This window comes from Cetorhinus maximus, chromosome 4 (assembly GCF_964194155.1).
Source record: "Cetorhinus maximus chromosome 4, sCetMax3.hap1.1, whole genome shotgun sequence".
In the NCBI taxonomy this organism is placed as follows: Eukaryota; Metazoa; Chordata; class Chondrichthyes; order Lamniformes; family Cetorhinidae; genus Cetorhinus; species Cetorhinus maximus.
The window spans coordinates 31,132,882-31,409,347 of record NC_135882.1 but is presented as its reverse complement, the minus strand read 5'-3'; the positions used below and the strand labels follow the sequence as shown (position 1 = coordinate 31,409,347).

General features: G+C 42.7%; 4 protein-coding genes across 4 annotated transcripts; 1 reads left to right on the top strand and 3 right to left on the bottom strand.

Annotated features, from left to right (window-relative positions):
- Positions 1-34,340: 34,340 nt before the first annotated feature.
- On the bottom strand, positions 34,341-95,887 carry dcaf13 (ddb1 and cul4 associated factor 13). The gene is made up of 10 exons (XM_078539770.1): positions 95,668-95,887; positions 85,479-85,678; positions 79,357-79,464; positions 72,648-72,737; positions 69,187-69,342; positions 61,111-61,188; positions 60,933-61,015; positions 51,993-52,157; positions 34,820-34,955; positions 34,341-34,403 (listed from the first exon to the last, which is right to left on the bottom strand). Exons 1-10 carry the CDS (start codon positions 95,735-95,737, stop codon positions 34,341-34,343), a joined length of 1,149 nt encoding a protein of 382 aa, XP_078395896.1. The 5' UTR covers positions 95,738-95,887.
- A 54-nt stretch (positions 95,888-95,941) lies between these two features.
- LOC144679561 (solute carrier family 25 member 32-like) lies at positions 95,942-120,737 on the top strand. The gene is made up of 7 exons (XM_078540061.1): positions 95,942-96,242; positions 99,062-99,212; positions 101,723-101,808; positions 104,373-104,533; positions 108,065-108,178; positions 116,894-117,039; positions 119,920-120,737. The coding sequence occupies exons 1-7, from the start codon at positions 96,074-96,076 to the stop codon at positions 120,041-120,043; spliced, it is 951 nt and encodes a 316-aa protein (XP_078396187.1). The 5' UTR covers positions 95,942-96,073; the 3' UTR covers positions 120,044-120,737.
- A 400-nt stretch (positions 120,738-121,137) lies between these two features.
- Positions 121,138-164,951, bottom strand: LOC144679563 (collagen triple helix repeat-containing protein 1-like). Its single transcript, XM_078540062.1, has 4 exons — positions 164,705-164,951; positions 144,072-144,290; positions 123,039-123,255; positions 121,138-121,829 (listed from the first exon to the last, which is right to left on the bottom strand). The coding sequence occupies exons 1-4, from the start codon at positions 164,816-164,818 to the stop codon at positions 121,684-121,686; spliced, it is 696 nt and encodes a 231-aa protein (XP_078396188.1). The 5' UTR covers positions 164,819-164,951; the 3' UTR covers positions 121,138-121,683.
- Positions 164,952-180,329: 15,378 nt separating this feature from the next.
- LOC144679559 (frizzled-6-like) lies at positions 180,330-225,095 on the bottom strand. The gene is made up of 7 exons (XM_078540059.1): positions 224,880-225,095; positions 223,359-223,758; positions 200,079-200,275; positions 195,658-196,672; positions 192,824-192,972; positions 191,822-192,250; positions 180,330-180,735 (listed from the first exon to the last, which is right to left on the bottom strand). Exons 2-7 carry the CDS (start codon positions 223,545-223,547, stop codon positions 180,564-180,566), a joined length of 2,151 nt encoding a protein of 716 aa, XP_078396185.1. The 5' UTR covers positions 223,548-223,758; positions 224,880-225,095; the 3' UTR covers positions 180,330-180,563.
- Between the last annotated feature and the right edge of the window lie 51,371 nt (positions 225,096-276,466).

Genomic DNA, 276,466 nt, shown 5'->3' with positions numbered 1-276,466 from the left:
TTAGCCTGGACCGTCCCCGAGAACATCATGGCCATTAACTGTTTCTCTCTCTACTAATGCTGCTTGACCTGAGTGTCTCCAACATTTTCTGTTTTTATTTGGAGGTACAGTAATGTTGGGAACACGTCTGCACTTTTGCAAGTTTGCAGGCATCAACCAATTGATCAATTATGGCATAACTAGATACAGACGGTGAGGCCGCTCTACCTCAACAACATTCTCAGAGCCCACAACTTGGAAAATATCACTATTGTACTACTTGAGCTAGCAGGCTTCCAACATCAAACATCCTTGTGGCTTCTGAATAAAGCATTCAATTTGGAATCAATTTGTGGTGAACTACAGGCAATTTGTGCTGTGAATGCAAACCTATTAGGAATTGGCCTGAAAATGCTCAAATATTAGCTACATTCTAAAAGCCAGCAAGAAATGACTCACCAGTCTCAGGTATGAAATATTTTGCTACTCAATTACACTCAACTGTTTCTCCCAAGCTCTCTTGCCAACAAAATGATTATGACTTAAGTATTTTTTTACAGCATCATAGAATGGTTACAACACAGGAGACCATTCAGCCTGTCGTGTCTGTGCCAACTCTCTACAAGAGCAATCCACCTAGTGCTACTACCCCATCTTTTCCCTGTTGCTTTGCAAATGTTTCCTCTTCAGATAATGATCCAATTCTCTTTTGAAAGACACAATTGAACCTGCCTCCACTGTACGCTCAGGCAGTGCATTCCAGATCCTAACCATACGCTGTGTAAAAGCATTTTTCATGTTGCTGTTTCTTCTTTTGCCAAACACCTTAAATGAGTATCCTCTGATTCTCGATCCTTCAATCAATGGGACCACTTTCTTCCTATCAACTCTATCCAGTCCCCTTACGATTTTGAACACTTCTTTCAAATCTCCTCTCAACCTTCTCTTCCCCAAGGAGAACAGTCCCAACTTTTCCAAGTTATTTACCTAACTGAAGTTCCTCATCCCTGGAATCACTCTTGTGAATCTTTTCTGCACCCTTTCTAATATCCTTCCTAAAGTGTGATGCCCAGATCTGGACGCAATATACCAGTTGAGGCTGAACCAGTGTTTTATACAGGTTTAGAATAACTTACCTTGCTTTTGTACTCTATGCCCCTATTTATAAAGCCCAGATCATGTATGCTCTCTTAACTGCTCTCTCAACCCACCTTGCCACCTTCTGATGAAGGGTCATATGGACTCGAAACGTCAACTGTGTTCCTCTCTGCAGATGCTGTCAGGCCTGCTGAGTATTTCCAGCTGTTTTTGTTTTTGTTTCAGATTTCCAGCATTCGCAATATTTTGCTTTTGCCACCTTCAATGATTTGTGCACATATGCCACGCCGCCCCGCCCCCCCCCTGCTCCCCACCAACACGACCCACGCCCCACCCCCAAGTCCCACTGCCCCTGCACAGCCTTTAGAATTGCATCCTTTATTTTTTATCACCTCTCCTCGTTCTTCCTACCTAAATGAATCACTTCACACTTCTCAGCATTAAATTTCGGCTGCCACTTGCACACCCATTTCACCAGCCTGCCCATATCCTTTTGAAATTTAAACCTATCCTCCTCACAGTTCACAATACTTTCCAGTTTTGTATCATCTGCAAGTTCTGAAATTATGCCCCACATACCAATGTTGAGATCATTAATATATATCAAGAGGAGTAGGGGTCCGAACAAGGATCCCTGTGGAACCCCAATATAAGCCTTCCTCAAGTCTGAAAAAGAACTATTCATCACTACTGTTTCCTGTCACTCAACCAATTTCATATCCATGTTGCTATTGTCCCTTTTATTCCATGGCCTCTAACTTTGCTGACAAGCCTTTTGTGAGGCACTTTATTAAATGCCTTTTGGAAATCCATGTACACTACATCAGCCACATGACTCTACCCCCTCTATTACCCCATCAAAAACTCCTGCAAATTAATTAACTTGCCATCAATCCATGCTGGCTTCCCACAATTAATCCACATTTGTCCAAGTGACTATTAATTTTGTCCTAAAATATCATTTCTAAAAGCTTCCCCACCACTGAGGATAAACTGACTGGCCTGTGGTTGCTGGGCTTATCCTTACACCCTATTTTGAACAAGGTTGTAACATCTGCAATTCTCCAGTCATCTAGAACCACCTCTGTATCTAAGCAGGATTAGAAAATTATGCCCAGTGCCTTCACAATTTCCCCACTTACTGCCCTCAGTATTCTTGGATGCATCTCATCCAGTCCAGATGACTTATCAACTTTAAGTACACCCAACCTATCTAATACCTCCTCCTCCTCATCAATCTTAAGCCCAAGTGTCTCAACTATCTCCTCTTTCATCATGACTTAGGCAGTATCTTCTTCTTTGGTAAAAATACATGCAAAGTATTCATTGATGAGAGTGCTATCACCAATCCAAGGTTGAATAGAAAGAGGGGCTAAACACGGGGTGGTTGTTGCAAGGACAGAGGGGCTGAGAATGAGTTTTTTTAAGAAGAGCTGACGACAGTGATTTGGAAAGTGGAGAAGTCTCTTAGGAAAAGGGATAATTTACAATGTTAATTAAACTGGGTCAGGAAGGGAAGTTGCATTGTGACGAGTTTAGTACAAACCTGATCTGAGGGAGCAGGTGGTGGATCTCATGAACAAGATAAACTTAGAGAAGGCCTAGGAAAAGATAAAGAGAAACTAGAACACAGATCGGGTTTAAGGTCAGAGGAACAACGGGGATTGTGATGTTTGGCATGGTGTGCAAGGCACAGAGTGAGAAGCAGCAGAGAAAACAAGTGTATGCTGACGTTATAAAAAAATGTATGAGCTACTCAATCTTCTCATTAGAGGTAAGGATAGAGGAGGATGAGGCAGGGAAAGAGGTTTAAGGAAGCATTTGGCAGTAGAGAAAATGAGGTTATGCTCTCCAAAGTGAACAGGGAGTAGTGGGTGACCTTGGCAGAGGAGAGCGAGAATTTTATGTCATCCAGCTGAATGCCATGATGTGTTGTTTATGTCAGGGGTGGGGAACTTCCTCCTTATCATGGGCCATTCACACACAGACAAATCAGTTGCAGGCCACACACATAAAAATCAACTTAAATAGTTTTTTTTATAAAAAGAGAGAATACAGAAACGTTCAACTCACCCACTGTTTTAATGTGACGGCTGAATTTGATTATATTGTTAAATACTATTATAGTAATTTAGCTGATGCTTTTATCCAAAGCAAATTCATAACCATGATAAATGCTAATTTGAAGGCTTTACTGTTATTGGTCTATATTTTTTTTAAGAAATCTTGCTGCGGGCCACGTAAAATTGAGCAATGGGCCGGATCCAGCCCACAAGCTGTAGATTCCCAACCACTGGTTTATGTCCTTTAGACTCAAAGAAACTGGGCACCATACCAGGAGAATGATAGGGATAGGAGATAGTGAAAATTTTCCATGGAATGAGGGCATTGAAAGTGAAAGTGAGGGACTGGGTTGTCAAATCAACAGCTGCAGAGATATTTCAGCAAATTGAGAAATTTGTTGCAAGCAACTGGGGAACTGATGTGGAGTTGAAAAGAGTTTATACAATCGATTTATGCAACTTTATACAATCCTATTACTTGCTTGGATTTGCCCTCCAAAATGACAATATTCCCATTGTTAAATTTCTAAGGAAACTTGTACCACTGATTTGATAAATTATCTTTGACAGAAACTACCATTTCTCATTATCTTTGACAGAAACTACCATTTGTAAGTAACTCCTTTGGAATTAGCCCCTTCAAAACAATTTTTGAAATTAAGTAGGTCATCAATTCATGAAATTAGTAGCAATTGACAAAAATAATCTTCACTCGCGGTAGTTTTGAAAAGGGCTATGTCCAGACAGGAAAATAAAAGCAAAATACTGCGGATGCTGGAAATCTGAAATAAAAACAAGTGCTGGATAAGCTCAGCAGATCTGGCAGCATCTGTGAAGGGAGCAACAGAGTCAACATTTTGGAGTCCAATATGACTTCTTCGGAGCTGAACTTCATTCTGAAGAAGTCATATTGGACTCAAAATGTTAATTCTGTTCTCTCTCCACAGGTGTTATCAGACCTGCCGAGTTTTTCCAGTGCTTTGTTTTTATGTCTAGACAGGCTTGTACTCATTTTCAAATAACATCTTTCAATTATTTTCCCCAATGTGGTCCTTAATATACTACTGACAATAGCATAAAGATGCCATGGTATTCAGCTCAATGCAATCGAGGTCATTCTTAATCTGCCAAGCAAAAAGCCAAATCATTTTACTCTAATTAAATCATGGCTTTCACTTTTCACCTCAATCAATGAAGAGTTCCAACTTTCATTATCAGTTAAATAAATGTATTAAGCTCCATCTAGTCAAGTTCATTTTTCTAAGTCTGCCTAAATAGCTGCTTCTGTCTTAATAAATCCTCCCTCATTCTTTTTACTGAAAACTGTCAAAACAAGCTAAATTGTGAGGGCTTTTATTATAATTAAAAGCAATGATTTTCTTTAATTCAATTTATTTAAGAAGAGGAAATTGCTGCTGATCAAGTACAACTGCAATGCTTCTCTAGACAAAAAAAAGAGCATCAATAAAGTAATTTATGAAAGCCTTCAAAATATAGGCAACCAAATGAGAGTTTTCGCTAGATAATCAGTAGATTATCAGTCCAGAAATCTGCCAGAATGCCGAAGGGACTATTATGCAGGCACATTTTTACACTTATTAAATACAGTAATTATAAATCAAACACAGTTATGGTTTTAAGGCTTCAGTTATTTCATTCAGGCAAATCTGTACTTTGATATGTGTTTAAAAGGAAATGTGATAAAAAAAACTCCGCCTTACAAATCTAGAATTCTAGCATTCAGTTCATCAATTTTTTTGGAGTGGAGGGAGAACGCTAAACAATTTACATTTGCAAAGAACTTCTCAAGTAATAAAACATTAGCTTTTTCTCAAATTTATTGATAGGATGTGCTCATTGTTATTAAGGTCAGTATTCATTGTCCATCCCTAATTGCCCTTGTGATGGTAAGCTGCCTTCTTGAATAAACCTTGGTAGCTTGCTAGGCTATTTCAGAGGGCACTTAACCACTTTTTGCGAGTCTGCAGTCACATATATTTCTGATGGATAAGAACGCAAGATTTCCTTCCCTAAAGGACAATAGTGAGCCGGTTAAGATTTTACCAAAAACCTGGTATTTCATGGTAATCATTACAGACACTAGGTTTTATTCCAGAATTTACTTAATTGATTGAATTTAAATTTCCCAATTGCTTTGGTGGAATTTGAATTCATGTTTCCAGATTATTAATTAATCCAGGCCTCTGGATTACTCATCCAATATCATCACAAACATTGCAGATGTTCCTCAAGGTAGCGGACTGTAGAAGAGCATGTCAGACGTACATGAAAATTACCAGAAACTTGACACAAACACTGTGATAAGAAGAGCATTCTGCAGCGAGTGACTCACCTCGAGTTGAAACACAAAACCTTTTCACCACCTACAAGGCACAAGTCAGGAGTGTGCAAGAATATTAGAAAATCGAGGAGCAAAAGGGAGGGGCCAATTTAAAACTATCACTACCATTAGAGAACAAGTACTACGAATACTAATGTAATTAATGATTGAGAAGGAGGGGGAGGGGAAAGGAGGCGGGGAGGGGAAAGGAGGGGGGGGAGGGGAAAGGAGGGGGGGAGGGGAAAGGAAGGGGGGGAGGGGAAAGGAAGGGGGGGGAGGAGGGGGGGAGGGGAAAGGAGGGGGGAGGGGAAAGGAGGGGGGGGGGGGGGAGCAGGAAAGAAGGGTGGGGGGGGGAAGGAAAAGGGGTCCAGGGGTGGTGAGGCGGGTCCAGAGGGGGAATGTCCAGGTGAACGTCCAAGGAGGGGTCTGATGGGTCCATGACTGCCTCCTGGGGAGCGAACTAAGGGTGAACATAGTATGAGGGAATGGTGAGAATGACTGAGGGCAAAGTGAGGCGGTAGGGTGGGAGACAGAGCTGTTGGAAGCCATCAACACTGTGGCTCATGAGTTGGACGAGTGCGTCCACCTGCTCTCTGATGAAGTGGTGCCCACATGTGCGTGTGTGGAGGTCTCATGGGGAGGATGGCGGATGCCATGGAGACCCTGATCCAGCAGAACGCGGAGATGTGCGCAGACCTGCACTCCATCACGGGAGCCATGGGTGAGTTCCTGTAGTGGCAATTTAAAAGAGAAATGGGACACCTCGACGTCCTTTCAGGTGCTCCTTCCCTCAAGGAGTCAGGCTGGGGCTCTCCGGCACGAAAGCAAGGAGGAGTGGCAGCTGGACAACTTTGGGTCACCCATTCAGAAATCTCAGAGGCTGTCCACTCTCTCCAAGTCCTCTTTGCTGGTGAGCTCCTCAACCTTATCCTCTGTCACTGCAGAGGGAGTTGTCGGCCCATGGTGATTCTAGAGGAAGAAGCATGTGTGCGGCAGGGCCTTTCAGAACCTTGTGCAAGCATTCTCCCATGCACACGGATCCTTCTTGTATGACACTCATCTCATTGTCCTGAGCATTTTCAATGCTGCCTGCTGGGGTTCGCTTTCAGTTGACCACCTGAGCTGACCTGCATCTCCGCCCACCCATTGATCACACTCCCATGCAGCACCTGATCTCGCCCACCACGACTCTCATTTTACTTTCGATTTGGACAGTATGGTGCTAAATCATTTCATTTCCGTTTTACTTTCCTTTCCCCCATCACTGTTGACCCCGGCACCCCCCACCCCGGCATCATCCCCCCTCCGCGATCTACCAGCCACAACACTTTTCCTTTGGTGATGTCCTGGTGAATATGCATGTTTCCTTCCTTCCCAAAAATCCCACCCCATCCACATTAACCTCCCCAACCTCCTCCCTCCCACCCCTAGGGTCCATGTCTCCCTCTAAGTCTCCACCAAACACCCTCGCCATCCCTTCTACTGATACCATCGAACACTCACCCTCCCACCCTAACACCTCACTCTGCCCTCGGTCATTCTCACCATTCCCTCATACCATGCTCACCCTTAGTTCGCTCCGCAGGAGGCAGTCATGGACCCATCAGACCCCTCCCTTACACGTTCACCTGGACATTCCCCCTCCGGATCCCTTCCCCCCCCCACTCCAGACTCCTTCCCTCCTTGGAATCACTTCCCCACTCCGGAACCCTGCCCCCCCAACCCACTTAGTCTTTCCACCTCCTGGGACTCCACCCAACCCCCTGCTTGGTCCCTCCCTCGGACACCTTTCTTCTTCCGCCACCCTTAGCCCTTCCCCTGATTCCTTCCTCCAGCCTTACTCACTCACTCCCCTCTCCCCACTTCTTACTCCCCCGGACTCCCTCCCCTCTCTGCACTCCTTCCCTTACACCTTCCAACCCCCTACACCTATCCCACCCTTTGCCATCTTTGCCCATTATCCCCTCCTCCGCCGTACTCCATCACCCCTACCGACATCTTCAATTGCCCCTCCCAACCCCTTCATTCCCTTCCTCCCGACCCCTTCATTCCCCCCCGACCCCTTCATTCCCCCCTCCCCACCCCTTCATTCTCCCTCCCGACCCCTTCATCCCCCCACCCCTTCCCGACACCTTCATCCCCCACTCCCGACACCTTCATCTCCCCCCTCCCGACACCTTCATTGCCCCCCTCTCGACTCCTTCATTCCCCCCCACCACCCGATCCCTGCATTCCCCCCCTCCTGACCCCACCCCATTCTGACCTCTTCATACCACCCCAGCCTCTGCATCGCCCCCCGCCGACCCCTGCACCCCCACCCCCCCCGACCCCTGCATTCACCCACTCCTGACCCCTTCATTCTACCCCGGCCCCTGCATCCACCCCCCCAACCCCACCCCTTCATTGGCCCCCCCGACACCTTCATTCCACCCTCCCAACCCCACCCCTCCTGACCCCTTCATTGGCCCCCCCCGACCCCTGCATTTCGCCCCCCCCTCCCGACCTCACCCCTCCCGACACCTTCATTGCCCCCCCCAACCCCTTCATTGCCCCTCATCCCGACCTCACCCCTCCCAACACCTTCATTCCCCCTCCACTCCTGACACCTTCATTCCCCCTTCCCGACCTCACCCCTCGTTGCCCCCCACCCCCCCGACACCTTCATTGCCCCCCTCCCGACACCTTCATTACCCCCCTGCCACCTTCATTCCCCCACTCCCATGCTCACCACCCCGATACCTTCAGTTCCCCCACCCAACCACCCCCCAACCCGGCATCTTCATTCCCCGCCTCCTAACCTCACCCCACCCCCCCACCTCTTCCTCCCTCAGTCCAATCCTAGACTTTCCTCTGCGCGCCCGCTGAACTGTTAAAGGCCTATTAAGGCCATTTAAAAAGGCAATAAGGGAATTAGTTGAGCTGCCCGCCCAACTTTAGGTTGGTGGGCAGGCGAACAGCCCAGGCGGCCTTCGCATTTTTCATGGAACCTCATCCACAGGCGAGATGAGGTTTCATGAACGTTTTTAAAAGTGTTTGAAAAATATTTAATAAAATTAATGGACATGTCCCAGCTCATGTGACAGTTTCACATGAGGGGTCATGTCCTTAAATTTTTTTTACCTTTCTTCAATGTTTCATAAGTAAAAGTAAATAAGTAAGACAGAGGTGCCTCAGAGATTTCTATGCACTTTCGCATGCATGCATGAACGAGCACACTCACTCAGGCAACCCCCCCTGCCCGCACAGGGAGCGCTCAGCACTTCCGGGTGCGCGTCACGCCAAGCAGGCCTTAATTGGCCCGCCCACGTAAAATGGTGGCGCCCAGCCAATCGGGGGCGTCGATTGGTTGTGCACCCGCCCCCGCACAACCCTCCCAACGGCAAGAAAATTCTCCCCAAAAGCTCATGTTCTTGAGGGTGATATATTGGCATGGATAGGGCATTGCCTAATTAACAAGAAACAGAGAATTAGGATAAATGGGCCATCTTCAGACTGGCAAACTGTAACTAGCGGAATGCCACAGGGATGCCTCGACTATTTACAATCTATGTTGCACTGACTTGGATGATGGAACCAACTGTACTACAGCCAAATTTGCTGACAATACAAAAATAGATAGGAAAACAAGCTGTGAGGAGGGATATAAAGAGTTTGCAAAGCGATATAGATAGGTTGAGTGGGCAAAAATTTGGCAGATGGAGTATAATGTGGGAAAATGTGAGGTTGTCCACTTTGGCAGGAAGAATAGAAAAGAACTATTTAAATGGTGAGTGAGTACAGAATGCTGTGATCCCTCTGCACATGAATCACAAAAAGTTAGCATGCAGGTACAGCAAATAATTAGGAAGGCAAATAGAATATTGGCCTTTACAGCAAGGGGGCTTGTTAAAGTCTTGCTACCACTTTACAGGGCATTGCATTCACCACTGGAGTACTGCATAGAGTTTTGGTCTCTAATTAGGGAGAGATATATTTGCATGGGGGCAGTTCAGAGAAGGTTCACGAGGCTGATTCCTGGATTGTCTTATGAGGAAAGATTGAGCAGGTTGGCCTATATTCAATGGAGTTTAGAAAAATGAGAGGTGATCTTATTGAAATCTATAAGATTCTTAGGGGGTTTGACAGGGTAGATGCGGAGAAGATGTTTCCCCTCGTTGGAGAATCTAGAGCTAGGGAGCACAGTTTAAAAATAAGGGATCTCCCATATAAGACAGATGAGAAGGAATTTCTTTCTGACTTGCGTTAATCTTTTTAATTTTCTTCCCCAAAGAGCAGTGGAGGCTGGTTCATTGACTATATTCAAGGCTGAGTTAGACAAAATTTTGATCCACAATGGAATCAATCCGTTATGGGGGGCTGGCAAGAAAGTGGAGTCAAGGTCACAATCTGATCAGCCATGAACTCATTGAATGGTAGAGCAGGCTTGAGCAGCCAAATGGCCTATTCCTGCTCCAATTTCTTATGTCCTAGGCTCAAACATCATCAGCTGCTTCTTCAATTGCCTTCTCTCCATCTTAAGGTCAAAGTGGGGATGTTCACTAATGATTGCACAGTGTTTAGTTCCAACTCCTCAGGTACTGAAGCAGTCCGTGCCTGCATGTAACAAGACTTGGACAACATTCAGCCTTGGGCTGCTAAGTGACAAGTAACAATCGCACCTCACAAGTGTCAGGCAATTACCATCTCCAGCAAGAGAATTTAACTGTCATCCCCTGACATTCAATGGCATTACCATTGCTGCACTCCACTATCAGCATCCTGGAGGTTACCACTGACCACTTAACCAGACCAGCCATATAAATACTGCAGCTATAAGAAGTCAGAGGCTGGGAATTCTGTAGCGAGTAACTCACCTCCTGACTCCCTAAAACCTGTCCACTATCTGCAAGGCAGAAGTCAGGAGTGTGATGGAATACTTTCCATTTATCGGGATGAGTGCAGCTCCAGCAAAACTCAAGAAGCTCCAAACCATCCAAGTCAAAGCGCCCACATGATCAGCACCCCATCCACACCTTAAATCTTGGTGTTGGTCCAGATTTAAGTACGGATGGTGAAATTTGGAAGCACCTCAATTAAATTCCTCCTTTTGTGCAGATCTAGTGTGGCTTTGCCTCCTAGTTTACAGCAAGGTGTGAAGAACTGGATAAATAGTCAAAGGGAAGAATTTGCAAGGTTACAGGGAAGAGTGGTGGGGAGAACGGGGGACTAATTTAATAATTCTCTCGAAGAGCCAGCACGACGGGCCGAGTGGCCCATTTCAGTGCTGTATCCCTCTATGATTCACTCTCTCCACCACAGGCAGGCTGGCACCAATGTGTATCATCTACATGATGCACTGCAGCAACTTGTCAAGGTTTCTTCCAAAGCACCTTCCAAACCTGTGACCTCTACCACCCAGAAGAACAAGGGCAGCAGACGCATGGGAACACCACCACCTGCAAGTTCTCTGCCAAGTCACACGTCATCCTGACTGGGAACTATAATCGCTATTCTTTCAATGTCACTGGATCAAAATCTTGCAAATCCCTCCCACCAAGAAAGGGGGCATTGGGTATCAAACAAAAAATAAAAGAAGAAATAAGAGAAGTGGTGGGTAGTACGGCCAAGGGTTAAATTTTGAAACAGAGAAAGATTTCAAGGTGAAGAGAAAAATACAGAAGTACTTTGGCAAAAAGTTCTGCTCCACTTTGGAAGCGAATAGATATGGGGAGGATGCACAGCACATCAGAGTCAAAGATTGGAAGGTGCAAGCTGTGGCATAAGGATTGAGCAAGTTGCATTTACATTACCAATGGCTCGCGTGCAGACATAGTTCCAACAATATATCCACAATATTTTTTAAAACTCTATTGGCCAGTACAAAAACTCCTATTCTCTAACACAAATTAGGAGAAGAAGTAACTCATTTGGCCCCTTGAGCCTGCTCCACCTTTTGAGAAAATCATGGCTGATCTGATTGTGGCCTCAAGTCCACTTTCCTGACTACCCCCGTTATCCCTAGACTCCCTTGCCAATCAAAAACCCATCTAACTCATCCTTAAAAATATTCAATGACTCTGCCCCCACTGTTCTCTGGGGAAGGGAATCCCACAGACCAACAGCTCTCAGAGAAAAAAACTTCTCCTCATCTCCATCTTAAATGGGAGACCTCTTATTTATAAACTGGGTTTCCTAGTTCTAGTCTCTCCCACAATGAGAAACATCCTCTCAGCATCCACCATGTCAATTCCCCTCAAGATGGAAACATAGAAACTAGGAGCAGTAGGCCATTCGGCCCTTCGAGCCTGCTCCGCCATTCATTATGATCATGGCTGATCATCCAACTCAATAGCCTGCTCCCGCTTTCTCCCCATACCCTTTGATCCCTTTCACCCCAAGAGCTGTATCTAATTCCTTCTTGAAAGCATACAATGTTTTGGTCTCAACTACTTTGTGGTAACAAATTCCACAGGCTCACCACTCTCTGGGTGAAGAGATTTCTCCTCATCTCAGTCCTAAATGGTCTACCCCATATCCTCAGACTGTGACCCCTGGTTCTGGACTCCCCCACCATCGGGAACATCATTCCTGCATCTACCCTGTCTAGTCCTGTTAGAATTTTATTGGTTGCTATGAGATCCCGCCTCATTCTCCTGAACGCCAGTGAACATAATCCTAATCGACTCAGTCTCTCCTCATATGTCAGTCCCGCCATCCCAGGAATCAGTCAGGTAAACCTTTGCTGCACTCTCTCTATAGCAAGTACATCCTTCCTCAGATAAGGAGACCAAAACTACACACATTATTCCAGGTCTGGTCTCACCAAGGCCCTGTACAATTGCAGCAAGACATCTCTATTCCTGCACTCGAATCCTCTGGCTATGAAGGCCAACATACCTTGTTTGCCTTCTTTACCGCCTGCTGCACCTGCATACTTACCTTCAGCGACTGGTATACAAGGACACCCAGGTCTTGTTGCACATTCCCCTCTCTCAATTTATAGCCATTCAGGTAATAATCTGCCTTCCTGTTTTTGCTACCAATATGGGTAACCTCTCATTTATCCACATTATACTGCATCTGCCATGCATTTGCCCACTCACTCAGCTTGTCCAAATCACAGTGAAGCATCTCTGCATCCTCATAGCTCACCCTCCCACCCAGCTTTGTCTCATCTGAAAATTTGGAGATATTACATTTAATTCCCTCATCTAAATCATTAATATATATTGTGAATAACTGGGGTCCCAGCACTGATCCCTGCGGTACCCCACTGGTCATTACCTGCCATTCGGAAAAATACCCGTTTATTCCTACTCTTTGTTTCCTGTCTGCCAACCAGTTTTCCATCCATCTCAATACACTAGCCCCAATCCCATGTGCTTTAATTTTACACGCCCCACTACCGATGTCAGGCTGACTGGTCTATAATTCCCTGTTTTCTCTCTGCCTCCCTTTTTAAATAGTAGGGTTACATTAGCTACCCTCCAATCTGTAGGAACCGTTCCAGAGTCTATAGAATCTCGGAAGATGACCACCAATGCATCCACTATTTCTAGGGCCACTTCCTTAAGTACTCTGGGATGTGGATTATCAAGCCCCAGGGATTTATCGGCCTTCAGTCCCATCAATTTCCTCAACATGATTTCCCTACTAATACTGATTTCTTTCAGTTCCTCCCTCTCACTAAACCCTGTGTTCCCCAACATTTCTGGTTTGTTATTAGTGTCCTCCTTTGTGAAGACAGAACCAAAGTATGTACTTAGTTGGCCAGCCATTTCTTTGTTCCCCATTATAAATTCCCCTGTTTCTGACTGTAAGGGACCTACATTTGTCTTCACCAATCTTTTTCTCTTCATATGCCTATAGGAATTTTTACAGTCAGTTTTTATGTTCCCTGCAAGCTTACTCTCGTACTCTATTTTCCCTTTCTTAATCAATCACTTGGTCCTCCTTTGCAGAATTATAAACTGCTCCCAATCCTCAGGCCTGTTGTTTTTTCTGGCCAATTTGTATGCCTCTTCCTTGCATCTAATACTATCTCTAATTTCCCTTGTAAGCCATAGTTTGGCCACCTTTCCTGTTTTACTTTTGCGCCAAACAGGAATAAACAATTGTTGCAGTTCACCCATGCGCTCTTTGAATGTTTGCCATTGCCTATCCACCGTCATCCCTTTAAGTAACGTTTCCCAATCCATCATAGCCAACTCGTGCCTCATACCGTCGTAGTTTCCTTTATTGAGATTCAGGACACAAGCCTCAGAATCAGCTAGTTCACTCTCCATCTTGATGAAGAATTCTATCATATCATGGTCGCTTATCCCCAAGGGGTCTCGCACAACTAGATTGCCAATTATTCCTTTCTCATTACACAATACCCAGTCGAGGATGGCCTGTTCTCTCGTTAGTTCCTCAATGTATTGGTCCAGAAAAACATCCCGTATACACTCCAGGAATTTCTCCTCTACAGTATTGATCTTATATGTTTCAATAAGATCACCTCTCATTCTTCTAAACTCCAATGGATACAGGCCCAACCTGTCCAATCTTTCTTCATAAGATAACCTCTTCACCCCAGGATCAATCGAGTGAACCTTCTCTGAACTGTTTCTAATGCAATTGTATCCTAAGTAAGGAGACCAAACTGTACACAATACTCCAGTCCATTTGCCTTCCTAATCACTTGTTGTACCCGCATGCTAACTTTTCATGATTCTTGTACCAAGACACCCAGATCCCTCTGTACCGCAGAGTTCTGCAATCTCTCTCTATTTAGATAATGTGCTGCTTTTCTATTCTTCCACCAAAGTGGATGAGTTAACATTAATCCACATCATAACCGCTTTGCCAATTTTTTTCCAACTCACTTAACTCATCTAAATCCTTTTGTAGAACCCTTATGTTCTCCTCACAATTTACTTTCCTACTTATCTTCATGTCATCAACAAATTTAGCAACCATACATTCGGGCCCTTCGAGTTAGTTCATAGTTGAAGTCCCAGCACAGATCCCTGTGGCACTTTACTGGTTACAACTTGCTAACCCAAAAATGACCATTTATCCCTACTCTCTGCTTGCCATTAGCCAACCAATCCTCTATCCATGCTAATATGTTACACCCTATACAACGGGTGGGGAACTTCAGGCCCAGGGCTGGATTCAGCCCGTGGGGAGACTTCAAAATTTGGCACCCTCCTCGGTGTGCTGCACTCTGGGGCCGCCATGTTCTGATGCCTGAGCCTCGGCCACAGTCACTTGAGGCCCAGGTTGTGGGGAGAGAGTGAGGCCTGAGATCCAGGAGCAGGAGCACAGAGCGGGAATAGGAAGCTGCCAGCTGCTGATCAGGCAGTGAATTGAGAATAACCCGGGGCGGGGGGAGAAAGGGAGCAGGACACCTGGGACAGAGTGAGAAAGGAAAGGGAGAGAGAAAGACACATAAATAAAATGGGGAAGGAAACCAAGCAAAAAGTTGAGCTGAATTTCAGGAGTGCTGTGATTAAGACACAGAAGTTGTGCTACCCTGGGCTTTTTTGGGTGATTTAGTGTTATCTAATTTGAATTTGTTCAATATTTGTTATATTCAGGTCACTTTGAATCTTGGAGATATTAATGGCCCACAACTGATTTTGTCTATGTGCGAATAATAAGAAAAAGGTACCCCTTTGATAAGAAAAAGGTACCCCACCCCTGACCTACACCATGAGCTTTTATTTTGTGCACTCACCTTTGATGTGGTACCTTATCAAATGCTTTTTGAAATCTAAGTAAACTACACCCTCCAGGTTCCCCTTTATCCACGTTGTTACTTCCTCAAAGACTTCCAATAAATTAGTCGAACATGATTTCCCTTTCACAAATGTATTAAGATTTTCCCAGTTCCCTACTATAACCTCCTTAATAATAGATTCTAGCATTTCCCAATGACAGCTGTGAAGCTAACTGGCCTGTCGTTATCTACTTTCTGTCTCCCTCTTTTCTTGAATTGAGGAATTACATTTGCTATTTTCCAATCTGATGGGGCATTTCCTAAATCAAGGGAATTTTGGAAAGTTATAACTAATGCATCTACTATCTTTGCAGCCATTTTTATTTTTAGGACCCTCGGATGAAATCCATCAGGTCCTGGGAACTTGTCAGCCTAATAATTTTCTCAGTACCCTTTGTAATTGTAAGTATTGTAATAGTTTTAAGTTCCTCCATCCCTTTCACCTCTTGATCTACAAATATTTCTGGGCTATTATTTTGTGTCTTCTACAGTGAAGACAGACACAAAATATCCATTCAATGCTTCCACCATTTCCTTATTTCCCATTATCAATTTCCCAGACTCAGTCTCTAGAGGACCCATGCTCATTTTAGTTACTCTTCTCCTTTTTAAATACTTGTAGAAACTCATACTACATGTACTAACATGTGAAGGCTCGAGATACTTGAGCATTGCTTTCATTGCAATTTTATATCCAGTTGTATCCCTTTGAGTTTTGTGCTCTTTGCTTCAGTTCACAATTCGAGCTGGATAAGACCATATGCACCATTTATCCCACAAAACTAGGGTTAAGCAGGAATTTATTTTAAGTCCCAAATGCTTGAAGCTACCGTAACCAACAGTAAATAACTAACATTGTACCAGGTGTTCATAATACTGCAAATTGCTCTGCTGGAAGACATGGTTCTCAGAATCTTAGATGTGGGAATAAAGGTATATACGTTTGAATTTGGGATGCATTCAGCAATTTTTCAAAGGAGAAAACAGCATGGATGAGATATTTCACAACTTTGCTGAGCACTTTCCATAAATTTGTAGGTTGTGGGATGAGCGCCTGGTGGAGAAGAACGGATGTGCTAAATTTGCTATTCCAGGATCACCCTGCTACTCAACAATATCCTCTGGTTTCTCAACACTACAAACTGACTTCTTAAACACCTCTTCCCCACCTCCTCCACCATCAGCTCCATCAAGAAATGGGAGAAATTCATGGACTTAAGATTGAGGCCTTGGGTATTATTTTGCATTTGGGGTTGGGATCCAGACGTCGTCATCAAATGAGGATCCCAACCCCACATTGTGCCGGGAGCATTAACACAACAGCCATTTTTGTTGGGTTGGCCAATTGATGGCAGACGGGTTCTCAAAGATGCCAGGGCAATAGGAAGCCCTCCACCACTGAAGAAGTTGTAGCTTGCCGTTGCTGGTAAGGAAGAGGGAGTTGCCTCCTTCTTGAGGTGCCCTCTCAGCACTTTTAAAATATTTTAAATTAAAAATGGCCACAACTGCCAGATCACCATTTCAGAAAAAAACTCTCCATAGAGTGACCAGATAGATATAGCAGCTGTGTGTGTGATGGTATTAAAGTAATCTGAATCCCCAGCCTGCTGACAGGAGGCTGTCTCCAGGCATCAGCCGTGCTCCCAACACTGCAGAAGGCCCGTAGGTTAACTGAAGAATTCCAGTCGGCCTCTGATCAATGACCTTACTTGGCCTTTTAGTTGAGTTAACAAGCTACCAGATGCTTGGGTAGCTGTTTCACACATGATCCAGCCTCTAGAAACATCACTGGGAGTTGGCACAGTGGCTAGCATCGGGAAATTCAGTGCTTGCACGCCTCCATCCCTAGCCCCTTATCGGGACCAAAATCCTGCCCAATCTATCCAGGCTCGTCTCTCACTTCCCTTAAACCACCAACTCAAACTTTCCAGAAGTCTTCCAAGCCACAGTCCTGAACTTGCAACTTTCTCAAGTTTATCTTCTATTTCTGTTGTCTGGTTAGGCTCAACTTGTCCATGAGGCTCACCTCTTGCTGCCTCAAATCGATTTGCACTAAACTGCTGGCTACCCAACTTCACTTTGTCCCCCATGTCAGCTAATATTGTTAACAGTTCCCTCTCCTCAGGTACTGTCCTCCTCCCCTTCAAACGTGCGGTCATCCCCCTCGTCAATACACCAACCCCTAACCCTTTGTGTCCTAACTCACACCAACTCCTGTTCACCCAACACCCTATGCTTACTGAACTACACTGGTTCTCATCCACAATACCTTGATTTTAAAATTCTCTTCATTCTCAATTCCTTCCATGGCCACTCACTACCTTGTCTCTGTAACCTTTCCAGCCCTACAATCCTGGAGATCTCTGTACTCCCCCGATTCGAATCTCTTGTGCATCCCCAATTTTCTTCGCTTGACCATTGGTGGCTGAGAGTTCAGCTCTAGAATTCCCTTCCTGACCCGCCCCCTCTCTCTCCTACTTTAAGATGTTCCTTAAAGCCTCTCTCTTTGATCAAGCATTGGATTGCCTGTCCTATATCTCTATGTGGTTAAGTGGAAAATTTTGTTTGATAATTGCTCCTGTGAAGCACATTAGGATGTTTTACAACATTAAAAGGTGCTACAAAAATGCAAATTGTTGTTGAGGTAACTGGTTGCTGGTAGCCAAGTACTAGACTTAATGTAATTGACTTCCAGCCTTTAGATTACCAGTATGCTTTTCAAATCGACATCAGTCAAAGATGAGATTTTTGAGGCCATCTTGAAATGGGGGATTTTTTTAAAACACCTGGAGAAGTATAGGAACATTGGGATTAGTCAGTGTGGCTTTACTGGGTAGCAGTTGTGATGGTGGAGGGGAAACGGGGAAATGAGATCATATTTAATAAACCCATTAGCATTTGTTGAAGAGACACCAGCGTTTGTGGTAAGTGCCGCTACGTGCTAAGGTTTTATCTGCCCCAGGAGTTGCGAGGGATGGGTCTAGCCAGATTGCTGCAGAAATGCTCCAAGCAGGTGGACTGTGCCTTACCAGCTATCCTTTTTGGAGAGGTTAATGCAGAAAAACACCTTTGACCACAAGTCCTTCAAGCAGATGTCCACATGTAATGTCTGTGAGGCATGGCAGGGAAAATGGCACAGTGGATCCTGTTGGTTGGTTGGTTCCCTGAGCTGACTGTCAAAAGTCATTTGGCAAAATGCCTCATCACCAGATCTTTCAAACAAGCACCAAGACAGTTTGGCTGGTGGTGAGAAAGCCCCTTCCTGTCAGCGTTGTGATATCACTTTGAGAGAGAATATGCTAAAGAGTAGTAGCCTGGATGTAAACCATGTGACCAGCAGACATTGTTTAAAGGAGCTTTCAGTTTAGCTGGCCGCATGTGGTGTGAAGGAGTTGCAGCTGTACTTTCCTATTAACTACAGCGGTTGAATCTTTATAGTAAATTAGTCAATCTGTCTGCTGAGAAATTCTGTACCACATCTTCAAATAAACCAAATCGATGTTTAGTTTACCAGTCCTGTGTGGGATTGGTAAGTTTGTATTAAGCAAACAAAGAAATACATACAGAAAGATGACCACCAAATTCCCCAGTATGAACTGGAAGGCCACAGATATCCTACTTGAATTTAGGCTTTTTAAACAAAGGATGGAGTTACTCTTTTTAGATTTATCCGACACAAACGAATAAGGTGAAGAAAAGTTAGCCACTGGAAACGAGGGGTTGCACAGAATCAATATTCAGACCTGTCTGAGGAGGACCAGAAGGACCCTGCCAAGCTATGGAACATGCTGGAGGATCAGCTTCACATAAAGGCGAACTTCAGAATACATTGTTTAAAGCTGATGACTTACAGACAACAGCCACAAGAATCAATCGATCAGTTCATCAGCAGGTGCTGTGATAAGGGCAAGGACTGTGACTTCTCGGAAGCTGAGCTGTCTGAATGAATAATGGAGCTGGTTATAGCTTCAACGCCAATTGAAGCTTTCCAAAAGGATCTTTTGGAGAAAAAGGTCACGATATTGACACATGTCTAAAAGATGGCACAAAATATGATGCCACTGTAACTGGACAACACCTGTAAGCATTAGGTGCTACTATTAGAAAGCGTGGGAAATGCTGTCCACTGCACCCACCATGAATCTGGCCTGTGTTCCAAAATATTTGTACGTTATACAGTGTAAAAGGACATTGGGCTCACCTTTGCAGAAAATTTGGTTCCGGAGGTACAGCCAGAAGTAAGGTGCAACCAAACAAAAAGTATGTGCAGCATCCTTGCAACAACAACAGGGAGTGCACCAGAGACCTACATAAGTGCAAGCACATACATTGACATTGGCAATCAGACAGCAATCAGACAGACCAGGGTGAAGGTTCAGAGCAGAAAGATCTTTAACTCGAAAACGAACAGGAACGAATTCATATTCTGAATGTGACACAATGTGTGGATGAAGTAAAACAGTTAGAAGCTTTTGTTACTATCAACACCATATGCCAAAAGAAAAGCAGCATACACACGTTTACAGCCTAAGTCGGCATGGGAGTGGACACGAATAACTTACCAGTCAGAATCCTGAACAACATGTATCTGGATCATTGGAAGTCAATGATACAACCTATGACAAACTAACTGCACAATGGGTCACCCATTCATTGCATAGGTGCATTGACACTGAAATGCAGCTATGGCAAGTCTGCAGGAAGCCACAAGTATTCCACCTGGTGGACACGGGCGGACCAGCAGTTGCAGGGCTACCAGCGTGTATGGAAGTCAACATTGTGACCATACAGGGAATCACCAAGATACCAATCGTAGAAGAGGCCAAGAATAATCGGATTGAGTCAACCCATGACCTACAACTGATGTATCCAGACAGATTCAATGCCATAGGGAACTTTGTGTGTTTTATTCACTTAAACAGGCATTGGCAGACGAGACATGTGTTTTACAGTACTATAATCCAAGAAAGGATACGATCTTAAAGGTTGATGCATCTCAAATAGGATTAGGAGTGTGCATTATGCTAGATAGCAAACCAATTGCATTTGGTTTCAAAGATCTATCACAAGCACAATCCAATTATTCAAACATAGAGCGTGAGACACTCGCTCTGATATTTGGTATAACAAGGTTCCACAAGGTTCTATTTGGTAAACAATTCATTGTGGAAACTGGCCACAAACTATTGGAAATTATTTGGCGCGAGATGCCAACACACCTGCAAGTCGAGAACACCCAAGTAATAATTCTAGATCTCAGGAAGATCATAGCATTAATAGATCCGGGAGGACTGTTAAACCACCTATACATTATACAGTCTCTTAAAACTCTTAAATCTTTAAATTCTTGAATAGAGATTTAATTTTTTGTGTTAATGGTTTTCACTCAATTTAAGTAATCTTATCTTGGAAAAAAGGGGATGTTGTGATATCGCTTTAAGAGAGATAAGTTAATGATTAAGTAACCAGGATGTAGACCATGTTGCCAGCATTGTTCAGAGGAGCTTTCAGGTTAGATAGCAGCATGTGGTATGAAGCAGTTGCAGCTGTACTTTCCTGTTAACAATAACTGTTGAATCTTTGTAGTATATCTGTCTGCTGAGCAGTCCTGTACTACATCGTCAAATAAACTGAACCTATGTTTAGTTTACCAGTCCTGTGCAAGATTGGCAAGTTTGCATTGGGCAAACATAGAATTACAATAGTCAGATCCTTCCTGCACACCTGGAAGTCTCACTCCCTCCACATGTTGACCTCGAGGTGGCTGTGGTGGGAAGAGACCATTGTCCACCAACACTTTCTGGAATGTGCCTTTGCAAGGAAGATCTGGAAAGAGATGCAGTGGTTTTTTTGTCAAGGTTCAGTTGGAGCAGCTCTGTCTTGCGGGACTATATGCTCTATGGACTGTTCTTAGGGACGCAGTCCGAGATAAGCATCAACAGTGGCTGGATGATTCGATGAAAGAAACTCTTTGATCTACCCACACCTTGCTGGTCTTCCAGTGCAAAGAGTTGTCCATGACCGAGTGTTGCAGATTAGCACATTCCAAGGTTCAGGACTCAGAGCTGAGAGACGTACTGAAGCTTGGGTCAGCCACCGCAAAGGCGCAATGAGGAAAGGCCACCCGCCCCACCCCTCTAAGGCCTTTCAACCATAGTATACTGAGGAGATGAAATCTGACAAAGACCCCTTAGGTTGTATGTTTGACATGTAATGAATCTTGTAAATATTAACTGTAAACGTAGTGAGTAACATACAGTATTGGAAGAAACTGATTTGGTTTTGCAACTTATGTAACGTCAACCTTGAATAGTCATGTAATGTACTTTTAAACATTTTATGAATGAAGCATATTTTTGGAAAAAAAAGAATCAGTATTTGTGGATGAAGGAAGTTCCAAGGACATTCTTTATCAGGACTTTAACAAAGCTTTTGTTCTAACACTGCATACAAGGTTGCTCCATTTAGAAAGTAAAACCAAATCAGCGAGTAGGACATGAGAACATAAGAAATAGGAGCAGAATTAGGCCATGCAGCCCTTCGAGCCTGCTCTGTCATTCAATGAGATCTTGGCTGATCTGATCTTGCCTCAACTCCACTTTCCTACCTGTTCCCGTTATGTCTGATTCCAGTCAAATATAATCTAAACCTCACTAAATGTCCACATAGGTATCCTCCACTAGGGATCACTGGATAATCTTCCGATCCTGATTACTTTCTTCCCCCTGCTTGCTTAGGCTAACTCAGCACAGTAATCAAAGATTATGCTTAGGATTTTACTGATCTGCATGGTCCAGCTATTTAGTGAACTATCAGGGAAGCTGTGGACTAAGCAATTCAAGCACAACTTAATCGCCTGAAGTTTTAAAAAATATATATTTGTTTACACAATCTAGGTGTTGCTGGCTAAGAGAGTATTTATTGCCCATCCCTAACTGCTCTTGAGAAAGTGGTCATGAAAATGAAAATGCTACAGTCCATGTGGTATAGGTACACCCACAGTGCTGTTTGAAATGGAGTTCCAGGATTTTTACACAGCGACAGTGAAAAAACAGTCGTATAGTTCCAAGTCAGGATGGTGTGCGTCTTGGAGGGGAACTTGTACCTGGGTGGTGTTCCCCTGTATCTGCTGCCCTTGTCCTTTTAAGTGATAGTGGTTACGGGTTTGGAGGTGCTGTCAAAGCAGCCTTGGCGAGTTGCTGCAGTGCATCTTTTAGATGGTACACACTGCTGCCACTGTGCGGTGGTGTTTAAGGTGGTGGACGGGGTGCCAATCAAGTGGGCTGCTTTGCCCTGAATGGTGTCGAGCTTCTTGATTGTTTTTGGAGCTGCACTTATCCAGGCAAGGGGAGAGTATTCCATCACACTCCTAACTTGCTTCTTGTAGATGGTCAGCAGGCTTTGGGGAGTCAGGCGGCGAGTTACTTGCTGCAGAATTCCCAGCCTCTGACTTGCTGTGGTAGCCACTGTATTTATATGGCTGGTCCAGTTCAGTTTCTGGTCAATGGTAACCCCCAGGATGTTGATAGTGGGGGATTCAGCAATGGTAATGCCATTGAATATCAAGGCAAGATGGTTAGATTTTCTCTTATTGGAAATGGTCATTGCTTGGCACTTGTGTGATACAAAACATTACTCGTCACTCATCAGCTCAAGCCTGAATGTTGTCCAGGTCTTGCAGCATACGGACATGGAATCTTCCATCACTTTGCTGATGATCAAGAATAGACTGATGGGGCGTTAATTGGCCAGTGTGATTTGTCCTTTTTGTGTACAGGACATGCCTGGACAACTTTCCACATTGCTGGGTAAATGTCAGTGTTGTAACTGTACTGGGGAACAGCTTGGCTAAGGAGTGGGTGGTTCTGGAGAACAAGTTTTCAGTAATATTGCTGGAATGTTGTCAGGGTCCATAGCCTTTGCAGACTTCAACCATTTCTTGATATCATGTGGAGTGAATTGAATTGGCTGAAGATTGGCATGTGATCCTGGGGACCTCAGGAGAAGGCTGAGATGGATCTCTCACAGAGAGAATAGATTGACAAATATTGAGGTCTTCTTTAAGTTAAGGGGGCAGAGGGTTAGGCTGCTCTATTTATGTGGGTATGTGAATATGCAAGAGTAAATGTTTGCATATGTGAATGAGAGGGGGTTAAATAATTTGGTTATAACAGGGAATTAGTAGTCAGCCAGCCTTGGTCAATTTAAATAGGATAACTTTAAGTATACATTATGTTAATGACTGTACTTATATAGTCAGAGGAATTTTCTAAACGCAAATTTTCACGATGGAGCCGTGCTTGTTGGGAGCAAATATGGGCAAAACCATGAATTGAAAATCACAAGCACTATGTGGTTGTATGCTACCCACTGGACTGACATTTTTGTAGAGTTAGTCCTAGGATGCTAACCATGACCTATATTGATAAGGTGTCAGCTGTGGCTCAGTCCATAGCACCCTCGCCTTTGAATCAGAAGGTTGTGGGTTCATGTCCCACTCCCGGAAACCAAGAACTGTGATTGTACTCAAAAGAGTTGCAATCTGTGACTGTTGATAACTTGAAAGGAAACTGCATAGATGTATATGTTTGCTTTATATTTAAAAAAACTTGATGAAAAAATTCCCATTCAAACAATGCTAAAAAAATGTTTAGCAACCTAATTTTGTATGTATTGAATAACCAAGATGACTATTCATTGTCATACACAAGAGATTCTAAGGACACAAAATCAATTACTATAAATATATCAATGTGAATATTGTTGACCAAGAACCACCAAAGCAAAACACAAACAATCCTGAAGACATTGTTTTGTCATGTGTTGACTTGAATTAAGTTAGTTAGTTTTGAAAAACATAAGAAAAGTTAACTGCGTCTTGGAAGGCTGGAATGCAGAAACAAGGTTTTTGCTATTTAGTGTTAGCTCAAACTCCTCAATTACTGCATTAAAGGGAGAGTGGGATGACATGCACCATGCATGAGTTGGGAATCTTCAGAACGTGATGGCCAATCTACAACAATCTACTTACTTCGCACAAGTGGCATCTTGCCCTTTGTCTCCCCTCTTATTTTTAAGAACTTGCTGGATTTGCTCATTAATTGCCTATTCAACTCACCACACAAAGTTAAGGCTCAAAATTTAAGAGCATAATTACTATTTTAACAACGTGATATTGCTTTTGCAATGCCAACAACCTCTCCAGCCCAGAAAGGGTTAAAAAAAAAGGTAAATTCTTGGACCACCTTAATTTTTAATTTTTAATTTTTTAATTTTTGTCTTTATTCTTCCTCTCTTAGTCCAGTGTTCCCTTCCTCCTCTCACTTTATTTCTCACTCTGTATCTGATTTAATTCTTAATTCACCTCCTCCAATTTGCCCTTATTCATCATTCCTCTGTTTCTTTCTCGATCCTTCATAGTTAAGCAGGTGGACTATTGATCCTGCCACTTATTAAGGTCTCGAATGCTCTATTGCCCTCGCCACATTGTTATCTGCTCACACTTCCAGCAAGTTATACCGCAGAGAAATTTTGAGCTGAAGAATACAGGATAAAATCTGAGTAACGATATATGCTGCATGATGTTCTGCTCAGCAGAGTTTGGTCCTAGAATTTTGAGTGCTTTGTTATGAAGGGAGCTGCAGTAAAAACTTCAGTATGCAAGTTCCTAAAGAGGGTGTACTTTATTTGCAAATAGAATGCTTGTACATGTTCAGGTTTTCAGCTTCAAGAAATTACTCAAGGATCAAACTCTTCAGTCACCATAGCTTTTAAGTATTCATTGGAAAAATGTACTACAAAAATTGATTCCCATGAAGCGCCTTGGAACATTTTACTACATTAAAGGGGTTATATAAATAACCTTAAAATATGATAGTTATTTTAAATTGTCTTAAAGCACACAGTAACCAAACTGCTCAAGTAGCTGTGCATCTTTTCTTCACCTAAACTTGATGGCTGATTTGCACATTAATAACAGCACGCACGACGAACATGCTATTATTTTTCCAGCAAGATTTGGCTCTCTATCCTCCTCTAAGTCCCGTAAGTCCAATGCTAAAATGCTGAGTATACCAGTACTTTGGTTACGAATACAATTGGGTTTACCAAGGTTAAAAATAGCAACAAAATGTAAGTATTTCTTATTCTGTGATGGTGGGCAACGTCCTCTTGGACTGCTTGGCTTGGCTCAAACCTCCTTTATTACACCATGTTTAAGGACGATATGCTTCAGGTACAGGCTAGGTAAATTCCAACAAGGGTAAAAGATAGAAGAACAAATCCTGAGGGAGACAGAACACGACGATACAGAACAAAAAATGCACGTGCATAAAAAATATGATGCATGTCAGGTGAAATCTTAAAGCGACAGCCAGGTCACAGACAATAGGTTGAGAGGGGAAGTGAAGAGGAAATGAGGCTGCCAAAGAGAGAATATGAGAATAGCTTAGCAGTCAACATAAAGGGGAACCCAGCAATCTTCTAACCGGTATGTAATTAGTTAGTGGGCAATCAGAGGTGGAGTTAGTCCTATTAGGGACAAAGAGGATGATATAGACTTCGAGGCATGGGACAAGGCTAGAATACTTAATGAGTACTTTGTATCAGTGTTTACAGAGGAAGACGAATCGGACAAAGTAGAAGTGGAGATGATAGAGACAATGGACTGGGTGAAAATTGAGGCAGGAGGTACTGTAAAGGCTGGTTATGCTTTGAGTGGCTAAGTCGCCTGGTCTGGATGGCAAAAGAAAGTGGGAGTGGAGATAGCATCAGAGTTATTTACGGCACAGGAGGCCACTATTGATAATTGTATAAATTAAGGTTACGTGTATATAGGGGTCCCACATTCGATTATTACTTGTGCACATAAAGAAACAGTGATTTGGTATTTATTAACAGTGCCCCTTTAAGGGGCTGTTAATTTATTTATTTGATTTTTATTCAAAAGTGTATAAAGAGGCACTTGAGGCCTTCCATGGTGGGTGGGTGCCGCAGGGGCTGGAATGCATCATCAGCGCTGGGAATGACATTTTAATTTGCTAAGTTTCTGTTGTAGTTTTTGTTTTAAAGAGTGCCCCTTTAAGGGGCTGGCAATTTGTTAATTTTAATTGATCTACTCAGAAGAGTATAAAGAGATCCTTGGAAAGAGTAGTTCTTTAGGTAATTAGGTTATTTGATTTACCCAAAAAGAGAGAGTATAAAGAGACACTTAATGGCACTGGTGATGGGTCATAGAGTTCAGAGCTACACATTTCTAATGTCTCACTTTGTGAATAAATCCAGAACTGAGTAAAGATTGACTTCTGGTCTCCTCTTTCACTAACTGGCTGCAAGAAGTTCAACAGGCATCCAGTTCATCGAGTCTATGCAGGCTCTTTGTACAGCAAACCTGTCAGTCCCATTCCCCAACTCTATCCCCAAAGCCTTAAGTTTATTTCCTTCAAGTGCATATCCAATTTCCTTTTGGAATCATTGATAGTCATAGGCAGTGTATTCCAGGTCATTACCTCTTGCTACGCAAAAAAAAGTTCTTCCTCAGCCCCCTGCCTCTCTTCCCTGAAACCTTACATCTGTTTTTTCTAGCCCTTGTATAATCAGTTAATGGGATCAGTTTTTCCTTGTCTACCTTATCCAAACCAGTCATAATCATGTATACCTCTATTAAATCTCCCTCAATCTCTTTTGCTCCAAGGAGAACAACCCCAGCTTCTCCAACCTAAACTTGTAGCAAAAATCCCTCATCCCCAGAACCATTCTGATAAATCTCCTCTGCATCCTCTCAAGCATCCTCACATCCTTCCTCAAGTGTGGTGACCAGAACTGGATGCAATATTTTAGAACAAAAATAAAAATACCTGGAAAAACTCAGGTCTGGCAGCATCTGTGGAGAGGAACACAGTTAACGTTTCGAGTCCGTATGACTCTTCAACAGAAATAAGTAAAAATAGAAAAGAGGTGAAATATAAGCTGGTTTAAGGGGGGTGGGACAAGTAGAGCTTGATAGAGGGCCAGTGATAGGTGGAGATAGCCAAAAGGACAAAGAGGTGTTGAAGGTGGTGATATTATGTAAGGAATGTGCTAATTAAGGGTAGAAAGCAGACCAAGCAAGGTACAGGTAGCCCTAGTGGGAATTGGGGTGGGGTGAAGGGAAGGGATCGAAATAGGCTAAAAGGTAGAGATAAAACAATGGATGGAAATACATTTAAAAATAATGGAAATAGGTGGGAAAAGAAAAATCTATATAAATTATTGGGAAAAAAAGGGGGGAATCGGAAAGGGGGTAGGGATGGAGGAGAGAGTTCATGATCTAAAATTATTGAACTCAATATTCAGTCCGGAAGAGGAGGTGCTGTTCCTTCAGTTTGCGTTGAGCTTCACTGGAACAATGCAGCAGGCCAAGGATGGGCATGTGGGCATGAGAGCAGGGTGGAGTATTGAAATGGCAAGCGACAGGGAGGTCTGGGTCATGCTTGCAGACAGACCGAAGGTGTTCTGCAAAGCGGTCACCCAGTCTGCGTTTGGTCTCTCCAATGTAGAGGGAACCGCATTGGGACCAATGAATGCAGTAGACTAAATTGAGGGAAGTGCAAGTGAAATGCTGCTTCACTTGAAAGGAATCTTTGGGCCCTTGGACAGTGAGCAGAGGGGAAGTAAAGGGGCAGGTGTTGCACCTTCTCCGGTTGCATGGGAAGGTGCTGTGGGATGGGGTTGAGGTGTAGGGGGTGATGGAGGAGTGGACCAGAGTGTCCCGGAGGGAACGATCCCTGCAGAATGCCGCTGGGGTGGTGAAGGGAGCCATTTTAGCCATGGCCTAACCAGGGCTTTATAAAAGGTTCAGCATAAATTCCCTGCTTGTGTACTCAACATTTCTTCATAAAGCCCAAAATTCCAAATGCTTTGCTAACTAGTCTCTCAACATGCCATGCCACCTTCAAAGGTCTATCGTCATGCACCCGTCTCTCTGTCCCTGCACACTGTTTAGAACTGTGCTACTGAGTCCATATTGCTTCTTCCTATTTCTTCTGCCAAAATGCATTACCTCACAATTCTCTCTACTAACTTCCATCTACCACTTGTCTAACCCACTCTGCTAGCCTATGTTCTGCTGCAGCGGATTGCTATCAAACCTCACTGTTTGCCACTCTTTCAAATTTTACACTGTATTTCCAGATCCAAGTCATTTATATGTATGTATCAAAAAATGTCTTACTAGCACTGACCCAAGGGAAAAACCAGTCTACCACCCTTCAGTCTGAAAAACAATCATTTACCATAATTCGTTGTTTGCTGTTCTTTTGCCAAATTTTTATCCAAGCTGATGCTAACCCTTCTATTCCATGAGCCACAGTTTTGTTCACCAGACTTTTGTGGTACTTCTTCAAATGTTTTCTTAAAATTCATGCAGACAACATTCCCTTCATCAATCTTCTGTTACGCCATCAAAAATTTAAAATATCTTAGTCAAGTAGAATTTGCCTTTTTCAAATCTGTGCTGGCTAACCTTAATTAACTCAAACCTCAAGTGATCGTTGATTTTTTAATGCTCATTGAAATAGGTCCATGGGATATTTTACTTTCACCTGAGAGGGCAGACTGCCTCAGTTTAACAGTTCATCTGAAAGGTGGAACCTCTAAAATGAAGCACTTCCTCAGTATTGCACTTGAGTGTCAACATTTACAAGGATGATACTAGAATTGAGTTCCTTCCTTCCATCATAAGGTCAGAACTGGGGATGTCCACTGATGATTGCACAATTTGTGATTCCTCAGATGCTGCATTTGGACAATGGTCTGTTTCAGTAAGACCTGGACAATATCCAGACTTGGGGGCTGACAAGTGGCAAGTAACATTCACACTACACAAGTGCCAGCCAATGACCATCTCCAACAAGAGAGAATCTAACCATTGCCCCATGACATTCAATGGCATTACCATCACTGAATCCCCCACTATCAACATCCTGGGGGTCACCATTGACCAGAAACTGAATTGGAGCAGCCATACAAATACTGTGGCTACAAGAGCAGGTCAGAGGCTAGGAATCCTGTGGCGAGTGACTCACCTCCTGACTCCTCAAAGCCTGTCCACCATCTACAAGGCATAAGTCAGGAGTGTGATGGAATACTCTCCACTTGCCTGGATGAGTGCAGCTCCAACAGCAAGAAGCTGGACACCATCCAGGACAAAGCAGCCCACTTGATTGGCACCCCATCCACAAACACTCACTCCCTTCACCACCAATGCACAGTGGCAGCAGTGCGTACCATCTACAAGATGCATTGCAGGAACTAACCAAGGCTCCTTTGACAGCACCTTCCAAACCCACAACCACTACCATCTCAAAGGATAACGGTAGCTGACACATGGGAGTTTCCCTCCAAGCCACCCACCATCCTGACTTGGAAATATATTGCCGTTCCTTCACTGTCACGGTCAAAATCCTGGAACTCCCTCCTTAACAGCACTGTGGATGTACCAACATCACATGGACTGCAGCAGTTCAAGAAGGCAGCTCACCACCATCTTCTCAAGGGCAATTAGGGATGGGCAATAAATGCTGGCCGAGCCAGTGATGCCCACATCCCATGAATGAATGAAAAATAAATTATAGCCATAAGTTATGATCCCAGCTGATGTTGCTACTGGACAAGCCTGATCTCAGGGTGGAACCCAGCTTGATAGATCCTAACTTTTATTTGTTTGTTTGCATACGTGGAGAGTAGCTACTGAAGAGAGTCACAGGGATCAGCTGATGATGAACTTTTAACAAAAAAAAATTATTAAACAAGAAGCGAACTATTTTATAATACTCCTTCACCCACAACTATACCTTTTCAGATATATACAGATTTGTAAGGGTAACACAAGTTACACAAGATGTCTTATACTCTAATGTTCACAGTAAATACATAGTCCATGTAAACCAACAACCACAACCACCTTCCTTTGTGTTCGGTATGAATCCAACCAGCGAAGAGTTTTCCCCCCGATTCCCATTGACTCCAATTTTGCTAGGGCTCCTTGATGCTACACTCGGTCAAATGATGTCAAGGGCAGTCACTCTCACCTCACCTAGGGTGTTCAGCTCTTTTGTCCATGTTTGAACCAAGGCTGTATTGAGGTCAGGAGCTGAGTGGTCCCTGCAGAACCCAAACTTGGCGTCAGTGAGCAGGTTATTGCTAAGCGAGTGACGCTTGTTAACGCTGTTGATGACCCTTCCATTACTTTACTGACGATCGAGAGTAGACTGATAGGACCAGGTTGGATTTGTTCTGTATTTTGTGCACAGGACACACCTGCAATTTTCCACATAGCTGGGTAGGTGCCAGTGTTGTAGCTGTACTGGAACAGCTTGGCTAGGATATTTGGAACCGCCTCCTCCAGTGAGTTGTTTAATTGTCCACCACCATCGATGAATGGATGTGGCAGGACTGCAGAGCTTAAGTCCGATTTGTTGGTTGTGGGATCACCTAGCTCTGTCTATCACTTGCTGCTTATGCTGTTTGGCACGCAAGTAGCCCTGTGTTATAGCTTCACCAGGTTGACACCTCATTTTTAAGTATACCTGGTGCTCCTCTTGGCATGGCCTCCTGCATTCTTCATTGAACCAGGGTTGATCCCCTTGCTTTGTGCTAATGGTAGATATACCAGGCCATGAGGTTACAGATTGTGTTCGAGCACAATTCTGCTGCTGCTGATGGCCCACAGCACCTCATGGATGCCCAGTCTTGAGTTGCTAGATCTGTTCGAAATCTATCCCATTTAGCATGGTAGTGCCACACATGATGGAGGGTATCCACAATGTGAAGGCGGGACTTCGTCTCCACAACGGCTGTGCGGTGGTCACTTCTATCGATACTGTTATGGACAGATGCATCTGCGGCAGGCAGGTTGGTGAGGATGAGGTCAAGTATGTTTTTTCCTCTTGTTGGTTCCCTCACCACCTGCCGCAGTCTAGCAGCTATGTCATTTAGGATTCGGCCAGCTCGGTCAGTGCTGGTACTACTGAGCCACTGTTGGTGATAGACTTTGAAGCCCCCCACCCAGAGTACATTCTGCGCCCTTGCCACCCTCAGTGCTTCCTCCAAGTGGTGTTCAACATGGAGGAGCACCGGCTCAGCAACTGATGGGGAGCAGTGTGTGGTAATCAGGAGGTTTCCTTGCCCATGTTTGACTTGATGCCATGAGACTTCATGGGGTCCGGAGTCGATGTTGAGGACTCCCAGGGCAACTCCCTCCCAACTGTATACCATCACCTCTGCAGAGTTGGCGATGGTGGTGTCTGGGACATTATCTGAAGGTATGATTCTGTGAGGATGACTATGTCAGTTTGTTGCTTGACTACTCTGAGACAGCTCTCCCAATTTTGGCACTAGCGCCCAGATGTTAGTAAGGAGAACTTTGCAGGGTCGACAGGGCTGTTTGCCATCGTCTTTTCCGGTGCCGGGTGGTCCGTCCAGTTTCATTCCTTTTTTGTAACTTTGTAGTGGTTTGATACAACTGAGTGGCTTGCTGGGCCATTTCAGAGGGCATTTAAGAGTCAATGACATTGCTGTGTGTCTGGAGTCACATGTAGTCCAGACCAGGTAAGGACGACAGATTTCCTTCCCTGAAGGACGTTAGTGAACCAGGTGGGTCTTTATGACAATCGACAATGAATTCAATAAAAATCTGGAATTAAAAGTCTAATGATGACCATGAAGCCAAATTCTACCATCTGCCATGGCGGGATTCAAACCTGGGTCCCCAGAGCATTACTCTGGGTCCCTGGATTACTAGTCCAGCAACTACACCACCGCCTCCCCCAATGAGGCTAGATTGGTTGAAAATTTCAAAACTGAAATTGATAGATTAATTTGCTAAAGGTGTCAAACACAAAGAAAATTGAAGTAATGTACGAGCTTGCTCCAGGAAAGCCCAAGGTTTCAGTCCATGACCAGTTCGCTTGTCTCAGCAGCACACATGCTTGCGGTGTCTACGTCTTCAATGAAACACATGCAGGAATTGCCAAAGCAAGTGTAGCTAGCCTTCGACAAATCTTGAACATCAGGGAACGAAGAGGAGCATGTCTGCCCACCAAACTGAGTCTATAGAGCAATAGTCCTGCCCACTCTGCTCCATGCACGTGAAGTTTGGACTGTGCACCAGCGTCATGCCAAGAGGCTCAACCATTTTCACTTGAGCTGCGTTTGGAATCTTCTAAGGATCAGATAGCAGGGCAAAATACCAGACACTGAGATGTTCACCCAAGCTGACTTGTGAAGCATCCACCCCCTATTGAGGTAGTCATAACTGAGTTGGGCTGGTCATGTAGCCAGAATGCTTACTTATCAAAGCAAATCTTCTCCAGAGATCTCAAGTCTGGGGTGCGCTCTGATGGCAGCCAAAGGAAGTGCTACTAGGGCACTTCGAAGGCTTCACTTTGGAATTTTGATATCAACTTTAAGATCTGGGTGCTCACCCAGAATCAGCACACGTGGAGCAACAAAATAAAAAAAAGTGCGGCCTCCTTTGAAAGCAAATGCATACCAAAGACACACAGAAAACACAGGGAGAGGAAATCCCAAACCAGCAACTTGAAAACTCAATCGTCTGCTGTATACTGTCCCATTTGCAGCAAAACCTTCTGGGCACAGATCGGCCTTAGTAGTCACCTACATACCCACCAGAACCCTACCAAATACTCCAGATGATGAACATGGTCATCTTTGCCTTGAATGACAAACAAGGAGGGTTACGGAACCAAGAAATGGAGTTCAGATACATATCTGCTACAAACTAATTGAATGAACAGGCAGATCAAGTGAGTAATTGAATGATCTACTTCTGTTCCTAAGTTCAAGTATCTTATTGTCAATTCTTCAGCGTAATTACATTAACCAATGAGACAATGGCTCCTCTCTCCACCATGAAATTACAGATTTAGGATGGCTTTAAATGCTGTTGCACTGGAGGGCAAATGGTGTTTATACAGTATTTAAATATCAATTTCTGTATGACTAAGCTTAAACCTTCACTACAACAGTGGCTACACTTCAAAAGTACTAATTGGCTGTAAAGTGTTTTGGGACGACTTGTGGTCATGAATGCTGCTATATAAATGCAAGATCTTTCTTTTTATCTTTAAGCAATTTTGAATGAGCAATAAGCATCTTCTCACAAAGGGGTAGGCCAATTTAAACTGGCCAGAAAATAGGCCCCACAATGGAATCTTCCAGTTATGAGTGAATGCAAGTAACTTCACAGAATTACACTAGTAATGTTATTTTATCAGAGAATCTCAATGCAGTCTCACCATTTAGTTTGATGGCAAACATTCCGAAGAGTTTAAATTTCTTGGGAGTTCAAGAAATGATAACATGTATGTTGAACTAGATATCCAGAATATGCCGAAGGAAGCTGCAGCCAAACTGTGTAAAGTGCTCTGGTCCCTCATTACTGCATCCAGCTCTGGTCACCAAGACACATAAATGACAGTTAACAGCTAGGTGCAATATGTGTCCCCCAGTCAATTGGTTGAGCAAGAGGGAAAGACTGAAAAGGACTTGGACTTTTAAGACTTAAAGTGAAATGATCATATATAGCCATGTACAAAATAATTGAAGGGAATGGAAACAATAAATCCAAAATTGCTTGAAATTAAAATGCTCCTATTCTATCTTCGAATGTGAGTTAGGAAGTTCTAATAAAAATATCAAATTAAACGTGGTTCATTACGTGTTTACAAGGTGCTAACAACCAACTGAAAATGTTTTTTGAATGCAAATCAACTACTAAGGCTAACGTGATGTTAAAAAAAAGGATTAAGTATGAAACAAAGCTTTTGACAAAACTATTGCCAGATCCTGCGCAATGTGTAGGAATCTCATCACATACTGGATAGAGTAATGATAACTTCCTCTTTCGTAAGACAGGTGGTTCAAAAATGAACTAATTGAATAGCATAGCTGGCATCCACAGATGCTGCCAGACCTGCTGAGTGTTTCCAGCACTTTGTTTTTATTTTAGATTTCAAACATCCACAGCATTTTGCTTTCATATTAAAGTTGATGGGTTGTTGCTCTTAAGAATCTTCAAATCGCTGATTATTTTATTAATATACTTTAAGTTTTACTACACTGATATTGTTGCAAGAATCAACATAGCAGAACCAATTGGTTCTTGCAGTATTCCACACTGTAGAACAATGCATCAGTAGTCAAAAAGTTATCATCTAAATGTTTCTGTAACAAGTTAGGACTAGATGTGGCTTTCGGCATTTACACTTATTTAATGCCATCTAACTTGTAATGTGCTTTCCAACTTTCTACCATATTTCAAATACTGATTTTATAAAATGAGACTGTTGCAATTAAATGTGTGTAATGAAATTCTCCATAAGCACTCCTGTACTATTAACTAGAAAGTTGCTTGGGTAAATTATTCAAAAGTTTAAAAGGAATGCTCAAATAACCATATAAGCAAACAACATGGAAACAAATCTCAGGATTTCTATATAATACTAACAGGGAACTAGTGATTAGGTATTAGTCATCATGCACATTCTTATCAGAATGAATACAGCGAGGATTCTTTTAAATGCTATAACTTACCACACCAAGCTTTTCAGAAGCATTAGCCTTCCACAGACGGATATTCATTTCATCAGAGCCGCATAGTATGTACTTGTTGTCAGCAGACCACTTTACACACATAACGTGCTGCATACGTTTTGTATGGTACACCTCCCTAGGAAGTAAAGTGATATTAATGGAAAGAAACTTTACTTACTTATGGATCAATCTCAAAGAAACAAATGAACATACAACTGGTACTGCCATCAGTGAAGGAAGCAAAGCATCAAATTCAAATCTTGTTTTGTTTATTACCATTAATGGTATTTTTCTCAAAGGGTATGTCCATGGTAGAAATTATACTCAAATTACACATTCACTTTCTGTACAAATTCCTGTATTTTCAATCATTTCTGCAACAAGTTAAAATAACTGTGGAATCTAGTTCACACGTAATACAAAACATTTACATTGCCAAGATTATTCAAGAACAGTTGTGACGTACAAAAATCTGAATTTGTGAAACGTGGATAAAATAAGAGAAAAACAAGTCAACAACACTTTTCTGGTTGGCATCAAGTGCATATAGTGTTTCCACATGAAGTTAGGATCATGGCAGATTTAAAAAAGGAAAATGGCACTAGCTGATGCTAACAAATGAAGGATCAGTCAAAAGGAGTCTTAGGCAAATAGCTTTTTTTTAAAAACAATGACATTTTATTTCTGTCAAAAGTATATTTTTCAAGTTCAGCAGTACCACCAGTGCAAAATCATAAGCGCCTAAGAAATAGGAGCCGAAGTAGACCATTTGGCCCTGAGAACCTGCTCAGTCATTCAACAAGATCATGGCTGATCTTCTACATTAATTAGACTTTTTTGCACTATCCCCATATCCCTTGATACTGCATCCAAAAATCTATCAACCTCTGCCTTAAGTGTACTCGACAATTGAGCACCCACTGCTCTTTGGGGTACAGAACTCCAAAGATTCACAACCCTTCAAGTGAAGAAACTTCTCCTTGCTTCAGTCCTAAATGTCTGACTCCTTAGTCTAAGATGGGGTCTAGATTCCACAGCCATGAGAAACATTTTCTCAGCATCTACCTTGTCAAGTCACTTAAAAAATTTATTTCAATTTCATCACCTTCAATTAAATCCTTCTAAACTCCAGGGAATATAGGCCTAGTCTACTCGATCTCTCCTCATAGGACGATTCCATCATCCTAGGAACCAGTCTAGTGAACCTTTGCTGCATTCCCTCTTGGATAATTATGTCCTTCCTTAGGTATGGAGACCAAAATGGCACACAGTACTCCAGTGTCAAGTGTGATCTCACCAATGCCCTGTATAATTGCAACAAGAATTCTTTACTTTTATACTTCAATTCCTTTGTGACAAAAGCTAACATACTGTTTGCCTTCCTAATTGCTTGCTGTAGCTGCATGTTAACTTTGTGATTCACATACAAGGACATCCAGGTTCTTCTGAATGCAAACATTTCCAATTTCTCAGCATTCAAAACATATTCAGTTTCTTTTACTTTTTCCTATCAAGGTGAATAACTTCACACTTCACCACATGATAATCCATCTGCCATGTTCTTGCCCACTCACCCAATCTGTTTATATTCCTCTGCAAGCTTATTATATGTTTCTCATGTTTACTTCCCACCTAACTTTCTAATGTTAGCAAACTTGGAATTGTTGGGATCAGGGGATTTGTCGCCAGCTAATCCCTTTAATTTCTCCAGTACTATTTCTATACTTTTACTGATTTCTTGGAGCTCTTCATTCTCGCTAGACCCTTGGCTTCTCATTATTTTTTGTGTCTTTCAATGTGAAGACAAATGGAAAGTGTTCAGTGTCTCTGCCATTTCCTTATTTCCCCATCATAATTACACTGGTCTCTTACTCTAATGGGCCCTCATTTACTTTCATGGAATTCTTAAATAAAAATAAATCAATCTATTTAAAAATCTGTAGAAACATTTACAATTTGTTTTTACATCTCTTACTAGTCTACTCTCATGTTCTCTTTTATCAATTTTTTCGCCCTCCTTTGCAAATTCTAAATTCCTCCCAATCCACAAGCTTGCTACGCTTCTTGGCAACATAATACACCTCCTCCTTTAATCTAATATTATCTTTAACTATTTGTCAGTCACAGTTGGACTACATTTTCTGGGGGTTTGTGTGTGTTAAATGCGTGTACTGTTGTAAATTATATATTAATTCTTTAAATGCTCGCCATTGCTTGTTCACCATCATATCTTTCACAGTAAATTCACCCATCATACCTACTTAATTTTGTTTCAATTTAAGACCCTAGTTTTGGACTTAAAATCACTTTCAAAACTATAAAATTCTACCATATTATGGTCACTCTTCCGTGGAGGAACAAGATTATGAACCCTTTCTCATTGCACTATACGAGATCCAAAATGGCCTGTTCCTTAGTTGGTTCTTTGACATGCTGATCTAGAGTATACTCCATGAATTCGCCCTCCAGACTATTACTGCAAAGTTAGTTTGTTAAGTCTATATGAGGATTAAAGCCCCATGATTGCTGAATTACCCTTATATGCAGCTCTAATTTCCTGATTTATACTCTGCCCTACATTACAACTACAGTTAAGGGGCCTATATACAACTCTGACCAATGTTTCTGCCACTTGCTGTGTCTTATCTCTACCCAAACTGATTCTACTTGGATTTTCTGAGCAAAATCCTTTTCTCTTTGATTCATCCTATCTCATCAGAGCTACCTGTCCTCCTTTCCATTTTACCTATCTCTTCTAAAAGTTAAGCATCCTAGAATATTTAGTTTTCAGCCTTAGGTCAATTTGCAACATGTCTGTAATGGCCATCAGATCAAACATACTCATTTCTATCTGCGCTACTAATTCATTCAATTTATTGTAAATGCGTCATGCATTCACATATGGTGCCTTTAGCTTTGACTTGTTTTCTAATTTTCTCTGACATCACCTTAGTCACTAATGCCTTATTTCCTTTGTTACCCTCACCATCCTCCCTGGCACACCCAGCTTACTTTTACCCAAAACACTGTTTTATTCTAGATCTTTGACATTTCCCTTGGTGCTTTTGACTTTACTTTTTCATGAATCCTCCCACCCCCTCCTTTATTAAGCTATGTCTAGTAAAATCAAAACGAAATAGCCCATTAAGTCTACGTTTCAAAATTAAACAATTTCAAAGATTAAGTTTATAAAGATTAAATGCTTCACTTTAAGTAATTAAAGTGAATTAAACTGTACACAGCAAGATACAGGGATTTTTCTATCGAATCACAAATATCGCATTGATGACTCTGGTCCCAGAAAGTCATACCTTTTAAGATTGTAAAGCCCGGTTATAAGGAGGTTATTTTTGTCAAGGAAGCACAAGTAATTAATAATATCTTGCTTTAGTGTTGATGGGAAGATGTACAGAAGTTTGTTTTCCTTAAATCTTAGTCCAATTATAGGTAAATTAGCAAAATGGTTGAAGTCAACACATGCAAATCTCACCATATTATTTTATGCATACAGGATGGTGTTGAAAGCTACTTCGAACAGGGTTTAGAACTTCCATTACATAGTACAACTGCTTGCCATGCAGATAGTGATCATTCATCTGGTGGTACTAACTCCGCCCACTTCCACCTCAGCCTTCCACACTTCAGATGAAGTTTAATTCAAGCTAGAGGAAGAGCACTTCATCTTTCTATTACAATGTTCCTGACTCAGCATGGAATTCAGCAATTTCAGACCATAGCCACTTCTTCAAACAGCTGGTGCTTGTTTATGACATACACATGAAAAGAAAGGAGTAGTAGGCTATTCAGCCCCTCGAGCCTGCTCTGCCATTCGATAAGGGCATGTCTGATCTGTTTGTTTTGAATTCCACATTCCCATCTACTCCCGCTAATCTTTGATTCTCTTGCCTAACAAGAATCCCAATGACCCCACCTCCACCGCCTTCTGAGGCAGAGCTCCAAAGTCGCACAACCCTCTCAGAGAAAAAAATTCCCCTCATCTCTGTCCTAAAAGAGCCTCCAATTTTAAAACAGTGCCCCCTAGTTCTGGGCTCACCTACAAGAGGAAACATCCTTTCCATGTCCACCTTGTCAATACCGTTCAGAATCTTACTTCAATCAAGCCACCCCTCACTCTTCTAAACTCCAGTGGAAACAAGCCCAATCTGCTTAACCTTTCCTCATAAGAGAACCCGCTCATTCCAGGTATCAATCTAGTAAACCTCATCTGAACCGCCTCCAATGTACTTACCTTAAATGAGACCAAAACTGCACACAATATTCAAGATGTGGTCTCAGCAATGCCCTGTATAACTGAAGCATAACATCCTTACCTTTATGTTCAATTCCTCTTGTAATAAAGGACAGCATTTCATTAGCCATCTTAATTACTTGCTACACCTGCATACTAACTTTTTGTGACTCATGCACTATAACACATAGATCCCTCTGCACCTTGGAATTCTGCAGCCGTTCTCCGTTTAAGTAATATTTTGCTTTTTTATTCTTCCTGCCAAAGTGAACAACCTCACATTTTCCCACTTTATATTTCATCTGCCATAATTTTGCCCACACTCAATCTATTTCCGTCTGCAACCTCATGTTCTCTTCACAACATACTTTCCTGCCTATCTTACTGTCGTCTGCAAATTTAGCTAGCATGCCTTCACTCCCCTTAAGTCCAGCACAGACACCTGCAGGACTCCACTTGTCACATTCTGCCAATCAGAAAAAGGCCCATTTACACATACTCTGTTTTCTGCCAGCCAGCCAATCTTCTATCCATGCTAATACATTACCCCCTACACCATGAGCTTTTATTGCTGCAATAACCTTTGATGTGGCACCTTATCAAATTCTGGAAATCCAAGTACAGCACATCTACAAGCTTCCCTTTATCCACAGTGCATGTTACTCCTTCAAAGAGCTCCAATAAATTGGTTAAACATGATTTCTCTTTCACAAAACCATGCTGACTCTTCCCAATTACCTTCAGTTGCTCTAGGTGTCCAGCTATAACCACCGTAATGATTGATTCTAACATCTTCCTCATGACAGGCATCAAGCTAACTGGCCTATAAGTTCCTCGTTTTCTGCCTCTCTCCCTTCTTGAATAGAAGGGCTGTATTTGCTACTTTCCAGTCTAATGGAACCTTTCCAGATTCTAGGGAATTTTGGAAAATTAACACCAACGCATCTATTGCCTCATGAGCCACCTCTTAAGACCCTAGGATGAAGTCTATCAGGGCCCAGAGACTTGTCAACCCATAGCTCCAGTTTGCTCAGTACTGCTTCCCTAGTGATTGTAATTTCACTAAGCTCCCCTCTCCCTTCCACCTCCTGATCTACAGCTATTACTGGAATGTTTTTGTATCCTCTGTCGTGAAGACAGAAACAAAATATTTGTTCATTTCATCCGCCTTTTCCTTATTAGCTACTAGTAACTCCCCATTGTCACCCTCGAGAGGACCAACACTCACCTTCCTTACTTTCTTCCTTTCTAAATGCCTGTAGAAACTCTTGCTATCAGTTTTTTCATTTCTAGCTAGCTTCCTCTTAGAATAACTCCAATGCATACTACACCTCTTTCCCCTGTGAACTGAATTCCCACATAAACCTAATTTGCCACTTAATCTCCATCTCACTCAGGCTTAGTCACCTGTCCCCTCGCACGCCCCTTACTGTTCCTTTAGGCCGATTTATTGGACTGAATTTTGCAGTCAGCGGTGAAGCAACGGCACTCCCCAATAACCTCAAAGAAAGTTGCCCACAAAGTTCAAGTGATCACCATGGTGCTGTATTCCCTTTTCTTAATGGAAATTAATCTGGCAGAGTCAAGGGGTTCCTTAGGCATCCAACATTGATTTCAGGAAGCAGGGTAAGCAGCCAATCATTATTAAGTATTTCCATAGACAGCAAAGTCAATTATGCGACAAAAAATTTGAAGAAAGTTTGCTAAAGTAATCTTGCTTAATTTCTCGATACAAGGCCCTTGTTTACATTGAAAAGAACATTAATCTGTGCTCAAACTGCAAATTTCTGCTAAACCATGATCAAAAGCTTTTAAAAGTTGTATTAAAATCAATATGCAACATCATTGATCAATGGGACAAAGAATTACTTTCGTTTCAACTTCTTCAGTATTAGCATTATTAAATTCATATCTACAAAATAAAGTAAAACATTTTAGCTTTTTGTTTTATAAATGAAGTAAAAGCTCTACAGAATAAATTTGTGATGCGTAAACACCTAAATATAACTAAACTTCACTTTCAAAAATTAAAATAACTATTTAAGCCTGCAATATACTCATGGAAAACAGATTTCATACAGACTAGAGGATTGCTTTGAAAAATATTCATCCCCAAAAAGTAGCATCCTTCAGAATAGCTCCTCACAATTCCCAGTTTATCAATTCGACATAAACAATCTGAACCTGCAGTTATTTAAAGTTACTTGAACTGATCAAGAGATGGTGATAAAATGAATTGTACAGTATTGGAAAGTTCAAGCCTCAGGGAAGCAATTTATCCAGACATGGATGTCAAAGAGTCATAAAGGCGAAGGAGGTAGCCATTTGGCCCATCGGGTCCATGCCAGCTCTACGTAGAGCAATCCAGCCAGTCCCATTACTCTGCACTATCCCTATCGCCCTGCTAGATTATTTACCTCAAATATCCATCCAATTTCTTTTTGAAGACATTGATTGCCTCCGCTTCCATCACCCTGGCAAGCAGCAAGTTCCAGGTCATTACCACTTGCTGTGTAAAAATGTTGTTCCTCACATCTCTGTTCCTCTTGCCCAAACTCCTGTGTCCTCTCGTCCTTGTACAACCATCTAAGAAGAACAGCTTTTCTTTGTCTACCATATACCTTGTACATCTCCAACAGATTTCCCCTCTATCTCCTTTGCTCTATGGAGAACAACCCCTGCTTCTCTAACCTCACACTGAAGGTAACATCCCTCATCCCTGGAACCATTCTGATAAATCTCCTCTCAAGGATCTTCCTAAAATATGGTGACCAGAACTGGGTGCAATACCCCTAGTTGTAGCCTAACCAGAGGTTTATAAAGGTTCTGCAAACCTTAATTTTGTACTCAATATATCTATGCTTTGCTAACTACTCTCTCAATGTCTTACCACCTTCAAAGATCTATGCATATGAACCCCAAGTCACTTTGTCACTGTCATAAGAACTGTGCTGTTCGGCAAGCTGAGATTTTCTTTCCAACTCTAATTTTTAAAAATCATTTGAATTTAGTGTTAATGCACACAACCCACTGCTGACAAATAATCCTAAACTTTGAAGTCAGGTTTTCCACACCCATGGAAATACTGCCATCTACTGTGTATATGTCTTTCACTTCTCTGGAATATTTTCAGACCTACATATTTTTTTTTAAAGCTTGTCACATCCAGGCCATTTCAGTAAATCTTCACACTCTGAGCTCTTCAATATCCTATGCCCAGTTTGAAACCCCGTGATCCTGTACTATTTCAAGGTTGCTATTTCACATTCCCATATGCATTTTTCATACAAACTATGCAACATCCTTCACCAATCAACAAGACACAGAAGAAATTACTCCCCAATAAAATCATCATCCTTTTCAGCATATTTTGATCCAAAAATTCAATTAAGATTTTCAAATCCCATCCCTGCTGAAGTAGTATCAACAATCACCCCTCTCCCAAAGTAGTTTGCCAGAACCCCTTCCCTACTGAGGCATTGCTCCTTGCCTCCTCTTGTAGAAAGGTTCCTCACCTATCCCCAGTAAAGGGCGTGTTTCATTTCACTCCCCTTCCTTCTCCTCTTTGCCCTCATCCCAATTTGTCTGAGTCACGAAGTCATGTCAACTCTCTGTAGAGAAAACCAGTCAGTCCCATTCCTCCACATCTATCACCATAGCCTTGCAAGTTTATTACCCTCAAGTGCCCATCCTGTTTCCCTTTGATGTCATTGATCATCTCTGCTTCCACTACTCTCATGGGCAACGAAATCCAGGCTATTACCAGTCGCGCAAAAAAAAATCTTCCTCACAGCTCCCTGCATCTCTTGTTCAAAGCCTCACATGTGTCCTAGTCATTGTACCGTCAGCTAATGGGAACAGCTGTTCTTTGTCTACAATATCTAAACCTGTCATAATCTTGGACACCTTTACCAAATCTCCCCTCAATCTCTTTTGCTCCAAGGAGGAGAACAACCCCAGATTCTCCAGCTTAACTGTGTAGCTAAAGCCCCTCATCCTGGAACCATTCTGGTAAATCTTCCCTGTAACTTCTCAAGGACTTTCACATCTTTCCTAAAGTGTGGCAACCAGAACTGAATGCAATACTCTGGTTGTAGCCTAACGAAATCCTTATAAAGGTTTAGTATAATTTCCCTGTTTTTGTACTTAATGCTTCTATTTATGAAGCTCAAGATCCCTTATGTTTTGCTAAACACTCACGCATATGCCCTGCTACCTTCAAAGATCTATGCACGTGCACCCCCCAGGTCCCACTGTCCTTGCACACTCATTTAAGGCTGTGCCACTAAGTGTACATTGCCTCTATCCCTTCTGCCAAAACTCATCAGCTCATACTTCTCTGTAAGTTCCATCTTTCACTTGTCTGCCCATTCTGCTTGCCTACCTACCCTGGAGGACACCTGTCTACCATCCTCCAGTCTGAAAAACAACCATTTACCATGACTAGCTGTTTTCTGTCCTTAAGCCAAATTTCTTTTATCCAAGCTGACACTGATCCTCCAATTCCATGAACCACAAAGTTGTTAACCAGCTTTCTATGTGGTATTTCGTCAAATTCTTGGTTAAAATCCATATAGATATCAACTGCATTCCCTTCATCAACCTTCTCAGTTACTTCATAAAAAACTTCAAAAAGTCAAACATGATCTGTCTTTTACATATCCTTGCTGTCTCTCCTTAATTAACTCAAACCTCTCCAGATGCATGTTGATTTTTTTCCGATTATTGTTTCTAAAACCTGACCCACCATTGATATCAAACTGACTGGCTTGTAGTTACTTGGGCTGTCCTTACACCTTTTCTTGAATAAAAGGTGTCACATTTGCCATTCTCCACTGTGACTGCAGCTATGACAGAAAAGGCACATTGAACACAAATTTTGTTGAAGCACATGAATGGTGATTAAGACCACCATCTTAGAAAAGCGCCTTGTACTGTACTGGTATGAATTTTCCTATTTCATATCAGTTACACTAAGCAAGAGCAGTAACTTAGTACAAATTAGAGACAGTTTATACTGTAGGCTCATGCCCAGTGGGAACAACGTTTAGATACAGAAGCCTTACAGTTTACACAGATAAACTTTCAAACTGCCAACCTGGGTTGGATCGGCACCCAGGTGAAAATACTAGTTTGATTATTTGGACTTAGATAAATTAAAAATTTAACCAGAGAACTAGATTTTAAAATATTAAGATTTGTGCAACTTACTCAACCACATTTGGGCAAAACCAATAAACACGATTTAAAAATTAGGTACACCAGCCTTTTAAAAGATTTTTCACGAGGGGAAAAACCAAGCTAGTAACCAGTTCTGAAAAGGTACTTTTTTTTTTTGTTTAGAAGGTAGGTAAGATTCTGGACTAAGAAAAAGTTCCACCCCTGGCACCAATATGAATGGCTCAATATTCTGTTCAATACCCTTAAGTATTGAAATAAAAACACATTCATTTTGGGGTGTAGGCATCACTGGCAAGGTCAGCATTTATTGCTTATCCCTAATTGCTCTGGAGAATTTTGTGGCAGTATTTCATGAATGGAAGAATTTTTTCAAAAATCAGATTAAAAACGAAAATCTGCATTTTCTGATTCTCAGAAGTAAGGTAATGACAAAGCAAAGCATTAAGTTCTTTTTAATCGATCCCATTGCAGAACTACTTGATCATAATGCATCTTAATGAAACATGTCATTTTTAAAATTTCATAATACTGATACACAATGGAAGTGATTATAATTATATTAATTATATAAATTATAATCTAATGCTATGTTATAATGTTTAAACTTCTTCCTCTATAGCCATCAATTCCAAAGGATATACTTTGCAGCAGATTATTTCAAAATTTGTTTTTGGGATGTGGCCAACATTGACCAGCCTACATTTAATGCCCATCTCTACTTGCCCTGAGGTGGTGGCAAAATCCCTCCTCCTTCAACCACTGCAGTCCTTGTGCTGCTGGTGCTTCCATGATAGTATTAGGTAAAGAATTCACATTTAATGTTCCAGTAAAATGAGAAAACAAGATAGCAAAGTCAGAATGGTATCTGACATGGAGGACGACTTTGAAGTTATAGTGTTCCCATGACATAGCTGTTCTTCCCCTTCCCATCGATGGAAGTTGCAGGGGAGGGAGATCCTGTTGAAGTAACCTTGGTATGTTTCTGCAGTGTATCTTGTAGATAGTACATAACTGCAACCACAGGGACTGAGGCTGGAAGGGTTGTATGTAGAATCTAGTGCTCTGGGTGGTATTAAAATTCTAGAATACTAGCTGCACTTGTCTAGACTAAATTTTCTTTCTTTTTTCATGGGATGTGGGTGTCGCTGGCAATGCCAGCATTTGTTGCCTATCCCATTATGCCCTTGAACCGAGTGGCTTGCTAGGCCATTTCAGAAGGCAGTTAAGAGTCAACCACATTGGAGTCACATGTAGGCCAGAGCAGGTAAACATGGCAGGTTTCCTTCCCTAAAGGAAGTGAAACCAGGTGGGTTTTTACAAACATGATGATAGTTTCATAGTTACCGTTACTGAGACTAGCTTTATATTTCAGATTTTTAAATTAACTGAATTCAAATTCCACCAGCTGCCATGGTGGGATTTGAACCCATGCGCCCAGAACATTAACAGGTCTGATGAAGAGTCATACGGACTCGAAACGTTAACTGTATTCCTCTCCGCAGATACTGTCAGACCTGCTGAGTCTTTCCAGCTACTTTTGTTTTTGTTTCAGATTTCCAGCATCTGCAGTATTTTGCTTTTATGCCCAGAACATTAGCCTGGGTCTTTGGATAACTAGTCCAGCAACATTACCACTGTCTTCCCCCAGTGGCATAAATGATTGAGAGACTTTGATGATCAGCAGCTGAATCACTCACTGTGAAGTTCCTACCCTCTCCTTTATATTGGTGATAATGTACAATGCTGGTGCTGTTGTAAGTCAGGGGTGGTGGTTGAATCTCAACTTCTTCTAAATGGGCAGCGCCTGGCACTGGCAGCAGAAATTTTACACTTCCACTTGTCAACCCAAGTGTGGATGTTCTTCAGGTCTTGCTGTAGGTTGGCCCCCAGCTTCTTCATTAGGAGTTGAGTGGAGCAGAACATTGTAGAAATGTTAGTGAAAAATGCCACTCCTGACCTCATGATGGAGGGAAAGCCAATGATGAAGTGGCTGTGAATGCTACAATGATTGGCTCATAACAACAATAGTCACCTTCTTTTGTGCCAGCTATTCTTGAGGCACTGGAAGATTTTTCCGTTCACATTCATGCCTGGATCAAGAACTGCTATACAAGATCTACAGCATCACAGCCAGGCTGCTATCAGGGCCCATAATCTTGGCTGTGTTCATAACACTCAGCCACTTCTTATTGATATGCAGAGTTAAGTAATTTGGCTAAATGTTGGCATCTATAATAGCAGGGCCCTTGAGAAGAGGCCGGAATTGGATTGGCCTAATAGTGCTTGTGGTTAAAGGTATTAGCTTTGTCCACTTTAACCCTTGTAATCACATACAAGACTCCAAAATAGTTGAAAATGGGGCACTCATGGAGCATCTTCCTTTCAGCTGCCCGATAATCCACCATTGTTTTAAAATGAATGCAGTAGGGGTACAGAGCTTTTTTTCCGATATGTTGGTTGTTGTACTGCTTAGCTATCTATACATGCTGCTTTTGGTGTTAGCAAACAGGTGGGCTCTGTTCTCTAGCTTCATTTGATTGGTACCGGATGGTGCCTGATGCAGCTCCCACATGCCTTTTTCCACTCCCATAGAACCAGGTCTTGTCCTCTGACAAGATGGTAGAGGAGTGGGCATTTTTTTAAAATTAATTTGTTTGTTCCCGGGATGTGGGCATCACTGGCCAGGTAAGCATTTTTTGCCCATCCCCAATTGCCCTTGAGAAGGTGGTGGTAAGCTGCCTTCTTGAACTGCTGCAGTCCATGTGGTGTAGGTACAACCACAGTGCTATTAGGGAGTTCCAGGATTTTGACTCAGCGACAGTGAAGGAATAGTTATATAGTTCCAAGTCAGGATGGTTTGTGTCTCAGAGGGAAACTTGCAAGTGGTGGTGTTCCCCAGCATCTGCTGCCCTTGTCAGTCTAGGTGGTAGAGTTCACAGGTTTGGAAGTTGCTGTTGAAGAAGCCTTGGTGAGTTGCTGCAGTGCATCTTGTAGATGGTACACCATGCTGCCACTGTGCGTCGGTGGTGGAGGGAGTGAATGACCATAAGATGAAGGAGCAGAAGTAGGCCATTCGGCCCATCGAGTTTGCTCCACCATTCAATGAAATCATGGCTGATCTGAAAATCCTCAATTCCACTTTCCTGCCTTCCCCCCCCCCTAACTCTTGATTCTCTTACTGATTAAAAATCTGTCTATCTCAGCCTAGAATATATTTAACAACCAAGCTTCTACAACCTTCTGCGGTAAAGAATTCCAGAGATTAACTACCCTCAGAGAAGAAATTCCTCCTAATCTCTGTTTTAAATGGGCGACCCCTCACTCTGAGATCATGCCCTCTGGTCCTAGACTCTCCCACAAGGGGACACAACCTCTCAGCATCTACCCTGTCCAGCCCCCTAAGAATCTCATATATTTCAATAAGGTCACCTCTCATTCTTTTAAACTCCAATGAGTACAGGCCCAACCTACTCAACCTCTCCTCATAAGAAAATCCCTCCATACCCGGGATCAACCTACTGAACCTTCTCTGGACTTCTAAGGTGGTGGATGGAGTGCCAATCAAGCAGGCTGCTTTGTCCTGTCAAGCTTCTTGGCTGTTGATGGAGCTGCACTCATCGGGTCAAGTGGAGAGTATTCCATCACACTCCTGACTTGTGCCTTGTAGATGGGGGATAGGCTTCGGGGAGTCAGAAGTTATTCTCCGCAGATGTCCCAGCCTCTGATCTGTTATTGTAACCACAGTGTTTATATGGATGGTCCAGTTCAATTTCTGGTCGGTGGTAACCCCCAGGGTGTTGATAGTGGGGGATTTAGTGATCATAATGCCATTGAATGTCATGGGGTGATGGTTAGATTCTCTCTTGTTGGAGATGGTCATTGCCTGGCACTTGTGTGCCACGAATGTTATTTGTTGCATCAGCCCAAATCTGAATATTGTCCAGGTCTTGCTGCACATGGACACGGACTGCTTCAGTATGAGAGTCGTGAACGGTGAACATTGTGCACCATCAGCAAACATCCCTATTTCTGAACATATGCTGGAGGGAAAGTCATTGATGGAATAGCTGAAGATGGCTGGGCCTAGAACACTACCCTGAGGAACTTCTGCAGCAATGTCCTGGGACTGATATGATTGACCGCCAACAACCACAACCATCTTCTTTTGTGCTAGTATGACTCCAACTAGTGGAGAGTTTTCCCCGATTCCCATTGAATTCAGTTTTGTTAGGGCTCCTTGATGTTACACTCGGTCAAATGCTGTCTTGATGTCAAGGGCAGTCATTCTCACCTCATGTTGGGCCATAAAATTAATTGAGATTGTATACAATTCAGTCTCTGAATGCCTGCAGCATCTCAGGGATATTCAACATGAAGCTTCTATATCTGTCCTTAGTCTGTCTCACTTAGAATGCTGGTAGTGGTTTTAGGGTCTCCTTGCAGTGAAGGTGAGACTTTGTCTTGGACTATGTTGTGGTCACTCTTACCAATGTCATTGTGTCTATTAGAGGCAGATCTGTCAGATTGGCAGGATGAGGTCTATTAGGTGGTTAGTGCCTCATTTTGATTTCCTCTCCCCTTGACACAGGCACAGTCTAGCTGTTATATCCAGTCAGTGATGGTACTACTGAACCACACTTAGTGGCCTAAGTCCCTCAGAGCACACCTGTGTCCTTACTTTCCACAGTGCTTCTTTCATGGAGTGCTACTAATTCATCAGCTATCTGGCGGAAGGATGGAAGATGGTAATCAGGAGTTTTCCATAGCCTTCTTTTGACCGGAGACTACAAGGCGCCATGGGTCTGAAGTCAACATGAGGATTCTCATGGCCATTTTAACCTAACTGCTTACTACTGCTCTTTATCCTTTGGTGGGACATGACATCTTAAACAATGGTGATGGATGAATTTACGATGTTACCTGCTGCAAATGATTTCGAGTATTATGTCAAGCTGTTTGTTGACTGTGGGACAGTTCTCCCAACTTAGGCACCGGTCTCCAGCCATTAGTGTGGAATGATTCTCCTTCAGTCTCATTCACTCCTCCTTTAGCTTTCCCTGCTACTTATTTTAGCCTTGCTGCTGCTTGTAGCTATACCTGCCAGATCATCTGCTGACATGGTATGCCACACTTGTCTGTCTTGCATCACCCTCACACATCCACTGTGGCCTGTCTGCAACCACTCTCTGACATCCTTCATCCAACTATGCTAGGCTGACCCCTCGTTCTGTTGCACTCCAGAAGAGATTGCTGTAGCTTTTCAGCTCTGATCAAATATCCAAAATACTGACATTTTCTTTTCTGGGTGCCACTTTTAAGAGTTCTCCCTCTTGCTATTTCATATATCTCTTCATTTGTCTTATGCTCTGTATATGGATTTTTCAGCATAGGTCTTAGCATGCATGCTTCACAGACCTCTTTTCTTCCACAGATCTTAACTTATTGTCCAGGTTTCTGAGGCATACAGGAAAGTGGGTAGATTGTAGCATCTTATGAGTTTTTCCCTTGTTACAAGCTTCAGTTTTTGCCTCAGCACTTTTACTTTCCTTTTTTGTCATTTTTAAAAAAATCTCTCCTGTTGATTGCTGCAATCATGAATGGAAAAGCAAAACAGAATTATGATTCAGCTAAGTGGGTGGATTAGAAACTGCACCATCAGTGGCCAACGCTTCCTTGGCATGGAGAAAGTACAATGGAGACAATGCTGAGTGTGAGGTTAAGGTTATACTGGTTAGTGGTCTTTGAATCTGGGACATCAGGCATGCATTGTTACCCTGCACAGCCAGCAACAGCCTGGTTTAGTCAGCTACTTAAATATAGGTTGGAATGGTCAAGCATCAATGGTAATCCTTCTTCCCACTTACAGTTCTATCATAGAGGCACAGATAAATGAAGTGAATTCTGATAATAAAAAGCAACCATTTTCTGGATACACTCACTGGTAGAAATATCTGAGCTGTCATTGTGGTTTTATGAGTTAAAAAAGTTCTCTCAGTAACACAGCAGGCTAAAATAAGACCGTTCACTCCTAGCCTTGCTACTCTCTCATTCTATTTTACACCTGCAGCATGTTGGATGTGGCACATCCAGATTGGAGGAAGACAGCATTGCTGTTAGGTCATAGTTGTCCTTGTCAGCCAGATGCACCCTGCTGAGGAAGCCAGCAGTGCACTCTGATGGAATGCTTTTTATACTATGTGAACAGAACACCATGGTCCTGATATTAATACAGGGATGAGAACTGAGCAGGGTTCAATGCCAGGGTTCAATATACAAATGCAACATCATGGGAACATGGGAATGTCCAATTTCAACAGGGATGCCTCATTATTATTTTACTTCATGGTTTTGCATCTCCAATACGTGCAAAAAAAAAAGTCTAGTTTACAGATGCAATAAAGGAGGACATCTGCAGATTCATGGTGAGGTTTTTGAAAGAGAAAATTAAGGAAAATATTGGCAAAGAGAGCAAAGGCTGTATCCAGGTTCACTATCAGCAGATGTTCTGCTGGGTGCAAGAAGGGCTAGGAGGGCAGTCCTCTTATCCATTAACTGGGGGGAAAAAACTGCCACTGCCACGAAGGTGGCATGGCTAGAGGTGGCCCACAAGGTGATCATGCAGGAGAATGACAATGAGGACCTGGACTGAGAATAGGTAGTGTTTGAATGACCGAACTGGAAGAGTCACAGATTGGCTGATATCCTGTAGTGTACTCCCTCTCACTTGCGTAATTGAGTGTACTCCATTCTCATCAGCCTCACATTCCTCTTTTTTTTAAGCCTCCGCTTGTCCCTTCCACTGCTAGTTACTCCATTCTTCCATGCAATCAGATAATACCTCAGTCAGTTCACCTCGTTCTCAGAGCACGTTTCTCAAATGCATGACAGTGCCACTCATGATGTATCTGCCGGTTGTCACTCACTGAACGCACTTCATCCACTGGATACACACATGCTTTAGAGCCATTCATAGGTCTGCTGTGTTAGCCTTGCAAGATATGAGGCATGGAATGCCTGGGAGAGGACAAGAAACGGGAGGTCTCCCACACATTGGGGAGGTTTACCCAGGAGAGGAGGAGCATTGGCGATTGGCAGCATATCGTTGGATAACCTTACTTGATAAAAATCTGTTGATCTCAGTCTTTAAAATTTCATCTGACTCAACATCTGACCTTTCAGGGTAGAAATTTCCAGATTTAAGGGGCCCCTTTGTTTCCCAGAGCAGTTTCATTCAGGTCTAACTCCATTAAAAAAAAACACAACAGACCAAGTATACTGGTAATACACTGACTGAAATCAATTTTTTTCTTTCTCAGAACTCTGATCAAGCTACTCCACCACACAGATGATTATTAGTTATAATCTAACCCATGGAACAGGAAGGAGATTGAAAATTCTAAGTCTCCAGGTCTAACATCCATCAAACATTTTTCCCAATTCTTATTGGAAGGAGTGTTTTCAACATAAATTCCTTTTCTCTTGGCGCAAAGAATAAAAAACTGAATGCAAAAGAAAATGCATTAGCATTGAATCCCAAACAATAGAACAGAAACAACAGCCAAGCAGAATCGCTTCTCATGATATCACTATACATGTTACTCTCAATCCATCTGCACTGAGAACCCCCAAACTGGTGATGAAATAAAACACAAAAAATAACAAATATAAAAAGTGAAGAAATGTTCATATTCTAATTGGTGAATTAACATAAAAAAAAATGTATATTTTAAAAAAATCACCAACCTGCTACGTCCCTTCTCTGTAGGGAAAATGCGTATAGATTTATCAAAGCTGGCCGAGACAAACTCTTTTCCTGTTGGAGAGTAATCAACATCAAGTACTGCTGATACGTGATCCATGTGCACAGTTAGGGGACTATCAAGGTAGCGCATGTCAAAGGTATATAAGCTGCATAAAGATAAGAAAATTGATGAAGAATTAGTCCATCATTACAAACTAAAATTTGGAGGTACTTTCTTCTTTTTTAAATACAATAAATGGCAGACAGGAAGAGATCTACTTGTCCAACTTGTTTTTAGGGGAAAAGAAGAGCATTTAAGAATATTGCATATACACATGATTCAAAGTTTGACTACAAAAGTTACCAATGAAAATGCCCATCATAAATTATTTCCCAAAAGGTTGTTTTTTTTAAAAAGTTACCTACTTTGATCTTATCAGTATTAACATTTCTAACACTGGGCATGTTGGATGTGGCACTTTCGAAAGTTCTGCAATTTTCAGAATTCTTTACCTTATTGAAAGAATCCTTCTTACTCTACTTCCACTATCTGGATTTTAGAAAGTAAAACTACTACGATGTTTTTTTAAAAAAATGCTTTAACTGCTTTTTGTGCAAGGGTTCACGTAGCCATAATAGCAAGTTAGGATAAAAAAAAAGACTGGTCAATAGTTTCAGATTTCTTCCTTTTCAAAACACATTGCATCCTAATTGGCAATGAAAAGCTATCCAGTGCCTTAGAAACAGAGAGTCTTACATCACAGGAGACCATTTGGCCCCATCACACCTATGTTTATGCTTTGAAAGAGCTGTCCAATTTAAACCCATACCCCAACTTTTTCCCCATGACTCTGCAAATTAGTCCTCTAAGTTCATATCCAATTGCCTTTTAGAATTTCCAGTAGTATATATCCACCCCCTTTTTGGGTACTGCATTTCAGATCTTAACCTTGTGTGTGAAGAAATGACTCATTTTCCCTCTTTTCCCAATTATTTTAAATCTATGGCCTCTCGTTACCAATCCTGTTTCTAGTAGAAACAGTTTCTCCCCATCCATGCGTTCAAAATCCCTTATAAATTTTAACTACTTCTGTAGGTTTCCCCTTAACCTTCCCTGTTTTGAGGAGAACAACTTCTTCAATATTTCCACAAACTGAATTCCCTCATCCCTTGTACCATCCTGGTAAACCTCCTCCTTAACCTTTCCAGGGCCTGGATATACTTCCTATAGTGTGGTGCCCCAAATTTTACACAACACTCCAGCTGAGGCTTAGCCAAAAATCTGTAAAGGTTTAGCATGGCTCCCTTGTTTTTGTATTCAGTATCTTTAACTACAAAGCCAGGTAACTTATTAAACTGCTGTCTCAACTTGCCGTGCCACTTTCATAGATTTGAGAGTATGCACCCCCAGGTTCCTCTGTTTTTGCAGCCCTCTCAAAACAGTACCATTTAGATTATTATATTCTATCCCATTGTTGTTTCTCCCAAAGTGCATCACTTCTAACTTAACCGCATTAAACTGCCATGTGTCTTCCCATTTCACCTGTTTGCCCATGACCAAATGAAGCATGTTACTATCATGGTCATGTTTACAACATGGTATAGGGTGTACAACTCCATACAAAGTCCAGTACAGTTATATAGAACACAAAAAGCCATGGCCCCAACACCAAACTCTGGGGGACCCACTCCATATTTCTCTCCAGTCAGAAAAACCATATGTTTACCACAGTGCTCTGCCTCTTATTCCTTAGCTATGGCTCTTGTACAAGAAAGCATCAATGTATCTTGAAGGAACTCATGCTTTGACAGACATTTCCCCAATTATAAACCTCATCTCAGAAGCCTGTACCATGTTAATAAACAAACTATTATGCTTACAGATAGCATTTTTATGGATGAGCAACATTGGCGTAATCACTTCCAGCACTGAAGAACTTCAGCTCTGATACTTAAAACTCCACGTATTCATTCCAAAATTTTACCCTAGATTAAGTAAGCTCAAGTCAATTCACAATTTGTGTCACATTAAACAAAAGCTAAGTCCAAGTGCTGAAGACTCCTACAAGTTTGGATCCATTAACAAAAAAAATAAAGATACATAAACAGAAGTGTTGGCAGACAGGTATTTCTGTAACTGCCATCATGAGCCCTGCATGGTGCGTTGCTTCCCTGGTGCCAGGGAAAAGGATATTCTGCAGGAGGAAGTGAGTGAGCCAGAAGTTGTGGTACATGACAGTAGCAATGACATTGAGAGGGCACATACTGAGAATCCAAGGTCAGATTTTCAGAAGCTAGGGAAGAATTTAAAAAGTAGGACCTCAAAGGTAATCATCTCTGGATTACTCCCACTGCTGTGTGCCAGTGAGAGTGAAAACAGGAAGATACGGAGGATCAATGCATGGTTTGAGGGAGTGCTTCAGATTCTTAGGGCGTTGAAGCCAGTTCTGGGCAGGAGGCACCTATTCAAAAGGGATGGGTTGCATCTCAACACAACTGGGGCCAACGTCCTCATGGGAAGGTTCATTAGTGTGGTTGGGAACTGTTTAAATTGGCAGGCAGAGGAGCACCAGCACATGGAAGTAAAAAAAGAATAAGGTGAGGGTTTTGGATAGTACTAGAAAAGGAAGCAGTACCATATTAGATAGGAGCAGACTAAGGAGGACAACAAGGAATACAAACACAGGTTTAGAATGCATGTATGTAAACGCACAAAGTGTATTGAATAAGGTTGGTGAGCAACAAGCACAATTAGCCATGTGGGAACGTGATATAGTGGCAACAATGGAAATGTGGTTTGAAATTGGTGAGGATTGGAGCTTAGTATTCAAGGATATAAAGAGATCAGGAAAGAAAAAAAGGCAAGTGGGTGACAGTATGGATTAGAAAAGACATTGTAGTTTTGGAATAAGAGGATGTCCTTGAAGGGGCAATGACAGAATCCATTTGCTTGGAGTTGAGGATCAAAAAGAGTATGATCATGCTACTGGGGATATTCAAATAGTGAGAGAGCAGCAAATCCACAGGAAAAATACAGAGATGGCAAGAACTATAGAGTGGTAAAGGGGGACTTTAAATACCCATATAGCGATTGGGATAGAGTTAGAGTGAAGGATAAGGAGAACAAGGAATTTCCTTGATCAGCAAGTCTTTGGTCCAAACTAGGAAGGAAGCATTGTTGGATCTGGTGCTGGGGAATGAGACAGACCAATTTTCTGTCGGAGATCACTTGGGTAAGAGTGATCATTGTGTCAGAAGTTTTAGGCTGGTATAGGAGAAGAGCAAGGAACAATCTAAAGTAGGATTAGCTTCGATGGGATGAGGGGGGGATTTAGGCAGGGTAAAATAGAACCAAAGGCCGACAGGAAAAACTGCAACAGAGAACTCTGAGGACAAGTTTCAGGTACAAAGTCAGGGCTCTTTGGAAGACAAGGGAGACAAGGGAAACAGAGAATATGAAGCAGCAAAAAATAACAAGTGCATGATGCATATCAGGTGAATTCTTCAAGCAAGAACCAGGCCAAATATAATAAGTTGAGAGGGGAAGTGAAGAGCAAAATAAGATCGACAAAGAGAAAGTATGAGAATAGTATGGCAATCAACACAAAAGGGAACCCAAAAATCTTCTACCAACGTGCAAACGAAAGACAGAATAGGTCCCATTAGGGACAAAGGGGTTGGGTGCAGGACAAGGCTAGAATACTTAAGTACCTCCAGTGTTTCGTAAGGAAGAGGAATCCGACAAAATATTGAGAGAATTGGAGATGGTAGAGGTAATGGGCAGGGTGTACTGGAAAGGCTGGCTATGCTTAGAGTTGATAAATCATCTGGTTGCTAAATCAAGTAGGGGTGGAGATAGCAGATGAGCTTGCCAATCTTCCCTAGACAGGTGGAGATGCCAGAGGATTAGAAAGTGGCAAATGTGACACCCTTGTTCAATAGGGGGTGTAAGGACATTCCTAGCAATTACAGTCTGGTCAGTTTAACATCAATGGTAGGTAAGGTTATAGAAACAATAAAGAGGGAAAAACAACAACAGGCACTGGGGAGGTTTAAGTTAATTAAGGAGAGCCAGCAAAGAGTAGTAAAGGGCAGATCGTGTTTGACCAATCGAATTGCATTTTCTGATGAAGTAACAGGGCGTGCGCATACACATGTGCACACGCACGCAGAGGTGTGGCAAACAGCGAGTATACCAATTCACTGCAACGGGATTTGGGATTCATGTGCATAGATCTTTGAAGGTGCCACAACTTATTGAGAGACTAGTTAGCAAAGCTTATGTAATCTTGGGCTTCATAGATAGAGGTATTGAGTACAAAAGCAGCGAAGTTTTGTTGAACCTTTATAAAGCTCTGGTTAGGCCACAACTAGGGTATTGCATCCAGTTCTGGTCGCCATACTTAAGGAAGGGTGTGAGGGTCCTTGAGAGAGTGCAGAGGAGGTTTACCATAATGGGTCCAAAGTTGAGGGGATTTAGCTCCAAGGTTAGGTTGGAGAAGCTGGGGTTGTTCCCCAAGGATTGAGGGGAGATTTGATAGTGGTATACAGGTTTACATGAGGTAGGCAAAGAAAAGCTGTTTCCATTAGATGATCATACAAGGGCTAGGGGGCACAGATTTAAGGCTTTGGGCAAGAGATGCAGGAGGGATGTGAAGGATTTTTTTTTAAAGCAGCGAGTGGTAATGACCTGGAACTCATTGCCTACTAAAGGTGGCAGAAGCAGAGAAAACAAATTATTTCAAAAGGAAACTGGATGGGCACTTGAAGGAAATAAACTTTGCAGGGTTAAGGGGTATCACAGAATCACAGTAACACACAGTGCAGAAGAGGCCTTTCAGCCCATCGAGTCTGCACCGACACGTGAGAAATATCTGACCTACCTACCTAATCCCATTTACCAGCACTTAGCCCATAGCCTTGAATGTTATGACGTGCCAAGTGCTCATCCAGGTACTTTTTAAAGGATGTGAGGCAACCTGCCTCCACCACCCTCCCAGGCAGTGCATTCCAGACCGTCACCGCACTCTGGGTAGAAAAAGGTGTTTCCTCACATCCCCCCTGCCCCTCACCTTGAACTTATGTCCCCTTGTGACTGACCCTTCAACTAAAGGGAACAGCTGCTCCCTATCCACCCTGTCCATGCCCCTCATAGTCTTGTACACCTCGATCAGGTCACCCCTCAGTCTTCTCTGCTCCAACGAAAACAACCCAAGTCTATCCAACCTCTCTTCATAATTAAAATGTTTCATCCCAGGCAACATCCTGGTGAATCTCCTCTGCATCCCCTCCAGTGCAATCACATCCTTCCTATAATGAGGTGGCCAGAACTGCACACACTACTCCAGCTGTAGCTTCACCAAGGTTCTATACAACTCCAACACGGTCTCCCTACTTTTGTAATCTATGCCTTGATTGATAAAGACAAGTGTCCCATATGCCTTTTTCACCACCCCACTAACATGCCTCTCTGCCTTCAGAGATCTATGGACACACACGCCAAGGTCCCTTTCTTCCTCAGAACTTCCAAGTGTCATGGCGTTCATTGAATACTTCCTTGTCAAATTATTCCTTCCAAAGTGTATCACCTCACACTTTTCAGGGTTAAATTCCATCTGCCACTTATCTGCCCATTTGACCATCCTGTCTATATCTTCCTGTAGCCCAAGACACTCAACCTCACTGTTAGCCACCCGGCCAATCTTTGTGTCATCCGGAAACTTACAAATCCTAGTCAGCTATGTTGTTTATATAAATGACAAATAATAGGGGACCCAGCACAGATCCCTGTGGTATGCCACTGGACAATGGCTTCCAGTCACTGAAGCATCTTTCTGTCATCACCCTCGGTCTCCTACAGCTAAGCCAATTTTGAATCCACCTTATCAAATCACCCTGTATCCCATGTGCATTTGGGTAGAGCGGGGGAATGGGATTGACTGAATTGCTCTACAGAGAGCCAGCATGTTTTCAATGGACTGAATGGCCTCCTTCTTTGCCACAATGACTCTATGACAATAAGAGAAAGCAAGTAACATTTTAAAATAGGGAAGGAGTGGAAGAGAATGTAAAAAATTTGGAGCAGAAAACAAATTAAATTGCTTTAAATTTTCCTCAATTAATTAATAAACAGAAATAAATTTTTAATTTCCCCTCATTCAATATTTAGGACAAACTTAACAGTGTTACTGGAGCAAAAATGTCTATTTGTGGCTGTGAATTTATTATGCAGCAAAAGACTTGCAATGAAACTAAAATTTCTTGAAACACACAGTGGCAAGTGATCAATTTGTTCACTTATAATCAACAATAAATTACAATCAGCTGTTTTAAAAGAAATCAGTTAACTTTTTCAAGATCGTTACAGTGGGCATCCATAAAATTAAATGCAGTGCAGTTTTAGCAAAAATGGCACTTTGGCTGCAACTTTATACAGTAAGCACTATCTCCTTGATAACAAACAATGAAGCTTTCAGAAATACAAAACATAGACAATGCCCAAGGGCGGAGGGTTGCATTCTTCTAGCCTAACAGGCGGAAAAGTTTGAAAGATAAATTAACCTCACCTTCCTTTAAAGGTAATTAGATAGTTACTTTTTGCTGGAGCTAGGAGAAACAAAACTCAAAGGGACTAAGCAATTGAAACTCGTTACAGGTCCAGAACTCTGCATGCTGCAGGAATAGAGTACTGTGCAGTTTGCAGAAGTGCTACTTTGTTCTCTTGCAAACGTAATGGGCAAAACAAAGTAAAAGACTGGAAGTAATTTATATCATTGAGGTACCTTTCTGTATGACACTAGTAGTTGATGGAAACGAGAACCTGGAGAGATTGTACACAGGAACAAATGGACAAAGTATGTCTTTAGATTGAGTCATTGCTGGTTAACTGCATTACAATTTCTGCATGTAGGGGTAGATTCCCAATATTTTCATTTCCTCTATGTTAACTACATGGGCCACCTTAAATCGATAAGTCTGAAAGTATTCTAAGTGGATGTTAAAAAAATTCAGTCTGAAGAGAAAGGGTGAAAGAAAAAATACAAAATATTTATCCCGTTAGCTCTTCTGTATCTTGCATTTAGACAAATATTTAATATATTTTACTTTCAGGCGTTTTCTCATTGTAGTCAATTTATACTTTGAGAACTCATGAATTTCGTGAAGAGGGAATGCTCTACTGATGTTGCTGACGTGGATTATCATTAAGTATCACTACTGACAGTATTGAATTAGGGAGTTACAATGCTTTTTTAACTTAAATTTGATCAATCTTCCATTCAGAACGCACCAGTGTACACCAATCAATAACAAAATTTGAATCAGTGCTGTGGTATAAATGTAGTGAATAAATAGCCTGGAGGAGGTATGATTCTAGGATTTTCAGTGCTTCTTGTAAGAATTGACAAGATCTCTAAGTCTATCAGTTATCAATAGACACCCAAAGGCATTTGCTGAAATTTATTACCTGTAAGTTTTGAACATATTTTCTTTTTAATCTAGGAAACAGGGGTAAACTACTCTTGCACAAGGTTAAAAGCTGCCGCAATTTACAATAAATTTCATGACAGTCTCTAATTTATTTTATAGTAGCTCCATGATTCTTCATAGTGACAGATATCGTGCTCAAGTTCCATACCAGCAACAATCAGGGTTTTTCAGGAAGGAGCACAATATCAGATTGTGCAAGAGAAATGGATACAGTAAAAAGAGGTCCTCCATGATCAGCAAAACTCAGTTGATGTGACATATATTTTTAACGATGTACACATCTTATGAAAGATTATCCTAGAAGATGGCAAAGTTGGGACAGAAATAGGAATTGTAATGAGTTTAAAACTGGTATTCAGCACAAACAGAATAAGCACGCCTTGTACAATTTAGTTGAATGAAGTCCAACCAGTTTAGAATTTGTGTTTGTATTCAGTTGAGTCCTTATTCGATATCAGTTTGACTTCCTGAAAAGCGTTTTAACTATTTCTTTTTTTCAGATCGGCAAGCTGGATTGGAGGGACTGCTGTTTGGAAGTGTGTTAAGTTTGTAATTTATGGGAACAAAATAATTTGTTGAAAAAAAGACAAGACTTGCATTTATATACCATTTTTCCACAACTACTGAATGTCTCAAAGCGCTTTACAGCTAATGAAGTACTTTTTGAAATGTAGTCACTGTTGTAATGTACAGCAAACGCCCACAAGCAGTAACCTGATAATGTCCAGATAATCTGATTTTGTGATCTTGATTGAAGGAGAGATATTGGCCAAACACCCGGGATAACTTCCTTGCTCTTCTCTGAAATAGTGCCATGGGATCTTTTACATCCAACCGAGCAGGCTGATGGGATCTTGGCTTAACGTCTCGTCTGAAAGATGGCACCTCTGACAGTGCAGCATTCCATCAATACTCCACTGTGGTGTCAGCTTTGAGTTTTATCTTCCAAGACCTGGAGTGGGGCTTGAACTTGGAACGTTGTGACTAAGAAGCAACAGTGCTACCAAGTGAGCCACAGATGACATTCAAATAAGGTACAAGTTATTTAGATATATTTTTTTCAGAATGGTGTTCTAACACAGTGACTTGAGTTTTCAGAAGATGCAGCTCTTTAATCTGATTAATGTATGAAGACAAATCAATTAAAATAGAGTTATAATTGATTTACTGAATCTATTGGGACAAGGCATCATGTAACACTAGTTCCTCTGACTTGGATGGGGCAACATTCAAAATTTAGTTTCAAGACTCTGGAAGGGAAAATTTGGTAAAACTGAATCTATAACCAAACTTATTGCCTTCTACTCCCTGTATCTCATCCCCATTTTTAAAGATAACTATATTGAATGATTGTGTACGGTTCCCACAACTAAATCGCAAGGCATTCAGATCCATTCTCTTTCCATGCACTGGTTTTATACAAATCGTTCTAATCTTTTTAGACAAGGAATTACTTGTAATCCTCATTTGCTCCAGTGAAAATAAAGGCTTCCAACGGGTTCCAACACACAGCGTTAGTCCGCAGGTCCAAGATAACCTGTTAAGATAAAATTTGTGTTAAAAGAAATAAACATAGCTATGTGACAATTTAATTCTATTCAATTTATGAATTGAAAATGTTAAATGCCATACCTTTTTCAAGGGGGTTGCTTGCCTTATATCATACAGAACAATATTTCTATCTGAAGCACAGCTTGCAAGAAGATAAGTCTAAAATAGAACACAAATTGAATACAACCATTAGCACCATTACAGTTCCCAAAATCAACAATGCATAATTAAACCAAACCTATTCAAGAATTAAGGTGAGCCTTGGTGCATAGCTATCCTGGGTGTGTCTACTATTTCATTGTACTTCAAAACATGTTTAAAGTCCATTTAACCATCTTCAATTTACAACAGAGTTCAAATGTGCCATTTTTTCAGGATTAAAGTTAAGCATCTACTATAGGACGCACCAACCTAGAATACTAGCAAAAGCAGAACTACAGCTACAAGAAAGCTAACCATCCCATAAAAGCCGGCAACTGAAAAACAGCTAGGATTATAGACCTAAATAAAAACAAAAAACTACTGCGGATGCTGGAAATCCAAAACAAAAACAGAATTACCTGGAAAAACTCAGCAGGTCTGGCAGCATCGGTGGAGAAGAAAAGAGTCGACGTTTCGAGTCCACACAAATTCTGTTTTTGTTTTGGATTATAGACCTACAACTAAGGTCACCGGTTTACGGTGACTGAATTACTTACATTTCATTTCCAATATATCCTGCTTCAGGATTTCCTATTACTGTGTTATTTATATTTGTTCCTGGGATGTCAGCATTGCTGGCAAGGCCAGCATTTGTTACCCATCCTGAATTACCCTTGATAAGGTGCTTGCGAGTCACCTTCTTGAACTGCTGCAACCATCTGCTGCAAGTACACCAGAATGCTGCTAGGGAGGAAGCTCCAAGTCAGGATGGTGTGCAACTTAGAGGGGTGGCGGTGATGCTCCCATGAGTCTGCTGCCCTTGTTCTTCTAGGTGGTAGAGGTCACAGGTTTGGAAGTTGCTGCAGTACATCTTGTAGATAGTACAAACTGCTGTCTTGCACGACGGCGTGGTGAATGTTTAAGATGGTGGATGAGGTGCCAATATAGTAGGCTGCTTTTTCATGGATGGCGTCGAGCTTCATCCAGGCAAGGCGGGAGTATTTCATCACACTCCTAACTTGTGCCTTGTAGATGGTGGACAGACTTTGGGAAGTCAGGAGGTGAGTTACTTGCCATAGAATTCCTAGCCTCTGACTGGTTCTTGCAGCCATTGTAATGGAATTGCATTTTACATAGGAATAGGTTATTCAGCTGCTTGAGGGCACAGGATACAAAGTAACTCTCCAAAGAAAAAACATATAGCAAAATATACAAATTCAATTAGATCACGATTGATATGTACCTCAACTCTTGATAGCCTGACCAAACAAAATTCCATCAGCCTTGGCAATTTCAACTACCTGGGAGTCACAACCTTTTGGGACAGTGTTTCAGATTTCCACTACTCTTTCCGTAGAAAGTTACTTCTGGATTTTATTGCAAACTGGCCGAGCTCTAATTTTAATATTATGTCCTATTCTTCTACAATAACCCACCAGAGGGAATAGTTTTTCTCTATCAAATCACTTTATCATTTCATGACCTTGATTACATCGCTCCTCAAAATGTTCGCTCCTAAAGGAATACAAACCAAGTTTACAAATACTGCCCTCATACTTTAACTCTTGCTATCAATGTGGTGCAAAAGGAAGCATTGGAATAGTCAGGTCTGGAAGGGGCAGATGTAAATGTAACGTTCAGTGGCCTGGGATCCAAGGGAAACTACCATGAGGTCTGCCTGCATGCTAAAATAAATGTAGTGTCAAGAAACAGAAACAAAAATTGCTGGAATGTCTCAGCAGGTCTGACAGCACCTGTGGAGAGAAAGACAGAGTTAACATTTCGAGTCCGTATGGCTCTTCAGAACTGTGTCATGAATGTTGGCAGCACCCGCACAGGATAAGCTATCATTTTTTAAAAACTCATTAATTCTCAGTATGTTGGTGTCACCAGCAACACCCTTACTGCCCATCCCTAGTTGCCCTTGAGAAGGTTGTGGTGAGCGCCTTCTTGAGCTGCTGCAGGGGGAGGGAGGTCATGTTGGAGATGTATAGAACCTTGGTGAGGCCACAGCTGGAGTACTGTGTGCAGTTCTGGTCACCACATTATAGGAAGGATGTGATTGCACTGGAGGGGGTGCAGAGGAGATTCACCAGGATGTTGCCTGGGATGAAACATTTAAGTTATGAAGAGAGGTTGGATAGACTTGGGTTGTTTTCGTTGGAGCAGAGAAGACTGAGGGGCGACCTGATCGAGGTGTACAAGATTATGAGGGGCATGGATAGGGTGGATAGGGAGCAGCTTTTCCCCTTAGTTGAAGGGTCAGTCACAAGGGGGCATAAGTTCAAGGTGAGGGGCAGGAGGTTTAGGGGGGATGTGAGGAAAAACTTTTTTACCCAGAGGATGGTGACGGTCTGGAATGCGCTGCCTGGGAGGATGGTGGAGGCGGGTTGCCTCACATCCTTTATAAAAGTACCTGGATGAGCACTTGGCACGTCTTAACATTCAAGGCTATGGACCAAGTGCTAGTAAATGGGATTAGGTAGGTAGGTCTGGTGTTTGCCATGTGTCAGTGCAGACTCGATGGGCCGAAGGGCCTCTTCTGCACTATGATTCAGTCCTTATGAAGGTACTCCCACAGTGGTGTTAGGTGGGTAGTTACAGGAATTTGCCTCAGTGAAGACACAAGTCCAAGTCAGGAAGATATGAGACTTCTATGGAACTTGCAGTGGTGCGCCAAGCACCTGTTGCCTTTGCCGTTCCAGGTAGTAGACATTGAAAGTACTTCCCAAACCTGTAATGAAGCCTTGGTGAGCTACTGCAGTCCACCTTGTAGTTTGCACACACCACAGCCACAGCGCGCTGCTGGTGGAGGAAGTTTAAGGTGATGGTTGGAGTGCCATCAAGCAAGCTGTTTTATCCTGAACGACACTAGAGCTGCACCCATACAGGCAACTGGAGAGTATTCCACATACTGCTGACTTGTGCCTTGCAGATGGTGGAAAGGTTTTATGGAGTTAGGAGGAGAGTCATTTGTCGCAGAATATCCAACCTCTGACCTACTCTCGTAGTGACAGTATTTTTGATCTTTGGTCCAGTTCCTGGTCAATGGTGACACCCCTCCGCCAGGATTTTTATGATGGAGGATTCATTAAAGGCAATGCCATTAAATTCCATCTCGTGTTGGAGATGGTCATTCCTTGGCACTTGTGTGGTGCACATGTTACTTGCCACTTATTAGTTCAAGTCTGGATGTTGTCCAAGTTTTGTTGCATGTGGGCACAGACTGCCTCATCATCTAAGGAACTGCAAATTGTACTGAACACTGAGAATGACATCATCGTGTGGCTTGATGCATGCTCGAGGAGATCATCCGATGTGCGGCTCATGCACAGAAGAATGACATCACCGGTCAACCGAAAACTGAAGTACCCACATTGTTGGTAATCATTCGGGGCGAGAGTTGCCAAGCCTGACAGGCAAGGTTAGCGGAATATAAGAACATAAGGAGTAGAAACAGGCCATATGACTCAGTGAGCTTACTTCACCATCCAGGACAAGGGCCTTGTCAATCATGGTGGGCGGCTGTGGGGTGAATCCACATTTGAAGTGGAAAGAGATATCAGAAGCATTAGTAACAGCAGAGCACAGCGGAGAGATGTGAAGGAGAAACTGAATAAATAGAGTCAAAACAACATGGACTTATTTATTTTTGAACCCCTGTCCATAAAGCGTTAGACTGGGCCTCTAGATTACTAATCCAGTGACATTATGACTGCCCCACCATCTCACCGCTCTGAAGAGTCATATGAGCTCTAAACGTTAACTCTGTTTCTCTCTCCACAGATGCTGCCAGATCTGCTGAGTTTTTCCAGCATTTTCTATTTTTATTTCCGATTTCTATCATCTATTTAAGTACTTATTTCTGTATATTTTGGGGTCACAAATCTGGCCGTTTTGATTCTGACTAATAACTAGCATTTGTAGATTCCAAACAATTGCACAAGCATTAGGCTCTAATTTGATAGATTCACCATCTAAAATTACAGGCTTGTGTTTGAAAATGTTAAAGATTTTCAGTGCTATATTTATTTTTATGTTAGAAAAGCACGAGAAAGCTTAATAATTTATTTGTTTTTTTAAATTCCCATAGCTTATGAGCAAGTCAGTGGATCCTTGCCAGCCTCAAGCGAAAATAATGCATCAAGTAGTAAAAATGCTAAAGAGTGCCATAAAGCTACCCATTTACCTTAATTGAATGAGATCAAGTGAATTAAGAAATCAGTTATTAAATTCTGCTATGATCAAATTATTTAAAACCTAATTCGGCCAGTGAACCAATTGTAGAAAAAACATAGACCAGCAGAAACAGCTAGATATGAGCATCTAAGTAATTAATCTCTCTTTAATTCTGTTGTGACTGGCATATCAAGTGCTAATAGATGCTACTATAAAAATATGACTGATCTTTTTAAAACTTCTGTTATTAGTGGTTGCTTTCTCGTCAGCAGATAGGTTAGGATCAAGGACAAGAAAAAGTTCAATTAAGATTAACACAAAAATGGTTCCTCACTTATATGCCAAATGACACACACCAATTCTTCCCTATGAGCCGACGCCACCTCTTTGCTGCTGATTTCAGAGAGCTTTTCCAAGATGCAGTATGAGGTAACTTTGGGGCAGAGGAGTAAATCTGAACTGCATATTGATTATTCATCAACAAATGCGAACTGTCCATATCAAATACACAAAGACAGTTGGTTCACATAGGGCTACGTTACAAATACGTTTTTGGAAAGACTAACAAATATCCCAGAACAAGCCATCAGCTATTCGCACTGTATTTAATAGCACGTCCATATTGTCCAAGCTTACAAACTACCCTACCTAAACAAGATAAATTCAGTCAATATTTAGTATTTATGAATAGTAGTTTTTGGCTGTGTTTGCCCAAGAGCTGAGTCTACAAAGTGTGTGGTGGCGTAGTGGTGTCGTCACTGGACTGGTAATCCAGAGACCTAGAGTAATGCTCTGGGGACCCGGGTTCAAATCTCGTCAATAAAAAAAAAATCTGGAATTAAAAGTCTAATGACCATGAAGCCATTGTTGATTGTCGTAAAATCTAATGTGCTTTAGGGAGGAAATCTGCTGAGCTCATGCCGAGGCATGTGAGTAAGTAATGTGGGTGACTCTTAATGTCCTCTGAAATGGCCTAGCAAGCCACTTGGTAGGAGTGACCGCCGTACAGTCCTTGTGGAGACGACGTCCTGTCTTCACATTGAGGATACCCTCCATCGTGTTGTGTGGAACAACCACCGTGCTAAATGGGATAGATTTCAAACAGATCTAGCAACACAAAACTGGGCATCCATGAGGCACTATGAGCCAACAGCAGAAGAATTGTACTCAACCACAATCTGTAACCTCATAGCCCAGCATATCCTCCACTTTATCATTACCACCAAGCCAGGACATCAATGAAGAGTGCAGCAGCAGCACCAGCCATATCTAAAAATGAGGTGTCAACCTGGTGAAGCTACTACTTGTGTGTCAACCAGCATAAGCAGCAAGTGATAGATAAAGCTAAGCGATTCCACAACCAATGGATCAGATCTAAGCTCTGAAGTCCTGCCACATCCAATCGTGAATGATGGTGCACAATTAAACAATGTGGCTCCACAAACATCCCCATCCTCCATGATGAAGGAGCCCAGCACATCAGTGCAAAAGATTCGCAACAATCTTCAGCCAGAAGTGCTGAGTGGATGATCCATCTCAGCCTCCTATGGAGGTCCCCAGCATCACAGATGCCAGGCTTCATCCAATTCAATTCACTCCACGTGATATCAAGAAACAGCTGAAGGCACTGGATACTGTAAAGGCTATGGGCCCTGACAATATTTGGGCAATAGTACTGAAGACTTATGCTCCAGAACTTGCCACACCCCTAGACAAGCTGTTCTAGTACAGCTACAACACTGGCATCTACCCGGCAATCTGGAAAATTGCCCAGATATGCCCTGTACACAAAAAAACAGGACAAATCCAACCAGGACGATTACCAATTACCAGTCTACTCTCGATCATAAGTAAAGTGATGGAAGGGGTCATCAACAGTGCTATAAAGCGGCACCTGCTTAGTAATAACTGGCTCACTGACACTCAGTTTGGGTTTCACCAGGTTCACTCAGCTTCTGAGTTCATTACAGCCTTGGTTCAAACATGGACAAAAGAGCTGAATTCCAGTGATGAGGTGAGAGCGACTGCCTTCGACATCAAGACAACATTTTACCGAGTGTGGCATCAAGGAGCCCTATCAAAATTGGAGTCAATGGGAATCAGGGGAAACACTCTCCACTGGTTGGAATCATACCTAGCTCAAAGGGAGATGGATGGAGGTCAATCATCTCAGTTCCAGGACATCACTGCAGGAGTTCCTCAGGGTAGTGTCCTCGGCCCAACTACCTTCAGCTGCTTCATCAGTGACCTTCCTTTCATCCTAAGATCAGGAGTGGGGGTGTTCGCTGATGGTTGCACAATGTTCAGCATCATTCGCATTTCCTCAGAAATCAAGGCAGTTCATGCCCAAATGCAGCAAGACCTGGACAATATCCAGACTTGGGCTGATAAGTGGCAAGTGACATTCCCGCCATACAAGTGCCAAGCGAGGACCATCTCTCAACAGGAGAGAAGCTAACCATTGCCTCTTGACATTCAATGGCATTATCATCGCTGAATCCCCCGCTATCAACATCCTGGGGGTTACCATTGACCAGAAACTGAACTGGACTAACCATATAAATACTGTGGCTACAAGGGCAGGTCAGAGGATAGCAATTCTGTGGCGAGTAACTCATCTCCAGACTCCCCAAAGCCGATCCACCATCTACAAGGCACAAGTCAGGAGTGTGATGGCATCCTCTCCACTTGCCTGGCTGAGTGCAGGTCTCAAGAAGCTTGACACCACCCAGGACAAAGCAGCCGGCTTGACTGGCATCCCCCTTCCACAAACATTCACTCCTCCACTACCGACGCACAGCGGCAGCAGTGTGTACCATCTACAAGGCACTGCAGAAACTCACCAAAGCTGCTTGGACAGCACTTTCCAAACCCACGACCATTACCATCTTGAAGGACAAGGGCAGCAGATACATGGGAACCCCACCACCTGGAAGTTCCCCTCCGCGCCACTCACCAACCTGACTTGGTCAAAATCCTGGAACTCCCTCCCTAACAGCACTATGGGTGTACCTACACCACAGGAACTGCAGCGGTTCAAGAAGGCAGCTCACCACACCTTTTCAAGGGCAATATATTCTGGTCTAGCCAGCGATGCCCACACCCAGCAAATGAATAAAAAAACTTAACATGACTTCCAAAAGAAGTTGTTCATCTATGGATCACACATGAAAACTGCCATGGTAATGTTCCCTCCCAAGGCCATGCGTTCAAGCCCTTTTCAAGAGACTCGAGCATATAACCTGGGCCCACAGTCTGGTACAGTACTGAAGGAATACAGTCTTTCAGAAAGGGCATCGGAACTGAAGCCACTCCGGTCTTCAAGAACACAACACACTAAGAGTAGCCTAACCATGTATTTACTAAAAGCAGAAGTAGACCTGCACTGACCCTTACATCGATCTAACATTGCCTTTATTCAACGCAATTAAAATACAGTGATGTAGGCAAAGTGGAATCAAAAAGATCAGACAGTGGCATTTCTCAAATTATAATTTGAAAATATGTACCAAATTAAAATACACAAACCCAGGAACAGCATTATAAGCTTGGTGTATTCTCTAAACTTCTTCCACAGCTTTTCTTGCCCTCTGGTGGGATTAGTGTGGAAAACATCTTCCAGCTTTATAAGCAGAAGAGACTTGCCAGTTTCAGGCTGATAAACAGGATGACTTGAGACCAATTTTAATTCAAGAACATTTTTTTTTAAATCATGAAGGGGCAACACAATCTCCTGTACAATAATGTTTAAAACCATGTGTTTATTTTACTAGTCAAATGCTGTATTTGTTTACTTTCAGTAAATGACAGGATTTTTCTCAGAAGTAGCAGCATTACCTCTATCGGGTTGAATTTCACACTGCTGATACTGTCCACACCCCAAGTAAATGAGCGGATTGGGCTGCTCCTCTGCTCATCCCAGATGTCCACCTGCTGTCCACATGTTGCAAACACACCATCCCTCCAGTGGTGGTCAATTCCTGTGTAAACAGTCTAAGCAGAAGCATAATAATCATGTTTACTTGGAAATCTAAGCAAGCACACAGTGCTAAAAGTCTGCTACAATGCCAGGGTGAAATGCATTGTACTTTTAAGGTATGAAAATGGTAATTTAATAAACGTTGACAGTAGGAAAATGCTAATTAACACATTTTCTAACTTTGCTCCTGTTCAGTTGATTCATAAAGACAGGAAAACTATGGTATAGATAGGTGGTGGCAACAGAGACAAATGACTAAAGGGAATGACTTAAACTATTTTCAGTACAGGCAGGTGGAACTGCAGTTACATTTTCACACTTATTTGCTGCCTGAACAGTTTTACAAACTATGGAACAGGTATAATAAACTCCATCACATCTGCTTGTTCATCTGTGTGTTTTTTTACCCTTTCATGGAATGTTTGCCGCTGGCAAGGCCAGCATTTGTTGCCCATCCCCAATTGCCCATGAGAAGGCATCTGATTTCAAGACACATAGGATCAGCTGGACGAATTATTTATTCAGCAACTTTTAAATGCCCAATAAATCCCTGTTCCACTCCTCGTTCTGCTCCGTGATAGAAAACCGAAATACTACATATGGGAATAATTTTCTTTGAGGACATTTTGCTCCATGAAAAATAAGCAATTTGTTCCTTAGGTCTTTCCCAGGCCTCAGGGTGTTAATTGTATACCAACTGGGTGTTAATTGTATTTAGATGGTGGGTATTAAATCACCTGTGCTTTTATATATATATATTAAAAAAAAGATTGAAAGTGGGGTTGTGGTTAGAGGTGTACAATTTGCAGTGTGTTTAAAAAAATACTTGCAAACGAATAAAGATTCGGCTCAAATTTTCAATCCTTCCTCACTTGGATATCTGAGTTCTAAAACAGGGTGCTCTTGTCAGAGCAGCTGGGCACTGCTACAACTGCCACCAGCACAACCAAGTGAACATTTTTGATGCACCCATTTAATGACAGATTACCTGCATTAACCATGAAACTCTCTCAACACCATGATTTGGGATGGGATTTATGTCAAGTGCATTTCTGACAACAGAGCATGTGGGATCAAAATCCCCTCCAACTAGGAAATTTGTGGAACATAATTTCAAAACCACGTACATGTTTTGACCTCATGATTGGAACTATAAATTTCAAAAAGATAAGCTGCAGTCAGCAGTACAGGGCTGGGCAACAAGGGATTAATTTAGTGAAAAATATTTACCACCACCATTTAGTGAAAAACTAGTGAAAGACATTTAGTGAAAACATGGTGACTCATCAAAAGGGTTTGGACATTGACTAAAGTGATCAAAAAGTCTGATTACCCAACACAGTGGCACAAAGGACATATCATCAATACAATACACTCAAGGAATTATTCATCCACCACAGACAATAGTAGTGGAATAGGGTCATTCAACCATCATTAACTTTGGAGTCAGGTGCTGTTACTGTGCCATCTCAAACAGCAAGAGAATTGCTCATACAATGAGAACTGATTATATTCGTCTGGATACATCTTCCATGGAAAACCTTGTATTGTTTCAACCAGCAGGAGCTGATGACATTTGTCTGCCCTTTGCGTGGAATCAGTTAAATGGATATTCGAATAACAGGAAATATGTTTCGACATGTCTGAGTTAAATTATTATAAAAGCAGAGCAGATCTGAGTATTTGGGCTGCAGTTGGAAGAAGGGTCAAGTCTGGTCACCTTGACTCAGGCATACAGTCAACACCGGACTTTGACCACAAGTCCATCAGGCAGTGGTCAGCACGTAACGTCCTAGAGGCCCTGAGGGAAAAGGAGAGGGTGGACCCTGTGGGATGGTTCCCCGAGCAGACTGTCAAAGTCATTTGGCAGAATGCCTCATCGCCAGAACTTTCCAACAAGCACCAAGACGTAGCTTGGCTGGTGGTGAGAAAGGCCCTCCCCGTCAGATCCTTCCTACACGCCAGGAGTCTCACCCCCTCTGCACGTTGCCCTCGAGGTGGCTGTGGTGGGGAAGAGACCGTTGTTCACCTCCTTGTGGATTGTGCCTTTGCAAAGAAAGTCTGGAGAGAGATGCAGTGGTTGCTGTCGAGGTTCATCCCGAGCAGTTCTGTGACACAGGACTCTGTGCTCTACGGGCTGTTCCCAGGGACACACACCGAGACAAACATCGACTGCAGCTGGAGGATCATCAACTCGGTGAAAGACGCGCTTTGGTCTGCCCGAAACTTGTTGGTCTTCCAGCACAAAGAGTTGTCCCCGACCGATTGTTGCGGACTGGCACAATCCAAAGTCCAGGACTACGTGCTGAGGGACGCACTAAAGCTTGGGGCAGCTGCCGCAAAGGCGCAATGGGGAAGGGTCGCTGTCTAAGAGCTTTCTACCACAGCGCACCGAGAGACTGGGAACTGTTTAGAGCCCCTCGGGCTGTACAGATCAAAATGAAAGGCTGTAAATGATTGTAATATTGTTTGTACTGATGCACCTGGTGATACATTTTGTAAAAGTTTAACCTGGATTGTACCCTTGTAATGTTGTTTTTGAAATGGTTTTGAATGTGATTGAAGATTTTTTATGAATAAAGTATATTTTTGCAAAAAAAAAAATACAGTCAACACCGGACAGGCCAGCCACGTTGGGGATTCTAAGTGTTTTCAGCCATATCGTGGTGATACTGGCCTGAAGGTTTTGGGCTGCAGTTGGAAGAAGGGTCAAGTCTAGTCACCTTGACTCAGGCCTACAGTCAACATCGGACAGAGCAGCCATGTTGGGGATTGTAAGTTCCAGCCAAATCTTAGTGATATTGCTCTGAGGGTTTTGTAAAGGTTTGGGGCAAAAACTTGGTGTTTTTTTTCAGTACCTGTAACTTGTTTCAGCCATATCTTGGTGATATTAGTCTGAGGGCATTTTTAATGTTTCAGGACAGGGTGTGGTGTTTTGCCTGTGTTTTTGTAAGTTTTAACCGAGTCATGGTGACTTTGTGTCAGGTACTGGGAATAGGTAGTTTTAAATGTTGGGTTTTGTACTGTGGGGTTGTGGCTGATTCAATAAAGCAATTGTCAATCTTGTATCACGAACTTGAGTGTGGGGAAGGTCTCTGAGGAAAAAGGGGAACCCCCACAAGCAAGAACCCTAGAATGTTTTTCTTTGGAGAACTTTTCCTACAATATCTAGTGACTTGATGTGACCTTACATTACTCACTAACACGCATTGATAAGGATGCCAAAAAACAACCAGCATAACTGAGATTCATTTCCTGAAATTGCTGATTCCTGCCAGTCATTTTTCATTTATCAATTATTATACAAAATGTGGCATACCTTGCCTAGTATTGTGTGTATTGGTTCTTCTTGCTCTTCAAATGAAGGACTTTCCATTTTCCACTGTTTGATGGTCTTATCATCACCAACCTTTACAAAAAAAAAATCACTAGTTCAAGTTAATGCAGTTAAACAAAGTAAATTCTTTTTTTACCATCACCATACCAGTATGGTACAAATTTAGAGAGTTAACAACAATTTTTGGAACAGCCCTGGGCCAGATGATACTGATAAAAACCATACCAATAGGAACAGGAACTATGAAATGTGTTATATATATTTATAAACAATTTGATTGCAAATAAATTTTGACTTCCCTCAAAAACATCTCCATCCTTTTAGTTATTCAGGTCTGATAAATCTTCAAAGCTGTGACAGAAACGTTTGAAATTTCTCCCCTTCCAAGAATGTTAAGCTTCCACAACAAAAACTCAATTAACAAAACACCATAGAATTTCATTTTTGCTTAAAAATCACCAGTAATAAATACTAAATGTTCATAGTTAAATATCAAATAATATAGAATCAAAATAGTATACCACAGCATACTTTTTGGATTTCGTAAAACATAAATCTTTAGATCTTCACTTAACCTGCATTTGCCCCATCTGTATCTAGTTTACATAGTGATTCTATTAATCTTGATCATTAAGTTATGATCATTAGTATTAAGAGGCAGTAATGAAATATCAAAGTACAGTGTTTTGAAATAGTTGATTATTCACAGTGGAAAATTGCCCAGTCCACAAAAAGCATGGCACATCCACTCCAAACAATTACCTGCCATCAATCTACTCTCAATCAGTAACAATGTGAAGGAAGGCATCATTGATGTGCTACCAAGTGGTGCTTACTCAGAAACATGCTCACCGATGCTCAGTTTGGGTTACACCAGGACCACACAGCTCCAGATCTCATTACAACTTTGGTCCAAACATGGATCTTCCTCTTGAGCTCTCTGTCCTCGGTGATTATTTGCCAAACCGTGGCAAAATGCCATGTTTTTTTTCTTGCTAAAGGATCAATAAGGAGGCTGACCCCCAAGTCTACCTCAACCTGAACAGGGATTAAACCCCATACTGTTGGTGTTAATCTGATCCATACGCTAGATGTCTAGCCAACCGAGCTAACCTCATGCCCCCTCGACACTCCCCAACATGGGTAGAAGCTGAATTACAGGTGACATCAAGGTGACCAAGTAAAATTGAAGTCATTAGGAATCTGGGCAAAAGCTCTCCTTTAGCTGGAGTCATACCTAGCACAAAGGAAGGAGGCTGTGGTTGCTGGAGGCTAATCATCTCAGTCCTCAAACAGCACTGAGGAAATTCTGCCGTGACATGTCCTTGGCCCAACCATCTTTAGCTGCTTGAGTGAACTTTCCTCCAATATAAGGCCAGAAGTGGGGATGTTCGTTGATGATTGCAGTGTTCAATTCCATTCGCAGTGAAGTAGCCAAAAACTTAACTGAGCTAGTCATAAATATTCTGTATAGATATTCTGTAGCAAGTAACTAATCTCCAGACTTCAAGGACAATTTGGGATCCGCAATAAATGCTGAGCTTACTAACAATACCCACATCCCATGAATGAATAAAAATGGCATGCTTTTTGAAAGCATATAGGCATTTTTATAACCTTTAAACATGGTTTCCCAATAATCTAGGCATGGTCAGAGAGTCTCTTGCAATGGCTTTCTCCAGCTCCCACATCACTACCTCTGGAATTCCCCAAGAATCTATCATTGGTCTCATCCTATTTCTAATCTACGTGCTGTCCCACAGCAACATAATTTGAAAACAGTCAGGTTGTACATGCACACTGAAAACACCCAGGTCAGATGATCTCTCTCGACTCCTCCACTGCCTCTGATTTGTCACGCTGCTTGTCTGACATCCAGTATTAGATAAGCATATATTTCCTCCAATTAAATAGTGGGAAGCCGGAAGTCACTGTCATTCGTCCTCACCACAAACTCCACTCACTAGCCACCAACTCAAATTTTGCTACTTGGCTAATTTAAACCAGATTGTTTGCAACCTTAGGGTCCTATCTGACCCTAAGATAAGATTTTGACCCCATCCTTTCTCTATTGCTAAGATCTCTTACTTCTGTAACATGTTCCATGTGCTCCTCTTTTCAGTCTATCCACTGCTGAAACCTTCATTCAAGCTTTCTTACCTAGAGATCTTGACTATTCCAGTGCCGTCTCCCAGATGGCTTCACATCCACCACCATCAGTAAATTTGCGCTCATTCAACACTCTGCTGCTCATATCCACCTCTCTCCACTGTCACTGATTTGTCACACTGCTTGTTCGACATCCAATACTGGATGAACAGGAATTTGTTCCAACTAAATATTTGGAAGATTTTCCTGACAAGTGCAAAAAGTGCCTGTTCAGCTATCATCCCTGTGTTCACTGGCCCGCATTCACCACTTAGTCTGGCAATATTTAGATTTTGAAATTCTCATTGTTGTTTTCAAATCCCTCCATGCCCTTGATCTCGTTACCCCGTAGTCTCTGTAACATCCTTTAGCCCTACAGCCCGCCGAAATCTCTGCACTCTTCTAATTCTGGCATCTTGTTCATCTCCAATTTTCTTCACTCCGCCATTGGCGGGCTACCTTCAGCTGCTTCGGCCCTATGCTCTGGAATTCCCTCTGTAAACCTCTACCACTCTCGCTCTCTCACTCTCCATCTTCCTTTAAGTAGCTCCTTAAAACTTACCTCTTTGATTGAGCTTTTGATAGAAATATGAGAAAAGTTTCAGTTTAATGCAAATTTTGTCTGCTAACAAACCAGTGAAGTTGGTTCGGACATTCACGACTTAAAAAGTTACATATAACTGCATGCTGTTATGAGAACTGGTCAGTAATTCCCATTCATTTTATAAAACAAAACATAAAAATGTATTAAAATCTTGCAGACTCCAGTATGTGAATCCTTTTTATTAACTTTGGAGTATTAATCTATTAAACGTAGACATAAAAGTAGACCATTTGGCCCTTCAATCCTATTCCAGAATTCAATTATACCATGGCTGAAATGTACCTCACCCACACTTACCCACTTTTGCTCCATTTTCCAGGAGGCTCTTACCCAAAAATTTATAACTTTCAGACAGTTTGATGTGACCCAGCAACTCAGCCTTTTTAAGGGAGAGTTCTTGATTTCCACAACGTTTTGTGTGAAAAAAGTGCTTTCTGATTTCACTCCTAAATGACCTAGCTCCAATTTTAAGATAATGCCCCCACTGTTCAGGATACATTCCCCAGAGGAAACAATTTCTCTGCATCTACCACAACAAGTCCCTTTAGCTTTTAAAACATCTTGGTTAAATCAACCCTTAACCTTCTAAAGTTAGGAAATAAGTCAAGTTCATACACCTCTCCTCAGCATTTAATTCTTTAAGCCGTTCTATAATTCTGGATCTAAATAACTGAGTTGACACTTACTAAAATTTTGCAAGGAAAAAATGAAGTAGAAGAAATGTACAAATGCATCACAATAATATTAGTGCAGAAATAGAAGAATTAATGTATGGATATCTTGACCTGATACCACCGTGCTAAACGGGATAGATTTGAACAGATCTAGCAACTTAAGACTGGGCAACCATGAGGGGCAGTGGGTGATCAGCAGTAGCAGAATTGTGCTCAACCACAATCCATAACCTCATGGCCTGGCATATCTCTACTCTACCATTACCACCAAGCTAGGGGATCAACCCTGGTTCAATGAAGGGTGCAGGAGGGCCTGCCTGTGTGGTGTGCATATCCAAAGATCCACGAAGATAGCAGGATAGGTAGATAAGGTGGTTAAGGCGGCATATGGGGTACTTGTATTCTATGCCTCGGCTAATAAACGCAACGGCAGGAAGGTTATGCTGGAACTGTATTAAAATGCTGATTAGGCCAAACCGGAGTACTGCATGCAGTTCTAGTCACCACATTATAGGAAGGATGTGATTGCACTGGAAAGGGTGCAGAGGAGATTTAACAGAATGCTGCCTGGACTGGAGGGTCTGAGCTATGAGGAAAGATTGGATAGGCTGGGGTTGTTTTCCTTGGAGCAGCGATGGCTGAGAGGGGACCTGCTAGAGGTGCATAAGATTATGTGGGGTATAGATAGGATGGATAGGAAGGCACTTTTTCCATTAGTAGTGGGGTCAATAACCAGGGGGCATAGATTTAAGATAAGAGGTAAAAGGCCGAGAGGGGAGTTGAGGAGAAATTTTTTCACCCAAAGGGGGTTGGGAATCTGGAACTCAGTACCTGAAAGCGTAGTTGAGTCAGAAACTCTCGTAACATTTAGGAAATATTTAGATATTCTCTTGCATTGCCATAACCTCCAGGGCTATGGGGCAAGTGCTGGAAAATGGGATTAGTGTAGTCAGATCTTTGTTGACTGGCTCAGACACAATGAGTTGAATGGCCTCCTTCTGTGTTGTAACTGTCTATGAGTCTGAGTGCCAAGAGCAGCACCAGGCATACCTAAAAATGAGGTGTCACCCTGGTGGAGCTAAAACACAGGACGACCAGCATGCCAAAGAGCATAAGCAGCAAGCGATAGACCGAGCTAACTGATTCCACAACCAATGGATCAAATCTAAGCTCTGCAGTGCTGCCACATCCAGTCATGAATGATGGTGGACAATTAATCAACTCACTGGAGGAGGAGGCTCCACAAATATCCCCATTCTCAATGATGGAGGAGCCCAGCACATCAGTACAAAAGATAAGGCTGAAGCATTTGCAGCCATCTTCAGCCAGACGCGCCAAGTGGATGATCCACCTCGACCTCCTCTGGAGGACACCAGCATCACAGATGCCAGTCTTCAGCAAATTTGATTCACTCCACGTGATATCAAGAAATGGCTGAAGACACTGGATATGGCAAAGGCTATGGGCCCTGACAATGTTCTGGCAATAGTACAGAAGACGTGTACTCCAGCCAAGCTGCTCCAGTACAGCTACAACACTGGCATCTACCCAGCAATGTGGAAAATTGCCCATGTATGTGCTGTCACAAAAAGCAAGACAAATTTAACACAACTACCACCCCATCAGTCTACTTTTGATTATCAGTAAAATGATGGAAGGGGTCATCAACAGTGTCATCAAGTGGCACCTGCTTAGTAATAGCCTGCTCACCTACACTCAGTTTGGGTTCTGCCAGGGTCGCTCAGCTCCTGACCTCATTACAACCTTGGTTCAATGATGAACAAAAGAGCTGAACTCCAAAGGTGAGGTGAGAGAGTGATTGTCCTTGACATCCAGGCATCATCTGATTGAATGTGAAATCAAGGAACCCTAGCAAAACTAGAGTCAATGGGAATCAGGGGAAAACTCTCTGCTGATTGAAGGCATACCTAGCACAAAGAAAGATTGTTATGGCTGTTGGAGGTCAATCATTTCAGTTCCAGGACATCACTGCAGAAGTAACTCAGGATAGTGTCCTAGGCTCAATCATCTGCAGCTGTTTCATTAATGACCTTCCTTCCTTCATAAGGTCAGAAGTGGGGATGCTCACTGATGATTGCACAATGTTCAGCACCATTCGTGACTCCTCAGATACTGTAGCAATCTGTGCCCATATGCAGCAAGACATGGACAACATTCAAGTTTCAGCTGATAAGTGGCAAGTAACATTCGTGCCACACATGTGCCAGGCAGTGACCATCTCCAACAAGAAAGAATCTAACCATCCCCCCTTGACACTCACTGGCATTACCATCACTGAATCTCCCATTAACAACATCCTGGGGGTGACCATAGACTAGAAATTGAACTGGACTAGCCATATAAACACTGCAGCTACAAGAGTAGGTCAGAGGCTAGGAATCCTGCGGTGAGTAGCTCACCGCCTGAATCCCCAAGCTCTGTCCACCATCTACAAGGCACAAGTCCGTGTGATGGAATACTCCCCACATGCCTCGATGAGTGCAGCTCCAACAACACTCAAAGCTTGACATTATCCTGGACAAAGCAGCCTGCTTTATTGGCACCCCATCCACAAACATTTATTCCCTCCACCACTGACACAAAGTGGCAGCAGTGTGTGCCATCTACAAGAGGCACTGCAGGAACTCACCAAGGCTCTCGAGACAGCGCATTCCAAACCCATGACTGCTACCATCTAGAAGGACAAGGGCAGCAAACACGTGGGAACACCACCACCTGCAAGGTACTCACCATCCTGAAATTACATCACCATTCCTTTACTGCTGTGAGGTCAAAATCCTGGAACTCTCTCCCTAACAGCACTGTGCATGTACCTACACCACATGGACTGCAGTGGTTCAAGAAGGCAGCTCATCACCACCTTCTCAAATGCAATTTGGGATGGGCAATAAATGCTGGCTTAGCCAGCAATGCCCACATCCCATGAATGAATAAAAAAAAGTCATTATTATTGGGGGAGGCGGGGTTTGAGGGAGGCAAATATAATATTGGGCCCATCATGGTTTGTATAATATAAACATGAATTTTGATCAAAACTAAATTTGGTTCTCACAAATGTCTATTTAGGAGACAAGCTTAAATCCAGTGGTCAAGAATGACAGTTAATACTTGCCTGATACCTACTGAACAAACAAGTCACAAATTTAAAAAAAAACTGCATTTTTTGACAAAGTAAACACAGTCATAAGCATCACCCGAAGTTGTTTCTTTTTAAGTACACTTGAAGATGTACTGTTATACTTACTGAGAAGAACGACGTGCCACAAAATCTGGAACAGAGCCCTCTGACAAAACCAGTATGTGCTTGTAAAGTGCGGATGCATTGCCGGTTCATCAAGTTCCAAATTTTTACCTACAAAAGAACAGCATGAGCGATTCAATTATGTCAAGATATCATTTACAAATTACCGCTTTCTGAAGTGAGAATGAAAATCCTTTATCAGCATTTTTATATATTAAGAATTTCAAACAGTCAGAAACTCCAGTGATTGCTAAAATCACAATTCAATTCATATCGAATGCATGGGAACTAGGTGATTTGATAGAAGGCAAAACCTCCAGCTGGATTTGTCATGATATGAACTGGTGCTATAAAAATCAAGTCTTATTTTAAGGGTTTTATTTATTTATTTTATTAAGTCTTATTTTAAGCTTCTTCCTCGAACAGAGGCCCGAACAATCCCCATCCACCACTACTCTCCTCCGTCTAGCTGAACTTGTTCTCACACTGAACAATTTCTCCTTTAACTCCTCTCACTTCCTCCAAATAAATGGTGTGGCTATGGGTACCTGCATGGGCCCCAGCTATGCTTGTCTCTTTATGGGGTATGTGGAACATTCCTTGTTCCAGTCCTACTCCGGCCCCCTCCCACAACTCTTTCTCCGGTACATCGATGATTACTTCGGTGCTGCTTCATGCTCTTGTCGGGACCTGGTAAAATTTATTAATTTTACTTCCAATCTCCACCCTTCCATCATTTTCACATGGTCCATCTCTGACACTTCCCTTCCCTTCCTTGACCTCTCTGTCTCAATTTATGGTGATAGACTGTCCACCAATATCCATTACAAGCCTACCGACTCCCACAGCTACCTCGACTACAGCTCCTCACACCCCGCTTCCTGTAAGGACTCCATCCCATTCTCTCAATTCCTTCACCTCCGTCGCATCTGTTGTGATGATGCTACCTTCAAAAACAGTTCCTCTGACATGTCCTCCTTCTTCCTTAACCGAGGTTTTCCACCCACGGTAGTTGACAGGGCCCACAACCGTGTCCGGCCCATCTCCCGCGCATCCGTCCTCACGCCTTCTCCTCCCTCCCAGAAACATGATAGGGTCCCCCTTGTCCTCACTTATCACCCCACCAGCCTCCGCATTCAAAGGATCATCCTCCACCATTTCCGCCAACTCCAGCATGATGCCACCACCAAACACATCTTCCCTTCACCCCCCCTCGCGGCATTCCATAGGGATCGTTCCCTCCGTGACACCCTGGGCCACTCCTCCGTCACCCCCTACTCCTCAACCCCCACCTATGGCACCTCCCCATGCCCACGCAGAAGATGCAACACCTGCCCCTTCACTTCCTCTCTCCTCACCGTCCAAGGGCCCAAACACTCCTTTCAAGTGAAGCAGCATTTCACTTGCACTTCCTTCAACTTAGTCTACTGCATTCGTTGCTCCCAATGCGGTCTCCTCTACATTGGAGAGACCAAACGCAGACTGGGCGACCGCTTTGCAGAACACTTCGGTCTGTCCGCAAGAATGACCCAGACCTCCCTGTTGCCTGCCATTTTAACACTCCACCCTGCTCTCTTGCCCACATGTCTGTCCTTGGTTTGCTGCATTGTTCCAGTGAAGCTCAACGCAAACTGGAGGAATAGCACCTCATCTTCCGACTAGGCACTTTACAGCCTTCCGGACTGAATATTGAGTTCAACAACTTTAGATCTTGAACTCCCTCCTCCATCCCCACCCCCTTTCCGTTTCTTCCCCCTCCCTTTTGTTTTTTCCAATAATTTATATAGATTTTTCTTTTCCCACCTATTTCCATTATTTTTAAATCTATACCTTTTATGCCCTTTTAGTCTTATTTCACCCCATCCCCACTAGAGCTATCTGTACCTTGCCTGTCCTGCCATCCATTCTTAATTAGCACATTCGTTTAGATAATATCACCAACTTTAATATCTCTTTGTTCTTTTGTCTGTGACATCTTTTGATTATCTGCTCCTATCACTGCTTGCTTGTCCCTACAACCACCTCCCCCCACCACTTCTCTCCCCCCACCCCCTCCACCTTAAACCAGCTTATATTTCACCCCTCTCCTATTTTTACTTAGTTCTGTTGAAGGGTCATGAGGACTCGAAACGTCAACTTTGTTCTTCTCCGCCGATGCTGCCAGACCTGCTGAGTTTTTCCAGGTATTTCTGTTTTTGTTTCTTATTTGAAGGGTGATGGGGCTGATTGGAGTAGCATCTGCAACATTGCTTATACATGGGCAAATATTTAAACTTGTTTCTCTTGGCCCTGGATAATAATGCATGCTGCAGCTATAAGCAGCTATAACAATGAGTCGTGAGGGTGTTCATAACATTGGCTTCTCTTGAATCTGCATTCAGGATGAGGAAAGGAATCTAACTATACAACTGCAACAAAACGATCATGCTTACAGATCTGTTGCACATCAGCTGAACAATTCTAATGAAAGATCATAACCTGGAACATTTCGCTCCCTACAGGTGCTGCCAGACCTGCTGAGTATTTTCAGAATTTTGTGTTTTATTTCAGATTTACAGCATCCACAATATTTTGCTTTTGGGTTAAAGCAGGTTGTTGCAACTATATGTGGTGTTACAATCATGGGGGAGTTGGAAACTAAAATAATTAAATTTACTTAATGACTCCCAAATGAAGGAATTAACAAGATTTCACTTTAACACCAATCAGAATCGATGTAAATTACTCATGAGTTAACAGGCAAATGATATTTCAAATAAAAAAGGTAAATTTCACTTTAAATAGTCAATACAATAAAGATGCATCTTACAAAACCACAAGCATTCGCATCTTTCCCCGCAGACATGTGGCACCATATGCAGTTCCAAAGTCCTCTAGTGATCATAAGAAATTGGAGCAGGAGTAGGCCATTCAGCCACTGGGCCTGCTCTGTAATTCGATAAGATCATGCTGATCTGATTGTGGCCCTAACTACTTAAGCCCATTACCCTTGACGATCAAATAATCTGTCTAACACAGCTTTGAATATAATCAATGATCTAGCCTCCACTGCTCTCTGTGGAAGAAAATTCCAAAGACTAACAACCCTCCGTGTAGAAATTCCTCTTCATCTCCATATCTCAAACGGGAAACCCCTTGTTTTTAAATCTGTGCCGCCTAATTCTAGACTCCCCCATGAGAGGAAGCATTTACCCAATCAAGCCCCCTCAAAATCTTATATGTTTCAATAAGGTTACCTCTCATTCTTCTAAAATGCAATGAATATAGGCCCAACCTTTCCTCATAAGACAACCCCTTCGACCCAGGAGTCAGCCTGGTGAGCTTTCTCTGAACTGCTTGCAATACAAGTATAGCTCTCCTTAAGTAAAGAGACCAGGACAGCACACAGTACTCCAGGTAAGGTCTCATCAATGCCCTGAACAGTCATAGCAAGACTGCACTACTTTTACATTCCATCCCCCTTGCAGTAAAGACCAACATTCTATTTGCCTTCCTAATTATTTGTTGTACCTGCATAACTTATGATTCATGTACAAGGAGATCCAGATCCCTCTGTACTTTCTCATTCTGCAGTCTCTTTCCATTTAAATAATACACTGCTTTTCTATTCTTCCTGCCAAAGTGGACAACCTCACATTTTCCCACATTATACTCCTGCCAAATTTTTGTCCACTCACTTTGCCTATCCATATCCCTTTGCAAGCTCTTTGTATTCGTCTCACAGCTTGTTTTCCTATCTTTCTTTGTATCATCAGCAAACTTGGCTACAATAGTCTGTCCCTTCAACCAAGTCATTAATATAGATCGTAAATAGTTAAGATCCCAGCATTGACCCCTGCGGCACTCCACTAGTTGGTTTGCTAACCTGGAGATTACCCATTTATCCCAACACACTGTTTCCTGTCAGTTATTCACTCTATTCAAGAAAATTACAACTGATGAAAACTCTTAAGTCTTTCCAAACATTCTTCAAAACAATTACAGATTCCATAGAAATTACAAATTTTCCTTTCTGTAGTGCCTCAGGGTCAAAGAACGTTGCAGCAGGGGTAGTAAAGGAGAAGGGGTAAGTAAATAGTATGGAGGATAAGCAGTGAGCACTTCAGGATTGTGATTGGTGTAATGGAAAAGGTGGATAACATTGGATATGAAAGTGGGAGTAGGTACTAGTAAGTTAGGAGAGAATAGCATTTTTACTCAGATAAAAAGCTAGCCCTCTTGAGCCGAAATTAAAATGGTTATATTTCCTAAGTCTCAACAAAACAAATATGCCTTTGTGTTTAAGTGATAAGCTTTAAAATTGAATTTTTGTTTAGTTTGAGAAATAATGGACCGAGTTTCTGAGGTCTGATAGCACGAAGAAATGTCCAGCATCTCCAAGCTATAATGGTGGAGTGGAGAAGGGGGATGATAGTCTGCAGGAGGATGGGGAGGAGGAGGAGGAGATTACTGATTTTAAGCAGGAACGACGGGTGGTTGGTGGGGAGGAGGGTGGGTAGAGGACATGCATACATGATTGAATGCCATAAACAAAACACAAAGTATGGTGAACAGCATGAAATGGGGTAAAGTGCCATCAGTATGTCAGTATGGTAAAAGGAAGAGGTATCAAAATACAAACCACTCGACAAATGGAGTCAGGGAATACACTCCCTCTATTTAGGTCTGATTCCGAAGTGGAGTCATATTGGACTCGAAATGTTAATGCTGTTTCTCTCTTCACATATGCTGCCAGTTGAGTTTTTCCAGCACTTTGTTTTTATTTCTATTTTATGACATTTACTTTGTGGAAATTGATGCTACAGAAAGCTTCACACGGCAGTGGATAGTAAGTAGGTGTTAAGGGGAAAACACAAATGATATTTTGTCTGTTCTTCTGTTTACCTCCTGTTGTCCAGCCTACATATATGCCTATGAAGTCCTATTACTGTCTACATGCTCAGTTCCCCATTCTACTGCGAACATGTACATTTAAGAAAAAGACTAAAAGCGCAAAAGATCTAAATCAGAGCATATTTTACCCAATCTAAATTTTTAATGTGGCACTCCTTATGTATCACGAATTAATTCCATCAAAGTAGCAAAATACAAGTTATGAATAAAAATAAAGTGAATGGATGTCCAATATCCAAAAAAAACCAAATCTGTTGCTAGCTCCCTGCCTTATTGCTTTACATTTGCTGTAATGTGGTTCTTTATATTATATTCACCATCATTGGCTAAACTGATGCCTCACAAATTACACATAGAATTACATCATACATCAAGCCAGAAGAGATTTGTTTGCCTGTACCTGTCACTTCACAAGAAGCAGGAAGACGGCTGATCTACAGTTGAGATGGAGCCAAATTCAGAGAGGAGTGCCACTGAGCAAGGTGCATGGTAAGATTGCAGATAGTATATTTTCATAAGGCTGTATGACGGAGTTTTACTTTGAAATGATATGGCGAACCAGAGAATGAGGAAATCAAATAAACCGCTACTTTTTAGTCAGAGATTTGAAACCAAAAGATTTAAAGTCGAGAAAACAAAATTAGGAAGATTAAAAAAAGTCTGCTCAGTGGCCAGATGAGGCACATCATATTTAGCATGTGATTCTGAGCTGATGCCTCTCCTTTAGGGGCTCTATGTTAAAATATATGTAGCTAACAACAGTAGACACCTATTTTGGTGTTGTCCTCCCAAAATCTGATCTACATGAAAAGGGGACTGTGGCTTTTTGTCAGATAGGACTTTTTTTTTTGGTTTGAGCTCTCAAAATTTAGCCACTCCTGCAGCAGATACATATGCTATAATTGATTCATACAGCACAAGGGAGGTCATTTGGTCCATTGTGCCTCTGAAGTTGTTCAATTAGCCCCACTTTACTACTCCTTCCCCTTAGCCATGTCATTTTTGTTAAGTATATTTACTTGTTAGGCTATCTATAATTCCCAGTCAGTCAATCTCACTGGAGGTATTTATCTCATCACGTTACTGGCTATGGCAAATCCATTTATCCATACTCTCAAACAATTCAGGCACTACACTGGCACCAACCCAAGCTGGACTTTATTTATTTTACAAGAAAGTATAACCTCCTTTTACAACAAATTACACAACTCAAAGATATATGTATCACTCACCTCACCATTGCAAGCCCCAGAGATTATTGTGGATAAACTCTTAAAATGTTTGGCCATACAGTGCACACCATCCCTGTGGCCATCGAGCGATGCTACAAATGGTTTAGCAAAAACCCGTTCCAGCTTGGTTGCATTCAGCGCTCTAGTGTATTCCCGAGGTACCTCAAATGGATGCAGTGCAGGATCATAATTCCTTGGTACTGAACATAGGAATTAGAGATTTAACAAATTAGAACAAAGCCAACTATTTTGCAAGCAAGTTCTTTAACTATTAATAAACATACCCTGTAATAGTGATGAGTCTAGACTGCATATCAATAATTCCCCTCCAACATCATGCCACCTCCTCTCCCGTTTTCTCCCACAGACAATATGGCTTGAAACTAATCCAGAATCTGTGTGTGGACAATAGTACTTCAGTACTGCCATTTTTAAAAAAAATAATCTAGTAAGTTTCTCCCTTTATTTTCAGTTTTCTTTGCATGTCCGGTATTTTGTCCTTGTTCTCCATTGTGATACTAAATACCTGTGGCTACTTTGTAAGTCTGCCATTTCCCGATTTCCAATTGCTGTCTGTCATTAAGGGATGCACAATTCTCTCAGCCACCATATTTCTCTCAATATCTTTGTTAAAATAAAGTATTTGCCTTCCATAATATAATTGGAGTATTTTTAATCAAATTCATTTATTTCTTTTCGGGTATGAATCCAATGATTCTATTCATCAGAGCAGAACTAGGCTAGATCCACAGAATAATTTATTTATGCACAGTAGGAAGAAAATTTTGGAAGTTTTCACAGATCTCTAGATAGCGTTAATAAAGTTGCAGGATACATAAACATGGAGTTCAGATAGACTGGGGAGCAGAAAGACTTGTATCCCAAAAGCCGCAAATTTCTTGAGTGTACTTCAGGACAGTCTTCTTGAAGCCAAGAAGAGAACAGGCCATCGTAGATTCAGTAATGGGTAAAGAGCCAGAATTAGTCAATAAACTAACAGAAACGGAACATCAAGTTAACAGTGACTATAATACAAGAAACTCAAATGGACTGTTGGCCTTTATCTCAATGGGGCTGGAATATAAAAAGGGGTGGAAATTATGTCACAGCTGTACAGGACTCTGGTTGGACTCCACCTGGAGTACTGCATTCAGCTCTGGACACTCCTTCTCAGGGAGGATACACTGGTCTCAGAGGGGTGCAGCACAGAATTACCAGAATAACGCTGGGGCTGAAAGGGTTTAAATATAGAAGACAATTAAGGGCTATCTGAACTGTTTAAGATGATTAAGGGATTTGGTTGGGGGGGCAGTGGGAAGGAAAGAAAGAGAGCGAGATGATATCAGAAGGCACAAAAGGCAGTGGAAATCTGGAATTCTCTCCCCAAAAATCTGTTGATCCTGTAGCTCAATTGAAAACTGAGATTGGTAGGTTTTTGTTAGGCTATGGTATTAAAAGTTACAGAACTAAAGCCGTTAAGATGCAGGTCAGCCCATGAGTAAATTAAACGACAGAACAGGCTCGAGGAGCTGAATGGCCTATTCCCATTCCTATGTTTCTAAGAGAAAGAAAACATAGTGCATTGGAAACATTTAAACTGTCCAAACTTCTTCCGTGCCATGATAAAATACAAGCTATTCTTAATTCAAAAGTTGATGTTTGCTGGATAGAAAATTGAATTATGCAGTGGTACAAATGAAGCAAATTTAACAAAAATGCATACCAAAATATGTCATGCTCTTATCCACAGAATTATTCACCAGCTTCCACCCTTGCAGTTCCCCCACTGCAATCCCCATCTTTGTCACACAGTCACAGAATCTAACAGCACAGGAGGACGACATTCAGTCCTCCGTGCCTCCACCTTCAATGGAGCACTCCAATTAGTCCCATTCCCCTGCTGTTTCCCCAAAGCCCTGCAATTCTCTCTCCTTCAAGTATTCACTCTATTGCTTTTTGAAAGTTACTACTGAATCTGTTTCCACTACTCTTTCAGGCTGTGCATTTTGGATCGTAACAACTCATGGCAAAAAAAATTCTCATCATTGCCAATTGCCTTAAATCGATGTCTTCCAATTACCGATTCTCCTGCTACTGGAGACAGTATCCCTTATTCACTCTATTATGATTTTGTGTGCCTCTATTAAATCTCCTCATATCTCTCTCTGCTCCAAGGAGAATAACCCCAACTGCTCTATCACCTTCAGGTTACAGAAGTCACTCATCCGTTATTCGAGTAAATCTTCTCTAAAAGAGGCATCGATACCCTTCCAGAGGTGAGATACTCAGAAATGTACAGAATATTCCAGCTGAGACCTAATCAGTAGTTTATAAACTTTTGGCATAACTTCCTTGCTTTTGTATTTTATGCCTTAATTTAGAAAAGCATATATCCTATGTGCCTTTTTAAATAAATAGTCTTCTCAGCTTTCTGTGCCACCTTCAGAAATTTCTGTAGGAAAGCAATCATGTCTCTCTGCTGCTGTAGCTCCTTTCAAATTGTACAATTTAGTTTATAGTGCCTCTCCTCATTCTCCTTCCAAAATGCATCACTTCGTACTTTTCTGTATTAAATATCATTTGCCACGTCTGCCCATTTCACCAGACAGCCTTCTGAAGTATGCCATTATTCTCCTCACTATTTACTACATTTGAGTTTTATGTCATCCACAATCTTTGAAATTACATCCTATATACACAAGTCCAGTCCATTAGTATTTTGTATATGTCAAGAAGAACAATATTCTTAATAATACTGACCCCTGGGGGACATCACCGCACACTTTCCCGCAGTTTGAGAAACAACTGCTTACTGCTTTCGTATGCACCCTGCCACTGCCATGGCCTTCAATTTTGATAACAAGTATATTATGTTGCACTTTACTAAATACCTTTTTAAAGGCCATATATGCATCAATCACACTATCCTCAACAACCTCTGTTATTTCAAGGAGCTCAATCCAGTTAGTCAATCATGCTTCGCCATTAACAAGTTCGTAATGGCTGTCATTTATTAACTGATGCTTTTACAAATGGTGGTTAATTTTGTCCAAGATTGCTGTCTTTAAAGGTTTCCCTCCACCTATGTCAGGCTGACAGGCCTGTTAGTAACCTGGTTATCCCTCTCCCCCTTTTTACAACATTGGTGGAACAATTTCAGCTCTCTAGTCCTCCAGCACCATTTCATGTTCAAGGAGAATTGGAAGAGAATGGCCAAGCTTCCTTTATTTCCATCCTTATTTCTCTCAGCAACCTAGGAAGCAAGCACCCATCCAGAGTGTGTAAAAGTCACAGTTGAAATCTACAAACCATAGGAAATCTGGTGCTAAGCTGGTTTTGTCATTCATTATTGGATCAGACTGAACCATCAAACATTATGTTTTGCCCTCCTCAGCCAGAAGCATTTATCACTCCATCATCCTACAAAACAATAATAACGTAAGGCTGATTTTCTCCTCAAACCACTAACCCCCATGTATCAGCCTTAGTTCAGTGGAAGCACTTACATCTATGAATTAGTAGGTCATGGGTTCAAGCCTATTTCAGGATTTGAGCATAATCTTGGCTGGCACTTCATGGTTGATCTGTATCTCAACTCTATTTATCCACTTTATTCCATAACCCAGAACACCTTTACCCCCAAAAATCTGTTGATTGCAGTCTTGAGAGTTTCAGCTGGCCCAACATCCACAGCTTTCAGGGTAAGAGAATTCCAGATGTCCAGTACCCTTTGTGTGGAAGTGTTTTCTGACATATTCCTAAATGGTCTAGCTCTAATGTTAAAATGTGTCCTCTTCATAGAAACATAAGCACAGGAGGCAGCATTTCAGCTTGTTGTGACTATGTCAGCTCTCTGCAAGAGCAACTTAGCTAGCCCCACTCCCTTGCCCTTTCCTCATAGCCTCACAATTTGATTTTCTTCATGTGCTTATCCAATTCCCTTTCAAAAGCTAAGAGTGAATCTGCCTCCACCACATTCTCAGGCACTGCATTCCAGGTTCTAACCTCCCACTGTGTAAAAAAAGTTTTTCCTCATGTCATGAATTTGCCATTCACTTTTTAATTGGTGTAGTCTGATTTTCAACCTTTTCACTGATGAGAACAATTTTGGTCTATCTAGATCCCTCACGATTTTGAACAGCTCTATCAAGTCTCCTCTCAACCTTCTCTTCTCCAAGGAGAACAGCCTCAGCTTCACCAATCTACTCATGTAACTGAAGCCCTTCATCCCTAGAACAATTCCCATTGTATTTTCCACTAATACTTTGCTGCCATCAATCCAAAAGGATGTTCTGTCTACCACACAATCAAGCAACATCATGTCTGAATTTCAGCGCCGGTGAGATGCCAGGTACGTAAGCTGTACATCCCAACAACTGGCTGATCAAAATCAAATAACATGTTCCTCCTGCTATTTGTAACAGGCAGAGTACAGACAATACAGAGTCACTCTGCGCTTGCAAAACCAACTAAACGTCGACTGTTGGATGCGATTCCGTGATTGGGCAGCACTTGCTGAATAAGCCCGAGTGCACTAATAACAAATTTAAGATGATGATCAGCTGAGCTTGTGCTGTGATTCATTTACACTTGCTAGAAGCAACGTATTTATACACAGGAAACCATTCTCTGGAGGAAAAAAAAGGAAGCCTTGCGCCTTCTTTGAATTACTCAGAAGCACGGGAAGCCTATAGTCCCTTTTGCCTTGGCCAATCAGAGTCAACTTGCCAACCATTCAGCACCACTTTTCTTCTGTAGAATAAAGCGTTGTGATTGTTTGAAATTTGGCGTACTTGTGTTTTTCCTGATGAATCCGAGGCAAAAAGCTTCGGCAACATGAGTCTCTTTTCAGCAATATTCAAGCTCTGTGCCGCCAAGTAACTGTTAGTGTATCTTTCCTGAAGAACCAAAAAAATTCTAGATGGGGTTTGATCAAAGCTCTGTGCAATTTAACAACAACTTGCATTTATATAATAGTTTTAATGCAGTTAAACGTTCCAAGGCACTTTACAGGAGTGCCATCAAACAAAATCTGACATGTAATGAGTGGTGTGCCACAGGGATCAGTGCTGGGACTTCAACATTTTACAAATTATATAAATGACATGGATGAAGGGACAGATGATACAGTTGTTAAATTTGCTAACAACATAAGGATAGGTAGGAAAGTAAGTTGTGAAGAGGACGTAAGGAGGCTACAAAGTGGTGCAGATAGGTTAAGTGAGTGGGCAAATGGAGTATAATGTGGGCAACAGTTAAATTGTCCATTTTGGCAGGAAGAACAAAGCCCAAAGAGTGTATTTTGGTTCCTCAGAAAAGATACATTAACAGTCACTTGGTCGAACGGCACTTGAATATTGCTGAAAAGAGTCCTAGTGCATGAATCACAAAAGGCTAGAATGCAGCTACAGCAAGTAGTTAGGAAAGCTGATAGAATATTATCGTTTATTGGGAGGGGATTGAATACAAAAATAGGGAAGTTATGCTTCAGTTGTACAGGACACTGGTGAGACCACATCTGGAGTACAGTATTTGTCTCTTATTTAAGAAAAGATGTAAATACATTAGCAGTACAGAGAAGGTTTACAAGGCTAATACCAGGAATGAGTGGGTTGTCTTATGAGGAATTGTTGGACAGGTTAGGTTTGCATCCACTGGAGTTTAGAAGAGTGAGAGGCAACTTGATTGAAACCTTTAAGATCCTGAGGGGTTTTGACAGAGCGGATGTTTCCTCTTGTGGGAGAATCTAGGGCTAGGAGTCACGACTTAAAAATAAGGGTTGTTCATTTAAGACAGAGATGAGGAGAAATTCTCTCATCGGGTTGAGTGTCTTTGGAACTCTCTTCCTCAAAAGACAGTCGAAGTAGGGTCTTCAAATATTTTTAAGGCAGAGCTAGATAGATTCTTGATTAACAAAGGGGTGAAAGATTATCAGAGGTAGACAGGAGGGTAAAATCAGCAGGCTTGAAGGGCTAAGTGGCCTACTCCAAGTTCGTATGAGCTACATAAGGAGGGAGAAGGACAGATGACCAAAAACTTGGTTAATAAGAGGTAAGTTTTCAGGAGCACCTTCGAAGAGGGGAAGGCAGAGGGATGGATAGGTTTAGAGAGGGAATTCCAGAGTTTAGAGTATAGGCAGCTGAAAGTATGACTGCCAATGATGGAGCAATTAAAATAGGGAATGTGCAAAAAGGCCTAAATTGGAAGGGCACAGGGTTCTGAGTGTTGTAGGACTGGAGAAGGCTACAGGATTAGGGAGGGATGAGTCCAGAGAGGGATTTAAAACAAGGATAAGAATTTTAAAAAGAGGTGCTGCTTGACAGGCACAGAGGTGATGGTGAATGGGATTTGCCGCATATTATAAGAGCAGAGTGTTGGGTGACCTTAAACTTATGGAGGGTGAAATATGAAAGTTCGGCCAGTAGAGTGTTCGAAAATTTAAGTCTAGAGGTAACAAAAGCATGAGTGAGGATTTCAATTGCAGATAAGTTGAGGCTGGATGTCATGCAGATGGAAGTAGGCTGACCTGATGGTGCAATTTTTTTCCTAATTTTTCCACTGCATCTGGGCGTCACTAGCTAGGCCAGCTCTTGTTGCCCATCCTATTTGCCCTGGAGAACATGGCAATGAATCGCTTCCTTAAACTGTTGCAGTCCATGTGGTGTAGGTGCATCCACAGTGCTGTTAGGGGGGAGTTCCAGGATTTTGACTCAGCAACTATGAAGGAAAGGCAATACGGTTCCAATTCAGGATGGTGAGTGGCTTGGAGAGGAACTTGCAGGTGGTGGTGTCGCTGCCATGTGTCTGCTGCCCTTGTCCTTCTAGATCGTAGTGGTCATGGGTTTGGAAAGTGCTGCCTAAGGAGCCTTGGTGAGTTGCTGCAGTTCATCTTGTAGATGGTACACACTGCTGCCATTGTGCTTCAGTGGTGGAATGAATGCTTAAGATGGTAGTTAAGTGGCTGCTTTGTCCTGGATGTTGTCAAGCTTCTTGAGTGTTGCTGGAGCTGCACTCATCCAGGAAAGTGGGGACAATTCCATCACACTCCTGACTTGTAAATGATGGACAGGCTTTGGCGAGTCAGGGGGCGAGGTATTTGCTGCAGAATTCACAGCCTCTGACCTGCTCTTGTAGCCAAGGTATATATATTGGCTGGTCCAATTCAGTTTCTGGTCAATGGTAACCCCCCAGGATGTTGATAGTGGGGGATTCAGCAATGGTAATGCCATTGAACATCAACGGGTGATGGTTGGATTCTCTCTTGTTGGAGATGCTCATTGTCACACAATTGCCAGGCACAAATATTACTTGCTACTTATCAACCCAAACCTGAATATTGTCCAAGTCTTGCTGCACATGGATGGACACGGACTGCTTCAATATCCAAGGAGCCATGAATGGTGCTGAACATTGTTCGCTGATCGCACATCCAGCTTCTGACCTTATGATGGAGGGGTGGTCATTAATGAAGCAATCAAAGGAGATGATTAGGCCTAGAACAGGACGCTTAGGAACTCCTGCTGGAACACACTGGGACTGAGATGGTTAACCTCCAACAATCACAATCAATCTTCCTTTGTGCTGGGTATGACTCCAACTAGAGCAGGCTTTTCCCCCAATTCCCATTGACTACAGTTTTGTTAGGATTCCTTAATGCCACACTCTGTCAAATGCTGCCTTGATGTCAGGACAGTCACTCTCATCTAACCTCTGGAGTTCAGCTCCTTTGTCCAAGTTTGGACCAAGATTGTACTGAGGTCAGGAGTTGAGTGGCCCTAGCGGAACCCAAACTGAGCATCAGTAAGCAGGTTATTGCTGTGCAAGTCCTACTTGGTAGCACCTCAATGACACTTTCCATGACAATTGAGTGTTGACTAATACAGTGATAATCAGGCTAGATTTGATTTGTCCTGCATTTTGTGAACAGGACATACCTGGGCAATTTTCCATATTCCCAGGTAGCTGCCAGTGTTCTAGCTGTACGGTATCAGCTTAGCTAGGGGCACAACTAGTTCTGGAGTACAAGTCTTCAGTACTACTGCCAGAATATTATCAGGGCCCATAACCTTTATGGTATCTAGTGCCCTCAGTTGTTTCTTGATATCATGTGGAGTGAATCAAATTGGCTGAAGACTAGTATCCTGTGATGCTGGGGACCTCAAGGGAAGGCCGAGATGAATCATCCACGTGGCACTTCTGGCTTGCAAATGCTTCAACTTCTCTTTAGCGCCGATGTCCTATACTCCCCCATCATTGAGGATGGGGATATTTGTGGAGTCGCCTCCTCCAATGAGTTAATTGTCCATTACCATTCACGACTGGATGTGGCAGGGCTACAGGGCTTAGATCAGATCTGTTGGTTAGCTCTGCCTATTGCATGCTGCTTCCACTGTTTGCCAAGCAAGTAGTCCCCTGTTGTAGCTTTACCAGGTTGACACCTCATTATTCAGTATGCCTGGTGCTGCTCCTGGTATGTTCTCCTGCACTTTCATTGAACCACTGAACATGTGGAGGGGGTTCACTAGATTGATTCCAGAGATGCAGGGCTTGTCTTATGAGGAGAGATTGAGCAGTTTAGACCTATACTCGCTAGAGTTTAGAAGGATGAGAGGAGATCTAATTGAGGTATATAAGATGCTAAAGGGGATAGACAAAGTAGATGTGGAGTGGATGTTTCCCCTTCTGGGGCATTCTAGAACGAGAGGCCATAGTTTTAGGCTAAGGGGTGGTAAATTTAAATCAGAGATGAGGAGGAATTACTTTTCTCAAAGGGTCGTGAATCTGTGGAATTCACTACCTCAAGAGTGCAGTGGATGCCGGGATGCTGAATAAATTTAAGGAGGAGATAGACAGATTTTTAATTAGTAATGGGTTGAAAGGCTATGGGGAGAGGGCAGGAAATTGGAGTTGAGGCTGAAATGAGATCAGCCATGATCGTAATGAATGGCGGGGCAGGCTCAAGGGGCTGAATTGCCTACTCCTAGTTCTTATTTGGCTGGAAGTTCATCTCGCTGTCAAATCTGACACCAAGACTGAATAGTTTATTTCAGCCTCAGACAGTTGGCAGAGAGGGGGATGAAGCTGGTAGTTATGGAAAAGAGCTTGTAGGGGGAACTGAAGGAGATGACTTCGGTATTCCCAATGTTTTAACTTGATGAAATTTCTGCTTATCTACTACTTGAATCAGATAATTAGTTTGATAATTTAGCAGCAGTGGCACTGTTGAGAGGTAGGGCTGAGGCAGAGCTTGGTGTCATTAGTTTTCACATGAAAGCTCATGTTGTGTTTTTGGATGATGTCTCCGAGGGGCAACACGTAAATGAGAAATAGAAGGGCGTCAAGAATAGATCCTTGGGGGACTCCAGAGGTAATAGTGTAGAAGAGAAACCACTGCAGGTGGTTCTCTGTCTGCAATGAGACAAAAAAAGAATGGAAGCAGGCAGGTGCTTCTCACTCAGCTGGATAACAGGGCTTCAAACACATTTTAGAAGTTCTTAGAGGCAACATAGTCATTGATGTACCTATGTTAGATGACCGTAGCAAATTCAACTAGATAGGTTGGATAAGTTGTGAAGATCCCTTCACAAATCCATGCTGATTCTCTGATCATCTCTTACTTGCTCAAATACTTAACCACCCTGTTTCTGATAATAAGATTTTTGTAACTTTCCTACAATTTATGTTTCCTTTAGGTAGCTGGCACAATCTTTTGAATGTTTGGATCAAGGTCATAGGATAGAATTGATACAGCGCAGAAGGCGGCTATTCGCCCATTGTGTCCATACTGGCTCTCCTAAGGAGCAATTCACCTCCTTTGCCCCCACCTATCGCTGGCCTTCTATCCAGCTTCAACTGCTCCACCCATTTAAACAGTATACATTTCATCACATTTTTACTTCTCTTTAGCTCTGAAGAGTCGTACGGACTCGAAACTTGAACTCTGTTTCTCTCTCCACAGATGCTGTTAGACCTGCTGAGTTTTTCCAGCATTTTTCTGTTTTTGTTTCAGGTTTCCAGCATCCGCAGTATTTTGCTTTCATCTTATTGTAATAATAAACCTCCCACAGACACACAGCACATGGTGGCTGTGTAGCTGGGCCCAGGGTTACAAACGCTGTAAATGTTCACCATCAGGCCGGTCGCTGTAAATGAGAAGCACGATCTCCTCCCCCCCCCGCGAGCTACTCACCTCTCTGGATGTCGTTTTTCGTTTCTCTAACGTAATCATCCGGATTGCGACACAGGATTTTAACTTTCATTGTAAAACCAGCGTCGAGCTCACGACCAGCATTTAAATCTCACCCGCTCCGTTTTAAATTTGGCCGTGCGCTCCGTCAATAAGGACTGGGGGGAGGGGAGGAGAGAAGAGGATCTGCCCTGCCTCGGGGTCACTTGATCGCCGCCTGCGTGCTGACGTTAACGTGCGATCGAGCGCGCGGAGGCTCGCGCATCTACGTCATCACGCGGGCCGTCTGCTTCTTGATTTCGCAGTCGGGCGCGTGCGCGACAGTTGCGCACCCTGAGCGGTTTTTGGCTGCTCTTTTTCTGTTTTTCTCTGGTGCGTCCCGTAAGCCAACAACGGCGCTGCTGAGAGGATGACATCGGGAACCGGACAGGCCCCCGAGCCCCAGCTGAGCTGGGCGGCGACGGTGTTGAGGCTTTTCCACCTGGTTAAGTATGAGAATTTGGTGGCCGGCGTCAGCGGCGGGGTGGTGTCCACGCTGGTGCTGCACCCGCTTGATCTGGTCAAGATCAGGTTCGCAGGTAAAACTAGCTCTCGGCTTCCGAATGCCTCCCCTCAGCCAGGCAAACAGTGGGCAGCGTGCCAACGGTGTGAAATCATGGAGTAGCCAGGACGGAGTGGCGTGTGAAAATGGAGCTGAAAATGTAACGGACGGGTTGGGTGTGTGATGGTGGATCAGTACTGCACTGCTCCCTACTGGGCAGTGTCACTGTCGGATGTCCCTCCATTCGAGGACGACGTGTGACTGAACAGACTTATTATACTCGACCCACAGACCTTCGGGCATGGGGAACAAGACACCCCATATTGTTATAAAAGCAAAAAACTGCCGATGCTGGAAATCCAAAACAAAAAACAGAAACAGAAATACCTGGAAAAACTCAGCAGGTCTGGCAGCATCGGCGGAGGAGAGCACAGTTGACGTTTTGAGTCCTCATGACCCTCCAACAGAACAGAATACCCCATATTGTAGTGGGATCCGGAGTGCAGAACTTACTACTTTTTCTTTCCTTCTCTGTGGCCACTCTGCCTCGCCGTTCAGGTGTTGGGACTCGAAGTGGCTTCGTGAACAGGTTGACACCATTCTGAATGATTGGAAGCGAACTCTTCCCAGTCATTAATGTCCATAAGACCATAAGACATAGGAGCAGAAATTAGGCCATTCGTCCCATCGAGTCTGCTCAGCCATTCAGTCATGGCTGATAAGTTTCTCAACCCCTTTTTCCCACCTTCTCCGTGTAACCTTTGATCCCCTTACCAATCAAGAACCTATCTATCTCGGTCTTAAATACACTCAATGACCTGGCCTCCACAGCCTTCTGTGGCAATGAATTCCATAGATTCACCACTCTCTGGCTAAAGAAGTTTCTCCTCATCTCTGTTCTAAAAGGTCTTCCCTTTACTCTGAGGCTGTGCCCTCGGGTCCTAGTCTTTCCTACTAATGGAAACATCTTCCCCACGTCCACTCTTTCCAGGCCTTTCAATATTCTGTAAGTTTCAATCAGATCCCTCCTCATCCTTCTAAACTCCATCGAGTATAGACCCAGGGTCCTCAAACGTTTCTCATATGTTAAGCCTTTCATTCCTGAGATCATTCTCGTGAACCTCTGTACCCTCTCCAGGGCCAGCACATCCTTCCTGAGATATGGGGCCCAAAATTTCTCACAGTATTCTAAATGTGGTCTGACCAGAGCCTTATAAAACCTCAGCAGCACATCCCTGCTTTTATATTCTAGTCCTCTCGAAATAAATGCCAACATTGCACTTGCCTTCCTAACTACTGACTCAACCTGCAAGTTAACCTTAAGAGAATCCTGGACTAGGACTCCCAAGTCCCTTGGCACTCCAGATTTCTGAATTCTCTCCCCATTTAGAAAATAGTCTATGCCTGTATTCTTCCTACCAAAGTGCATGATCTCACACTTCCCCACGTTGTATTCGCACCCTGGTTTTCCCAGTGGTTCCTCTCCATACATCAAAGTCACAGCCAACCTTGTACCAATGTCCCCAGAAAGATGATCGTTTCTTCTTTTGGGATGGTAGTGAGGACTTCATCAAGGTCAGGATAGAGCTTAACATCTTAATTGGAGTCAAAGGTCGGGGTATAAGCACTGATGATGGTGGCATGTTGGTCATAGCCGAACTGTAGGTGAAGTATCATGTGTCTTTCATTTATACAATTGTGGAGTTCAGGCAGTGCATCCAAGGTCCCATTCTGAATGGCAAAACCACTCGGTGGGCATGAGAGTTGCTGTCAGCCTTTCCTTTCCAGTAGAAGGTGCATTCCCTTGCTTGTTCCTTCAGCTGCCTCTCTCCTGGAAGGCAGCTCTCGCTGAGGGCAGTGATGTCGTTTTGGAGTCTTGATAGCTCACGTGTTACAAGAACTGCAATTGTTTCCGAGCAATTACTTTTGAGATTATCTGAGCATTCTAACTTTCCAATTTGCAAAATTTAAAGTTTTTTTTTTCTTTGATCACCAAGATGGTGATCCTGCAGTGTGTGGTTCTCCAGCTGGAATAAAGTGGGACTGCCTATTTTTAGGGTACATTTTCTAGCCACCACCTCATTTGGTGTGAGCAAAGGATATCCTGAAGAAGTCTACTCAGTCACAGCTGCTGCTGCCCAAGGACACCTCTGCCCAAACACAGGTATCCAATAGTTTTCATGCATCTGTTGCCTGTGTGCAGATTGTTGACCCAAGGACTACCAGTTTCACAGCCCTGTCCCTGTCACCAATCCTGCCCCGGCACTTGACAGATGGACCCTTGTAGAATTCTGTAGGCTTTGATGGCTTCCCAAGGTCCCCACATTAAACATTGTCCACATGATCTTGATGGGTTCGTGGTCAGATTTTGGTGATATATCAAAGCGTGATGGTCTGGACCACCTTGCCGCTACAGCCTTCTTCCGCCTTTGCAGCTGGTGTGCGACATGGTCTTCCTCTGTCTGGTTATTGAAGATATTTTGACCACTCTTTGTCTGGCACCTCCCGATCTTCCCACTATGGGTGGTCCTACCGGGAGCAAGGATCTCCTGATGGCAACGCTTGAGGGATCATTGGAATGCGCAAGCCTGTCCAACATGTCAAAGGGCAAACTCAGATAAAAAGGGCAGTGTGACAAACATAACAACAAGGTCGGGGTGTTTACCTTGTGTCAGTGGAGTGGAAGTGTTTAACTGAGTAACAGTGGGATGGGAGTGTTATCTGCAGTGGGGGCGGGATGGGGTTTGTCATTTGCTACATTAGAAATGTTCAGTAATTTGATAAAGGGCTAACTCGAAATGTATAAACCAGAAATCTTAAGTTACTTGAACATGAAATTTGTTTTTGTTTTTGCAGTCAGTGATGGGTTGCAGATGAGGCCAAAATACAATGGGATTGTACATTGTATGAGGAGCATCTGGAAACAGGATGGAATTCGAGGGCTTTACCAAGGAGTAACCCCAAATGTCTGGGGTGCAGGTTTATCTTGGGGATTATACTTCTTCTTGTAAGTACTGGAAACATTACTACAGGATCTGTCAGCTAGAATTCTCTGCTTTGGGTGGAATTATTTCGTGTGTGGGTTACAATTGTGAAAATATTTTCAAAGTTGCTAATTTTGACAAGTGGGCATCTTCACTTTGAGAGCGAGAGAGAGAGAGAGAGTTTGGAACCCTTCATTTTTCTCCCAGACCCCAAACTATGGACAAAAAGTTGGGTGACCTATTTATATGCTCTCTACACCACTCCTGTCAACTAGGGAAGCAGGAGGGTGCTCCAAGATGATCATTCCTCCAATTTTCCTACCCCATAAAGAAATGCCTGGCTAATACTCTGCACTTCACCGCTGTGTTGCAGTTGGGATCTGGAACCAGTGCCATGCATATGTTTAAATACATCAACTGTGTCTTTAGTTTTTTGAAATATCGGCAGATATCCAGCCAATTTGTTTACACTGCAGCTCAGTGGGTAGCAATCTTGCCACTGAGTCAGTAGGTTCCGTGCTCAAGTCTCACTCACTCTAGGACTTGAACACAAAAAAATTAAGGCTGACACTTCAGTGCTGTCCCTCAGAGGTATCTTTGTTCGTATGAAATTTTGAACAGAAGCCTCACCTGCCCTCTCCGGTGAATGTAAAAGATCCCAAAGATCATCTTTTGAAGAAGACCAGGAGTGTGATCCCTGGTATCCTGGACAGTATTGATCCTTTAGTCGAGATCACAAAAACAGATTCTCTGGTCATAATTGCATTGCTGTTGTGGGAGCTTGTTGTGCACAAATTGGTTGCCTCATTTCCTACATTACAACTTTGTTTCAAAAGTACTTCATTGACTAAAGATTTTTGGAATGTCTGGTGGAAGTGAAAGGTACTGTATAGTCTTTTTCTTTATAAAAAGCAAACAAGATAAATGGCCAATGAACTTGTTTGGTCCAAAAACAGAAAATGCTGGAAAAACTCAGCAGGTCTAGCAGCATCTATGGAGAGAGAAACAGAGTTAACATTTCAAGTCTGTATGACCCTTCTTCAAAGCTAAAGAGAAGTAGAAATGTGTTGAAATTTATACTGTTTAAAAGGGGTGGAGCAGGTGAAGCTGGATAGAAGACCAGCGATAGGTGGGGGACAAAGGAAAGATTGACAAAGATGTCATGAACTAAAGGATAAAGGGAGTGTTAACAGTAGTGGTAAGGGCTAAAGAAGGTGCTGATAGTGATGTAAAAGTAAGAAAGCAGAATGTGATAATTGCAGGACAAGGGTAAGCATTGTGTGAAAGAACAACTTGGAACAGGTAACAGATGGCCCTTTTGGGAGTTGGGTTGTGGGAGGGGGTAGTGGTGGGGGACAAAAGGATGGAAAATGGGATAAAATGGTTAATAAAAATAAGTGGATAAAAAATAAAATTGAATTATAGAGAAAAGGGATTAAAAAGGGGATGAGGATAGAGGAGAGTTTTGATGGTCTGAAGTTGTTGAACTCAATGTTAAGTCTGGAAGGCTGTAAAGTGTCTAATCGGAAGATGAGGTGCTGTTCAACAAGTTTGCGTTGGGCTTTACTGGAACGTTGCAGCAGACCAAGGATGGACATGTGGGCATGAGAGCAGGATGGTGTGTTGAAATGGCAAGCAACAGGAAGGTCTGAGTTGGTATTGGTTAGTCACTTCAAAATCTGAACCTTTATAATAAAGTCTCCTGTCCATCATGTATGTCAAACCTATCATTTACATTGACTGTTTCCTAGTGACAATTAGTTTCTTATTTTTCATTTGTTAAGAGTTTGTCACTTCACATCAAAAGAAATTCTATCCAATCACAAAGCTATGACGTTTCCCCATTAACCCCCCTATATAGCCTTTAAACTATGATTATAATGCATTTTATTTTAACAGACTTTAACCATTCAGGGAAAAATACTAACTTTACCCTACCTTCAAATCATTCCAAAAACACACACCCTATCATGGCCTGACTGCCTGTCAGGATCTTTACCTGGGTATACTCTTCCTAAGCACTTCATTGTCCAGCTCACAATGTTGAACCTGATGTTCTGAGCCAAACAATTTTAGCACAGTTTCAGTGAAGCAGCGCATGGCCAGACCTGCATTTTCGTGTTTGCACAAGAAGTGCAATTGTACTGTGAAACTTCCGTGCCATCACCAGATCCATTGTGGATGGATAATTGTGTGAAAGCACCAAATAAATCAGGCACAAGGACTTCACAGGACCGTTTGGTTTTCCAATTAAGTTCTTAAAATTTTAATGCTTTAAGTTCTGTGCATGTGCACAATTAGTAACAATAGTTAATGCTGAAAAACTTCGACAATAATCTTTTTTATGCAGCAGCTATTTAGTTAAGGAAAAACTGAGTAATTTGATTCTTACTGTGAAAATTATTCCAGCATTCCTTTTATTCTTAAACGGAGTAGGTTAGTATTATGATACAGAAACATTTATAAAACCTGTATTAATAGTAATATTCTGTGTTGGTGATTGAATGACTAAACCTAGATGTATTATTTTCAGTTATAATGCCATCAAGGCCTACAAACAGGATGGTCGACCAGCTCAACTTAGCGCTACTCAGCACCTTATCTCAGCTGCCGAAGCTGGTAAGTAGTTGGAAGAATTAAACTTGCTTGGCTAGGTGACGAAAGTATGGCTACCATATTAATGTTTCGATATTGCATTAGTGCATAAAAATATAACTGGATTATTACTTGTAAAATGCATTTTCAAGCTATAAATTAAAGTTTTGTCCATTTCCCCTCAGTAGTATTGTGCTTCTGTGCAATATGCAAGGATTAATAGACACTCCCACATATATTCTTTTTCATTAATTGGGTAGTTTTATATCACTTTCAATTAATTTGTTTTTGTTAGCATTGGGTAGTAAGATTGGCCACGTGCTAAGGTGCTTACTGCATGTCTTTGAGGTACCCTGTCCATGCTGTTGAATTAATGGCCCGAATTTTGCAGTCAGTAGTGAAGCGATGACGCTCAGCACTGACTTTGAAGAAAGCTGCTCACAAATACCTAGCAATCTCTGTGGCATGGGTTTCACCTTGTTCACTTATTTGAATCTGACGCCAGGCCAAGTGGCTCTCCAGCCTCCATAACGGTGATGTTGTCAGAGTAAACAGCCAACTACATTGAAGGATTCTCATGGATAATAAACCAGGAAGTAAAAACTTTACAGAGAGTGAAATAAAAATTAGAACATACACATTAGAAGCTGAAATATAAACCATTTTTAAAAAATATAATTTTTATTTTCTTAAAATACTATGGAATTCTTTAACCTGATGGAAACATTTGGCATTACACAAAATTAGTTTTCCAGGGCCAGTGAAGTTGTTCAGCAATTGTTATGACTTAGTACGTGTTTAAAAACCCAGTTATATCTCAAAACAAGGTGCAACTGTATTGTGAGTCCTTTAACAATGATATTACAATTTAAAAATAAAGTTGTCATCAGCTCAGGATTGCTGTTTGCTGGCACTTCACATCTTATAGAGGGACAGGAAATCGCTGATGATGATAACTGCATTTCTACACTTAACATCACATGTGGATGCCAGAAATTGTTGTCAGGTTTACAGAGTAATGATGGCGACATTGACGGTTTCGCCATCATTACAACTGCAACACCCGAGCTAATGGTTCTCGTGATCTTTATGCCTTCTCAGAAGGATATGGAGGCGTTGGAGAGGGTGCAGAGGAGGTTTACCAGGATGCTGCCTGGTCTGGAGGTTATTAGCCATGAGGAGAGGTTGGGGAAACTCGGATTGTTCTAATTGGAGCGACGGAGATTGAGGGGCGACTTGATAGAAGTTTACAAAATTATGAGTGGCATGGACAGAGTAGATAGTCAGAAGCTTTTTCCCAGGGTGGAAGAGTCAATTACTAGGGGACATAGATTTAAGGTGAGAGGAGAAAACTATAGAGGAGATGTGCGGGGCAATTTTTTTACACGGAGGGTAGTGAGTGTCTAGAATTCACTGCCAGAGGAGGTGGTGGAAGCAGGTACGATAGTGGTGTTTAAGAGGCAGCTTGACAAATACATGAATAGGATGGGAATAGAGGGATTCGGACCCCGGAAGTGCAAAATGTTTTAGTTGACAGGCAATATGATCGGCGCAGGCTTGGAGGGCCCAAGGGCCTGTTCCTGTGCTGTACTTTTCTTTGTTCTTTGTTCTAATGATGAGTTGAAGCTGATCTATCAGAAAATAACATATTGTATTCCAATTAAAATGGTAATTCTATCAAGAAAATAAATTATTTTAATAGAGTGAAGCAGATTGTGCTCAACCAACGTTTTTGCATTCATCATTTTATTCATCTGCCAAGTGTAGTAGAACACTCACACTAAACTGTTCTGTTGCTATCTTACAGTTGTACCATTTGTCATTGTAATTTGACATGTAATACAGTAAAAATTACCCTTGTGGATCTGTTCAGAGAACATGGTTCAGCTCCTTTCTGTCTATGGTGATTATTTGTGTTTTTTTATTGACCAAATACCCTTTTGCTTTATCCCTCTTTTTATTGCCTGCCCTCGCCAGTGCAAAAACACATCTCAAGAATTGTTTGTGAGTGGGGAAAATTATTTTTTCTGGAACAAGCATGCTGAATATCTTTTTAGCACAGCTTGTAGTTTTGCCTGGAATGCTAGCAGAACAATGTAGGGATTTAACAGAGCTCTGGGGATTACATGCAACATAATGATGCCTCAAAGAAGGTGCTTATTCAGAAATATTGGCAAGCTTTGCAATCTTAACTATAATTAACCTTGCGTATTTGCATAACATTTAATTGAAGCTAGGAGGAAAGTTCCACTATTATTGAGTGGACTTCTGTGTTTCGGTGGTATTTCCAATAATGTTTTCTTGTATGAGATGCATAGTATTAAACATATGCCTTTGTGAAAGAAACTTTGAGAATTGCAATGAGGACAACAAAAATGGAAAGATTGTTTTAATTGTTTTGTACAGATTGAAGTATTTTTGAGTAATAGCCACTTGGCCTAATATGGGCTATTTGTGTTAGTATGGAATAACAACATTCATGTTATTTAAAGCATAATTGCTGAAGAAATCATCTTCTGAAATACTAATCAGCTTTGGAAATTCATTTTACATGTTTACCTCCTTCAGCAAATGTACCTGTTTTTTAGGCGCAGTAACGCTTTGTATTACAAATCCGATTTGGGTGACGAAGACACGGTTAGTCCTGCAGTATGATGCAGGGGTCGATCCATCAAAGAGGCAGTACAAAGGCATGTTGCATGCCCTTTTGAAAATATATCAAAATGAAGGTGTCCGTGGACTCTACAAGGTGAGGTAATAATGCCAGTAACTGGACCTTGAAGTTGTAAAGTCTTTGGCCCAGTTTTTGCAGTGAAAAATCATCATTATCAAGGAGTAAATTGGATGGCAACTCCCAGCATCTACACATGCTCAACAAAACACAGAAAACGGGAAGTTGGTATGAGTTGCCCTGCTCCTCCTGAAGATGTGCTATATCAGCATCTTGCTGAGAGACTCAGTGTTCAAATGCATGGAAGGGTTTGAATTTACAGCACTTACAAAATATGGCAGATAGGGTTAAGGCTTTTCCATTATAGCGTAAGCGTATTTTTAAAGGCATGATAAGCCTTCATTGTTGCAAAAAATCCTCTCTGACACACAAAATTCACTTGTATGAATGTGGAGTCTCATTCCTTCTGATTTTATTTATTATTGGAAGTTTTTAAGTTTTGTTTTAAAAGAATTTTTTAAAAACTTTTTTTTCCCGTTTCTTTTATCTTTTTCGCTTCATCCTATTTTTCTTTCATTCCCTTTATTTTGCTTTCTGTACATGCTTTGACCTTGAATTAAATATTCTGGCACTTCCTGGTTTAGACTCTGCATGTCTCAGTAAGAATAGAATAAAATCATAGAATAGTTACAGCACAGAAGGGCATTCAGCCCATCTAGTTCATGCCAGCTCTCTGCAAGAGCAAATTGGCTAGTCCCACTCCCTTGCCCTTTCCCTTTTCACTGTGTAAATTCTCTCTCTTCAGGTGCTTATCCTTTTATGTATTCATTCATGGGGTGTGGGCATCGCTGGCTAGGTCAGCATTTATTGCCCATCCCTAATTGCCCTGGAGAAGGCAGTGGCGAGCTGCCTTCTTGAATAGCTGCAGTCCATGTGGTGTAGGTACACCCGCAGTACTGCTAGGGAGGGAGTTCCAGGATTTTTATTCAGCGATAGTGAAGGAACGGCGATATATTTCCAAGTCAGAATGGTGAGTGGCTTGGAGGGGAACTTCCAAGTGGTGGTGTTCCCATGTGTTTGCTGCCCTTGTCCTTCTAAATGGTTGTGGTTTTGAAAGCCACAATTAAATTTGCTTCCACCACATTCTCGGGAAATGTATCTAGATCCTAACCACTTGGTGCATAAAAAGTATTTCCTCTTATCGCCTTCACTTCTTTTGCCAGTCACCTTAAATGTGTCCTCTGGTTCATGACCCTTCCATCAATGGGAATAATTTAACTCTATCTACTCTGTCTGGACCCCTCATGATTTTTGAACACTTCTATCAAATTCCCTTTTCTCTGAGGAGAACAGCCCCTGCTTCTCCATATCCCTGGAACCATTCTTGTAAGTTACTTCTGCACCCTCTCCAAAGCAGTCATTCACATCGTTCCTAAAGCGCAGTGCCCAGAATTGGACACACATGAATGTAGACCAGGAGTAGGCTATTCAGCCCCTCGAGTCTGCTCCACCATTTAACAAGACCAGGTTGATCTGATGGAAACCTGAAATCTGCATCCCACTTACCCCTGATAACTTATCACCCTCTTGCTTACCAAGAATCTATCCACCTCAAGCATTAAAAATATTCAAAGACTCTCCTTCCACCACCTTTTCAGGGAGAGAGTTCCAAAGACTCTCAACCCTCTGAGTGAAAAAATTTTGCCTCATCTGTTTTAAGTGGGTGATGCCTTATTTTTAAACTAGTTCTGGATTCTTCCACAAGAGGAAACATCCTCTCCACATCTACCCTGTCAAGACCCCTCAGGATCTTGTACATTTCAATCAAGCCGCTTCTTACTTTTCTAAACTCTGGATACAAGCCTGGTCTGTTCAGTCTTTCCTCATAACACATCCATCCATTCCAGGTATTAGTCTGGTAAACCTTCTGTGAACTGCTTCCAATGCATTTACATCCTTTCTTAAATAAGGTGACCGATACTGTACACAGTACTCCAAATGTGGTCTCACTAGTGCCCTGTATAACTGAAGCATAACCTCCCTACTTTTGTATTCAATTCCCCTCACAATAAATGATAACATTCTATTAGCTTTCCTAATTAGTTGCTGTACTTGCATTTTGTGATTCGCACACTAGGACACCCAGATCTCTCTGCACCTCAGAGCTCTGCAATCTCTCACCATTTAGAAATTCTTTCTGCCAAATTGGACGATTTCACATTTTTCCACATTATACTCCATTTTCCAGATCTTTGCCCACTCACTTAACCCATCTATAACTTTTTGTAACCTCCTTATGTCCTCTTCACAACTTACTTTCCTACCTATCTTTGTGTCATCAGCAAATTTGGCACTCCCTTCATTCAAGTCATTTATATAGTTTGTAAACAGTTGAAGTCCCAGCACTGACCACTGTGGCACACCACTTGTTACATCTTGCCAACAAGCACTATCCCTAGATACTGATTCCAATCCCTTCCTTTCCACTGTTTCAGGCTAAAGTAAACCATTCACAGCCTTGGTGTTCTCTTTGACTCAGCTGAGTTTCCAACCCCATATCCTCTGCATCACAAAGACCACCTACTGGCATTTCCCTAATGTCACCCATACCTGGCCTGCCTCAGTCTTTCTGCTGCTGAAACCCTCAACCATGCTTTTGTTACCTCCAGAGCCTCCTATTCCAGTGCTCTCCAGGCTGATCTCCCACCTGCCATCATCCCATAAATTTAAGCTTATCCAAAACTTTGCCTATATCGTAATTCGCATCAAGTCTCTTTCACCCATTACCCCTTTATTCGCTCATCAATATTGGTTTCCAGTCCAACAACAGCTCAATTTTTAAAATTCTAATCCTCGTGTACAAGTCTGCAGCCCTGCAACCCTCTGAGAACACTGCGTTTCTCTAACTCAGATCACGAGCGCATCCCCTACCTCCCTTGCACCACCATTGGCATCCATGCCTTCCATCATCTGGATGCTAAGCTCTGCAATTCCCTCCCTAAATATTTCCACCTCTTGCTGATCCTTGAGACCATTATTTATACCAACCTATTTGACAGCTTCTGGCCAATTGGCCTAATGTCTCCTCCTGTGGCTCAGTGAATTTTTGTCTGATTACATTGTGAAGCACATTGGGACCTTCTGTTTTTAACTGTACTGGGACAAGGGGAAGGGAACAAAGCGGAGGACTGGTGGGCAGTGAAGAATTCAAGTCTCAAGTTGTTTTTAAAATCCACAGATCCATCCATCTTTATTGGTTCACCCTTTCAAAATCTTTTAAGAGGTTGAAATACAACCATGCAAAGTCCAAACCATTCACTTTCAGATCCCCTTATTGGTATTGTTTGCCTAATGTAAGTCTGATATTTTGTCTTTTGTTTCTATACAACTCTGGACCAATTTTCTTTATAATAAATAACTTAACTGGATATTTCTGGAAAGGATTTTTTTGCCTGATTAATCTAGCTGAAAAATTTAAATCCAATGCTTTTAAAATTTTCTTAAATGTTTACCCAAGTCTTGGTTATTTGAATCCAATTATATATGAACTGAAAAATTAATGCTGGAAATATTGTAGTGTTTGAACTCTGTATATCTGATTTTCTATAGGGCTTTGTGCCAGGACTTTTTGGTACATCGCATGGTGCTCTCCAATTCATGGCTTATGAGGAACTGAAGAAAGAATACAGTATATATAAGAATCTGGCAACAGATGCAAAATTGGTGAGCTTATTGTCAATGCAAGTTTAATTTCTAATTGTACAGCAAATTGCATTATTGGGCACTTTTGTTACAACACAGAAACCTCTCTTCAGATCTGAGAAAGCTGATGCTAAATTAAGATTTCATTTATGTAGACTCATTAACCTTTCCTACGTGTGCATTAATGCTGTTTTCTACCACTTATTGTGCACAATGTTCCTGGCAGGGTACAACATGATATTCTCTCTGATTTTAGGTCGGTGCTTTCATATAATACACTATCATTATTTGCATTCTTCTTTCCGATCAATTAATAGTTCCAGCATTTCCAGACACTGTTGATAAAGACAAATAATGTTTAGGGCTGCTCCTGTCCAGTCCCATCATCACTGAATTTCCTGCTCTCATTTGTTTAATATGGCCTGGTGGCACCGCCCAGAAGGAGCTTGTGTTGACTGAAGGAGCAAGAAAATGAAGCAAAGCGACAATTTCAGATTTTTAAAATATTCATTCAAGGGATGTGGGCTTTGCTGGCTAGGCCAGCATTTATTGCCCTTGAGAAGGTGGTGGTGAGCTGCCTTCTTGAACCGCTGCAGTTCATGTGGTATAGGTACACCCACAGTGCTGTTAGGGAGGGATTTCCAGGATTTTGACCCAGCGACGGTGAAGGAATGGCGATATATTTCCAAGTCAGGATGGTGAGTGGCTTGGAGGGGAACTTCCAGGTGGTGGTGTTCCTGTGTATTTGCTGCCCTTGTCCTTCTAGATAGTAGTGGTCATGGGTTTGGAAGGTGCTGTCTAAGGTGTCTTGGTGAGTTTCTGCATTGCATCTTGTAGATGGTACACACTGCTATTACTGTGGTGGTGGAGGGAGTGAATGTTTGTGGATGGGGTGTCAATCAAGCGGGCCGCTTTGCCCTGGGTTGTTGGAGTTGCACTAGGCAAGGGGAGAGTATTCCATTCTTGACTCGTGCCTTTTAGATTATGGACAGGCTTTGGGGAGTTAGGAGCTGAGTTACTCGCCGCAGGATTCCTAGCCTCTGAGCTGCTCTTGTAGCCACAGTATTTGTACGGCTAGTCCAGTTCGGTTTCTGGTCAATGTTAACCCCCAGGATGTTGATGGTGGGGGATTCAGCGATGATAATGCCTTTGAATGTTAAAGGGAGATGGTTAGATTCTCTCTTGTTGAAGATAGTTATTGCTTGGCATTTGTGTGGCACGAATGTTACTTGCCACTTATCAGCCCAAGCCTGGATATTGCCCAGGGCTTGCTGCATTTGGACATGGACTGCTTCAGTACCTGAGGAATCGCGAATAGTGCTGAACATTGTGCAATCATCAGCGAGCATCCCCACTTCTGACCTTATGTTGGAAGGAAGGTCATAGATGAAGCAGTTCTCTTGCCACTCTTTTTTTCTTAATCATTGCACCGTGGAGGAACTAAGCATTCCTTGGAGCATATCAGGAAAATCCATCCTCAAACTGTGACTGAATATTTTTTAACTTAACCTCTTCCATCTCTCTTTCCATTGTCTGATTAACCTGTACATTTGTGTTATCTTTTGTGAATGAAATTGGACCAATCCTCTTACCAATCATCAATATTGTACCTCTCCCGTACCCATGAACTGCAGTCTTCCCAGTCAGCGGAGGAAGAAGGCAATGACAGTGAAGATCAATGGGCACCAGCACTTCATCATATACCTGCAACCATCATTTCAGAGACTGACACTGTGTATGTTAGAGATGAGGATAGAAAAGGGATCTACACCTGGTGAGAAATGGGGTACAAACGTGCAGGAGTCAGGGTGAGGGGAAAGGATAGCACAGGTGCCAGCTTGCTAGAGGTGAGGTTGCACTGTAGTCCTACTTCAGAATATTCAGCTGAGGACCTCGATGGGCCAGTCTACTGAAGAACATTGATGGGTTTACATAACCAGATGCACGGTGCACTGGAAAGCCTGGCAGAAAACATGCAGTCAATCTCGAAGCATGGAGAGGAGTCTAGCACCAACTTGGCACAAGCTTCAAGCCCATCCTTTCTAACATGGAACAAGTGGTCACTTTTATCAGCACACCTACGGAACACGCACGATGCAGCATCTGATGACCAAAGTCACAGTTTCATGGAAGAGGAGGCAGCTTTCATCAAAAGTCTGAGTACTGCAGTGGAAGCTCAAGCAGCTTCCATCGTGACTTTGGATACCAGTATTCAGAAGACCTTACTGGACTATACTGCAGTCCATCAATCTGTTATCCAACAAAACTGTAGGATTGCTGAAGTGCTGCCCTGGGAGAGTGGTGGTGGCACCATTGAGCACGAACCTCCTTCCCTATCGCAGGATGACTGACTGAGTATAGTGACCTCCCTTATGCAACAGTGTGCTATAAATGCAAGATGTTGCTTGTATCTCCAGCAGTGGCGTGCAAGAAGTCAGCCGCACAAAAGTTAGGATCCACGATCACCTTGTCAGCCGTTGCAGCCATTTTCCTGCTTTGTAATTGCAGTTGTGGCTATAGCAGTTGGCAGATTTCAGTCTTGACCTGTTTAGTGAAGTGAAGACATCTTGATCATTAGTCCTCCCGAAACTTAGATAAGCAAACTTCTCTCGCTCTCTCCAGTTATGATGAACCTTGATAAAATTCTGAATCTGCCTCAGATACAGTATTGTGTCTAATTCTAGGCATCGCACTTTGGGAAGAAATGTGACCACCTTTTCTATATGAGAAGGGATAGACCTCTAGCCCTGTGCCTGGTTGGTGGACTCCTCCATGCTCCTTGAGATTAAGTGCATGTTTTCTGGCAGGCTTTCCCGTGCATCATTCATTTGGTTATGTACACCCATCAGCCTTCTTCCGTAGATAGAGGCCTCTGAAGCAGAACTAGTGTGCAACCTTGCCCTCCCTCCGGATTTGTATGTGTGGGAAGTGCTGCCTCCTCATTATTTGTTGGCAATCTCACTTTTTTTCGTGTATCACAATTTTTGTAAGTAGCAGTGGCTGCATTTTTGTGTATGTGATGCTTGAATGTTCCATGTATGCATTTCTGCAAAGTCATACAGCAGCCTACCTGATTTTGAGACAAATATCCGGCCCCCAGCTCCCGTGGTTTGGTATTCATGCTGTAGAGGATGCTGAAGTACACGTTCTTGTTGAAATTTGTATTCAAACTTGGGTTTTGTATTCATAGGTCATCTAATATAGTTACAAAATAATTTCTAAATATTGAAGGGAAATATGTATATTGATAATTCTAATATATTTTCAAATTCTGCCTATAGTACTGGACAATGTTTTACATGTCTTGAGTGTGAATTGGATTGGGCCAGCTCGTTTATTTTTAGTTTCATTTAGGAGAGACAGTCTTACAGGTGTTATTTTATCTCTCAGTATTTTGCATGCTCTGCCAGACAGTGACACACCATGATGGATTACTGAAATCCTGGGTTTAAATTATCTATTTTTCTTTATTCCTTCATGGGATGTGGGCATCGCTGGCAAGGCCAGTATTTGTTGCCCATCCCTAATTACCCTCGAACTGAACAACTACTTCCGAGGGCAGTTCAGAGACAACCACATTGCTGTGGGTGTGGAGTTGCATGTAGGCCAGACCAGGTAAGGATGGCAGATTTCCTTCCCTAAAGGACATGAGTGAACCAGCTGGGTTTTTATGCCAATAATGACAGTTTCATTGGGCAGAATTTTGCCCTTGGTGGGCATGCGGACAGCTGACCCCCGCCACCGAAATGGGGCCCGCCGCCATTTTGAGTGGGCAGGCCAATTAAGGCCCGCCCAGCGGCCTGCCCGAGTGCGGGGGCGGAGGGAATCCCCAGCTGTCAAAGTGCGCTCTTTCAATGCCACGTGAGATGGGACATGTTAATAAATATCACATAAAATGTATTAAAGTTTTTAAAAACGGACATGAAACCTCATCCCGTCAGTGGATGAGGTTTCATGTATTATCAGAAGCCCGCTGGGGCTCCTGGCCTGCCCGCCAACCTTAAGGTTGGGCGGGCAGGTCTTTAATTATCTTAATTACTCTGTCAATGGCCTCAATTGGCCATTGACAGGTCAGCGGGCAGACAGCTGATTTTGCTGTCCGCCCGCCTTCCTAAAAATTTAAAGGGACCGGGATGACATCGGGGGTTCCTCCCGACATCATTCCGTGTCATTTTCTCGCCAGCGAGCGGGCCCCGCCCTCAAATCACCGACGGGAAAATTCAGGTCATAGTTACGATTACTGAGACTAGCTTTATATTCCTCTCCACCCTCTCTCTCTTTCTCTGTCCCTCACATTCTCTCTTTTTCTCCTCTTCGCCACCCCCCCTCCGCCACACATTATCTCTCTCTGCCCTCACACTCACTCTCTCTCTTGCTCCCACTCCCCTCACATTCAAATTCCACTAGCTGCCATGGTGGGATTTGAACCCAAGTCACCAGAGCATTAGCCTAGGTCTCTGGATTACCAGTCTCATCTTCCCTCAAAGTTATCTATTCCCCTACGGATACAAGAAAAACATGTTTTTCCAATCTGTAGTCTCCTTTGAAGTTTGTTAATTTTGTACTTATCCTTCAGGTCTACGGTTGCAGATTAAGATTAAATTAAATAACCTAAAATTTGCATTACTCTTACTTCTCAATAATTTTGTTAAGGTCATTTTTCTCATTTTTTTCCAATGGAACAAGTTTAGTTCTGGGCATCTCTACTCTTTTAGAGTTCGAAGTCCCAGTGCACCCATGACTGTTTTGAAGCTATCATGTCCAAAATTAATTACATTGCAGAACATTGGAATTCTGGGACCACAACCATTCCCTTTGTCAGTGACCTGAATTGTTGACTGGAGTTTACCACAGGTTACAGGTCCCACCACCGGGATCAGAAGTGGGGCTGGGATGACCCCACTTTAGCAGGTGGCAGGACCCGGGCTGCATTTTACAGCTGACAGCCAATTAGGGAGGGGAGACTGCCTGCAAGAACTGCTGGCCCAATTGGAGGGCAAGGCAGCTCAGCAGCCTTAACAGTGCTGCTGGGAGCAGTGGTCACTGCTGAGGCTGCACCTGGAGGAAGAGTTCATATCAATGGCTGAGCATCCTCACAACAAGATAAGTAGATCTGGGGGCCTCGGGGCCAGTCAGGCAGGTCTTGCCAAGTGTAGGGGCGAGGTCGCTGAGGGTTAGCAGTGTTGATGCCATGGGGGTGACCACTGACACTGGGATGGGAGGCCCTCCATGGACCAAAGACACAAAAAAAAGGAGGGCCCTACCCCCAGAGCTCACTTATAGGCCAAATGGCAGAAGGTCCCCCGGCCCCCCATCGCTGGTAAAATGTCAGCAGATGTGGGAAGAGACTCTTAATTGGCCAATTAAGTGGGCAAGCAGGACATCTGCCACTTTTCCCACTGATGGCAAAATGACATACTGGTGGTAAGGTATGTCCACCCGACGCCTTCCTGCAACATTTTGCCAGCCTTCCTGTCTCTGAGCCCCTCCCCAAAGCCCATGTAAAAATTCAACCCTTTAACTCAGTTTCTCTCTCCACAGATGCTGCCTAACTGGCAAAATATTTTCAGCATTTTCTGTTTTTATTTCACATTTCCAGCGTCCAGAGAATTCTGCTTTTGTTTTAGCTGCTTCTTAGTTCATCACACAGGGCATTTTGAATACTGTTAATTTGCTTTCCACTGGTCATCCTTGTAGATAACGTCAAGCTGTCAGCAATTTTCATAATGTTAGTGGAAATTTCCTCCTTCATACAGTTCATGAACCAGGGCCTCTCCAGAATGGTATAACAAGCAGGACCTCTCCAGAACTCAGTTTTTGCCCTGTTCTGTTTCATTCATTATGATTTTTTTTATTTCATGGTGTCATTTCACTTTTCAGTTCAGCTGGGTAATTTATTAAATTTCTTGAGCTCTGGTTTTCCTTAAAACACATTAGACTGACTTTATTTCAGTGCTTTTTCTCCTCTTTGACAGTTGCAAACTGATCCTAGTCACCCAAAGCCCTTGGCCTTTGGAACATGAGGTCAATTGTCAGGCGTTTTACAATTCCAGTATCTCCTGTGGTTAACCTTTTTGCAGTGCAGTTGTATCACTCAGCATTAGCTTTTTCAGCATTGTCTTATGAATAATATTTGCATTGCACGTATTGAATCACCGTTGTAAAGTTTACCAATGACTTTTCTGTTGTAATGGTGCTGCTTTAAAGATCTAGACCAAGGGTGGGGACCTTTTTCTTATCAAGGGCCACTCACACATAGCCAAAATCAGTCGTGGGCCACACACATAAAAACCAACTTAATTACCTTTTTGGAGAGAACATAGAAATGTTCAACTCACCTACTGCTTTAACATGATGGCTGAGTTTGCTTTTCCTTAGTGAGCCTTGTTATGTATGCTGGCACTGTCTGCAACTGGCTTTCCAAATTCACGTCTGTTAATCTGACATGCAGACGGTTCTTTGCGAGAGAAAGTTCTGAAAAAACTGCTCACAGCAGTACATGCGTTGCAGGTTTTTGTTTCTGAAGGGTAGGAAAATGCAGTGTTGCCCTTTTCCAGTTGCATTTGCCATGGCTTTATTTTGGTTTCAACTGATTTCACATTTGAAAGAAGGGAAGTAAGAAGCTGGTTTGGCCCTTGCAATTTGACATTGAGCTCAGACAGATACTGTGTAATGTCGACAATGAAAGCCAAGTCATCTAATCACTTGTCGTCACTCAGCTCAGCCACAAGTTTTCATGCATTGCTACTAAAGCAAGCAAGTCCTCTTGAATCTCAAAATCTGCCATGATTCCATGCAGAAAAATCACCAGTTGACATATATTTATTATGTCTGTTTTCTCATCAATAGCCAGAGAGTAAAATTCGAAATCAGCTGTAGAATCTTTCAGAGACTCAAAGTCTTAAGCCATATCATTAATTCATCTGACATGGTCCCGTGAAATAAGCTCTCACACTCAAATAATTTGATTTTCTCTGGAGCTGCGGTTGCAGCGATGTACTCCTTTACAGTCTTTTCTTCTGAATGAGGCCTAAGCTTTTTGCGATAAGTTCGCGCACCCTGGTTTTCATAATACTGTCTTACCACCCTTCTTGGTCTTGTGAAAATTGCTTGCTGCATGCTCACATTCTTTTTAAGTGCTTTAATTTTGTCCAGTCGCACTTGTCCTTGAAATTCTTCATATTTGATGTGCTTCGTATTGTAGTGTCTTTCTATGTAGACTTTTTCATCACAGAAATCGCTTCTCCACAAATCTGGCACATGGGCTTGCCTTTCACTGCCACAAAAAAATTGTTTGTCCATTTTTCATTAAAGACTCGATACTCCACATCCAGTTTTCTTCTTTTGTTTGCAACAGCCATGTGTTTTTTTTAAAGAAACCTGTGAGAATACCATGTGTAACAAAACCCCAAGCAAGTGTATCGTGTGGGAACAGAGGATCCCGGACAAAGTGTCAGGACAAAATAGCTGAAAGGAAGCAGTGGGACATTTAAGAAATTCCACCTGTAATGAGGATTGCTCAGTATTTCTGGCACACTATCCTCAGGCTCCCTGAGAAATTTGCACTAATCTCAAATCTGCTGACTTTTGTCAAGGGGAGTTTACTGGGTGCCTGCCTTCCACAAGAGAAGCGCAGCCAAAAAATGAACTCCGTCCCCATGATGCTGAGCTTTGTTGTGTCTGGCGAGCGGGAGCTGCTTCTAAAATGGCGCAAATGGTGTTTGTGGGATGGAGAAAGTCCCCTCCAAATGGGGCTTGTCGCTGTGTTACCTTCAACCCACTCAAAGGCTGGATCTCAAGCTTGGTTTCTAAGATTCGAAGTGGCTGGGCTGAATTTTGACAGCTCTTGGGAGCTGGGCTGGAAAGTGCGATGCCTAAAATGGCAGAGACGTATGCATCATATGCACGTGATTTTTTTAAAAAAAATCTCACTGTGGGCCAGATGAAAAAGTGCAATGGGTCGGATCTGGCCCCCGGGCCAGGGTCTCCCCATCCCAGTCTAGACACGTGTAGGAGCACTGATGCAAGAAATCACTTCAACTTTGGAATGCCTCTGAAGAATCTTGAAAGTTCAGAGTCCTCTTACAAAATTGTGAGTGAATGCATCTCACAATAATACACCTCATCTACTTCTTAGCAGTTGCATCCAGAATCTCATTTAAGGCATTTTAATTAGCCTTTTAAATTGAGAAGTACAAGTGCTTATCCATTGTAGCATGCCATTGCAATTGACTCCTGTGCTAATAGGTTAATGCCATTTGCCCAATATAAATGGCTGCTCGCGCTAAGACTGAACAGTGTAAGAAGTGGGGACTATAAATGCAAAGTCTTGTTTTAGATAGTTTGGATTGTCTAACTAACGTTCAACTGCAAAGATGTAAAGGTAACTATCTAGCTGTTGAGTCAGGTTTTCTTGAATTGTTATTAAGCTTTTCTGCTTGGGGTCTGAATAGCAATTCTGATACAATGGTCAGGATCCATAATATTTTCTGATTTATGGCATCTGCACCAGAATTCCTGATATTCACTTCTGAGATGCGAGTTCAAATTAGTAACATCCTTTCTACGGATGGGTTTGAAGAAAGCTTAAAAATCTGAAATGCTGCCTACGTGAAGGAATCATTTGAGTTCTTTCAAAATATAGTTAATTGAAAACATATAAACATTACAGGCCTGTCTAAGTTTTCATAATAATTGTAAAATTTTAATTTTGTTTTTCTGCTGTTTCTGCCTCAGAATCCTTTAGAATACGTAACAATGGCAGCATTGTCCAAAGTTTTTGCTGTAACAGCAACGTATCCTTATCAAGTAGTGCGCGCTCGGCTGCAGGATCAGCATACCCAATACTCTGGAGTAATGAATGCTGTATGGAGAACATGGAGGTAAGGCAAATGGTATGCTGGCCTTCATTGCAAGAGGATTTGAGTTCAGAAGTAGGGATGTCTTACTGCAGTTATACAGGGCCTTGGTGAGACCTGGAATATCGTGTGCAGTTTTGGTCTCCCTACCCAAGAAAGGATATACTTGCCATAGAGGGAGTTCAGCGAAGTTCACTAGGCTGATACCGGGGATGACAGGACTGTCGTATGAGGAGAAATTGGTTTGACTGAGCCTGTATTCACTAGAGTTTAGAAGAATGAGAGGGGATCTGATTGAAACATATAAAATTCTAACAAGCTAGACAGACTAGATGCAGGGAGGATATTTCCCCTGGTTGGGGAGTCTAGAACCATAGGCCACAGTCTCAGGATACAGGGCAGGCCATTTAGGACTGAGACGAGGAAAGATTTCTTCACCACCAGGGTGTCAACCTGTGGAATTCTCTACCACAGAAGGCTGTGGAGGCGGGAGTCACTCAGTATATTCAAGAAAGAATAAGTTTTTGGATATTAGGGGATTCAAGGGGTATGGAGAGAAAGTGGCGTTGAGATAGAGCCATGATCATATTGAATGGTGGAGCAGCTTGAAGGGCCGAATGCTGAGGGAAGTAAGGGTGGAGATTGAGAAGGTGCTAACCATAAATTTTCCAAACCTCCTCCGATATGGGGCTGGTGCCAGAGAGGTGGGGAATTGTAAATCTTACACCCTTGTTCATAAAAGGCTGGGAGGATAAATCCAGCAACCACAGGCAGGTCAGTTTCATCTAGGTGGTGGAAAAGCTTTTAAAAACTATAATCTAGGACAAAATTAACAGCCACTTGGACGAGTTTAATTAAGTAAAGCCAGCAGGTATTTGTTAAAGGCAGATCGTGTTTAACTAACTTGATTGAGGTTTTTGAGAAGTTAACTGAGCTGATTCATGAGGGTAATACGGTTGATATGTATATGGACTTCCAAAGGACTTTTGATAATGTGCCACATAATAGGCTTGCCAGCAAAATTGAAGACCGTGGAATAAAAGGAACAGTAGCAGCATGGATTTGAAGTTAGCTGAGTGTGTGAGAACGGTAATAGTGAATGGTTGCTTTTCTGGAGGAAGGTATAGGGTTCCCAGGAGTTGGTACTAGGGCCACTGCATTATTTAATATATATTAATGACCTAGACTTAAATGTATAGGGCACAATTTCAAAATTTACAAATGACACAAAACTTGGAAGTATTGTGATAAAATTCAAGAGTACATGGTGGAATGGGTAGACATGTGGCAGATGCAATTTAAAGCAAAGAAGTTTGAAGTTCATTTTTGTAGGAAGAGCAAGGAAAGGCAATATCAAGAGTACAATTCTAAAGAGGTGCTGGAGTATATGTGCACAAATTATTGAAGGTGGCAGGGCAGTTTGAGAAAGTGGTTAAATAGGCACACATGACCCTGGGCTTTATGAACAAAGGCATAGAATACAAATGCAAAGAATTTATAATGAACCCTTACAAAACACTGATTCAACGTTCAGTTTATGTGGGTAGATTGGAGAAACTTGAGTTCTACTTGGAGAAGAGAAGGATGAAAGGAGATTTGATAGATTTCAGAATTGTAAGGGACCTTGACAGAGTCAGTAGAGATAAACTGTACCCATTGGCAGAAATTGAAGAACCAGAGGACACAGATTTAAGATGATTGTCAAGGGTGACACAAGAAGAATTTTTTTTACGCAGCAAGTAGTTAGGATCTGAAATGCACTGCGCTGAGTAAGTGTGGTGGCAGCAGATTCAATTGTGGCTTTCAAAAGGGAATTGGATAAGCACCTGAAGAGGAAACATTATAGGACTATGGAGAAAGAACAGGGGAGTGGAACTAACTGAGTAACTCTTGTGGAGAACCAGCATAGATATGACAAGTCGAATGGCCTCCTGCATTGTAACCATTCTATGATTCTAGGACAGCCCCACCTCTCAAATGTCCATTTCCTCTTCTAAAGTCTTCCTCAAAGCCCACCATTTTAACCAATCTTTTGGTCATCCCTCCTTATATCTCCCTTCTTTGGGTTGGCACTTCTTTTGACCTTTTTGACACTTCTGTGAAATGCCTTGGAATGTTTATTTATGTTAATGATGCTATATAAATGCAGACTGTTGATGTTTGTGTTAGGCTAACCAAAGGGGTCTTTTGATGGTTGATGTTGCTAGTCATATAACAAGCAGATTGACCTAGATGAACAGATTTTTTTCTCATCATGGGCATATGGCTTCTTTACCCCTACTATTTCAACTTGGCCTAGTTGGATGCATAAAAGTTTGTGGGTGCAAACAGTATTCCAGAACTGGACTACATACAAGTACAATTTCTGCAAGGGTTTCCAATCTCTCTGCCTAAAAGTAGCAGAAGATTGGTGGGGAAGCCTCAGAAAAGCTCTTTCACCAATCTTCCAAAGTTAAGGCAGGAGATTGGAAGAACCCCCGCAGAAATTCCAGGGGTAAATTTAAGCACTCTGAGGGAATGCTATATGATCAGAATTGCACTGTTCCAATGGTTCAGTTGCACATTACAGATATTCCCCTGATTCCTAATATTTCTCCTTCAGCTAATAGCAGATTAATTGATCATGTTATTTGTTTTATGTGGGACATGGCTCATTAAATTAAAAACTATTTTTACCTCCATAAAATGGTAATTTGATAAAATGTTTCTAATTGGTTGTGAATCTTGTGTATATGTTCAGTAGTGGCAAGTAGTTTTGATGTTAGTCTTCAACATTAAAAATATTAATCACTGGATATTAAATTTTTTTCTGGTGCTTTTGTGTTGTAGCTAAAATAATTATTGTAAGTAAATGGAAGGTTACATTTTAGTAATATGTAATTCCAAAATTGCCATTTTTTTCAGGAACGAAGGTGTTCACGGATTTTACAAAGGAGTTGTTCCAAATGTGCTTAAAGTGACTCCTGCATGTTGCATTACATTTCTGGTATATGAAAATGTATCTCAATTTTTATTTGGCTTCCATTAATCCTGAACTTTGGACTGTTGTCAGCATTTGAATCACGGAGGGATATAATTTTACCAAAAAAAACCTACAAGAAAGAGAAGAATGTCAATTGCTCTCTAGCAACCACTTTCAGCACCCCCAGCTGTTGCAGTAGTATTTTAAATGCTGGTGTTAAAATATTATTGGTTTCATTTTATAAATCTGTAATGATAGCAGATATAGATATGTTCATTATTTTTTTCATTCATGGGATGTGGGTGTCACTGGCAAGACCAGCGTTTATTGTCCATCCCTCAAACTCAAAAGTTAAACTTATGAAGGTCAGATGTTACCTCTGGATAACATTCTTATTAATACTTAATATTTTCCTTTTTAAAGGATCAAATTTCCTGACACTATAATCAACAAATAACAGTTTACAAGGAGCAACTAATGTCAAACTGAATTGATAAGTTTATGTTTTATATCCTTGCAGTGGTCTTTTGTAATAAAATACATTTGGTACAATAATGCACTCTTAATTAATGGGTGTTTATATAATTTAAAATGTAATTTATTAAGTAAAATTAATTATGGTTCAGTAGGAAAAGTTTATGTACTGTGCTCTGGGAAAATTTACAATCCTATATGTAAATGTCATATAATATTGCTAAATCTAAATATTATAATGAGCCTTGTTCCAAATGGCAGAACTAAATAAAAATGTTAATTTTAAGGCATGTTTAATTGCATCTCCATTACAAAAGAATGAAGTTATAAAGCTTGGATAAGGTGATGCACCTTGATGGTCTTCTTCAATGGTGGTGTTCAATTCCCATATTATCATTTTGACAGTTCCTTATGTTGAGGCTTTTTTCTGTGTGGCTACGTAAAATACCTGTTTAATGGCTGATTTCAGTTGAGTGGAAACAAAGGAGTTAAGTGGCACTGTTGGACAAGGACATTTTTCTACTTTACCACATTTGAATCTCATACAGACATTCAGATGTTTAGATGTAATAAATCTGAACATTTAAATCACTACTTGCATTGTCATCTAATCTCTAGTTAGCCCACCAAAGCTAGTATATCCAGGCAGAATTTGATAATTTCTCTTGTCTTACAGTAAACCTGCATTATTCAAATCTTCCAAGTTGCTTTTTATTTAATGCTATGAAAATCTAGTATTCTAGAGAGTCCTCTACAAATGTTCCAGAAGTATGCAAACCATGCCAACTTTGCAATTTTCTAACACCTAAGGAGTACAATACTTAAAATTAGTTCAGAGGGTACAGGTTGTTCAAATCAAACCAAAACTTAGCAACATGACTTTGGGTGATATCTATTTGACCATTTATCACATTTTTATACAAATCAAAAGACATGCATAATGGGTAGCTGAGTCAATATCAACTGTTTTACGCTTTCACACATGTCAAAATTACTCCCATATAGTCTAAATTTCACTTGAATCTCCATACTTGAAAGTTCAGGTACAGAAGTACAACTGTATCCCATGCAAGATAAATTTTATATTTATTTTAAATTTCACTGGGTGTTTTCAAGTTACCAAAATGTTTAATTAGAAATGTGTGAAAATTTATGAAGTTAACAATTTTCCTTAAAACTGTTCTGATTGAGCAGGAATGGCTCTTGATAGTTTTCAGCTTGTAGAAACAAAGCTATTTTGGCATCTCCTCGATTATCAGCCGTGATACTGAGTTCCAGCCAGTAGAAGCATCACCTTGTGGGTAGCCATTTGAGCACAGCCCAATCCAGACTGAAACATCCACTAGTCCAGCACTGATTCCTTCGCACAGCCCTTCCACTATGGAAAAAATGAATAGAAATTTGTTAGGAAGTTGCAAAGAACAAACATAATTAAGATAAAGATTTTTTAGAACAAAGCTGCAGTATAAGCCTAGTTTCCTTGTGAAGAGAAGTTTTACATGATAAAGCACACTAAGATTTCCTTTTGATGTTCTTACATATCTGTTTCAATGCTTTTTCCCTAATTAATTTTCAACTCAATGTTGAAAATAACAATGCACGTAGAAAGGTAACTCCAAAATAGTAGGAAGACAACTGGAGCCATCCAGTTGCCATTCTTCATGTGCCAGTAAGGCCACATGAAATTTATTGGCAGAAGAAATGCCTATTAGCCAACCTAATTCTGACTTCCACATCTTAGACGTTTTCTATCAAGCTGTCACTGGGATATTGATGAGTTAGAAACCTGGGCCTAGATATGCGGAGAAAGAAATCTCAGCCTTGAAATTCAGGAATGGGAAAGCTGGACCTAGAAATTCAGGAGTGAGAAAGCTGGACCTAGAAATTCAGGAGTGGGAAAGCTGGGTGTAGAAATCGGGGAGCAAGAACATGGGCCTAGAAATTGATGAGCAGGAGGACCATTCAAAATTTGACCTCTTGCACCATCAGTGCATGTGCTATATGCATTGGTCATTTAAAAGATGGAAATCTGGCAAGATGCAAACACCAGAGCAACTATGAGACTGGCACAGGGGGAAGGCGATCAGGAAGGCAACGAGTGGTTACCTGCAGCAGCCCACACTTTAATGTGGAGCCAGGAAGAGCATTCCTGACTCCATATTCAGGTTAATGCAAAATCATTTTGTTTAGCCTTTTGGTGGAAGACCCCTAGTTTGGTTGCTGTGCACTTGAGGGATCTGATTGCAGCAAGCGCTTCTCAAGTCTCAACTAGTTTAAAGAAGGGGCCTGAAATGTATTAGGTCCATAACTTGCATTGGCAATGTACCAATGCCTACTTCAGAGAGTGCTTTGAACACAACAGGGTGCCTTAACCAATGTGGTGAGCATTACATACCTGGGGTAAATGCGTGTCTATGCCATAGACACTGAAAGGTGCTGAACAATTCAGTTTCTAGGTTTATGTTTTTTGCTTCTTCCCGAGCCTAGCGACTTTAAACTATAATGATGCTAACAGATTCTTATACAAGTATATTTTTAATGAAAAAATAATTAGACTGCTAAAGCGTAAGTGCGTTTTCAGACAAACCTGAAGATGTGCGATGTATATTAATAGTAGAGTTGAATTCTGGGCTTCCTTGATCTAAATAGATGATTGCTTCAACTGGCAGTGGACCATTGCACTCAGCCCCATTAAATGTAAAATACCAGCGCTGACAGCAGGCACTTTTGCATTTCAGACGAAGGGAACCAGTGAATAAGACCCTGAGAGCACTGTCTGTGCGCATCTTGGTGAATGTACATTCCTGAAGCAATACACAAATAGGCATAAAGTCAACACTCAAAATAACTTTGTAAATCACAATCTCTTCTATACAAAAAACTGAAGTTCTTTATATAAACGACATAGATGACTATGTGGGAGTAGGATTAGCAAGCTTGCAGACGACACAAAGATTGGCTAGGTGGTTAACAATGAGGTTGAGTGTCTTGGGCTACAGGAAGATACAGACGGGATGGTCAAATGGGCAGATAAGTGGCAGATGGAATTTAACCCTGAAAAGTGTGAGGTGATACATTTTGGTAGGAGTGGGTATGTAGGTGTCTGTTAAGGCCAATCTGCACGCAGAAGATCCTGCTGCAAATAGGATGGGACACAGCAGACGATTGAGTTTTGGATGAGTTTCTGACTCTGGATTTCCTCTGCTTGTGTTTTCTTTCTGCTTCTGATATGAGCTTTCTTTCGAAGGAGGCCACACTTTTAATTTGGTTGTGTCAAGTGTAGCGATCCTAGGTGAGCTTTTCCCAGGACTGAACTTCTGAACTATCAGAACTCCTAAGTGAAACCTCCAGAGTGTCCTTGTAGCACTTCCTTTGACCACCATGAGAGCACACTCCAGACTCAATCTCTCCATAGGAGATTTGCTTTGGTAAGCAAGTGTCAGGGATTCTGGTTACATGACTGTAGTATTAGGGTTTGTAAGGGTCAATGGGTGGGACTGTGTAAATAGCATCTCCCATAATTATGATGTAGGAGAACAGATGACAAGGAGCTGGAGGGAAAATATTCATGGCTTCTGCAGTGGTAACACCCAATCCTGGTTAGCTGTACATAGTTTATATACAATAACCTTGTTATTGTTTGGATTTACCAACATCCCAGCAATCATTCCTCAGCTAGATTAACCAACATACAACATGGTGGCAGCAAGGATGAACCCCAATACACTGAAAATTCAACTTTAAATGTCAGACTTGTAAAAGTGGGACCAAAACTGCAGAACTCTGTAAAGCATGGTTAAAGAACTCCAAAGCTGCTCCATGGACAAAGTGGAGGCAGGAAGAGTCAGAAAATCAACTTATAAAGTCATTCTATATGGTTGTGAAGGAAATCCTAATCCAGCGATCATAGGCTTCGAGCTGGAGAACCAAGCAAAGATCGTGGAACTTGTGAGCAACCCTTAAAAAGGGTAAAAATCAACTTTAATGGTGCACTGGGCAGGCAGTACTGAGAAAACCACATTCCCAACAAGGGCGATTTTCAGTAAACCCTGCAGTCCGGGTCAGAGGTCAATGCCATTATACATGGCAACTGCGAGGCAGCACAAAAGACAAAAAACATGAAGCGGCTGCAAATATTTGATGCTCCAGGGGAAGGGATTGAAGAGATTATTGAAATAACTTAAAGCAAAGCAATTTTTAACAGCTTTGCAGCATTCAATAAATAAATATCAATCTAGCTGAAAGATCCCCCAGGGAGAGACAGTGACCACAGCAGGTCTCAGTGAGAGGCTGAATGACGTGGGAAAGCTTCAAATGCTGGAAGAAAAATTAAACATTTTGGGTAAACTACCTAAAATCTTAGAAAAGCCATGGATCCTAAATGTATGCTATCTGAGAGGTTTGGACACATTGAGGGACCAAATCAAACTCAAAAATGGACACTTTGGAGAAAAAGATTCTTGAGGATCTGAATTGCTTCAGGATTGGACAGTAAGTCGGACTCTGAACAGGTCAACATATTACTCCATAGGAACAGTAGTAGATGATATTGCAAGATATGGCATCAATGAGACCTTTGATAAATTTGAAGAAATCTTAAAAGCCTTTGATAACTATTTCAACCTGAGAAGCAATAAGATTCTGGAAAAAGCCAAATTAAACAAAATTGTCCAGAAATCAGGAGAACCAGCATATGCTTTCGTTAATGGCCATTACAGACTGACTGATGGATGCTAGTATGAAGAACTAAAAACAGAATAAATACGAGACCATATTGTAGTCGGTGTTACCTATGAATCCCTATCAGACATTGCAAACTAAGGAGGATCTAACCTTAGAAAAATAAATACAGCTCGTGAGACAAACGGAGGTTTGTAAACAGAACAGGACAATACTGAGAGGTGAAGAGAAACCTTGGCTTAGGAAACCATCCAGTTCCTTAAGCCCAGGAATGTAAAAGAAGCATCAGAAAAGAAGGTACAATTCGGAGGGAAAGTACAAGACGTCATAAAACTCTGCCAGTGCTGTGGCGCCAAAAAGACCCACAGGCGCGAATAGTGTCCTGCAGACATTGCAGAATGCTTTCTTTGCAGGAAATTGGTCATTTTGGGAAGATGTGCCTGTCCCATTGTCAGGACAGATCCACTGGAGGTGGCAACACAGTGGTACACAGTCGGGAGGGAGTTGCCCTGGGAGTCCTCAACGTTGACTCTGTACCCCTGAAGTCAAGAGGGAATGATATGGGGAGTGAGTCCAAACATTGAATCCAGGTTCCTTGAAGTCTCATGGCATCAGGTCTAACATGGCCAAGGAAACCTTCTGCTGATTACCACCTTTCGCACCCCAACCCCATCCCCTCAGCTGATGAAGCTGATCCTCCATATTGAATACCAATTGGAAGAAACGTTGAGTATGGCAAGACACAGAATTTCCTCCGCATGGGGGACTTCAATGTTCATCACCAGGAGGGCCTCGGTAGCACCACTACTGACCAAGCTGACCAAGTCCTGAAGATCTTAGCTGCTAGACTGGGTCTGCGGCAGGTGGTGAAAGAACCATCAAAAGGGAAAAACCTACCTGACCACATCCTCACCAATCTACCTGTCACAGATGTTTCTGTCCATGACAGTATTGGTAGGAGTGATCACCACACAGTCCTTGTGGAGACAAAGTTCCATCTTCGCATTGAAGATACCCTCCATTATGTGTAGCTCTACCACCCTGCTAAATGGGATAGATGTGGGCCATCAACAGCAGGAGTATTGTATTCTACCACAATCTGTAACCTCATGACCTGGCATACCCCCCACTCTACTATTATCATCAAGGTGGGGAATTAACCCCGGTTCAATGAAGTGTACAGGAGGACAAGCCAGGAGCAGCACCAGGCATACCTAAAAATGAGATGCCAACCTGGTGAAGCTACAAACAGAACTACTTGTGTGCCAAACAGCATAAGCAGCAAATGATAGACAGAGCTAAGCAATTCCACAACCAACAAATCAGACCTAAGCTCTGCAATCCTGCCACATTCAGTTGTGAATGGTGGTGGACAATTAAACAACTGATAGGAGGAGGATGCTCCACAAATATCCCCATCCTCAATGATGGGGTGCCCAGCACATCAGTGCCAAAGACAAGGCATTTGTAACCATCTTCAGCCAGAAGTGCCGAATCAATGCTCTATCTCTACCTTGTCCTGAGATCCTCAGCATCACAGATGCCAGTCTTCAGCCAATTCAATTCACTCCACATGACATCAAGAAATGGCTGAAGGCATCAGATAGTGCAAAGGCTATGGGCCCTGACAACATTCTGGCAGTAGTACTGAAGATTTAAGATTCAGAACTAGCTGCGCCCCTGTAGCTGTTCCAGTACAGCTACAACACTGGCATTTATCCGGCAATGTGGAAAATTGCCCAGGTATCTCCTATCCACAAAAACAGGTCAAATCCAAACTGGCCAATGAATACCAAATCGCACTACTCTCAATCATCAACAAAGTGATGGAAGTTGTCATCTACAGTGCTATCAAACAGCACTTGCTTAACAATAACCTGCTCACTGATGCTCAGTTTGGGTTCCGCAAGGGCCATTCAGCTCCTGACGGCATTAAAGCTTTGGTCCAAACATGGACAAAAGAGCTGAACTCCAGCGGGGAGGTGACAGCGACTGCCTTTGACATCAAGGCAGCATTTGACCAATTGTGGTATCAAGGAGTCCTGGCAAAACTGAAATCAATGGGAATCAGAGGGAAAACTCTCCAGTCATATCTAGCACGATGGAAGATGGTTGTGGTCATTGGAGGTCAATCATCTCAGTCCCAGGACATCACTGCAGGAGTTCCTCAGGGTTGTGCCTAGGCCCAACCATATTTAGCTGCTTCATCATTAGCCTTTTTACATAAGGTCAGAATCGCTGATGATTGCACAATGTTCAACACCGTTCATGACTCCTGAGATACTGAAACAATTGTTCACGCGACTCATTCTTGGGATGAAGAGCTTACGCTAGGAAGAAAGGTTGAATAGGTTGGGCCTATATACCCATTGGAGTTTAGAAGAATGAGAGGTGACCTTACTGAGGGGACTTGACAAGGCAACAACCGAGAGGATGTTTTCTCTTGTGGGGGAGATTAGAACTAGGGGACAAATTTAAAGAATAAGAGGTCTCCCTCTTTAGACTGCGATGAGGGATTTTTTTCTCTCAGGGTCGTTAATGTGTAGAATTCTCTTCCCCAAAGAGCAGTAGAGGCTGGGTCATTGAATTTATTCAGAGCAGAGTTAGATAGATTTTTGATTGACAAGGCAGTCAAGAGTTATGGGAAGGCAGGCAGGAAAGGAGTTGAGACCACAACCCAATCAGCCATGATCTTATTGAATGGTGGAGCAGGCTCAGAGGTCCAAATGGCCTACTCATGCTCCTAACACCTATGTTCTTAATTCATGTCCATATGCAGCACGATCTGAACAACATCCAGGCTTGGGCTGATAAGTGGCAAGTAACATTTGCCACACAAGTACCAGATAATGACCGTCTCCAGCAAGAGAGAATCTAACAATCACCTCTTGATATTCAATGACATTACCATCACTGAATCCCCCACTATCAACATCCTGGTAATAACCATTGACCACAAGCTGAACTGGACAAGCCATATAAATACTGTGGCTACAAGAGCAAGTCCAGAGGCTGGGAATTCTCTGGCGAGTAACTCACCTCCTGATTCCTCAAAGCCTGACCACCTCACTATAATCCAATCCACATGCAAGTCATGTTCATCATCTTTCTATCACCGCAAGTCTAATTATTGATATATACTAGAAAAGCATGGGACCGAGTAGAAAGCTCTGCGGAACCCCACTGGAAAAAGCCTTCTAGATTGGAAAATGATGTTCAGAGACTTCCCCAATTTCCTTTCTGCCTTTGCTTAGCTGTCTAGGATATGTTTCATTCAGGCCTGGCAATTTATCCACTTTCAAACATGCTAAACTCCTTAATATTTCCTCTCTGGCTGCATTTAGGCCATCCAATTTTTCACACCTCCACCTTAACTACAATTTCTGCATCGTCCCCATCTTTGTGTAGATGGATTGCAAAGTATTAATTAAGAAGTGGCCGCACATCTGCCTTCACACATAAATCACCTTTTTGGTCTCTAATTGGCTCTACTCTTTCCTTAGTTATCTTCGCACTTTATGTATTTATAAAACAACTTTTTGTTTTTCTTGGGCAGTGAAGGTGAAAGTTATCACCCAAGGATCTTTACTCTTACCCTCCTCTGATGGACACATAGGGCAGCATTTTTCCCTCCGTCGGAGGGGTTGTGCGGGAGCGGGCACGAGCGGGCGGGTTACTGCCATTTTACGTGGGCGGGACAATTAAGGCCCGCCCAGCGTGATGTCCGCCCGGAAGCACTGTGTGCTCCCTGTGCAGGTGGGGGGAATTCCCTGAGCAGGTCTGTCCGCTCTTTCGCGTATATGCGCGGAAGAGTGCACAGATCTCTCTGAGGCAAAGTGCTGCCTCAGGGAGACTGGTTGAACTTTTAAAAATTTATTAAAGGTAAGGAAAAATTTTCCTGACACGTCCCCCTCATGTGACACTGTCACATGAGCTGGGGCATGTCATTAATTTTATTTAAAAATTTTCTGAACATTTTAAATCCCTCATGAAACCTCATCCCGCCCGTTGGTGAGGTTTCATGCTTTTTCGGAAGGCCGCCTGGGCTCTTCGCCTGCCCGCCAACCTTAATTGGCAGGTCCATTAATCATTTTAATTACTTTTTTAATGGCCTTAATAGGCCGTTGATAGGTTGGCGGGAGCGCATGCCCGATGTCACTCTGTGTCATTGTACCCATTAGCGAGCGGGCCCCGCCCCCGCTCACCGACTGGAAAATGCTGCCCATGGATGTATAAGTGAATAAGTTCCCGCCGCCTGCACCGTCGTCTATCACTGACAGATTTGACATAGTATTTACATTATAGAAACAGGCCATTCTGCCCAATGGGCCCATGCCAATGTCTGTGCTCCACAAAAGCCTCCTCTTCATCCTATCCCATCAACATATCCTTATATTTCTTTCCCCCTCATGTGTTTACCTAGGTAGCTCTTAAGTGCATCAATGCTAGTCATCTCAACTACTCCATGGGCTGAATTCTCTGGTCGGCGAGCGGGGGCCGACATGTAAAATGATGCGCGGTGATGTCGGGCGGGTGTCCCGATGTCACTGCGCGTCATTTAGATTTTCAGTTTGGGGGCACCGATTGGGTTCGCGCTGGCTCCCGCACAATCACCGCCCCCCCCAACAGGGGGAAAATTCTTCCCCATGTGATAGTGAATTCCACTTTCTAACTACCTGATGTAAGCAAAACTACTATTGTACCAATATGCTACATTGAAAAAATGTCATGAACGCATTTCTATAAGCCTCCAATGATACTGATGCTTAAAAAGGAGAATTTAAAAAGGTATGGGGAAAGGGCTGATTGCTTATGTGGAGAAAAATTCCAGTGCAGAATTGATGGGCCAAATGGCCTTGTTCTGTGCTGCAACAGTCTATTAGGCCAGAAGACCATAAGACGTAGGAGCAGAAGTAGGCCATTCGGCCCATCGAGTCTGCTCTGCCATTCAATGAGATCATGGCTGATCTGATAATCCTCAACTCTACTTTCCTGCCTTTTCCCCATGACCCTTGATTCCCTTACTGATTAAAAACCTGTCTATCTCCACCTTGAATATACTTAACAACTCAGTTTTTACAACCCTCTGCAGTAAAGAATTCCACAGATTGACTACCCTCAGAGAAGAAATTCCTCCTCATCTCTGTTTTTAAATGGGTGACCCCTTACTCTGAGATTATGCCCTCTGGTCCTAGACTCTCCCACAGGGGGAAACAACCTCTCAACATCTACCCTGTCAAGCCCTCTAAGAATCTTATACGTTTCAGTTAGGTCGCCCCTCATTCTTCTAAACTCCAATGAGTACAGGCCCAGCCTACTCAACCGCTCCTCATAAGAAAATCCCTCCATACCCAGAATCAACCTAGAGAACCTTCTCTGCTCTGTCTCCAATGCCAGTCAATCTTTCCTTAGATAAGGGGACCAAAACTGTTCACCAGTATTCTAGGTGTGGTTTAACGAGTGTCTTGTATAGTTTTAGCAAGGCTTCTCTATTTTTATACTCCATTCCCTTTGAAATAAAGGCCAACATTCCATTTGACTTCCCTTTTACCTGTTGAACTTGTATGTTAGCTTTTTAGGATTCATGCATAAGGACTCCCAAATCCCTTTGTGCTGTAGCCTTCTGCAGTCTTTCTCCACGTAAATAATATTCAGCTCCTCTCTTCTTTCTGCCAAAGTGCATACCCTCACATTTTCCCACGTTATATCCCATCTGCTACTTTTTTGCCCATTCACTTAACCTGTCTATATCCCTCTTTAGACTCCTTGTGTCCTCACCACTTGCCTTCCCACCTATTTTTGTATCATAAACAAATTTGGCAATAGTACATTCACTTCCCTCATCTAAGTTATTAATATATATTGTAAATAATTGAGGCCCCAGCACTGATCCCTGTGGCACTCCACAGGTTGCCATCCTGAAAATGCCACCCTTATCCCAACTCTCTGTTTTCTATTAGTTAGCCAATCCTCTATCCATGCTAATATACTACCTCCAACACCATGGGCTCTTATCTTATTAAGTAGCCTTACCGAACCTTATCAAAGTACCTTATTGAACGTCTTTTGGAAATCCAATTATATTACATCTACTGGTTCCCCTTTATCTATCCTGCTCGTTATCTCCTCAAAGAATTCTAATAAATTTATCAGGCATGGTTTCCCCTTCATGAAACCATGCTGACTCTGCTTGATTAGATTATGTAATTCTAAATGTTCTGCTGTTATATCCTTTATAATAGACTCTAACATTTTCCCAATGACAGATGTTAAGCTAACTGGCCTATAGTTACCTGTTTTTGTCTCCCTCCATTTTTGAATGAGGATGTTACACTGGCAGTTTTCCAATCCTCTGGGACTTTTCCAGAAACTCAGGATTCTTGGAAGATTGCTACCAGTGCATCCAATATCTCTGTAGCTACTTCCTTTAATATCCTAGGATGCAACCCATCAGGTCCAGGGGACTTATCGGCCTTTAGCCCCATTAATTTCCCTAGTACTTTTTCTCTCGTGATAGTTATTGTATTTATTTCCTCCCCCTCTTTTGCCCCTTGATTATTTAGTATTGGAATGCTATTAGTGTCTTCTACCATGAAGACTGAAGCAAAGTATTTATTCAACTCCTCTGCCATTTCCTGATTCCCCATTATTATTTCCCCAGCCTCATTCTTTAAGGGGCCTATGTTCAATTTGGGTTCTCTCTTCCTTTTTATACATTTAAATAAGCTCTTATTGTCCATTTTTATATTACTTGCTAGTTTACCCTCAACGTTTATTTCCTCCTTCTTCATTATATTTTTGGTTATTTTTTGTTGGTTTTTAAAACTTTCCCAATCCTCTGGCTTACTACTAATCTTTGCCACATTGTATGTCTTTTCTTTTAATTTGATACTATCCTTAACTTCCTTGGTTAACCGTGGCTGGTTTATCTCCTTTCTTGAATCCTTCTCCCTCACTGGGATATGTCTTTCTTGTGAGTCATGAACTATTTTCTTAAATGTCTGCCATTGTTCATCAGCCATTTTTTTTCTGATAAAATCCTATCCCAGTCCACCCCTGCCAACTCTGCCCTCATTCCTTTGTAATTACCCTTATTTAAGTTTAGCACAGTTGTTTCCAACCCAAGTTTCTCACTCTCAAACTGAATGCTAAATTCTACCACATTATGGTCACTATTTTCTAGGGTATCTTTTACTCTGAGATCATTCATTAAACCTTCCTCATTTCACATTACCAGATCCAAAATAGCCTGATCTCTGGTTGGATCCACAACATATTGTTCTAGGAAACTGTCCCGAATACACTCTATGAATTCTTGCCAGTGGCTACCTTTGCCAGTTGGTTGCCCAAATCTACAAGAAGATTAAAGTCACCCATGATTAATGTACTGCCTTTTTTACATGCCCTCATTATCTCCTGATTTATTCTCTGTCCTACAGTATAGCTACTGTTCAGGGGCCAATATACTACTCCCACCAGTGCCTTCTTCCCCTCGTTACTTCTTAGCTCCACCCTTTTGGATTCTACATCTTCCGATCCAAGATCATTTCTTGTTATCGTACTTATCCCATCTTGTACTAACAAAGCTACCCCACCACCCTTTCCTTCCTGCCTGTCCTTTCGAAAAGTCACATAGTTCAGAGCTTTGATCTCCTTGTAACCACATCTCCGTAATGGCTAGAAGATCATACCCATTAACCTCTATTTGTGCTGTTAATTCATTTATTTTGTTCCGAATACTACATGCATTTAAGTAAAAAGCCATTAATTTTGCCTTTTCACCATTTTTTCCCCCTTTGATCCTATTTGCTGCTTTTTTTTTTATGTTTGTACACTCTGTCCCTTCCTGTCACACTCTGGGTATCATTACCAAAGCTGTCCTTTGCTTTGTAAGCCTACGTATCCCCTTTCCATAACCCTCCCCCCCACTCTATTTAGTTTAAAGCCCTCTCTACAGGCCTAGTTATTTGGTTCGCCAGGACACTGATCCTAGCACGGTTCAAGTGAAGCCAGTCCCTTCGGCCAGGAACGGCTCCCTTCTACCCCAGCACTGATGCCAGTGCCTCATGAATTGAAACCCATTCCTCCCACACCAATCTTTGTGCTAAGCATTTAACTCCATGGGAAAAATTTTCCCCGTCGATGGGGGGGGTTGTGTGGGGGAGTGGCTGCAAACCCGATCGGGGCTGCGTCACCGTTTTGCGTAGGCGGGCCAATTAAGGCCCGCCCAACACGACGCTCACCTGGAAGCGCTGAGCGCTCCCTGTGCGGGCGGGAGGGGGGAATTCCCTGTGTAGGGGCCGGCGCTCTTTCGCACATGCGTGTGAAAGAGCGCAGAGATCTCTCTGAGGCACAGAGAGATCAGTTTTGACATTTAAAAACTGAAATAAAGTAATTAAAAACTTTTAAAACATGACCTCTCATGTGACACTATCACATGAGCTGGGACATAAAGAATTATTTAAAAAATTTTCATTGAATTTTAAAACACTTCATGAAACCTCATCCCACCCGTGGTTGAGGCTTCATGAAGAATGCAAAGGCTGCCCAGGTTCTTCACCTGCCCGCCAACCTTAAGGTTAGATGGGCAGCTCATTTAATTGCTTAAATTAGTTTTTAACAGACCTTAATATGCCTTTGACAATTTGGCGGGCGCACAGCTGAGTCGGCTGCCGAGAACAGTGCCTAACTGGAAATCTAAATGACGAGCGGTGACATCAGGACGCCTGTCCGACGTCACCGCGCCTCATTTTACGCATCAGTGAGTGGGCCCCACTCCCACTCACCAACTATAGAATTCAGCCCCTTGTCTTTATTTACCCTATGCCATTATTACCTTGGAGGTTCTGCTTTTTAATTTAGCTCCTAACTATTCAAATTCTTTCAGCAGATCCTCCTTTCTAGTCCTATCAATGTCATTGGTACCAACGTGGATGATGACAACTGGATCCATCCCCTCCCACTCCAAGTTCCTCTCCAGCCCTGAGGAGATGTCCTTAACCCTGGCACTGGGCAGGTAACACAGCCTTCTGGACTTACGCTTACGGCTGCAGAGAACAGTATCTATCTCCCTAATTATATTGTTCCCTACCACATTCCTATTTCCTCCCCCCACTTGAATGGCTTCCTGTACCATGGTGCTGTGGTCAGTTCGCTCATCTTCCCTGCAGTCCCCACTCTTGTCCACACAGCTTGCAAGAACCTCGTAACTGTTGGACAGTTGCAGGAGCTGAGGCTCCTCGAACGCTACCCCCCTAGGTCCCCAACCTGCTTCACCTGCAGTCACACCCCCCTGTCCCTGATCACAGATCAAATTTGAATTACCTAATCTGAGGGTGTGACTGCCTCCTGGAGCAAAGTGTCCAGGTAATTTTCCCCCTCTCTGATGGTGGTGCAATGTCTGCAGTTTGGACTCTAGCTCCTTAACTCAGATCTGAAGTTCCTTGAGCTGCAAACGCCTGGTACAGATGCGTTCGCTCTGGATCACTTTGGTGTCCAGCTGCTCCCACATGTTGCAGCAGCAACACATCACCCATCCTGCCATCACTATCATATTTTATTCACTTTATTAATTAATTTCTCTAGTATCCCCGCTCTTTACACTTTATTATAATTATTTTTATACACACCAGTACCAATCTTATACTTAACAAGCTATCTATAAGAAAAAGAGAAAAAAGACTGGAGACCTAAACACAAGCTAAAGATCTTAGTTTTACTTTAAAGACTAGAAATACTCACCAATCCTACTCACCAATCAGCTGCTCCCTCCGCTCTTTTCCCTCTCGTGCTCTTTAATGGTCTCTCATTCTTCTTGCACTCTCTCTCACTGTTAATGGCCATGCTCCTCTCACTCTCTCACTGTTAATGGCCATGCTCCTCTCACTCTCTCACTGTTAATGGCCCCGCTGTTCCTCTAACACTCTCACTGTTAAAGGCCACTTTCCTCTCACTTTCTCATTGTTAAAGGTCACTCTCCTCTCACACACTCACTGCTATAGGACACACTCCTCTCACTCTCTCACTGCTAAAGGCCATGCTCCTCTCACTCTCTCAATGTTAATGGCCCCGCTGTTCCTCTAACCCTCTCACTGTTAAAGGTCACTCTCCTCTTGCACTCTCTCACTATTAAAGGCCACACTCCTCTCACTCTTTCATTGTTAAAGGCCCCACTGCTTCTCTCACACTCTCTCACTGTGAATGGCCCTGCTGCTATTCACAAGCGCTCTCTCTGTAAATGGCCCCGTTGCTTTTCACAAACACTCTCTTTGTGGCTCTATCTACATTAAGGATCTCTGAAGGCAGTTTTTTTCTCATGATACACTTCAGAGGTTGAACACTATAAAATGGTTAAATATATCCAAGTACCAGCGGTAAATAGTTGAACCCTCAATGGAACTTGATAATTGGGTAAATGTCTCCAGAAGCCAAACCCAGATGAAACCATTCTCTTAGGCACAGATATGTGAATATCAGCCACATACACTTGATGAAACTCTCACCAGGGAAAAGCAAGACTGTCATGTTCATAATAATTGCATTTTGGTAATAATATGGGAATATTATGGGGCACTGGTGGCAGTTTAGAATTATGTGCAAGAGCTAAATATTTTGGGTTAAATGTTACAATTGTGTCCATGGATATTGCTAATGAATTTCCAGTGCAAGATAATTCTGAAAGACAGGATTTTTTGGCAACATCCCTTCAAGCAATGTGGATAGCTTTAATGTACTGTGTAATCTGTGACTTTTCCCACACTGAGTCTGAAACCTTTGGCTAGGAGTCAAGAATTTTGTCTTCAAAAGAAATCATAACATCAACAATGCCCTAATTTTCTCCAGACATAAGTGCTAAATGTTAACCATGAAACTCCTTAGGCTCACAAGATTTAAAACTTTCCTCAAGGTGCATTTGCCTGCTGAAGGCATTAATATCGAGGTCTTGACAAACCTGGAGCCTAATGCTGAGCCTTCATTCGACTTGTACTTTATGTCGGACTTCTAAATCAGGAGAAATTACTTGATTGACTTGAACTTTTGGTTGTATTTCTTCAGCTCAGAATATGATTTTAACGTTTTAGCCTTCAATATTACTGAGTCTCTGAAGTTCTTGTTTCTTTAACCATTGGCAGTACTTGCAGGTGGGATAATTTTCCAAGTATGTGCTGATGGGAATTTCACCCACCACTGGCGCATATCTGGAGAATTGCCCCTATTGTGCCAACATTAAAAATGGATCTTAGCAGTCAGGATTACAACAACAACAGACTTTAATTTAACGTCCTTCACATAGAAGCATGTCTCAGAATGCTTTACAACGAAGAAAAGGGAATTGCTGAATTAAATAAAATTAGACATAAAATAGAAAATACAGGAATAGGTTTTAAGGAAATTATTGAAAGAAATGAAAGAGATTATAAGATTGAGTTGCCAAAGGATTAGCCTCTTATGCTGAAGCGAAGAAAGTTGGAAATGAAGCCGAATTAGAATGTAGGCTGAGGTACATAGTTGGAGAAGATCATTGACATGAGGTAAAGTGAGGCTGTGTGATAATTGAAAACTGATAAAGCTTGAAAGTGAAAGGCTTGAGAGTGGCAGACCAGTGAAGTGTAGCAAAAATAGGAGGGATGAACATGCAAAATCTGCAAGAGAAGAGGTGTGACTTGCAAGGCTGTGGACTTAGTTGATCACCCATATGAGATATTAGACCTTTTGCTGCCACGCTTCAGGAGTTGACCTTCCTGGCCACCTGTTCCTATTCTCTTTTGAGGGTGGGTCTTCAGAGTCTCCTGGCTCCCTCAGAACCATAACATCTCTCCTCATGCTCACTTGCACCACCAATGCCTCCAGTGCCACATCCATCGTTACAATCCCTCAGTCTGCCCTCGTGTTCAGTTTCCAGGGATGTCCATTGCAGTAATCTTTTTGTTCAGCTTCCTTTTAAGAGGCAGTCTGCCTTTAAGAAACAGCAGGCTGCCTCTACCATGTTTAAAGAAATAATGCTGCTGGGGCCAAGTACTGTGTGCAGAGCTCATTGGCAGCATTAAGAAGGAAGAGTTGTGGAGCACCAGTCAGCATCACAGTCAGGTGAGGTGGGTATACATAAATTGTGTGTGTTGCCCACCTCGGTCTGAATGGGCATGGACCATTGCAAATAACAATTCCTGCACCAAAAATCATAGCAAACAAATTTCTCCCCCCCCCCCCCCCCCCCCCCCCCATGCAAAACTATATAGTACATGAGCCAAATTTTAATATGACAGACCCCTTGCAGCTGGGGTGGGGGGTGCAGGATGGAAACAGTGGGGAGAAAACATGTTGAACATGTTGGGAACTTGTTTCTCAGAGAAGCGGGTTTTACTGTGGCTCTTTAACTCAGCCACAGAATTAGCATCCTGCTTCCAGTTATCCTGAGCCAATCAGAGAGTGCGGATGTGATGATTACCCGCAAACTGTCAAGGGAAGGATTTTTATTTAGAGGGACTCAGGCAATGATCGGAATGGCTGAATTCTACACTGATTCCTGAAACATCAGCAACCATAGGAATGGAAAGGAGATTTGAGAATGCTGCCCCCTGGGTTTCTGGTCCTTTCCTGGAAGTCCTGCTATGCGATCTGAGGGAGTGCAGTGAAGATATTTTTCCCTTGTGTGGCAGTAAGATGTCAGCCCCTCAAACCAAGCATGGATGGAAGTGGTCAAGAAAGTGAGTAGCAGGAGTGTGCTCCTTTGAACCTGGAGACAGTGCCCCAAAAGGTTCAATGACCTCATGAAAGCAGAAAAGGTGAGTGGAATCCCACTTTCAAGTGCTATTCTGACATGCTGACTTCCCCAGCATTCTGCTGCACAACACTCCTCAGAACAATACACTTTGCAGCTCCATTCATTTGTCTCTCCCCAGGCACCTTTACACATTCCCATCCGAACAGCCAACACTGACACTTACCCTCATCTTATTGACATCTCATACCCATGCCTCCCAGTCACCCTCCAAACTGGTCTCCATACAAGCCATTTCTAACGCTCATAAGTCCCTGCTTTCTCTTCTTGCAGGAGAAAAGAGTGCAGGACTGCAGGGTGAGGAAGGGACCTGGGGGCGGGGGAGGCAGAATGGGTCAGGGAGGTGGTCCTCCAGTGATAGCCACCTTGGCAGCCACTGGCAATTCACGCCCAACTGGTCCAGTGGAAAGAAGGTCTTGTTCTGGGAGGCTGCAGATGTCGGCAATGAACTGCAGTGATCCTCTACCCGTTGGCCATATGTTGGGGCTATCGGCTCCTTGGATTTGGGTCTTTTTATCCATCCGCTTTCCCTGTGGAGAACATGTGGCTGAGGAGAAGGCAGGTGGTGCTGCTGCAGATGTTACTCTTGCTGTTCCAAGTGCTTTTGGTGTTGTCGTTGGTGTTGTTGCTCCTTTTGCCATCTGAGATCCATGCTTTGGCTGCATAAACTACTCCACGTTGCAGTGAAGGCTGACAGCAGGGAAGATCTGATTAAGGTGAGTAATGTCTAAGTTTGGTGAAATGACTTCGAGAAAGTTGGAAATCACCTGTAAGGCAGTGAAATCAGGCTCTTGGAAGAAGTGCTGTGAGCACAAGCCTTTCACATAAGCAGGGCAACAGCTATGAAGTTTCACTGTTTAAAGGCTTTTCCAGCCTGTTGGCTTAATTGAACAGTGGTTCCCTGCTGTGCTCTTGCCTTGTTGATCCTGGTGAGTTTCACACAACTTGGGAAATGTGTGCGCTGACTGTTAAAGCCAGAATCCTGGGTTAAGTTCACAATTAATTACCAATTCAAACATTGAAATTACCTACCAGGCTTCAGCAGGGTTTCCTGCTCGCCTTACAATCTGCCCTGGTTAAACTTGGAGTGGGCAGGATGAAGTTAGCCCCGCTTTGCCCATTAAAATTCTGCCTGATGTCTTTTCATTTAATTTATGCCATATCTAGTTTTAGTCACAAGGTGGCACAGTGATAGCAACAGAAAGCATCACTACCAACCTGTACATGGATAAATATTCACCTTCATTGTTTTGACCTAATTTCCCTAGCGAAAGCCGAGATATAATTTTGAATGGCTTTATTTTAAAGAACAGTCCTATTGTCCCTTGAAAAGAATGGAAAGCATAGAGAAATACAACCTTGATTAAATCCTTCCCTTCATTAGTGTTAGCTTTCATATTCCAACTGTGCAAAGCTACACAATTTTCTTTGATCTCCCTTTAACAAGTCTAAGTACGTTTGGCTAAGATTAGTAAACATGTTTTTGCAAGAGACAAGACTTTGATTAACAGTTGAAACAGATGGAAAATTATCAGTCTTACTCTAAGAATCATATAGCACAGGCGAGGCAATTCAACCCATTGAGCCTGTGCCAAGTCTTTTAAAGAGCAATCCAATTAGTCCCATTTTCTTGCTTTTTTTCTCATAGCCTTGCAAACGATTCTTTTTCAAGTATTTATTCAATTCCCTGTTCAAAGTTACTTATGAATCTTCTTCCATCACCCTTTTGGGCAATGTACTCTGGATTGTAACATCTCGCTACGTAAAGAAAATTATTGTTATCTCCCCTCTGGATCTTTTGTCAATTATTTTAAATGTGTGTCCTTGTTAGAATGCCTCCCGCTACTGAAAACAGATTCTCCATATTTACTTTATCAAAGCCCATCATAATCTTTAACAATTCCATTAAATCTGCCCCTAACCTTCTTCGGTCTAAAGGAGAATGATCCTAGCTTCTCCAGTTTTTCCAAATAACAGAAGTCCCACATTCCTAGTATCATTTTAGTAATTCTCCTTTGCATCTTCTCCAAGGCTTTGTCATCTTTCTTAACATGTGGTGTGCAGAATTGGACACAATACTCCAGTTGAGGCTGAACCAGTGAATCATAAAGGTTTATTACAACCTTTTATTGCACTTTTACTCAATGTCTCTGTTTATAAAACCCATAATACAATATGTTTTTTCAACAGCCTTCTGAACATGCCTTGGCAGGCTCAAAGATTTGTGTATGTCTTTGTTTTAAAATTATTGACAGAAGAAAATATAAGTTACAAAAATCAGTTATATCATGAAGTGAGTCCTTTTAAAATGTAAAAGAAATAAGAAAGCTCAAATTAAAAGAACACTAGTAAATTAAAAGTGAATTAACCGGACAAAATATTTGAGTGAAATCAGAAAAAAGCATATAGAAATAAAAAGTAATATGCATATTAAAGCAGCCATAGTAAAGTTTAGACTTAAGATATAGAAGCACTAAATAGAGAACACCAACGATAAATGAAATAGAAATGTGGTATAGAACAGACATTATGAGAGGAATGAAATAAATTGAATTAAGGCAAAATAACAGAGAAGAGGTTGGTCACATGTTTCTTTTGCTCCTCTTCCTGTTGCTGCTCCTTGGCTTCTCACTTGCTAGATGGTGTCAAGGCTTGTTCCCACATAATGGTGAGATTATCTACGATGAGCTGCCACCACATATCTTGAGACCCATTTGGTCAAGTACTGCAAGTCTCCTCCAGAGCAGTGCAGACAGAAGCATTGCTTGTTGGCATGGATGGGTGTTCTCTATAATACTCCTTGTGGCAGCATGACTCTCAGTGTATGCCTGCTGTGCAAGTGTGCGTGGGTTCATGAACCATGCCATGAGTGGATAGCCCTTGTTGCTCAGTATCCACCCTATGATTTGCTGTGGTGGTTTAAATAGAGGTGACACAGAGGTATACTGCAGAATGAATGAATTATGGCTATTGCCAGGATACCGGGCATTGACCTGGATGAGCACTTGCCTGTGGTCACGCACCAGTTGCACATTGAGGGACTGGAATCTCTTTTGGTTCAGGAAAATGGCAGAGTTGATATGAGATGCATGCAAGGCAGTGAGTGCAGTTAATGGCACGCTGCACCATGGGGAAGACTGCAATCCATGCAAACCCCCTGTATTCATGTTGCCTACTTATCTCTGCCAAGAGGGAATAAGATGAAGCTAGCTCTCCTGTATAGAAAGCCTCAGTGACCTCCCTAATGCATCAGTGTACTGTAAACTGATTGATATTGTTTATATCTGTAGCAACAGTTTGGAAAGAGTTAGATTCATAAAGGTTCAGAGCCGCAGTCACCTTGATAGCCACTTGATAGTCCATGCTCTACTCTTAGATTGGAGTTGTGGCTGCAGCAGTAGTCAGATTTCAGCCACAACTTCTTTAGAACAACAGATGTCTTAAGCATTGGGCATCATTGAATTTCAGGTAAGAGAATTGTTCCCTTAACACTCTCTTCCCTCTACAGATATGACCTTTTGCTGAGAGCCCTTCTCCCCACTTCTCTCTTTTCTAGTCCTGCTCTCCATGTCTTCTTCAATCTCCTAGTCATGCTGAATTCCAAGAGGAAGTCTTACCAGGCGGTCCATATCTGCATTAAACTCATTTTAGCACATGCCGTTAAGTCACCAAGAACATAGTTCCACACCAATCAACCTCAGTATATTGAAAAAAGCATGGAAAAGCTCCCAAAATGCATGGTATTGTACCAACAGCCAGAAACGTAATCCAGCAGCAGTAGTCCATGATTCCTGAATAGTGCTGGTGGTAGGGATAGGATCTTTCATGCAGTTTAACGTCATGTTCAGCTGTGCAAGGTTAAGAGGTGTAGGCTGAAGCATGGAACTCAAAAAATGCCAAAGCTGAAATAAAATCAGCATTGCACACTGATTGATGTCATGATCTATCTGCTCTTCATGCTGCTGATAACCTTTCCCCAAGGTGGCGTCCATCAACTTCACCTCGAATTGTGTGTGTGTATCACAGATGCCATTTTCTAACTTTAGGAAGCCTTGTAGCACAATGGTCATTACAGAAACCAATTTCTCTCCCTAAAAATTTTAGGCACTGTATTCTTAACTGTCCAGATATTTGCTGAAAGCAACTTCTGTTCATATGGTGCTCGTCATGCTGAGAGTATTTCAGGGCACTTTGAACTTCAGGTTCATAAAGAAATGTAGGTAGTAAAAATATATAACTGATAAGAATACAACAAAGGTGATAAAAGAAACAAGTAGTGTGATAAGTGAAACTTGCATTAAAAACCTTAAGGTATAAGGACATGACAAGGTCTATTACTCAAAGAAAGGTTCTGTACATTAATACATGCAGCATAAGAAATAAGACAAGTGAATTAAAAGTTCAAATTCAGCTCAAAGGGCATGACGTAATGACCATTCCTGAGACCTGGCTTGTAGCTTGATAGGAATGGGAGATAACTATTTGAAGTTATAAGGTTTTTGGAAAGGTAATGAAAATTGGAAAAAGCAGGAGGAGTTGCAACATTGAACAAGGATGCATTAACAGAAGAACACTAGAACACAAGAAATAGGAGCAGGAGAAGACCATGTGGCCCGTCGAGCCTGCTCCGCCACTCAATGTGATCATGGCTGATCTTGGGCTTTAATTCCATTTCCCCTTCTCTCCCCATATCCCTTAATTCCCTGAGGCACCAAAACTCTGTCTATCCCAGCCTTAAATACATTCAACGATGGAGCATCCACAATCCTCTAGGGTAGAGAATTCATAAAATTCAAAATCCAAAGCATTAGAAAGCTGGGACATCAGTAAGGGTAAGCAGACAGTAAAAATACCACGAATAGAATTGAAGAATAGGAAAGGATGTGAGACTGTAAAACCAAAAGAAACTACAAATAAAAATACAAAAAAACATATGCAGGCAAAGAATAATAGATATTCTGAGCCCTGGGAAAGATATAAAGAACAGCAAAGGGGAACATTGAAAGACAGGAAAATGAATAAAAGCAAGCGAGGGATAACAGGTGCAACACTAAAGGTTACGAGAAAGAGGGTGGCTAAGAGTATTGTAGGCCCCTTACTTACAGGTGCAGGTAATAGTGTAATTGGAAATCAGGAAGTGGAGGACTTACTAAGTAGCTACTTTTTAACTGTACTCACAGTAGAGGATGTGGGTAAAGTACTAGAGATACAAAGAAATAAACGCATGTATTAGATCTGCCACAACCTCACAGCATTGCTAGATATAAGATAGTCATCAAGATATCCAATAGGGAATTCAGAAGAAACGTCTTTACTCAGAGTGGTAAGAAGATGGGACTCGTTACAACAGGTAGTGAAGTGAATAGTATAGATGCATTTAAGGGGAAATTAGACAAGCACATGAGTTATAAGGGAATAGATAGTTACGATGGTAGATTTAGATGAGAAAAGATGAGAAGAGGCATGAGTGGAGCATAAATATCAGCATGGACAGGTTGGGCCGAATGGCTGTTTCAGTGATGGCCTATTTCAGTGCTGAATATTCTACGTAATCCTAAATAATTCTATTTCACATCTCAAATGACTATATGGCACAACAAAATGCCATTTTCTGAAATCTATCCAATTTTGTTTCTGAATGTCAAAACAGCTTTGCAACCTGAACATTATTACCTTCTGACACTAATAGAAATGTGAATGGCAAGAGTGATATGAAAATAATGCTAAGACAAATAAAAAGTAAAAAAAAAACACTAGGAACTATACACTACCTGCTAGAGTGAGGTCCGCAGATTTATTATTCCCCTTCTAGGCCTCAAAGGTTAAGTGTCATGTCAACACCATAAATCACATCATTAACAGGGTCCTTAAGACATCAATTATCAGCCCTAAAGGGCTCCGGCAAGATTGACTTGCAGAAGTGGTATAAGTCTAACAATGGCCTTCAATGTGGAGCCTCACGATGAGAGGGTAATTTTTTTTGATTTTGAGGAACTTGTGAAGAGTGAGAACTCATGGTTTTTCTCTTCTTTGCCACAAATTGCTGGATCTTTAGTGAACTAATTATGACAAGTGCTGTTAATGTGTCATTATATTTTGGCAATTTCTGGTCCATGGAAATAATACTCTAGTGCTTCATCTCCTTTATTTCACCTCACTTACCGCGATTTTGCCGAGGTCAATGCCATAGTTGAGTGCTTTCCAAGCACACTGCTTGTAGTTGATTTTCCAGGGCTCCTCGAGGCGCTCTTGGATACACTCGCCTTTCTCTCCCTTGGTTCCATCCCGTCCTGGGATCCCTGGGGTTCCTGGGATACCGTTCGTTCCGGGATTACCCTCTCGGCCAGGAACACCTGGTGAACCCCGCATACATATATTATGCTGCATTAAAGAGAAAGAACAAAGATCATCAGTTTCATTCAAATTTTGCTGTTCAAATGGAAAAGAAATGACCCATTACAATAGATGTAGCTCAGAGCCACAACCATTTTACTCCTGTTCTGACTCACCACAAGTACTATGAGTTCTTATTGCCTTAAGGTTCCCTGATGTTGGTAATAATTATACTTTAAGCTTGTAGAGATCAGAACTCTTTATCTTTAAGCTGCCATGCTGCTTTGTATACAAGAGGGACTAGTTTGAACTGGTTCTGTTACTCATCACATCAGTCTCCGGTTGTTATGACACAGCAGTTGTTAAAGGCTGAGTTGTTTAAATCTCAGAGGGAAACTTGAAACATCTGTCATAACCTATATTTTCAATTGGTATGTCTGAGATGAAGCTCTGAATTCAGGAATAAGACCACCGAGCCTCAAGAGGATTTTTATATAAAACTAAATTAAACATTTATTAATTTACAACAAATTAGACACATACACATGTCTACAAATTATTACCATAATAACTTTTAAATAAATCCCCAAATTAATCACTCCCAGGTAAATCTCCACCAAGGCAACAGTAACACATAGATTTTAAACTAACACTAGGCAAAGCAAATTTGACTTTATGAATTCAAAATGTGGTTCCTTGCAATTTGGTTCCTTTGCAGGCACAGTTGGAGGTTTACAGGTTAGTTAGACCTTAAATGCCTCTACCTTACACACAATCTCATTTCCCTTTTTATACCTAGCTTCCTCTTTGAATGTAAATTTTCCATGATGTCACTAGGCTTTTAACTTCACATCTTCTAACAATAACATTTTCATCCCACTAATTTTATTAGTAATATAAACACATTGCTTGGCATCTCCCAGCTAGGTGCAAGATTTTACTCCCATTCTTGAATGCTTTATTCAACAAATGCAAATGTACACTTTAACTTCCTTACTTTTTACCCATTTAATATCTCAAACTACCATACATCAAAGCACCCAGACTAGCTGGCTTTAATTCAGTTAAGACACACACAGTCAAACACAAAGACACAGACCCCTCTACAACCCCATTTTAAAAATAATTTCCAATAACATTATAGATATTAATATCTCTTCATGACACCAGTGCAGCTGTGAACTGTAGCCCCCTGTGTTACGACCAGTCCCCAGGCGAGGTTACCCCAATATGTAATGATCCTAGACGAGGTACCCCAAATTGTTATGCTCCCGGGTGAGGAGGGATGAATTGCCTTCCTTTCTTTATTCAGCCCCTTCGGTTGGTCACACAAGGTTAATTTAAAAATAACCCCTTCCTTCTTGGATACCTTTTCCCAGTTCAAATGTATTTATGTTTTAAAGGGAGCCTATTTAACCAGGCTGTCTTGAGTCAAAGGAAGAGTGAGTTTATCAGTTACTAAATGCGAAAAAAAGTAATAAAAACGCAACACATATACACACAGATTAGAAATGAGAAATTGAGTCCGAAAATAAAAATTAAAAAGATATAAGAATCAGTCCTTTGGCTTGTCCGTGAGATGATGAAATGTTGTGACCATTAAGTTGGGGTGATTCCAGTAGCGCTGACTTTGGCAGTTTAGCAGTTCGGTTGGAGATCCTTGGTTCTGCAGGTTAGCTGAAAGGAGTTGTCCTGTTTCCTTTTCGACAGTGGCTTTGCTGACTTGTGACTTGCTTCCAGCAATCAGAGCGGGAGAGTTTTTTACCTGCAAGTGCAGGGATGCCCACTTGGTGTTCAATTGTGACCTTCACATCACACACACACCAGAAAAGAACACCTGACTAGCAACAGAACTAGGCTTTCAGTTGGCTTCTTTAAACCCCTTTCCTTATGTATTCCTGGAAGGGAAGAAAATAAGCATGTCTTTTTCCCAGATCTGTTTTCTTTTCAACTTAGTTCATGTTCACAGTTTGGGATATAACTCAACAGAAGGTAATTTCTGCTGAGATGGTAATCATTTTCCATTATCTCCACGACCACAGGAGATTACAGTTCAGTTTTTGCATTGTATCTTTTCCTTTGAAGTACCTCTATCTGAAGTAGGCTGTGTCACACCTTTTAGGCGACATTCCATTCTCTCTGAACTAGTTGGTCAAGTAATCGGCATGGGAATTTTCCAGCAAGTGGTTATCTCAACCAGCTTTTGCTTTTATGTCCTTTTTTAAAAAAATGCATGTCTTACTTAAAAGTTCAACATGTCCATAAGTAATTCGGAGATAGGATCCATGGTCATGACACCTGAAACACTTACACATATTAATTAGTTCCTAGCTCGTTATAGATATTTACAGATAATGCAACAATATATAACAAGCACCATAGCTGGTTTTCTTAAGACAAAGGGTGGACGCAGAAAGAAGTGAGATTAGAAGGGTACAGAGAGATGTGAGTAGTGAGGGACACAAGGATACCTACTGGTGGAGACAGTCTTATCTGTGCTCCAGATTTGTGAGTGGAGAGTCCACATAAGATAGCAACTTGAGGGATGGTCATGAAGAGGTCAAAGGAGAGAGAGGTTATAGGAGGTCAATAAATTCAGAGGACAAAGAGCAAGATGAGTTGATGAATATGATCAGTAAGTCACTCAATGCAGAACCTGAGGGAGGAAAGGAGGAAGAATATCCTGGTTAGAAATTTAAGTGGATTAGTAGATTATAAGGATTGTAAAGGACAGACAAGGGAGATGGAACAAAGTGAGGTACTGAAAGAAGAAGTTGTTGTCAGAGAAGTAGGGAGGGAAACCAAAGGGAGGTTTGGTGATATGGACCCCCGTGATTTGAGAGGGACAGATAGTGAGAAGTATAGCCAGGAAGGGAGGCTTCAGGAAGGGGAAAGCTGCTGTCACCCATGAATCAAGTTTCAAGCAGAGCCATGGTGCCAATGCAAATGTCCACAATAAGGTTGGGTATGATGAGGACCTTGTTTGTGAGTCAATGGACAGGCTGGAGGGTAAAGTGGAGGAGGCTGGTGAATAATGAAATAGTGATAGAGTCCAAATGAACAGTACTGGGTAGGGTAAGACAAAAAGCATTGGTGAGGTTAGCCTCCAGAGGGTCTGCTGAATGGGAAGGACTGTTAGAGAGTAGGATGGGGAATTGGGGTAGTTTATAGAGTTAGCAACGGGTGCTTTGATGGGCCCTTTGGAAAATGCCCATCTCTGAATGTGAGTTGACTGAATGACAGGAAGGGAAAGAGAATGGCTGTGAGTGACCAAGAGAAGAAATAAGGAACATGGAAGTAATGGGCTCTCGTCCAAAATGAGTAAGTGAATGTTCACAGAGGCATTCAGGTTAATAGATTTGGCAAAGATTAAAGAAGACATGTCCTGGTCATAAACAGAACTAAAGGAGAGGACAGCATGAGAGAGTTTAAAGTTAAAGTGGAAAGAGAGGGCCATTAAGGAAGGGAGCGAGTCTACAGGAGCCAACAGTGGTTGCTCCAGGGGTCCAGGAGAGGTGAGTGGTGGCTGAATATTTATGTTTATTAAGTAAACCCTTGAGCACAGTGAGATTGTGAATGTTGTTTTAAGTTACCTGAATGACTACATGCTCACGCTGTGAGAGGAATTTTCCGGCCCTGTTGGCGTCGAGCGTCATGGCAGGTGGGGGGGACAATATGGCGAGATGGCTAAAAATCAATTTCATGCCATTGTGAAACCAGTTTGTGATCATTCGTTCACCCGTCAAAGGTGGGCCACGTTTCCCGCTGCTGCACGTCAGGAACCTAATTTCAGTACTTTAGCATCTCACTATAAGTCCTGCTTGCTGGAATCATTCCCCTACACTGGATCGGCTGGGCACGTCGGTGTGATTGCAAGCCGACGTGTTTCACAACTATACATAAGCGACTTGCACCTGGCTAGCTGCACTTCGCTCTGGACTTCAAGGTTTGTTTGCCTACCTTGCTTCAGGCAGCACTCGCGGTCATCAGTGCCAGGCTTCACAGACAGCACCACATCACTTTTAAGGGGGCTTACGGGCAGGTCTCTACCTATCAGACCAGCTATAAGATAGGCGTAGCTTTTTAGCGGCTGCAGGGCTAGGAGAAGGGGGAGATGTGGCCTCAGGCAAGGGAAGAGGCTGCAGGGTGAGGGCTGTATTGGGGAAGGGGGCACAAGTTGATCTGTGCAAGTGGCCTCAAGATGGTGAGGGCTGAGGAGGCAGTGTCCACAGGAGATAAGGCCAGATGGAGATGTGAGGATGTGTCTGAGAGAATGGGTGGTGATGTCCCTTGAGCTGGCAGTGAGTGAGATGCCAGTGAATGTGTGATGGCCTTGTATGTGTGAGTTTAGAGTGATGAGATGGTTGCCTTAGCCAGGTGGCACGGATGAGGTTATTCATCCGTTTTCTGCACTAGATGGCCAACATCTTCTGTGCCGTATTGGCATTGACCACCTCTGCCACCTTCTCCCAAGCCGGAGTGGTGACACTGTTGGGCCTCCTGTGGCCAGGACGGGGGTAGGGGACATTGCTGTGGGCCTCCATGGCATCCACAAGACATCCCAGGATGTGTCAATGAATTGGGGGGCTGCACTCTTCCAGGCTTTTGGGGCCATGTCTTCACCGGAGCAGTCCTAGGCTGCAAGCATTGAGAAGAATATGCACTGCTGCAGTTTAAATATTGCACCCTGCGTGAGGAAGTGGCGAGGTAATGATGTGGTGGGCAAATTGGAGACTGCCCGTCAGTGAGATGGCATGTTTCCTGTGGCTGCATAATTAATGATACGGCACAAAAACCCACCATTGCAACTGGCGGGTAAAGCGTCTTTTTCCCCGTCTGCTACCGCTTCATGAAAATCGCAGACTCGATGGGCCAAAGGGCCTTTTTCTGTGCTGTAGACTTCTATGACTTGATGACTCCAAGGAATGATTCCGCCCTATGTCTCTGAAGTGGCTAATCTTCACTTCACTGGCAACTGCTGGACTATAATAATGATCGTTATATTAATAAGATCAATAAAGAGCCAGACATCAGTAAAAGTCTGTGATAAGGTGGGCTGTTGAGCTACACCCAAAAATGTTCAGAGTTTGGGGGAAATGGTGGGTGCTTTTTGCAGTACTGAAATTTCACTGTCTTTGTTTTTATATTCATACTTGAGCTACTGATCCTGTGGACCTGAAACCATAAAACCCTGCCAACACCAAGGCAGGAATAGTGCTTTTTATATTTCCTTTAAGGCACAATTTCCTCTGGTTGATATGTGTTTATTCAGTTTTAGCAATGTTCCAAATAAATAATGGCCTAAGATTTCCTCTAAATGATTTACACTGCTCTTGCACCTCCAAAATATAATGTTGCATCTGCTGGTGGTCTCTAAAGCAGGGGTTCTCAACATTTTTGCCTCTGAGGTCCCCCCATCATATTATAAAAATTACCCTTATTAGACCCTTATAAGGCCCCTTATACACAAGTATCGTATCTTTATCAAAACTAGTTAAACATTTAAACATATATTTTTTATTATTATTGCTTTACTCACTTAACGTGGAACTTGTTGCTGGTGCTAAGCAACAATCCTGTCATGACAATGGAAATTGGGGCCACAAAATTGGGTTCCCTAACAATGCTGGTGCCAGTGCCAGGAATCCTTGAAATGAAATAATGGTAGCCAGAGTACTTCCAGCCGGCATTGGCACAGCCCATTCTGAGTGACAGGGTGCTAGAGTGGGCATGCCGCGCATGTGCCAGAACAATGCAGATAGGGCGGATTCTGATGTCAAACTATCTCTAATGCTGCTTTGGTGCATATGTGATATCTTGGACTGTGCAAGTCCAGTTAATTCATTTTCATATTCACTCCCAACTGAAGATGCATTGAACTGCATGAGGGACCGTATCCACCGCCCCCTCAACCCCAACCTCCGCCAAACCCCAACTAGTGCTGTTTAAAGGGATAGCCATTCAATTTACAGATGAGGAACTTTTGACTTACATTTGTAGCTCTTGTGTTTGTGTAAGTTATGTGTTGTGTTCTTGGAGGAGCTTGGCTCACATTTTGGATTTTCAAGAGTGTTGCTGAATCTTGACAAGGAGGTCAGGGGAGTTTTCTTCCCTCTAAGAGAAAGCCTGCTTCAGTAATGGGGGCTATAGTTGCAGTCCCTCTTGGACTGCGGCATGATGTAGAAATGGAGCATAGGGATCAGAGAGGGGAAGCAGTGCTTAGTGGGGAGGAGCAGAGCTCTCAAGAGAAGGCCATGTCCGCAACACTTCTCCTACCTCCATGTTGACCATGTGTGAGGCACCTAAATTTCGCCAAGGAGGTGGTTGTTGAACTATGCCCCTTCTGCAACTCAACTACAGCTGCACAGAGATGTGAGGGCGGCAGTGTTAGTGACTGTGAAGTTCGCCATCACCCTCAATTTCCAGACTAGTGGATCCTCCTAGGCGGGAGCAGGTGACATCTGTTCACTGACCATCGCTGCATGAGGGAGGTCACAAAGGCCCTGTATAGGAGAGGGGATTTCATCACCTTCTCACTGACCAGACCGAAGAAGGAGCAAAGAAGACATGGATTTGCAAGCTGGCCGGATTTCCAATGGTGCAGAGGGGATTGAACTGCACACATGTAGTGCTGCATCTTACCAGCTTAAAACATTTTCAGAGGTCAGGATCAACTCCACACCTGCTCGCTTCTGCAGTGAGCCCTCTGCACAATCTTATGGGAGATGGCCGATTAAGAAGCCGCCTTCATGCTCACCATACAATTAAGGATGGTGTATGGGTTCCCAAGGCAGAGGCCCAATAGGAGGGCCTGCAACACTGCAAAACAGCAGCCCCACTGGATGGGCACTGCTGAGATGGAAAAGGCCAAGGCTGTGATCTTTTCAACTCCTTGCCAGCCTCTAAGTAACTGCTATTTTCCAGGTGCAATAAAGGGTGACAGCCAGTCCAACACAGGAAAACACTGGCGATTTCTGAAAATGGCCCATAAGTGGGCTGCGGATTCCTGTGGCAGCCATCCCTTGGGAAACTCGCTAGGAGGTGGGAGAGCATCAGGGGTCCAACCCTTTGTTCAAATTTCCGCCTCAAAAGCTGCGAGATGTTCCTTAACCTCAAGGCCATCACATCCAGTTAGTGTGCGACCATAACCAGAAGATTCTCTCAATGTCTGTTGTCCTGGCAGCAACTAATGGATCAGATCTAAGCTCTGCAGTCCTGTTACATCCAGTCGTGAATGATGGTGGACAATTAAACAATTCACTGGAAGAGGAGGCTCCACAAATATCCCGATCCTCAATGATGGAGGAGCCCAGAACAGCGTTCATAAGTTAAGGCTGAAGCATTCGCAACAATCTTCAGCCAGAAGTGCCGAGTGGATGATCCATCTCGGCCTCCTCCGGAGGTACCCAGCATCAACGATGCCAGTCTTCAGCCAATTCATCCACTGCACGTGGATACTGCAAAGGCTATGGGCCCTGACAATATTCCGGCAATAGTACTGAAGACTTGTGCTCCTGAACTTGCCACGCCCCTAGCCAAGCTGTTCCAGTACAGCTACAACACTGGCATCTACCCAGCTATGTGGAAATTTTCCCAGGTATGTCCTGTACACAAAAAGCAGGACAAATCCAACCCGGCCAATTACCGCCCCATCAGTCTACTCTCGATCATCAGTAAAGTAATAGAAGGGGTCATCAACAGTGCTATCAAGCGGCACTTGTTTAGCAACAACCTGCTCACCGATGCCTAGTTTGGGTTCCGCCAGGGCCACTCAACTCCTGACCTCATTACAGCCTTGGTTTAAACATGGACAAAAGAGCTGAACTCCCGAGGTGAGGTGAGAGTGACTGCCCTTGACATCAAAGCAGCATTTGACCAAGTGTGGCTTCAAGGAACCATAGCAAAACTGGAGACAATGGGAATCAGGGGGAAAACTCTCCGCTAGTTGGAGTCATACCTAGCACAAAGGAAGATGGTTGTGGGAGGTCAGTCATCTCAGCTCAAGGACATCACTGCAGGAGTTCCTAGGATAGTGTCCTAGGCCCAATCATCTTCATCTGCTTCATCAATGACCTTCCTTCCATCATAAGGTCAGAAGTGGGGATGTTCGCTGATGATTGCACAATGTTCAGCACCATTTGCGACTCCTCAGATACTGAAGCAGTCCATGTCCAAATGCAGCAATACCTGGACAATATCCAGGGTTGGGCTGACAAGTGGCAAGTAACATTCGCGCCACATAAGTGTCAGGCAATGAACATCTCCAACAAGAGAGAATCCAACCATCACCCCTTGATGTTCAATGGCATTACCATCAATGAATCCCCCACTATCAACATCTTGGAGGTTACCACTGACCAGAAACTGAACTGGACTAGCCATATAAACACTGTTTAACACAAGAGCAGGTCAGAGGCTAGGAATTGTGTGACAAGTAACTTACTTCCTGACTCCCCAAAGCCTGTCCACCATCTACAGGGCACAAGTCAGGAACATGATGGAATACTCCCCACTTGCCTGGATGAGTGCAGCTCTTACAACACTGAAGAAGCTGGACACCGTCCAAGACAAAGCAGTCCGTTTGATTGGCACCACACCCACAAACATTCACTCCCTTCACCACCGACGCACAATAGAAGCGGTGTGTACCATCTACGAGATACACTGCAGGAATTCACCAAGGCTCCTTAAACAGCACCTTGCAAACCCACGACCACTACCACCTAGAAGGACAAGGGCAGCAGATAGAGATGGGAATACCACCACCTGGAAGTTCCCCTCCAAGTCACTCACCGTCCTGACTTGGAAATATATTGCTGTTCCTTCACTGTCACTAGGTCAAAATCCTGGAACTCCCTTCCTAACAGCACTGTGGGTGTATCTACACCACATGGACTGTGGTGGTTCAAGAAGGCAGCTCACCACCACCTTCTCAAGGGCAACTAGGGTTGGGCAATAAATGCTGGCCCAGCCAGCAAAGCCCACACCCCGTGAATGAATTTTTAAAAAGCAGCCACTATGCCTTTATCCTGTGGCATTCAACCATATTTGGCCCACCACGACACCAGAGGCTGGCTCCTACAATTGGCTAATGACACCCCTCTGCTACCTGACCGCATGAGTACAAAAAAGGAGGAAAAGGAGACAGGGAGGAAGCACCCTTTCACTCTGGAAGGGCTGTCAATGAGCAGAACTGAGATCTAAGATGTCATCCCATCATCACAGTTGCTTCACAATTTACCAACTTTCAATCCATCTGCTGCATACCATCAAAGTGCCTTCTTGGTCAAAATCCTGAAATAAAAGCCTGAAAAGTGGGGTGGCACCTCAGCAATCCTTGTTATCCACAGAAGGACAGATTGCTGGATTTCTGTGAGAGCCTGCATGCCCTTTTGAGCACAGCCATCTGCAGCCACGATGGCAGCAGTCTGAGTTTGTGTGGCATCAATCTGGGCTTGAATAACAACAAGCAAAGTGCTTTGGTTTGAGCTTCCACTGCAACACAGAGTTGGGTGGCTTCCACTCATGCTGCAATGGAAGTTGAGACATCAGCCATCAGAATCTGCATCACGGGTGGGTCTGCAAATGCTATCATGATGTTAGCCACCACGTCCACGCTGGAAAGAATGGGCTGCAAGCTCTGCATGAAACCATATGCCAAGTTGAAGCCCAACTCCTCCATTTTCCTCGAGTGACAAGTGGCAGGCCTGTCAAATATCTCAGTATACATGTTCATCAGCATTCTCCTTTGGGCGGCCCCACTGAATTCCTCATCTAAGTCTTCTACGTCAGAATTGGTGTGCGACCTCACCCTACGGTGAACTGGCAAATGTATCACATGCCCTTGCTGTAACCCACTCATCACTATGCGCTGATCCCGATACCCCCTAAAGTTTGTGCAGTGCCAGTATCTGAGCTGGTAGCAGTAATTGTCAGATCATGTGATGGTGCTCCCTCATTGGAGGTGAGGTATGCTGTCAGTCTTCATCATGAGGATGGAGTGGCTGGCCAGGCAGCAGTTCTTGGGTATCTGAAAGCATAAAAACAGAAGAGGAGGATCTGATTGAGGGGAGGGGGTTTGGGGTGCAAAGCCAAAGGTCCATGGTCACACCATCTGCAGCTTACGCCTCATGCCCCAGATCAGGATGAGAGATAGGTGGGATTTGAGAAGGGAACATAAGGCAGGAACACACCATCATTCTGAATCTGCATGCAATGGTCTCAGCTACAGCAGCCCCATGATGTGCAGCACTGTCTCCTCCAGCGGGCTCAGGTGATAGCGGAGTGCCAACCCCCACTACTGCTGTTCTGTTCCCTGTGATTATTGACTACTTTCTCCTCTAAGAGATCGGAAAGAATGTCAGTGTGTATTGCAGCATGTTTGAGTGATGTGCCTGCCATAGCAGAATAGTTGTGGAAGGAACAAGAGGCAGGCATAAGGCTGGTAGCATTGCAGGTTGTGTGAACGTGAGGAAGACCATCTCAATTGTTATAAAGCCATGCTTCGTATCCAAAATGACTTTATATATTTACCTCAGACAATGAACTCTGGCTGAGAAAGGAATTCAGCCAGCCATAATCTAATCATGCAAACCATGGATCTGGAATCCACTAGCTTCATCAAGTCAGGTGCCATATTTAAAGTGCAGCCATGAGCACACCTCTCAGTGCTTCCAGCCATGACTGTTGCAAAGAAGACATGGCACTGAAAGGCAAAAAAACTGCAGCCCCCAGTTTCAATGACACATCCCTCGAGTGCCTTTTGGACACAGTGCTGCCAGTGCAGTGCTGCTGGAATGTCGTGGGCATGCGTCACAGAGTTCCATCATTCCCAACATGTGAGTGGGAAAAGTGGGGAGCCATTCTACCCCTCCTCACCTGATCGTAACACATTAGTCATGAATCCTGATTGCTAGAGATTGCTGATTGGTTGAATAATGGGGCTGTGGTGCATTGAGCAGTGTGAGGTGTTGGTGGAACAGTGGGTAAGAGATGTCATGTGGAGATGGATTCACTGACCTTGACCACCATTGCGAGTTCATTGAGCTTATTCGGGCACAGTAGCCATGTCTTTGGGGCCCGACTCCAGGAATTGACCTCCCTCGCCACCTGCTCCCATTTGCTTCCAAGAGTGTGCCTTGAGGGCCTCCTTTGCTCTTGCAGAAACATGGCATCTCCCTTTCTATCTCCTCTACTAATGCCTCCAATGGTGCATCTGAAAACTTGGGAGCCTCTCTCTTGTTGCCTCATTTAGTTTGTTCTCCTTCTATTCAGGTCTTATACACAGTATGCAACAGCTTCTGCATAATGTGTGCAGCTCCCCTCTAAGGAGGGCAGGCTGCCTTTAAGAGGTGCAGGATAGGCATGCAATTTGATAGCTAGGCATGCTCCTGGCCCCCCTGTTGAACCTGGAGCCAATCAGCAGCATATTTCACGCCTGACTGCATGCTAATATAATTAAAGTGAGGAGGCAACACGAAGTTTGTTTTCTGCCTGTCTCAATGGGACCATGCTTCATGATACCCTGCACAAAAATGGGCCTTAACATATTCTACCCAACCCCTAAATATGTAATAGAAGGACTCCCTCTGCTCCATTTATCAGATCCATTACCGTGTTATGAGGTAGATTTCGGGCAAAAAAGTGGTGACTCTGGATAAAAGTAAACTATGATTGGATAACCAGGAGGGAGGATTAATCTCACGGTGAGAATGACTCCCCTAAACTCAATGTGTGGCTTTGGATCAGTGAGCCAGCTAAAATGGCAACGAATTTATACATTGAGAACATCAAGGTGGTTGACACCTTGCCTTTTGCCCCATGTAACCCCACCCTCCTCCATTTTATGGGTAAAGGGGAATCCCTGAGACTTTGGAGGAAGTGGTAGAGACATTACCTGGAGACTGAACCAGCAAGAACCACCCCAGTGCTCTGCTTTGACCAACACTCCCAAACAACAAACCGCAAACAGCGGGTAAACTGCACTTGGACACATTTGAGGGTTCTGTCAACATGTACCTAAACTCTCTGTATTCAGGCCAATGAAATCTATCTGTCAGGGATAGAATTTGGAATCCATATTCAGACTCTATTTTAGTTTCTTGCCATTGATTTCCTGGAGCCATTGATTCTCAGTTGACCCTCCGCGATTCTGCTCCAGCACTGCAGTGCCTGGCTGTAAATGGGTCTATTGGTGTCTTTTATTGTCAAAGTTCCTAGAAGACTCTAAGGAGTTTGAATTCTTTCTTTACTCTTCTTCAACACCTCCCTTTTCTTTGTGTGGAACTGTCCTAAGTGTCACATTATATTTCATATTGATTCCAAGGGGCCTCTGGGGATGAAGGTTCTTGTCCTGCTTTCATTTATCTTCAGGAGATTGAACAGTTCTATGAAAGAGATTTTCATCACTCTGTAGCTCTAAATTCCAATGTTCTGTTGCAAACATTTTGGTATCAGGTGTGACATTAAGAAACACATTGGATAAACCTAAGTGATAGTTTAACCTTGTTCATCAGACCCAATCGCAAAGTCTGCCAGGTGAAGGGGCATTGTCCATGGATTGGTTCTCTATCCCTTTAGTTCAGGGCAAGGAATACACGAGGATTCTGTTAAACTGAATAAACTATAGAGGGAAACTATGCTCAATGTGGGATCTTTCTAGCTGTAGTTCCTGATGTAGCCACTGACTTTCAGCACCATTCTGGGTCTGATCACTGATCAGCACAAGCTTTTAGTGTAAGCCTTTTCTGGCAGATTCTTGAAACCTTCTCTTGGATTCCTATAAGGGGCTGCATACCCTTGGTTGAGAACTCCTGATCCAGAGGAAGACACAAATGAGTTTCCCAGATCTGTTTATTCGCATTCAACATTGGTGCAGGCATTGGTGTATAGCAACTGTAAGCAGAAAGCCTCTTAGGCAGCCTCTGAAAAGTCAGCTCAGTCTGCTCTCTTCAGGGCAGATTGAGGCATAAATTGGTAAGCAAACAACAATATTTGTCTCTTCCATTTCACTTTCTAATAATTCCATGACATGGCTTCTTCACTTTTTATTACTTTTGTGCAGAACTATGATCATTTGTACCCAGTAGGCACTGTGACATTGCAAGAAACCAAAGAAGAACACCATACAATCTCACTCATTCAGACCTCCAAGCCCTTCTGTTGGGCTTTAAAAACAAGACAAAGAGAATCCTGGGAATGTGTAGCACCAAGACACCCAGAATTATCACTTAAGCCTTCTGAGGGGAGGTGGCACTAACTGCCCCAGTACTACAGAACAATACTGTAAAACTTACTCATCCCCAGCCAGGGAGGCAAGGGAACACATTGCACATTTTCTCTTTCCTTCCTTGTTCGCTCTGGGTACCAGCATATACTTCTCACCTTCACAAAGCAACATTTCCTCAACTAATCCATCATAGTGTTCTCTCCAACTTGGTATTTTTAAAAATTATTTCATGGGATGTGGGCATCGCTAATGTTGCCCATCCCTATTTTTCCTCGAACTGAGTGGATTGCTAGGCCATTTCAGAGTGGAGTTCAGAGTCAACCACATTGCTGTGGGTCTGAAGGCCAGACCAGATAAGGATGGCAGATTTCCTTCCCTAAAGGACATTAGTGAACCAGATGGGTTTTTACAATAATCAGCAATGGTTTCATGGTCACTATTACTGAGACTAGTTTTTAATTACAGATTTATTAATTGAATTTAAATTCCACAAGCTGCTGTTGTGGGATTTGAATCCATATCTCCAGAGCATTAGCCTGGGCTCTGGGTTACTAGTCCAGTGATATTACCACTATGACACCACCTCCCCACCATCTTACACAATGGCTACCCAGCTCCTCTTATAGTAATTATTTACATTCACAACCCTAAAACCACTCTGTCCCCTTTAACTGCCTTGGACTCCCAAGTTACTTACTTCACCTCTCCCATGTCACTTGGCATTCACTGCTCAACTACCTCATTCACTCTACCTTCTTGCAGGAAGGTAATAACTGCCAAAAGCGGGCCGCTGGAGGCACCAAGACAACCAGGAATCACAGCTGCAAAGATATTACTGTGCCTCAGAACGGCAGCACATACCAGACCTTCAGTCACCACCCCCAACCTGCCACACCCCCTTCCCACATAGAACCATATCAATGGAACATGGGAAGGCAACATAAGATGCTATAAAGCAAGCTGATGTGAAACAAGGACCCTCTCTGTTCATGGAACATTTTTAGAGTATGAGCAGTAGCCTATCATAGAATCATACAGCACATAAGGAACACATTCAATCCATCATGTGTGTGCTAGCTCTTCTAGAGAGCTATCCAATTAGTTTATGCTCCCCTGCCCTTTTTTCAGTGCAAATTTCCTTTTTCAAGTATACACCCAATTCTCTTTTGAAAGTTATTATTGAACCTGCTTCCATCACCCTTTCAGACTATGCATTCCAGATTGTAACAACATGCTACATAAAAAAATCCTCTAGTACTTTTCCCAATTATCTTAAATCTGTGTCTTCTGGTTACTGATTCACCTGCCAGAGGAAACAATTTCTCCCTATGAAAACCATTCATAAGGGTTGAACGCCTCTATAAACCTTCTCTGCTCTAAGCCAAACAATTCCAGATTCTCTAACCTGTCCACATATTTAAAGTTCATCAATCCTGATATTACTCTGGTCAATCTCCTCTGCACCCTCTCCAAATCTACCTTCCTAAAATTTGGCACCCAGAATTGGACACAATATTCCAATTGAGATGAAACCAATGACTTATAAAGATTCAGCACAGCTATTTGTTTTTGAACTCTATGTTTTTATTCATCAAACAAAGGATTCCATATGTTTTTCTTTTCACAGCTTTATCAACTTGTCCTCAATCTTCAAAGATTTGTGTATGTAGACTCCATGGCTGGAGTTTTCCAGCCCCGTTGGCATTGGGTGTCATGGTGGGTGGGGTGGGGTGGGTGCGGTTGGATGGTGATGGGACAATATGGTGAGAAGGCCAAAAATTGGTTTTATGCCATTGTGAAACCAGTTTGCGATTGTCCACTCCACCTGTCAATGGCAGGCCCGTTTCCTGCTGCCGCACATCAGGAACGTCATTTCAATACATTTGCATCTAATTATAAGCCCCGTTCGCCTGAATCATCCCCCCATGTCAACTGCCCATATTGCTGTGACTTCAGAACGGTATGATTTATGACTACCTTTAAAAGGCGTGCACCTGACAACCTGAATTTCGAGGGGAGCTTGGAGGTGAGTGCACACAACCTTGCGCATCACTTGCGAGCATCGCCTGTAGGACATCAAGAGGTACCATGCATTCGGTTGGAGGGGGTTGGGTACAGGCAATTCACTTTCTCCTGGCTGGCTTTCAGTGTAGTTCTGGGGCAAGAGTGTGGGGGGCAAGGCATCATAGACTGACTGAAGGAAATACTCAAGCATATGCTGGGGTGTGGGGGCATGGGTGTTAATCACTTGTACTTAATGTTCACTATTTAAGTAAACTTCCAAGAATATCTCATAGCCTGTAGCTCCTTGTTATGATGAGCAGTGTTCATGTCACTCAGATGTGAAACCTTGGTTCCTGCACAAGATAAATGCAGGTGGCTCAGTCCTTAGAACTCATCATAGAATTAGAAATTTTACAGTGCAGAAAACAGCCATTTGGACTATGCTGGTGCATATGCTCCACCCAACCTTCTTCCACTTTACTTCATTTCACCCAATCAACATAACATTCTATTCCTTTCTTCACATACTTATCTAGCCTCCCCTTGTGCAGCTATGCCATTTCATGCCACAATCATTCCAAGCAGCAGTTAGTTCTGCACTGCACTATAACCACTCTTTGAGTAAAAAAAAATCTTCTCTGCATCTACCCCTTCAAAATTTTAATCAGGGCACATCTCAGCATTCTCTTTCTTAAACAAAAGAGCCCCAGTTGTTCAGTCAGACCTTCAGTTCTGGTTTCATTCTTGGCAATCTTTTTTGCACTTTCTCAAGTGGTTCTATATCATTTTTGTTATATGGAAGCCAGAACTATTCAGTACATGTGTTTTAACCAAGGTTCTACACAAATTTAGCATAACTCCTCTGCTCTTCAATTCTATTTTTCTAGCAATGAACCCAAGTGGTTTGTTTGCACTTTATGGATTTTTAATATTTTTAACTTTGATGCTGACAGCTGTTACCCACATGCAGCAATGGTTTAAAATGGCTGTCATTTCAATACATTCAAATGAGGCTAGTCATGACTTGGGAGCTTTTCATTAGAAAATTGCAGAAGCTAAATCAGATAACTTTTCTAAAACACTGGCTCAGCCTAAACTGAAATACTATGTCCAATTCTGGGCACCACACTTTAGGAAGGATGTGAAGGCTTTAGCGAGAGTGCAGCAAAGATTTATGAGAATTGTACCAGGGATGAGGGACTTCAGTTACATGGTTAGATTATGGAATCTGGGGTTGTTCCTCCTAAAGAAGGTCCAGAGGAGATTTGATAGAGGTATTCAAAATCATGATGGATCTACACAGAATAGATAGAGAGAAATTGTTCTGATTGGCAGAGGGGACGAGAACCAGAGGACACCGAATTAAGTGATTGGTAAAAAAAATGGGAACATGAAGAAAATGTTTTTTATGCAACAAATGGTTAGGACCGGAAACACAGGTCGGAATTTTCCAGCCCCTCACGCTGGCGGGATCTTCCAGTCCTGCAGATGCAAATGGAGATTTCAATGGCTCGCCTGCCCCGCCGCAGGGGAAGCTGCCACTGGGGGGTTGGAAAATTCCGGCCACGCTGTCTGAGAGTATAGTGGAGGCAGATTCAATCATGGCTTTCAAAGAGGAATTGGATAAGCACCTGAAGAGAAAAGATTTTCAGGGCTACAGGAAAAGGGCAGAGTGATGGGACTAGTTGAGAGTCGGCATGGATCCAACTGGCTGAATGGCCTCCTTCTGTGCTGTAACCATTCTGTAATTCTATAATTGTCACCTGATAAAATTTTTTAATCACGTTAGTCAGATATGACTTCCTCTGAACAAATCCATGCTGACTGTTCTTGATTAATTTGTACCATTCTAAATGATGATTTATACTGTCCTTCAGAATTTTTTCCAATTATTTGCCCACCACTTAGGTTTAATGGCCTGTAATCATTCGGTATATCCCTTCTCCCTTTTTAAACAATGGTACAACATTAGCAATCCTCCAACTCCATGCCTGTAGCCAGAGAGGATTGGAAAATGATTGTCATCGTCTCTGTGATTCCCTCCCTTCCTCCTCTTAGCAGCCTGGGATGCATTTCATCTGGGCCTAGCAGTTTGTCCATTTTCAAAAAAGCTAAATCTATTAACATTTCCTCTCTCACCATCTTTATACCATCCATTATTTCACTCTCCCGCTTAACTACAATGTGTGCATTGCCCCCCTTTTACAAAGATAAATGCAGAGAATTCAGTAAGCACTATGCTCACGTCTTTCATCTCCACACACAATTTACCTTTTTGATCTCTAAACAGTCCTACTCTTTCTTTTTGCTCTTTATGTACTCATAAAACACCTTTGGATTTTCACTGAATTTACTTGCCAACTCTTGTCAATATTTGTTCCACACCCTTTGTTTTGATCATTTCCGTTTTAATTTAATCACTGCACTTTCTATACTTCTCCAGCTCTCTGCTGTATTGAGCTCTCTGTTCTCACATAAGTTTCCCCATTTTACCTTATCCTACCCTATACGGGTTCAAATTCTACCAAAGCAGCTGATGGAATTTAAATTCACTCTAATTTGGTTTGGAATATAAAGCTAGTCTCAGTAATGACTATAATTGATTATCTTAAAAACCCATCTAGTTCACTAATGTCCTTTAGGAAAGGAAATCTGCCATCCTTACTTAGTCTGGCCTACATGTGACTCCAGACCCACAGCAACTTAACTGCCCTCTGAAATGGCCTAGCAAGGGCAATTAAGGACAGACAACAAATGCTGGCTTTGCCAGCAATGCTCACATCCCATGAAAGAATAAAGAAAAAATATGATTGTCACTTATTTGTTCTTCACTTTAACTCATGTGGTCTCATTTGATGATCTTTCTAATATAACAACCCTCCTCACAACTGTGATTGTTTCTTTAACCAGTATTGTGCCTCCTTCCTTTTTGATGCACCTCTCTATTCCATCTGCAATCCTGTAGCCAGGGATATTGAGCTGCCATTCCTGCCCTTCTTTAAGCCATGTTTCAGTAGTAGCTATGATATCAGACATCCAAGTGCCCAACCTGTGGCCTAAGCTCATCCCCTTTATTCATTAGACTCCTTGCATTTGAAATATATACAACTAATCACTGAACAATTCCTTTATTGTCTATTTTCCAGCTTTTGTTTTGTCTGCCTTCCAAACTCAGCTAATAATTTCCTGGCTTCCATTTCCAGCTTTTCTCCTCTCCCTTCTAAATCTACACCCAAGTTCTCATCCCCCTACCAAACTAGTCTAAAGCCTCTCTAATGGCGTGGTTACCCATTCCCTCTTTACCTGCAAACTCTTAAGGAGTGAGGTGGCCATCTCCAGAAACATACTGCCCTGGTAGCTCTTTGCCTCATAAAATCGCTGTAGTGACTCCAACTACTGCTCAAGCTCCAAAACCCAGAGCTGGAGTTTCTCCAGCTGATGACACTTCCTGATCCTCCACAAGAAGGGTCTTGGAGTTCACACATAGGGTGACCAACCATCCCAGATTTTCCAGGATCATGCCCTAATCCAGACTTTTGTCCTGTGTCAGGCCTTCCTGGGGTGCGATTTGTCCCGGATTTCAGCTTTAACTCGCCTCTACCAATGTGTCAGATGCGGCATACGTACAGTTTGAGTTTGAGATTGAGATTTAAGACTACACCCACCCCACCCCACAGTTCTGGCAACCTGCCCCGTGCTACCAACACCATTAACCACGCCCCCCTTACTTTCCCCTGGGAATGAGTGATCTCGCTCCCACATGGCACAGGGTTTGCATTCCACTGGACTGAGGTTCCTTTTTATGTCTCAATTTATTAGAGAAATAGCTAAATTTAACCGACAAAATTAAGTTCGCCAGCCAGTCACCAATCACCACGCGCTCCCTTCCCTCCTGGCTCTCCGACTGAAGACAGCTTTTGTAAAGAAAGACATTACTTCCTTTTTGTTCACCCGACATCTCAACCTCAGGGCTCTTGCTCTGTACGTGCTATGATGCCACTGTCGACATCAAAGTTGATCACAATTCCGAGGATCCCCTGCTGTCCGTCTCTCCCTCGGTGGCTCTGCTCTTAGCAGCCGATTGCCTTTCACTCCCGCTCCTACTAAACCCCGGCCAGCTCCTCCCTCGGTTCTTAGCGCTGTCTACTTGTCTGATAGAAATGATTAAGATTCTGTTTGCTTAAGCATTGAGACATCTGTTCCTCGAAGAAAACCGTTCGGGACTTTTTTTTTCTCCCAAACAGCCGTCCTAGGGTTTTCAATGCCATTGTTTTGACCCACTGATTCGAAGCCAGGCGCTCCGAATTAACCCGGCGAAACCCTGTTCATGTAAAGGGTTCATCAGAAGTTCAGTTCAGTGATTTTCCACCTTATTTTTGAATGTCGCACAGAAAATTGTAAGCCTCAGTTTATAGGAAAGATATTGCTTATTATTATTATTGCTCTGAGCGCTAGTTGTAACACTTGGGTCCTCTAAACCAACAATCCAAATTAAAAACAAAAAAAAAACAAAAAAAACTACTGCGGATGCTGGAAATCCAAAACAAAAACAGAATTACCTGCAAAAACTCAGCAGGTCTGGCAGCATCGGCGGAGAAGAAAAGAGTCGACGTTTCGAGTCCTCACGACCCTTCAACAGAACTGAGAAATTAAATATCTTTCTCAATTCCGGCGACATCCAGTCATCCCAAAGGGGCATTTCTAACATAACTAACAAGTTACAATGAATTTTATCCCACAGTGGCAATGGTAGGTTTCATACCTAATAAACTTTTATTAAGAAAATATATCTATAAAAGTAGTCTGAGAGTTAAAATAAAAGATTGATGAAAGAAGTTTCCGAGTGACTTGCTCGTTGGAAATTTTCGCCGCGTACTAACTTCATATTAACTAAAAACGTTCCAACTCAATGCGAACTGAAATAATTTTTCTCACTGCTAACTAAAACTGCATTTTCCTACACCTCTCTTCACCAGCTACCTCCCCGCCCGTCCCCATCACTTTCCATGAAACTCAAACCAGTCGTTCAATTGTGGTTTAATGTCTATAAACAGTTGCATTGCTAGACATCTCTGACAGGCTGCAGCAGATTAAGGGAATAAAAAGACAGTTATACACTCGGCAGTATTGCCAAAAGTACTTATTCCCGCCGAATTAACGATTCCAAACGGGACGTTCAGAAACATTCCCTTTCAAAACGGTACGGACAAAGAAAAAAACCAAATTTTACCCTTTCCATAAACTCCTCATCCCGCTGACGAGCAGTTCTTTTCTTGCCTGATTCGGTGCCGAGTAAAGGTAGAATGAGCCAGGTGAAGAGCAGTAGCCGAGCCAGGGAGCCCATGTTGGGAGAAAAGAGCTACTGAGACTGAGACCCAAAGATGAGACAGGGAATTCACTGGATCCCACTTAGCCTCTCTCTAGACTTTGTGTTTGCTTCAGGTCATGAACATCAACATCTGCAGGGATTTCAGGAATGTCTCAGCCCAAACACTGACTCATTTCTGTGTGCAGCTCCACTGCAGAATGGGAATGCTTGGAACTTTCAAAGCTACAGATTAAACCTTTATTAGAAAGTTTAGATTTCTTGACGAAATGAAAATAAAAACATGGGTGGAAAAGCCAGTCTGCAGTTAGTAGCGGATACACACTCCCTTATAAATCACCGCTAGTTTTGAGAACAAAGACGGGCTTGTTAGTTCCTCAGCAGCTGCAAGCTGAATGAATGCAGTTTTCAAACTCAATATTTTAAACGTGGCGTGTCAGCAGATTTGGGCAGATTACAAGGCGCAAATGATAGTTTACGCAAATAATATGCTTCAAAAATATAGTTATCAGAGCTGCTCTTTGAATTACAGTGCATCTCAACGCCAAGTTTTCATTTGTGTTGCCATAACATTTTAATCAGTAGGTATTCACCGCCCCTTTCTTTCAATTAACCAATACAGAAGGTGTTTCATTACCCTACTAGTTGAATTTACATAAGCGTGGGACTTTTCCAGTTTGTGTCGAGTCGGCATTGATTTTGAACGTACCAGCGTTGTGTAAAAAGGGCGCTGGGGTCTGAGATTGGAGACTCCCTCGCTCCCCAGGGAGATTCACTCCACTCAGCTCCACTGCCGGGTCATATCCTGATCCGGAATTCAGGCTGAATTTGCATTAGAACCATTCCACGTCAACACCGGAGTTGTAGTGTAAATGTAATCTAAATGCATTCGCTCACAAAAAACTTCTATTTGCCAATCGGAACTTTGTAACTAAATTAAGAACAGAAAACAGGGCTAGTGTTGCTGGGTCAAAATCTGAAAAAGAACTGTAAGTGTACCTACACCAGATGACCTGCAGTAGTTCTAGGTGATTCACCATCATCTGCTCAAGGCAGTTAGGAATGGGCAATAAATGTTGGATTTGCCAGTGACTGCTCACATCCTATGAAGAAATAAATAAAAGTCTTGTCCTTGGCACCTATCTTTTGCACCCTCAGCTCTATTCCCACCAAACTGCTGATCAACCAAATTCCCTTCCTGGCCCTCATGTTAGCATTGTTCATGGTTCCCTCTGCTCAGGTACTATCCACCTCCCCTTTAAAAAAAAGCTGCGCTCACTCTCTTCCTCAAAAAACCCACCCTGATTGCTCCGTGCTTGCAAACTACCTCCCCATCTCCAAGCTCACATTTCTCTCCACAGTCTTTGAATTTGATGTCCCCTCCAAATTCCATGCATATCTTTATTAAAAACACAATCTCCGCGTCTTGCCTTTGGTTTCTTTGCCAAATACTTTAAATCCGTGTTCTCTGGTTACTGACCTCCTGCCACTGGAAAGTTACTCCTCAGTTATGCAGTTAAAATTCATCATGAGTTTGAATACCTCTATCAAGTCTCCCCTTAACCTTCTCTATTCTCAGGACAACAATCGCAATATCTCAATCTTTCTGCATAACTGAAGTACTTCATCACTGGTTGGGTAAATTTCTTCTGTATCCTCTCCAGGCCTTGACATTCTTCCTAAATTGTGGTCCCTGAATTGAACAAAATACTCCAGCTGAGGCCTCACCAGTAATTATAAAGGTTAAGCATAACTCCCTTGATTTTGTACTGTATTCCTCTATTAATAATAAAGGACCCCACATGCATTTTTAACAGTCTTCTCAACTTGAGCTGCCAGGCTGAATGGTCACTTTGTACCTGCACCCTGTTTAAAATTGTACCCCTTAGCTTATATTGCCTCTTCTCATTCTTTCTACCCAAGTTAATCTTTTCATACTTCTGTGCGATAAATTTCATTTGCCTTGCGCCTGATTTCCCATTTCACCAATCTGTCCATGTCCTCCTCCTTTACTACATTAGAGTTTTCTGTTGTCTGGAAATTTTGAAATTATGCCCTGTAAACCCAGGTCCAGGTCATTAATATATATCAAAGAAAACAGTTGTCCTAATACCAACCATTGGGGGATACCACTTTATACTTCAGTCCTGTCTGAAAAACAACCATTCATCACGACCCTCCATTTTGTATCCCTTAGCCAATTTCATATCCATACTGTCTCTGCCTCTTAGATATAATGGGCTTCAATCTTGTTATTATCTAGTACTTTTTCAAACAGTTTTTGCAACATCAATCACACTATCCACACTAACCCTTTCCATTACTTTATCAAAAAACTTAATCAAGTTAGTCAAACAAGATTTACCTTTAACAAAATGGTACTGGCTTTCATTTATGAACCAATATTTTTCCAAGTGGCAATTAATTTTATCATAGATGGCCCTGATTTCAACTGGGTTGAGATTTCAGAAGGAGCTGTATATTTCAGGAGGAGATAAATGCCTTTCCAGCAATGCTTTGTGGGCCAGGAAGAACAGGGGTGTTTCCCACAGACCAACACACAAAACCTGGTTACCCTATCCTCAGCATCACAGACCACAAAACCCCACGCGCCCTCACCAACCAGGATCACAAACCCCTTTCTGCAGCATTTGTGGAGTTTTGTCTTTTGTTTTAACAGATTTCTTGCCCAGAAGCCAGCCTGATTGAAACACTTGGTTGCTTGTCGAGTGTGAAAAATTCTAGGGAAGACTGCATCCCAGCAGTCGGTAGGAGTAGCACAGAGGTTCCAAATTTTGAGAAGGTATGCCCAATCCTCAGGTGAGGGGTATTTATCTTTGTGGGGTTGGGGGGGGGAGGTGGAAAGATCCATGGAGGGGGTGAGGCAGGGCAGCAATGCCAAGAGGCGTGGTCAAGGTCCATAATCCGAGGGTGGGTCTGCAATTCTGGAGCAGGGGAGATTGGCTATCCTGGGGTGTGAGGTTGATGTTTCTGGGGTGGGAAGTCTGCAATATTGGGGTGAGTGTTGCTGATGCTGCGGACATCTAGGGAGCACCAAGATGTAGCGATAGAGTAAGGAAGGTTAAGAAGATATAACTCTTTCACAGTCAAACCAATCAAACTAAATCAACAAAATGAGGGGTAAAATAAACACAGCCCCTAAGTCAGGTCAGCTGTAAAACAAAGACTAAGTTTAAAGGAAACTTACAAACATCAAACCAAAATGTGATTAAGGCGTTCGGTAAAACACCCCAGTTCCCACGGTGCCCACTGGGCACGGAAGGCCTCGAGGGTGCCGGCAGACACAGCGTGCTCCCTCTCCAGGGACACCTGGGTGCGAACGTAGCCACGGAAGGGGGCTAAACAGTCCGGTGGGACGACCCCCTCAAATCGCCCGCTGCCTGGACCTGTTAATGGCTAACTTGGCCAAGACCAGGAGCAGGTTCACGAGGAGGTCCTCCTCCTTCCCAGCCCCCCTCCGCACCAGGTGTCCGTAGATTAGGAGCGTGGGACTGAAGTGCAAACAAAACAGTGATAAAAGGTTTTTTTAAGTAACTGAAAACGGAGTGCAGCCTACCACACCCTATATAAACATGGTCCACGGACTCCACAAGACCACAAAAAGAGCAGGTAAAGAAGATATAGTTGTACAGCCTTGGCCTAGGTATTAATCATTTGTACATAATGTTCACTATTGTAAATAAACTCCCAAGAGTATCTCCCTGCCCATGTCTCCTTGTTCTGATGAGCAGTGTTCGTGTCACTCAGATGTAAAACCTTTCTGCACAAGATAAAGGTGGGTGTCACAGTCCAGGTCCTCTTCCCTGTGCTTTATGCAGCCTTCAGACCAAAGTGATGCCTCATACTCTCTGGACACATCAGTGATGCCTGTACTTCAACGGTCTGGTCATCGCTGCCAGAATGTTGTGGGCAGGCGCCACCAAATTCTGTCATTCTCTCTGTGCTCTGAGCACCTTTAAGGTGGGGCTGGCCCCATCTCTTCAGCATTCATGACCAGTGATGCTGTGCTCCTGAAGGGCTCAGGTGCTGACGGTGGACAATGGATCAGGTGCTTTTAAAAGGTTCGTGGCTGCATCTCCGTGATATGACCCTGATCACAGAGCGCAAGTGAGCTTCCTTCAGCTAGACAGGAGTCAGACATTCTCAGAGGCTATGTGAAGACCTATAGAGTGTCCTCACTGCATGCCGTCTTCATCCTTCTGCAATCGAGCGCCAATTAGGGCCTCCACTGCGTTTCCATGACAGGAGCATTATCATAGACAGTATGTGCGCTGCCATCAGCCAGACTGGAGTCAAACGTTCACAGATGCAACGTGGGATCCATGATGTCTCCTTACTGCAGGTCGTCATCATCCTCCACAAATCTAGCAGCTGTGAAGGCCTCCCGAGCATGCCTGCCTCGTCTGGCCAGTGCGATGGCCTCATTGCCGCCTTCATGAACCTCCTCACCGTCGACATCCTCCTCATTGGAGGAGACCTCTAGCTCCTCCAGCTCCTCCTCAGCCAGCTCCTCTCTCTGTTGCAGCGGCAGGTTGTAAAGGGTACAGCAGGCGATGATGGGTGACACCCTCAGCGGACTATATTGCAGGGCTCCACTGGACCAGTCTACACACTGGAACCTCATTTTCAGCATCCCAATGGTTTGCTCCACCAAGTTGTGAGTTGCAGCTTGAGCCTCGTTATACTGTTGCTCTGCTGCAGTCTGAGGCCACCGCATGGGTGTCATCAGCCACGGCCTTTGTGGGTAGCCGTTGTCCCTGAGGGGCCAACCCTGCAACCTCTGTGGATCCTGGAAGACTCCAGGGATCTGTGACTGACTGAGAATTTAGGAGTCGTGGACAGTCCCTGGAAATCGTGCACAGACCTGCAGGATGTGTTTCTGGTAGTCGCATACCAGCTGTACATTCAGCGGATGGAAGCCTTTGCAGTTGACATAGTTGACCGCTTGTTGCCATGGAGATCTGAGCGCCGTGTGAGTGCAATCAATCGTACCCTGCACCTGTGGGAAACCGGAGATGTGGGCAAATCCAATTGCTCTTGCATCCTGGGTATCCTGGTCCTGGGTGAAATGCACAAAGTTGTGTGCCTTCACGAAGATGTCATCTGTGACCTCATGGATGCACTTGTGGGTGGAGGCTTGTGATATCCCACAGAGGTCACCTGTGGAGCCCTGAAAAGGAGCCACGGGCATAAAGATTGAGCGCCGCAGTCACTTTCACAGCTCCTGGCAGTGGATGACCTCTATGTCACATGGCACCAAATCCTGCAGCAGCTGGCAGTTGTGACAGACCAGTTGCCTAGACATACGCAGTCTTTGGCGACACTGGTTCTCGGGTCATCTGCAAAAATGAAAGGCGGCATCCAGAGACCCTGGGCCTAGCTAGGCGCCAGTGACAGCTCACTGTGGCTCTTCAGCCGTGTGCGCAGGAGCCCCAGCCACTCCTTCTTCCTGAGGGTGCTGCTCCTCCCTCTGCACAGCCAGGCGCCTCCGTCGTTCTCTTCTCTGTCGTCTTCTCTCTCTGTACGCCATGAAGCATACAGCTAGTTCAGCAGACTCCACGCTCCTGATGTACTCCGTCTGCAGGATGAACGAGACATACAAGTGGGTTAGCATGGGTGTTCTAAGAACCTCTCTTGGTAAGTATGAAGGCCCCTTAAAGCATCCCGGAGAGTGCTGGCCACCATTTGGATGGCCAGAGTTGAGTGTGCTGCATGGCTGCCCAAAACCCCACCCACCTCCACCCTCTCCACCTGACCGATTGGCAACAGATTTGCCCATTGGACTGAGTGCTTTGCTCTCAGCTCACGTGCAGACATTCTCCTAACCTGCACTGCTAGCTTGAACCATGGGGGAGACTGGTCCAGACTGGGATGATGACATTGTAAGGAGCTCCGAGCGCCTCCACCAGTGAGTGCTCTACAGCCAGCTTTAGCAAGGAGATTGTACAATGTGCCCAGTTGTCCAACTGTTCTGCAGTCCACTAAAGCGCTCATTAGTTTGCAGTCTGTGCCTGAGGGATGAAAAACTCTGATGGCACTTTCATGCCCGTGTTGCTCGAGTGGGCAGATAAGCTAGGGACCCAAATCCATGCATGTCAATGTGGCTGTGTCTGAACTGTCTCGGCTGCAGAGGAATGGTCACTTTACACAAGGTTTCCCTAACGTGTGGCCGCTTCCCTACACCCCAGCTGTCAAGAAACTATTAATGTATATGACGTTATTTTAAAAAAAATAATTTCCAATAGAGGGTTAGTCTGTGTGTGTCTTATTGGGACTAAAGCCAGCTAGTCTGGGTGCTTTGATGCATACTAGTTCTGAGGTGTAAGAGAGGTACAGTGCATTTGCAATTTTTTGAATAGAGTATTCAAGAAGTGGGGTGAAGTCTGGCCCCCTAGCTAGCAGAGACCAAGCATGTTTATATTACTAAAAATTGGTACAATGAAAGAGGTTTTGTTAGAAGAGGTAGAGTTCAAAGGGGCTGGTGATACAATGAGCATTTACATTCAACGAGCTGTGCGAGGTACATCAGACAACAGTTTTGTGTTTGCAGGGCAGAGGCAATGTAAGATCAAAGCAGATGTAAGCCTACAACTGTCCCCACAGGAACCAAAGTGAAAGGAACCTCATTTTGAATTTGTAAGGTGAAAATGCTTTGCCTGGTGTCTGCTGAAAGGCTATGGGTTGCTGTTGCCTTAGAGGAGATTAGTCTGGGAATTTGTTAAAAGTTACGATAGTAGTAATTTGTAGCCATGTGTATGTGTTTAATGTATTGTAACTTAATAAAATGTTTCATTTTAGTTTAATATAAAACCTCGAGAACTGGTGGTCTGATTCCTGACTTTAGAACTGCATCTCAAACATACCACTTAAAATATAGCTTATGACAGTTGCTTAAAATTTCTCCTCTGGGATTTTAAATCAGCTTTACCAACAGCTGGGTTATAACAACACTCCCCTACATGCTTGTACACTACCTTCAACCGCAGGGCAGCCCTTGCCAACCCGCCCCAACACATCTCAACCTTGAAGTCCAACAGACTACCCTTGTGAACGCCGCGCAATGTTACTGTGCACTCACCACAGAGTTCCCCTCAAAGTGCATGCATTTTATATGCTGTGAACTACGTTGGGCTGATTGGGCGGCCGATCCAGCAGGGGGGGATGATTCTGGCAAACTGGCCTTATAATGATATGCAGACATGTTACAATGAGGTTCCCGATGTCCAATGGCAGGAAATGTGGCCTGCCATCGACAAGCTGAGCGGACGATCGCAAACAGGTTCCGACTTATGGCCTTCTCGCCCGCTCACGCCGCTGAGCACGCCTGACATCAGCGGGCACAGAAAATTCCACCCAATGTGTTTGGTGATTTTAGTTAAGGATGAATATTGATGTAAGCATCAGAACGCTCCTTTATGGATCTTTTACATTCAAAATTCAAGCAAGGTTGTTAAAACCAAGCACCTCTACTCAGCACACCAATCCTTAAAATCGACTTGAATGTCAGGCTCTTGATCGCAGGAATGTAGTTGATGTGGAATGAGGTGGGACAGAAAAAGCGATAGGCTTAGTATTTTGGGTGGTGAACTTTTGTGAAATCATGTGCTGCCAGAAGAGTCTGTGCCCTTGATACAGAGCCTATTTTTCTACGTCACAGGCTTTCGTGCCCCATCTTGTTTTGGCAACTTCTCCTATTTCAATTTTAGACTTATTTACTACCTTAGCTAGTCACATGTTCTTTGTTCTACTCATTATTTTATGCTTCTTGCAATCATCTGTTGTAAAGATCATCTCAGCTATTCAACCATTTCCTGTTTTTTCTTTAAAGATGATCAGAACTATTTTTTGTGTGTTTCTTCCCCTTCCATTTAATTCCAGTTTTACTTAAATATTTGCCTAATTCTCTTTTTCCAGTTCCAGTGAAGGGTTACACCAGAAATGCTAACCTATTTGATCTCTGCACAGACGCTGATTGACCTGTTGTTTTTACTCTAATAAAAAGTCAGCAAAGTTTAGAGGTCAGATATGCCCACTGTGGTTTGAAAGTTTACCAGTGTTTTCATAACAGAGGTATGAGTACAGGTTAGCCTTACACAAAACAACTGACTGGTGCACACTTAAACATACATTACTGCAACTACATTTATTAGATAGATGCATAAATTTTTTGCTTTTTTTCAATTTGCAGCAACTTTTATAAAATAATTTGACACATTAAGTACATTATTATAATCAAAAAGCACATCACTAGTAGCCAGATTACAGTGGTGAACAGAAATGCAAACTTGTGCAAAAGCAGATGAAGCACAGGCCACCACCATCAAGAAAACATATTTTAAATGGTACACACATAAAATAGCAGCAAAATTCAAATACACTTGAAGAAAACTATAAATAAGAAATTAGGAACATTCTATTGTCCAGTCACTTTTTGTATTATTTAGCTACACCTTTCAGAGGTAAATTTGAAAGGAAGAATCTTGGTGTTTACTGTTCCCCAGTCTATCCACTTAATTATGCACATTCAGTAATTAAATTCCACATACACATGACTGTCCATTCCAGTAACTTTCCACTATTTAAGCAGACTTGCAGTTATACTGAGAGTAAATAACTGAACAATGACTGCACATTGAAATTGTCCCAAGAGGTGGTTTTGGTCATCTCACACTAATAAATATTAGAGTAAAACTCATTTCAGGACATACATAATGTGCTTATTTAAAAATTTAAAGACCAAATTTCATACAAATTACTAAATGTGAAATTTATTGTAAGCTATTTCAAAGAAATATGCTGAACTTGAAGAATTGGTTGTTTAGCTCACTCAGTACACACTGTTGCCAGCACTTGCGATGATCTGCATTTAACACTGTAATCAATACTGCTGACTTACAAACATTCCCCTAAAACTGTAGCCAGTGTCTAGTTAATCAATACCCACTACATTACATATACTCAATTATGTTTCTGTCTTGTTCCCATTCTGTACAAGGAGTGCAATCTGATTGCAGTCATACTGTACATTTTGCTTATCTCACTCTCGTAACATGTAACACCTTATTGCCTTGGAGGTAAAAACCAGTGGAAAATGACATTGGTTTAATTTGGTTCAAAGCAGCACAGAACTCCAAGAAATCTACATTTTTGGTTATTTTAAAATGCTCCACAGATGCAAGTGGTAAAAAATTAGGACCACGTTCCTACTTTGGCCACCCAGTGGCAACAATGAGGACTTGCGGCTCAGGGAATATCTCAGGTAGATCTCCAAAATGCTGCGAATGCTGGAAATCTGGAATAAAAATAGAAAATTCTGGAAACACTCAGCAAATCTGGCAGTATCCATGGAGAGAGAAACAGTTAAAATTTCAGGTCAAGGAAATTTCTTCAGAACTGAGGCGGAGAGTTCCAAAGTCACACAACCCTCAGAAAAAAATTTCTCCTCATCTCTCCTAAAAGGGCGACCCCCAATTTTCCCATGGGTGAGTTGTTAAGTGCAGCATCTTGCTGCCTTGAGGGTTTCTTTGGATTCTGACCTCCCTTGGTTGGGGGCCCTCACAATGTGCTTTCATGATCTGGTTTGATTGTAGATTTTCTCCTGTTTTAACTTGCTCTGCTGTTTGGATTTTAGAATGTCGCATTTTTTTTTCTTTTAATTTCACACCATCTCTTTGTGGAATGGAGGGACCGGGAAATCAAAAGTAATTTTGCAGAAGCACTTTATCAAGAAATTCAAATAGAACTGACACAGGATGGTATGCTACTACCTAATTATCACCCACAAGAGGAAACATCCTTTTGACGTCCACCTTGTCAAGGCCATTCAGGATCTTGTATACTTCGATCAAATCACCCCTCACTCTTCTAAACTCCAGTGGAAACAAGCCCAGTCTGTCCAACCTTTCCTCGTAAGACAACCCACTCATTCCAGGTATCAATCTAGTAAATCTCCTCTGAACCACCTCCAATGCAACTTAATAGGTTTGGAGCAAGAGGAAGGGGAGGAAGAACAAAAGGGAAGGTCTGAGATAAGGTGAGGGGTGGAAGAACTTAACTGAAAATATTTCATGGTACAAAAGGCACAAGTAGTGGTAATGGTTGTAGTAAATAAGCAAAAGATTTGTTCAGAGTGGGCGTGAATCAATCCCCAGTAAAACTCACACTGGTTCCAATCTCAGAATATCTGCTAGTGTACCAGAAGCTTTTTTTTCCACCCCAACCTTTTACTCATCAGATATCCTTAAGGCTTCACAACTACCTCCCCTCCACTGCCAAAATTTTAAAGCAGCAAACAGGAACTGAAATGGTCATAAAAGTGGTATGAGTTGAAAGAAAAACTGCGTTTTCAGAAATTCACTGTTTCATAGGTTGGCAATGCCAGGCATGGTCTCAGATTTTGATTTTCTGACACCCCAATAAACAGCAAAAGTAAAAAATAAATCAGCATCAACCAAATAGCATAGCTACTCCATCCTGCATCAGTTCTACTTGCATTTCTTGATAAAGCGCTTCTGCAGAATTACTTTTGATCTCCCAGTCCCTCCATTCCACAAAGAGGGCGCGAAATCAAAAGAAAAAAAAAAGACATTCTAAAATCCGAGCAGAGGAAGTTAAAATAGGAGTCATTCAAAAAAAAGGGGCTCATTTCTAGAGGGGTACAATTAAAGTTCAGAGATGTTATGTTAAACATGTGTGGTCTAAGATTTCCAAATTTTAAAAAAGATTTAAAGGTACAAGGGGAGGTGTTGGTATAGTGGTATTGTCGCTGGACTAGCAATCCAGAGACCCAGGGTAATGTTCAAATCCCGCCATGGCAGATAGGTCAAATTCAATAAAAATCTGGAATTAAAAGACTAATGATGACCATGAAACCATTGTCAATTGTTGTAAAAACCCATCTGGTTCACTAATGCCCTTTAGGGAAGGAAATCTGCCGTTCTTACCTGGCTCTTAAATGACTCTGGACATTGCAAAGTCTATGAGCCCTGACAACATTTCAGCAATAGTACTGAAGACTGGTGCCAGAACTAGCTGCACCTTTAGCCAAGTTGTTCCAGTAGAACTATAACACTGGCAGGAGTGTGGCAAACTGCCCAGGTATGTCCTGTCCACAAAAGGCAGGACAAATCCAACCCGGCCAATTACCACCCCATCAGTCTACTCTCGTCCATCAGTAAAGTGATGGAAAGTGTCAACAGTGCTATCAAATGGCACTTTCCATCACTTAACTTTACACAATAACCTGCTCACTGACGCTCAGTTTGGGTTCTGCCAGGGCCAATCAGCTCCTGACCTCATTCCATCCTTAGTCCAAAAATCGACAAAAGAGCTGAACTCCAGAGGTGAGGTGAGAGTAACTGCCCTTGACATCAAGGCAGCATTTGACCGATTGTGCCATCAAGGGGCCCCAGCAAAACTGGAGTCAATGGGCATCAGGGAGAAAATTCTCCACTGGTTGGAGTCATACCTAGCACAAAGGAAGGTGGTTGTGATTGTTAGAAGTCAAATCATCTCAGTTCCAGGACATTGCTGCAGGAGTTCCTTCTTCAACTGCTTCATCAATGACCTTCCTTCCATCATGAGGTCTGTAAGTGGGGATGTTTCCTGATGAATGCACAATGTTCAGCACCATTCACGATTGCTCAGATATTGAAGCAGTCCATGTCCAAATGCAGCAAGACCTGGACAATATCCAGGCTTGGGGTGACAAGTGGCAAGTAACATACAAGCCACACAAGTGCCAGGCATGTGCCATCTCCATCGAGAGAATCTAACCATCGCCCCTTGACATTCAATGGTGTTATCATCACTGAATCCCTAACAACATCCTGGGTGTTACCATTGACCAGAAACTGAACTGGACCAGCCATATAAATACTGTGATTACAAGAGCAGGTCAGAGGCTGGGAATTCTACGTAGAGTAACTCACCTCCTGAATTTCCAAAGCCTGTTCGCCATCTACAAGGCACAAGTCAGGGGTGCAGTGGAATACTCTCTACTTGCCTGGATGAGCGCAGCTCCAACAACACTCAAGAAACCCAACACCATCTAGGACAAAGAAGCCTGCTTGATTGGCACCCCAGGCACTGCTTTCAACATCCACTCATGACGCAGTGGCAGCAGTGTGTACCATCTAGAAGGTGCACTGCAGCAACTCATCAAGGCTTCTTTATCAGCATTTTCCAAACCCCCAACCTCTATCACCTATGAGGACAAGTGTAAAAAAATGCATGGGAACACCACCACCTGTTGCAAGTTCCCCTCCAAGCCACACACCACCCTGACTTGGAACTATATCACCGTTCCTTCACTGTCGCTGGATCAAAATCTTGGAACACCCTCCCGAACAGCACTGTGGGTGTAGCTACACCACATGGACTGCAGAAGTCCAAGAAGGTAGCTCACCACCACCTTCTCAAGGGCAATTAGGGATGGGCAATAAATGCTGGCCTAGCCAGCGACACCCACAACCTGTCAATGAATAAAAAAATTCAACAGGCTGGGCTCTCATTAAAACAAAAGAATGAGGGGTTACCTGATAGACATCTTTAAGATCATGAAAAGGTTCGATAAGGTAGACATAGAGATAATAGCCAAGATCTTTAGGTCAGTGAGCGGGGGGCGGGGCCTGCTTGCCGACAGGGGATGATGTCAGGCGGAACTCCCAAAGTCAGCCAAATCAGCTGCGCACCCGCCGACCTGTCAACGGCCTATTGAGGCCATTTAAAAAGTAATTGAGATAATTAATGGACCTGCCCGTTCAACCTTAAGGTTGGTGGGCAGGCCGGGAGCCCTGGTGGGCTTCAGAAAAAGCATGAAACCTCATCCACGAGTGCTTTAAAGTGATGGACATGTCCCAACTCATGTGACAGTCACATGAGGGGACATGTCTGCAAAATTTTATTTTTACACCGTCACCATCTTAAAATTTGGCACCGATCTCCCTGAGGCAGCACTTAGCCTCAGGGAGATGAGTGTGCTCTTTCGCAGCACACTCCTGGCTCAGGGAATCTCCCCACCCCTCCGTCCGCATAGGGAGCGCATAGTGCTTCCTGGCGGACGTCATGCTGGGTGGGCCTTAATTGGCCCACCCACGTAAAATGGCAGCACGCCCCCAACTGGTCTGCGCCAGCTCCTGCACTCCCCCACCCCAAACGGGGGGAAAGTTCTTCCCAATGTTTCCACTTGTGGGTGAGATCACAACTACAAGCCATAAATATAAGATAGTCACTAATAAATCCAGTATGCAATTCAGGAGAATCTTTTTAACCAGAGAGTGGTTAAAATGTGCAATTTGCTACCACAAGGAACAGCTGAGATAACTAACATTGGAGGGAAAACCATATAAACACGAGGGAGAAATTTACAGAAGGAAATGTTGATGGAGTCAGATGAAGGAGAGTGGGAGGAGGCTTGTATTAAATGATCCAAGCCAGATGGTGAAGCATGAAACAAGACAGGAGGTTTATTCACATGAAGCAGCACTAGAAATCTCTGCCTCCTAACCACTAACCCAGTGTCCCAGCCATTTTTCTTTATATGTGTTTGTTCCTGGAGTGGGACTTGAACCCACAACCTTCTGACTCAGAAGGCAAGTGTGCTATTGTCTGAGCCACAGCTTATACATCATTCTTAGCCCTTAATCAAAGAATGCCCATCATCTCTGTATCTTTAACAACATAATAAACTAACCATTAACAGCCTGTCTGGAGCATAAGCACAGGTATGGACTTATTGGGCTAAATGTCCTATTTCAGTCCTGTAAATACTATGTAACCATGGGAGAACTCTGGATAGGAATGGCAACCAATGGGGAAATCTTGGAACCCACTAAATGCTGACCAACCTTCTTCAGTTCCAACAAGTAAGTCTTCTGTAGAAAAGTGGTATTGGATAAAGGCCAGAGTTTTATGACATCTGATAGGACTGTGATGCATAGGGGATGTCATTACACATCAGAAAAAAACAATGCTAGCAAAAAAAAGAAGGAAACAGTTAGTGAATCAGGATATAAAAGGAACTAGTTAAGAAATACAAAACTAAGCAAAACCAATAAGTTTCTGGGATAACAGAGCCCATGACGAAACCCAAAAACTGCCTTGCTAACCGTGCTCTGGTCCAAAAACCTCAAAGTAGGTGCAATAAATATCTTGGATCTTAAACAATATGAAAGAACACAAATGATTAAAAGTTTTGCTTATAAACAGAGAGAGGGGGAAGGCAGAAAGGAAGGAAGAAACTCTGAGCCGCAAAATCCTTTTAGCTGCCATGCAAATTGAAAAGGCAGTGGGGCAGCAGGGCAATTGATGCCTAGGCATACAGAGTAAAGCAGACTCTGAAAATCTTTTTCCCGGGTGAACATGCTTATTAGAGTCAAATACTTACTGTGATTCAGGAGATTAGGAGTTAAAACTCTGCAAGTTGCACAGATATTCTGCCAGTGCAATTAAGACATATGAATTTCTGATAAAATCTTTCTTAATGTGAAAATATACAAATAAATCCCAATCTCCCTGCCCTTATCCCATAGCCCCATATTTTTTCTGCATCAAGTATTTATCCAATTCCCTTTAGAAAGTTATCAAGTCTGCTTCCACCACCCTTTCTGACAGTGTATTCTAGATCTACAATTTTTCTTCCTCATGTCACCTTTGGTTCTTTTGTCAATTACCTTAAACTTATGCCCTCTGGTTACCAACCCTTTTGTCAATGGAAACAGATGGCATTTTTTACTTTACCTTATTTACTCTCTTAAAAACAATTTTATCAAATCTTCCCTTAACCCTTTCCGCATTGAGAACAATTTCTAGTTTCTCTAGTGTTTACATGTAACTGAAGTTCCACATTCCTAGTACCATTCTAGTACATCCCCCTTGCATCTGCTCTAAGGCCTCTACATCCTTTCTAAAGTGTGGTGCCCACAATTGAACATAATACTCCAGCAGTGGCTTAACTAGTGTTTAATGCATGTTTAACATAATTTCCTTGCTTTTCTACTCTGCCTCTATTTATAAAGCTGAGAATCCAGCATGTCATTATAACAATCTTCTAAATTGTCATGGTCCACACTCAAAGACTAATGGTTGTATACTACAGGTCTCTGCTCCTGTCCTGTACAAAGTATACACATTTAATCCTATTGAATCAACCACTGTAATTGTTGTGTTTGCAAGAATCACTGCAGCAGAGTACATGACGACTGCAACAGAAGCTGTATATGGAGTGTTAACACCTCACTTATCAATATTTCAAGGCACACTAGAGATTCCATAATTACATAACCACTACTCAAGGTAAAATAACATTATAAACTACCATTTGATTGAACAGAAAAATATACCACATGAGAACACCTCTGCCACTGCCTACTTTACAAAGCACAAAAATAAGACAAAATAAACTCAATTTCTTCCCTCCCCCATAAACACAAAGCTACCTATAAAATGGAGGACCACCACATAAGACTGTACAGTATCAAAAAAAACTTTGTTTGGAAGAGTAAAAAAATGGTTCCACACCTTATTTTATAGTGATTGTCCAATGATATTACAACTTTAGCTTACTTAAGTTTGAACTATTCAAGATGCGTATTTGTAGTGCATTTAAATTTTTTCTCTAAAAATAAAAACAAGTAACAAACTCACAAAATTAAGTGTCATGAATGCCAAGTTCACAAAGCATGTGCTGTGGTCAAAATACAAAAGACACACAAAGCCACCAAAAGCATCAATCCAACATTGGTCAGGCATTTGAGTCATCGCCCTCAGGCTCTTCAACTTTGCTGAAATCCGGTAATGCGTGCACAAGAAGAGAAGCAGGACTCTTGCTACTGCTGGGCCGTGGATAGTGGGGCACAAGGACACAGCTACTTTGTGGCATATGTTCCTCAGCATAGTCACCTCTTGGTGTTAATCTGCATTCAAGAATAAATAGCAATTAAAAACACAGTAATCAATCTCTTATGGAATTACACACAAACAGGATCAAGATAAAATGTAGGGTTTAGATGAAGTAAGACAAGTGGGCAGAGTATAATTGCAGGGCCATTATAAAATCATACATGCTGTCATTTTTAAATAAGTAAGATTTTATATTACTTGGAAAAAAGTACTGCAAGTTGTGAAGCAGAGAAGTAAAGTTGTTGGGACCAATGTTTTCCTCTAAACTGTGTGGATTTGTGGCAATCTAGAGTATACCACAAAATGCAATGACAGGCTATGCACAAAAAAAAAATTACAGGGAATAAGAGCAGAAAATGCTGGAAATAGTCAGCAGGTCAGGCAGCATCTGTGGAGGGAGAAACAGTAGCTTTTCAGGTTGATGACCTGTCATCCGGAAGTTAGAAATGTAAGACATTTTACACAAGTGAAAGGGAGTTGGGTGGAAGAACAACAAAAGTAAAGGTCTGTGACAGTGTGGAAGACAGGAGAGAATAAATGACAAAAGAATTGGTGGAGAAGGGCCAAAGGGAATACTGATGGGACAAGAAAAAGTGTCCAGAGGAGGTGTAAATGGCAGACTGATGAACAGCTGCTGTTCGAAAGCAAAAAAGAGAAAAACAAGAGTAAAACCAAGATTTGCAAAGAAAAAGGAAACAAAATGGGGGCACAGATTATGGCCTGAAATTGCTGATCTCAATATTGAGTCAAGAAAATGGTAGAGCGCCTAATCGAAAGATAACATGCTGTTCCTTGATCTCTGTTGTGCCACAGCGCAACCAGTGACAAGGCGGCGCAATTACAGTTTCTATAGGCAGTTTCCATTATAAAAGTGGGCAGAGGAATTGATACAGTATAACGTTAACAAAAAAGTCTGACAAAAACAAAATTGTTGGCAGATAGGAAATGTGCACAGCGCAAGATTTTCATTACATTCTAGATGTAACATATATACCAGATAGCAGTAATCATCATTATACTGCACAAAGGGCACATAAACTCCCTGGAAAATATGCTCCTTTCTGTTTCTGGTATTCCATTCATAGCATTCTTGGTATGTTGCTGGATTTAAACTTAAAATTGTTCCCTCTCCTTTTCATGCTCTCCAGTAAGAGAAAGCTAGGGAACACTAGTCCAGTCATGACTGTGATGGACAATTAAACAACTAACAAGAGGAGGCACCACAAATAACCTCATCCTCAATGATGGGGGAGTCCTGAATATCAGTGCAAAAGACAAAGCTGAGGCATTTGCAACCATCTTCTGCCAGAAGCACCAAGTGGATGGTACACCTCGACGACCTCCTGAGGTCCCCAGCATCACGAACGGAGTGCAGCTGACAGAGTAAAGAATTGGAGTTTGGTGAGAGGGGAGTTTTAAGTGATAATTTTGTTCTTAAATTTTGCTCTTAAAATCTAATCTGTAACTGGTAGTAACTGGAAAGTACTGTGTAAGCAGGCTAGGTTCTCTCTTTCTTGCAGTTTAGAAAGGGTAAACCCACTCTCAGCTGTAGGAGCTGAGTAGTTAATTAGCTAACTGGTTGAATCTGGTTCCTGTAGCCCCAGTTCAGTTTACTATAAATTCAGGGTTCTTTAATGCAGCCTAGACTAACTGAGTGAAGACTTGGAGTTTGGCGAGAGGGGAGTTGGGCAAAGGAGTTGTTTGTTACCCCTTTCTATCTTTCTTGCCCCATAGAAATTGGTTCTTGCTCTATTGTTTGGTGAGTATCTGGTAAGTGGGTAAATTCTATTCTTTCCCCCAAGGTTTAAAATAGTACACAATTTGGTGGTAAAGTTAATATATAAGAAAGCAACATAAATAAATTATTAATATAATGATTAAGTAATTATTTAAAACACATTCAGGATGGCAGAACAGGTGATGTGTCAAGGCTGCTGCATGTGGGAGCTCCCGGTTAACATTGTAATCCAGGGCAAACACATCTGTAGTAAGTGTTTGCAGCTTGAGGTACTTCGACTCAAGAGTCATTGAGTTGCAGACTCTGTGACACATCAGAGAGGGGGAAAGTTACCTGGATGTTTTATACCAGGAGGCAGTCACACCAGGAGGGTGTGACTGTGAGTGAGGCAGGTAAGGGGACCCAGAGGGCACGATTGTGAGCCTCTGCAATTGTCCAACAGGTTTGAGGTTCTCTCAGCTTGTTTGGATGAGAGCAGGGGCTGCAGAGTGTATGAACAAACTGATCATGGTATAGGAAGCCATCCAAGTGGGGGGAGGAACGTAGTAGGGGACAGTATAGTAAGGGGGATTGACACTGTTCTCTGTAGCAAAGAGCGAAAGTTCAGGCAGCTTTGTTGCCTGCCTTGTGCCAGGGTTTGGGACATCTGCTCAGGGCTGGAGAGGAACTTGCAGTGGGAGGGGGAGGATCCATGGTCGTGGTCCATGTAGGTACCAATGACTTGGGAAAATGAGGAAGGAGGTTCTGCATAGTCAATATGAGGAGCTAGGCACCAAATTAAGAAGCACATCCTCAAAGGTAATAATTTACGGATTATTACCCGAGCAACGTGCAAATTGGCATATGACAAATAAGATTAGAGAAATGAAGACATGGCTCATTGACTGGTGTGGAAGAAGTGGGTTCCGGTTTGTGGGGCACTGGCACCAGTATTGGGAAAAATGGGATCTGTACCGTTGGAATGGTCTACACCTGAACCATGCTGGAGCTGGTGTCCTCGCGAGCCTAACAGGGAAGGGGGTTTTAAACTGAATAGCGGAGGCAAGGGATCAAATTTGGGAAGATGTGGTAAACCAAAGAGTAGAGACAAGGCAAGAGAGACAGGTATTAATACGGGAAATGATAACCAGACTGTGACAAGAAGGGACAGAGAGTACAAATCTAGGAGTCAATCAACAGATAAGGCTAGACACTACAAGAATAATAAAAGGACAAAACTAAAGGCTCTGTATCTAAACATGCATAGCATTTGAAACAAAACAGATGAACTGACAGCACGAATAGAAGTAAATAAGTATGATCTGATAAGCCATTACAGAGGCATGGCTACAGGATGACATAGGTGGGACCTGAATATTCAAGGGTATGTGACATTTAGAAAGGACAGAAAGTTAGGAAAAGGTGGAAGGGTGGCTCTGTTAATTAATGATGGTATTAGCACAGTAGAGAGAGATGACCTAAGTTCAGGAAACCAGGATGTAGAAGTGGTTTGGATTGAGAGGAGGAATTATAAAGGCAAGAAGTCACTTGTGGGAGTGGTGTACAGACCCCCTAATTGTAACTACACAGTAGGGCAGAGTATAAGAGAAGAGATAATGGGAGCTTGCCAGAAAGGTACAGCAGTAATCATGGGGGATTTTAATCTACATATAGACTGGAAAAATCAGATGAGCAAAGGTAGCATAGATGAGGAGTTCATAGAATGTTTCTGGGATAGTTTCTTAGAATAGCAAGTTCTGCAGCCAACCAGAGAGGAGGCAAAACTAGGCCTGGTATTGAGCAACGAGATAGGATTAATCCAACTGAAGGCACCCCAAGGTAGCAGCAATCATAATATGGTTGAATTTTACATTGATTTTGAGGGAGAAATGAGTGTGCCCAAGACTAGTATTTTAAATAAGGACAATTATGAGGGCATGAAAGCAGAGCTAGCTAAAGTGAACTAGCAAAGGAAGTCATGGGATAAGTCAATAGAAATTCAGTGGCAGACATTTAAAGAAATATTTCAGAATTCCAATGAGAAAGAAAAATCCCAAGGAGAGGGCCCACCATCCATGGTTAACTAAAATGTTAAAGTCAGTGTCAAACTTAAAGAAAAAGCATTTAATTAGGCAAAGACAGGTGGCAGGTCAGAAGATTGGAAAGAATATTAAGAACAGCAAAGAGTGACAAAGAGATAAGGAAGGAAAAATTGGAGAATGAGAGAAAGCTAGCTAGTAATTTTAGTAAGAGTTTCTATATATATTTAAATAAGAAGAATGTTAACAAAGTGAGCTTTGGTCCTATAGAGTGTGTTTGTCTAGGGAATCGATAATGGAAAGTAGGGAGATGGCGGATGAATTAAAACGGGTATTTTGCTTCGGTTTTCACTATCGAGGACACAAGTAACATCCTGAAAATAGCTGTAAATCAGGAAATGGAAGGGAAGAACTCAGGAAAATTACAATCACCAGGAAAGTGGTATTGAGAAAATCGTTGGGGCTGACAAATCTCCAGGTCCGGATGGACTTCATCCTAAGGTCTTGAAAGAAGTGGCTAGTGAGATAGTTGATGCACTGGTTTTAATTTTCCAAAATTCCCTAGATTCGGGGAAGGTTCCGTTAGATTGGAAAATAGCAAATATAACTCCTTTATTCAAAAAGGGGAGACAGAAAGCAGAAAACTATAGGTCAGTTAGCCTAATGCCTGCCATAGGGAAAATGTTAGAAGCTATTATTAAAGATGTTATAGCAGGGCATTTAGAAAAATACAAGGCATTTGGGCAGAGTCAACATAGTTTTGTAAAAGAGAAACCATGTTTAACCAATTTTTGGAGTTCTTTGAAGGAGTCAAGTGCTGTGGATAAAGGGGAACTGGTGGATGTACTGTATTTAGATTTCCAGAGGCATGTGATAAGCTGCCACATCAAAAGGTTATTGCAGAAAATAAGGGCTTACGATGTAGGGGGTAACATGCTGGCATGGATAGAAGATTGGCTAGCTAACAGGAAGCAGAGAGTTGGCACAAATGGGTTTTTTTCTGGTTGACAGGATGTGATGAGTGGTGTGCCACAGGGATCAAAGAGGGCCTCAACTTTTTACAAAACTATATAATGGCTTGGATAAAGGGACTGAAGAAATGGTTGCTAAATTTGCTGATGACAAAGATAGGTAGGAAAATAAATTTTGAAGAGGACATATGGAGGTTACAAAGTGACATAGATAGCTTAAGTGAGTGGGTAAAGATCTGGCAAATGGAGTATAATGTGGGAAAACGTGAAATTGTTCATTTTGGCAGGAAGAATAAAAAATTTATTATCTAAATGGAGAGAGATTGAGGAGCTCTGAGATTCAGAGGAATCTGGGTATCCTAGTGCATGAATCACAAAAGGTTAGTATGCAGGTACAGCAGGTAATTAGGAAAGCTAATATTTTATCATTTATTGTGGAGGGGAATTGATTACAAAAGTAGGAAGGTTATGCTTCAGTTGTACAGGACACTGGTGAGACCACATCTGGAATATTGTGTACAGAACTGGTCGCCTTATTTCAAGAAAGATGTAAATGCGTTAGAAGCAGTTCAGAGAAGGTTTACTAGGCTAATACCAGGAATGGGTGGGTTGTCCTATGAAGAAAGGTTGACAAGTTAGGCTTGTATCCACTGGAATTTAGAAGAGTGAGTGGCGACTTAATTGAAACCTTCACATCCACCCTGTCAAGACCCCTCAGGATTGTAGAGAGGATGTTTCCTATCGTGGGAGAATCTAGAACTAGGGGTCATGGTTTAAAAATAAGGAATCGCTCATTTAAGACAGAAATGAGGAGAAATTTTTTTCTCAGAGGGTTGAGTCTTTGGAACTCTTCCTCAAAAGGCAGCAGAAGCAGAGTCTCTAAACATTAAGGCAGAGCTAGATAGATTCTTGATTAACAAGGGGGTGAAAGGTTATCAGGGGTAGACAGGAATGTGGGGTTGAGGCTACATTCAGATCAGCCATGATCTTATTGAATGGCGGAGCAGGCTCGAGGGGCCGAGTGGCCTCCTCCTGCTCCCGATTCCTATGTTCGTATGTTGCACAATACCAGGTCTAGTATAGCCTTATCTCTGGTTGGCTCCAGAACATGCTGTTCTAAGAAACTATCCCGGAAATAATCTATGAACTCCTCATCCAGGCTACCTTTGCCCATCTGACTTTTCCAGTCTATATGTAGATTAAAATCTCCCGTGATTATCGTCGTGCCTTTCTGACAAGCTCCCTTTATTTCTTCCTTTACGCTCCATTCCACCATGTGGTTACTATTAAGGGGCCTGTACATGACTCCCACAAGTGACTTCTTGCCGTTACCATTTCTCATCTCTCCCCAAACCGTTTCCACATTCTGGTTTCCTGAACTTAGGTCATCCTCTATTGTGCTAATACCACCATTAACTAATAGAGTCATCCCTTCACCTTTTCCTCGCTTCCTGTCCTTCTTAAACGTCCTATACCCTTTAATATTCAGATCCCAATCCATGTCCTCCTGCAGCCATGTCTTTGTAATAGCTATCAAACTGTACTTACTTACTTATTTCTACGTGTGCTCCCAGCTCATCTATTTTGTTTCGAATGCTTCGTGCGTTTAGATATAGAGCCTCTAGTTTTATCCTTTTTTTTTTATAACTTCTAGTCTCATTGTTAGATTTGTACATTCTATCCCTTCCTGTCATGATCTGTTTTTCATTTCCTGTAATAATACCTTTCTCTTTTGTCTTGTCTCTGTTCTTTGATTTACCACAGCTTCCTAAATTTGTACCCTTGCCCCCATACTTCCCTAGTTATGCGGCTCGCAAGGGCACCAGACCCAGCATGGTTCAGGTGTAGACTGTCCCAACGGTACAGATCCCACTTTCACCAGTATTGATGCCAGTGCCCCACGAAACAGAACCCACTTCTCCCACACCAGTCTTTGAGTCACGCATTCATCTCCCTAATCCGATTTGTCCTATGCCAGTTTGCACGTGGCTCAGGTAATAATCCAGAGATTGTGACCTTTGAGGTTCTGCTTTTTAACTTGGTGCCAAGCTCCTCATATGGACAATGCAGAACCTCCTTCTTTGTCCTGCCTATGTTATTGGTACCAACATGGACCACGACAGCTGAGTTGTCCCCCTCCCAGTGTAAGTTCCTCTCCAGCCCCAAACAGATGTCCCAAACCCTGGCACTGGTCAGGCAACACAGCTGTCTGGACACATGCTCTTTTCTGCGGAGAATGGTGTCAATCCCTCTGAATATACTATCCCCTACTACCACTACATTCCTCCTATCTCCTCCCGCTTGAATGGCTTCCTGTATTGCGGTGCCATGGCCAGGTAGCTCATCCACCTTGCAGCCACCACTCTCATCCAAACAAGCTGAAGAAACCTCAAACCTGTTGGACAATTGCAAGGACCGAGGCTCCCGCACTCCTGCCCTCTGGGTGCCCTTACCTGCCTCACTTGCAGTCATACCCTCCTGTCCCTGACCAAATCAGAAGACTCCATCCTAAGCTGTGTCACCGCCTCCTGGAATAAAGTGTCCAGGTAACTTTCCCCCTCCCTGATATGCCGCAGTGTCTGCAACTCGGCCTCCAGCTCAATAACTTGGAGCCGAAGTCCCTGCAGCCGCAAACACTTACTGTAGATGTGTTTGCCCTGGATCACACTGGTATCCAGAAGCTCCCACATCCTGCAAACAGAGCACATCATCTGCGCTGCCATGTCCAATGTGTGTTAATTAATTGCAAACACGGACACACTCAGTCATCTCCTGTTGCCAAATAGCATTGTACATGCTCCAGTGCCACAAGAAGTTGTGCTTATACTGAATTTCTTGGATTCTTCACCTGTGTGCACGAAGCAAATTAGAAATTGGATGAACAGAGATCCAATTTTGTTAGAAGTCAGACCTTGTATTGCAAGGGTGGTCAAATTCACCAGTGTCTGAACAGATGAGACCATTCCATGCCCGAAAAACAGGGTTAAGTTGTCAAGATGGAATCTCGTTGTGGGGAATCAAGAGTTGTCATCCTTTTGCAAGGAAGAGAACCACTATTGACAGAGGCTCACAGTGCGCATCCAGGCATATCAAGATGAAAATGCTTGCGTGAATTTTGTCTGGTGCCCAGGCATAGGCAGTGACATTGAAAACATGGTCAAGCACTATCTCCATTGTCAGCAACAACAGAGGTTGCCTGTTTCAGCTCTCCTGCATCCTTGGGAGTGGCCTGGTTGATCCTGGGTTGGACTACATGTTGATTTTGTAGGACCATTCTTAGGTACCATGTTTTTATTGATCGCAATTGTGCATTGTAAATGAATGCGTGTGTATGAAGTCAGATCGCCAACAGAGTGCAACTATCCAAAAGCTGCGTCATAGTTTTAGTGTACATGGCCTACCAGAAGTCATCGTTTCTGATAACGGTACAGTCTTTACCAGTACAGAGTTTCAGAGATTCATGAGTTTAAATGGAATCAGACATATTAAAACAGCACCATATCATCCCTCATCAAATGGGTCAGCTGAAAGAGCTGTGCAAACTTTCAAATCAGGAATTAAGAGGTAATCATAAGGTACTTTAAAAACTCTACTTTCCCTCTTCTCAATTATCGTATGACTCCTCATTCAACTATGGGTTCAACATCGTCTGAATTATTGACGAAACACCACCTACGTACAAGGTTAAGTCTGGTGTTTCCAAATTTAGAGGGGAAGATAGAGAAGGATCAGAATCAAAAATTGAATCACGATATTTATCGCAAAGCTCACACATTCACTGTAGGAGGGACAGTTTTCGTGTAGAATATTGGAAGTGGACCTTATTGGGTTCCTGGTACAATTGTCTCAGAAACTGGTTCCTTGTCCTTCCAGGTAGAAGTGGAAGACCGAATTGTTCAAAAACATGTGGACCATCCTTGGATTAGAGAGACATTCCAACAACCAGCTATTCCGCGTGTAATTAATTGTCACACCATTAATCCCTGAGGTGACAGATCGATCTAGAATAGACATGCCCGATGTCTCTGTAGAGTTGCCAAACCCTGAAGTGCCACGTTCTAATGATGTATCTGGTGTTGCAGCTCCTGATCATGTCGATCCTAGGGAAGAATCTCAAGTGATAGAGCTATGCCACTCTAACCGAATAAGGAAAGCACTTGAGGCTTAACCTTTAATCACCAGAGTTGTACATATATGTGTATGTTGTTGGATATTCAAATGTTCTCTGTAAATAGAAACTGTAAAGAAACTAAAGGGGGAAGAAATGCAGAACTGAAGGTATAGCCCCTCTGGCTATCAGGAGTCACGCAACTGTTCTTGGAGGCTCCGACCAATGAGCCCAAAGCGCAGGTAATCTGGGAGGCGGGGCTTTGAGGGCCTGGTTCAAGCATGTAGCATCTGAAAAGCCCATTGTACTGAAGTTAACTGTTTCTTGTTGAAACCTGTCACGTCATTAGAGTTTTGGGGCTAGTGCATAAAGTGAAAGAATAAAGGAGATGCTAAGGAGGTTTAGGTCTTGTGGTGCAGTAGGTAGTGTCCCTGCCTCTAAGCCAGAAACTCTGGGTTCAAGTCCCACCAGAGGACTTGATGGCCAAGGGAGGTGCTTTCATAATGTAGCCAAGCAGGTTGAGTATCAATCTGCAAATCCTTACTGTCTACCATTGGCATGCGTTAGAAGAGCAGGAGCCTTGTCAGCCATGTGATGGAAAGCACATTGGAGCCTCTACCATCACTATCCATTGCTCCAGGCTGCAACATGCGTATAAAAATAGCAACATGGACTCCCTAAGTGAGCTGTAACACACCACAATCATAGATAAAATGTGCTAGTAGCTGAGAATAGAATCATGTAAGAAAGTGGGAAGGAAGAAGTCAGGTATATAAAGAGTATAGTTGGAGGGTCACGGAAGTTGGTTAAGTGAATACAGGTGAGAAGAGCAGGAAGTTAGTGAGACTAGAAGTGGAAGGAGTAGAAAAAGCAGGATACAGAACCATTGAACACAGAATGGCAAAAGAAACTGGAACGCTGCAAGCAAAGGAGAATGGTCAGGTTGATAGGAGTGTAGGTGATGATGGATGTAGGAAATCACAGGTGCCTTGGAAGGCAGTATTTCACTCTTTTGTGGTGAACTGAAGAAAGGAATGCGACTACAATGGGAGAAATAGAGGTGGCAGCGGATAACTTGAAGTCTCCTGACCAAACCTGCCAATAATTGGATGCAGTCGGGGCAAGTGAAAGTCAGTGGAAAAGAAGGGCTGGGGGCATGAATAAAAGAAAGAAGCTCAAATGCATAAGATTCAGCTTAATAAGGCCATTGCAAAAGACGACAAACACTGGGTTTATTTCAAGGATAGAGTGGAAAAGTAGGGAAGCTGTGCCAAACTTGTAATGAACCTTGGTTAAACCATACTTGGAGTACTGTGTGCAGTATAGTCGGCAGATTATATAAAGGTTAGAGGGGCACTGGAGAGGGTGTAAAAAATATTAAGAATGATACAAGGACTGTGATATTATACCTATCAAGAAAGGATAAACAATAATAGAATAGAAAATACTGGAAATACTCATCAGGTCTGACAGCACCTGTAGAGAGAGAAAAACAGAGGGCTGGATTTGTCCTATTGGTGCAGCACCTGCCAGCAGGCCCAGAAGACATTGTAGACAACATTGGCATCAATAAATGCTAGCCTAGCCAGCAACACCCACATCCCATGAATGAATTAAAAAGAAACTACATTACACTTTGCTCTGTGGTTTAATTCAAATTACTGGCCAATTTAAATTCATTCAAAGCAAAAAGATTACTTCAAACTGTCTACAGACAGTATGATGATTGACGTTGGCCAACACCTCAAACTGGCTAGTACATCCAAATTCCCGTGTTTCTGTATACTGCTTTAATATGTGAGGAGTGGACCTGATCTCATCAATTTTATTTGCTGAGAAACAGCAGGCCACATAAGAAGTTGAGGCAGATCAATCCAGTTTGAAGTATCTTTAATAGGAAGTCCTACAAGCTGTAAGACTCCTTCCTAGGTAAAGCAAATTATTTCAAAATTGATTCTTACAGCTATTGATCGTTTCTTGTTTTTTATTCATTCATGGGATGTGGGCATTGCTGGCTAGGCCAGCATTTATTGCCCATCCCTAATAGCCCTCGAGAAGGTGGTGGTGAGCTGCCTTCTTAAACTGCTGCAGTCCATTTCAATTGAGTGTAAACATACGAGTATAAATGAGACGTAATTTTGGAATGTAAGATTTTATCCACAAGCTTGAATACCCACCATGGTGATATTTAAAGGCAAATTTCACTGCGCTTTATATACCTTTATTGTCATTACTAAACTATGCAGCAAACCATTATTTTCTTACCGTCCATCTGGGACACGCGGCAAGCCTTCAGATTGGTTGCTTATTCGTCCAGATATACTTCCCCCTTTACTCCTTTTCTCTGGCAGGTCAGCAGACACCGCTTGTCCAGATAAACTGAGAGAAGCTTGTTCCCCGGCGGAGGTGTTCAATGCAGAAGGGATAGCGGGGAGAAAAGCATCATGCTCATTGATTTCAAGAAAAGGTTTAGCCTCTGAAAATGTCCCTTGACTGAAGGATTCGTGATTGGTTGCAGGCAAGGTTGATGTCCCATGATTTGCCATGCCTGTAGTGGATGTCCCCATGGATTTAGAGATTACCCTGAGTTTATGGGAACTTGACTTGTGTTTCTTTTTGTGTTGAACTTTAGAATTATGCTTTAGAAAAAATTCACAGGACTCTTGCAGCACTCTCCGACTTTCAGTAATAGGGCTAAGATGGGAAGAAAAAATATTCAGAAAAAAATACATGTAAGTTGTTGAAACTGACAGTGCTTAAATTTTTATTTTCAATATTTGAGATGGACATGATAGTTATGCTGCTGGACTAGCAACCCTGAAATCAAGGCCCAAATGCCAATATATCATGTTGTGAAATTGAATTCAATAAATTTGGTTATTTGTTCGCTAGCCACAGAAATAATGAACATGAAATGTGCTGGACTGTTGTTCTTTAACTCTAACAGTTACCAAATTATCACCAAGTTCAACTGCTGTACATAAACTAAAATATTACAAACATTACAAAAGGCCAACATGTCAATGCTGCTTTAAAGCTGATTTGTGCTCAAAAGCAGCCTCCCTCACATGGGGAAACACCTGGCTTTTCCCATGTATATCCCATGGTTGAGCTCAGCCTGTGTCCAATCCAATCCTAAATATCCACCACCGCAATGTAACACAGTAGCTAAAATCTCATTCACCTCCTTCATCCACCCACACACCCCTATTCCTTTCCTTGCCCAACGTGAGCATTCTTAGTGAAGAGATTAAAAGTTGGTCTTACTCTCGCTTGCGGGCACTGTGAAAGAAATTGGCCCATTCAGAGCACGTCTTTCTACTGCCAACCCAGAAAACTGCCGGTATACCGACAACTAGAGTCATCAGGTACTTCATCATAAAGAGAGACAAGTCAGGCCTGGTCAGAGTTTTTACCTGAAAGGAAATACAAAAAAAACAATTACTGCATCAAAATATTCCAAAGGAAGACCAGTGAGCATTGTCAACCTCATTAAAACTACTGTGCCACAACATCAACAGTTTACCAAATAGCACATATTTTAATTAAGATTACAGATTGCAATTTATAATTTATCAGTAGGAAGAATGCTCTGAGCAATACTGTTCATGACACAACGCAGTTGCACAATAATGCACTGCAAATATCAGAAACTGGAGTTTCTGTGGGAGTTATTCCAATTTCCTGCTGTAAATTTGGAAGGAAAAATGGCAAAAAAAATAACTGTTTATACCTTTTCTCCAGGATTTCGTTGGGACAATTTACTACATTAAAGGTGAAAGTGGTTGTTGTTTCCAAATTAATAGCAAGTGCATGGCTCTGGGAAATTCTAGCTCTAGATCTCTCTGGCAGCACCAAACAAAACTGTTGATAAATTATTACAGATTTGAACACAGATTAAGGCCTGTTAAAAAAGCCAAAATATGTCTCAGTTGCAGTAATTGAACTCTCATTCCAAAAGAGGGAGCCTAATCACTCAATTGTTTCCCTCCGCTGCTCTTCTTGCTGACAAATGGTTACGGCAAGTGATTTGGCAAGTTTTTATACTTGGTAAAATTTGCTGCCCAAACACCACCATTTTTAACAGCAAAAACTGGAGACAGTGCCCTAGTGCAGTCTTATGGGAACAGCAGCATTCTGGCACCTAGGGTTAAGTGGCCATTTTTCATGGGTGACAGAGCTGGACAGCGAGTTGCCAACAGGCTATTTGGTTGTGCATAGCATCACAGATGAACACCATGACGGTGTCACCTGAACACTTTTCACCATGAGATTGTGACCAAGTGCTGATCAAATCTCCTCCTAGCTCCAGGGATGGTGAGACCAATTGTAACGCCACAGCCTAGGTTAGTTAACTCAGGCCAACTATGAGTTAAACCAAGGACCTTCTGGTGTTACTAGATTAGTGCCACATCTCAAGCTGCCTCTGCATGCAAAGCTGTCTGAATGTTTGCATCATCTTATTTCAAATAAACAAAGCTTAACTGAGACCAAACATTTCAAAATAATTTCTAAGTATATGAAATAATTATAACAGTATTAGCATAATTAAAAGAGCTCTAACTGCAAACCAGCTTTCAACTATCTGAATGGTCTCAGAAATATGGGAAAAGAAAGCAGAATTCTGTGTAATTAAAAATGCCAAAATTTGGTTATCAAAATATTATAAACACTAAATAATGCAAAAGTGAAATGTATGTTATTAAATAGATGTTTGATTTGTTAAGTAATTGCTTAAATGTAGCACAGCATTTACCACGGAAAATCGATGTACAAATACACATTAATTTTTTAAAAATGGATTTAGCCAATTATATTGAATATAACTAACTACCATTTGATCACAAAATTTGATCACAAATGCAAATTATGTTTCTTAATTATGGTTTGGTGTACATAGCCCTAGGACATACAATTGTGCCAAAATGTAAATTTGTACTGCTCCTGCAAAAGTTTCTAAACAGCTGAAGAAACATTAAAAAGGAAAATACTTCCATACCCAGTATGCTATGTATAGAGTTGGTGAAATTGAGATGAAGTTGCATTTGAAGATCAGAATGTAATTAAAGATCACAAACAGCAATTGCAGCACAGGAGCAAAAAAAATCAGAGCGCTCTGAAATATTAACCAAACAAATATCCTGCAGCTCACTGTAGAGAGCACTAGAGTAACCCTACCCCTCTATTGCATGTGTGCTGACTAATTTTAGACACCTGTTCTTTTGCACAATAGTCAAAGAATAAACATTTTTGATCTATAAACTATCAAGGCAAGTCAGGTATTTCAAAATCGTCACCAACTTCAGCTGCCAACAAACTATAAATAGAATATTGCAACACACTGGTGCTGAGATTGATGTAGCCTGCATTCCCTAATGTCTCCCTCTGTATGTTCACTTTAAAAAGACCTGCATTTATACAATGCCTTTCGCAACAACCAGATGTCCGAAAGTGCTTTACAGTCAATAAAGTACTTATGAAGTGTAGTCACTGTTGTAATGGAGGAAACGGGGTAGCCAATTTGTGCACAACAAACTCCCAAAAACAGCAAAGTAAGAATGACCAGATAATCTGTTTTTGTGATGTTGACTGAGGGATAAATATTGGCCAGACACTGGAGATAACTCTCCTGATCTTCAAAACAGTCCAACCGAAAGGGCAGAAATAGCCTTGGTTTAATGTTTCATTCAAATTATGACAATACTGACAATGTGGTACTCCCTCAGTGCTGTACTGAGTATCAGCCTAGATTGTTACACTCAAGTCCTGGAGTAGGATTTGAACTTGCAACCTTCAGAGTCAGAGACGAGGGTGCTACCAACTGAGCCATGGCTGACATAGAACAGGTTCCAAAGAAAACTGAGCATAAAGACGTTTAAGGGTTCATTTGAACTATTGACCAGGAGGACCACCTGTGACTATCTCATTGGTTACTGGCCACCTAGTTACCATCTTAAAACACATCCACCTCAGAAATGGAAATCCCAATGGCTGCCTGTTTACTGTGAACACATAATTACTGAAAACAATAGTGTACACTGAATTACAATGAGCATTTAAAATATAGAAAACATTCCAAATCATGCACTTTCTAAATGTACCTGATTGGGGCATGGTATGGGATAATCCTGACAGTAATCATGAACCCATGTAGTTTCCCAAGTTGTCCGAAAGGCTTGCTCATAAATATAGCATCCCAGAAGCCCAACCAGAGGTACCAAGTATAGGCCGCTAAAAACTCCGATTCGAATCATAAATTTCTTCAGTTTCTCCTGATTTCTTCCATCATGTTGGATCACCTGTCGCACGTGATTCAAGGAAATAATTCCTGCCAACAGAAGGGACAATCCCACCACCACACAGAGGCACAAGGGCGTCAAGATAAAATAACGCAAAGCATTCAAGTCATACAGCCCAACAAAGCAAACACCACTGATATTGTCGCCTTCAACTTTGTTTAAAGCAAGCAGCATTATTGTGAATATCCCAGGTATTCCCCAGGCAACAGAATGGTACCACAACGCTTTCTGTTCAATGGCTTCACAACTCCACTTAAGTCCTGCTGCCAGGAACCAGGTTATGGTCAGGATCACCCACCAAACAGTTCCTGCCATGGTAAAGAAATACAACAACATGAAAAGGATGCTGCACCCCTTGTTCTGTGCTCCTATGACAACCGTTTCCATAGTTCCCAGTTTTTCATCCGCCTTGTTGCACACTATGCTATTACCAGCAACAAAACCCACTAAGTACATTAGAGAAACTATGCTATAGCATACCGCATAGAAAATGATTGGCCGTTCAGGGTACCGAAATCTTCTAACATCGATGAGGAAAGTCAGGAATGTAAAGAGAGTTGCACACAGACAAAAGATAGAAACAACTCCAATGAAACATTTGGCAAAGTTTAGTTCATCTTCTTTGAAGTACATGTTGGGACATGGAGGCAAACAGTCATCTACACCAAGAAACGAACTGCCGTGCCCAGTAGGGGTTTTCAAGGGCCGTGGACACCAAAATCCATAATCCTTCACTACTGTTTGTGAAGTCTTCTCTGTAATCGATCTAGAAGTTGGAGCTACTGAAGGCTGCTGGCCATCAACACAATCTTCTAACCTTAAAATAAAAATTCACATCAAACTCATCTTAAAAACCAGGTTAAGACTCACATCATGCCCATTTTGTCACACGTCAGGGGGAGTTTTATACACTCTACCATTTTGCATTTATTTTTAGTCAATCCTCAAATTCATTTATCCTGCTGAGATGAGATATCACTTTGCTATCCAGCATTTTTCGTGCTTTACACTCATCGAATGCCCCAAACTGACAAATCTTAACTTCTGTTCTACAATTAATCCTTCTTTATTTGAAGTTTCCCCTGGTCAGAAAGGCTGACAACAAAAACTGACCAAAACGATGCCAGGTCTTCCTGTTCCTTGATAGAGCAAACTGCAACTCTTAACCGCCACCAGTCCAGCACTTTTAAAAACAGTTGTTTCAAATCTGTAACGAGTACAACAGTAAACTATCCTACTGCAACATAATCCAAATTAGACATTATGTGGAACCTTTAATGTAGTGAAGTATCCTGAGGCATTTTCAAAAAAATAGAAATAAAACAGTACTTGACTTGAAAAAAAAACTTCTAAAGATAATGAAAGATGTAGCAAACTAAAGGTGTGGTGGAATGTGGAAGGGAATACCAGAGTGCAGGGCCATGAGTTTTTAAAAAATTCTTTCATGGGATGAGTGTTGCTGGCTAAGCCAGCGTTTGTTGCTCATCCCAAATTGGCCTGGAGGTGGTGGTGGTGAGTCACTTTCTTGAACCACTGCATCTGGTATTAGGTATACCCACAGCACTGTTAGGAAGTTCCAGGTTTGACTCAGCAACAGTGAAGGAAATGCAATATAGCTTCAAGGCAGGATGGTTTGTAGCTTGGGAGAGGAACTTGCAAATGATGGTGTTCCCATGCATATGTGCCCTTGTCCTTGTAGGTGGCTGAGGTCACGGGTTTGGAAGGTGATGTCGAAGGAGGTTTGGCATATTGCTGCAGCACATCTTGTATATGGTGCACACTGCTGCTACTGTGCGCCGGTGGTGGAGGAAATGAATGTTTAAGATGGTGGATGGGATGCCAATTAAGTGGATTTCTTTGTCCTGAACTACTTGAGTGTTGTTGGAGCTTCACTAATCCAGACAAGTGGACAGTATTCCATCATGCTCCCAACTTGTGCCTTTTACTTGGTGCACAGGCTCGGGGAGTCAGGTGGTGAGCTACGCGACACAGTATTCCAGGCCTTTGGCTTACTCTTATAGTCACAGTATTTATATGCTGTAAGGAACGTATCTTTTTTTATTTCTGTTGGACTGTGGATTAGAATTACAATGGCTGCAGTTTAAATGACATGTCCAGTGGAACAGGATGAGGGATATATACAATGTTGCAGTCCTGGAACAGAGTGTGCCATGAAAGACAGGATGGTGCTGGAAAGGAGTTCTGGATCAAGGGAGCTGCCTGACAGCAGCATTTTAATTTGCTCCTGACCAGGTGACCAGGGTTGTGTGCGAAGAGCAGGGCAGCAGAAAGCTCCTGGCCTGCAAAGAGAAAACATCTAAAATCTCTCTTCCTCATCTGTATAACCTGCTCTCTCTCACCCTCTCTGAGGAAACCCCTGTAAAAAGGAAAAGGGGAAAAGCACTGTTAGAGACAATGAAAAGCAAGTGCTCAACTAGTGAACTAAATACTGAAAGTGCTGGAAGACCACCTTGTGACATAAACAGGAACTGAAAGGAATTTGGAAGACAGCGATCAAAATCAACCCATCGAATCCTGTACTCCGGATTGGCGCTATCGAACTGTGTTATCCCACCCTTAAAATCCCTGTGTGGAGGGATTTAGGAAGCAGGCAGAGTTAGAAGTTAACAATTCATATTTCTCTCTTTTGCTGCTAGTTAAAGACAATTTGTTCAATAAACAGTTGTTTACTTATTAAGTTTACAAACCTGGTGCTCGTATTCTGTTAACCTAAATTAAACAGTTAGGTACAATTGAGGGAATCTGGTGGTTTGGTCAAACTTTTCACAGTTGTCACGGCTTGGGGAATAATGGGACTCAATATTACAGCGCACTATCCCCACTGAGTCATGACAATGCCTGGTTCAGTTAAGACTCTGATCAATAGTAATCCACAGGATATTGATGGCGGGGTATTCAGCAATGGTAATGCCACTGAATATTAAGGGGAGATAGTTAGGTTCTCTGTTGTTGGAAATGGCTATTGCCTGGCATTTAAGTGGTCGCTACTATTTGTGCCCCACATCAGGCCAAACCCGAATGTTGTCCAGGTCTTGCTGCATATGGACACGGACAATTTCAGGAACTGAGTAATTACCAGTGGTATTAAACATTGTGCAATCATCAGCAAATATCCCCACTCTTGATCTTGTGATGGAGGGAAGTTCATTGATGAAGCAACTGAAGATGGTTGGGTCAAGGACACTACCCAAGGAACTCATGCAGGCATGTACTGCAGCCAAGATGATTGCTCTCCAACAACCACAACTATCTTTCTTTGTAATAGATATGACTCCAACCAATGGAGAGTTTCCCCCCCCCACCGACTCTCATTGGCTTCAGTTTGGCTAGGATTCCTTGGTGCCACACTCGGTCAAATGATACCTCAATGTCAAGGGCAGTCACTCTTTCCTCACCTTGATTTCAGCTCTTTAGTTTGTGTTTGGACCAAGGTTGTAATGAGGTCATGAGCTGAGTGGCCCTGGCAGAATCCAAACTGAGCGTGAGAGTATTAAGTGCCGCTTGATAGCACAGTCGACGACACCCTCCATCACTTTGCAGATGATCGAGAGTAGCCTGATGGGACAGTAATTTCCCAATCCTGGTTTACTATTAGCTGGTAAATAAGCAATAAGAGAGGCTGGCAAGGGAAAAGGGTGATATGCAAGTGGAACTGAGCATTATATGGGGTTTGGCAGGCAGAGCTTTGGTGAGGATATGGTGCAGGAGGCCCACCCAAGGGCACTGAAAAGGATGCACCTGGAAGTGACAGAGTTCAGATGATGGCTTCTGCTGCAGTATGGTGGTGCTGCTGATGCAGGCAGGTGATATTTCAGAGCTGCAAATAAGCAGTTTGGCGATGAACTGGGGGTTTGAAAGCTCAGTTGAGTATTAAGCAGAATATCAGGTTTGTGCACTTCAATTAAAACAAGCAAACATGTAAATTTAGATGCAAAAAGCGGAAAATGCACACCAGGTCAAACGGTATCCGAAAGCAGATGATCAACATGTCTCTTGTGGTTTTCCATCAGGGTTTTCATATTTAGTTTGGTTTGTATTTCGAGCATTCACTTTTTATGCAATCTCATAAATTTTTATATTTTATTCGTTTATACTCTACGGTGAAACAGCTTCCATTGGAAAGGTTTACTTTTATTCCCTCTGCAATGATGAGACATGTCTACCATGCAATCTAGGATAGGCACTAGTGTTAATCCTCTTACCGATCACACTGCAGCTCCTCTGGCCATGCAATCCCAAATGTCTCAATGAGTTTTTCACAGTCCTGGAGAACTTCTTCACAAAGCTTTCTGCAAGGTGGGACAATCTGAAGTTTCTCCGTACAGGCCGGCACAAATGCACTGCACAGGAACATTTTCACATTCGGTGAACAAAGCAGATTCATAAGTGGAAGAAAAGGCTGCAGGAGGGGAAAACAAAATTACTATGATTATGGCCTACATTGTGACACAATTTCAGCTCGTTTCCTATTAGGCAGCATCACATCCTTCGCAACATCATACAATTATTAAATGGGAATGGACTTAGTATAGAATGATTTCTGCTCTATGGTACTGGACTATTGAGACACAGGTTAATTGTTAACTTTAGTTTCTCCCTTCAGGCCCTTGCACACTATACACCATTCATCTGGCTCATATTTGGAGAGGAATGGGGAGAAAACAGGAGTTGAATCTGTAGAAGTAGAAGTCTCATTCCCTTTATAAGAAAATATTTTAGTACTAAATGTAGTGAAGGCCTTATACAAACCCATGAGACAACAGGCTTACAAAGAAAAAAAATCTCTTCATAAAGGCAACACGAGACATTACAACACTTAGCACCATGACCTCCTTTGAAAACAAGTGCACATCACCGGCAGAGAGAAAATGCAAGGAGAGGAAATCCCAAGCCAACAACTCATCCAAAACTCAATTGTCTGCGATATTCGGTCCTACTTGCAGAACCTCCTGGTCATAGATCAGTCTTAGCAGTCACCTACGTGCCCACAAGAAACCTATCAAACACCCCAGACAATGAACATGGTTATCTTCGCCTCAAAGGGTGAATAAAACTGTCTCCCAGTTCCGCAGAATAAAATGAGGAAATTAACAGATTATGCCAATTTGAAGGTGACACACAATTACACATAATTGTTGCTCTGTCAGTGGTAGGAACAGAGAAAATTGGATGCAAGGACACAATCTTCTCCCCGCTTCATAGAACATTTTTCTTGAATTTGTAACCTGCCAACCATGGCAATGTATGTCAGTACTCCGAAAGTAACAAACATTTATAGCTCCAGATGTAGATTTGCAAATCGGAAGTCATATGAAACAGTCAACTCTTCTATGAGTGAATTCAGAGTGGCAGTAAAATAGATGTGTTGATCTGTAAAAATGATTCATGTTTGCAAATGAATCATTCTGCAAAGTAGTTAAATAAACTGTTTACGTCTATAATGCCCACACTTTCATGGATGGAATTTTGACTTCGAGGGTCAGGTACTCAAACTGTCCAATGCAAGGTGTACTTGGCAAAACTTTCCTCCTAACTATAGTTTTAAGCCCTGGAATTAACCCTCTAATGTTTTTTCCCCTTCAAATCGCTTGTCCCAATTTACTTCTGACAATGATTGCTCCTTACCCCAATTACAATTCACTGCAGTTTACTCAAAGAGCTTTGGAGCAGTCACATCACTTGAGATGGAGGTTAATGGCAGTTGCTAAATACTATTTTGTTGTCTTTTATTTTCACTCAATTTCTTAGCTCATCTCCACCTCTGCTGGTATTTGATCACTTTATCAATAATATAACTCCAATGGCACTCTGTGGTGTTGAGAGTCAATTTAATTTTTGGATCGTTACAACTGTGGGAGTTAAAATCGGCCCTATACTGTTTCATGGTGCATTTAATGAAAAAGCTCAGAGCTGAGCCAAGAACACAAATTTTCCAAGCCACTGCATGAAGGACATGAATCAATGCAGTCTTCAGGTGAAGTAGGGTTAGAGGGTGGGATAATTAAACCAGGCTGCACTGGCACAATTAAGTTCCAATTTAAAAGGCATAAATTTTGCCTTTTAAAATATTACTTGTAATTTATTAGGAAATCTTATGGCAATTTGGGAAACAGTGACATAATGGGCCTGATTTTAACTCACTCAAAACCCATTCACAGAATTAAAAATCAGGCCCTTCAAGATGGCTGGGGCATGGAAACTTCTCTGTAGTATAAGCTGAAGAGTCAGAAGACCAGTGGCAGGAAGGTGCAAATTACAGCATGACAATCATGCTCCATTATAATGGAGACATAGGAGTTTCTAATCAAAAAAGCTACCATAAAATTGTGACAGAAACATAACAGGAAGTAAGGTTTTGTTTAGCAGGAACAACTTGCATTTCTATAGGAAAATGCCTTAAGTAATGCACACAAATGCAATGTATATAGGTGAGCAAATTCAAGGAACATTGTTCTCTGATGAGAGCCATTGGCTTGTGAGGCCAAGTCAAGGCAAATTCTGATGTAAACAACGTGGAATTTTTACTTGTGTTTAAAGAGTCTAGCCATTACTGTGTGAAAACTGAAAACAGGTAGCCTTACTCATGAACTATTCTCATAAATTGTAAATGAACCAGCTTTTCAATATCTGTACTATATTCATAAATTGAAAAGCAGCACAAACCACCACCATGCCCTGAACTGCATTGACTTAGGCTAAAAATTAAATTCAGTTTAAAATGTATCCAAGAATCTCAGCAGTAAACATCAGGTGGTTCACAATTCCTATTGTTAGCAGAAATGTTACTTTAAAGAATGCCAATGGATATCAGTTACAGCTTAACTTGTCACGCAGGACACAAAATGGAAACTCCAAAAGTTCGAACTGCTGTTATTCACCCAAATGAACACTTGCACTGAAACCACTACTCTGTGGAACATGGGGCCACGTTGTCACTCTGTGAAAAGTGGAACATTAACTACTGCATTATGCGTTGAGAGGTTTGATAACTTTGCCACCAGGGCAGAACTGGCATTCCATACATCCTTCCTGCACAGCTAGGAGGAAAAGAAGTATTGTTCACAACCAGCAGCCTGCCACTCCCAGTTTACTAATCACACAGTACAGCACAACTTTAAAAATAAAACACATTCAATTCTTAACCTCAAAAAATATACTTATATTGTACCTCCGGTGAAAAACTGCACGTCCTAATTAAAAACTGTACATACCAAAGAAAAAGTTTCTTTTTATAACATATACTCCAACCAACATCTTATAACTTGTGATGTGGTGTCTTATTACAAATACATGTCCTTGCAAAATGCAGTATGCCTACCGTGGCTTGTGAAATGTGTCTGAAATTATACTTTCACCCCAGTGGAAGGAACATTTGAATATATGAACACAGCTGACAGTTTCAAAAACCCATACATTTTCTTTCAAAAAAGGAACATTTCTGGAAATTTAGTGGATTTATATCTCTGCATTAAGAAAACCAATGAAATCTTTTGAAAAAAAAGTCAGCAGAATCGTATCCAATGATAACTGCCAGGACCCCACAACTATGGCTTGAAAAGGGATAATCATAATTTAAAAGCCTATGATTAAACTTGATTTTCACTTGTATTCTTCAATAGACTGTAATTTTACACAATGCTAACAGTTCAAAAGCTATTTCTTTCCAACTTGCTCCTAACTATGAAGGTTCAAACACTACATCAAGTGCTGATTGAAAACAAATGAGCATTTGAAAGAAGTGATGTGGCTGAGCTTTTACATAAAAATGTTAAAAAAAAAACGGTGTGGTGTACTGCTGTGATCAAGAAAACTAAAAACTGCACTGACAGCAAAACAATTGCTTTATCCTGAGCATTGAAGATTGGTGCAAAGCACAGTGCGGGTACCTTTGAAGAAACTTAGTTTAGCAAAAAAAAATGTTTTTACATCTGCATGTTATAACAAACTGCTTCTCCCAAGAAAGACAATTTTTGCTACATCACCATATCCCTTGTAAAGCAATACTTTTTCTTAATTTCACACATGACGTGAAAGGATTGGCCTCAACACGCAAAAATAGTTTCATGCCTGAAGTAGTTCAATTTGGCCAGGTGTGTCTGAAACCTAGAACAAGGCAGATGCTGTTGTAAAATAAAAATTATTTTAAAAGATGATTTCTGGGCACATTATTCTATGACTCGTAAAGTCTAAGACTAGGTAATATTATTTTAGATCTAGTATCACACAATTAGATAGGATTAATTAGCAGTGTTACAATAAAAGATCCACTGGGGAAGAGTGATGATTATATGATAAATTTCATATTAAGTTTGAAAGTGATATAGTTAATTTCGAAATCAGGGTCTTAAATGTAAACAAAGTCAATTATGGAAGGATGAGGGGAGAGTTTTTTTTTTAAACTTGTGCATGGAATGTGGATGCTGATGGCAAGGCCAGCATTAATTGCCCATCCATGACTGCCTTTGAAAAATTGGTGCTGAGCTGCCTTCTTGAGCCACTGCAGTCCATGAGGTGTGAGTACTCCCACTAATAGAAAGGGAGTTCCAGAATTTTGACTTAGCAACTATGAAGGCACAGCTATCTATTTCCAAGTCAGAATGTCTGCAGGAGATTGGAAACTTAATTAAAAGATATGACTGTAGATAAACAATGGTAAACATTTGAAGAGATAACTCATAATTCTCAACCAATTCCATGAGGAATAAAAACTCCAGTGGAAAAATGGTACAGTGATGGACAACTACAGAAGTTAAAGGCAGTTTAAATTAAGTATCCGATAATGTTGCCAAAAAGGATCGCAAACTTGAGGTTTGGAAGGTTTTTTAAAAAATCAGCAAAGAATTGCCAAGAAATTGACAAATGGGGAGTAAGAAGAGTAAACTAGCAAGAAGTATAAAACAGATTGCAAGAGCTTTTAAAATTATGCAAAAAAGGAAAAGATTAACAAAAGTATTCTTTAGGAGGCAGAGACAGAAGAAATTATAGTGGGGAATAAGGAAATGGAAGAAATTTTAAAAACTATTTTGTCTGTCTTCATAGTAGAAAACAAAAAACATACTAGGAATTGTGAGGAATCAAGTAATTATCAGTTAAGAAAAAGTACTGGAGAAATTATTGGGGCTAAAACCCGACAAATCCTCTGGACCTGTTAGCCTACAGAGTAGAGTTTTCAAAGAAATGTCTGCTGAGATTGTGAATGAATTGATTATGAGTATTCACGATCCCTTAGATTCCAGAATGGCCCCTGTGGATTGGAAGTTAGCAATAGTGACCCCACTATTCAAGAAAGGAGGGAGAGAGAAAACAGAGTACAGGCCAGTTAGCTTAACATCAGTAGTTGGGAAAATGCTAAAATCTATTATTATGGGGAGTATCAAAGGATTAGGAAGAACCAGGATGGTGAAGAGAGTCAAGATGTTCCTCATCCACAGTAGCCTCTCCTAATCAAACTTCTTCTACCCAGCTTCAAGTGCTGATCCCTGTTTAGAACTGTGGACAAAGGTGTGAAGGCAAGTGCCTCAAAAACAAATGGCTCTGGGCTTCTAAGGCTCATCAATCTTAGTTGACAGCCTACCTAGGAGAATGAGAACTCTGATTTTAAACCCTCAGCTACGGGCCAATTAGTAAAGTCTTTGTTGGCTGACTATGAAGAACAGAGACAATGGACTGGACGATGATATAGAGAGGGCAGGTGATGCTCTCCTGCTAGAGAAGGGCAACTCCAAAATCAAACCTGCATTTTAGCTGCTGTGCTTGTAGCACTCATTGCACCAATGCAGCCTTAGCCGCCTTGGACAAGAGAATGAGAGAGGCTCTGCTCAAATATCACCCACTTAAATATACTCATATATGTTCAGCAAACATTAACCAACCAGCAAACGCTCTGGCGAAGGGGAAATGGTGACATGGTAGAGGATGAAACACACAATCTTCAATCATAACCCTGCACAACAATGGTCTTAGGGTGATATTAGGAAAGAGAGATAGTTTAAGTAAGTTGTATTTGTTGGTGTTAGGAATGAGTTTTAGCTTTAATGCTTAAGTTTAATTTGTATTTCTGTATTTGTGTTAAGAATGATCAAATTGAGTTTTAGTTTCACTTTAAAAGGTGCATGCATTTCTAATGAGTTTTATAATTTAAGTTAAGCAAACAAGAATAGAAAAAAAAGGGGTGCTGTTGCCTAGCAAAAGGGGTCCAGAGAGGCAGGTCCCTCCCACAGACACAGACACAAAAACTAGAAACAGCAATTTGATTTGGAAGCTGTTGGAGTTCAGTTAGTTTTGAAAGTAGCTGCCAAGAGAGACTGGAGCAAAGGAGACAGATAGCCAGTCCCTAGCTAAAGAAAAGATTCCAAATTCCACGGGGAGTGAAACAGGAGAAAGTCCCAAGCAGACCTCCTAGTCAAAGAGAAACAGGACCTTTTCCAGGTTCCTGCTCAAGTGAAGTTAAGAGTGAGGGACAGAGAGAAAGGCTCCAAGCTTCAAATTTAAAGAGACAAAAACTACAGAAAGCAGGTTTAAAGCAAGAACAACTTGCAAGGGGAACGAAGGTCCAAAGAGACGGCTGAAGCTCTAACTCTTTGCCACGGGCATGTGAAGCAGCGGTACTGTTGACAGCCGAGTCAGAGAGAGAGAGAGAGAATGCGCGGAAGACAGTTTGAATGCATGTGGTGACCCAGGGAAGAGGAACATCTGAAGGAGAGTTTGAAACGTTGGAGGTAAACCCTTGCGGAAGTGGTCTGAGAGAAAGCATCAGTTTGGGAGAAGATTCCAAGGCAAGTTCTTGGAGAGTGGAGATTGGAAATCCATGTGTGAAAAAGATAGAGTTCAGCGTGACCAGTTGGCTCATGGTGAGACAAGCGGTTGGGAGAACAGTTGAGGAGAGATCCATAGCATCTGTCACTTGGTTTCAGAATGTGGTGTGTCTGACCACAAGTTGCCACAGTAACTACACAGTCCATGTAAACCTGTGAACATTAGAATATAAGATAGCTTTTGTAACTTGTGTTATCCTTTACAAATCTGTCTATATCTGTAAGGGTATAGTTGAGGGTGAAGGAGTATTGTAATATAGTCCATCTTTTCTTGTGTAATAAATGTTTTACTCTTTTGTTAAAAGTTCATTAGCTGACTCCGGTGACTCTGTTCAGTGGCCTCTCTCCAAGTATCTGTTAGGATCTATCAAGCTGGGTTCCCCTCTGGGATCAGGCTTGTCCAGGGGTAACATCAGCTGGGGATCACAACATTCTCCAAAGGCCAGGACAAATGTGGAGTTTGCATCCTCCTAAGACAGCAGAGCAGACCTTTTTAGGTAGAGAGCTGCATTCTCCAATCTAGGAAAGAGGAAGGAAAGGAACCCTAAGCACAGCCTTCCCTCACTGCACCTGCCAGGTTACTGCTCCTGGCTGGTCACCAATCAATGCAGCTGAAACATAAAGAAAACAAACTCAAAAGACAACTAACTGCCAGATGACACTTGGCTCATGGAATATCAGAACACATCTGGACAATAATACAAGACCAGAGCATGCAAAAACCCTCATAGCTAGAACCCTGGGCAAGTACAATGTTGACATAGCAGCTCTAAATAAAACAAGGTTTGCAGAGGTGTCTCTTGAGGAATTTGATGCTAGCTATACATTCCACTCATTGGCAAATCGAAGGACCTGCCTCGACAATCAGCTGCAGGCTTTGTCATTCAATCTGAATTGGCATGTACACTCAACTCACTTCCCAAGGGTATCAATGACCGACTCATGATACTTTGAATAAGTCTTACTAAAAACCAGTATGAAACACTCATCAGTGCCTGTGCACCAATGACACAAAGACAATGTCAAAAAAGCATTCTACGATGATCTCAGCAGGGTCAGAGGAGTACCACAACAGGATAAACTCTTCACCTTAGTGATTTCAATGCCTAGTTTTAGGACAGATATGGAGGGAAGTACCAGGACGACACCACGGCATTGATAAGAGTAAACTCCAAAGGCCAATTTCTTCTAAGTGCAGTGAGTTTGACCTTACTATCAACAAAATCTTCCAACAAGCTGAAACACTGAAAATAATATGGATGCTCCACAGATCTAAATATTGGCACCACATTGTTGTATGATAGAGAAACCTCAAGGATGTGCACTCTGCCTGCTGCCTTAGAGGTGCTGAATGCTAGCCAGACCATTGGCTTGTCCAGAGCATCACTTCCTTGAAGATAATACCTAAAGCACTAGGACAGAGTCAAACCACCAAGGAAGCTTGACACAGCCAAGAGGCAGGAAGTGGAACAAAAATTAGCCATAGAGCTTGTTGGTATCCTAGAAGATAACACAGACATAGAAAATGGGAGTAAATCATTTGGCCCTTTCAGCCTGCTCCAACATTCAATAGTATCATGGCTGACCCTCTAAACCAACGCCATACTTCCACTCTCTCCCCTTACCCCTTGATGCCTTTAGAGTCTAGAAATGTATTTCCTTCTTAAATATATTCAGTGGCTTGGCCTCCAAAGACTTCTCTGGTAGAGATTGCCACAGTTTCACATCCTCAGTGAAAAAATTTCTCCTCATCTCAGTCCTAAAGTGGCCTACCCCATATCCTGAGAGTGTAACCCCTTGTTCTAGACTGCTGACCACCACCCCCAAGCCAGAGGAAACATCCAGTCTGTCCCGCCCTGTCAGAATTTTTTATATGTTTCAATGAGATCCCTCTCATCCTTCTAAACTCGAGTGAATAGGCATAGCCGACCCAATCTCTCCTCATACGACAATCCTGCCATCTGTCTGGTGAACCTTCACTGCATTCCCCCTGTGGCAAGTATATCCTTTTTTAGGTATGGAGACCAAAACCGCACACAATACTCCAGGTGTAGTCTCACCAAGACCCTGTAACAGCTGCAGTAAGACATCCTTGCGCATATACTCAAATACTTTTGCAATGAAGGCCAACATACCATTTGCCTTCCTAATGCTTGCTGAACCTTCATGCTTGCTTTCAGTGATTGGTATACAAGGATACCTAGGTCCCTTTGTACATCCACATTTTCCAATGTCACCATTTAAATAACACACTGCCATTCTGTTTTTCCCTACCACAGTGGATAAATTCACACTTATCTACATTATATGCATCTGCCATATATATGCCCACTCACTCAACTTGTCTAAATTGTCTTGAAGCTTCTTATCCTCCTTACCACTCAATTCCCACCTAGTTGTGTCGTCAGTAAACTTGGAAATATTATATTTGGTTCCCTCATCCAAATCATTGATATACATTATGAATAGCTGGGGTCCTACTACTGATCCCTGCAGTACCCCATTAGTCACCCCCTGCCATTCCAAAAAAGACCCATTTATTCCTACTCTGTTTCCGGTCTGCTAACCAATTCTCAATCCATGCCAATATATTACCCCCAATCCCATGTGCTCTAATTTTACACATTAACATCTTATGTGGTTATCAAAAGCTTTCTGAAAATCAAAATGCACCACATCCACTGGTTCTCCCTTATCTATTCTGCTAGTTACGTCCTCAAAAAACTCCAGTAGGTTTTTCAAACATGATTTCCCTTTCAGAAGTCCATGCTGACTTTGTCTAATGCCGTTGATATTTTCTAAGTGTCCTATTATCACATTCTTTATAATAGACTAGTATTTTCCCTACCACTGATGTTAGGCTAACCGGTCTGTAATTCCCTGTTTCTCCCCTCCCTCCTTTTTTAAATAGTGGGGTTACATTTTCCACCCTCCAATGTTCCAGGGCTGTTCCAGAATCCACTATTTCCATGGTCACTTCCTTTAGTACCCTGGGATGTAGTTATCAGGCCCTGGGGATTTATTGACTTTCAGTCCCATTAATTTCTCCAGCACAGTTTTTTTTAGTAATACTAATTTCCTTCAATTCCTCCTCCCCACTAGGCCCTAGATTCCCTAGTATTTTTGGGAAGTTATTTGTGTCCTCCTCCGGGAAGACAGAACTAAAGTAGTTCTTTAATTCCTCTGCCATTTCTTGGTTCTCTATTATAAAGTCTCCTGTTTTGGACTGTAACGGGCGTACATTTGTCTTCACTAATCTTTTTTCTTTTTACATACTTAGAAGCTTTTACTGTCCTCTTTATGTTCCTTGCATGTTTAATCTCATACTCTATTTTTCCCCTCTTAACAAATCTCTTGGTCCTCCTTTGCCGAATTCTAAACTGCTCCCAATCTTCAGGCTTGCTACTTTTTCTAGCAATTTTATAGGACTTCTCTTTGGACCTAATACTGAGGATTGGGAGCAATTTAGAATTAGACCCCTCTTTGGATTTAATACAATTTCTTTCTTAATTTCTTTTGTTAGCCATGGTTGAGCCGCTTTTCCTGTTGTATTTTTGTACCAGATCGGAATGTATAACTGTTGCAATGCATGCATTCATTCCTTAAATATTAGCCATTGCCTATTCACCATCACGTCTTTTAATGAAGTTCCCCAATCTATCATAGCCAACTCACCCCTCATACCTTTGTAGTTTCCTTTGTTTAGATTTAGGATCTTAGTTTCAGATTGGAGTGCTTCACTTTTCATCCGAATGGAGAATCCTATCATGTTATGGTCACTGTTCCCTAACGGACCCCCGCAAGACATTACTAATTAACCCCTTCTCATTGCACAATGCCAAATCTAGGATGGCCTGTTCCCAAGTTGGTTTCTCAACGTACTGGTCTAAAATAACCATCTTGTACACACTCCAGGAATTAATCCGCCACAGTATTATTGCTAATTTGGTTTGCCAGTCTGTATGTAGACTAAAGTCAGCCATGATTACTGCATCCTTGTTACGTGCATCTCTAATTTCCCATTTAATGCCATCCCCTACATTATCACTACTGTTTGGAGACCTACAAGCAACTCCCACTAATATTTTCTACCCCTTGTTGCTTCTTAGCTCCACCCAGACTGATTCTACATTTAGATTTTCTGAGCCAATATCCTCTCAATATTGCACTGATTTCATCCTTAACTAACAACCCCACGCCATCTCCTTTTTGTTTTCCTTTTTGCCTGCCTTAGTCTTAAATAGTGAGTACCCTTGGATATTCAGTTCCCAGACTTGGTCACCCTGAAGCCATATCTCCATAATTGCAATCATAACGTACTCGTTAACATCGATTCGCGCTGTTAATTCACCTACTCTTACTGTAAATGCTTCATCCATTCAGACAGTGCCTTTAGGCTTATCTTTTTAACATTTTAACATTTTTTTTTTGCGCTCTGGCCCTATTTGCTGCTAACATTTGTTTCCTCTGCTCTCCACTTTTGTTTTCTACTTTTGTCTTTCCATTTCTAATCTTTGTTTCCCTCTTTCGTGTCTCCTCACTCAGGTTCCCATCCTCCTGCCACTCTAGTTTAAAACCTCCTCAACAGTATCAGTGAACACCCCTGCAAGGATATTAGTCCTGGTCCTGTTGGGGTGCAACCCATCCAGCTTGTACAGGTCCCATCTTGCTCAGAATCCATCCCAATGCCTCAGGAATCAAATCCCTCACTCCCATACCATCTCTCCAGCCACGCATTCATGTGGTCTATTCTCCTATTCCTGATTTTGCTAGCATGTGGCACTTAAGGAAGTTAGAGGAGGAAGGGAAAGGAGGTGCTCCTTTTTTTTCACTTTGGTATTTGATAACGCAAGAGGAGTGGCAACCTTCAAAATGAGGGGAACCAGGCCCAAGACCAGAGCGGGACTGGGAGCCATTGCGAGACAAGTGGCGGCCTTGGTAAGTAGGACCTGGTGAGTATTTCTACTGTCCAGTCTTTAAAGTAAAACTTGATCTTTAGTTTAGATTAAGTAGTGTTTAAAGTATAAGAAGTAAGGTACCTAGTATATATTTAATATTCCTTAAACTAGAGGAAGTATAAGTAAAGGGAAGTGTCCCCGAATTCCCACATCGCACAGGAAGAACATTTCACATGGCTGAGCTACCATGACTCACCCTTGAATTACCCCCTTTACTTATACTTGCTCTAGTTTAAGGAATATTAAATATATACTAGGTACCTTACTTCTTATACTTTAAACACTACTTAATCTAAACTAAAGATCAAGTTTTACTTTAAAGACTGGGCAGTAGAAATACTCACCAGGTCCTACTTACCAAGGCCGCCACTTGTCTCGCAATGGCTCCCAGTCCCGTTCTGGTCTCGGGCCTGGTTCCCCTCATTTTGAAGGTTGTCACTCCTCTTGCGTTATCAAATGCCAAAGTGAAAGCAAAGGAGCACCTCTTTCCCTTCCTCCTCTAACTTCCTTAATCACCCAACTCCCAGCATGCTATTCTAAGTTGCACTCAAGTGTTAAGTTGCATTAAGTTGGCTGGCTTTATATGCTCTTAAGGCAAAGGCTAGCTCACCCAGGCACAGAGGAACCAGTTTTAGTTGCTCTTTAATTAACTAAGCCCAAATGCTCATCCTTTCTAAAATCCTGCTTAAGGCTGGGAACTTCATAGATTTCACTTAAATGCTAACTACAAACAAAATTAAATTTATTAAATCTTTTTGTAAAAAATCTAAGATTCTTCACTCACCATCTAGAAGATTTCTGGAAGGTAGTTAAGCGATGTCACTCATAGCACATTATCTTGGATTCATCAAAAGGAAGCACCAAGATTGATTCCACAAGAACAACCAAGGTATAGTCAAGCTACTAGATGACGTACACAATACTCAGATCCTACATTTCTAACAAAAACATAATCACCAGGAATAAAAACCAAGCAAAAATGCAGGATGACCCGAGAGATGTAGAACCAATAGTGGGAGAACAAGAGTGCGGAGCGTCAGGAAACTGCTGATAAACATGGCTGAAGGCTCTCAACGAAGGCCTGCAATCTGCCGATGGTCCCAAAGCCAACAGTAGGGCACCCATCCTCTCAGCAGATAGCAATCAGCTCCTAACAGGAATGAGATTCTCTCTAAGTACATTTCCCTATCCCCGAACCAAGAATCCACAATGTGTGATGATGCCACTGAAGTACTTCTACTGTAGTGCGTTCTGACGAGTTACCCTTGATCCATCTGAAGCTGAAGTCACCAAGGCCATAAAGCAACTGTGGGTAAATCTCTGGGAGCTGACGGCATTCCACCTGAAGTGCTCAAGTGCGGAGGAGCTCAAAGAGTTAGGAAACTCGCTTCCCCCTTCTGCTTAATCTGTGCCCCGAGATTACAAGGGTGCTTCCATAACTCACAAACAGAAGTGAAGCAAGTCAATCTGTGACAATCATGCAAGTTCACTTTTCACCATAGCAGGAAAAATTCTTGCAAGGGTTATTCTCAACAGGATTGTCACTCACCTTAGGACTCTTACAGTGTATCTGGTATCACAGTAGCTTTCATGCTGGATAAGGAATGCTCAACATGATTTTTGTGGCATGTAAAATTCAAGAAAAGTCTCATAAACAGAACAAGGACCTCTACATGGTGTTCGTTGACCCGACCATGGTCTTTGACACCATAAATTGTGAAGGTCTGTGGAAGGAGCTACATAAATATGCCTGCTCTGAAAAGATGACCCAGGGTCATCCACGCATTTCATGATGACTGGTATGATACCAGTAGGACCAAGCAAGGCTGCATAATGGTTACAGTTCTGTTCTACAAATTTATTTTTCGGCCATGCTCTTGTTCGCACTCAAAAGGCCTCGACGTAGGAGTACACATTCAGTTCTGGACAAACGGTAACTTCATCAATCTGCAAAGGCTCAAGGCTCACACAAAGATCATAGAACAGCTACGAAGTGAATTCTAATTTAACAATGACTGTGCACTCTTAGCACACACTTCGGAGATCATCTAGCTGCTTGCTGACTGCTTTGCTTAAGCCTCAAAGCTTTGGGCTTAAAATAAGTCTGAAAGAGACAAACATGCTCCTTTGATGAAGAGTCATACGGACTCGAAACGTTAACTCTGTCTTCTTCTCCACAGATGCTGTCAGACCTGCTGAGTTTTTCTAGCTATTTTTGTTTTTGTTTCAGGTTTCCAGCATCCGCAGTATTTTGCTTTTATGCTCCAACATGCTCCTGGCCACAAACTCCAAGACCCCGTGGTCACAATCAACAATACATCCCTCACCTATTCAGGAGTTCAGTTACCTTAGGAGTATCCTCTGCAATAACACCATGTTGGATGATGAAATTGTCGATCGCTTGGTAATGCAAGCTCAGCTTTTGGCAGGCTCACCCACAGGCTTTGGAGAGAGCGTTGAGTTTGTCTCAAATCAGGCTGGAATAAGGCTATTAAAGAGCATTACAGTAGAATCTTCCTTTTACAGTAAAAATTACTTAAAAAGTCAACATAATAAATAGAGGCAACGAAAAGGTGGAGTTGATTGCAGTTCTTTGTCAATGTTCTTTCTGAAAACAGTGCAGTGATTAGTATCCTTGATCACCTGGAAGGAGAAACCGTTTGAACACCCACGCATCATTCTCATTGCAATGATTTTTGTGACAGAATGACACACTTCAAAAAGAACTGCATCATTGCATTTACCAACTTTACCACTTTTTAAAGAAGAGACTGTCTTCTTTAAACATTAAATATAATTGTCTGGATGACTCACTGGAAAGCGTATAATCACTGCCATCATGAGTATTGAAAAGAGGAACAGAGAGTGCAACCTGCATCTTGTATAATCTCCCCCTCTCTTCCCCAAAGTGTTATTCCTCAGCCATGAGTATGGCGAGGTAACCTGCTCTTGCTAAATGCACCATTAACACGTGTGTATATCAAAGATTTTTTGCCTTTAGAATTATAAAGCAGATGCTGCTGCTGCTCAACAGTCAGAAACAACTTGAGGCCTAGCTGAAATAAATGCCTGGTTTCATTTTAACAAGGTTAACAAACAGGCCAGCTGACTGTATTGGTAGCAGCCGCTGTCCACCTATCAAGAACACGCAATTTTCAGCCACTGAATGCATCACTTATAAAGAGGTCACATACACTCAATATTATTACTGCTTTGAGCTTGTTTTATTGCTATCCAGCGGTTGGGAGACGAATGGAAGGATGGCCCAGGTTTTCTGATGCCTCCCTGGAGCTGTTGTTGGCAGCAGTGACAACCAGAAGGGAAGTGGTGAGAAGATGTCCGACAGCCTGACCAACAAAGCTTGGCTGGAGGTAGCAGGGGGAACTGCTGACCAATCAATGCATTTGTACTTGGAAGGCACTGCACTGCTTCTGCCTCACCTTGGCACACCTGCTTATCAGAGGAGTCTATTCTGTCAGTCTGCCTCTTGTAATTCCAGTCTTCCCTAAATGTGCAGTGTAAGAACCCTGGGAAATAGCTACATTCTTAATTAATGAAGACTAATTTAAATATTATGGCTGACTCTACACTTCTTTAATTTCATTGTTGTACTGCAGGAGTAATAAATAATGGCAACACTCAGGCCTCTGGGAACAGTCGGGCATGCAATTTATAAAGGTTTACCATGACTTCCTCGCTTTTGTCCTCTATGCCATTTTACATATTTATAAAGTGAAGATTTCCAATGCTTTTTGACTGCTTTATCAACTTGGCATGCCAATCTTCAAAGGTCTGTGTATTCACATCCCCAGGCCACTGTGCATCCTCATTAAAATTAGACATTTCTAATTTATATTGCTTCATTTTTTTCTTTAACATTACTGAACTCTCAACGTGAAGGTCATAAAATGCTTAATCCAAAGCTGTGCTTCACTGGAATGTTGTAGGAGGCAGAGGGCCGAGAGGTTAGAGAGGGAGTAGGATCGAGATTTAAAGTGGCAAGTTCCCCTGTGGTCAAACAGATGCTGCTTTATTGATACATTTATCAAAAAGGCTAAAAGTAAAATGAGACCAAGATAACTTGCATTCCCAACTTGAATCATGATTCAAGTTTACTCAGATCCAAATAATGTCAGTTTTCACTACCTCCTCCCCTTCAATTAACAGTTCAAGGGGAATTAGTGAAGTGCCAATATTTTAATTTGCAATTTAGGCAACATTTGAAATCACAGATGTGTTTTCAGAATTTGAGGAAAGAGGAAAAATTGCTACAACACTGAAATGGAAAGTGTCTGAAAGATTGCTTTACATAAGCTGCTTCACTTAACTGCATTTTTTTTTTACATTTAGAAAGATTCTCTTCATTCTATTAGGCAGTATAAAAAACCAAGAGTAATTTTTGTTGCCAGGTCACTTTGTGGGAAGGCATCACCTTGCACTACCTTCCAAAATATACCTCTGCCAATATAATTAAAACTAATCTGCAATTCGCTATAATTCAGGAAATGTTTTTACTGTGCAAGCAGGATCCTCCAATAGAAAATATCTTTCAACAGCACGACCTACAGTCTAGTCATATCTTTCTACTTATGGGTTTTGTGACCTTACAAATTTGAGTTAATCTATATATCGCAGGCTTCCTCGTTTGTTATCCTTCATGTATGCCCCCACCCCAGGAGTTATTCTGTTGATGATTTCAAAGCACTAATTCACAGATGGTTGGTACCTCAAGGCTGTCATGACGTTAGGGGCGTGGAGAAGAGGTTCTCAAGGGAAAGATTTAAAAGTGGTAAAGCTGTCACTTGAACAGTCCTATACGCAATAAATTTGCTGTCAGATTAAACTGGAACACAAAGAATACTGGTTCCCTGTCTATCAATGAGATGCTGTGAAATGCATGCAGAAGTGCACTGATGAAGCGAGCTTCAAAATCTTACTCATGTCTCCTAGAAAAAGGCGGATTTCATTTCATTGTAAAGCTGATGATTTATACCTTTCTGCACATGGGAATCACAATGAATAATTCCAAAGCATCAAAATAAGTTTTTAAAAAAAGCCAAAATGGAGCTTCATTTCACACATTAGATTTTGTGGAAAACATGTACCACACATTGCCCCCTCTCCCCAACACTGACTTTAGTAAAATGAAGTTTGGTACTAATTCAAATAGGTGAGGTTCCTACAAAGCAACTTGAGAAAACAAAGTTACTTTTTGAATTTTTCACATTTTCATATTGAAAGAGGTATACCTAACAAAGTACATGAAACATTAATACACTAATCTAACAAAAGATCCCACTTAGAATCTGTTCCAAAAGGCAAAATCATAAAGTGTTCACTTGCAATAAATAGACCATATCTCTCAATACAGATGTTCAGAACACTAAACTGCGGAAGAGAAAGGAAATGAAATTTCCTGAAAGCAAGCAGATAGCCTTTGCAACTGGGCTAAACCAGTGATCAGCAGGCGCAAAAGGAAGGAAAAATAAAGATTGCACCAAATATTAATTCTCAACAAACCTGTTGCCCCACAGCCGCCTGGACCTCAACCACATCACATACCGAGAATGTTGAAACCACAAGAACAGCCACCTTCCAACTCCAATGGCCCATAACCCAATACTGTCAGGCTTTTTAGTTTTACCTCCTCCTCACCAGGACTACATCTTCTATAATCCAAATACCACTGCACCAGACAGGAGTCAGTAAAAAAAAGCAGCTAAATCAAGCTGATCTAGAACCATCAACTCGCTGCTTCTCTGTACTAATTCTACATCTCACTAATACAACCAACATTTCAATGTCCCATGGGTGAACACATCCAGTTACAAAAAACATAAATCAACAAGCTGTAAGATGCATTCAATACGAATACAGTGTTGGGCATGGGAACAGACTGCCAGAAAAAACAGCAGATTTTGGCTAACAGATGGAATTAAAAGTTTTTGGAACGCCAGATACCTACCCAACAAAAATTCAAGGTTTTAGGGATGCCAAACAACTATCAGGATAGTAATTTCGGAAATACTTAGATGATGAAATATTCTATGAGAACACAATAGCTCCTGTCCTGTGATGACCAAAGGATCGCGCAAGTCTGACTTCAGTAGCAAATTATTATACTGAGGGAGAATTTGCGGTGACCAGCCAAGATGGGGCTGCAGTTTTAACATTCTCACTTTATACAATTGTGCGCCTTCCCCCACGTCTACATGTTGGAGATTTAAAAAAACCACTGCAAATGCGCACCATAACAGACAACAGGCTCAACTCAACAACCTTGCTGAAATCTCTGTCACAGTAGACAGTGTTTTGGCAACCATACTTTGGTTGCTATGGTGATGATTGCACTTCATTTTCACAAACCAGTTTTCTATTCATCAAATGGAGAATCAGGATTCTCAATTTTGTGTGATTTGACAGTTGGATACAAATGAAAGGATTGTGATTAATGTTGAGAACAGTCCAAGCCCTATTTGTTTCAACGTGTTTTGTTCACTTCTTATTCAACGCTCAAATAAGAAACCATGATAGGAGTTTGTTCTACCCAATGCAGTTTCTAACATTCCAGGTTGTGCGTTTCTGTGTGGGTGTATGGCACAAATATCTGTAAATCTATCCTACTGAGTGTAATAGAAGGCAGTCAATGATCTACGACGATACTCAGATATGTGTTTTTAAATATATGCGCATGAGGGGATTATCCATAATATTGTTCACAGGTGGTCGCCAAGACCAGATTTGAGGCCAAGGCCCAGGAAACAAACTGAGTATTTTTAATAACATGGGCTGAAACAACCAGCTGGAGGTCTGGCACTTGCTGGTTACTGAGGTCACAAAAGTCTAAAGAGTTGAAACAAAGTTTATTTGCCGCAGGGAAGAAAGGGTAGTTCAGATTCCCTCTGACAAAAGCTTAGCCGTCCACAACTGTGTTGCATTGCCTTTGGCTTCAGTGCACAAAGACATCTCGCCAAGGCAAGGTAATCAGCTGCACAAGTAAAATTATAGCTTTCTTTTGAAATTTTTCATGATTAGTGCATGAAATAAATATTTTCAATATTACAAATGATTTTCCCTTCAAACATTTTCTAAAGATGATTAACCTCAGCAGCTCCTTACCAGAATATTAAAGACAGACTGTCACAGAAGACAGTGGCTTTTTAAAATTGGGAGGACTAATAATTATAAAACTGAAAAAAATTAAACAAATTTGCATAATTCTTGACCAAATATCGCTGAAACAAGGCACGGCCTTAATAAATGTTTTGTCTAAATAATAATTTTACTTGAACTTGAATAATGGTACAGTCCTCCTCTATTAATCTTTCTTTTCTATTGTTTGAGTTCTCTGCCAAATATGAAAGGAATCCGCTGTTCTGATCATTTACAATAGATTACAGACATGTAAATATTAAAAGCAGCAAAATTTCACTAGCCACATGTGCACAGAAACAAAACACTGGAAGGAAGGCAGACGGAACAAAGCAAACACCAGGAAGGAACAAAGCTCAACTCCCAGGCTGAGAGAAAGTAGGCCTTTGACTTGCAAAACTGATTTGATGGACTACTAAAAGGATAATTTTAAGAATTGTTTAAGTTTTGTGTTACAAACTATATTTTCATACCAAATCCTTGGGTTACTGACTACATGACAGCCAAAAACATTTTCAGAAATACCTGCAGTGAACTTGTTGGGTTCTCTTTCGCCTCCCTGCTTCTTAATTGATAATGTACATTCTACCTTGTTTTGTTTATTGGTAGGTATATTCAGCAGTTTGTTTTTCTTCGAACATATTTGCATTCTAATCAGGAGCAGATAACATATAATCAGAGAATGATACAACACAGATGAAGGCCATTCAGCCCTTTGTGTTTGAGCCTGCTTTTTGAACGAGCTATCCTAGTAAGAGAATGTTATAACTGCATTCACAATCTGGTTTGTCACCAAAATTTCCCCTGCAATTTTTTTCCCCCATCAATTATTTATGCAATCTACTTTTGAAAGTTATCAAATCTGCCTCCACCAATCTTTCAGATAGTGCATTCCAGATCACCATTACTCGCTGCATAGAAAAAAAATTCTCTTTACTTCCCCTCTGACTCTTTGACCAATTACCTTAAATCTGAATCGTCTGATTATCAGCCTTATTCCTAGTGGAAACAGTTTTCCCCCATCTACTCTATCAAAACCCTCCATGATTTTGAACGCCTCAATAAAATGCCCATTTAACATTCTCTGTCCCACTGGAGAACCTCAGCTTCTCTAGTCTCTACATAACTGAAGTCCAGCATTCCAGATCCCATTCCAATACATTTCCTCTGCACCCTCGTTCACGCCTTGACATTCCTCCTAAAATGCAGCACCCAGAACTGAATGCAATGCTTCCAACTGGGGTCTAACCAGTGATTGATTAAAATATATTATAACTTCCTTGCTATTGCATTCTTTGCCAAGGACCCTGTATGCTTTTTCAACAGCTGTCTCAACTTGTTTAGCTATTTTCAATGATCTGTGTACATACACTGCAAGGTCTCTCTGTTCCTGCAGCACATTTAAAATGTACCATCCAGTCTAGACTATTTGTCCACATTCTTCCCGTCAAAATGCATTTGCCACATTTCTGTCCATTTCACCAATCGATGCTCTCCCAAAGCCTGCTATCTTCCTTACTATTTATGATTCTTCCTGAGGTGTCATCTGCAAACCTTTAAATTATGCCCTGTATACCAAGTCCAGCTCATTAATATATATCAAAAAGAGCAACAGTCTGAATATCGACTCCTGGGACACCAGTGTATATTTCCTTGCAACATGACAAACTGTTCACAATTGCTTTCTGTTTCTTAGCCAATTTAGTACCCATATTGTCACTGCTCATTTAATCTCATGCATTTTTTCTAACAAGTGTATTATGCAGTGCTTTATCAAATGTTCCTATTTTTATGTTCTTAGTGATAAATAGCATTATTGTAGAAATTTTTACTTAAAAGAGACAATATGAATACATTTTCGAATACTTCATCTATCAAGTGCCACCATAATCTTAAAAAGGCACTCTTGGCAATGGACAACAAACATAAAATGTAAGTACTCATGAATATGCAAATTTGCAAACTCTTCTCACAATCCTTCCTACGCAGCTAACTTGTTTAAGTTTAGCACAGCTGACATGATGTCATGGTGTTATGGGGTTTGAACAAACTGTCACTATTTTAATATTCATAACAGAATTATTCAATATGAAAACAGACAAGCAGATCTTCTAAATTGATGACAGTATCATCGGTATTTAAAATGAGACATTGAAATGAAAATGTTTTAAACCTTTAGGTTAATTTCACGAGTGAAAGAATGATGGAATCAAAATTAAGTACTTAGAGGGACTTCCCTGTGTGGTGACACAGCTTCTATATAGGGCTGAGGCAATGGGTTTTGTGCACGATGGCCTGACAAGCTGAGTTTATTATCTTAGCATGCCTCCATAATTAAGTCACTGAATGAAACACAACAGAGGAGGAAAGAATATTTCAAGAGTCACCCAGAGAGCCCCTGCAGATATCCTGATGGAGAGTACCTGGAGCATGGAGAACCAATAGCAAGTTGGTGTCTCTCAGCTGCAGATAGTTTGAGGGAAGGAGAACACAAAACTATAAATCCCTTAAAAGAGGGGATCCTCACACCCAGACACTCATTGATCAATCACTTATCAAATAGTAAATCAACACACCATGCATTCCACAACTTGTAATGGAAATTTCTGTTCCATATTTAATACCAAGCCATAGTGCTGAAAAGAAAGTTGCCATAGTCCCCGAGAACCACAGGCTGCTCTCTCATTAGAGACACACAACTGGTGGTGAGTTTAACCCGAGGGTCACCACACCTCAGACGAGAAGGCAGGGCCTTCATGGACAACCTCAGCCGGTATGGGAATGGAACCCGTGCTGCTGGCGTCACTCTGCATCACAAACCATCCGCCCAGCCAACTGAGCTAACCAACCCACTACCTGCTGATTTGACCTTTCTGCAATGAAAGCCAATGTTCTGATCTGTAACTGATCATTTTAAGACCACACAGAAATTATACTTTGCAGCCTTAAAGGGACACTTGCAGTTTAAGCAGAATAGTACCATGTATTTTACAAGAATATTTATTGAACACAGCATTACTAAGAGCTTTGTCACAGTATTGTTATTGTTACCTAAGAGCTTACAACACAGAAAAGACCATTTGGTCCAACTGGTCTGTGCTCGTGTTTATGCTCCCAGGAGGACAGTGGAAACATTTAGGGATAGCCTCAAAGTATCCCTGAAGAGGTCAAACACACCCATCAACTCATGGGAGACTCTGGCTTGTGACCAAACAAAATGGAGAAGGCGCATTCAGGAAGGCAACGAGCACATCGAGAGACTTTGTAGGGAATGTGTAGAGGTGAAGTCAAGACGCCAGGGGGAGCACACAACCTATCTGCCCCACATGTGGCATAGTTTGCGGATCACACAATGGACTTATCAGTCATCTCAGAACCCATCAAACCGGAGTGGAAGCAAGTCATCCTTGATCCAGAAGGGCTGCCCAAGAGAGAAGAGGCTTCACAAAAGTCTCCTCTCACCTCACTTCATCTAAGCTTGTCAGCACGTTCCTTTCTTCTTCTTCATGTATTTATCTTGCTTCCTCAAATGTATCCATGCTATTCACCACCCATCACTTCAGATAGTAGCAGGTTTGACAATCTACTCTCTGGGTAAAGAAATTTCCCTTAGATTCTTTAATTGATTTATTAGTGGCCATATTTGATAGCATGCTTTTTTCTTTCTACCTGCCCATTCTGGTGAAGAAAGTGTTACGCATTCCTTGTCTAGCATATCTCATATCCTGTGGCACATTAAAGGGCAATTTATTCCACTTCTCTCATTTAAAAGCAAAATTATTTTGCCTGGTTACCAGAAACTACCTTTGGCACAAATGCAAAACAACTTACAGTTATATTGCATCTTTAACAAAATAAAACATCCCAAAAAGCCTCACAAAAAGCCTTATAAAACAAAATAACACAGCCATATTAGAAGATATTAAGGCAGATAATCAAAAGCTTTGTCAAAGAGGTAGGTTTTAAGAAATGCCTTAAAGTAGGAAAGCAAGGTGAAGAGGTTTAGGGAGGAAATTTCAGAGTTCACATCTGAAGGCACAGCCGCCGATGGTGGAGTAATTAAAATCGGAGATGTTCAAGAGGCCAGAATTAGAGGAGCACGGATATGAGGGGCTGGAGGAGGGGAATTACAGAGATAGAAAGTGGCAAGAGCATGTAGGGATTTGAAAATAAGGATGAGAATTTTAAAATCAAGACTCTGGTCAACTGGGAGCCAATGTAGGTCACTGAGCACAGGGGTGACAGGGACATGGGATTTGGTATGAGTGAAGACACGAGCAACAAACATTAAAAAAGTGGGAGCAAAAGGCTTGAAGTTTCTAACCTACAGCATGGACCTCAGGTTTACAGTAAGAGATATAGCCTACTGGCTGCAAATATGTGAACAAGAGTGCACATGAATTTTAGGTAAAGGTTGAAACAATAATCTGTGCCAGTGCCAAATAAGCACAGAACCCTTATAATGAGTTCTATGCATTCATATGCTTTTTGACCTACTGGTAAATCTTCTGTTCTGATACATGTAAAAATGCATATAAACAACATAAATAAAGCATACCTCCAGTGCAACTGCAGCAATGTCCTGGTCGTAGTGTTCCAATTTATTGGGGAAAAATGTCATGTTGTACGGCAGACCTTCACACCGGTGGGTGGTTATAGGTTCACAGGTGAAAAGACTGTGACCGTGGGTCAAATGCACCACCAGCAAGACTAACCAACAAACGAAGGTGTGTGTTGAATCTTTCATTGTGGGACTGTAATCGAAGAACTGATTACAGAACTACTGACACTCTAACCAACTCCAAGTATCAAAAACAGCAGCAGTCTTTATCCACTCTTGATAGTGGATCGTATTCTTTATTCTGCTGGTAGGTTGCATTAAGAGGACTGATTAATGCATCACCGCAGTGCTTTTGAAGTAATGAAATTCCAAAAGTTCATCAGACTTAAACTGAATCCTGGAAACAAAACATTTGAAGTTAGGGTACTGAAAACCTTTTAATTCTGCATATCAATAGCACCGTTTATCATTTACTAATTAACATAGATGTCACTTCTAAATAAAGCATTCACACATGAAACTGCTTCTGTGAAGGAAATGTTTTCCAGCAAAACTACAATTGTGTGGAATGAATACAGAATAGGATTTCAAACTAAACCAGGAAAGTAGCTTCAGAATATAAAACAAAGTAAATAAAGTGTATATTTTAAAAAGTCCAAAGAATTTCTTTATTCAAAGAATGAGAAATGCTTGGAATCAACTGGCAGATAGGAGCAAAAAGCATTCCGCTACTAAAGTGCAACTGGATGCTCGTGTATGGGAGTTTAAAAAACTAAGAGGATGAGCTTCAGTGAACGAGGTCGCTTTTTTCACACTTTTTTAACATATATTCTCAAAATAGCAGTGATTCGACCTTTACTTTTAAGGAACGCGTTTGATGTTGACTTTTTTTCTACTTTAAAGAGTGATGACGAGTGTGTACCATCAGCATTTCTCCACACTTCAAAGCTCACCCACAATTTCTCCGAACACATGAAAGAAATGATCGGCATTTAGCTGCAAGTAGAAGAAAACAAACTTTTCAAATTTTTTTTTTTGTCCTCCATTTACCGAGGAGAGGGGAGCTGCAATTTCGAAGGATTCTTGAACTTTTCTGGTGGAATGAAGAGGGGAGGAAGACTCGCTCCCCAACCCCTCCTTCCACACAGTCCTTGGGAAGAAAGTTGTGACCGGGGGGGGGGGGGTGGGCACCTAACCACCATATCCTGTGTTGTGGACACTATGAGGCTCCACTTCAACCGAACCCTTTAGGAACCCTAGAAACAGCCACACGCTCGGCGGTTTTCACGCCGCGGATTATTTACTCTCTTCGGCTTCGAGGTAAGGCGCACTTATTCATCTCCAAACAACAGCCCCCGAGCATTAACCACCCACCCCCCCTCGCTCACCTCGGGTGGAAATCCTCCGCAAAGAGAGCCGCGGTTCCGCCTGCCCCGCCGCGGCCTGGGAGCGCGATTGTGTGCAGATTCTTCCGAGGACAAAGTGAGGTGCCAGTGCACCTTTCACCCTGTTGCTCACCTGTCTGCTGCTGCCCCTCGCCGCCGCCGCTCGAGCCCCTCTCCGAGACCTGTTGCTTCCTGCGTGTGGCGGCCTCCCGCTGTTTGTGTGAATGGAAATGGAACGCGGCCCGGATCGGAGCTCCGCCCCCTCCTCCTCTTCCAAGAAGAGTCAGAACAAACCTGGAGTGCTGCACCCCAGCAGTAGCACAATGTAGAGAAACTGGAGCGCTAACAGTTCTAATACACCCTGCGTACATTGCAATCTGTGCAAAACGGAGGCAAAAATAAATGCCCCCCCCCCCCCCCGTTCATCGTCCTATCCCAAGCCCGTGAGCTGCTATGTTCGTTCCTGGAAGAGGCCAATATCAGCAAAGAAAAACTTTGGGGAAATTCTCCATAATGTAATCATTGGCAAGTTCCAGCATACCACATAATGAATCACTTCGCAATCTTAGCTGACAACACTGCATTGTCCTCTTTCAGGAACTTTTTATCAAGTCTCTCCTTAAAATGGGCTAAACTGTAAAAACCCTCGCATTGTATCAGTACTCTGCAGTTTGCCCTGCAGAGTGTAGTGACCTTACAGAGATGTAGCACTCAGGTCCTCCTCATGCATGTCCGTGTCTACAGCCTGTGCCGCTTAAGAAAAGTTTAATCGGCTTCCTTGCAAACTCTAGGCTCAAACCTGTGCTCTGCCTTGCAGAGATGAACGTACACCATGGAGAGATTGATGCAATAACTTGTTGGAGCCTTTTGTGATGCTATTCATCTCTCTGTTGTCCTGCAGATGAATGGAAGCAACGAGCCCCAGACCCATGAGAGGGGCAGTGGCATGAAATGGGAGCAGAACACATTAACAGTCCCTTTGTCCTTTAGTTTATGACATTTTTGTTAATCTCTCTTTTGGCCCCATTAGCCTTGTAGCATGTCAGAATATCGGCTCCTTTCCTTCAACCAAACCCACCATAGTACCAGAAAGAAAAACAGAAAATGCTGGAAAAACTCAGCAGCTCTGACAGCATCTGTGGAGAGAGAAACAGAGTTGACGTTTTGAGTTCATATGACCTTTCTTTCGAGATACAAAGAAACGGAAATGTGATTAAATTTATACTGTTTAAGGTGGGTGGAGCAGGTGAAGCTGGATAGAGGGCCTGCGATAGGTGGGGACAAAGGAGAGATGACAAAGATGTCATGAACTAAAGGACAAAGGGACTGTTAATGGTAGCGTTAAGGGCTAAAAAAGGTGCTGATAGTGGCACAAAGCTAAGAAAGCAGAATGTGATAATAGCAGAACAGGGGTAAGCACTCTGAAAAGAACAACATGAACAAATAACAGATGGGGTGGGGGTGGGGAAAAAAGGATCGAAAATGGGATAAAACGGGGATAAAACAATGAATAAATGAATAAAAACAAAAAAGAATAAAAATGAAAATATGTGGATAAAAAAATGAATTTTGAAAAAAGGGATTAAAAAAGGAGTGGAGGTGGAGGAGAGAGTTCATGGCCTGAAGTTGTTGAACTCAATGTTAAGTCTTTGCCTAATCAGAAGATGAGGTGCTGTTCCTCTGGTTTGCGTTGGGCTTCACTGGAACATTGCAGCAGGCCAAGGATGGACATGTGGGCATGAGAGCAGGGTGGTGTGTTGAAATGGCAAGCGACAAGAAGGTCTGGGTCATGCTCGTGGACAGACTGAAGGTGTTCCGCAAAGCGGTCACCCAGTCTGCGTTTGGTCTCCAATGTAGGGGAGACTACATTGGGAGCGGCGAATGCAGTAGACCAAATTGAAGGAGGTGCGAGTGAAGTGCTGCTTCACCTGAGAGGAGTGTTTGAAACATTGGATGGTGAGTGTGGGCAGGTGTTGCACCTTCTGTGATTGCATAGGAAGGTGCCGTGGAAAGGAGATGAGGTGTAGGGAGTGATGGAGGAGTGGATCAGGGTGTCCCGGAGAGAACGGTCCCTATGGAATGCTGATGGGGGGGTGGTGAAGGGAAGATGTGTTTGGTGGTGGCATCATGCTGGAGTTGGCGGAAATGGCAGAGGATGATTCTTTGGATGCAGAGCCTGGTGGGGTGAAAAGTGAGGCAAGGGGGACCCTATCATGGTCTGGGAGGGAGAGGAAGCTGTGAGAGCAGAGGCATGGGAGATGAGTTGGACACGGTTGAGGGCCCTGTCAATCACCATGGGTGGGAAACCTCGGTTAAAGAACAAAGAAAACATGTCAGAAGCACCATTTTGGAAAGTGGCATCATTGGAACAAATGCGATGGAGGTGAAGGAACTCAGAGAATGGAATGAAGTCCTTACAGGAAGCAGGGTGTGAGGAGCTGTAGTCGAGGTAGCTGTGGGAGTCGGTGGGCTTGTAATGAATATTGGTGGACAGTCTATCACCAGAAATAGAAACAGAGAGGTCAAGGAAGGGGAGGGAAGCGTCGAAGGTAGACCATGTGAAGGTGATAGAGGGGTGGAAATTGGAAGCAAAGTCGATAAACTTTCCCAGGTCCAGACGAGAGCATAAAGTGGCACTGAAAACAGTCATCAATGTACCAAAAAAAAGAGTTGTGGGAGGGGCCCTGAGTAGGACTGGAACAAGGAATGTTCCACATACCCCATAAAGAAACAGGCATAACTGGGGTCCATGCGGGTACCCACAGCCACACCTTCTATTTGGAAGAAGTGAGACAAGTTGAAGGAGAAATTGTTCAGTGATTGTTCAATTCAATTCAGTGATCGAATAATTGTTCAATTGTTCACCTGCTCCACTCGCCTTAAACAGTAATTTCTACTTCTACTGCAGCTCTGAAGAAGTGTCATGTGGACTCGAAACCTCAATCCTGTTTTTCTCTACACAGATGCTGTCAGACCTGCTGAGGTTTTCCAACATTTTCTGTTTTTCTTTCAGATTTCCAGCATCTGCAGTATTTCTGCTTTTATCACCATTGTACCAGTTGGTCAACTGGGCCAGACTGCTCAGCAGCAACTGACATGCAGCACTTTGCAGCTGGACTCTCACAAACCCAAGCATCCAGATTAAAAAGTGTAGTGGTAGATGAGCAATTACCGACATGAAAATAAATATTTCAAAATTCTCAACAAATATGAATTCCATTAACAAATAAAAATTCCATGGGAAAAGTGATCCATCCGTGGCTAACTACAGAGATTAAGGGCAGAATTTTGCCGTTGGCAAGCAGGGGGTGGGGCCCGCTCGCCGATGCGTAAAATGACGCGGGATGACGTCGGGCGGAATCCTCGACGTCACCCCGCCCCATTTAAATCTTCAGGAAGGCGGGGGCGCAGCAAAATCAGCTGTGGGCCTGCCGACCTGTCAATGGCCAATTGAGGCCATTGACAGGATCATTTAAGCAATTAACGGACCTGCCCATCCAACCTTAAGGTTGATGGGCAGGCCAGGAGCCCCAGCGGCAAATAGAGAAAACATGAAACCTCATCCAGTGTCGGGATGAGGTTTCATGCAGAGTTGTAAAAATTTTAATAAAGTTATTATGTTAATTATGACCATGTCCCATCTCATGTGATATTGTCACATGAGGGGGACATGTTAGGGAATTTTTTTTTTTCTATCTGTAATATTTTTCGACGTGGAACCGATCTCCCTGAGGCAGCACTTAGCCTCAGGGAGATGTGCGCTCTTTCGTGCGCATGCGTGAAAGAGCGCACTCTCGCTTTTAGGGAATCCCCTCTGCCCGCACAGGAAGTGCATAGCACTTCCTGCTGGGCATCACGCTGGGTGGGCCTTCCCACGTAAAATGGCGGTGCGGCCCTCTTCTCTGGCGGGGATCGGCTCCCCGCCCGCCCAACAGGCAGAAAATTCTGCCCTAAGAATAGTATTAGATTAAAAGACGAAAGTTATAAAGAGGGAGAAAATAGAAGGTTTTCACTTGTTCATGGGATATGAGCTTTCTGCCAAGGCCAGTATTTGTTGCCTATGCCCAAATTGCCCTTTAGAAGGCTGTGCTGAGCTGCCTTCTTGAACAGTTACTGTGGGTTCTCCCACATTGCTGTTAGGAAGGGAGTTCCAGGTTTTTGACAGTGAAGGGAAGGGTAATATAGCTCCAAGTCAGAATATGAGAATAAACTAGCCAGAAATACAGAAACAGAATGTGAAATATTCCATAAGTATGTAAGGAGGAAGAGAGTAACAAAAGAAATCATGAGTCATTACAAAAATATTTTCTTCCCGTCTTCACAGTAGGAGACACAAAAAACATACCAGAAAAAGTAGAGAACCAAGGGTCTAATGATATTGAGGAACTTAAAGTAATTAAATTAGTAAAGAAAAAGTATTGGCTAAATTAATAGGACTAAAAGCTGATAAATCCCCTGCACGTGATGACATGCAACCTAGAGTTCTAAAAGAGGTGACTGCTGGGATAGTGAATGCATTGGTTGTGATCTTCCAAAGTTCTCTAGATTCGGGAATGGTCCCAGTGGATTGCAAGATATCAGTTGTAACACTGTTATCAAGAAAGGAGGGAAAGGGAAAAGGGACCACAGGCCAATTAACCTGATATCAGTCATCGGGGAAATTAAAAGGAAATCATAAACAGAAAATGCTGGAAAAATTCAACAGGTCTGACAGCATACAGACCCTTACCTCAAACATTACCTCTGTTTCTTTCCCCACAGATGCTGTCAGACCTGCTGAGTATTTCCAGCATTTTCTGTTTTTGCTTCAGATTTCCAGCATCCGCAGTATTTTGCTTTTATGAAAGGGAAAGTATGTTTCACAAATTTATTAAGAGTTTTTTTTGAGGGTGTAACTAGCAGGGTAGGTAAACGGGAACCAGAGTCTGTAGAACATTTGGATTTTCAAAAAGCATTTGATAAGGTGCCTTGTGAAAGGTTATTACACAAGGGCTCATGGAGTTGGTTGTGATATATTAGCATGAATAGGGTATTGGTTAATGAACAGAAAACAGAACATTCCTTTAGATGGTGAGAAACTATTATATGTTGGTGTTCAGAGAGATTTGCATATCCTTGTACTTGAAACCCAGGACTGTTTTGCCAGGGTTGATTCCCTGGCTGGAGAGCCTAGAACAGGTGAAGTAGTTTCAGGATAAGGGGTCAGTCATTTAGGATTGAGAGGAAAAATGCTTCATGGAGAGAGTTGTAAATCTTTGGAATTCTCTACCTCAGATGACTGTGATTGGTAGATTTTTGGACTTTTAAGGTAATTGACGGTTATAGGATTTGGGCAGGAAAGTGGAGTTCAGGTTGAAGGTCAACCATGATCTTATTGAATGGCAGAGAAAGCTCAAGGGGCTGTATGGCCTACTCTTACCCCTATTTCTTAATTCCTTATGGTCAGCAGCTGTATAGCATTGTTCCGAAAGTATAATAATTTTCATAATATTTTTCTGACTTGTTGTAAAGTAGGTTTATGGGTGTGAGTGCAGATGGTTCTGTCTGTGTGATTTAATTACATTTGGAGTCGGGTAGACTGCAAGCTTGAAATTATCAAAAGAAGCTAGGTGTAGAAACGTACATGAAATGCTAATGAGTAAACATGGATGCTGTCTTAGCATGTAAGATGTGAAGGATATTTGAATTTTTAGATAAGTGAAGGGATTGTTTAGATTTCAAAGGGATGTTAGTTTGTTTACAACTAGCCAGATAAGGCTAAGGAGTGTGTTTATTTTTCCCAAAGGTTACTGGCAATAATGGCAACATGAAAGATTTTATATTGTGGGAAAGGTACATTTCCAAAGACATATTGAACAATGGAATTTACATATTAAAGAGAGAGAAACATATATAAAGGAGAATGAAAAGCTATGTTGGGATCATGTAAGATCTAACAGAAGTGCGTGAAACAGCTCTGAAGAAGCCTCCACCCATTTGTGCATAAGTCTGTTGTGTCCAGTAACTAAAGTTGGAGAAAGCCATTTGGAATTCCACAGTTAAGTGGATACTGTGTTAACTTGCTGTTTTTTTTAAATCTAAAATCTATTTTGGACTGTTCCCTTAAAGGGGGTGTGTAACTGGGCATCAGGTTAACTAGGAATTTTAAGATTTGTTATAGTATTAAGTAATTGTAGTCTTATGTGTGGCCTTGAAATCTTTTATTTTGTTAATGAATATTTTAATTAAATTTTTAAAATCTCTAAAGGTTTTGGTGGACTCTACTTCTGAATTCAGTGCACACATCTTCTTGTAATAAATACAAATTACAAAACCGTTATGATAGTGTGGCCAAGTTTCCATTGTGAATTTCGTCCACCTGGCACCATCATCAGCCATGCCGTAACAGTATGCAGAATAATCATCTGGGTTTGAGTTTACATATGTTAATCAGGTTTGTGAATTTATGGAGGGTGCTTTGAACCATGTGAAGAGGGTATCCCTTTTCCCCAGCAGCCAGATACCTTGTTCTTATCTGGGCCAAATATTGTTGGTGCTGGTAGATTGTTGCAGGATAAATGCATAGTCACAGCTGCCTTGTCCAAACTTGTACAATCCTATTTCTATGATTGGACACTAGCTGACATTAATGAATGGCAGCTTTTTCTATTGTTGAATGTTGGTGGTTTGATTTTGCCCTGATGGCAAAATATGTCATGGATGAGAGGTTAAACAGCCACGGCTGTCAATCCTCGAGTTCCCTCATCTTGATTGTTGAGTTCAAAGGGAAGGTGGTGTAAAGCCCTAGTGAACAGGGTCTTGGTGATGCACAGCAGACTAAGATATGCTGGAGATGTTCAATGAAGTACACTGAAAGGAGCCAATGGCAAAGATGTTGTGGCTTTGGTGACTTTCACAGCCCAGTGACAAATAATCACTCCCTGCTCCAGCAGACAGTAGGTCCTGTTGCAGGAGGGTGCAGGGATCTGCATTGTCCTTCCTGGAGAAGCACAATCATCTGATGCACTGCTTTAGTGGTAATTCTGGCCATTGCATACTGTGTACTGGAGTATGATCTCTTATGAACATCTCCGCACATGTGTTGTCTTCTAATGGGCACAGCAGCTACTGATGCTGATCGATGAAGCTGCTACTGTGTCTCCTCTTCTACCAACTACCTCCATCCAAATGAGCCTGCCATTAATACCACCCAGGATAGGTACATAGAGCTTACTAAGGGGAATTATGGCACAAAATAATCAGAAAGAAATGACCTGGAAGTTTGAACCACTCCTTGCTATCCAAGCAACACATTGACACTCAGATCCTTGGCTTACATTTCCTGAAGCTTAACACCCTATTACATGCTGCTTCAGTGCTCTGAGAGACAAATCCCACTAGGTTTTACAGGCATGTTGGGCACTGGGCATAATTTTGGTCTTTGGGATCCTAATTTCGTCATAGGGCCTGTGATTTACATGTATTCATGAGGCTCCTGACTACCCATGGCAGTGCCTCAGCTGACCCAGAGAACTATGTGGTTCTAATGGCAGTGGGCTGGAGCGTGTTGGGAATGTCATAACAATTGATAATTTAGCCACCCCATCAACCTGTCCCAATCAATAGACAGTGTTTAAATTGGTCCTTTAGCCTTGACACACTCAGTTTATTGCTAAAAGTGATCAACTGATATATATTAAATATCTTCCTTCTAAACACTTGCTGTCTGTAAAATCTTACATCTTGGCTGTTATGTTCTTGATACATTTTGGTGTCAAATTTTGAATTATAATTTCCTATGTCCACAGTTATAATGGAAACAGCCTATATTGGTGCCTAGGCAAAGTCCTCCCAGTTTGTTAACTTCCTGAACGGGATCTCAATTTTATTATGCTCCCAGGTAAGGGGGAATGAACTGGCTCCCCTCCTTTATTCAACCTCCTTGGTTGGTCACAACAAGGTTAATTTAAAAAGGATCCCTTCCCCCATGGATACCTTTTCCTAGTCCAAATGTATTTATTTTTTAAAAGGAGCCAATTTAACCAGGTTTTCTTGAGTCAAAGAAAGAGTAAGTTTATTAGTTACTAAAAACCCAGGAACAATAGTAAAAACACAACACACACACACACACACACACACAGAGAGATCAGAAATAAGAAGCTCAGAGTCCAAATAAAAGTTAAAAAAGATATACAAATCAGTCTTTGGCTTGTTCGTGAGGCATAGATGATAAAATGTTGCAGCCATTAAATTGGGTGATTCCAGTAGAGCTGACTTTGGCAGTTTAGCAGTTGGTTTGGTGATACTTAGTTCTGCAGGTTGGCTGAAGAGCTGTTTTATTTCCTTTTTGATTGTGGCTTTGCTGAGCTTTGCCTTCAGCAACAGAGAGAGAGAGGGGGAGACTTTGCCTGCAACTGCAGAGGTGACTACTTGGACTTCTTGTGCTGTCACTCTCATAGTACACTAGCACACGCGCACTACTCTTTGGCTAGCTTTTTAACCCATTTTACCCTGTGTTTTCCTATAAGGGATAAAATCCATGTCTTGCGCACAGTCTGTTTTCTCTAAACTTCGACCATTTTACACATTCTGAGATATAAATCAACAGAAGATGGGTTTTTGTCTCTGTAACCACAGGACTAGTATTACCCATACTATTTTTCAATATCCCATTTCTCAAACTTAACCCCTTTGCTTTCGTTATTACTATCGTTGTTACTTTAACTGCTTTTTATATTTCCTCTATGTTCCTGGCAACTTAGCCTTTTGTGCATAATGTGATAGTATTTTTAATGCTCTCTTATTCACTTGCAGTCTCAATCCTTCTCTTTCTTCTGTGGATATATAGGGTTTCTTTTTCCTTCAACAATTATTTTTCTCAGTCAAGTCACATTACGCAATCCACCATCTCCATGTCTTTCTTTATATGCTAAATTTTGCTTCAGTTAATCAGACACTAACATTAGTTTAAAGCCATATGTCACAATGAACACTGATTCAGATCTGCACACACATCAAAATAATACCATTTCAGGCTCACGACTGGAATACTAAATCCAATAGGATGTCCTCTCTAATAGCATATCTAATATGCTGATTCAGGAAATAATGATTCATATTCTCAAAATATTCTTTGAATAACCACCTTTTCCATTTCACTGTTTTTTAGAAAGTGTGAGGAGTTGGGTTTCTACCAATAGCCACTGTGAATGGTCAGGCTTCATGATAGTCATATATCTTTCCAGAAATTCCTTTAGGAAGCATCATTTGCTTTAAGTAGGAGTCCTGAATTTTTTTGTCTGAAAATATTCATAACAAAATGTTATAAGGTAATAAACAATAAAAGCTTCTAAAATATTGCACTCAACAGCAAATAATTGCTTCCCCACTCCTACCCCAACTTCCAAATACTGGTATATCAGCAATTCTTATGTAATTACAAATCGGACAGTGGACGGAGTCATCCCAGATTTGCACTAAGTGTGTTAGCGGGCGTGAAAAAAGATGTTTTACCTGCTGGCCGCAATGGCAAGTTTTCGCGCTGTGTCATAAATTATGCAGTCATGCGAAACATGCTGGATTGCTGGAGCAGCCCTCTGATTGGCCTGCCACATTGTTAATTCGCTCCTTCCTCACACCGAGTGCCATATTTAAAATGCAGCCACGTGCACACTTTTCAATGCTTGCAGCCTAGGACTGCCCCACTGAAGACATGACCCCAAAAGCCAGGAAGATTGCAGCTCCCTGATTCAGTGATGCATCCCTGGGACACCTTCTGGACATTGTGGAGGACCGCCGCGAAGTCCTCTACCCTAGCTCTGGCCGCAGGATGCCCATGAGTCTCAACGCTCTGGCTTGGGAGGTGATGACAGAGGTGGTCAGTGCCAACACTGCACACAAGAGGTTGGCCATCCAGTACAGAAAATGGATGAATGATCTCATCTGTACGGCAAGGGGAAGTCAACCACCTCATCAGTCTCAACTCATACGCCCATCACGCACTCACTGGCATCTCACTCACTGCCAGCTCAAGGGACATCACCTCCCTCTCTCTCATACACGTCCTCACATTCCATCTGTCCTCATCTCCATCTGCCTCCTCATCCCATCCATCGCTCCACTCAGCACACTCACAGGCCTGCCATCCTTCTCATTTGGCCTGGCATGCACCTTGCTGACACTCTCTCCAACTGTCATTATGCAGGACAAGATTGGGCGCAGGATTCGGAGCCCTGTGCAAGCACTCACCCAGGCACGTGGATCCTTCCCCCATCGCACTCATCTCAATGTCCTGAGCATTTTCAATGCTGCCTGCTGGGGTTCGCTTTCAGTTGTCCATCTCAGCTGACCTGCATCTCTGCCCACCCACTGATCACACTCCCATGCAGCATCTGGTCTCGCCCACCACGAGTCTCATTTCACTTTCAATTTAACAAGCATGGTAGTGGTACAATTTTTCTTCAGGTTCCCCATTCTTTCTGCTCCCCAAGTCAGCCATTTCCTTTACCCATTGACATTTCCTTGTCGATCCCCCTGGCATCACCTTCCACCTTCCCACTGTCACCTACCAGCCACAACCATTTTCTTTTGGGGATGTCCAAGTGAATGTGCACGTTTCCTACCTTCCCGAAAATTCCACCCACCATCTACATTGACCTCTCTGACCTCCTTCCCACCCCCAGGGTCCGAGTCTGCCTCAGTGTCCCCACCAACCACTCTCGCTGTCCCTTCTACCAATACCATTGCACCCTCACCCTCCCACCCTACCGACTCAATCTGCCCTTGGTTATTCTCAGCATTCCCTCCTACCATGCCCACCCTTGGTTCGCTCCCAGGAGGCTGTCATCGAATCCACAGACCCCTCCCTTGCACATTCACCTGGACAAACCCTCCCTCCGGACTCCCTCCCCGCTCTGGACTCCTTCCCCCCTTGAAACTCCTTCCCCCCTTGGGACCCCTGCCCCCGGATTCCTCCACACCCCCGACTCTTTCACATCCACCTTCGGTTTCCTCTCCCCCATGTACTCCTTCCTCCCGGCTTAGTTATTCCCCCTTCCTAACTCCTTCCTCCAGCCTTACTCCTTCCCCTGTCCGGGCTCCTTCCTCCCCCCCCACCGAACTCCTTCCTCTACTGGACTCCTTCTCCTCTCCGGACTCCTTCCCCTCTCCAGACTCCTTCCTCCCCAGGCTCCTTTTCCTCTCCAGACTCCTTCCTGCTCTCCAATCTCCTTCCCTTACACCTTCCTCCCCCCTTTCACCTACCTCCCCAGTTGCCGTATTCTCTCCTGTTACCCACTACACTCTGTACTCCCTCCCCCCAAACCTCAACACCCCAACACCTTTATTTCCCCTGACACCTTTGCTCTCCCCCACCCAACCTCACTCCCCCAACACCTTCGTTGCCCCAGCCAACCTCACCCCACTGACACCTTTGTTCCCCCCCGCTCCCAACCTCAGCCCCCCGAAACTTCCGTTCCCCCCTCCCAACTTCACACCACCCCTGGTACACCTTCCTCTCCCAAACATAACTGGACATTTCTCTCCATCCCTTGATGATCATCTGTTGCAGACATGGCCAAGACACTGAGTAGACCCTCAACGGTGACTTTTTACCTTTGGTGAGCTGCTTCCCGACGGATCCATGTCTATCAGAATCAACCCAGCATGCGATGACATTTCTCTAGGGTCCTGTTGCTGTCGGGCTCCACTTCTCTGCTCCTTGGATTTCAGGGTGTGAGCAAGGCCCTGATGATAAGTCCTGACTTCAGCATGTCACACTTGTCATGATATGTTATGCACCAGCGTGTTTTCTCGCCAATGTTTTTGGATGATCCAGCGTCGGGGGGATGATTCTGGCAAGCTGGGCTTATAAAGATATGTGGATTACAATGAAGTTTATGACATCCGATGGCGGAAGACGCAGCCCGCCATTGACAGGCAGAGCGGACGATTACAAACTGGTTTCATGATGTCGTCAAACCAATTTTTGGCCTTCTTGCCATACTGTCAGCTCATGCCGCCGAACACACCCGACGCCGGTGGGCACAGACAATTCCACCCAGCATCTGTGACCGGTGACGCTGTGCTCCTGAAGGGGTCAGGTTTTGAAGGCTGACAAAGGATCAGGTGCATTTAAAGTTTCACGGCTACATCTCCATGGTATGACCCTGATCATAGAGCTCAAGCGAGTTGCCCTTGGCCAGACAGGAGTCAGACATTCATTGAGGCTATTTGAAGATCTATGGAGTGTCCTTACTGCATGTTGTCATCATCCTCCTGGAATCTAGCGATGATTAGGGCCTCCGGTGCATCTCCATGATGTGAGCCCGAGCACTGAGGATACGCACGCTGCCATCAGCCACACAGCACCAAATGTTCACAGGTGCAAGGTGAGGATGTCAGGACTGTCCTCACTGCATCTCATCATCATTGTCCACGAATCTTGCGGCTTTGAGTGCCTCCTGAGTGCAGGTGCCTTGTCTGGCCACTGTGATGGCCTCATTGGCGGCATCCTCACCTTCAATGTCCTCCTCATCAGAGGAGACATACAGTCTTCTATCTCCTCCTCAGCCAGGTCCTCCCCTCCCGTTGCAGGGTCAGGTTGTGGAGCACGCAGCAAGCTACGATGATGAGTGACCCCATCTGGGGACCGTATTGCTGTAATCCACCATACCTGTCAAGTCACTGGAAGCTTATTTTCAAGATGCCTATCGTTTGCTCCACCAAAGACCGGGTCAAGGCATGAGCCTCGTTATACTGTCGATCTGCCGCATTCTGAGGCTGCCGAATGGGCATCATCACCACCATTCTTTCTGGGTAGCTTTGTCCTTGAGGAGCCAACCATGCAGCTTCTGTGGACCCTGGAAGATGTCAGTGATCTGAGACCTGCTCAGGATGTAGGAGTCACGGACAGTCCATGCAAATTATGTGCAGACCTGTAGGATGCGTTTGTGGTGGTCGCACACCAGCTGAACATTCAGCGAGTGGAAGCCTTTGCGGTTGACGCTGTTGACTGCTTGTTGCCATGCAGATCTGAGCACCACATGAGTGCAGTCGATGGCACCCTACACCTGTGGGAAACCAGAGATCTGTGCAAACCTCTGCACTCTTGCTTCCTGGCTTTCCTGATTGCGGGCAAAATGCACAAAGCTCTGTGCTGTTGTGAAGGTGGTGTCCGTGAGCTGCTGGATACACTTGTGTATGAAGGCTTGCAAGATCTTACACAGATACCTGTGGAGCCCTGGAAGGAGCCACTGATGTAAAAATTGAGCGCTGTGGTCACTTACACGGCCACTGGCAGTGGATGCCCTCAATGTTCCCATGGCGCCAAATCCTGCAACAGGTGGCAGATGTGGCTGACCAGTTCCCTAGACATGCGCAGTCTTCGGCAACACTGGTTCTCAGTCATCTGCAGGAATGACAAGCACTGTCTATAGACCCTGAGTTTAGCGAGGCACCACTGAACGATGGCACTCTGGATCTTCAGCTGCGTGCACAGCAGACCCTACCGCCCCTTCATCTTGAGGGAGGTACTCCTCCCTTTACCGAGCCAGGTGCCTCTGATGCATTTTTTTCTTCCCTGCTCCATGTAAGCCCTGAGGCATACCGCTAAATCACCAGGCTCCATGAGTCTGCAGGATCAAAGAGAGAGACATGTGGGTTAGCATATGTGTCCTAAGAACCTCTCTTGGTTAAGCCTGAAGGCCCCTTCTTGCATACAGGAGAGTGCTGGCTACCACTTGGGTGGCCAGTGTGTAGTGCACTCATTGGCTGTTTGAAACCCCACCCCCTCCGCCTCACTCCACTTGGCCAATTGGCTGCAACTTTGCCACTGGACTGCATGCAATGCCCTCAGCAAGGCTGCGCTGTTAGCGTGAATCATGAGGGATACTGGTCCAAACCTTAATGAAGACATTGCAAAGGGTTTTGAGTGCCTTCACCAGTGACTGAACCATGGCATCCTTTCGCAAGGGGATTCTACAACTTGCCCAGTCGTCCAATTGCTCTGCTGCCCCCTATCAATTTGCAGTTTGCACCCGAAGGGTGAAAGGTTCTGGAGCATTTGGTGGCACTTTCATGCTTCTGCATTGCTTGAGTGGGCAGGAAAGCTTCAGAGGCCCAACTCCAAGCATGTCAATGGAGCTGTTGCTGAGTAGTCTCAGCTGTTGGAAGAATGCTCACTTTTGACAAACTGTTCCAAGTGCGAGGCCACTTCACACCCCCACCCGGCATGTGATTGTATACTTCCCTCAGTCTGTGCGGGCACTGATCACGAGCGCTGTGCAAGGTTGTGTGTACTCACCTCTGAGTTCCCCTCGAAGTTCAGCTCGCCAGGTGCATGCCTTTTAAAGGCAATCGTGAAGAACGCCATTCTAAAGTCACGCTGATGTGGGCGGTAAATTTGATGTGGGTGAATGATTCCGGCGAGCAGGGCTCATAATGAGATGCTAAAGCATTGAAATTAGGTTCCCAATGTGCTGCGTCGGGCAATGCAGCCCACCATTGACGGGCGGAGTGGACGATTGCAAACTGGTTTCGGTGTAAAACCGATTTCTGGCTTTCTCGCCATGTTGTCCACGCACACCCACCATGACACCTGCTGCCAACTGGACCGGATGATTCCATCCATTGTATCTGTCTCTTTTTCTCCTTCCTCTGCTTTTCTTAGTTGCTTAGAGATTCCAGTATGTGTCTCTTTCTCTCTTGCCGCCTCTCTATCTCTCTAGTACTCAAATTATTTTCTGAAACACACACTGAAAAGGCTGATGTCACAGAGGCTGATTTTTATATTAGGTGAATAAGTAAAGGAGTATTTGAAATTCAAACATCTAGGAGGAAAAATTTGATTGGGCTCATTAGTGGGCGCAGGGCTCTTGTTACCCAATTAACTCAGACTAGGTCAAGTTGAGATAAGTAACATGCAAACTTTGTCTTGCCTGCTCATTAATATGATTGCAGTGTGCAGCCTCGCAAGAAACAAATTGCTGATTGCTGCTCAGCAGGAGACCCAGGTGAGTGCGTAAATAAGATGATGCACTTCTTAAAAGCAGCCTGCAACTCTTAAAGAGGAGGTGCACTCAGCATCTGGTGGAATAGTCTCTCAAAGTCTTTGAGGGAAGGAAGAAGGCTACAAATGGAACAATAGGTCAGAGAGATGGCTCTCAGGTTTTCCAATGCAATACTGGATGCCTTAGTCCAGGGGATCAAAAGGAGAAGAGAAACCATGTTTCCACAGCTGGTGAAGAGAGTGAAAGCAGGTGGCCAGGGGTTGAATTCGGTCTGGACCTGTTCCTGGCCCTGGCAGTAAAAAGAACCGTGACTTCACATGAGTGGTCAAGATTAGTAAATGCATCTTTAAATGAAATTTCATATCAGACCACTAACCTCTCATGCTACTCAATGCCCCACATCCCCATCATTCACCAAGCAGAAATCAGGACTTATACCTAACATGCAGGTGCTTCACCTCACCCTCACACACTTACCAATGTTGCCAGCCTCATAAGCAGTTCTCACTCCTTCCAAATACCTCCAGGCTATTCAGCTATGGAAGACCCACTCACTGACATTCTTCCCTCTCTCTTGCAGGACAAGGTGGAACATAACTGCAGGGACAGCAGAGAACTGGCAGGGAACTGTTGTAATATGCCTTTAAAGGATATCACGAGAAGGGAAATATGTCGTATGATCCAGTCTTAGTTTCATTTTTGCTTTGAGCAGAGCACACACACAGCTTAAAAGCAAAATACTGCGGATGCTGGAAATCTGAAATAAAAACAAGAATTGCTGGAAAAACTCAGCAGGTCTGACAGCATCTGTGGAGAGAAATACAGAGTTAACATTTCGAGTCCATATGACTCTTTATGAATTCTGAGGAAGAGTCATACGGACTCGAAACGTTAACTCTGTCTTTCTTTCCATAGATGCTGTCAGACCTGCTGAGTTTTTCCAACAATTTTTGCTTTTGTTTCTGACTTTTCAGAGGCTGCCTAAGACACTTTCTGCTTACAGTTGCTTTACACCAATGTCTGCACCAATGTTGAATGCAAATAAACAGATCTGAGAAACTCATTTGTGTCTTCCTCTGGATTAGGAGTTTTCAACCAAGGGTATGCAGCCCCTTATAGGAATTCAAGAGAAGGCGTCAAGGATCTGCCAGAAAAGGTTTACACTAAAAGCTTGTGCTGATCAATGATCAGACCCAGAATGGTGCTGAAAGCCAGTGGCTACATCAAGAACTACAGCCAGAAAGATCTCACATTGAGCATAATTTCCCTCTCTAGTTAATTCAGTTTAACAGAATCCTCATTATTCCTTGCCCTGAACTAAAGGGAGAGCGAACCGATCCATGGACAATGCCCCTTCACCTGACTGCCTTTGCGATTGGGTCTGGTGAACAAGGCAAAGCAGGTTAAATTATTTCTTAGGTTCACCCAATGTGTTTCTTAATGTCACACCTGATATCAAAATGTTTGCAACAGAACCTTGCAGGAGAAACTATCAGCTTGCAGTGAAATTGGATGTTTTAAAATGTCTTGAGGCTGGAGAACGTGCAGTCGATGTTGCTAGAGTGCTCTACCCCCTACAACAGTGAGAATCATCCATAACGCTGGCAAAATCAAAGTGTGCAAAGTGTCATACTGCTGGCAAGGTGAGTTGATTTAGAAGCAGCATAATGGAGAACATGGAAAGACTCTTGGCAATCTGGGTTGAAGACCAAAACCAGCACCAGGTGCCTCTTAGTTTGATTGTAATCCAAGGAAAAGTCAAAAGCCTATATGAAGACTTAGAGACTGAGTAGGGTGAGAGTTCTCAGTCAGAAAGTCTCAGTGCTAGTCGTGGATGGTTCTAGCATTTCAAGAGGCATTCCTATCTGTGCAACATGAAATATCCGGTGAAGCAGCTAGTGCTGATGCATAAGGGGCTGATGAATTCCCTGCCTATTTGAAGAGAGTCATTGAAGGTGACTGTATTATCGTAGTCTTATCTTAGGATTTGTTAGCTTCTTACTCTTGAAGAGATCTTGCTAGAGGCAATGGTCTTTTGTTGAAAACACAATTATTTACATATGAACTATTTACAAAGGTTAAGTAAGACCATGACATAGCTGGAGCTACTCTCTAAGATGCTTCATGCTCATCTTCTCTCAGTGATTGACATCACTGTGACATAGATGCCTATGTGTACTCTCAGTGGCTATTATTAGAGTTAACCCTTTATTCTACAGTAGCTACTCACCAAAACAAGTTTTTAATGTTGATGAGATGGGGATTTTTTGGTAACATATGCTACAGAGCATGTACATTTCCAAAGAGGAGAAGACGGTGCCGGGATTTAAAGCTGCCAAAAATCCCGACTGTTCTGCTTGGTGGAAAAGCTGCAGATTTTAAGTTTAAGCCCTTAGCAGTGTACCAGTCTGGAACACCACAAGCACTGATGGGTTATTCTAAGAAACATTTTCACATCATTTGGCATTCAAATAAGAAAGCTTGGATGACAGAGGCACTGTTTCAAGAATGGTTCTCACTGTATGCATCCCTGCCTGGAAGGTATATTGCGTCAGACAAAATCTCACCTTCAAGATATTGTTCCTCTTTGATAATTGTCCAGGTCATTCTATCAGCCTTGATAAATTATCTGAAAATGTAAAGGTGATGTTTTTGACACCAAACACATCATTGATACAGCCCATGGAGCAATAGCAACATTCAAGGTTTACTGCCAATGTTGTACCTTCTCCCAACTCATCAAGGCAACAGATGGTGAGAACACACCAACAGTCAGGGAATTTTGGCAAGCCTACAACATCCTCAAGGGCATTGACAACATCGCTGATTCATGGGGTGAAATCACATTGTTGCGTCCAAATGCTGTGTGGTGGAAATTGTGGCCCAAGTGTGTCAGTGCCCAAGGAGAGTCTCACAAAGCTGTTCCTGAGGTTCAGCATGAAATTATCACCTCGGTGAGGAGGCTGGCTTTGATGAAGTGAATGAGGCTAATGTGGTGGAATTGCCTGCATCCCACAGAGAGGAATTGAGAGGAATTGTCCAATGAAGACTTAATGCAGCTAGAGAGTCAACAAGCTGAAGAGGAAGACCACGCTGAAACACTACGCCCTCAATATTTGTGAACTAAATGACCGTCAAGAGCCTTCAAACTCATGGAGGTATTAGATATATTCACGGAGGATGACCCAAAGGTTGATAAATCCCCTGGACCAGAGGAGCTTCACCCCAGAGTATTAAAAAGGTGGCTAGATAGATAGTGGATGCTTTGGTGGTTATCTTTCAAAATTCTACAGATTCTGGAAAGGTTCCTGTGGACTGGAAAGTAGCAAATGTAACCCCACTATTTAAGAAGAAAGGAAGAGGGAGAATGGAGAACTACAGATCTGTTAGTCTGATGTCAGGGAAAATGCTAGAATCTGTTATAAAGGATGCGCTAACTGGACATTTAGAAAAGAATGGTAAAACTGGACAGAGTCAACATGGATTCATGAAAGGGAAATCATGTTTGACAAAATTGTTGGAGTTTTTTGAGGATATTACTTGCAGTGTGGATAAAGGAGAACCAGTGGATGTGATCTATTTGGATTTTCAGAAGGCTTTTGATAAAGTCCCACATAGGAGGTTAGTAAATAAAATTAGAGTGCATGAGATTGGGGCAAATATGCTAGTATGGATTGAGAATTGGTTAACAGTGCTAGGTCCACTGCTATTCACAATCTATATAAATGATTTGGATGTGGGGACCAATTGTAATATTTCCAAATCTGCTGATGATACCAAACTGGGTGGGAACGTAAATTGTGAGGAGGATGAAAGGAGGCTTCAAGAGGATTTGGATAGGCTAAATGAATGGGCTAGAACATGACAGAATATAATGTGAATAAGTGTGAAGTTATTCACTTCGGCAAAAAAAACTGAAAAACAGAATAGTTCTTAAATGGTGAGAGGTTGGGAAGTGCGGGTGTCCAAAGGAACCTGGGTGACTTTGTTCACGAGTCATTAAATACTAGCACGCAGCTGCAGCAAACAATTAGGAAGGCAACTGGTATGTTAGCCTTCACCGTGAAGGGATTAAAGTACAGGAGTAAAGATGTCTTGTTGCAGTTATATAGAGCCTTGGTGAGACCTCACCTGGAATATTGTGTACAGTTTTGGTCCCCTTATGTAAGGAAGGATATACTTGCCATGCAGGGGGTTCACCAGATTAATCACTGGGAAGTCGGGATTGTCGTATGAGGAGAGACTGGGGAGACTGGGTCTGTATTCCCTAGAATTTCGAAGAATGAGGGGTGACCTCATTGAAACTTACAAAATTCTTACCAGTCATGATAGGGTGCTGCAGATAAGATGTTTCTCTGGCTGGTGAGTCCAAAACCAGGAGACATAATCTCAGGATAAGGGGTAGGCCATTTAAGACTGAGATGAGGAGGAATTTCTTCACTCAGAGGGTGGTGAACCTTTGGAATTCTCTACCCCAGAGGGTGGTGGAAGTTCAATCATTGAGCATGCGCGAAACAGAAATCGATAGATTTCCGGAGGCTAATGACATCAAGGGATGTGGAGATAATGCGGAAAAGTGGCATTGAGGTAGATGATCAGCCATGATCTAATTGAATGGCAGAGCAGGCTCGACAGGTTGAATGGCCTACTCCTGTTCCAATGTTCAAACAGAGAGCGTAGTGCCTAAGTGAACAGAGTGATGAATGATGGCACCAACTGCTACAGAGAGGCTTGGAGAAGCAAAAGAAAACTGCCCAACAGTCCTTGGATACATTTTTCAAGGCTGCTGATGATCTTGGCCCTTCATCCCATTAATTCCAGCCGGACCAGCCTGTTACGTGTCGCCTTTAATTCAAAACCAAAATCACTCTAACTTCAGTCATTGAGCTTCTCAGAAGGAGAAAACCAGGACCTCATGGCTCCATGCAGGCAGCTCAAAACATCACCAGCAGCATCTTCGAAATATCCACCAAATCCAGTGGCAAGAAAGGTGGTGCAGCAGTAAGGTCTTCCCCCAAGCCAACATGCCCCAGCATCGAGACGCTAATCACTCAAAACCACCTCCGCTGAAATGTTTTAATCATCCCTAAAGAGGTCAAACATCTCCCTGACTCATGATGACCACCAAAATGGGAGAAGGTTCACTTGGGAAGGCAGTTCGTTGGAAACATGCGGAGCCTAAGTCAAAATGGTGGAGAAGGTGTAAAATCCTCCAAGCAACTCTTCTATCTGACCTTCCACTCAACACCTGCCCACATTTGACAGAGTCTGGAGATGGCGCATTGGATTTTGGAGTGGAAGCAATTCATCCTTGAACCCGAGGGACTGCCTAAGAAGAAAGAGAGAGTGGTGGGTGTTATCAAATTTGAGTTTATATTGTACTTCTTTTATATTTAGGGATTTATTTTGTAAGTTATTTCAGGTAGGAATGCACAGTGCTGCACATGTATGGTACAGTATTTCAACTTTTACATTGGGTTTCCTGGGTGAGCAATGTCTGAAGGAACCTAACTCTGGCTTTAACATTGATTCCTGTGGGGACCCATGATTGACTTACAGTTGTTTCATTTATTCAGGAATGCAACCAAAACTTTAAGTAAGGACTTACTGTATGTACACAGTGATACTTTTTGCACAGGCAGCCTATTGTCATGTTCAAGGGGTATGGGGGAGTCCAGATCCAACATGGCCACAGGACTTCATACAGAGCTTGCAGGCCATACTTCTCCGTATGGCAGTGATAGCCAATTCCGTGACAGCACTTGCAAGCTCAACTGTGATGCAGTGAATGATGGCCAATGTCTCAGCTTCCAGTGGCAGAAGCCACTTAATGGGCGGAATTGTCTCAGATTTGCACTAAATGCGGTGGCGGGCAGGAAACACATTGCTTTACCTGTCAGCTGCAGTGACGGCTTTTCACGCCATATTGACCCAAACCCGCCGCATTAATTATGCATTCCCGGGATCCATGCCATTTTCATGGCACGCGGGCACTGATTCGCCTGTCACGCCATAACCTCACCGCTTCAGCATGCCAGGCCCCACATTTAAAGTACACACGCACTCAGTGCTTCCAGCCCAGGTCTGCTGCAAAGAAGAGATGGCCTCAAAAAGCAAGAAGACTGCAGCTCTCGAGCTCCTTTTAGACACTGCGGAGTCCCGCTGTGATGGCCTGTAACCCCACTCTGGCCGCAGGAGGGGCAGCAACATTGCCACTCTGGCTTGGTAGGCGATGGTGGTGGGGATCAGTGCCAGTGCTGTACAGCAGAGGTTGGCCATCCAATGCAGAGAGAGGATTAATGATCTCATCCATGTCGCCAGGATATGACAACCATCTCATCACTCTAAACTCACACACTCAAGCCCATCACATATTCACTGGCACCTCACTCGCTGCCAGCTCAAGGGACATCAGCACCCATTCTCACACACATGCCGTCACATATCCATCTGTCTTCATCTCCTCTGGAGACTGCCTCCTCAGCCCTCACCATCTTGAGGCCACTTGCACAGATCAACTTGTGCCCCCACACACACCCTGGGATACCCTTCTTCCCCAGTACAGCTCTTGTCCTGCAGCCTCTTCCCTTGCCTGAGGCCACTTCTCCCCCTTCCCCAGGCAATCCCTAGTCTTGCAGCCATTGAAAAGCCACCCACATATGGCTGATCTGGCAGGTAGAGACCTGCCCGTGAGCCCCCCTAAAAGTGATGTGGTGCTGTCTGTGAAACCTGGCGCTGATGACTGCGAGTGCCGACCAAAACAAGGTAGGCAAACAAACCTTGAAGTCCCGAGCGAAGTCCAGCCTGCCAGGCACACGCCTTATATATGCTGCTGTGAAACATGTCGGCGTGTTTTCCTGCCGATGTGGGTGGATGATCCAGCAGACGGATAGGGGGGGTGATGAGACTGACGGGCTGGCCTTATAATGATATGCAGGTGTATTACAATAATGTTCCTGATGTCTGATGGCCGGGAACGCGGCCTGCCGTTGACGGGGAACGCGGCCGGCAGTTGACGGGGAACGCGGCCTGCAGTCGACGGGGAACGCGGCCTGCCGTTGATGGGGAACGCGGCTGGCAGTCGATGGGGAATGTGGCCGACCATCGACGGGCTGAGCAGACGATTGCAAACTGGTTTCATGACATCATGAAACCGATTTTTGGCCTTCTCACCATATTGTCCGCTCACACCCACCTAACATGCCTGACGGCAATGTCCCGGAAAATCCTGGCCAATGTCTTAGTGCTCTAGTGGAGGCTCAGACGGAGGTCATGAGATCTATACTGCAAGCCTGGCATAGTGCAATGCAGGCACAGAATGCTTCCATTATGGCTGCAGATACCAATGTTCAAAGGGGCATGCAGCTTTATAGTAGTACTGAAACCTGTGCTCCAGCAGATTATCAGGATTGCTGAGGCACTGCCCCATGGAAGTGGCAGTGGCTCCATGGTGCACGAACCTGTTGTCCTTCCTCAGGATGACAGCACTCGTCCATACACCACTGCCATTCCTCCAGTGTATTTACTGTTGTTATTCAGCCACTCAGGCTTCTGTCACCCATGTGAAGATGGTACAGTCGGGAGCCAAGCCCTTAAGGCCCAGAGGTGCTGAAGGATGTACAGCCAGGTCATCTGCAGTCCCTGCCACTGAAAATTAGCAGTCATCCCCCTGTTGCAGCAATTAGGGTAGCACTGCGTAGAAGCAGCAGGACAGCCAAAGACACCCGCAAGACAGGCACCAAGGGAATACACAAGGATGAATAGTTACATTTTGCATGTATGATTGAAAGTGTTGTTGGATAAAACTGCTATGGAATGGATTTTTGGGGTGTCTTTTATTTGAGGACTTTGGCTAAGAGGAAGCTGTGATGGCTCCTAACAGAGGGATGGAAAGGTGGAAATTGTGGAACAACTGTGGTATGGGCATAAGATTTCAGTGGAACCAGATTCTGGTTAGCCGCTCATGGACAGCCCATTTTCTTTTTTATTCATTCATGGGATGGGGGCTTCGCTGGCTGGGCCAGCATTTATTGTCCGTCCCTAGTTGCCCTTGAGAAGGTGGAGGTGAGCTGCCTTCTTGAACGGCTGCAGTCCATGTGGTCTAGGTATATGCACAGTGCTGTTAGGAAGGTATTTCTAGGATTTTGACCCAGCAACAATGAAGGAATGGCATTATATTTCCAAGTCAGGATGGTGAATGACTTGGAGGGGAACTTCCAGTTGGTAATGTTCCCATCTATCTGCTGCCCTTGTCCTTCGTGGGTTTGGAAGGTGCTGTCTATGGAGTCTTGGTGAATTCCTGCAGTGCATCTTGCAGATGGTACACATTGCTGCTACTGTGCTTCGGTGGTGGAGGGAATAAATGTTTGTGGATGTGGTGTCAATCAAGCAACTGCTTTGTCCAGGACTGTGTCAAGCTTCTTGAGGGTTGTGGGAGCTACACTCATCCAGGCAAGTGGGGCGTATTCCAATTCACTCCTGACTTGTGCCTTGCAGATGGTGGACAGGCTTTGGGGAGTCAGGAGGTGAGTTACTCGTCGCAGGATTCCTAGCCTCTGACCTGCTCTTGCAGCCACAGTATTTATACGGCTAGTCCAGTTCAGTTTCTGGTCAATGGTAACCTCCAGGATGTTGATAGTGGGGGATTCAGTGATGGTAATGCCATTGAACGTCAAGGGGCGATGGTTGGATTCTCTCTTGTTGGAGATAGCCATTGCCTGACACTTGTGTGGCACAAATGTTACTTGCCACTTATCACCCCAGCCTGGATATTGTCCAGGTCTTGCTGCATTTGAACATGGACTGCTTCAGTATCTGAGAAGTTGTGAATGGTGCTGAACATCAGCGAACATCCCCACTTCTGACCTTATGATGGAAGGAAGGTCATTGATGAAGCAGCTGAAGATTGTTGGGCCAAGGACGCTACCCTGAGGAACTCCTGCAGTGATGTCCTGGAGCTGAGATGACTGATCTCCAACAACCATAACCACTTTCCTTTGTGCTAGGTATGATTCCAACCAGTGGAGAGTTTTCCCCCGATTCCCATTGACTTCAGTATTGCTCGGGCTCCTTGATACTACACTGTCAAATGCCGCCTTGATGTCAAGGGCAGTCACTCTCACCTCACCTCGGGAGTTCAGCTCTTTTGTCCATGTTTGAACCAAGGCTGTAATGAGGTCAGGAGCTGAGTGGCCCTGGCGGAACCCAAACTGGACGTCAGTGAGCAGGTTATAGCACTATTGATGACCCCTTCCATTACTTTACTGATGATTGAGAGTAGACTGATGGGGCGGTAATTGGATTTGCCCTGCTTTTTGTGTACAGGACATACCTGGGCAATTTTCCACATGGTCAGGTAAATGCCAGTGTTGTAGCTGTACTGGAACTGCTTGGCTAGGGGTGCGGCAAGTTCTGGAGCACAAATCTTCAGTACTATTGCTGGAATGTTGTCAGGGTCCGTAACCTTTGCAGTATCCTCAGCCGTTTCTTGATATCACATGGAGTGAATCAAACTGGCTGAAGACTGGCATCTGTGGTGCTGGGGACCTCCGGAGGAGACCAACATGGGTCATCCACTCGGCACTTCTGGCTGAAGATTGTAGCAAATGCTTCAGCTCTAACTTTTGCGCTGGTGTGTTGAGCTCCTCCATCATTGAGGATGGGGATATTTGTGGAGCCTCCTCTTCCAGTGAATTTTTTAATAGTCCACCACCATTCACGACTGGATGTGGCAGGACTGCAGAGCTTATATCTGATCCATTGGTTGTGAGATCGCTTAACTCTGTCTATCACTTGCTGCTTATGCTGTTTGGCACGCAAATACTCCTGGATATAGCTTCGCCAGGTTGACACCTCATTTTTAGGTATGCCTGGTGCTGCTCCTGGCATGCCTTCCTGCACTCTTCATTGAACCTGGGTTGATCCCCTGGCTTAATGGTAATGGTAGAGTGGGGGATATGCCAGGCCATGAGGTTACAGATTGTGTTTGAGTACAGTTCTGCTGCTGCTGATGGCCCACAGAGCCTCATGGATGCCCAGTCTTGAGTTGCTAGATCTGTTCGAAATCTGGATCAAAGGTGTTCTGGATGTTTCCTCCCTTTCTCTTCCACCTTCTCCTCCTGAGGTGTCTTCGAAGGCCTGATGGCAAGGGCTGCGTCCTCATGAGATGAGAGTTGTGGAGAATACAGACGATCCCCATGAATTTGGAGGGCTTCCTTTGAGTGGCTCTGGTAATGGAACTGTTGCTTCAGAGCGGCAGTGTTGTTTGCTCCATGATGTTCCTGGTGGCAGCATAGCTCTCATTGTAGGCATGCTGTCCATGTGTGGTCAGATGATTGAAAAGAGTCAGGAACCAGATGTAGAGCAGGTAGCCCTTGTCACCGAGCAGCCAGTCTCTGGTTCGTCGTGATGGCCCATAGATAGTAGGGCTGACAGGCACAGGATGAAAACATCATGGCAGCTGCCCAGGATAGCAGACATTCGACAACAGGATGTTCTCATAATCGCATGCCGACTGTACATTCATGGAGAGGTAACCCTTGCTGACGCAGTACACCTCTTCGTTAAGATTTGGGGCCTGCAGCACCACATCGATGGTTCCCTGTATCACTGGGAATCCCGCTGGGTTGGCATAGCCACTTGCGCATTCCTGCGCTCCTCTCATGTAAGAGCGATGTCTATGAAGACCTTTCTCCACGTGTACAGGGCCTCTGTCACTGCTGTGACACAGCGATGCATGGCAAACTGTTACTTGTTGACAATGTCACCAGCTCCCATCTGGGAGGAACCACTGGGATTGAAATTGAGGCTGATGGTGATGTTCACAGACACTGGTAGTGCTGTTCTTGCTCTGCTCTGCTGCTGCAAGTCTGAGTGGAGGAAATGGCACTGTCATGCCCGGCGAAGGCATGTCCCATTATAACTTCAAACCTGGATTGTGCTCCCGTGGAAGTTTTTGGAACTATCTTTTACTTAAAATGGACACTTGATGTACTGCTAATATGGTTGCCAAGGATCAGGTGACTTTTGCAACTTTGACACAGACTATCTCAAGATTCTGGAAAGTTCTGAGTTGAATAACCATGGGTGGGGGCCTCCCCCTTTACTCGACATGCCCAGGCAGCACATCTCTGTGGAAATCACCCTGTTTCAGAAAGACAATGGGACCCATTTCAGACTAAGAAGCATTAATACCCATACGAAACCATCCAGAAATGCATTCCTAGTCTGAATGGGTCTTTTCAGAAACAAAGACAGTAATAGTCTCAAGCACCCTAGGGGGGATGGCTGGAAACAATACCGCTGGATATGGCAAATCAAAGAAAGGTCAACACCATAACACCATATTTGGATGGGAGTTGTAAACAACCACATTATGAGGCAGCCATGATTTTAGGCTGCCCCTTTTTCTTCAAACAGGCGGTCTGTAGAAGACACCGGAAAAGATGGCCACTGCAGCAGAAAAGGTTGTGTCATCTTTGTTTTTGAAAAACTGGGAGGTTGTAAAGTCTTTAAAAGCCTCCCAGCCTAATTCCAAAACTTCAAGTCCATCTGTAAAGAAATTTGATGCTCTGATATGGAAGCCACAAGTGCCTAACTTTGTGACCTCCTGAACATTCATCTCTTCCAGGGAGTTCTGCAACACTCTGAATATCTGACTTCAGCTGCTTTGGAAACATCAGAACTACAATTCAAGAGTGGAAAAAGGCTCCTCTTTACCAGGCTCACATTGACTGATGTCCTACAACAAGCCAAACATGTGAACCATTAACTATTCTTTAGCTTTTATACTTGTAGATGTGCGTTATCTTCTTAAATTGCATCTTTCTTGGGTGTATGGTGTGTGAATGATGTAGCGTTTATTCTTTTTCAGGGTGAGGAGCAAATAACTGTATTTATTTTTAAACCCATGAAAGTCTGCTGCTGTTTCTTATAATTGACCACATGAGGAATGGGGCCTAGAAGGACACATATCTACCTTTCCAAAACAACTACACTGATTGCCGACAGTAAGGGAAGGGAATTCAGATTTCAGTTGATTTGTCCTCCCTTGTCCATAATAGGCACAGTTCAGTGACCACCACCTTGCCAAAGAGTAGCTGCCTCTGACACTGTTCCTGGCTGATGTGCGATTGAAAGTCCCCCTCCTTCTCCCTCTGTGCACAGCTTCCCATCTCTACTGCCTCTGCTCCAAGTCCCTGTCGTGCTGTAGCCCAGGAGGAACTTCAACAATAGCCCCCATTGATGACAGGCTTTCTGCTGATAGACCTTCCAACTCCTCTGACCCTCTTGTCAAAGTCCAACACCATCTCTGTGAATCAAAAAACTTTTCCGAACTCTACAATAACACTCAATGCAGTACATCCATTCACTCTATAACAGCAAAAGAAAGTCAAAAGTATCTCAACTCAAAGTGCCATAGTGTTGTCTTTAAGTAACATGAGTGAGGAACTCACTCGTGCAGCTGAACACACGTTAATTGATTAAGTGATGAAGACAGATCCAAAATGGCATTTTGTGTGCCAAACCAGTGTTAGATGCTGCTTGACATCACAATATGTCCACTCGGGTGCATGCATGGTACGACCGCACTAGTGCCCTTATAATCATGGAATGCCATGTGGGCTGTGCCAGAAGTGGCTACAAGCGGTCCAACTGGCATCTTTGTATTTCTGGGTTTCCATAGCATTGATACCAGCAGCACAATGAGCTGAATTTTGTGGCCAAAGCTTCTCCAGGTTCAGCATTGTCTACTTGCTTTGAAGCTGTGGATAAAGATTTCAGCATTGATAGATAGGAAATCAGAATATTGGCTAGTGATGTTAGCACTCTTGAACCTCATGGTAAAAAAAATACACTGAATAACTCATCACAGAATTCAGTCTGAGCAAGCAACTGGAAAGAGATGGAATCAGCACCTTGTTTTCTAGGGGAGTCAGACTGATACCATATACATTTCTATGTATTTCTATGTACAAATCAGATACTGTATATACTCGTATACAAGCCTAAAAAAGTGGAAATTTTCATATACCTCATGTAAGAGTAAACTCTAGTTTTTCAGTGATTAAACTGTGTTGTAATTATTAATTATTTACCAATAATTACCGTGGTTGGTACACTACCATGCAGGGATCCCTATCACATTTGTCCTCTTGAGTCAGCGGCAATTCCTTTGTCCGGGCCATGTGAGGTAAATGGATTATGGCAGTACCCTGAAAGACATGCTCTATGGTAAGCTTGCTATTGACCCACACCTACGCTACAAGATTATCTGCAAATGAGACTTCTGCACTGGAGTGCTGCTTTGGATGTATTGTGCATTAGAGTGCTTAAGTTGGAGTTTGATAAGTGAGGGGGTTTTAAAGATTAACCTAAGGGTTAATTTCTATTTAAAGTCTAGTTTTTAATTCAGTAATTAACTAAAAGTTGCTCTTTCGGTTGGGAGAATTTAGTCCAGCTTTAAGTCAGGGGTATACAGGCTCTGCATGGAGCTGCAGCCAGTTAATTAGATAACTGGCTTAAACTGGTTTTCAGGAGCTTGAATCAGGGATCATAAAAACAGAACTTCTTCAGTGCTGCTTTTGTCTGCACCGGAGTACTGCTTTGGGTGCTTAAGTTGGAGTTTGACGAGTGAGGGAGTTCAGTGAAGAGGGAAGGAGGTGATCCTTTCAATTTTTACCTTTCACCAGCCTCCAGTAGCTGGCTGTTACTTTGTTACGGAGGAAGCCCATAAAGCAGTGGGAGTTCAGAGAGAGAGAGAGAGCCCATAAAGCAGAGGAGAGAGAGAGAGCTGGGAGTTTACAGATTAAATATAAAAGTGACACCACAGGAGTCCTGTAGGTTGATTAGCTGGCAAGTATAGGCCTTTCTGGACTTGGCACAGAGAAGACAATTGGTGAGTGACAGGTGAGTTCTTGTATTATATTATACCATTTTGTAGTAAACACTTTATATAATGTTTATGGAATGTCAGTACAGCTTGACCACGTGGAATGTGTATCCTGCAGGATATGGGAACTTGTGTAGGCACAAAATGCCCCCAATGACTACATCTGCAGGAAGTGTCATCAGCTACAGAAATTTGAGCTCCGGGTTGCGGAACTCGAGCGACAGCTAGAGTCACTGTGGATAGCACATTTAGAGACCTCTGCTAAGAAGTACACAGGCAGAGAGAGAATTGGTGACCACCAGAGTATCTAAGAGAAACAGGCAGGTAGTGCAGGAACCACTTGAGGCTATCTCGCTCTCTAACTGTTTTTTCCATTTTGGATACTGGTGAGCGAGATGGTTTCTCAGAGGGCTGTAGCAAGTTCGTGGCACCATGGGTGGCTAAGCTGCACAGGAAGGGAGAAAGAAGAGTGGAAGTGCTATAGTGGTAGGGGATTCCATAGGTAGGGGAGCAGACAGGCTCATAGATGTTGCTGCAGGATGGTATGTTACCTCCCTGGTATCAGTGTTAAGGATGTCATGGGGCAACTGCAGGACGTTCTTTTGGGAGAGGGTGAACAGCCAGAGGCCATGGTCCATATTGGGACCAATATCATAGGTAGGAAAAGGGATGAGGTCCTGAAAGCAGATTTTAAGGAGTTAGGAAGGAAAAGCAAGACCTCAAGAGCAGTAATCTCAGGATTATTCCCAGTGTCATGTGCTAGTGAGCATAAAGTTAGGAAGATTGAGCAGTTCAACATGTGGCTGGAGAAATGGAGTAGGAGGGAGAGCTTTAGATTTCTGAGGCATTGGGGCCAGTTCTGTGGCAGGCTGGACCTGTAGAAGAAGGATGGGTTACACCTTAACAGGACTGGAACAAATGTCCTCACAGGGAGATTTGCTCCTGCTGTTGGGGAGGGTTTAAGCTACTTTGGCATGGAGATGGGAACCTGGGGGGGGAATTCAGAGTGCAGAGGAGAAAAACTAGTGTGGGAAGTAGAGAAACATCAATTGGTAAGGAGGATATATCAGAGAGTAGTATCAAGGGTAATAGAATACTTGGAGAGTTTGATAGAATTAGAGTAGGCAATAGTAAGTCATTAGATGGGGTAGGAATAAGGGGGAAAGTAAAAGAGTCTAAATCAGGCTTAATGTGCATGTATGTGAATGCATGGAGTGTGGTTAATAAGACTGGTGAACTACAGGCACAGGTTGACAAGTGGAATTATAATATTATTGCTATAACAGAGTCCTGGCTCAAAGAAGGGCAGGACTGGGTGTTAAATATTCCTGGATTCAAGGTGCTCAGAAGAGACAGGAAAGGAAGAAAAGGAGGTGGGGGTGGGGGCAAGTGGAAGTATCAATTAAAGATAACATTACAGTATTGGAGAGAGAGGATGTTCCAGAGGGGTCAAGTATGGAATCTCTCCAGCTAGAGATAAGGAATAAAAAAGGTGCAATATCATTAATCGGTGTAATATTTAGACCACCAACCACTGAAGGAATGTAGAGAAACAAATTTGCGAAGAAATTACAGAGAGGTGCAAGAACTATAGAGTAATTATAATGGGGGACTTCACTTATCCAAATATAGACTGGGATAGGAATAGTGCAAAGGGACATGAGGGGCATGAGTTCCTGGAGTGTGTTCAAGATAATTGTCTGCAGCAGTATGTTTCCAGTCCATTGAGAGGTCAGGCACTGCTGGACCGGGTTCTGGGGAATGAGTTGGCCCAAGTAGCTCAAATATCAGTGGGAGAGCATTTAGGGAACAGTGACTGTTGTATCATAAGGTTTACGGTAGCCATGGAAAAGGACAGAGAACTAATCCAGAGCAGGGATAATTAATTGGGGGGAAAAGCCAACTTCAGTGGGACGAGAATGCATCTGAGTCGAGTGAGCTAGAATCAAATGTTGGCAGAAAAGATGGTGGCTGAACAATGGGCCAACTTCAAAGAAAAAGTATTGCAGGCAATGTCAAGGTATTTCCCTTGAAGGGGAAGGGTAGGAAAAATAACCCAGAGTGCCCTGGATGATGAGAGAGATAAAGTTGAAGATGAAAAGGAATAAGTGCAAGTATGACAGATGTCAGGTAGAAAATACATTGTAAAATCAGGCTGAATATAGAAGGACCAGAGGGGAAGTGAAAAATCTAATGAGAAAAGTAAGGAGAGAGCATGAAACGAGACTGACAGCTAATATAAAAGGGAACCCCAAGGTCTTCTATAAATGGTAAAAGGGTGGTAAAAGAGAGAGTAGGGTTGATGAAGGATAAAAAAAGGGGACTTGCACGTGGAGGCAGGAGAAACTTCTGGAAACTATAGTTCAGTACAAAATCAATAATCACTTAGACAAGTGCAGGGTAATTAAGGAAAGCCAGCATGGATTCATGAAGGGAAAATCATGTTTAACTAACTTGCTGGAGTTTGTTGAGGAGGTAACAGGGAATGTTGATAAGGGCAATGCTGTTGATATGGTGTATGTGGATTTTCAAAAGGCATTTGATAAAGTGTCACACAACAGACTTGTGAGCAAAATTCTAGCTCATGGAATTAAAGGGAAAGCAGGCACTTGGATAAGAAATTGGCTGACTGACAGGAAACTAAAAGGAATGATAAATGGCTGTTTTTCAGATTGGAGGAAGGTCTATAGTGGAGTTCCCCAGTGGTCAGTGTTGGGACCCTTGCTCTTCCTGATACATATTAATGACCTAGACTGTAGTGTCCAAGACATGATTTCAATTTTAAAAAATTTATTCATGGGATGTGAGCTTTGCTGGCTGGGCCAGCATTTATTGCCCATCCCTATTTGCCCTTAAGAAGGTGATGGTGAGCTGCCTTCTTGAACCGCTGCAGTCCATGTGGTGTAGGTACACCCACAGTGCTGTTAGGAAGGGAGTTCCAGGATTTTGACCCAGTGACAGTGAAGGAACGGTGATATATTTCCAAGTCAGGATGGTGAGTGACTTGAAGGGGATCTTGCAGGCAGTGTTCCCAAGTATCTGCTGCCCTTGTCCTTCTAGATATTAGTGGTTGTGGGTTTGGAAGGTGCTGCCTAAGGAGCCTTGGTGAACTCCTGTGGTGCATCTTGTAGATGGTACACACTGCTGCGACTGTGCATCAGTGGTGGAGGGAGTGAATGTTTGTGGATGTGGTGCCAATCAAGCGGGCTGCTTTGTTCTGGATGGTGTCAAGCTTCTTGAGTGTTTTGGGAGCTGCATTCATCCAGGCAAGTGGGGAGTATTCCATCACACTCCTGACTTATGTCTTGTAGATGGTGGACAGGCGTTGGGGAGTCAGGAGGGGTGTTACTCATCACAAGATTCCTAGCCTCTGACCTGCTCTTGCAGCCACAGTATTTATATGGCTAGTTCAGTTCAGTTTCTGGTCAATGGCAACCTCCAGGATGTTAATAATGGGGCATTTAGTGATGGCAATGCCATTGAACGTCAAGGGGTGATGGTTAGATTCTTTCTTGTTGGAGATGTGTGGCATGAATATTACTTGCCACTTATCAGCCCAAGCTTGTATATTGTCCAGGCCTTGCTGCATTTGGACATGGACTGCCTCAGTATCTGAGGAGTCGCAAATGGTGCTGAACATTGTGCAATCATTGGTGAACACCCCCACTTCTGACCTTATGATGGAAGGAAGGTCATTGATGAAGCAGCTGAAGATGGCTGGGCCACCATTTTCAGATGATACGAAGATTAGAAATATTGCCAAATGTGATGAGGATAGTCTGGAACTTCAAAACGACATAGACATATTGGTGGTTTGGGTAGACAAGTGGCAGATGAAATTCAATACAGAGTAGTGTGAGGTGATTCACTTAGGCAGGAAGAATATGGAGAGACAGTATAAGATAAAGGGAGAAACTCTAAAGGAGGTGCAGGAACAGAGGGACCTCGGTGTAAATATACGTAAGTCATTGAAGATGGCAGTGCATGTTGAGAGAGCGGTTAATAAAGCATATAGTGTCTTAGGCTTTATTAATAGCGGTATTGAGTACAAGAGTAAAGAGGTCATGTTGAACTTGTATTAGACACTAGTTAAGCCTCATCTGGAGTACTGTGTCCAGTTCTGGGCGCCATACTTGAGGAAGGATGTGAAGATATTGGAGAGAGTACAGAGGAGATTCACAAGAATGATTCCAGGGATGAAGAGCTGTAGCCATGAGGATAGATTGGAGAGGTTGGGACTGTTTTTCTTGGAGAAAAGAAGGCTGAGAGGAGACTTGAGAGACATATTCAAGTTCCTGAGGGGTATGGATAGGGTAAATAGTGAGAAAGTGTTCGTACTCAAGAGAGCATCTATAACTAGAAGGTACAGATTCAAAATAATTGGCAAAAGGAGTAAAAGTGGTGTGAGGAATTTTTTTTTCATCCAGAGGGTGGTTGGAGTCTGGAACAAACTTCCAGAGAGAGTGGTGGGGGCAGGTTTGATTGAGGTATTCAAAAGGGAATTGGATTGCTATCTGAAAAGAGAGAGTGTGCAGGGTTACAAGGATAAGGCAGGGGAGTGGGACTAGATAGAATGCTCTTTCAGAGAGCCGGTCCAAACTTGATGAGCCGAATGGCCTCCTTCTGTGCTATAAAGATTCTGTGAAGTTAATCGGGGTCAGGATCGATGCTTGGGATGTTCTTGCTGCTGAGAGGAATGCCTGGAGGTAAGCAGTGGGGAAGGGTGTGGAGAAAGCAGAGGGCAAAAGAAGTGACCAGATGGCAGAAAAGCGAACCTGCTGGAAGGAAAAAAACATCAGACAACCTTGGGCAAATTTTATTCATCTGTGCCAGCTGTGGAGGGACTGCCAATCAAGAATTGGCCTCTACAGCCATAATAGATGATCTTCAATACAGAAGTGACAGACACCCTGGGTGCAGTCTGTTGTCTCCTGAGATGAATGGATGCCATCACTACAGTTCATTAATTTAAAGGCACGTGCAGGAACCTTTAGATTTTCCCTCTGCCGATCCCAGTGGCAATCTCCCACCAAATCAACAAGACGAATGTGTATCACAAGATCTATCGTGGTGCCCTATTGAAAGAATAACAAGTGCACAGCTCAATTTAAACTGGAGAAAAATGTGGCAGAATAGGTTAACAAACATCAGTAAAATGGTCATATTATCATGCATGGAGCCATCCAACTCTACTCCCATAGAGAAGCATGTAGTATAAGGGTAGTTTATGTTCAACTACACAGGCCTCCAGACCTCTTAGTGACACAGCAAACAACCTTACAACAAAGCAAAGAAAGATGGCATTCCAGAATTCAAAGCCAGTGCCAGGTGGTGCATAAGATTCATGAAAAGGTGCGATTTAGTATTCCATCAAAATTTCACAGTGTCTGCCACCTTGAACCTGACGTTAAAATCATCAAATTCCTCATTTTGGCATCTGACATCGAGAGAAGAATGCATATCGATTGGCCTGCATTGGAAATATGAATTAAGCATTGATGAACTTTGACATGCTAGCAAACAAGATTATTACCAAGATTGGTGAGAGAAATCATCCTTGTAAGGTGATGTTGTTCCATCTTGTATGTTTGGGTGGCACAACATTGATGCTGATGGTAATATTCAAGTGCAAAGCTCAACCAAAGAGAATTTCAGAAAAGTTGTCGTCCATGTTCACGAAAGGGGCTGGATGGATGAAGACAGTTGCAAGAAATGGATCAAAGAAGTGTCGAATTTGAGACCAGGAGGATTATGCACAGGACAATGTTTTCTTGTCAGCTCATATTCAAATCCCTGCTTTTCAACAATGTAGTCTGTGACGTGAGATCATTCAGCATCGATGTGGCAGTTATCCCTGGCAGTCTTATCAGTGTTGTTTAACCCTTGGATGTTTGTAAAAGATAAACCTCTCAAGGACAGTATTTGAATATAATGTAATGTAAATGTAATGCTGGATGTGGGTGGCTCAAAGCTTTATTGCACAGGCACTGAGTGTATCTTGGAGGCAAAGGAAAGGGTCATTTCTGCGATCCAGGATGCTGACAGCAGCCCTGGCATGAGGTGGTAGTTCTTATTTGGCAGCCTAGCTGCAGGAGCGTTGGTGTCCCTGCCTCCCTGGAGGTTACCGAGGTCTGGCTCCACACCCTCAGCGTTCTCCTCACCGTGCTCCGCTTCTGGTTCACTACTGGATTCATCCTCTGTGGCTTGTGGGGCTACGTCAAGATCCTTTTCCTCCAGTGGGTCCTTCCTTGCCAGTGCCAGATTGTGGAGAGTGCAACATGCAACCATTATCAGAAACACCCACCCTGGGGTTATTGCAGTGCACCCCCTGAATAATCCAGGCATTGGAAGTCCATCTTGAGAAGACCTATGGTTCTCTCTACCATAACCCTTGTGGAGCCATGGCTCCTGTTTTACTGCTGCCCCGCCTCTGTTCTTTGGCATTGGAGAGGCATCATGAGCCACCTTTTCAAGGGATAGTCCTTGTCACCCAGCAGCCATCCATCCAGTCGGGCTGGAGCACTGAAGAGCCCCGGCACCTGGGAGTGTCTGAGGATGTATGCGTCATGGGAGCTGCCAGGGTGCCTTGCACAAACTTGCAGAATCTGCATCTTGTGGTCATATACTGTCTGCACGTTCATGGAATGGTATCCATTCCTGTTAACGAAGGCACCCGGCTGACCCGCTGACGCCTTGATGGCCACATGTGTGCAGTCGATGGCACCCTGGACACGGGGGAACACAGCAGTCGTGGCAAAACATTATGGCTTGCTCAGCTTGGCTGGCCTCATCCATACGCAAATGAAGGAAAGTCAATACCCACCTGAACAGAGCTTCTGTCACCAACTTGACACAACTGTGGAGATCTGTTTGGGAGACTCCACACACATCCCCTGCTAAGCCCTGGAAAGAGACGGAGGCATAGAAGTTGAGGGCCACTGTGGCATTCAGAGCCACTGGCATGGGGTGTCCATCCACACAGTCGGAGCTGATCTCAGGCCTGATCATCTGACAAATGGAGGTCACTGTCTCCTTTGAGAGGTGGAGCCTCCTTCGGCATTGCACGTTGGACATATTGAGGTAGCTGCATCGCCGCCTGTAAACCCTGGCAGCAGGATGTTAATACGGTAATCACCTTGTTAAAACCAATTGTTAGTTAAACAGGTGATGGGCATTAATTATCCCATCTAAATAGAATAAAAAGGTACAGCTGGAACACTTTGTGTAGAAACTACTTGGAAGTCAGCAGCACTGAGGAGTTGTCTTGAAAATAAACCAGCTTTAACTAAAAGACAGGCCTGGATTTATTCTTACACCACAACCTCTTATTGTGATTGATACAGGGTAGTGGTATTTTCTGTGGCCCCTTCTGCCTTGGACTACCTGCTGGCCCTGTGCCCCTTGTGCCTGCGCCTCTTAGGTTGCTCCCCTGGAAGCTGCATTGGGACACCCGGCCTCCTCTCCCTTCTGCCCCTCTCTTCCTCCTCAGAAGAGGTGTCTCCAGCGGAGACCACATCCCCATTACCAGGGTAAGAGAAGGCTGTCTCATACCTGGAAGGGTCCACATGGTCCAAATCCTCAGGGGGCCTTGGAGGCAGCAATGAGTCCTGAAATGACACGTGGAAGTGCTAAGAATGAAGCCCCAAACAGAGATGCAGCTGCCAAGTACCAAGAAGCAACTAGCAGCAAGCTATCTCCAAAACTCCTCACTACTCACACTGGCAATGCTGCTGATTCTTTTTATCCCACCCATGGATGAGGTTTTGCAAATAATGGGCTGCCCGCCTGCCCATTTTTCTCGTGTGACGAGTGAAAAATTGCATGGGCAACATTAAATCACTGTCAATGGAGTTGTCAAGGGCCTTAACTGGCCTCTTAATTAATGGCGGGCGTGGCTGCAACTCCCATGCGCGCCCGCCAACTGAAATATCACGTGAGCGCATGGTGACCTTGGGGTGCTCGCCCGACATCATCGCGTGTCATTTTACATTCGATCGGGTCAGGCGCGCGCCTGACCAAAGAACGGAAAATTCTGCCGATTGTGTCAATGCGTCATAAACATGTGGAATGAACTTGATCCCAACATGTCAAAAAATCATTTCGAAAATATGGAATATCAAATGCACTTGACGGTACTGAGGATGATTACTTGTGGAATAATGATGCCAAAGTTACTGGTAATAATGAAGAGGAAGGAAGATCCATATTACGTTATATAACCGGGCTAATGTGACAAATTGTTTGATGATTCAGATAGTGATCAGACTAATTTCAAAGGATTTCAGTATGTGGTGCTGCGGTTAATTCTTTATTGAATATATTTATATTGTGTTTATCTGAAAAAAGTTTTTGAAATTTGTTCTCTAGATTTTCTTTAAATAATTTAGAAAAATATTTTCAGTTGAATTTTGGAGGATCCTGAGGATCCTGAGCAAAGCGTGTACACTGCATTTCTTTATTGTTGGCCTCCCAAGCTTTGTACTATATAAACTCCAGCTTACTCAGGATTTTTCCACTTATATGCTATCCCATAGTAAGTCCCATCCACCTACTACTTCCGTGACTGTTGACCTCCACTGGCTCTCCATTCCCCAGTGCATCAACTTTAAAGTAAAATTCCTTCACAGCCTTTCTCCGCTCTTTCTCTGATACCTTTTCCAACTCTTAATTCTAACATATGCTCTTGGCTTTTATGATTCTCATCTGTTTGTCCCTACCTTAGCCCTTAGCTGTGCCCTTAGCCAAGCTATTCCAGTACAGCAACATGAACTGGCATCTACCCAGCAATGCAGAAAACTGCTGAGGTATGTCCTGTCCACAAAAAGCAGGATAAATCCAATCTAGCCAGGTATCGCCTCATCAGTCTACTCTCGATCTTCAGTAAGATGATAGAAGAGGTCATCGACAATGCTATCAAGTGGCATTTACTCAGCAATAACCTGCTCACTGACGCTCATTATGGGCTCTGCCATGGATATTCATTTCCTGACCTCATTACAGCCTTGGTTCAAACATGGACAAAAGAGCTGCACTCAAGAGGTGAGGTGAGAATGACTGCACTTGATATCAAGGCAACATTTAACTGATTGTAGAATCAAGTAGCCCTAGCAAAACTGGAGTCAATGGGAATCAGTGTGGGGGGGGAAACTCTTCACTGGTTGGAGTCATACTTAGCACAAAGGAAGATAGTTCTGGTTATTGGAGGTCAATCATCTCAGTTCCAGGACATCACTGCAGGAGTTCCTCAGGGTAGTGTCCTCGGCCCAACCATCTTCAGCTGCTTCATCAATGATCTTCCTTCCATCATAAGGTCAGAAGTGGGGGTGTTCGCTGATGATTGCACAATGTTCAGCACCGTTTGCAACTCCTTAGATACTGAAGCAGTCCATGTCCAAATGCAGCAAGACCTGGACAATATCCAGGCTTGGGCTGACAAGTGGCATGTAACAGTCGCGCCACACGAGCGCCAGGCAATGATCATCTCCAACAAGAGAGAATCCAACTGTCTCCCCTTGACATTCAATGGCATTACCATCCCTGAATCCCCCACTATCAACATCCCGGGTGTTACTATTGACCAGAAACTGAACTGGACTAGCCTTATAAATGCTGTGGCTACAAGAGCAGGTCAGAGGCCGGGAATTCTGTGGAGAGTAACTCACCTCCTCACTCCCCAGATCCTGTCTACCATCTATAAGGCACAAATCAGGAGTGTGACAGAATGTTCTCCACTTGCCTGGATGAGTTCAGCTCCAGCAACATTCAAGAAGCTTGACACCATCCAGGACAAAGCAACCCACTTGACTGGCCCTCCATCCACCACTTCCAACATCCGCTTGCTCCACGCACAATGGCAGAAGTGCGTTCCATCTACTAGATGCAATGCAGCAACTCTCCCTCGACAGTACCTTCCAGACCTGTGACCTCTATCACTAGAAGGACAAGGGCAACAGATGCATGGGAACACCACTACCTGCAAGTTCCTCCCCAAGCCACACATCAGCCTGACTTGGAACTACATCACCGTTTCTTCACTGTCACTAGGTCAAAATACTGGAACTCCCTCCCCAACAGCACCAGGGATGTATCTACACCACATGGACTACAGTGGTTCAAGAAGACGGCTCACCACCACTTTCTCAAGGGCAATTATGGATGGGCAATAAAAATCCTGGCCTCCCCAACAATGTTCACATCCCATGAAAGAATAAAGAAAAACCTTAGCTCCCTCCATTGCTGATGATATCTTGTTCTTTGATCACATCCCTTGCAGTTTGGAACACTCTTCCTAAGCACTTCTACCTTACGTCTTCCACCCTATATAAACTTGAACTCATCCAAAACTCTGCAACCTGCATCCTAACTTGCACCAAGTCCTGTTCACCTATTGCCCCTGTGATCATTGGCCCTTGCCGGACAAGTCCTTTATTTTAAAATTCTCAACCTTGTTTGCAAATCCCTCCATTGTCTCACAGCTCCCTATGTCTGCAACTGCCTCCAGTCATATAACCCTCTGAGATCTTTGCACTCCTCCAATTCTAGCCTTTTGTCTAACCTCATCTTAATTACTCTTCCAGCATTGGTGGCTGTGCCTTCAGCTGCATGGGTTCTAGGCTATGGAATTCCCTCCTAAAGCTTTTCAGTCTCTCTACCTCTCTGCCCTAACTCATTCCTTAAAACTTACCTCTTTGACCAAGCTTTTGGTTGCCTCTCCTAACATCTCCTTTTATGGTTCGATGTCAAATTTTGTTTGATTGTGGCTCCTGTGATGTGCCTTGGAGTGTTTTACTATGGTAAAAGCATGGTATAAAGTTGTTATTGTTGCTGGTATTTGTGTTGCTGTTGCACATTGTGTCAAGTTTGAGTCACTTACTGAGTCAATCGAAAGTGTTATCTAAAAAGGAAGCCTCCTATTCAATGTCATGTTTGAAAATATATTAGATTTAGTAAAGATTTATTATGAATTTACTAGTAATAAAGAACAGAGTGGTTATAATTATCAGGAAGAATGGAACAGACTGGAGCTTTTTCCTTGAGAAAAAATATTAGGGGTGACTCAGTAGAGATGGTTAAATTATGAAGGTGTATGATAGGGTAGACATAGGAAAGATGTTTCGACTTGTGGGGCAGTCCAAAACTATAAGTCAACAATAAAATACAGTCACTGATAAATCCAATAGGGAGCTCTTTACCCAGAGAATGGTTAGAAGTTGGGAATAACTACCACAAGGACTAGTTGAGGCAAATAGCTTAGATGCATTAAAGAGGAAGCTAGATCAGTACATGAAGGAGAAAGGAGCAGAAGGATATGCAGATAAGGTTGGATGAAGTAGACTGGGAAGAGGCTCCTGTGGAGTGTAAACACTGACACACCCTAGATAGGGTGAATGGTCTGTTTCTGCACAATAAATTCTATGTAATGTCATAAAACTTCCATCAATATGAAAAGTGTCTTAAAGCATGAACAGCAAATATGTTTGTCAAATCACTTATAAAAGAACTCAAATGGAATATTGGGTGTGCTATCTCTACTGCTACGTGGGATCAAATAATGTCCACTAAAACGTCCAGAGCTTTACTTTCATTAAAAACAAAATAGCATGCAGCTTTCAGAAAATATAAACCTCCACATTTTAAATTTTGTGAAATAAGACAATATTTAACCTAAAAGGAACTATTTGTGCAGTTAGTAAATTCATAGGTATTCAGGTCTCACTGTTACTTGTGAGGCAGCAGCAAACATCATACCTGCCTCCTGCTGCAAAACAGAGAACACAAGCCTGGATAATCAGTGCTCCTGGGGAAATCAAGATCTTCTTACTGTTCATTGTGATGTTTGGCACGGAATCATCCCAGATTTGCACCAAGTGCAGTAGCGGGTGGGAAAAGCGATGTAATGTCCCAAACCCTCTCCATTAATTATGCATACCCAGGATACACGCCATTTCGATGGTGGGTGGGCTCTGATTCACCTGCCATGCCATCACCTCGCCGCTTCATCATGCCAGGCACCATATTTAAAGTACAGCCGCGCTCAGTGCTTCCAGCCCAGGACTGCAGCAAAGAAGACATGGCCCTGAAAGGCAAGAAGACTGCAGCTCTTGAGCGCCTCTTGGACGCTGTGGAGGCCTGCTGTGAGGCCCCTACTCTGGCCGCAGGAGGGGCAGCAACATTACCAATCTGGCTTGGTAGGTGATGGCAGCAGTGGTCAGTGCCAATGCTGCAAAGAAGAAGTTGGTCAACCAATGCAGATAGAGGATGAATGATCTCATCCATGCAACCAGGGTATGGCTAAACTCACACACTCAAGCCCATCACACATTCACTGGCATCTCACTCTGGCAGCTCAAGGGATATCACCACCCATTCTCACACATATACCCTCACCTGCCCATCTGGCCTCATCTCCTCTGGAGACTGCCTCCTCAGCCCTCACCATCTTGAGGCCACTTGCACAGATTAACATATGACCCCACACACATCCTGGGATACCCTCCTTCCCCAGTACAGCCCTAGTCCTGCAGCCTTTTCCCTTGCCTGAGGCCACTTCTCCCCCTTCCCCAAGCGAGCCCTAGCCCTGCAGCCATTGAACAGCCACCTACATATAGCTGATCTGGTAGGTAGAGACCTGCCATGAGACCCCTAAAACTGATGTGGTGCTGTCTGTGAAGCCTGGCGCTGATGACTGTGAGTGCTGACCAAAGCAAGGTAGACAAACAAACCTTGAAGTCCTGAGCGAAGTGCAGCTGCCAAGTGCACACCTTATATATGCTGTTGTGATATATGTTGGTGTGTTTTCCTGCTGACATGGCAGATGACCCAGCAGGGGTTGGGGGGGGATGATTCTGCCGGGCTGGCCTTATAATGATATGCTGATGTATTATAATGATGTTCCCGATGTCCGATGGCGGGTAATGTGGCCCGCCATCGATGGGCTGAGCGGATGATCACAAATTGGTTTCATGACGCTGTGAAACCGATTTTTGGCCTTCTGGCCATATTGCCTGCTCATGCCACTGAACACGCCCAACGCCAGAGGGCACGGAAAATCCCGGACATTGTGTCTTCTACAGCCAGATGTTCTTCAATTAATGACATTCAACACAAAAAAAGTATATTATTTTTCTGACAGTTTAGGAATATAATTTTGTTTTAGCATGCTACCAACAAGGCAAGTGATCTTTACTAAAGTAAAGATATGTAATTGCACTGCCCATGCTTTACCAACTGTACTGACCTGATTTCTCCAGTGTGACAAGTTGTTTTCAGATTTATGGACTGAAAATATTTAAATAAAGATAAATGAACAGTGCTATCTCTTTGAAACTTTTGAATCAACAACAACTTACATTTCTCCAGTGCCTTTCATGTACTAAAACATCTCAAGGCACTTCATAGGAGCTTCATAAAATAAAGTATGACACTGAGCCATATAAGGCGATATTAGATCAGATGACCTAAAGCTTGGTCAATGGGGTCGATTTTATGGCATGTCTTAAAGGAGGAAAGTGAAGTAGAGAGGTGGGGAGGTGGAGGGAAGGTATTCTAGAGCTTGGGGCTTAGGCAACTGAAGGCATGACCACCGATGGTGGAATGATTAAAATCAGGGATGCACAAGAGTCAGAATTAGAGAAACGCAGATATCTCAGAGGGTTGTGTGACTGGAGGAAATTACAGAGATAGGGTGTGGGAGAGATTGGAGGGATTTGAAAGCACGAATGAGAATTTTAAAATCAAGACATGGCTTGACCAATGTAGGTCAGTGAGCACAGGGGTGGTGGTTGAATTGGACTTGCTGTGAGTTAAGATATGGGCAGCAGAGTTTTGGATGACCTAGGGCGGAATCATCCCAGATTTGCACTAAGTGCGGTAGCGGGCAGATAAAACGATGTTTTACCCGCTGTTAGTGACGGTGGGTTTTCACGCTGTATGATCCCAAACCCGCCACATTACTTATGCATTCCTGGGAAACATGCCCTTTCCATGGTGGGCGGGCTCTCATTCGCCCACCATCCCATCATCAAAAATGACATCAAGGTAGCAAACAGACTAACTTAATTTCAGACTGTTGTCAGGGAGAGGGATGAAGTCCATAGCTAGGGAACGGAGTTCGGAGTGGAGTAGTAATAGTGGTAGTAATCTTCCCAGTATTTAATTGGAGTTTAATTGTAAGTTTCAGATGAATAGAATCATGGGTGTGATCATTGATTTCAAGGATTACAGCAATGGATTGTGCCATTAACTCCCGTATCTCCTCCCTCCCCCTCCAGTATGTATGAAAACAGACTATTTCATTCAAAAGTGCACTCATTGTAGTTTATGTAGAATATGTCACATAATGAGTTGTAAAATAGTGCCTGTGCTGTCATTAGTATACAATACACAAACTCCAAATCAGCAACAATTTGCCATCCACATTCAATCCAGCATACCATCCTACTTAACTGTTGCCTCTGCAGTCACTGATCTCCAACTCCACATTTAGTAGATTGATTTAAAAATCCTCATCCTTGCTCTCCTTATTTTTTACCAACTTCTCTAGCCCAATGCCCTGGCTTACATCCTCTGCTTTGCTGAGCCTTTGTGCCTCTCCCCATCCATTAATTCCTGTCACTGTAGTGCTGCACATCTGGATGTCTCTTCTTAAACCTATCCTCCTTGTTCCATCTCTTTGAGCCCCTTTAATATCTTCCCCCATTAGTGTTTGATCTGCCCCTTTCTGGAGTGCCTTGGGACATTCCACTGCTTTGGAGTTATCACATAAGTATAAGTTGTTTTTGTTGACTTCTGTACAAAAACTAGAGTAATCAAAGGAGGTAATTGTGTGTTCACAGGTGACACTGTTAGAAATCCAATGAGAGCTAATATATGAGAAATAATTTTTTTTGATAAATCTTGTTTTTGTCAAGTTGAGCCCCATCAGGTAAAGAAAGAAAATTAATAACATTCTGTATCTTCTGACAAAGTCAAGCAACATTTAAATTGTGTGTTGATCTCAAATTTTCCCAAGTATGCAGTTCGTGGTTGAATTTTTTAATGAAACAGTGCCTAAACTTGTGACATTTGCGTTGTGATCATAGAATGAAATTCAATAAAAGATTTACTTTGCTGTTTAGAATATTGTCACATAAGGAATATATTTCTCCGTAGTGTAATTGAAGTTTGTGTGTTGTCTCCACATTGCATGGTAAGGCACAGCTGGTATGAGGAGCAATCTTTTTCATGCTGTGGTTTCCTAAAGCAAAGAAAGTGGATCTTTAATGCTTTGCCATCACCAATCAATGTGCTCTCTCTTTTCAGTGCAGTGCAAAAACCATTTTCCAAATAAATCTGAATCCACAGCTGGGCATGAAGATGATTTAACAGTGCTATCTGAGAGGTTCTTTTCACAGCAGTATCAAGTGGCACTTACTCACTGATTCTCAGTTTGGATTCCACAAGGACCACACAACTACAGACCTATTTAAAACATTAGTTTGAACATGAGTAAAAAAGCATGAATTTCAAGTGGGAGTGATTTTTTCTGAACATCAAGGCAGCACTTGACCAAGTGTGATACTAAGTAACCTCAGTGAAACTGAAGTCAATGGAGATCAGGGGACACTCTCCACTGATTGGAATCATACCTGGCATTGTGCATTTTATATGTTTGATTTGCCTCAGAGCAATGCAGAGTTAACACTAGTTTCTAAGCATGCAACAGGTTTATTTACAGGAGTTTTAAAATATGTCTGCACTTATGCTTACAGCTCAGCTTCTTGTAACTTCTGCCATGGCTGTTTACTCAGTCTCAACCAGGCTTAACCAATCAAGCACAGTGAACATAGATCAGTTACCAGACTCACATCATCACCACGCCTAGCTTTCAGCATCAGGACATTGTTGTAGGAGTCTGTAAGGGGAAGCATCCTTGGTGTAACTATCTTCAACTGATTCAACATGACCTTCCCTCCATCATAAGGCCAGAAGTGGGGCTGTTCACTGATGATTACATAATGTTCAACACCAATTCATCAGATATTAAAACAGTCCATGTCCGCATGCAGGGTTATCTGGACAACCGTAAGACTTGGCTATAGGTAGCAAGTTACATTTGCATCACATGAGTGCCAGGCAGTGGCCATCTCCAACAAGGGAGTGCCTAACCACTTGCATTACCATTGCTGAATCCTGCTCTGTCAGTATCCTGGGTTCACAATTGAGCAGAATTTCAGCTGGACCAGTCACATAAATGCTATGGCTACTACAGCAGATCACAGGTTGAGTATTCTGTGGCTCACCTGACTCTGCAAAGCATTTTCAGAACATAGAAGGCCCAAGTCAGCCCATGTGATCAAATACTCTCCTCTTTCCTGGATCGCTGCAGATACAAGACATTCAAGAATTTTGACACCACCCAGGGCAAAAAACAATCAATTTGATCAACACCCCATCTACCAGCTTACCTCCCTCCACCATGAGTGTACTGTGGCTCCCATGTGCACTGTCTGCAGAATTCATTGTAGCAAAATGTTATGGTTCCTTTGACAAATCTCAACATCCATCACCTAAAAAGGACAGGCAGCAGGTGCATGGGAACATCATCACCACCAAATTGTCCTCCAAGTCATACAGCATCCAGACTTGTACATATATCACTATTCCTTCATTGTCACTAGGTCAAAGTATTCCCTACCTAACAGCCTTGTGGGAGTACCTTCACTATAAGGACTGGAGCAGTTCAAGAAGACCCACCACTACCTTCACAATTCAGGTAATGAATGCCATCGTTGTCAGAGAAGCACATATCCTGATCGTGAATAGAAAAAATTGACATTCTGTTCTCCATCTTCTGGATTATCCCTCAGTGGTCCCCTTCTTTGTCATGTGATGCCATTCTGCTCAACATATTCAACCCAGAAGGAAGAGGAAGAAACAGGAACAATTAAAAGGACGGAATCAGCACTGAAGAGAAAGAGAAATGGAACCAGACATGAAGAGACCGAGACAGAAACAACAGCCCAGGAAAAGCAGGCAGGTAAGAGGAAAGCCGTATGTTCTGATTTATTGTGTCCAATGCCAATGAGATTGACTAAAATATAATAAGATATCTTATATCTACCTGCACTTTCTGTTCACTTTCCATTATAATTTTCTATGCCCACATTTATAATGGAGGCTTTTCATGTGAACTCCATGTAATAATTACTTCCTCCCTCCAGTGGAGGGGTTACCAGGTGATAGGACAGAACTATCTTAGTGGCATATAGCCATTGCTGAGCAAGGAAGGAACTGTTGTAACAACTGTATGTCACAGGTGATTATTTGGTAGAATTGATTGTTTCAATCAACTGGGGTGGATTTAAACTAAACTGGCAGGGGGATGGGATCCTGAAAAGTAGTTCAGAGGGGAGAGAAGCTGAGATGGAATTAGAAGTTAAAACGCGAGTAAGTGAGTCTGGAAGGCAGAGGAAACATTAGCTATATAAGAAAGAAGTGAGTTTAGCAAGGCTAAATGGAATATATTTTAATGTAAGGAGCCTGGGGAATAAAACAGACGAGCTGAGGGCACAGTTAGGTGTGTGGGGGTACAATATCATAGCTATGACTGAGACTTGGCTAAAAGGGCAGGATTGGCAGCTCAACATTCCTGGTTATAGGGTATTCAGATGAGATAGGGGGGTTAGAAGAGGATGGGGGGGTCACAATATTGATCAAAGAATCAATTATAACAGTGATGAGGGATGATACCTTGGAAGGATCATCAAATGAGGCCATATGGGTAGATGTAAAAAAAATAAAGGAGCAAACACACTTTTGGGTGTGTACTGTAATATAGGCCCCCAAACAGTCAGGGAGGGATAGAGGATCAAATATGTAATCAAATTTCAGAGAAGTGTAAGAATAATAAGGCAGTAATAGTAGGGGATTTTAACTACCCAAATATTAACTGGGACAATTTTAGTGTGCAAGGTAGGGAGGGAGCAAAATTCTTAAGTTGCATCCAGGAGAACTTTTTTAGCCAGTATGTAGAAAGCCAACAAGGGAGGGGGCAGTTTTGGACCTAATATTCAGAAATGAGCCCGGGCAGGCGGAAGGTGTATCAGCAGGGGAGTATTTTGGAGATAGTGACCATAACTCAGTTAAATTTAGGATAGTTATGGAAAAGGGTAAGGTTGGGCCAGGAATAAAAGTTCTAAACTGGAGAAAGGTTAATTTTACTAAGATGAGATACAATTTGGTCCAAGTGGACTGGGAGCAGCTACTTGCAGGTAAAATTGTGTCAGAGCAGTGGGAGGCATTCAAGGAGGTAAGACCGAGAGTACTTGGCAAATATGTTCCCGTAAAGACAAATGGGGGGACCAAGTCTGGAGAACCCTAGATGTCAAAGGACATAAAGGTTAGGATTAAGAAATAAAGAGAAGCTTATGGCAGATAACGAGGGGTAAATACGGCAGAATCCCTAGGACATAAGAACATAAGAAATAGGAACAGGAGTAAACCATTCAGCCCCTCGAGCCTGCTCTGCCATTCAATAAGATCATGGCTGATCTTCTTGTGTTTCAATTTTCATATTCCCATCTAACCCCGATAACCTTTGATTGCCTTGCCTAACAAGAATCTTTCTACTTATGCCTTAAAAATATTCAATGACCCCGCCTCCACCACCTTCTGAGACAGTGAGTTCCAAAGTCGCACAACTCTCGAGAGAAAAAAATTTCTCCTTACCTCTGTCCTAAAAGGGCGACTCTAAATTTTAAAACAGTGCCCCCTAGTTCTGGACTCACCAACAAGAGGAAACATCCTTTCGACGCCCACCTTGTCAAGGCCGTTCAGGGTCTTGTATACTTCAATCAAATCACCCCCCGCTGTTCTAAACTCCAGTGGTAATAAGCCCAGCCTATCCAATCTTTCCTCATAAGACAACCCACTCATTCCAGGTATCAATCTATTAAACCTCCTTTGAACCGCCTCCAATGCATTTACATCGTTCCTTAAAAAAGGAGATCAAAACTGCACACAGTATTCGAGGTGCAGTCTCAGCAATGCCATGTACAACTGAAGCATAACATCCCTACTTTTATGTTCAATCCCTCTCATAATAAAGGATAGTATTCCATTAGCCTTCTTAATTACTTGTTGTACCTGCTTACTAACTTTTTGTGACTCATGTACTAGAACACCTAGATCCCTCTGCACCTCAGAATTATGCAGCCATTCTCCATTAAGTAATACTCTGCTTTTTTCTTCTTCCTGCCAAAGTGAACTTCACATTTTCCCAGATTAAACTCCATTTGCCATATCTTTGCCCACTCACTTAACCTATCTATATCCATCTGCAACCTCCTCATGTCCTCTTCACAACATATTTTCTGACCTATCTTTGTGTCATCTGCAAATTTAGCTACCATGTCTTCACTCCTCTCATCTAAGTTATTGATGTAAATTGTAAAAAGTTGAGGCCGCAGTACAGACCCCTGTGGGACTCCACTCATCACATCCTGTCTAATAGAAAAAAGACCCATTTATGCATACTCCCTGCTTTCTGCCAGCCAGCCAATTTTCTATCCATGCTAATATTTTCCCACCATACCATGCACTTTTATTTTCCGTAATAATCTTTGATGTGGCACCTTATCAAATGCCTTCTGGAAATCTAAGTACAGTACATCTACAGGCTCCCCTTTATCCACTGTGCATGTTACTTCTTCAAAATACTCCAATAAAATGGTTAAACATGATTTTCCTTTCACAAAACCATGCTGACTCTTCCCTTGAGCTCTTCAAAGTGCCCAGCTATAACCTCCTTAATGATCGATTCTAATAACTTCCCCACAACAGATGTCAAGCTAACTGGCCTATAGTTTCCTGTTTTCTGCTTCCCTCCACTCTTGAATAAAGGGGTTATATTTGCTCCTTTCCAATCTGATGGAACCTTTCCAGAATCTAGCAAATTTTAGAAAATTAACACCAGCGCATCAACTACCTCATTAGCCATTAGAGGAGTATAAAAAGTGCAGGGGGGAACTTAAAAATGAAATTAGGAAAGCTAAGTGAGTGCATGCGAAAGCATTGGTGGGTAGAATGAAGGAAAACCCAAGGGGGTTTTTTAAATATATAAAGAGCAAGAGAATAACTAGGGAAAGTGCAGGGCCAATTAGGGAGCATAGAGGTAATCTGTGTGTGGACCCAGAAGACGTGGGTACAGTCCTCAATGAATACTTTGCTTTGGTCATTACAATGGAAAAAGACGACGCAGGTATAGACATCAGGGTGGAGGACTGTGAAATATTAGAGGAAATTAACATTGAGAGAGGAGGTACTAGAGGGTTTAACAGCCTTAAAAGTGGATAAATCTGCAGGCCTGGATGAGATGTGTCCCAGGCTGTTGAGGGAGACAAGGGAAGAGATATCAGGGGCCCTGACAGTAATTTTCAAATCCTCTTTGGCCACAGGTGAGGTGCCAGAGGACTGGAGGAGTGCTAACATTGTTCCATTATTAAAAAAGGAAGGAAGGGATAGACCAGGAAATTACAGGCCAATCAGCCTAATCTCGGTAGTGGGGAAGTTACTAGAAACAATTCTGAGGGACAGAATATTTCTGCACTTGGAGAGGCATGGATTAATCAGGGATAGTCAGCATGGATTTGTTAAGGGAAAGTTGTGTTTGACAAATTTGATTGAATTTTTTGAGGAGGTAACCAGGAGTGTTGATGAGGGTAATGCATTTGATGTGGTCTACATGGACTTTAGCAAGGCTTTTGATAAGGTCCCTCATGGCAGGCTGGTCAAGAAAGTAAGAGCCCATGGGATCCAATGCAAAGTGGCACGTTGGATCCAAAATTGGCTGAGAGACAGGAAGCAGAGGCTGATGGTAGAAGGATGTTTCTGTGACTGGAAGTCTGTTTCCAACGTGGGTTCCACAGGGCTCGGTCCTGGAGCCTTTGCTGTTTATGGTGTACATAAATGATTTGGACTTAAATGTAGGGGGGTATGATCAAGAAGTTCGCAGATGACACGAAAATTGGTAGGGTGGTAAATAGTGAGGAGGATAGCTGTAAACTGCACGAGGATATCAATGGACTGGTCAGGTGGGCAGCGCGGTGGCAAATGGAATTCAACCTGGAAAAGTGTGAGGATGGGGAGGGCTAACAAGGCAAAGGATTATACTATGAATGGTAGGACCCTGGAAAGTACTGAAAATCAGGGGGACCTTGGTGTGCATATCCGCAGATCCTTGAAGGTAGCAGGGCAGGTAGATAAGATGATTAAGAAGGCATATGGGATACTTGCCTTTATTAGCCAAGGCATAGAATACAAGAGCAAGGAGTTTATGCTGGAACTGTATAAAACGCTGGTTAGGCCACAACTGGACAACTGCGAGCAGTTCTGGTCATCACATTATAGGAAGGATGTGATTGCACTGGAGGGAGTGCAGAGGAGATTTACCAGGATGCTGCCTGAGCTGGAGGGTCTGAGCTATGTGGAAAGATTGGATAGGCTGGGGTTGTTTTCCTTGGAGCTTCGAAGTTTGAGAGCGGACATGATAGAGGTGTATCAGGCTATGAGGGGCATAGATAGGGTGGATAGGAAGGCATTTCCATTAGTAGAGGGGTCAATAACTAGGGGGCATGGGTTTAAGGTAAGAGGTAGAAGGCTAAGAGTGTTGAGGAGAAATTTTTTCACCCAGAGGGCGGTTGGAGTCTGGAACTCACTGCCTGAAAGGGTGGTTGAGTCAGAAACTCTCGTAACACTTAAGAAGTATTTAGATATTCACTTGCGTTGCCATAGCCTCCAGGGCTATGGGCCAAGTGCTGGAAAATGGGATTAGTGTAGTCAGATCTTTGTTGACCAGCATGGTGACGATGGGCTGAATGGCCTACTTCTGAGCTGTAAACGTCTATGAGTCTATGAGTCAATCACAAAAGATACCAATTAGAAGTTGCAGTACAGACATATAGTTCTGATAGCTGATTAGTGTCTTATCGATTGAAGGAAAAGAGTGGTGTCTGGGATCTGATTTGTCAAAGTTCCAGGATGTGATGTATTGATCAATGGTATATGATGTAACTGCTGAAAAGAAAATATAACATTTATACATTGCAGGGTAATGTCACTGAGCCCCAGGTGCAAGAACTATGAAGTAGTTACAATGGGGGACTTTAATTATCCTAATATAGATTGGGATAGTAGTGTAAAGGACAGAGAGGAACAAGAGATTCTAGGGTGTGTTCAGGAGAATGTTCTACACCAGTAGAAAATCTCCAGTTCAACGAGGATCTGGTTCTGGGGAATGAGGCGGGTTAAGGGGATCAAGTGTCAGTATGAGAACATGTCGGGTACAGTGAACATAATAATTTGTGTTGGCAATCAAAAAAGACAAGGAGTAATCCAGAATAAAAATAATTAATTGGGGGCCAATTTCAATGGGGTGTGAATGAATCTGGCTCAGGTAAATTGAAATCAAAGATTGGCAAAATTGTAATGGAACAATGGGCAACCTTTAAAGATGAGATAATTCGGGGGGAAAGGTAAAGAAAACAAATCCAGAGCTCCCTTTGTGCTGGCACAAGAAGTTGATTCTTGCAAGGCTTAGACCACAATAATTGCAGGATAGATCTTTGTTAAATGTCTTACCTTTAGTGGATAATAACTCAGTGGACAGGGGACAGTAGCAGAAAACTGCATCAAGAAGTTTTAACAGCTTTGCACATTCTTTCTATAAAAAAATGTGAACTGTCTTAGACTTTTCATTCCAATCCATTTTTTGGTTCACTAACCTTTTTCCCTCCTCCCTCTCCAGAAAACACTTACTGCATCAAGAAGTAAAGACCATCGGACAGAAAAAAACGTGGGGCAGAA

Coding starts and splice junctions, on each gene's coding strand:
- LOC144679563 (XM_078540062.1), bottom strand. CDS start 164,818: ATGGGCTCCCTGGCTCGGCTACTGCTCTTCACCTGGCTCATTCTACCT. Junction 123,256..144,071: donor TTGACCTCGGCAAAATCGCG/GTAAGTGAGGTG, acceptor GTATTGCTTCAG/GAATGTACATTCACCAAGAT. Junction 121,830..123,038: donor TATACATCGCACATCTTCAG/GTTTGTCTGAAA, acceptor TTTTTTCCATAG/TGGAAGGGCTGTGCGAAGGA.
- LOC144679559 (XM_078540059.1), bottom strand. CDS start 223,547: ATGAAAGATTCAACACACACCTTCGTTTGTTGGTTAGTCTTGCTGGTG. Junction 200,276..223,358: donor TTGCTGCAGTTGCACTGGAG/GTATGCTTTATT, acceptor CCCCTCCTGCAG/CCTTTTCTTCCACTTATGAA. Junction 180,736..191,821: donor CCGCGTGTCCCAGATGGACG/GTAAGAAAATAA, acceptor TCTTGAATGCAG/ATTAACACCAAGAGGTGACT.
- dcaf13 (XM_078539770.1), bottom strand. CDS start 95,737: ATGAAAGTTAAAATCCTGTGTCGCAATCCGGATGATTACGTTAGAGAA. Junction 61,189..69,186: donor TGAAATTCAACCCGATAGAG/GTAATGCTGCTA, acceptor GTTCTATTTTAG/ACTTATCTTCTTGCAAGCTG. Junction 61,016..61,110: donor AAGCAACCCCCTTGAAAAAG/GTATGGCATTTA, acceptor TTATCTTAACAG/GTTATCTTGGACCTGCGGAC.
- LOC144679561 (XM_078540061.1), top strand. CDS start 96,074: ATGACATCGGGAACCGGACAGGCCCCCGAGCCCCAGCTGAGCTGGGCG. Junction 99,213..101,722: donor TGGGGATTATACTTCTTCTT/GTAAGTACTGGA, acceptor TATTATTTTCAG/TTATAATGCCATCAAGGCCT. Junction 108,179..116,893: donor TGGCAACAGATGCAAAATTG/GTGAGCTTATTG, acceptor TTTCTGCCTCAG/AATCCTTTAGAATACGTAAC.